Consider the following 288,358-nt stretch of genomic DNA (forward strand, 5'->3'; position numbering starts at 1 on the left):
CCAAGACACATGGATGGGTAATGAAGACTCTCAGATGGATGGGCTGTTAAAACTTGCCTCAGCAGTTGGGGGTTCATTTATATTTAATACATTTTTTTTTACTTATGTGACTCTTACTAAGGGGTTTGTATAGTTTGTTTTCTATACAGGTTAAATGTTACTTATATTAATAGCATGATATGCTTCAAAATCCATTTCCCACATATATTATAGAGGTAAACTTCAAAAAACAGATCTACTTCTAAGTTGTCACGATTTTCATACCTATGGTTTAATTTTTTAATTGAAGTATAGTTGATTTACAATGTTAAGCAAAGGGATTCACTTATATCTTTTTTATATTCTTTTCCATTATGGTTTATCATAAGATACTGAATTTAGTTCCCTCTGTTACACAGAAGGACCTTGCTGTTTATCATACCTGTAATTTAAAAGTGATGTTAAAGATAGGTTGGCTGGCTGTTGAGGGCAAAAAACCTGGGGGTGAGAGTGGGGGTGGGAGGGCTCTGTCCCTGAAGATGGTGGGATGGTTAAAGGTGGTACTAAACTTTACAAATTCAGGAATTTGACTTTACCTATTCTAATCAACCCTCTTTTGATCTTACAAGATTCCTAAACACAGAAAAGAATGGCTGATAAACCACAATTTGGGGTTCTGAAGTTAGGGCTGAAAGTAAAATTGCCAAGCAAATAAAAACACGAAATACGATTTGCAAAGCTAATACCAGAAAGTCATCTGGTAAGAATAAAAGAATCAGAATAAAGGGAGCTAGGTCACGTGGTCAACTCCTCTTCTCCCAGGACTTCTCTGAAGAGTTCTGACCATATGTTGGACCCAGTGTCATTTGGTCAACACCATTTCAGCAGGTCATAGCCCGAATTCATTTTCTCTACCAAACTTGTTTCTCCCTCTGTTTTTCCTTCTGTGGTCAAAGGTATCACCACATACTCAGCAGCATAAATTAAAAACTTCTGGACTGTCTCCCACAGCCCCTACATTTAACTAGTCATTGCACCCCGCTGATTTGGCTTCAGCTGCCTTTGAGATCCGTGTCTTCCTATTCTTATTGCTGTTGTCATAATTTAGATTTAGAACTATTGCCTGATTCACCAGCATAATTTTTGTAATATATAAATCTGATCAGATCACCTGGCTCCCTCCCCGCCAACCCTCACTCCCCTTACTTAAAAAGACACTTTTTTCATTATCTAGGGGATAAAGTAAAAATTCCTTAACACATGTGAGACTTTTCAAAATATATCCCTTTATCTTTCAGTTGCATATTCTTCCTCCGTGCTCTCTGTACACATTATATACATAGTAGGCAGAGTCCCAACGGTCTGAATATATTAGAGTCTTCAATATACCTTTGTCCCCTGGAATAGACTCCACAGACAGACCTAGGAAATGTTTGTCCCCATGAAATCTGTTCATCAGTTCAGTTCAGTTGCTCAGTTGTGTCTGACTCTTTGCTACCCCATGGACTGCAGCATGCCAAGCCTCCCTGTCCATCACCAACTCCTGGAGTTTACTCAAACTCATGTCCATTGAGTCAGTGATGCTATCCAGCCATCTCATCCTCTGTCATCCCCTTCTCCTCCTGCCTTCAATCTCTCCCAGCATCAGGGTCTTTTCCATTGAGTCAGTTCTTTGCATCAGGTGACCAAAGTATTGGAGTTTCAGCTTCAACATCAGTCCTTCCAATGAATATTCAGGACTGATTTCCTTTAGGATGGACTGGTTGGATCTCCTTGCTGTCCAAGGTACTCTCAAGAGTCTTCTCCAACACCACAGTTCAAAAGCATCAATTCTTAGGCACTCAGCTTTCTTTATAGTCCAACTCTCACATCCATACCTGACTACTGGGAAAACCATAGCTTTGATAAGACGGACCTTTGTTGGCAAAGTAATGTCTCTGCTTTTTAATGTGCTGTCTAGGTTGGTCATAACTTTTCTTCCAAGGAGCAAGCATCTTTTAATTTCATGGCTTCAGTCACCATCTGCAATTTTGGAGCACAAAAAAATAAAGTCTGCCACTGTTTCCCCATCTATTTGCCCCATCTATGAAGTGATGGGGTCAGCGGCCATGATCTTAGTTTTCTGAATGTTGAGTTTTAAGCCAACTTTTTCACTCTCCTCTTTCACTTTCGTCAGGAGGCTTTTTAGTTTTTCTTCACTTTCTGCCATAAGGGTGGTGTCATCTGCATATCTGAGGTTATTGATATTTCCCCCAGCAATCTTGATTCCAGCTTGTACTTCATCCAGTCCAGCATTTCTCATGGTGTACTCTGCATATAACTTAAATAAGCAGGGTGACCATATACAGCCTTGACGTACTTCTTTCCCGATTTGGAACCAGTCTGTTGTTCCATGTCCAGTTCTAACTGTTGCTTCTTGACCTGCACACAGATTTCTCAGTAGGCAGGTCAGGTGGTCTGGTATTCCCATCTCTTTAAAAATTTTCCACGGTTTGTTGTGATCCACACAGTCAAAGGCTTTGGCATGGTCAGTGAAGCAGAAATAGATATTTTTCTGGAACTCTCTTGCTTTTTTGATGATCCAGTGGATGTTGGCAATTTGATCTCTTTTTCCTCTGCCTTTTCTAAATCCAGCTTGAACATCTGTTTATCAGATTTCATTTTTTCAGTGAAGGTTTTCCCCATCACCTTTGAGATAATTAATTTTTCTTCCTTGGATTTTCACAGGAGTTTATACATACTTTTACTATAATAGGGCTTGAAGTAAAAAGGTCTATATGTGTCCCTCTGTATTCTCCCTGTTAGACTGTGCATTTCTTGAGACCTGAGATGTGTTTTAGCCATTTTTACATCCCTAGTATTGTTACTGTATCTGAATGAGTTTTTTAAAAAAGGAATGAAAGAAAGGACAGACTGGAATCAGGGTATTGGTTGAGTGATTACTTTAATAGTCAAGGTGGTAGTTCAGTGGCAAAGTAGTTATTGGAAAATAAAAGGAAGAAACACAGAGAGGAAAAAGGAGATCACCTTTGGGGAAGTTGGTGGAAAATAAAGCTGGATGAGGAGGGTTGGCATAGATTTTGTAGAACTCTGAAAGACAGAGGAATGTGTTGCCTTTCTGTAGTATGATATTAAAAAACTACAACAAAACACTGGCTGATCCTGGAACAGAAGATCTACTGAGGGAGAGAGATGCTGGAATTGGTGAGATGGAGAAAAGTGAAAGTGAGAGTCACTCAGTCGTGTCCGACTCTTTGTGACCCCATGGACTATACAGTCCATAGAATTCTTCAGGCCAGAATACTGGAGTGGGTAGCCTTTCCCTTCTGCAGGGCATCTTCCCAATCCAAGGATCAAACCCAGGTCTCCCGCATTGCAGGTGGATTCTTTACCAGCTAAGCCACCAGGGTGAGATGGAGGGGAAGCTGTTAACAAGGGTTAGGGCATTGTGGTTTTGGATGACAGGAAGGGACAAATGTGAGATTTAAGGAAGGAGATATAACAGCCCAGGAAAGAGAAGGGAAAATCAAAGTTTCTACCCTGGGAAACAGAGGATGATATGAGAAGGGGAAGTGGTTGGTCAAAAAAGATGATGTGTTCAGTACTAGAAAATTTGAATTTAAGAAATGACAAAGAAAGAAAAGCAGAGGTGACTAGAATTTGATCTGGAGAAGGGTAGTTTGGGGGATCATCACCAATGAAGGGGGATGGAATGAGGAGGAAGAGAGAAGACAGAGAAGCAGTCAGAAGAGTAGGAAAAAATGTAAAGCAATCTCTGTGATCACGGAAGTAAGGTCTAGATCTTCTACTTATTATCAGCTGTGTTATCCGATCTCTCCCCGCTGAGTTTCTTCATCATCAAAATTGGGATAATGGTTCCCAACCCATTGGCTTGTCTGAGAGGATTAAACCAGTTCAGTTCAGTCACTCAGTCATATCCAACCCTTTGTGACCCCATGGACTGCTGCACTCCAGGCCTCTCTGTCCATCACCAACTCCCAGAGTTTACTGAAACTCATGTCCGTTGAGTCGGTGATGCCATCCAATCATCTTATCCTCTGTTGTTCTTTTCTCCTCCCGCCTCCAATCTTTCTCAGGATCAGGGTCTTTTCAGGTGAGTCAGTTCTTCACATCAGGTGGCCAAAGTATTGGAGTTTCAGCTTCAACATCAGTCCTTCCAATGAATATTCAGGACTGATTTCCTTTAGGATGGACTGGTTGGATCTCATTGCTGTCCAAGGGACCCTCAAGAGTCTTCTCAAACACCACAGTTCAAAAGCATCAGTTCTTCAGCACCCAGCTTTCTTTATAGTCTAACTCTCACATCCATACATGACTATTGGAAAATCCATAACCTTGACTAGATGGACATTTGTTGGCAAAGTAATGTCTCTGCTTTTTAATATGCTGTCTAGATTGGTCATAACTTTTCTTCCAAGGAGAAAGTGACTTTTAATTTCCTGGCTGCAGTCACCATCTGCAGTGATTTTGGAGCCCCCCAAAATAAAGTATGTCACTGGTTTCCATTATTTCTCCATCTATTTGTCATGAAGTGATGGGACCATGATCTTAGTTTTCTGACCAGTTAGTTAACATGTGTAAAGCATTTGTCTGGTAAGTGCCTTGTTAATGTCAGCCAAGAGAGGAGAGATCCCCAGTGTTTTGTTTCTCCTGCACCCCCACCCTCATTTTTCCTGATTTCTGTTTTCTAGATCTCAGGACTTAGAATAATGCTTGGCACATTAGGACTTTCCTTAAATGTTTGATGAACAAACACAAGAGGCTGAAGGATGGAGTTGGCAACTGCTGAGCTGTTTTAACAGTGTTGGCTTGAGTTGAAATAAGATTGCAGCCAGCGAAGCAGAAAATTGTAGAACTAAGTACAAACTACTTATCAGTGACTGTTTGGCAGGAAAGGAGAAATGAGATTATGGTAACTAAAAATGGAAGCAGAGGAAAGGGAGAGTTAAGCTCAAATAAGAAATGTTTAACCTGGGGTGAGGGGAGGAGGAGATGAGGGGGTAGGGTGAGAGAGAGGTCCAAGAGGGAGGGGATCTATGTAGGCATTTGGCCAATTTACTTCATTGTACAGCAGAAACTAAGACAACATTGTAAAGCCATTATATTCTAATAAAAAGAAAAAATAAAATCTATTAACTTAAAAAAGAAATATTTAGATACTGATGATTATTACTCATTTAACTCTTTTTAAACTCAGTTCAGACACTGAATTTTACCTTGTGTCTTTGTATTTTTAAAACAAATTTTCTCAGTTCTAAAATGCTACAATCCTTCTGGTTTGTCTTTAGTAATTTTTATACCACAGGAAAGAGTTGTTTTAAAATCACAGTGAAAGTGCAAGTTGTTTAGTTGTGCCCGACTCTTTGCGACCCCATGGAGTATACAGTCCATGGAATTCTCCAGGCCAGAATACTGAAGTGGGTAGCCTTTCCCTTCTCCAGAGAATCTTCCCAACCCAGGGAGGGAACCCAGGTCTCAGATTAGTTTGGGATTTTTTTTAAATAGAAGAATGAGAGTAATATGCTTAATCTGCATTTGTCTACACAGTTCTTTAATGGTTTACTGTACTTTAAACCTTGCCACTTTTAGTAATCTATTGTACAAATACCATACTTGAATTGAGCTACAATCTCCTTAAGCCTTTTGGTATTTGCTTCCTGCACAGTCTTTTTGTTTAATGAAGTTCACGCTTTTACTTTGTTACTAATGGAGATAGTAGTGGGCTTCCTTTCATACAATTCATTGAGACTAGAGTAGCTCTGATACCTAAGCAGAGACAGAAGTGACAGGGTAGCGAGACAAATACTGCAGTGTGATAGTGACAATCAGAAAGATCACTGGGGTCTCAGATGGAAAGAGCAACAGCTGCTGTAAGGTTATTTCATCATCAGGCAAATGATCTTATAGCTTACATGATGGAGATGTCTGCTCCTTGCTCTAACCAAGGTTTGTACAGAAAACTAGACATACATAAAAGAAACACATTGAACTGATACTTGTCCTGGAAGACTTAGGATAATTCGAAATGAGAAAGTAAAAATTACCTTAAACCAAGAATGTAAATATCTGCTTGGCCATTCACTGGGCTGGGATGAGAAACACAAAAATCCCAGCTTCAAAGTTAACAGGAAACAATATCTCCCTCAAGGATATGCTACAGTTGTAAAGTATAATAACACCCCCCTTTTTTGAGTGTCTGCTTTCTAATTCACTGAAAAGTTTTGTTCTCTGAAATCATACACTACTAGGAACCCTGCTGTGGAAATTGCATCAGTAACAATGAAACACTCTATTCTTGCTTGAAGGATTTCAGTGACTTTGATCCAAGGACGCAGCTTCAGTTTCCAACCTAGTTCCAAAGCCTTCATTTAGGGGACTCCTGAGTGTAACAGTTCACATATACAGTAACTTTGGAGTTTCCAAGAAACAGGATCCTGAGACTATTCAGCTCTGATGTTGAGTTTTTCACACACAGCCCTGTTTTGAATCTAACAAAGTACTGCTTCTCTTTAAATTTCACCCACTCTAGTATTCATGTCTCGGAGAAGGCAATGGCACCCCACTCCAGTACTTTTGCCTGGAAAATCCCATGGATGGAGGAGCCTGGTAGGCTGCAGTCCATGGGGTCGCTAGAGTCGGACACGACTGAGCGACTTCACTTTCACTTTTTACTTTCATGCATTGGAGAAGGAAATGGCAACCCACTCCAGTGTTCTTGCCTGGAGAATCCCAGGGACGGGGAAGCCTGGCGGGCTGTCGTCTATGGGGTCGCACAGAGTCGGACACGACTGAAGCGACTTAGCAGCAGCAACAGCAGCAGTATTCATGTCTAGAAAATCCCATGGACAGAGGAGCCTGGCGGGCTACAGTCCATGTGGTTGCAAAGAGCTGGACATGATTGAGCAAACATACACAGTAAGTCCATCCTTCCCCCAGATTCTGTAACTGTCTTTTCCTTTGTTTCCCGAGACCTCCCACAGTAATTCTGATGTGCAGTCTCCTTCACTGGAATGGACCAATCATCCTGACGCGTTCTGACTATAGGTTTGTCCCTGGTGGGTTTTGGGCTGATCAGGTTAGGACAAGAGGCATCAGAATCTAGTCAAGGCTCATGGTAATGGAGCAGAAAGTCTTTGCAGGCAATGAAAATTTTAAGAAGGAAAATTTACATTATGTGAACCAGAAATGCCACAAAACTAGCTCTAAAGCATTTTACCCACCACCCTAATTATGATCAGTGTGTATATGTGTAATACTCTTCTCCCTGAGAAGGAACCATAGTTTCTTGAAGTGTAGTTGATCCCATGGCTTAGAAGAGGGAAAAATCAAGATTGGCCTGGAACCTGGGACCTTGTTGCCAGAAATCAAAAATGTTTCAAAAAATTTCTGCAGATTTAAAGAAAGGAGTGGACGTATAGGGTTCATACTGGGGCAATTTGAGTGTTCAAAGAATAATTATAGTTAATTGAAGTAAGTTGAAACTATAATGATGCTCCAAAATAGGAGATAAATAAACCATATAAAACAATATAGAACAAAATAAATGTATGATAGAATATTTTTAATTTTTGCAATTAATTTCAAGTACAGATATGAGTTTTTAAGTATATATGGGTAAGTTTAAGAACATACAGCAGGGAACTGAATAATTGCCTAGGTGAGAACTGTACCAATTATAGGAAGAGGTGATTAGCACCAGTCAGCACGCATACAACCAGGCAGAGGCAAGATTTAACATTGCTCTGAACTGAAATTAATCAAATGTCTCACTATATAAACCATGGTCTCCTTCTTTGAGTTCCTTCTGATATTGTTGTTTAAGTTGCTAAGTCATGTTTATTTGCTAAGTCCTGCTCTTTTGATACTCCATGGACCATAGCCTGCCAAGCTACTCTGTCCGTGGGGTTTCCTAGGCAAGAATACTGGAGTGGGTTGCCATTTCCTTCTCCAGGGGATCTTCCCCACCTAGGGATACAACCTGCCTTCTTTACACTGAGCTATCTGGGAAGCCCCACTCCCCCCTATTAATGTGATGCTAATAAGGAATGAAAAATTTTGCAATAATATTAAAAGGATATATATATAAAAAATGATCTTAGGTTCAATTCAGTCACTCAGTCATGTCCAACCCTTTGTGACCCCATGGACTGCAGCATGCCAGGCTTCCCTGTCCATCACCAACTCCTGGAGTTTACTCAAACTCATGTCTGTTGAGTCGGTGATGCCACCCAACCATCTTATCCTCTGTTGTCCCCTTTTCCACCCACCTTCAATCTTTCCTAGCATCAGGGTCTTTTCAAGTGAGTCAGTTCTTCACATCAGGTGGCCAAAGTATTGGTGTTCCAGCTTCAGCATCAGTCCTTCCAACGAACATTCAGGACTGATTTCCTTTAGGATGGACTGGTTGGATCTCCTTGTTGTCCAAGGGACCCTCATGAGTCTTCTGCAACACCACAGTTCAAAAGCATCAATTCTTTGGTGCTCAGCTTTCTTTATAGTCTTTATTTCTTTATAGAGAAATATCCATATATGCCTACTGGAAAAATCACATCAATATATGGCTACTGGAAAAACCATAGCTTTGACTAGATGGACATTTGTTGGCATAGTAATGTCTTTGCTTTTTAATATGCTGTCTAGGTTGGTCATAACTTTTCTTTGAAGGAGCAGTGTCTTTTAATTTCCTGGCTGCAGTCACCTTCTGCAGTGATTTTGGAGCAAAAAAAAAAAAAAAAAAAAGTCACTGTTTCCACTGTTTCCCCATCTACTTGCCATGAAATGATGGGATCAGATGCCATGATCTTAGTTTTCTGAATGTTGAGTTTTAAACCAACTTTTTCACTCTCCTCTTTCACTTTCATCAGGAGGCTCTTTAGTTCTTCTTCACTTTCTGCTATAAAGGTGGTCTCATCTGCCTATCTGAGGTTATTGATATTTCTCCCGTGCCGGGGTCCAGCCCCAGCTGATCCAGGGTATTCGAAGGAGAGACGGCTAGGCGAGGGTCGGGGAACAACTGCTTAATTAAACGTTAATTAAGGAATAGAATAAGGATAGCTCAGTGAGGAAAATTCAGTGGAGAAAAGAGGCTGAGTAGCTTGGTTTACGCGGGGGACCAATAAAACTTCAAGACAAGAAGCTTGCACCACTTACGTAGGCCGCAGGCGTCCTTCCGTTCTCCCGAAGGAGAGGAGACACTGAGGCCTCCCTGGTCGGATCTTAGAAGCCCAGGCATAATTAGTAAGCATGGTGGGTTCCGCACTCCAGATGGAGACTCAACCAGAGTGAGAGAGAGAGAGACATGGGGAGACCAGTCTTTCGAGGAACTGATCCCAATTCTTTATTTTCCATGGTCTACTTTTATACACTGAGATGTTATGCAAAAGTCACGCGGGGTCAGCAGTCCTGACTTTTATCAAAGTCAGGTGCTTCATACAAATGTATACAGAGGTCTTAGGGGTGTTACATCATCTTCTGGCCAGGGGGCCTGCTGACAATTTACGACCCTCTCCTTGTGACAGCGGTCAGTCAACCAGGACACTTATTTCTCCAGGGGTGATTATTCTTAAAACAGACGCCACCCAAATAAAGTTACATTCCTATAGGGTGAGGGTGTAGTGGGTTTTAGTTAAGGAAAGAATTTACTTAGCCTAAGGTCTAACGTGATTTATATCAAAGGTTAATACTTATTTCTTCTATATATTCATTAATGTGTATAAGGGCAGGGGATGTGGAGACTTAGCAGTAAACATTGGCTCAACAAATGAAAAACCCTTCACCAATATGATTTCTAATCAGCCCATTATACTTATACTAATAATTTTCTAACTTTTCTAAGGAACCTGTTTTTAGAAGGTTTAAAGCATCTTGTGCCTCTCATGGTTGGGAGGCTGTGAGCAATCACATGTGGCCGGACAAGCCTGTCAGGCAGGCTAGAGAACCTTCAGAGGAGTTTGTAGGTTAAAACACTCTTGTCACGCCCAGGGATTATTAACTGGAGCTGTAAGCTAACTCTTTTTTCAGAGAGAGGTAGTGGGAGACAGCCCCCCGTAAAGTCAGAGGTGTAGGTGAAAGCACAAAGCAGAAAGTAGGCAGACTCTGGTTTTGGGGGTAGATGCTCGAGAATTTCCAGGGGGACTCCTGAGGCTCGATCCCGCCTTTGCGTATGCCGAGCCTCCTTCCTCATGACCTTTGTCATGGGCGGAGTGCCTCACGCTGGCTCCAGGCAGTGATAGAATTCCAGTTGAGCTATTACAGATCCTCACTCAATATGCAATATGCCGGCTCCCGGCACTCCCGGCCATCTTGATTCCAGCTTGTGCCTCATCCAGCCCAGCATTTCTCATGATGTACTCTGCATATAACTTAAATAAGCAGGGTGACAATATACAGCCTTGACATACTCCTTTCCCTATTTGGAACTAGTCTGTTTTTTCATGTCCAGTTCTAACTGTTGCTTCTTAACCTGCATACAGATTTCTCAGGAGGCAGGTCAGGTGGTCTGGTAGTCCCATCTCTTTAAGAATTTTCCAGTTTGTTGTGATCCACACACTCAAAGGCTTTGGTGTAGTCAATAAAGCAGAAGTAGATGTTTTTCTGGAACCCTCTTGCTTTTTTGACGATCCAGTGGATGTTGGCAAGTTGATCTCTGGTTCCTCTGCCTTTTCTAAAACCAGCTTGAACATCTGGAAGTTCACGGTTCATGTATTATTGAAGCCTGGCTTGGAGAATTTTGAGCATCACTTTGCTAGTGTGTGAGATGAGTGCAATTGTGTGGTAGTTTGAGCATTCTTTGGCAATGCCTTTCTTTGGAGTTGGAATGAAAACTGACCCTTTCCAGTCCTGTGGCCCCTGCTGAATTTTCCAAATTTGCTGGCATATTGAGTGCAGCACTTTCACAGCATCATCTTTCAGGATTTGAAACAGCTCAACTGGAATTCCATCACCTCCACTAGCTTTGTTCGTACTGATGCTTCCTAAGGCCCACTTGACTTTGAATTCCAGGATGTCTGGCTCTAGGTGAGTGATCACACCATCGTGGTTATGATGGATCATGAAGATCTTTTTTGTACAGTTCTTCTGTGTATTCTTGCCTTACCTCTTACCTCTTCTTAATATCTTCTGCTTCTGTTAGGTTCATACCATTTCTGTCCTTTATTGTGCCCATCTTTGTGTGAAATGTTCCCCTGGCATCTCTAATTTTCTTAAAGAGATCTCTAGTCTTTCCCATTCTATTGTTTTCCTCTATTTCTTTGCATTGATCACTGAGGAAGGTTTCTTCTCTTTCCTTGCTAGTTTTTGGAACTCCACATTCAGATGGGTATATCTTTCTTTTTCCCCTTGCCTTTCACTTCTCTTCTTTTCACAGCTATTTGTAAGGTCTCCTCAGACAACCATTTTGGCTTTTTGCATTTCTTTTTCTTGGGAATAGTCTTGATCACTGCCTCCTGTACAATGTCTCGAACCTCCATCCAGTTCTCAGGCACTCTATCAGATCTAATCTATTGAACCTTATTTGTCACTTCTACTGTATAATCATAAGGGATTTGATTTAGGTCATACCTGAATGGTCTAGTGATTTTCTCTACTTTCTTCAATTAAGTCTGAAAGTCATTTAGGGGAAAGATCATGCTACAGAAGGTGTAGGCTGCTGGGCATCTCACAAATATTGTACCCATGTTCCTGTAAGAATGGAGGTACTTATATCCAACAATATTTTTAACCAATCCACATATCTTGAAAACCATTTGACAGTGAATTATTTCTAATATCGCTTATGCCAATTAACATGCTTCAGTGAACGTGGAGATTATAGCGGTTGAAGTCTGTACCTGTTGATATGCCTAACGTTTTGAAGCGAAGATTGTGCAGTTAGAATGTCTAGTAAGGTAAATATAATCAGAGATGATGCTGATGATGAGGACACAGCCACAAGACTTTGAACAATATATAATATAAACTTTAAGTTTAAATAAGAGGTAACAACAGAAGTTAATGAGTGAGGAACTTAATGCAAGTTACAGAAGTTGCCTAGTTTCTGTTACTTTCCGGGTTTTTGGACGATATACAACAGCTTTGCCAAAATCCTTACATCGAAGACCAATTCCTATTTGCCGCCAAATCACCTGGTGAGGACTACAGTTCCCAGAAGGCAACGCTCGGCTCTCGCGACTCAGCCTCGTTAGCCGGCCGGGAGTTGTAGTTTACAAAAGAACGCTGTGGAACCTAAGTTTTTACTCCCTTGTCAACAGAAATTGGGCGATACCGGTCTCTTCTCCCTCCGGGTCCGCCCCTTTTCTGCAGCGGACGAATTCGTGAACCTAGTCCAGGTGCTTGGCTGGGCGGGAAGCCGCGGCCGGTTGGCCGGCGGGGCGCTCTAGGCCCCGCGGTTTTCGTCTCTATGACTCCGGGAGGCGGTCCCGGGTGCCCTGACGCCCGCGGAGCGGGTGCGGGTCAGTTCCGCGCGGCGCTGTCGGGGAACCATGGCAGCCCCAAGAGGTGAGGCCGGGGCCGGCGGGACTGGAGAACCCGGGTCGGGGGCGCTATGCCGAGCGAGCCTCGGCACTTGTCTGCACCTGTCTGCGGGCGAGCATCTTCCGTGCCCGCGGGGCTCGGGTCTCCGGGGGGTAGGCCCGGGCGTCGGGGAGCGGGGATTTGTGTTGAGCGGCTCCCGAGCTTGAGCTCGCGCTGCCACGGGTCAGGGGAGCGCGGGGCAGCCAGCCTCCCACTGCGGCTGCCTTCCCGGGGGGCGGACTCAGGGCCAGCCGGTTTGGCGGCCGGAGACCGCGCCTGCCTGGACGAGTGGGTGGGAACAGAATTCAGACAGGCCTGGGCTCTAGCGGACCAGGCGAGGGATCAGTGCTCCGGGCCCGGGCTGGAACCGCATCACCCAGCGGGAGGCAGGACAGGTCTCAGTGCGGGCCGGCGTCACCGCGTTTGCGGACTCCGCGGTGCCTTCTACACTGGGATGCTCAGAACCTTAAGGGTATGCTCCGGGTGCAGAACCTAAGCAGCGGCTGGTCCACCTAACAGATACACCTAACAGCCTTGCAATGTGACGAGACGGAGAAAGCTGTCGTTAACAGTTACTCTCTAGAATGTTATGTGGTTAGAAGTAACACTTGAATATTTTGTGGGAAGGATGATACCCATCCTCCGCCCCTGCCCCTTCCCCAGGGATAGCTCATTAGAGTAATAATGTTTGATGACTAATTGCCTTTTCCTGAGTGTAAGTATCATTAACTCTGCAGCTCGTTTGCTTTGCTGGATGGGATTAAGTTAAAACCGGAGTTGAGTTTCTGAATGGTCAAGCTACAAGAGATTGGGCAACACCCGGATTCTTCTCCACATTTCCTCCATAGAGCTCTTGGCTTCACCCCTGAGTATACGTTGAACAAATATTTGAACAATAGCTTTTTGCTTGGGTGGCGAATTATTTTCCTGGTTGGAGAGGCCACATTTATCCTTCAAGCCCTGCTCAGGGGCATTGTCTGCAATTGCATATGCTTCTCGCATTTCAAATAAGCCCACCTTTAAGAGTCTTTTATAGCAACACCCGAAATAAAGGAAAAAAGTAGAATTCTTTTGATAATTGATATAAAATGAAAATAGCAAGATGAATGGTGAAGGCAATTGCAGAATTACCTAAGTCAAATCATCTGAAATAGTCGCTCAATTTACAGATTTAGGCTTATTGCCAATACCTATTTGTTGTGCCTGGGTCGTGTGCTAAATCTTACATGTCCGCTAGAACTGTGTAATACAAAATTGCAATCCCGAACTTCTGATATTCACAAAGGATTTATTTATCTGGGACTTCCTAATTTCCACCTTCTCAGGTGTTACAAATAATGTCCCCTTTAAAATATAGTAAACTATAACAGAAAAATATACAACTCCAGATTGTAAATTTCTTTTGCGGGGCGGGGTGGTGGGATTCTCCACATATAAACAGAAGTTGTGTGGGAGCTAATGGGAGCTTTGAGAGAAGGAGAAAACAGTGTTGATGTGCCACTGTGCCCACTCAACAATGCAGTTGAGCTGTGGACTTTTTGCCACCGCATGGATCTTAGTCCCTGACTAACGATTGAACCTCTGCCCCCTGCAGTGAAGCTCAGGAGTCTTAACCATTGGACCACCAGGGAAGTCCCTGTATGGACTTGTGATAATATTACCTTGAAACAAACTGAAATTGCTAATAATTGCACTTTCATTATACAGATATCTAAACTTATTTGCTTGCTCTTCTATTTAATTGGTAGTTATTTTCAGGAATATCATGTGTATTCCCATTTAATCACTATGCTAATAGGTGTATTTTCAAAATTTTAGCCATTCATTGTGTTGTTTTGGAATCAGGAACCTATATAATCGCTGACATAGTTTTTAGTTTAGGAGTCCTAACCTCTCTTATTTATGAAAATATTGATAATCTAGGACATGTGGGTTGGTAAACTTTTTCTGTTAATAGCCGATGGTCTCTGTCATAACTACTCACCCTGCTGTTGCAGGGCAAAAAAAAAAAAAGCCATAAATAATTCGGAAACAAGTATGTTCTAATAAAACTTGGTGACACAGTAGTTTGAATTTCATATAATTTTCATACATCACAAAAGGTTATTTAAAAACTTTTTTCCATTTAAAAATGTAAACCTATTCTCAGCTTTCAGATCATAGAAAAATGAGAGGAAATGTACTTTGTTCACCCCTGATCAAGAAGATGGGAAATGCTTTCTCCTGTACTGCTGTTTATTTTTTGTCTTACATTTCCTCCTTGTGTAGGAGAGTTTTAGGGCAAGTGAAGTATTACAGTAATCCTCTTCAATCTCTTTTACATTAACATTGCCTTTTGGGTCCTCAAGATCTATTGAAACTTTAGGCAGAGATAAGTTCTATTTTTTCTGTTCTGCCATCCAGCTTTTTAGTTAAGACCTAATGTACTTTTAAACATCTGCCTGAATTTTGCAAATAATTCTTTAATTCACCCAGGGGAAAATATTTATATTGAAGAACCTGTTTTCCTAGTAAGTTTCCACCTTACCATATAAAGATGATTTGTTTGAAACTTTTATTTTCCTGTGCAAGTCACCTTTGAATTATGGTTAGGTTTCCAAAGTAGTTAAGAAGCATACTTAGATGTAATGTAGTTATAGTAGCAGCCCAGAGTAACCTCTGTCCCTATGGTTCTTAGCCCAGGTTGTCAAAGTATGGCCCATTGGTCAAACCCAGCCTATCACTTATTTTTGTATGGCCTGTGAGCTAAGAATGGTTTTTACAGATGAACGTTTTGCAGTTGATCTGATGGAACACCAACTTTGAAGACCAGTGAAGCATAATGTTACCTGCCTCCACCTCCACCCCCAGAATTCCTGTCTTCTCAATACAAGAAAGCATTGTACTCAATTATTATTATATTTTGAATTTTTCCAATTAAATATAAGTTAAATGTGAAAATATGTTTTCTCTCTTGTCACCTAAGTACCTACGTGATATCCTTAATTTTGCCTCGTGGCCTAAAAAAACTAAAATATTTACTGTTGGCCCTTATAGGAAAAAACTTGCTGATCCCTGTTTAACATGTGCCTGAAGATTTGAAGAAGGTTAAATATAGCTGGGGATGAGGGAAGTATGAAGTGGGTAAAAAAAGTAGAAATAGTTTGAGTTTTAGGTGATGGCTGTCTCATAACAGGGCTGGGAGTACTGAAGGAGACCTGGCTCCCCACTGCTTGTGGTTTTATTGAAGTTGGTGGACCAGCCTTGGTGCCTGAATGACAGCTGATGCTCAGATATACTTACAATAAATTCTTAAATTGAGTGTTCATAAGTTATGTATATTTCCTGGAATTCAGGTTTTACAGAACTTCATTCTTAATACTCTTTGTGTGTGTGTGTGTTATGAGTTATCTTTCATATAATGCTGTGAAATGAGAGGCTGGATGTAATTTATAAAATTCTGTATTATTTTATCATTCACTTATTCCTTTTGTTTTCTTCCTGCTGTCTCTGTTTAGAATATACATTGCTGCTGTTGTTTTTATCCTGCCATCAATGTTTTGCTTTCACAAGTATGAGTTATAAAGATATAGAAAGTGTGTAATTTATAACATCCTAAACTAGAGTTAGTTAAGCCAGATATCTTGCAATTGAGCCCTCCCCAGGAGCAAAATCTGTGCCTAACCAGTTGATATTGAAAGTCAGCCATGTATTGTGTGTGTGTGTTTCTTTTCATGTAGTTAGCATTGTTTTGAAAACAAATTTTTTAATGTATTTTTGTGCTTGAAATTGGAAAGCATCTTGAAGTATAACACTGATTAACTTTTATATACGTAATGTTGTCTATTAAATAATATCTTTGCACATATTTTCCAGAAAATGTCAATTTATTATTCAAGTTATACTGCTTGGCAGTGATGACCCTGGTGGCTGCAACTTACACCATAGCTTTAAGATACACAAGGACATCAGACAAAGAACTCTACTTTTCAACCACAGCCGTGTGTATCACAGAAGTTATCAAGTTATTGCTAAGTGTGGGCATTTTAGCTAAGTGAGTATAAATACTTTTTAGTGTGTTAAATTATTACTTTTTTACTCAGTTACGTTCTTTATTAGAAAATTCAAGCTATATCTTCATATGTTTGATTGCTCTAGAGCGAGCTTTCTCAGCTCAGGTCATTTTTGCTCCCCAGGAGGTATAATTTTGGTTGACCCAACTTGGGGGATGCTACTTACATCAAGCGGGTGGAGGTCAAGGGTGCTGATAAACATCGTGTGATGCCGTGTCCTCCAGGACAGCAGTCCATAACAAAGAAGTCTCCATCCCCAAATATCAGTGGTGCCAAAGTTGAAAAACCACCATAAAGCAGGTGGAGTTGGCTAACTATGGCCCACTGGTTAATCCAGTTTGCTGCTTGTTTTTGTTGCAACATAGACTGTGTGGCTCACACAGCCTAAACTATTTACCATTTGGTTCTTACAGAAAATGTGCTGACTTATGTTATAGAGGAATAAAGTGATCGTAATAGCTAACATTTCCTTAGTATTTTCTATGTTAAGTGTTAGACACTGTACTAAGTGCTTTTCCTTAGTTATCTTGTTTGGTCTTTATACATTCTTTAGGTAAGTACGGTAATTACCCCTATTTTACCTGCACGGTGTCTGAGGTTCCTCACTATCGTGCTATTAATATGTGGTAGCACTGGGGGCTTTGGATCAGTAACATTGGGTGAAAATTGTTTTAGCAAGGCTGAAATATAAGACAGGGTTGAGCATAGTGCCTTTGGAGTGAGACAGACCTAATTTTAGTCCTAGACTCATTGGGATTATGACTTTCCATATATTCCTTAGCTTCTCTTCTTCTCCTAAGCTTCAGTTTCTCAATTTCTTTTTCTTTTTTTAAAGTTCACATTTTAAGTCTTCAGTGCTGCCCATAAGCCCAGCAGTTTTTTACTTGTCTGTTTTCATTTCCCACATTATATTCATGGACTGGAATATTTTAAGTCTAATAAAAATCAGGTGACTTTCTCCCCACCAGTAAAGGAAAGTGGGAAATATATGCAAAGGGAAGTTCTGGACACTGTCTATAAAACCAGGGGTAAGAGTCCATTCAAGATAGAGGAAAATAGCCATAGGCTGTGGATGAGAGAAAACAGTAACAAAAGACAAAAGAAAATGAGACAAACAAGAAGGCAAGCTTCGAGTTACACAGTAGTTTCTTCAGTTTGTAACTGGAGAAAACAGAGTTGTGAGAATTAAAATCTGGTAGGAAATTACTTGAAAAGTTTTTTTTTAACCTTTTTTTTTTTCAGTTTACTTATTTGGCTCTGCCAGGTCTTAGTTGTGGCACGGGGGATCTAGTTCCCTGACCAGGGATCGACCAGGCCCCCTACATTGGGAGCCCAGAGTCTTAGTCATTGGACCACCAGGGAATTCCCATACTTGGGAAAGATGTACGAGATGGGGACCCACCTGGGTCATGTGGACAAGTGAATTCATACAGGTTTCAAGATGTATGCTGGTGAGTGTAAGAAGCAGTGAAGAATAGCATGTGTAAGGGTTAAATTACATTTAAACACTTTAAATTTCATTTAACAAATATTTATTAAGTGATTTCTGTGTGATGGTTTTATAATAGGTGCTGGATATAGAAATAGACTGGAGAAGGAAATGACAACCCACTCTAGTATTCTTGCCTGGGAAATCCCATGGACAGAGGAGCCTGGTGGGCTACAGTTCATGGGGTCGAAAAGAGTTGGACAGGACTGAGCAACTAAACGGAGAAGGCAATGGCAACCCACCCCAGGGTTCTTGCCTGGAGAATCCCAGGGACAGCGGAGCCTGGTGGGCGGCCGTCTGTGGGGTCACAGAGAGTCGGACACGACTGAAGTGACTTAGCAGCAGCAGAGCGACTAAACCACCGTAGAAGTAGACTTGGTATGATACGAAACATACAGTATAAATAAAACAGATGTTGTGGAATGAATGAGATATGGTTCCTGCTTGCTTCAAATTTAGGTTTAGTGGAAGAGACAGAAAATATACTAGAAAACACATGCATGATTACAAATAATCCATCTGAAAAAAATACTTTAAAAATGGTGTGGAAAGGGAGTAAAGAAGAGAAAAATAACTTGAGGCTAGACAGTGGAAAGGTTTAATAGAAAATCTGTGTTTGAGATTTGTCTTAACAGGCAGAGCTACTGTGGCAGTCTAATGTGTTGGGTTGCAAGTAGGTTAAAATCTCAGACGTTTACAGTTTCTTAACAAGATCCATTTTTAAGGAAATTTGGCTTCCACTATTCTGGAGAATGTCAGGTAAAGGAGAGGCCTTATTGTGTCTTTAAAAGGCAAGAATCTCTGTATTTGAAATGCCAGAACAACAACCAATTTAGGAATAAATAAATTAATAAAAATCTTATGGCTTAACTTCTTTTAATACAAAAATGGAGATAGTGGAAAAGAGGCACAGGGAGCACATTTCTTCTCCTTATCCCCCAGCTTCTTTAGGGAGAAAAAATTATGACCCAGGAATGAAATAGGACTGTTAAGCATGGAATCCACTATTTAAAGCTGTAAGATCAAATCGTGGTTCAGTTGTTTTGTAACTGTTTAAGGACTTTTTAAAAAGCAGTGAAGCCTTTGGTTTAACTCAGCAGTTGGGCTAGTGTCCTGCCAACCTACTGCATGGACTTTTTGTGTTATTTTGATGCTTTCCCAGCTTTGCATTGCTCGCTGTATAGTATTTATTATTCTTAAGCTATTCAGTGTTATGGGTATGGTCAGTTGAAGTTTGTTTTGTGGAAACTTTCTTTGAAATTAATATAAAAGCAGAAAAGTTTCTAAGAATTCATCAGATTAGTTAGATAATGGTGTTGAAACAACAACTGTGGAAAACCAAACTGTACTTCATTGTCGTCATCATCAATAACCAGGTGGCTGTTTATGTCACCAGGATAATGTAGTGAAAGTGAAAGTTGCTCAGTCATGTCCTTTGTGATCCTATGGACTATACAGTCCATGGAATTTTCCAGGCCAGAATACTGGAGTGGGTAGCTGTTCCTATCTCTAGGGGATCTTCCCAACCCAGGGATTGAACCCAGGTCTCCCACATTGCAAGCAGATTCTTTACCAGCTGAGCCACAAGGGAAGCCCAGGATAATGTAGAGCCTCTTTTATAAACATTACTTGCAGAGTTCACAAGACCAGGGACAATCAGAAAAAAGTAAAGAATTATGAGACAGAGTTTTGATGGCTGCTGGCATTTGACTTGACATGGCTAGCAAGAGTTTGGCTGCGAAGAAAAATCATTTAAAACACAAGGAGTTTCCAAGTGGGAAAAAACACTGGGGGAAAAAGAAAGATTACAAAGCATAAAAGAAGTGAAATGAATATGAAATTACTGGATTTTAAAGCAAACATAATTTTTAATGAGAAACATGTTGGCAAATTATGTGGTTATTCAAAACACGTTGGTAGGACAGAATTTCTTGGAGCAAATAAAGAGGGCATCTGTGAAAACGTTAATTTCTTGGAATGGTAAAATAGTGAAAGAATTATTTTACAGTGTTAGGTCACAGGTTGATAGCTGCAGAATGAAATGAAAGGACATTGTGTATTACTTCTTCAGCTTATTCAGCAATATGTCATGAGACAGTTGCTAATGAAACTAAATCAGCGCTGTGTGGGAAACACACCCAGTGAAAACGTTGCAAGTTGATTCTAGATCTTGAAAGGACAACTAACTAGCTTATCATGGTTCACCTGAAGCAGTTTGGAATATGGAAAAGATGAATAAAATAGATGGCTGGACTGTGGTTGAACAGTTAAGAGTTGGAGCACGTGAAAGCGCCTAGAACTTTATGTTTGTCTTTTTGATGCAGTTGTGTGAAGTTTGCAAAGTAGATTTTCCAGATATTCTCTATGCTGTAATTTCTTTATACACATATTAAAATCAGTAATTTAAAAAAAGTGCACCAAAGGCAAATAGGATGTTAAGTAGTTTGTCCCCACCAAAAAAAGCCAGGCTGGATGTCAGTGCTTTATTTGCTGTGGTAGAGAGACTTCTAAATATCAGAAGATACTTGTTACTCAGAAATTTTAGGAGTTGCTTTGTTGATACACATAAGAAACAAATTGATTTCATAATTTTGAACTTATATTGTTTGAAAATGCTTTACTACCTGATGTTAAACTAATTCCTTCTATAAAGGTAAAAATGACATTGGACTTTTTTACTTTGTTTTCAGAGTAGAAGCAACACTTTATCATCTGAGAGAAAGGATGACGACTTCAGGATATTGTGGGAGAATGTGAAAGAATTCTGTTAGAAATAACTAAAAATTTAGAACTTGGAGAATCTTCTGAGAAGAAAAAGGGAAAGTTAGATCTTCATGATTAATACATTTTCCCTATGTTCCAAAAAACTAAGTTAATGTAAAAATTAGATAATACTAAATTTTGATTGGAAAGTTTTAGATAATGACAGAAAAGGAAAAAAGTGAACTACCATGTCAATGGAAAAAACTGTTAAAGGAGGTAAAAGCTTATTCACTTCTTCCCCCTCTTTACACTCTGTTAAAGGGCAATAACTTTATCGAGTTGGTAACTCCAGAACGTCACTTGTTTCTGATGTGTGCAAAGCTTGCCCCACTTACTTAGGATGGTCCCTCCAGTAATGCTCTTTGCTCAGTAGTATGCTTCAATTGAGTTCAGTTGTTCAGTCGTGTCCGACTCTTTGCGACCCCATGAATTGCAGCACACCAGGCCTCCCTGTTGGCTAATTGTTAAAGTAAGTACATATCATTTTATACTGTGTGGAGATGGGGGCAGAGACTCAGGACAGTTCTTAAAAGTTCTTAAGGTCTTGCTTATAATTAAGTTCACTTAAAGAGAAATGTGTCACTGCCATGTCCAAATAATCTGTTTCACTACCTTCAAACACTTTTTTCTAAGTTTTTTTTTTTTTTAGATGTGGACTATTTTTAAAGTCTTTATTGAATTTGTTATAATATTGCTTCTGTTTTATGTTTGGGCTTTTTAAAAGTTGAATTTGTTACAATATTGCCTCTGTTTTATGTTTTTTTTGTTTGTTTGTTTCTGTGTTTTATGCTTTGACGTTGCATGTGGGGTCTTAGCTCCCTGACCAGGGATGGAACCCTCACCCCCTGCATTGGAAGGCCAAGTCCCAACCACTGGACCACTAGGGAAGTCCCAAACAAACATTTTAAATATAGTCATGCTTTGTTTCAATATATTGCTAAAAAGATGTAGTGCAATAGTCAGGTTCATTCATTTGTCAAGCCCCAGTTATTTGCTCTTGCCTGGAAAATCCCATGGACAGAGGAGCCTGGTGGGCTGCGGTCCATGGGGTCGCTAGGAGTCGGACACGACTGAGCAACTTCACTTTCACTTTTCGCTTTCATGCATTGGAGAAGGAAATGGCAACCCACTCCAGTGTTCTTGCCTGGAGAGTCCTGGGGACGGCGGAGCCAGGTGGGCTGCTGTCTCTGGGGTCGCACAGAGTTGGATACGACTGAAAGTGACTTAGCAGTAGCAGTAGCAGTTATTTGCTCAGCACTTTTCAGGATGTAACAAATATAGCTGCAAATTAAAAAGATCTAATCTGTCCTCATGGAGCTTGAGTCTGGTGGAAAACTAGATATTAAGCAAATGAATAATCAGTGGGTGGTGTTAAGAGGATAAGTAGTTTGTTGCATAGTAGCTAAGTCATGTCCAACTCTTTTGCAACCCAATGGACTGTGGCCCACCAGGCTCTTCTGTTCATGGAATTTGTCAGGCAAGAATACTGGAGTGGGTTGCCATTTCCTTCTCTAGGGAATCTTCCTGACCCAGGGATCGAACCCATGTCTCCTACTTGGCAGGTGGATTCTTTACTGCTGAGCCACCAGAGGATAAATAGAGGATGCTGTAAATAAGTAAGAGGGGGGTCTCCATTTGAATATGAGGAAGTTATATTTAACACAGACCTGAAGATCAAGCAGAAGATGGGCAAGAAAAGAGCAGAGAGAAGGTAAAGAGATCAGTGTGTTAAAGAACAACAGATCACTGGAGTGCTATGAGAGTGGAGTGGTACTAACACGAAGCAGGAGAGGTGGGCAGGGCATCAGGAGGAACTGTGTGCCTGTGAAGGAGTTCAGATTTTATCTCAAGTGCATCAGGAAATCACCAAAAGGATGAAACCAGGGACTAACAAGGCGACCCATATTATGGTGAGTCACTTTGGCTCCTTGGAGGAGAATGGACAAGAAAGGTGTAAGAGTTGGGAGTAAAGAAGCTTATGAGAGCCCGGGGATTGTGGGCATGATGACAGTGTGATGAAGAGAAGTCAGTGAAGAGAAGCTTCTGCTTCTCAGAAGTAGAAGCTACAGGACTGGTGATGGCTTTGGATAAACAGTTGATTACTACTATCGCAGTAGTTCCCACGAACACTGAATTAGTGATTACTGAACTTGCTCCTAGAGGAGCAGGGGTAGGTTCCTGTGAGCCTCTGGTCACAACATTTTCATCAGCTGATCACCATAGAACCTTGTTTCTGTTTAAAGACACCTCATTTAATATGTATTGTTGACTTATTAGCATTGAACTCAGGGCCAGGAGTGCTGTAATTCATGCCTGGACAAAGCTTATCTAACGTGTTTTCTCTATAAGGCACACCACAACTTTCTTGCACTAAGGAACACTAGCCACCACTTTAGCACTATTGCTATAATGTATAATAAGTTGAAATTTCCTTAGAAAAAACAAAGAATAATGCTTCTTTGGGTGTCTGTTGTGAAAAAAATTTTTGAAAACCCAATGAGCATATATCTAACTTCTTTTCTTTGGAAAGGAAGTGACCACTCTCTGGAATACTGGCTGTTAATCACTGTCAAAATGTGTTATGTAAAGTGCCAAACATCCTCTTTTAAGATTGCAGCAACTGCTCTTGCTGTCTTCAGACAGTCAGGATTGTTGCTGTTGAGAATGGCAGGCTACCAGAGAGTAAAGGTGTTAAGGAAACATTCTCCGCTTAAGAACAGGTGAGGGAGACACACAGGTAAACACAGCTTATTTTTGTTTGATTCTTGTTCCACTGTTTTAACCTTAGGTATTATTTCATCTTCTGTAATGAGAAATCTGAGGCTGAGGGAAGTTTTAATTTGCCAAAGATCCCTAGAAAGTGACTGGCAGTGACAGCATTAAAAAGTTCCCTGATTTTTACTTTTCAAATTATTAGTCTTTTAGAACAATGAAATAATTGAGCTGTTATGTGATTAGCCAGGGCAAAGATAAGCATTTAGTAGTAGCATTGTTAGACACCTCAGTAATTTTATTTTTTTCCTTAAGTTTTCATTTCCAAATGTTAACATTTTACCATGTCTGTTTTATCATATTCTTGATTTCTGTGCATTTGTATGTGTGTATAAAGTTTCTATGAACTGTTTGAGAGCAAGTTTTACACAAGCTGCCCTTGTCCCTAAATTCTTCAGTGCATATTTTCTAAAAAACATAACATTCTCTTACATACTCACAGATATCAAATTTGAGGCATTGGTATTGACGTGATACTGCTAACTAATTCACAGACCTTAGATAATTTTGTCAGTTGCCCACTGGTGTCCTTTAACAGTAAAATAATCACACTTTAGTTTTATCTCTAGCTGCCTGTAACCTGAGACTGTTCCTCCATCTTTTATTTTTCTCATGTGTTTGCCACTGTTAAAGAGCATAGTCCATTTGCTTTGTAGAATATCCTTCAGTTTGTTGAATGCTTTGTTATGATTAGGTTTTTGGTCAGGAATATCACAGAAGTGATACTCCTTCTCAGTGCAGCTTATCAAGAAGCACATAATGTCTATTTGCCCCCATTACTGGTGATTTAACTTTGATTTCTTGATTAAGGTAGTGCCTGCTGCTGCTGCTAAGTCGCTTCAGTCGTGTCCGACTCTGTGCGACCCCATAGATGGCAGCCCACCAGGCTCCCCCGTCCCTGGGATTCTCCAGGCAAGAACACTGGAGTGGGTTGCCATTTCCTTCTCCAATGCATCAAAGTGAAAAGTGAAAGTGAAGTCTCTCAGTCGTGTCTGACTCTTTGCAACCCCATGGACTGCAGCCCACCACACTCCTCCGTCCATGGGAATTTCCAGGCAAGAGTACTGGAGTGGGTTGCCGTTGCCAGGTTTCGCCAAATAAAGTCACCAATTTTCTCTTTGTAACTAATAAGTATCTTATGGAGAGAGATTTTGAAACTAGGTAAATATCCTCTTTCTCTTCATTTTTTGATTTGATGTTTCCAAATGGTAATTTCCCAATTCTAACACTCTCTACACATTGATTGGTTGGCTTTCTACTCTGAGGGTCTTCTGTGGTGGCTCAGACAGTAAAGAATCCACCTGCAATGCAGGAGACCCAGGTTCGATTCCTGGGTCGAAGATCCCCTGGAGGAGACCAAGGCAACCCACTGCAGTATTCTTGCCTGGAGATCCCACGGACAGAGGAGCCTGGCAGGCTGCAGCCCATGGGATTGCATAAGAGTTGGAAACGATTGAGCAACTAACACATACACACATATTTCACTCTAAGAAGCTTTTCCTTCTTTCTGTCCTTCACTCCCTCCATCCACCTCTCACTCTCAGTGTAGATTCATGGATTATCTTACTATGATGGCTGGAATCCATTATTATCACTCTTTATTTCTGTGCTCACATTGTCCAGATTTGGACAGTGGGATCATCCTCAAGCTTCCCCGTTTTTTTTTTGTTTTGTCTTTTTTCCTTTCTCTGTCTTTCTCATATTCTTACCAATCTTTGAGTAGTTTCTTTTAGCATAACAAAGGGTGTGTTCCCTGCCCCAATCCTGAAACCATAATTTCTCTAGGAAACCTTTCTTTTTTACAAGAATGGTATTTAGAAACCAGAATCTGGATGCATGATGTGCATATTGGTACTGGAGAGAGATCATTATTTCTGGGCCCTTTGAGTAAACAGAGCTGGGTAACGTGTGTTAAATGTATCTGTTACTCTGTTTCTATATATGTATGTATATAACTATGAGTTATATATTGTTTGATACCTGCAATTCTGACCCAGTACCACAGAGTTCATTACAACTTTCCCCTTTTCTGTATTTTCTTTTCCAATGATGGTAAGTTTGACTTTCATTATTTTAAAGATATTTACTTATTTGCTCAGTCCTAGAATATATAATAAGTAGATTCAGAATTTCTAACATACAGCTGTGGAAAAGCAAACCTACTAACTAAAGTTCAGTATTTGTATGTAGTTCTTTTTGCATTTAGTTTTGAAGCATATAGTAAAAAGACTGTTTTAGAATACTTGGGTTAGTTCTGTTTTTCTCCATCAGTGTTATTTTGGTATTCATGAAAAAAACTGACAGGTTTGTTTTTTCTTTTTGGTTTGTTTGTTTGTAATTAATTTGGAGTTTTCCACCATCTTTGTTTGATTTTACTTTTAAGTTTCAGTAATTTTTGGAATATGAAATTATACTTGTTTTTATCATAAGTTAGAACTGCCAAAAAAATGGGGACTGGGGGGAAGAATTGATGGGTGGCTACCTTACTTTGATAAATAAGGTTTAAGGTTTAAATGGTCTGACTGGGGAATTTTAGTGCATGTAACTAAAATGCATGTACATGTATGTATGTACAATGCTTGTAATTTTGTGTGCATACAAAGTTTACACTGTGCTTTGCTTTTTAACTTTTTTCCACTTAAATGTTTTATCTTAGAGATGGTTCCATGTCCATACATAGAAATCTGTCTTATTTTTTTAAGAGCTGTGTGGCATTCTATTATACAGATGTATTATATAGACCAGTTTCTACTGATGGGCATTTGGATTGTATCCAGCCTTCTGCAATTGTAAAACAAAGACATAATAATTATCTTTTAATATACACTGTTGTGCATATGTATGAGTTATATACATATGAATGAGTCATATATGTATGAGTCAGACCACTCGTATGGTAAAGGAAATAAATATCCTATTTTGTGGAGAGGGGAGCAGCTTAGCAGTCTGATGCAAAAGCAAGTATTTGAATGTTAAGTTATTGATTTCTAAGTTATAATCCAGTTGAAACATAAAACAAATAAATGTTTTAGGTTCATAAAATAATTACTACAACAATTCACAGGAAAATTGCTAGTTAGCTTTACTAAACTCTGTCATAGCTATTAAATTGAACACTTTTGATTTACATCTGTCATTGGTGATATGAAAAAGGAAGTGCAAACATTGTTACATTGTCTTAGAACAAAGTCAGCTTTTTGTAATTTGCTGTCCACCACAGCCTGTAAAGACTAAAGAAACCTAGCTGCTAAGTCACTTCAGTTGTGTCGGACTCTGTGCGACCCCATAGACGGCAGCCCACCAGGCTCCCCCATGCCTGGGATTCTCCAGGCAAGAACACTGGAGTGGGTTGCCATTTCCTTCTCCAATGCAGGAAAGTGAAAAGTGAAAGTGAAGTCGCTCAGTCGTGTCTGACTCTAGCGACCCCATGGACTGCAGCCCACCAGGCTCCTTGGGATTTTCCAGTCAGGAGTACTGGAGTGGGGTGCCATTGCCTTCTCCAAGAAACCTAGAAGGATGTGTAAATAAACATATTACTTTGTGTGTGTCTAGTAATAAATGCATCTTAAATCTTTGAACTACTTATCCATGTAAGACTGGAGAAAATTATTTTACTATTTCGTAGTATTACCTAGAATAATGAATGAAGATTAACTTTGCAGATAAGAAATTTGTAAGCAAAACTGAAATTTCTTAAGCTCATGAGTAACTTGTGCTGTATTATTATTCCATTTTACACAGTGCCTTGGTAACCTAGCCAAGGATTTTAGGTCTCCTAGTAGTTCTCGTCAGATCAGGAGCTGGAAGAATGAGACCTACTTTTGACCAAACATAGATCAGAAAGAATTGGTTTCAGCTAGTTAGTAGGAAATTTAGGGGGGTAGGCAGCAGCAGAATCTGTCTATAATCAACACGGAGCATCAGCATTTCTTCAGGTAAAAGAGGTTGAACATAGATTCTTTTCCAGTGATAAAAATCAAACAGTAAATTTAATGGGACAGACTATTTTTTTTAAATATGCTTTTTGATTTTAGACATGTTTTATCTCACAATGTCATTTATATAATTAAATTCAATAAATTTGCTTTTAACAAAATGTACCCATTAAAGTGCATGGGATTTGATTTCCAAGAAAATATCAGGGTGGGAAAATGGAAGAAAAAATGGCCTTTGGTTTTTATGTGTTCCTTTCACTAGGGCTTCCCTGGTGGCTCAGAGGATAAAGTGTCTGCCTGCAATGCAGGAGACCTGGGTTCGATCCCTGGGTTGGGAAGATCCCCTGGAGAAGGAAATGGCAACCCACTCCAGTATTCTTGCCTGGAGAATCCCATGGACAGAGGAGCCTGGTGGGCTACAGTCCATGGGGTCGCAAAGAGTCAGACACGACTGAGCGACTTCACTTTTCACTCACTTTTTTCACTAGTATATTCAAGGCTGTAGTATATTTAAAATTGATCATTTATCTTTGTCTGCTTAACAGTAAAACAAAAGGATAGATGATTACTAGTGTTTTCTGGAAGATACATAGGTGTGTGTGTATATATATATATATATATATATATATGTATATAAACTTTCATGAGTAAAACTAAGTTTTAGAGCTGTTTTCTTCATATGTTAAAATTAAGCAAGATTTAATCTCATGCTGAAATAATTTACCTCTTCCTTTAAAACTTTCTGTGTGTTGATTCCCATATATTCTTTGTTATACTTCCTAAATCTCTTTATTGAGGAAGTTGCTAAGTGGTGTCCAACTCTTCATGACCCCATGGAATGCAGCACGCCAGGCTTTCCTGTCCTTCACTATCTCTCGGAGTTTGCTCAGACTCATGTTTGTTGAGTCAGTGATGCAATCTATCTCATCCTCTGCCACCCTCTTCTTTTGCTTTCAACCTTACCCAGCATCAGGGTCTTTTTCAGTGAGTCCGCTCTTTGCATCAAGTGGCCAAGGTATTGGAGCTTCAGCGTCAGTCCTTCAAATGAATATTCAGGGTTGATTTCCTTTAGGATTGACTGGTTTGATCTCCTTGCAGTCCAGGGGACTCTCAAGAGTTTTCTCCAGCACCACAATTTGAAAGCATCAATCCTTTGGCGCTCAGCCTTCTTTATGGTCCAACTCTCACATCCATCCATGACTACTGGAAAAATCATAGCTTTGACTATAAGGACCTTTATTTTACTTTACAATGTCATTAATTATTCTTGAGCTTTTGTTTTCTTTTACAAGTTCTAGCTGTCTCGGCTATTTTTTGTAACTTATTTCCAAATGTCTTGTTATAATTAAATATTGATATAATTCTATGGTGAAGCTTGAGCTTTCCACTAATAGCATTCTGGTAGACCTTGGCTTCTCTAATATCTGCATTAGAGAAGAAACCAGAAAAAGATACTAAAGCCTTCTTGGCAATGAAGAAGTAGTAATTCCTAAGCATCCAAGAACAAAGATCCAATAAAAAGGATCTAATAAGGAGCCGCAGACCTGAAGGTTAATCCGGACACAGTACACCGTACTCTGCTGGTTTGCTACATTGAAGAAGTGGAGTATTCAGATTGACCAGTGATGTCTCACAGCCCTTCTTTTGATGTGAAAGCTGAAAAGTGTAGAAGTGATAAGAAAAGTGACATGGAGAAAAGATGCCACAGCAACCCTGATTATTGTTGCAGGCATGGTGGTTAATAGAAGAAGCAATCAGATCTGTAAGCAGCCCATACTCGTGCAGAGCAAGAGAGTCAGTGATAAAGACACCAACTCTGATCTCTGGATAGCCAGTAGTTCACCTGATACCCTTGAGGGTTTAGAGTATCTCTATGGAGTGGATGTGGGGTGGCATTGCCCATAGATGGGGATTAGAGGAGGGATAAATAGCCACTATTTAATCTTTTTTTATCTTCAGTTTTATAATGGAAAATTTGAGAAATTTTTCTTTATACTCTTTTAAGATGTGGAGAATTATATGGAACATCATAGATTTGTGTTTGTTTGTTTGTTTGTTTGTTTTAAAAAGAATGTTAAAGGTTTAAAGGGCCAAACTTCAGGTGTCTGGAAATCTCTATGTAGATTTTCCCAGTAGAGTCATCTTTCTTGTGTTCTCTCCCTCTTCTGGATGGCATTTGTCCTCTCTCTCTAGGCTGTGTGTTACTTTTCAGCATGAGGATTTCCCATTGTGGTGTGGAGTGTATTGAATTTGGCAGCAGACGGTCTGTAACTAAGGACATCGTGTGTTTCCGTGGTCCAGGCCAACTTTCCTGTCTTAAGTATTTTCTTGGGGGCTGTAGTGTTCTGTGGTGCAAAGGCATGGGTAGTTGGTTCAACATTATGGACTTTTTGCTCCCCGTCAGAACCTGGGTAATTATTTTTGCCCTATTTAATATGAAAATACCCAGTTAGTGACTGTTGATTCTAATATGTTAACCGAAAATTTGGAGGCTCATTTTGTGAGTTGACATAGATTGGTCTTCCCAATGAAGCATTATGGTCCTCTTAAGGATATTTTGAACTGTAGTTAGGAGCCTTTTGATATAACATTTTTTGGTGTTGATGCTTATGAAAATGTTCTTTGATATGTATTTTCAGGGAATAAATGAGCTGATTTATAGCAGGGGAAAGTATAAGTCAGATTAGCTATTAATAGTTCTTCCTGCAGAAAAATAAGAATACTTAAGAGCATGCATTAATCAATATGCAGTCAAGTAGTGAACTTTATGTACACTGTAGGTACAGTTTACTGGTATTAATCAGATTTCCTGCAAAGTTATATAGATACACACTTGAGTTTTATGAGAATATGGTTATCTAAAGATTTATTGTCCACCGTATTGCACAAACACCGAATTAGTTTACAAATAATATTGACCTACATCACTCAATTCCTATTCCTATCTTATTGAGTGATGCAGGTCAATATTTATAAATTAATCTCAAGTAACTTCTTTAAGTACTAAAGCTTTTTCCTTTTGTTTGCAATTTAAATCTATTGTAATTAAAAATTGTTTAAAATGGATATGCAGTCTGATTAATCTAAAAAATAATCGGGGTAAACTTGATGTAATGGCAGTTAAAGTGGCAGGGATTAATTTTTTATGGGTAATATCAGCAATTCTGGTTTTCTGTTATCTCATAACTTCATATACTCAGAAGCCTCTGGAGCTCTGAGCAGAGGTGGATGATGGTAAACCAAGTTGTCATATTTTCCCAAATAGAAATTGTAATTGTTTTCCACTTATTGTTGGTATATTTCTTTTAATAAATCTAAAATTAGTCAAAAATTCTAAAAATAAACTAAGTTTGCTAAATTCTATCAGTGAACTTAACACACTGTAGCTCCCCTACCTGTGATGGTATCTAACAGGATGACCTTTCATGTTCTTCCTCACCTCCTCTCATTTCCCCTTTTTGTTTTCAAAGAGAAACTGGTAATCTGGGTAGATTCAAGGCATCTTTGAGAGAGAATGTCTTGGGGAGCCCCAAGGAGCTGATGAAGTTGAGCGTGCCTTCCTTAGTGTATGCTGTGCAGAACAACATGGCTTTTCTAGCTCTGAGCAATCTGGATGCAGCAGTGTACCAGGTAGGTGGTAATCAAAAGTGCAGAATCTTTAAAAACATGTTTTTATGGCGAAAGGATTTTTATTAACCCTTTATCTCACTATCAAATATTTTTCTCAATTCTGTTAATGATACCAGATATTTTTGTGTCAGAGTCTAATGTTAGCTGAGTTGATTAGTTCATTGTTTTGTTCTTAGGTGACGTACCAATTGAAGATTCCCTGCACTGCTCTATGTACTGTTCTAATGTTAAACCGGACGCTTAGCAAGTTACAGTGGATTTCAGTTTTTATGCTGTGTGGGGGAGTCATACTCGTACAGTGGAAACCAGCCCAAGCCACAAAAGTCGTGGTAAGAAACAAAATACTTAATGTAACTAAACTAGGAAACTTTTTAAAGTCTTATGCACTTCAGACAGTCACACTGAGGCATGGAGCTTGATTATATTTCTTTGAGTGAAAATAACCTTTGCCAGACTTTCCTGGTGGCTCAGACAGTAAAGCATTTGCCTACAATGCGGGAGACCGGGATTTAATCCCTGGGTCGGGAAGATACTCTGGAGAAGGAAATGGCAACCCACTCCAGTACTCTTGCCTGGAAAATCCCATGGATGGAGAAGCCTGGTAGGCTACAGTCCATAGGGTCGCAAAGAGTTGGACATGACTGAGCGACTTCACTTTCACTTTGAACCTTTGCCTTACATATATCCTTTTTTCTCCTCAGGAAAATGTTATTGTTAAGGAGAGGTATACTGGCTTCTTTTTTTTAAAGAGGAGAATATGCATAAAATACGTTAGAGATGGATGGTATCTTAAACTCAATATAATGCCCCTCCTTCATTTTATGGATAACAAAATTGAAGTAACTTCAAAGAGAGGAAGTAACTTATTCAATGTTCCACAGTTAACAGCTAACCTGTGACTCAGATTGTGCAAACTTCCACACAGTGTATATGTTCAGAATTTCTAGGCCTCTTTTAGACGTTTTCTCAGAAATACTGGGCAAAGTTTTCTCCATCTAATTTTCATGTTCTCCTGCAGTCACAAAAATTTTTGCTTTGTACATAACAACCACTGTCAACAATTGGGCTTAGAGAGGAGTGGTAGTGGTTTTCCTGATAATTGATAACTAAAATAGGGCAAAAGGCGCCTTCACGTCTTTTAGTCCAAGAGTTAAATATTAAGGTATATACCTGATTTTTTAAAAAAAGTATTATATGCTTTAATTGGTTGTTTTCCCAAAGAGTAGAAAGTAGAACCACAGTGGGGATCTGAAGGCCAGGAGCTTCCTTCTGCATATTCCCAAATGAGAGACCATGGGTTCTCCCATCCAAGTACTAACCAGGTTCCCACCCTGCTTAGCCTCCAAGATCAGAGGAGTTCAGAGTGGTATGACCATAGGGGGCCCATGGTCTTTTAGGAGCGGAAGGCAGCCGGGGAGGTATACAGAGCTTGTGAAAGTAGAAAAAGTCAGCTTTTTACGTACTTTCTGGCCTGGCTGAAGAATTTTTTTTCTCAGAAACTGAGTTTTAAATTAGTTTTTATTGTCTTTACATGATGTTTAAATGTGCTTATATTCTTGGTGACATTTCAAACACTGATCAAAGGTGTACTGCACTGTAACTCAGATGTAGACCATTGGAGAAATAATTTGTTTGGGAAATAATGCAAACACTTAAAAGTTAAATATGAACTTCCAGGACCACTTTACATGTTTAGCAAATGTCCACCTCACATAGGTAATGTGTACTAAAAGCTTAGTAAACTAAAGCAGAGAATTTGACTACTGGAGCACTCTAGAAAGTTCTTTCGTATCTTGAACAGAATGCAGCTTCCTGTAACTGCCTCTTGTTCCCTGCTCTCATCAGAGTAGCTCAGATCCCTGCTAGCTCCACATGATGATGCTTGGAATGTCTGAGAACAGTGTCACAACCCTACCCTCCGTGGCTTTTTCTGTCCCGCTATTGAGAGAACCTTGTTTCTTTCTCTAATATGCCTTCTGGAGACTTGGTGATCCCTGGCTCGTGCCAGTGCTGCCTTGTATTTTGCCGAGGTCCAGCCCCGGCTGATCCAGGGTATTCGAAGGGGAGACGGAGTAGGCGACCTATTTATTTATTTATTTATTCAGAGATATAAAGAATAGAATGAGGATAGCTCAGTAGGAAATTTCAGTGGAGAAAAGAAGCTGAGTAGCTTGGTTTACGCGGGAGACCAATAAAACTTCAAGACAAGAAGTTTGCACCACTTACGTAGGCCGCAGGCGTCCTTCCGTTCTCCCGAAGGAGAGGAGACACTGAGGCCTCCCCGGTCGGATCTTAGAAGCCCAGGCATAATTAGTAAGCATGGTGGGTTCCGCGCTCCAGATGGAGACTCAGCTGGAAGTTAAAGGGAAGAATGACATGGGGAGACCAAGCGTTGGTGAGCTAGGCCCCTAGCTTTATTTTCAAAAGGGGCTTTTATACCCTAAGTTACACATAGAGGATAATAGGGGATGCAAAGTCAGCAGTCTTTGATGCTTATCAAAAACCAGGGTTTCTTTCCTGCAAATTTATCGTTTACAAATGGTTTAGGTGATTTACATCATCTTCTGGCCAGAGGCCTATTAACATTTTATGACTCTTGACAAGCACTTATCAACAAAGACTTATTTTCTCTAAGAGTAATTATTTTAAGGTTTGGCGCCATCTTTCGAAGATAAAATTACATTCCTATAGGGCGGATGTGTAATGGGTTTACAAAGGAAAGAATTTATTACCTTAAGGGTCTAAAGTTACTAACACCAAGGCCACTACTTATTTTTTCTACATACCAACTATATTAATTAATACATATTCAAGGATACAATACAGGGGATGTGGAAACTTGGCAGCAAGCATTGGCTCATCAATGAAATCTATTACTAGTTTTATTCTGACAGTTTCTAACTCTCTGAGAGGCTCTAAGCTATTTGAATATCTTAAGCTTCCCGTGCCTCTTGAGGCTGGGAGACTGTAAACAATCGTATGCATAGCTGTAGGTGTCCGGGTAAACTTGTCAGGCGAGTTAGAGAGCCATCTGAGGGGTTTGGATTTGAACACTCCTAATTGCCCAGGAACTTTATTAATTGGAGCTGTAAGTTAACTCTTTGACAGAGAGAGCGAGATGGTGGTGGGGGACAGCTCCCAGTAAAGTCAGAGGTGAGAGCACAAAGCAATAAAGCAGGCAGACTCTGGTTTTTTGGGGGTAGATGCTCGCGAATATCCGGGGGCACTCCCAAGGCTCGATCCCGCCTTTGTATATGCCGAGCCTCCTTCCTCATGACCTTTGTCACGAGTGGAATGTCTCTCGCCGGCTCCCGGCAGTATTTCTTTTCTAGATGCCTTTATCCATTGTTTTTCCTCAGTATGTCCCCAAAGCTCATACCATCTCCAGATGTTGACTGAATAGTGTGAGTTGTGGTGGTGGTGGTTGGTGGTGGTTTAGTTGCTAAGTTGTGTCTGACTCTTGTGACTTCATGGACTGTAGTCTACCAGGCTCCTCTGTCCATGGGATTCTCCAGGCGACAATACTGGAGTGCGCTGCCACTTCCTTCTCCTGGGGATCTTCCCGAGCCAGGGATAGAACCTGGGTCTCCTGCATTGCAGGCAGATTCTTTACCAACTGAGCTGAGTTGTAGTTCGCTAATTACCTCTAGACTTGTTCAGTCAGCCTAAGGTTATATCAGGGTGTTTTTTTTTTTTTTTGGTTGGAGGTGGCTATCCATTCCGTAACTGATTATATAACCACATGTAGCTGTTTCACACACACACACACAGTTTTTCTCAGATGTGTTTTGTGCAGTGGGCTTCTAAACCAAAGTGCAAGATGTGTTTATAGTTATTAAGCCCATCTTGTTAGCTTTGGGTTAATGTTCAAGCCTCTGAGGACTTTCCAGTCCTTATTGGTTGTTAGCTTTTTCTTGAAATGTTATTATGCTTTCTGCAGATGCAACACATATGTCTTCTGGGTCTTCACTGAAAATTTTAGACAGGACAGGATCAGAGTTCTGTGGACATGCCTTTAGATCTCTCTTTGACTCTCTTTTGTCCTCTTGCTTAAGTAACATTTGTTATCTCTCTCAGTTTTCATGAATCAGGAATTCAAGGGTGCCTGAACTCTGGCTTCTTTTAGACATTCTGGCTTGAGGGGTATCAGCCAGGGCTGCAGGCAGCTGAAGACTTGAAGCTGTTTCTCTGGTGGCTCATTCATATGCCTGGCTGGTTGATAGTGGTTGTGGGTCTAGCTTGGTTTTATTCTGTTAATTAGCACTTTGCTATATGAGCATTCACTCAGCTATGAATAGAACTAGTTATCCTCACTCCATTTCTCTGTCTTAGTAACAAAAATACTATGCAAATCTGTCAGATTTCTTACTGAACATTATCTCTGTGGAATTCCCCTCATCACTTAACTAGGAATCCTTTCAGTAAGACAGTTTGGTATGTCGTCTTCTCATTGAAGCCACACCATTTGTGTGTGTGTGTGTGTGATGACCATTAGACTTTTTAAGCTCTGTAAGTCATCTGTTCTGTGACTCTGCTTGTATTCAGTAACAGCACTGCCGTCACACTAGTTATTAGCAGTGTTTTAAGTGCTTTACACACATTAACTCACTTATGCCCACACCAATCATATGAGATGTGTGTATTTATTTCCATTTTCATATGAGGAAACTGATAGGGAAAGAAGCTTAGCAGTGGGTCCACAGTGACCTTGCTTGAGCCCAGGCAGTGTGGCTCTAGAGTCTGTGCTTTTGGTAAGTGTACTGGCCTGCCTTCCACGTCTCAAGCTGCTCTTGATAATTTCTGCAGCTTTTCCTCTGCTCTGCCTTTCTGAAAATCAGGACAGTATTTGCCCAATTCAGATTTTCTGGCATAGTTTCCATGCCCCAGTAATATTCACAGATATAGTGAACACTACCTTGACTTGTTACGGTTCTTAGTCAAGATGCTTCTGAATTTAGGTAGGTGTTTTTATGATAGCAAACCACACATCTTAGACTTTACTTCCCATTCATTCATTCATTTAAAATCATTATTCACAGAGAAAGTGGAAACTATATTTGGGTAACTCTTATTTTCTTGCTTTCTAATAGTATGTCATTTAGCTAAAGAAACACTTTTTTCTTCTGTTTTAAAGGCCGCCTTCAAAGTTTTAAAGTATTTTTGCAAGCCTCCACTTGTTCTGAGTTTTCGATTTTTTTGATACTAAAATTTCTGGTTCCTCTTGGTTTTGTATACTGTATTTTTTGTGTGTGTGTGTTCCTATAAAATGAGAATTCATCGAAGATGCCCTTAACTAGTGACACCTGACTTCTTTACTATTCATGAGAACCTCATTCTTATGAAACTCTTATCCTTCTTGAACCATCTTCCCACTAGCTATGGAATTTCTGTTTTATTTCTTTGAATTTTCATTTATTCAAGACTGGAGCTCAGGTCTTCTTAACTATGCTGTGTTTGGCTGTTGCTCATCCTCTTAAAACACTGCCCTTAAGTTTCCATGACTTCTACTTCATCGCCCAGTAGTTTATCAGTTAGAATTAAGTCTAGAGGAGCAGTCAGTGTCCATCACCATTTTTCCTAACTGTAGAGATTAAACTGGCAGAAAAGCCAAGAATTTGTCAGACATTATATTTAGTAGCTTGAGCTTTCTAGTGTCCTTCCGTTATTTTTTCTCATCTCTGTGCCAGTCTTATAGTTTATATTAGGAAAGCATCCATGTTTATCCATTGTAGTCTATAGCAGTGGTCCTCAAAACAGTGTACATCAGAATTAACAGGAAGGCTAAACAGATTATGAGGGTGGAGGCTAACAGTTTATGATTCGGTAGGTCTGGGGAACGCCTGTCAGGTTTCATTTCTAACAGGTGATGCTGCTGCTGCTGTTGTTCCAGGGACCATACTTTCAGAATCATTAGTTCATAGTATCTTCTATTTCTCCTTTTATCTTCATGCAGATATTTTCTCTCTCAGGTCCTTAAAGTAATACTTTTCTTATATCAGGCTTCTTGTTTTGAACAAGGTATGTGCTTATCACATTACAGTCATGTGTCTCAACCCTTTAGTTTCTGAGTGCTACCACTCAGATAACATTGATCTCTGAGAAGAGAATGATGAAAGCTCCTGAGGGTTAGTTTAGGAAAGAGGAAATAAAGTTGAAACAATAGGTTGGGGGTCCATATACCTGCATCTGTTAGCAAGGTATTATGAATATATATACATGTTAATCTCTTACATTAATGAACTATTTAAGAATCAGAGCTGTGTAGCACCTTCCTCTTTATTCATTTAGTATCTAAAATAGTGTATATGGTACATAAAAGTCATGCTATTAATATCTGATAAAAATTCAGTAAAGCTGGAAATCGTACAAGTCCTTTATCCCATAGGTGATAGGGAATAAAACAAGTCAAAGTGTCGTCATTTCCATGATTGATCCTATAAGGGCTTGAGTTATGGTGGTGTCAGAAGTTAAAATTAAGTGGTGGCTGCTGCTTGCATGATAAATTGCTTCAGTCGTGTTTGACTCTTTGTGATCCCATGGACTGTAGCCCACCAGGCTCCTCTGTCCGTGGGATTCTGCTGGCAAGGATACTAGAGGGTTGCCATGCCCTCCTCCAGATCTTCCCAACCCAGGGAGCGAACCCATGTCTTTTATGTCTCTTGCCTTGGCAGGCAGGTTCTTTACCACTAGCACTGCTTGGGAAGGCCAGCAGGTGGTTGACTATGCACAATTCTGTGCTCGGGTGCCACTGTTATTAGGAAGAAGCCACACATGTTTATCATTTATTGTGCCTGTGATTTGACCAGTATGTTTTTAACTTAATACTTTAGTTTGTCCCTGGGATGGCATTTTGTTTGGTCCTGTCTTATTCTACAGAAAAGCTGTGTCTGATACACATACTTGCAGTAGAACTGTAAACAGATGTTTGTATTCCTTTGTTTGGTCTCTTGGATGAGTTGTGTTTTTGGTCACTAAGAGTAACTTGTAAAACATTACTGTTGCAGGTGGAGCAGAATCCCCTGGTAGGATTTGGCGCTATAGCTGTTGCTGTATTGTGCTCAGGATTTGCAGGTAAATCATAAAAGCACCACTTGATTCAGTTGTCAAATTGTTTTTCTGGGAAGCATGTAGTAGTGTTTAACTCAGCTTAGATCTCAGTCCTTACTCATTTTTGCAGTTATCTAAGAATGTATTTGTCATCATTGACTATCCCCAGTCCATCTAAGAACCCCAAAATAAATGAAAAAAGACCTCTGAAAATGGAATGTTAGCCATCAGAAAGCTCAAGTACTTTTTTCTATTTTTCTGGCACTGACCTCAGGCTAGATTCAGCTGCTTTACGTTGCTAGTTACCAGCTTGCTATCTGTATTTCCCTCATACTCTCAATTTCTTTCTCTGCTTCAAAAGATTAGGCATTATGGAGTAGGGAGGAAAGGGAGGTGGGAAATACCTCAGAAAACCTAGTACCCAGAAGTAAGAGCCAAAAAGGGAGAGAAGAATCAAAACCACTAATATCAGATAAACATGGAGGTCTGGACTCACATGTGTAGGGAAAAGCAATCCTTCACTGTATCAAGAAGAGACAAAAGTATGAATGTTAAGTGCAATATAAGAAATGAGATGTTTTAGAAATAGTTCCAATGGAGAAGAAACTGAAAGGGTATATTAGTTATAGCTGTACATCTTTATTATTTATTTGTACTATTTCAAGAGTTAAGACTTTTTTTATTATAGTACTTTATTTTTGACTGGGAAAGTAATCTTTTTCTCTTTTCATCTAGTTATTTGATAAGAGGGGAAAATCTAAATTTAGGAATAAACTTAATGACAGCATTATGCTAGACTTTTATTCTTAAACAGCAAATCAGAAACAAAAATTGACTTACACTCGAAATAATATACTGTTTGATTTTTAGCACTATTTTGAACAGTTAAAGTGTGTCCAACATTCTGTTTAGTTCAACCTTTCAGTACACAAGTGAGAAAACAGTAGGTGGTTTAATACCCCTCTATGCTTGGAGTAACTGAGAACTGAATAGTTGAATGGTTTTTCCAGATGAGGAAAATCAAAGTTAGAAATAGGAGTAGCCATTACGTTTGTTTCCATTCTCTGGCTCTTTCCAACACAGGTTCATCAAAGAAAAAAATCTGGGTTTTCATTTCATTTTAGTTGATGAGTACTCCAGTGGCAGAGTCTCTAGCGTTTGTAACAAAACTCTTTAATGTTCTTGTTAAACACGCATTCATTTTAAGTATAGAACTTATAGCTGTGCTATATGACTTTTTGAGGGAGAAGTTATGTGCTCTTTTGGAGTACCTAAAAAGCTATGGATCATCAACCGCAGAAAAACGCACATATACACAAAACATATTGTCTAGTTAGGGAATTCATGTTCTTTCTGACAGTGTGTATGAACTTGGCCTATGGACCCCTGCTTTAAAGCAAAGTGGCTTCACTCAGCAGGTTCTATTTAAATTTTATTTTGGTTGTGTTATTCTGAAAAAAAATTCCTGGTGGTGATTATATAGGTTATTTTGCAAAGTGGAGAGTATTCATCACTAAGCAGATACTATAGGAGTATGATTAAGATAATTGACTCTTAACAGCATAGTTTTCTAGCTGACCAAACCAAGTGCTTCGGTGGCATTAGTAGACAGCTTTGGCGCTCTAGCTCACTGCTATAATAAAGGCAGAAACTTAACAATATTCAGAATTTCCATTAAATGTGGGTTAGAAAGCTCCCTCTTGGTTATTAATTCTATATGCTCTGTAAAAACAAACTGGTAATGTTCAGTATGGCATAAGTCATAACCAGCATAATAAACGTGCATTAAATTAATGTAAAATATTTTGTTTCCTAAATCATATACTTTGTCTTTAGATTTTTATTCTAAATGAAAGACATTTTCATTTCTAATAATATCTATTTCATATTTGCATGCTTAATTTTTTTTCAGGAGTATATTTTGAAAAAGTTTTAAAGAGTTCAGACACTTCCCTTTGGGTGAGAAACATTCAGATGTATCTATCGGGGATTGTTGTGACATTACTTGGCGTCTACTTGTCAGATGGAGCTGAAATTAAAGAAAAAGGATTTTTCTTTGGTTACACATATTATGTCTGGTTTGTCATCTGTAAGTATCTAGGAATTAAAGGTTCTAGGTAGATCTTTTTTAAAAAATATTAACAATATAGTATATATTATATTATGTAATATAAGTTAGATGTCATTTAAGCCTTTATAGCATTTTAAAATTGTTCCTTTGATACTGAGAATACCAGCTTGAAAATGTAATTTTGATTTTATTGACTTACTTTTGTGGCAAAGCTATCCCAAAGCAATTTTTGCCTTCATAATCAAAAGTACCTAATGTGTTAGCAATAAGTGTGTACAGTTTAGTAGTAGAGTACATAGCCCTTTGGGCATCTGAAAAACAATGTTTTGTAGGAATTACGACTCACTTTTAGTACAAACTCTCTCAGAAGGCTGCGTCTAAGGAAAATAGCATTTTCCTAGGTAAATTAGTATGGCATCTCTGAGGATGAAAAGTGCCCCACCATCATAGAATGTTTCATATGAGTGTTAAGATTCTCTTTCTTTCTGTACACAAGTCCTTGCAAGTGTTGGAGGGCTCTACACGTCTATTGTGGTCAAATACACAGACAATATCATGAAAGGCTTTTCTGCAGCAGCTGCCATTGTCCTGTCTACCATTGCTTCAGTGATGCTGTTTGGATTACAGATAAGTATGTCTTAGTTTGTACTCTAAGTTTTTAACAGGGAAGAGCTTCTCATTTCCTTGGTTCATCTTTTATTAAATATGGCAGTTGCTTATAGTGTTTACAGAAATTCCTTAGTTTTGCTATAATTTATCCTAGAAGTGCACCAGTTCATATGTGTGTAGAATGTGGGGTTCACGGTACTTAGGTTATTTAAATGGTTCCAGAGCTTAAACCGAGGGTGTTACTTCTGTGTGAGAGTGAGCAGGCTACTCAGTAGGAAGAGCATTTTTGCAGTCAGGGCCTTCCTGTTTCCCAGGTATTATATACAAGACAGCTTAAGTGCTTCAGTGTGAATACAGCATGACTAGGTACACAAGGAAAGAAACAGAAGGACTTGAGGAATTGATTACTTACCCCAGGGAATTATAGTAAACTTGGCCTTTTATTTTTGAGGAAAGAATAGTAAAACTTCATTTTCCCCTTAGTTTGTACCTTCCTGTTTTAGACTTGGGTATAACCTGCTTTTGAAACTACAATCCAAATCTAAATTTTCTTTTATAAAGCTATCTTTATTTCATTTAATATGTAATTAATAAATTCATTACTGTAGCTGGCATTCTGGCACCTCCTTTATGCTTGTCCTTCTAATATAATTTTCCCTAGCCATATCCACTATTAGTTGGCTTCTGAATTATTTAAGCAGAGATACTGACTTATCAGTTATACCATAAACTAATACATGAGGAAAATCTGTCAAATATCAACATTAAGTAAAAGAATCAGATCTGGCCTATATTTACATTTCATTTTAAAACTGACTTTTGTTATAAATGCAAATAGAAGAACATCAATGTTGTAGATATCTTAGAAAAAAAATTGATAGTATGGTTCAAATCTTGCTTGTACCATTTATTAGCTGAACAGCCTTGGGGAAGTTACTTAACCCACATCTCAGTTTCTGTGTCTGTAAATTGGGAACAAGATCATCCATCTCCTAGGGTTATTTTAGGCAAAGTGCTTATTCGAACAGTGCCTGGCAGTAATGTAAGCTAAGCAGCCGCTTACCATTTCGAGGCCCTCCTTTAGATGTTTTTTCTTCTCTTATTTTCACTTTGCGTTTTGATCCAGCTTTATGCTCAACAAATCCTATGCCTGTACTCCTAATGAATATCTGAGAACAGTGTAAATGCTTTCTGGTCAGTGTTCTGGCTGACTGATGTCAAGGAACTTAATTAAGAATGTCAGCAATCTTAGTTTTCTATTTAATTTACCCTCTTCCCCCCCTTTCTGAAGGAAAAGCTAGTCTGTCTTAGGGATGAATTAAAATCCATGGCTCGATGTCATTTCTCTGCATGACATTTTTTTAAAAGATAGTAAGACTGTGCCATTGTACTCCCTAAAATAGAATATGGCTTAGTTTTGAACAGAATATACAGTTTGACACAAATATTTAGTTATATAATGCTTACTTTGGGCAAGTAATTCAGTTATGTCCTGATTTTTAGAATTAAGATTAAAAAAAAAAAAGGTTAGCAGAAAATATAGGTTTACTGATTAAATCACCACTAATCATTTGCTATTCAGGAATGCAATCCTCAAAGGTTTGAATCATTAGTCACCTAACTTTTTGAATTTGCTAACTACCTCTTACTCTAAACTTTAACAGGCTTCTAGTATCATGGAAAATCCATACTCCCCTGCTTTTTCAGTCAGCATATAGGGATGTTGGTATGCTCTTGGTCCGTGACCCAAGACAGTGATACGTGTGTTCTTGAAAAGTGTGTAGTCAGTGATTGTCACTCCCTTCACTTTACCACTTTTTGTTTTTTTGGGGTGGGGGGGTGGCGCTAGAATTAATTACTTTTCTAAACCTTACCATCAAAATACAGAACACTTAAAATTTATTTTCCATACAGTCTGATAGTGTAAACCCACAGTTCAAAGTCTTCAAGATTTTAAACTGATCATTGTTATGTAGTTTTAAGGGCACAAATACAGATTAAGCTCTTTTTTTTTTTTTTCCTTTCCAGCACTCACCTTTGCTCTGGGTACTCTTCTTGTTTGTGTTTCTATATATCTCTATGGATTACCCAGACAAGACACTACGTCCATCCAACAAGGAGAAACAGATTCAAAAGAGAGAGTCATCGGTGTGTGACTTTAGCCTCAAAAGAGATTCCTACTAAGACTAAACCATTTATATTAAACTAGAGCCTTAAGTCAATTTCAGAAGGTAGATTTAAAAAACAAAAACTGTTTGGCCTAAGAATTAAGAAGAAAGCTATGTGAATGAATTGCAGAGTTTTAATGTGACCTGTTTGGAATCAACCTGTTTTAAGAATGAAGGATTTTTATTATTGTGTATATAACAATGTATATATAAAAGTATGGAGATGATGTGGTGTTTAAAAAAAATCATGCAAGGCTGCAATATTCAATTATTGAGGTTTGGGGTTATGTTAAAGGTTAAAGTGCCAAAGCCATTTCTGTACTAACTGTTCTCTTGTTCAGGTACCAGGGGAGAAGGGTTGACCCCTCCTTATTCTCCAAGGCATGTACAGTATTTAGTCCCAGCAGCAGTGAAGACTCTTTTCTTACAAAAGGGAGGCAAAACCAAGACAGGCTAGTTCAGAAACAAACTGAATGTGTAACTTCTCCAACTGAATCTATTTAGAAACTCAGACAGTGATGTGTGGGTGGTGACTGAATACCCCTTTAAATGCTGTCTTTGTGCCATTCATTGTCTGGATTCATATTTCTTTGCTGTTAGAGGATATACTTTTCTTCAAGAAATATTTCTAATGTCATTTTTGTACTTTTTTAAATAAAGTATGTAACTGTTGGGCTCTCAATAATTTGTGAAACTTCAGTGTTTTTTAAAAAAAATTTCTATGTTATGGGAAAATTCAGCAATAAACTTAATTTATTATATGAAATGTTTGCTCACTACTTGTATTGTAGATATGACCATTAAGATAATGATTAAGCATAAACACAAGCCCAAACCATTAAATTTTTTACTTTCTATATGCAGACTTATATCAAGTTGCAAAAAAGGGCTATAAAGCAACTCTAGCTAGCATTAAACAACAACAAAGGGAATTTGTAAGACTGTAGGGCTCTAGGCTGGATCATCGAAAAAGCAAGAGAGTTCCAGAAAAACATCTATTTCTGCTTTATTGACTATGGCAAAGCCTTTGTGTGGATCACAATAAACTGGAAAATTCTGAAAAAGATGGGAATACCAGACCACCTAACCTGCCTCTTGAGAAACCTATATGCAGGTCAGGAAGCAACAGTTAGAACTGGACATGGAACAAGACTGGTTCCAAATAGGAAATGGAGTACGTCAAGGCTGTATACTGTCACCCTGCTTATTTAACTTATATGCAGAGTACATCATGAGAAATGCTGGGCTGGAAGAAGCACAAGCTGGAATCAAGATTGCCAGGAGAAATATCAATAACTTCAGATATGCAGATGACACCACTCTTATGGCAGAATAAAAAGCCTCTTGATGAAACTGAAAGAGAGTGGAAAAAGTTGGCTTAAAGCTCAACATTCAGAAAACTAAGATCATGGCATCTGGTCTCATCACTTCCTGGCACATAGATGGGGAAACAGTGGAAACAGTGTCAGACTTCACTTTTTTGGGCTCCAAAATCACTGCAGATGGTGACTGCAGCCATGAAATTAAAAGACGCTTACTCCTTGGAAGGAAAGTTATGACCAACCTAGATAGCATATTAAAAAGCAGAGACATTACTTTGCCAACAAAGGTCTGTCTAGTCAAGGCTATGGTTTTTCCAGTGGTAATGTATGGATGTGAGAGTTGGACTGTGAAGAAAGCTGAGCGCTGAAGAATTTTTTTTTTTTTTTTTTTTTGTGCCGAAGAATTGATGCTTTTGAACTGTGGTGTTGGAGAAGACTCTTGGGAGTCCCTCGGAGTGCGAGGAGGTCCAACCGGTCCATCCTAAAGGAGATCAGTCCTGGGTGTTCATTGGAAGGACTGATGTTAAAACTGAAACTCCAGTACTTTGGCCACCTCATGCGAAGAGTTGATTCACTGGAAAAGACGCTAATGCTGGGAGGGACTGGGGGCGGGAGGAGAAGGGGATGACAGAGGATGAGATGGCTGGATGGCATCACCAACTCGATGGATATGCGTTTGAGTCGACTCCGGGAGTTGGTGATGGACAGGGAGCCTGACGTGCTGTGATTCATGGGGTCTCGAAGAGTCGGACATGACTGAGCAATTGAACTGAATTGAGGGCTCTAGGCTATAGGAATTTACATTTCTTTCAGGGACCTGCTTTTTCAAAGACTTGGCTCTAACAATCATTGCCCCTGTGTCATTTTACTCAAGAGTCAAATACTAAGGAAGCTAGGAATACTAAGGATCTGGGAAGAGGAATGTTTTTTCAAAGAAGAGGTGGGGGATACTAGACCTGTAAAACATGTCCCAATTTATGTTTTTATTCCATGGCTGATTTATGCTGAAGAAATATTGATACTTTAAGTAGAGAATTAGCAATCTGGAAGCTAATTCACTTAAAATTGGAGTCTTTTCTAGGATTAACAATGTATACCATACTTGCCAATATAAACCTAAGCTCACTCAACTAAAGAAGCTTTAGTTCATGCTAATTGGCTTCTCTATGCATAAAAATGGAGAAGGCAATGGCACCCCACTCCAGTACTCTTGCCTGGAAAATCCCATGGGCTGAGGAGCCTGGTAGGCTGCAGTCCATGGGGTCACTAAGAGTCAGACAAACTGAGCAACTTCACTTTCTTTTTTCACCTTCATGCATTGGAGAAGGAAATGGCAACCCACTCCTTTCTTGCCTGGAGAATCCCAGGGACGGGGGAGCCTGGTGGGCTGCCATCTATGGGGTCGCACAGAGTCGGACACGACTGAATCGACTTAGCAGCAGCAGCAGCAGCATGCATAAAAACAGACTGTCATTGGTATTCAGAAGACTTCTAGTAGCAATAGTTAGAATAAAATTTAGCAGATCAGAAAGGAAATTCTCAGATGAGGATAGCTGAACCTATAAAACAGATCACATTCTACTCATGTTCCCTAAGCAGGTAAATGTACTTAACAATATGCAGATACACGAAACTGGGAAACTATTTCAAATATGCTTTAATGGACTAATTTACAAAGATCCTAAGTCGGTATCTGTAAAGTAATTCCTTGTTATTCAAATGTATTCAGTTTCCCAGTTCATGTAGTGTGCTAAGAGTTACCTGTACACAGCAATGAAAAGATAAGTAGAAGATCTGTTCTCTGGGAGTAGTCAGCTGTATTGGCAAAAAAGCTTAATTTTGGTCCCCCTAAATTTATTAAGAACACTCATAATCCTAAGAAAATTGAGATTTTTCTTCACAAGTTTTTAAAAAACCAAATAATCTTATTTATAAGAAGAGTTTCTGGATGAATGGTATAGTAAGAAACCTCAAGCCAGAACTCACATCACCCCACAAACACATACATCAGCATGTGGAACAGGTCTCACTGAGAAGTAACTGGAAATGGGCAGAAACACTTGTACACCAAGGTTGTAAGAAAGATCCACACAGAATCAGTAGGAAGGGAGGAGAAGCAGAAGTTTGGGACTGGTGCCCCAGGGAGGGGACTCAGAAGGGAGATCACACGGGTGGAGAATCCTGGGAGTGAGCAGTTTAACACACATACTGGGCACCCCAGCCCTGGGTCAGACACAGCCAGCCCCCTTGGCTGGTTGGAGGGCTGGTGGGACAGGAGGGCTGGGGGAAGCCTAGGTGCCACTAGACTGGAGTGTGTGCACCTGTGCTCAGACACAGTAGGGACTAACTCGCCCTGTTGGTGGGAATGTAAATGGGTGCAGCCACTTTAGAAAACAATATGGAGGTTCCTCAAAAAACTAAAAATAGAGCTATGATCCAGCAATTCTACTCCCGGGTATATATCCAAAGAAAACAAAAACACCAAAGAGCTATGCCCGCCCCCCCCACCCCCAGATTCACAGCAGCATTGTTTCTAATAGCAAAAATATGGAAACAACATAGTATCCAGCAACAGAAGATGTGTAATATACATGAATATTAGCCATAAAGAAATGAAATTTTGACATTTTTGGCATTTTCAACAATATGGACGGGCCTAGAGTTATTATGCTTAGTGAAATAAGTCAGAGAAAGACCCTCTTGTTATCACTTACATGTGGAATCTTAGAAGTAAAACAAATGAACACAACAAAGACAGATACAGAGAACAAACTAGTGGTTACCAATGGGAAGTGGGGAGAAGCAAAACGGGTAGAGCTTAAGAGATACAAACTACTATGTATAAAACGGGTAAAGAAGAAAGATATATTGCGTTGCACAGGGAAATACAGTCATTGTTCTGTATTAACTTTAAATACAGTGTAATTTATAAAAATAGTGGATCACTATGTACACCTGAAACTAATGTAATATTATAAATCAAGTATCCAGTACTCTTGCCTGGAAAATCTCATGGATGGAGGAGCCTGGAAGGCTGCAGTCCATGGGGTCGCTGAGGGTTGGACACAACTGAGCGACTTCACTTTGACTTTTCACTTTCATGCATTGGAAAAGGAAATGGCAACCCACTCCAGTGTTCTTGCCTGGAAAGCCCCAGGGACGGGGGAGCCTGGTGGGCTGCCGTCTATGGGGTCGCACAGAGTCGGACACGACTGAAGTGACTTAGCAGTATACTTCTATTAAAAAACAAAACCCCTCAAGCCAGAGTTTAAACTCTAGTCCTTTGTCTCCAGTAGACCAAAGTGACTTTAAAAAGACTTCACTTAGTTTTATAAAAGTCTTTTTAGTACTTACTGACCATGAGAGAACTCAGATGATTTTTTTTAAAGATAAAAAGATTTAATAAGTTGACAAATCACTTAATAAAATGTAGACAATAAAATATAGATTCTGACACAGAATAATAGTCAATTCTATTCTAAATAGCAAGGCATATAAGAATAGATAACTAGAATTTAGTATTTTAAAAGCAATTTAATTAGAAATTACATTCTACATACAGGTGTTATTCCAAGAAGTTTCATTCCGTTGGCTAGGACTGAGCGGACAGCTCTGAAAAGGTGAAGTCTGGCCTACAAAATAAATCAAAGAATGATCAAAGGTCAATCCAGTAACAGGCTAACTATAACTAAATAAGTAAAATTGCTTTTAGAAGAAATTCTAACATTCTTCTAAATTAAAGTAGGAACAATATCTCCAAGTGCCCAAGGGTTGGCTGTGAGCAAAGAAAGACAAATTCCTAGAATTTGTTTTAGGAAGACTGGTACTCAAGGGTGGTGGGATGGGAGTGACAGAAACACCATGAAGTACAGCTTCAGATGAGAGGAACTAATCACTCTATCCCCTGATGCAGGAAAATGTTTTGTCGTATGTTGGAAAGTAACGTTGATTGTTACAGCCTAATTCCAGTTACCGCCTGAGTATGTAAGTACACTGCTGTAGTCTGACAACAGGATGCTATTTTAGGAACATTTACAAGACTGACTCAGTAATAACAGTCTGAGGATGCTAGAGATGACAGTGAGGAACTCGATACGACATACCCCAGCCACCTCAGGAGGACTGTTTCTGATGTGCAGTGTTCTGTGTGCCACCGCAGCGAGGTGACTGAAACGGGAAGAGAGAAATCAGGATCAGAACCAGCAGGAGTTTCCTGTGTGACATATAAGCTTGATGTCTAATCTCACTCCCTCAATTTAGACAAGTCAAAGCCCAGAGCCACTGAAGGGTATTTCCAAAGCTGAATGGATGAGACTGAATTCACTGCTTGTCGCTAACTGGCAAAGTGAAATACATGAAACTCCAGTTTTAGATTTTTGGTCCTGGTTCTACTACTAGGGCTTCCCTGGTAGCTCAGATGGTAAAGAATCTGCAATGCAGGATACCCAGGTAAGATCCCTGGATCGGGAAGATCCCCTGGAGGAGGGAATGGCTAGCCACTCCAGTATTCTTGCTTGGAGAATCCCATGGACAGAGGAGCCTGTTGGGCTACAGTCCATGGGGTCACAAAGAGTCAGACACGACTGAGCAACTAACACTAACACTACTATTAATAGTAATGGATGGTATTATAATTTTGTTGTCCTTTAAGGTTATGATTTCACTATTTTATAAGTACAGGGGATTATTTTCTAATAATTAGCTTTCCTTTATTTAGGCATCCCTCAGGATGAGATGTAACACAGCCTGGCCTGTCTCCTCTGTATAGTGAGGTGGTGGTGTAAGACTAGTTATCAACCTACTCTGCACACACTGGCCACTCTTAAAATATTTTTTCTGTTTAGGTTATGGCAGCAAGAAGAATACTGTGCCAGAGAAATGATGCTTACAACATTGGTTTCAATGATTAAGTGACAATAAAGATTTTATGGCTTCTTCATTTCTATATGTCTAAGTGAAAATTAAAAGGAAACAAAAATCTATAAATCTGGGGAAGACAGGTAAAAAGCATGATCAAGAAAAAAGTCCCAGTAAATCTCTGATTTCAATAAATCTTGAGTAAAAGCAGATACTTCCTTTCTTAAAGAGCTTTATGAGAAGCTACAACTTTGTTGCTCTAAGACTCAACCTCTATTCAGAGTTTCTAAAACAGCCACTGCGAAACTTCTATCAAAGTGTCACCTACTCGCTTTCCAATTCATCCTCTACCCTCTATCAGACTGACTTTCCTGTGCCTCTGCTTAAAACTTTTTTTATGGGCCTCACTGTCCTGAACATAGGCTGGAATGCTTCAGTGCACAACAAAAAGGCCACGCATTTGTTCCTCATTCTCCCAGAGCTGCGTTTGTAGTTCCCTGAATGTGTCACGTTCTTGCCCAGCTTGGGCTTTTCCCTCCACTGCCACCTTGTTTCTCCTGACTCACATCTACTCCCCTCCTCTGAGAAGTCCTCTCTGATCCCTCGAGGCTGGGCTGAGAGCCCTAACCTCGGCCCTCATGTCCACTCTATCCTAACGTGCACTCTACTGTGACCATCCACGATGGAGCTATTGGTTCCCGTTCAGTGGACGACAGTGACAGGACCTTCAATCACTGAGTGAGTGAACATTAACTGCTAACTGCAAAGATGAAGCGAGAAGTCCTGTAACTTAAAGTGTGTAATTTTTTAGGCTGACAGATTTGTCTATGGGAAACCTTTAGAAAGAAAGGTCCTTTGTCATATCAGGTCTCAAACACTTAATGCCTGAAAATAGCAAGTTTTTAAAGTACCTTAGAGTTAGAAGGTAGCTGACAATGTGCCTGGGCTGAAGGTCTTGAGATGACCTATAAAGTACCTCGTCGAACCTAAAAGAAAGATGAGAGGAGTGGTGGGCAGGGGAAGGCTGGGCACGTATTACCCTCCGCTAAGATGCTAAGACAAAGATGGTGAAAGGTTGAGTTGATATCATTAACGGTATTAGACATATGCAAAACAACCTTGTGTAAATTTGAAGGTGAAGGCACATTTTTCTTTCTTACAAATTCCTCCATGGCAGGTACTTTCTAAATTATCTTGAAATCCTGTAGGACTAGCCTAAAGCAAGGACTTAAATCATAGCTGTTAAATGTACATAGTCTCTAGCCATGTTTAGGAACTATTCACTGCCAAGAAAACCAGGTTGGCTTATTTTTTCCTCACAAGTAAGCCAAATGTAAATAAACTAACCCTTCTTCCCAGGAAAGAACCAGAGACCACTGTGTGGCAGAGAAAATGCCCTTGTTGCTAAGCATCCACATCCCTTCCAGATATTCCGGAGATTAGTCAGTCTCTCCTGACAAGTATGGCTTCACTGATAATTCTGGTGAGAGCTCAGAAGTATGGTCTCTTGCCCAGTGTATTTGAGGCTGCACTGAAGCCAAGAGGCAAATGACAGGCTTATGGTCTCAGGGAAGGTGCACAAAGGCAGGGATTTTCCTACACTTACCACACAGGGTGAGAAGATCCTTTCTGAAACTTAAAAGGTTATGCTTTTCTTAGGCTTTACATTCTCATACTTTGATTTAAAGGATGTTAGGCATCTGGGCTAATTCAATGGTGATACTATTTTTAAAGCCTCAGCATTAGCCGTGAGCATGCCCTCTGCCTGCTCTCAAAGGGTAGGCACTCACTTTGTGGTCACATCTTTGTGGGAGACCTGGGTTCAATCCCTGGGTCAGGAAGATCCCCTGGAGAAGGAAATGGCAACCCACTCCAGTATTCTTGCCTGGAGAATCCCATGGATGGAGGAGCCTGGTGGGCTGCAGTCCACGGGGTCACAAAGAGTCGGACACGACTGAGCTACTTCACTCACTCACTCGGAGAAGTGCTGTCTACAGTCACTGGCCTGTTCACCTCAGTGGTCAGCAAACGACAACAGTCCCTTCACGGGGCAGAAGCAGACTGGATCTTGTTAGGACACCATACCTGAGAAGATGCTGGAGAATGGAAACAGATTGTGGCTCTTGTAAGCAGGCAGTGTTGAAGTCATTGAGATAACCACATCCAAATGTCTCTTCCAGACTGTTGTCAAAAGTTTAAACACAACAAAGGATTAAGCAAGTCAGCTGGGGTACGAATAGTTGCAAGTAAGGAACATCATCCCAGCGTGCATACTCTCACCCTCCTTAATCTACTCCTAGACTCGGAAACTAACAGCATTTGACTCGATGCCTCAATTTTTCCTAAATCTGTTTCTTCATCTGAAAATGGAGTATGTTCCTTGGCGGGATTATTCTGAGTGCTAAATAAGGTAATACACAGAAAAGCATTGTTACATAGGTGTGCAATAAATAAATGTTCAAAAACCCCCTCAAGATCCAAATATAACAGGAGGTCCACCAGACTTCATCTGGCTTTGAAAGTTAGATGTTGGAGAAGTGCAGAAAACAGAGCCTTTGGTCTTGGAATCACTCCACCCAGGCCTCACCCTGAGAAGGCCAGAGCCGTCCTGTATTTCCCTGCAGCCCCTTGTCACCTGTGGAGGCGGGCGTGTGTGTACTGCAGGAAGACTCCTGTGTCTCCGCGGCTCTGGAAAACACGATCCCAGCTGAACTGATAGTCCGACAGCAGGAAACCTCTGAAGTCCTAAAACGACAGGAAATCTTCAGCATGAGGAGTTGTTGCAGTACCAAATCAAAGGCCCTCCCACCCAGGACGCAGTTTTCACAGACCTGAATGATGAGGGCTGCGAGTCCCACCTGCTCTGCTGTCTCCTGGGGATTCTCCAGCTCTTTGGTCGCTGAAACAGACGAAGGTAGCTACTTACACCTTGCGTGAAACTACAAAACCCAGGATTGAAGTGGAGATGTGCTGTGTGTGCTAAGTTGCTTGAGTCCAACTCTTTGCAACCCTGTGACTCTAGCCTGCCAGGCTCCTCTGTCCACGGGATTCTCCAGGCAAGAATACTGGGGTAGGTAGCCATTCCCTTCTCCAGGGGATCTTCCCAACCCAGGGATCAAACCTCTGTCTCTTATATTGGCAGGCGGTTCTTTCCCACTAGCGCCACCTGGGGAAACCTGCCCAAGTGTATGTGGACAGCATCAGAACAAACAGGTGCACAGTGGGTACTTTACTTGCCTATTTGGGCGGACTTAACTTTGCTAATGATGTTTCCCAAGCCTTCATTAAAAGGGAAGAGACATAATTTTTCTTACAAATATCCCATGTAAGACATTAGACTTCTTTACTTCTGTTACTTCTTTTTCCAAGGGTGAAGCTTACACAAAGCCATGAGGACTTGTGACTTGCTTCAATTACAGAATACAGGAACTCTGCATAACCACTCCAGCTGTGGAGTGACGATGCTGGAGCTGCCTGGGCAAAGAGGCTCAGTGTGTATCGATTCACATTACTGGACCAAGCCACAGCCAAGTAGCAAGCACCAAACCCTAGCACCCTGAATTAGTGAAGCTATATTTGACAAGGTTAGTGAAAGTTCCAAGGAGGGATGGTCAGAATAAATCACACTGCACAAGAAGTCCAGCAAAACATAAGAGTGGACGTAAGTTATGCCTGTAACAAAACAACAAATTTACTCTTAACAGAAGCCATGTTCTGTAGCATCCTCAATCGAATCTCATTTAGAACATCTTCCAGAAAAGTAACATCTCCTCTCCGAGTTTTCATTCCCTGCACTACTCCAAAGGGCACGTGCTGGCACCTGAAATGGAAAAGCAGGCATTTAGTTCACTGGAAACTAAAAAGGAGCTGCTGATCAAAGCATGTAACAAGACACTTACAGAGAACAGTTTCAACTTTTAACTCCTGTAATCAATAAAAAGTGAAACATGCTGTGATGTGCTGTGTGCCACAGAAGACGTTAAACACACAACCTCATTCCATAGTCACAGGATATGATTAGATTGTTAGTTGCCTTTATGAAAAAAAGGAGATGGGAATTAAGCATTTTGAAAATCAAGGCATTGAGAGCAGTTATCTAATAAAACCATTTATTAAATGTTTAGACAATAGAAATTAATATAACCATGCAAAGCTAAGTGCAAAGAACAAATGTTTTTCCACACTAACAGCTTGAAACAAGAAAGTAAAGTTTGAATGAAAACCTTTATCAACCTGGTACATTTTTGGACATGGCTGACCTAGCAACAGTTGAATGCTCTTGAGAAGGCAATTTAGAATCACGCAGACCGTACCTTTCTGCCCAGTCATATCCCATGATCTGCAGCATCTGGAACACTTGCTGAAAATGTTTTTTTTGCCCTTTATCTGTCTTGAGAAAAAAAAGTGTATTTAAATAAAAGAACAGTGATATGTTAAATCTACAGTGTTGTTGTTTAACTGCTAAGCTGTGTCCAACTCTTTGCGGCCCCATGAACTGTAGCCTACCATGGTCCTCTCTGTCCATGGGTTTTCCCAGGCAAGAATACTGGAGTAGGCTGCAATTTCCTTCTCCAGTTGATCTTCCAGACCTAAGGGATGAAACTCACGTCTTTGGCATTGGCAGGTGGATTCTTTATGACTGAGTCACCAGGGAAGCCCATTAAATCTACAATACGTTGGACATAAATTATATTAAAATATTTGAGTTTTAACAGCCTAGAGTCATTATCAGTGGATCAGTTTTAAATAAACATATGAAGAGGATGTCACTGGAAGAATGTCTAAGCAGAGTGCTTTATAAGAGCAGGAAGAGCTGCAGCACTGCACTGAGTATTCTACCCAAATTACTCCTTTCTCAGCTATTGTGACCTTTATCTCCAAGAAGGCCAGAACTAAGCACTAAAAAGATATTTAATAGCAATTCTTCCCCCTTAGGAGAAACGAAGGTTTCACATGGAAAGAAAGGAAGGGAAGAGGAGACTAGAATATTACTCAGCATAAAAGGAATAAACCACTGACATACATAATAGTTTGGGTGGATCTCAAGGGCATTCATTATACTGAGTGATAAGAGCCAATCTCAAAAGGTTACCTAGTGTGAATCCATTTATAGAACATTCTCAAAGTGACAAAATTGTATGATGAAGAACAGGGCAGTGGCTGCCAGGGATGAGTGTCGGTGGAAGACGTGATTACTAAGTGGTTGCCATAAAAGAAGTTGTTTTGTGATGGCACAGTTCTGTATCATGAATGTGGTGAAGGTTACCTGAACATACATGTGATAAAATTTCATAACCATCCCATCCTTCCACAATCCAGGCCCTAACACAAGTGTCTGTAAATATTGGTGAAATTTAATTAGGGTCTCTACCAATGTTAGTTTCCTGGTATCTTTGAGGAAGACTGAAGGTAATATGCTGCTGCTGCTAAGTTGCTTCAGTCATGTATGACTCTGTGCGACCCCACAGACGGCAGCCTACCAGGCTCCCCCCTCCCTGGGATTCTCCAGGCAAGAACACTGGAGTGGGTTGCCATTTTCTTCTCCAATGCAGGAAAGTGAAAAGTGAAAGTGAAGTCGCTCAGTTGTGTCTGACTCTTCGTGACCCCATGGACTGCAGCCTACCAGGCTCCTCCGCCCATGGGATTTTCCAGGCAAGAGTGCTGGAGTGGGGTGCCATTGCCTTCTCCGGAAAATATGGAAACCACTATTCTGAAACTTGTGAGTCCTAAAATAATTAAAGTAAAGAGTTATTTTTAAAAAATGCATTATGACACATACATATTCATTACACATAACCATTCTTTTGTATAATTTTCTTTTAATATGAAGCAATGTGAACTCTTTCATTTTTAAAGTTTTTTTTTAAACATAGTGGTTGCCACCGTAAACACACTTACCACTGAATTCTTTCTACAGTTTGACAAATTATTTTTGCATAGTTTTTCAACAAGGCTTTCAGTTTCTATCTTTGCAGTTTTCATGAGGCAGGCATCATAACCTTTTGTTTTTTACTGTGATTACTTACCACATAGATCATTTTATCAAAATTATACTTTTCCATTCGATCTATAGCAGCTGCAAGATCTCTGGAAAAAAATGGCCGTAGATTAAGTTACTATGCAGATCTGGGTAATAATTTGTTTCACCTATTTAATAGTAATGAAACTTCTAATTAAGAGCTACTGTTATTCCTCAGCCTCAGGTATAGTACCCATGCTTCTATAATCCCAATACCATGCTTAGCTACAAAGCAATTAATAACACAATCAGCTTTGGGAAAAGAATTATGAAAGTGCTGTGAAAAGATAAAAAATAAATAAAAGCTCTGGGACAAGTAGTAATAATAACTAAATAGCTCTAGGCAAAGTGTTTCTAGGTAAATGCTTTACGATTTGTTAAGCCTTTACTGGAAAGAATCACCTTCCTGTCACTTTTCTGCAATATGCTTTCCTAAAGAACATATTTAAAGCATAGGTGATACAACACCTGAACAGGTATCTTCTAGCCACTCTTCCAAAGCCTTGAATCACTCATAAGCAATATTTTCTAAAGTATTTGAAAAATACCATAAATTCTTTGACTAAAATTCTACTTATCTCTGGTTAAGTATCCAGTTTGCACACAGTATGAAATATTAAAAAGTAACAAACCCATAAACTATGCAATTTTAAGTAAACATTATTTAAATATTGAACTTAAAAATTATTTTAATTACCTTATGGGGAATACAGTCAATAACTAAGTAATACCTTGTATGGTGACATATTGTACCTAGACTTACCATGCTGATCATTTTGAATACACAGAAAAACAAAGTCACTTACACTGCTGTGAACTGGGAACTAACAGTGTAGTAGGTCAATTACAATTAAAAAACAAACTCACAGAAAAAGATCAGATTTGTAGAATTTCAGAGGGAAGGGATGGGGGGTTAGAATTGGGTAATGGTAGTCAAAAGGTATAAACTCACAGGTAAAAGATAAATTTAAGAACTAGGGATATAATGTACAAAATGGTAAATTCACACTGCCATATTTTACATAATGAAGTTGTTGAGAGTAAATCCTAACAGTTCTTATCATAAGGAAAAAAATTTTCCTATTTCTTTAGTTTTGCTATCTACATGAAATGATGGATGTTCACTAAGTCTACTCTGATAAACATTTCATGATGTATATAAGTAAGTCATTAGGCTGTACACCTTAAACTTACACAGCGCTGTATGCCAATTATATCTCAGTAAACTGCAAGAAAAAAAATTAAAGATACTTTTGCTTAACACTACATGACACTGAGAGAATTTTTAAAGTTCTACATCTTTCGAAATGTGGAGTCATCAATATGTCATTTGTACTCACCTCACGCTCCTGATAAAAGAGAGCATGCATCCTGAATGGAGGTAAAAACTGTCTTGTGAGGGGCCAAAAAAAATTCTTACATATGTATATAATCCAGACAAATATGTGGTGTTAAAATTTCACGAGGGTGGACACAAAGAAAAATATGGCTAAAAAAGCTCTTGAGAAGGGTTATAATAAAAGACGGTTGTAAAACACTGATATAGATTATCCCAAAAATGAAGTCATAAATATACACCTCCATTATATTTTTCTATTTGACTCAAGGACAAAAATAAAGAGAAGCTTTTTGATCCAATGAAAAAAAGAGATGAATATAAGAAAAAGTCCTAGGTTGAGTTTGTAGAATCTGAATTTGAAAGCTGAAAGAAATGCCAGGTCATTTAGTTCAGGTCTCTTTTCACCAAGTAGGGATTCATGGCCCAGAGAAGTTAAGTGATTGATGATTATGGTCTCAGAACAAAAATTCAGGTCTCTAGTCTCACCCTGTGCTCTTGTTGGTATCATCCTGTACTTTCGTTTGTCTGTTACAACAATTCCTTTAACTCACATGCACACACATAGTTTTATTTTATAAGGAAACCATCAAGGGACAGAAACAACTGAAATTAGATCAAGGTGAAAAATCAAACATTTCTACACCTGGCAAAAAGACAGTTATTCTCCCAAAGAAAAAGTGGAAAGTACAGGTATTAAGGTAAATACACAGAAAAATCTGGACCTAAAGATAGCTCTGCAAAAGATATCAGATAAGAATAGTTACAGAGTCTCCATTCTGAGTGGACACATTTCTTTTTTATTTGAGTATAGTGGACTTGCAATATTGTATTAGCTTCAGATGTACAGCATAGGAATTCATATTCGTGAAGAATATAGTCCAGATGAGTGGAGAAACAACTCCAGAAAGAATGAAGAGACGGAGCCAAAGCAAAAACACCACCCAGTCGTGGATGTGACTGGTGATGGAAGTAAGGTCTGATGCTGTAAAGAACAATATTGTATAGGAACCTGGAATGTTAGGTCCATGAATCAAGGCAAACTGGAAGTGGTCAAACAGGAGATGGCAAGAGTGAATGTCGACATTTTAGGAATCAGTGAACTAAAATGGACTGGAATGGGTGAAATTAACTCAGATGACCATTATATCTACTACTGTGGGCAGGAATCCCTTAGAAGAAATGGAGTAACCATCATAGTCAACAAGAGAGTCTGAAATGCAGTACTTGGATGCAATCTCAAAAACAACAGAATGATCTCTGTTCGTTTCCAAGGCAAACCATTCAATATCACAGTAATCCAAGTCTATGCCCCAACCAGAAACGCTGAAGAAGCTGAAGTTGAATGGCTCTATGAAGACCTACAAGACCGTTTAGAACTAACACCCAAAAAAGATATCCTTTTCATTATAGGGGACTGGAATGCAAAAGTAGGAAGTCAAGAGACACCTGGCGTAACAGGCAAATTTGGCCTTGGAATATGGAATGAAGCAGAGCAAAGGCTAATAGAGTTTTGCCGAGAGAATGCACTGGTCATAGCAAACACCCTCTTCCAACAACATAAGAGAAGACTCTACACGTGGACATCACCAGATGGTCAACACTGAAATCAGACTGATTATACTCTTTGCAGCCAAAGATGGAGAAGCTCTATACAGTCAACAAAAACAAGACAGGGAGCTGACTGTGGCTCAGATCATGAACTCCTTATTGCCAAATTCAGACTTAAATTGAAGAAAGCAGGGAAAACCACTAGGCCATTCAGGTATGACCTAAATCAAATCCTTTACAATTATACAGTGGAAGTGAGAAATAGAATTAAGGGACTGAAACTGATAGAGTGCCTGATTAACTATGGACAGATGTTCGTGACATTGTACAGGAGACAGGGAGCAAGACCATTCCCAAGAAAAAGAAATGCAAAAAGCAAAATGGCTGTCTGAGGAGGCCTTACAAATAGCTGTGAAAAGAAGAGAAGCGAAAAGGAAAGATATACCCATTTGAATGCAGAATTCCAAAGAATACCAAGGAGAGAGAAGGAAGCTTTCCTCAGGGATCAATGCAAAGAAATAGAGGAAAACGATAGAATGGGAAAGACTAGAGATCTCTTCAAGAAAACTCAAGATACCAAGAGAACATTTCATGCAAGGATAGGCTCAATAAAGGACAGAAATGGTATGGACCTACCAGAAGCAGAAGATATTGAGGTGGCAAGAATACACAGAAGAACTGTATGTACAAAAAAGATCTTCATGACCCAGATAATCAAGATGGTGTGATCACTCACCTAGAGTCAAACATCCTGGAATGTGAAGTACAGTGGGCCTTAGGAAGCATCACAATGAACAAAGCTAGTGGAGATGATGGAATTCCAGTTGAGCTATTTCAAATCCTAAAAGATGATGCTGTGAAAGTGCTGCACTCAATATGCCAGCAAATTTGGAAAACTCAGCAGTGACCACAGGACTGCAAAAGGTCAGTTTTCATTCCAATCCCAAAGAAAATCAATGCCAAAGAATGCTCAAACTACCGCACAATTGCACTCATCTCACATGCTAGTAAAGTAATGCTCAAAATTCTCCAAGCCAGGCTTCAACAATACATGAGCCGTGAATTTCCAGATGTACAAGCTGGTTTTAGAAAAGGCAGAGGAACCAGAGACCAAATTGCCAACATCTGCTGGCTCATCAAAAAAGCAAGCGAGTTCCAGAAAAACATCTATTTCTGCTTTATTGACTATGTCAAAGCCTTTGATTGTGTGGATCACATAAACTGTGGAAAATTCAAGAGATGGGAATACCAGACCACCTGACCTAACTCTTGAGAAATCGGTATGCAGGTCAGGAAGCAACAGTTAGAACTGGACATGAACAACAGACTGGTTCCAAATTGGGAAAGGAGTATGTCAAGGCTGTGTATTGTCACCCTGCTTATTTAATTTATATGAAGAATACATCATAGGAAACGCTGGGCTGGATGAAGTGCAAGCTGGATCAAGATTGCTGGGAGAAATATCAACAACCTCAGATATGCAGATGACACCATCCTTATGGCAGAAAGTAAAGAAGAATTAAAGAGCCTCTTGATGAAAGTGAAAGAGGAGAGTGAAAAAGTTGGCTTAAAACTCAACATTCAGAAAACGAAGATCATGTCATCTGGTCCCATCACTTCATGGCAAATAGATGGGGAAACAGTGGAAACAGTGGCAGACTTTTTTTGGGGGCTCCAAAATCACTGCAGATGGTGACTGCAGCCATGAAATTAAAAGACGCTTACTCATTGGAAGAAAAGTTATGACCAACCTAGACAGCACATTAAAAAGCACAGACATTACTTTGCCAACAAAGGTCCATCTAGTCAAGGCTATGGTTTTTCCAGTGGTCATGTATGGATGTGAGAGTTGGACTATAAAGAAAGCTAGTGCCGAAGAAATGATGCTTTTGAACTGTGGTGCTGGAGACGACTCTTGAGAGTCCCTTGGACAGCAAGGAGTCCAGCCAGTCCATCCTAAAGGAAATCAGTCCTGAATAGCCATTGGAAGGACTGATGTTGAAGTTGAAACTCCAATACTTTGTCCACCTGATGCGAAGAGTTGACTCATTTGATAAGATCCTGACGCTGGGAAAGATTGAGGGTGGGAGGAGAAGGGGATGACAGAGGATGAGATGGTTGGATGGCATCACTGACTCAATGGACATGAGTTTGAGTGAACTCCGGGAGTTGGTGATGGAAGGGAGGCCTGGCGTGTTGCAGTCCATGGGGTCTCATAGAGTTGGACATGACTGAGCAACTTAACTGAACTGATAGGTTATTATAAGATAACAGATTTAATTCCCTATTGCTTATGAGTAAACACATTTCTTATAACAACTACTCAAAGGTTTATTTAATCTGTCCAACAATATTGGCTAGCATAAAAAAGATTTCTACCGTATATCTTTGTATCTAGAAAAAGAAATGTACCTCTTAGATATATAGGTGCGTAAGTCCAATTATATGGAACTTACAAAAGGAAATGCCAAAAAGTAACAGAAAATAAGAATTTTCTAAGGTACAGTAAGATATCAGATGGTTGTTTACAGTTGTCTGGGAAAAAAATGATGGTAGTTAACAACAACAACAAAATATCATGACTTTATGCTACAGAAGTGGTTTGTCATCTAAGACTCTAGGATGGGAGACACTAGAACCTTCTGCCAGCAGTGCTGGATTCTGGCTGCGTTCTGCTTGTGTGGTTTTTTTTTTACTGTCCTGTCTTCTCCTTGCTATTAGCTTTGTCTCAGAAATAAGGGTGCTTGATAAACCTGTGCTGTACTTAGTTACTCAGTCATATCTATCCGACTCTTTGCGACCCTATGGACTGTAGCCTGCCAGGCTCCTCTAAGGGGATTCTCCAGGATAGAATACTGGAGTGGGTTCCCATGCCCTCCTCCAAGGGATCTTCCCAATCCAGGGATTGAACCCAGGTCTCCCACATTGCAGGCAGATTCTTTACCGTCTGAGCCACCAGGGAAGCCTGGTAAATAAAGACTGCTCCTTTCCACAGGGTTGGGTCATGGAGACAGATGACAAAATTTAAGCGACATGGCCTACGTCCCCCGTGGCCTATTTTACCAATCAGAATGAGGACTGGCACTCGTGTGCCTAATCTTTACAGAGTGAGGATACCACTGAGCCAACATGAGCTCCTTGTAGCATACATATTCTGGCAATGTGCAAATATAAAATATTTATAGTTGGCAACAAGGTACTTCAATTTTATAATCTGTAGAACAGTGTATTCATCTCTGGAAGTCTTATGATGTTTAATGATAAACAGTTTTCCACTTACTTTTCTGATGATATTAAACCTTTCCAGGAACTATAAATGGCAATAAATATAAACTCAATAAAAATATCTTGAGTGATGAGAAGAGATTTTAAGAAAGTAGGATTTGATAACAGTTTTGAGAATGAAATAATTTGTCTTAGAATTAATTCTAGAGCAAAGAATCATACGTTCTACTGATGAGCTTCACATAAGACACAAACCTGGTTGCATACAGAGACGTCCCGTCACTTCGCATTACAGTACAAATTGAGGAGGGGTCACCATTCCCTGAAAGATCTACTACAGCAGTGCCTTTTCTAGAAAACGCAAAAAAAGGGAATTCTGAAACAACATAATGAATTAAGACCTTTAACAATACAGTATCTATAACCTTATCTTTGGCAAACTGGAAGCTATTTTTATTCCTTAGGTAGCAATAAGCAGTATTAACCAACAATGAAGAAAAACAGGAGGCAATCTGCACTTGAATGACTATTAACAGTAGGTACTTGGTTTAATATTTACTTATCTTTTTAAATTCTGTAGCTTTGGATGAGGTAACTAAAGTCTTTAACACAGAGTTGAAAACGAGATTTCAACTACAGTTTACCCATGAAACATGTTCTTCAAATCCAAGTTATTATAACACTCAATATTGGGTTAGTTTTTAACATGCAAGAGTAAACTATGAGTAATAAAATAACCAAATTTTGTCACTGTCTTTCCTGCCCAATCAAAAATTAGAATCTGTACATGGCGATCTAAAAATTTTCCTTAAGGACACTATTGAGGATGCTGTGAACCACATCCTCTTGTCTTTCTTAAAAGGATGATGAGAGAAGCTGCTCTTTGGGGCTATGAAAAATGGTACATCTAAGCAACTGGTTTGCTTCTGTGTTACACATGCCTGGGCTCCTATGAAGGTACCATTTCTCTGGCTGATGAGCTCAAAGCTAAATTGGAAACCTACTGTAAGCAAAGAAGCAGAATCCCAGTGTATCACATGATGTACTAATATCATTCCTGACTTCCTATTATTTTTTCTGCTCCTGCTTCTTGATTTCCTCATTTTACTCTTTCAAAAGCTTTGGGTTGTACTATACCTATTTTCAGAAGCTGTTTTAAATCCTTTTGAACAGGACAGGATCTTTTTAAAAAGGCAGGGTTGAGTATGAAGAGTTCTATTTCCCTGTTCCAGTTATACCATTATCAGCTTGTGTGAGCTTAGACAGATCACTTTACACTTTCTGTGCTTGTTTCCTCATATGTAAAGACAGGATAATAGTCTTTTTGTCAAGCATACCAGGATTTTGCTTTGGCAGCACAAAACAGCATGCGGGAAACTAGTCTGAACGGCAAAAAGCATGATAACAAATGCCAGGAAAGCTGCACACAAGACTCTGCTATCTTTACTAAGAGAATACAGCAATACTAACGTCAAAGAACTACAAAGAACTTTCTAAAGAACAGGAACCTGATCATACAGTGTTTTCTGTAGGAGTCCTTTACTGTCCAGCAACTTTAAGACTTCTTGAGATTTTTCACGATAAAACGATTCTCCTGAATATTCATCAAAGTGTACTCCTAGACGCTAAGAAGGTTCAGAAACAAAAGGAAAAAGTGTTACTTACAAGTCCTATTATCGTACCCTAAGACAAAATACGATGCTCTACAGTCTGTCATTCAGATGGGGAAAATAAGAATTAAATCAAGTCACTCTGGCACTCCAGCCTTCTAGTGGCTCCCCCATATCAGTCAAGCCCCCACAGTGGTACTGTGCTGTCCGGGAGGGGAGTTGCTAGGCACCTGTGGTTATTCAAATGCACATGAAAGAAAAGTGAATATTTAGTTTCTCAGTCACACTACTCACACTGAAGTGTGAGCCCTTGAAAGCGCTCAATGGCCACGTGCGGCAGGAGGCCGCCATATTGGGCAGCACAGATATGGGACGTTTCCACCGTAGCAGGAAGCTAGCCATTTCCACTGCACAGTCCTGGAAAATGTCCTATCTCCTGCCCCACTCTACAACCCCTTGGGCTGCTCCTACTGTTCTTCATCTCGCTTCCTTATGCCAGCCATGTGGGTTCTTTGCTGAAACCCTGCTCAGGCAGCCCATCTGATCCTCCCTCCTCTGTTTCACTTTTCTCCATGCATGCATCACCACTGAACACACTCTCAAAGTTCTTGTTTAATCTGTATTGCCTTGAATTTGTTTAATTTGCTGTGTCCATGTGAGAATGTAAAGTCCATGAGAAAAGAACTTATATGTCTTTTACTAACTGTTGTATTTCTCCCATTCCCAAAATGTTATTAGATGAACAAATTTTTAGCCATCACATATATGACTAAGGAAGCAAGAGAAGAAACAATGGTTAAGAAAAAGTGAAGGGATGATAGAAAGAAAAGAAATGCCAGACTGAAACGAAGTATCAGGATATCACTTCATATTCAGCCTGTGAAGTTCAGTTTTTAAATTTATTTCATAGCTCCAACTTTCAGCCCAAAGAACAATATGTGAGTCCCAACTATCAGTGACAAACAACAAATCTGAGCCTCAGAAGCAACCTTTCTAGCCAGGAGTACAGTGAAGAGCTGTATTACATGACAGGATAGCAGGAGAGTGGATGGGTACCTGGTAAATCCGCATGTACTCGTCTATGCTCAAGTCCCGAAATTTCTGCCATAGTGCAAGTGCTTGCATGTCGCCTAGTTCCAGTCGCTGGAAGAACTCATGTGCTGATTTTGCTACATTTTTATTGTCTGCTGCTTCTTTATTAACTTGTACATAAACCTAAAGGCATAATAGTATATTAAATGAAGTACACTACCAGTCACTGTTATCTTCAAAACAGAAAAGAGGAAAACAAACCAATCCTGAGAATTTTCATTTAAAGGTTACACAAGTGCCCTTCTCATGAGTGTAACCTTTTCTTTTTCTTTTTTTTGCTATGGACCCTTAGTGAGCCCTACCAACCTGTTCTCAAAATGCATATACATAGGATTATACAATACAGGAAATAATCACATTGAAATATAAATGTTCAAATATTTAAAAATATTTGTGATATAGTAACAGAGGAAAACATTAAATTTCTGATTGAGGTTAATGAAAATAATGCGTAATTTTTTTCTTTTCATCCAAGTTCATATACTGTTAGGTCAAGAATGCCTGGTTTAGACTAAGCTAGCATTTCTTCTTAAAAAAAAAAAAAAAAAAGTGAAATTATTATTGCTGCGACTTCTCTGAGAAAAGGCTGAAGACAGTAGACTAGTTCAATCTGGGAAAGCAAAGACCAAAGGATGATTTAGCAGTTATTTAGCAGTAATGAAAAACATTTTAAACTCTTCTCTAAATCTGCAAAGACCAGGAAAAAAAAAAAAAACACAAAACAGGTGATATAGGAAGACCTTTGGGTTAGCTAGCTTAATTATACTCCGACTTGGGCTCTCAAGAACCGTGGGAAGTGCTCACTTCAGTGTGCTTTTGCATGATTTGTCCTGGCTGGCTTAGCTCTGCCCCACCCGGTGATGGGAGTCCAGGCAGATGGCTTATTAAGGGCTCTTCCAGTGCTAGGATTTTGTGTTCACAGAATCATTTTCCAGTCTCTAAAATACAAGGTTGATAAGTGATATAAAAATATCAACAATATAGCTCAAGTAATAGTGAAGTGATGCATTATAGACTATAAAGATTTTACTTACAAGTTGTAGCTCACTTCCAGGGTGAAACATGAACAATAAATTTATTATCCTCATATTTTTTCCAGCAAGCTATTAAAGTAGTATGATAAAAAAAAAAAAATTGGCAAATAAGCTACCCAAAAATATGAGACCTCTAAACCCTTGCATACTCTTAAAATATCATGGTAGCAGCACTTAGGTAAAAAAAAAAGTGATTTTATTGCTGGAGAATACTTTAGGACAACCATAATGTGGCTTATGGGTTCCCAGGTGGCTCAATGGTAAAGAATCCACCTGCCAATGCAGGAGATGCGGGTTTGATTCCTGGGTCACGAAGATTTCCTGGAGAAGAGAATGGTAACCCGCTCCAGTATTCTTATTTGGGAAATCCCATGGACAGAGGAACCTGGAGGGTTACAGTCCATGGGGTCGCAGAGAGACAGACATGACTTAGAGACTAAACAACAACAATGTGGCTTATACCCACTAGATACTACTAACAAAAGGAACAGGGTATTAAACACTTATCTCAAGCTAAAAAGGCCTCAGCATTCATAGATGGCTCATGTTAATTACTGGAATTGCAAAAGTGAACAAATAAGTGCTTTCAAATAAAGACTGCTGTTGTTTAGTTGCTAAGTTGTGTCCAACTCTGAAAAGAGTTAATAACACAGCAGGTCTAGAAACTGCTATCCTTAAAATGTGTTGTCTGCAAGTTTAGCTCTTAGCTGCCATCTGGGGAACTTGAATTTTGACAATGCTCCTACCAATCTAACCAGTAACAGTGGGTCACAGTGCCTCTAAACTGCTTGTGCAAACAATATGGTTTATGATAAACACCCGCTTTTCTTCCAGGAGTTTGGAATTTTAGCACCTAGCTACACAGAGGGCGGCTACATAATCAGCCTCCAATAAGCTTCCCTGGTAGACAACATTTCACACAGGCTGTCACAATTTGTTGTAGCAGGAATTAAATATATCCTGGGTGACTCTATTAGCAAAGGACTTGGAGGCTTGGGCCTGATTTCCTCTGGACTTGCCTCCATGTGCCTTTTCCCTTTGCTGATTTTGTTTGGCATCTTTTTGCTATAACACATCTTAGCTGTGAGTTCAACCATATGCTGAGTGTTGTGAATCCTTTCAATGAACCTTTAACTTGAAGGTGGTTTTGGGAGACCTGATACTTATCATAAAGAATTAATTTCTACATGGTCCTATGAATAAGTCAGTTAGAACACAGAGAAAGAAGATTTTTGGTATGAAAAGTTATGACCAACCTAGATAGCATATTGAAAAGCAGAAACATTACTTTGCTAACAAAGGTCCGTCTAGTCAAGGCTATGGTTTTTCCTGTGGTCATGTATGGATGTGAGAGTTGGACTGTGAAGAAAGCTGAGCCCCAAAGAATTGATGCTTTTGAACTGTGGTGTTGGAGAAGACTCTTGAGAGTCCGTTGGACTGCAAGGAGATCCAACCAGTCCATTCTAATGATCAGTCCATCCCAGATCAGCCCTGGGATTTCTTTGGAGGGGATGATGCTGAAGCTGAAACTCCAGTACTTTGGCCACCTGATGCGAAGAGTTGACTCATTGGAAAAGACTCTGATAATGGAAGGGATTAGGGGCAGGAGGAGAAGGGGATGACAGAGGATGAGATGGCTGGATGGCATCACTGACTCGATGGATGTGAGTCTCAGTGAACTCTGGGAGTTCACTCAGACTAGCGTGCTGCGATTCATGGGGTCGCAAAGAGTCGGACACGACTGAGCAACTGAACTGAGGAAAAAAGAGTCACTGCAAAACAGTAATCTGCAGACTTCCTGACTTTTGAATGACCTATCCAATGACAACTGCTTAACAGTCCAGCCTGCAGAAGTAAAGGCATACATATATCCATAAATGGCTTGTTATTCAAAATTAATATCTCCACCCTCTCCCTGTCTCTCTCGCACCTCTCCATCTCCCTCTCACATACATGTGTGTGTGGTGTGTGTGCGTGTACATGCACATTCAGTTTAGAAGTAAATATATTTTTAAAAATCCTTATTTTCAGAAGAGGAAAGGTATTAGATTTAAAAAAAAAATCTAGGATCCTAAACTCAAACAGTCAAACATTAAAAAATCTAATATACACTCAAAATACTGATAAGAATATTTTAGGAAAAACATCACCAGAATCTTTTTCTCCCTTTCTTAAGATTTAAAACAGAAATAATTAAAACAAAAAGCCATTCCTAATTCATGAAGACAAGCTTGGCATTTCATCAATTTGTAGGGAAAAACCAAACATTACTGAGAATCAACTGACATTATTAAACAGAACAATAGAAGATCCTTAATTAGCATTTAACAGTCTGCCTGTAAGCATACTATATAAAACTATTAACATTCATTAGCATACTAGAAAAGAAATACTTTTTCCTTCGAAGTAAAATTTTATACAATGCATTTCTGAAATTACATTTTTCCATTTACAGTTACTTTGAATCCACTACCCTCAGAAAGTATGTATTCTGAAGACAGCCCCCTTCTGAGGTTAGATCCAGACTCAAAGGGAATAAAAAGGAAATTTTAAATTTGCATTTGATATGTAACAGTGTGGCTGAATTAAAGTGTTTTTGAGGATGGTTGAAGAAAAGTGTTTTTGAGGATGGAGATGCAATTTTTCTTTTAGGTTACTAGAATGCAAAAGCCAGCTGTATTACTAGTTAAGAGAATAAAATAAACATCTGAGACTTCCTGAAAGGAGTATTAATCGTTCCTTCTATTTCTAAATGTTGGGATTGCCAAAAAGCATGACATTTTATTTCTAATCTAATTGATTAATTATAATCAGCTCTTGGGATGATCTGCCCAAATGAAAGAAATAAGTGTGAAAACTTAAAGTAGCAGATAATGCTCTCTCACTCCCCACTCAGTCCTTAAATTTGATTCTTGAATACATGAGCCGCATAGGCACACCTGAATTCCTTAATGCAGGGTTCTAACTCCACTCCTGGTTATTTTTGTTTTTAAAACTGAAAGTAACTGCTAAGGATGGTTAGCATAACTTTGACACTAAAGATTCTTTTATCTCAATATTCGTTTGTCCTCTATCTTAAAATGCATTTAATTTTGATCTCATATTTTAGAAAATAACATGTAACAAATTTCTGACTATAATTCAAACAATCTCATTTAATGTTTCATGTATTGATCAGAAATTTCTCTGGTTGGGACAAATTCCTAATATTAAATGAAATATCAAAGAAATTCAAATTCATGTTATTATAATTTAATATATCAGTTAAAAAAGTAAAAACTTCCTAGGTAAAAAAAGAAATCATTTGATGTAACTAATGAATTAATGACCAAACTTCTCCTCATTAGAACATCAGCAGCAGCATATAAACAGCATTTTATCATCCCTTTATCTTCTTTTAATGTCTGGAATTTCTGATTTTTATTCTGTGTACATATAATTACATTCATGATATCTTACACCTCTGTCAAAGGGTGGCAGTTGCTGACTTGCTGTGGGTCACCATGCACATGCCTAATAAATACTGTTCTCTGCTGAAAAACCCGTTCTTCCCACATTTCAGTGGGGTGAGACGATGACAGAGCCCTTAACATGCAGTCTGGCCTTGCTCGATATTTCCATTCTTGTTCTAAGAACACCCAGAGAACAATGGGACCCCATGGCGCTGTCCGAGGGGAGTAAGGGTGAGGGACAAAGCATGTGGCTTTGGGGAAGACATCACGAGCAATGGTGAAGCAGGGAAGTTGCCAGGAGAGAGGAGAGAATTGCCTAGACTGAGAAGGGCCTGAGGGGAAAACTCCTGGGGACAGTGTGGGCTGGGCAGCCCCTCAGGCGGCGGCAGGCCCTCACAGGGCAGTGGTTCATAGTGTCCCCACACATGGAGGCTGGTCTCCGGGCCTGTGGGACTGAGACTCAGCAGGACCTCCCAGGTGAAGTCTGTCATGCAAGCAGAGCTGGGTGCCTCCAGGGCATAATGTAGGCTTGGATCCTGGGCATGTCAGTCACGAGTAGTGTGCACTGAAGCCAAGAAGACGTCTCGATAGCTCTCTTGGGATGCACACAAGAGCCTCTGTGTGACGTGGGAGGTGGAAAATCCCGAACCTGACGAGTTGGCTCCCACCACTCTCAAAAGTGATCGCTGGGTTCAGACTCAGGTTTATAATTTAAAAGCTATTTCTTGTAGCTGTTATAACAAGTAAAATCCACCTCAATCACAACAATCATTTTCCCTGAAAAAAGTAATGTGGATTAAACCAACAGATTACATTTGAATTCAATTCTTTAAACAGTATGAACTATTAACTGCATATATAATCCTATATATGTCTAGAATTGATTTAGTCAATTTACTTTGAGAAATTGCTTTGAGATTCTGAAGTCAGAAAAAAACATGGTCTTTTGATTTTAAAAAATGGGAGCAAGTAAACATTATCACTTTTTAAATTGGTGCTTTGGTCCTGCCTTATCTTGTTTTTATTATTTTGCTACTGATACTGGGAAACTCAGGGCAAAATCTCTTACATACACATTACCTAGTAATACATTATCTCCAACTTTTCTATGTCTTTTTTGTTAAATGTCCATCACTGTGATTACCTCAAATCCTTTTAGAAAAGGGGCAGGGTAAAAATAATGAACTACTATAGGGATCATTCTGAATCTTTACAAATGCCAGGGCTAGGGGACTTCCCTGGTGGTCCAGTGGTTAGTACACAGTGCTTTCCTTGCTGGTGCCCAACTTTGTTCCCTGATCAGGGAACTAAGATCCCACAAATTGTGTGGCATGACCAAAGGGGAAAAAAAAAAAGCCAGTGATAGGGTACAAGGCTAATGCATATTGTATTGGCATATTTACCTCTTATGAGAGGCTGCTCATATTTCAGAGAATCTCTCTAGTTCTCAAAATACAATTAATATGCAACATCAATGAGTGAAGCTCTAAAATCTTCTTTAGCAAACAACAAACAAGCAAAAAAGCCACCAAACCAAAAAACTGAAAACAGAAAAAAGTGACTGGGTTCTATGTTCTTAAAGGTACAGAGTTAGCTTTTATTAAGGTCCATTCAAGTAGCTTAAATCTAAGAGGAACTCTGAGAAATTACTTTTAAAAATCATTAAAACTGAGTAAATGATGACCCCCATATACCTATGATTTAGATTTAACATTATTAACATCGTAAGAACTATTTCTCTTATGTTAGTAGGAAGGCTTTTTGAAAAGTATTCCAAAACTTACTACTACTGTTTTCTTTGAATCAATAGTGTGAATTTTAAACAGCAAATATATTATTTAACTCATCAGCCAATTTGGGGGAGGGGAAGAACTATTAAAAGCCACTTCTCTGTTTCGTGAAAAATTAGTAGAACAAGGAAAAGAAAGGTTTCGAATGTTGGCTAAAAAATAGTCCTAGATCAATGCACAGCATGGCCAGATGTCCTGGTTAAAGAATGACTACAGGTGCAGAGAACAACCATTTTAAATAGAGCAAAGCACAAGCATGGAAATGTAGCAGAGAAATGACTGCATTAAATATTTTCGTCACAGAAAACAAATGCTAAAACTATGATATAATTTCTAACCTGGCTAAGAAACTGAAACTGGGGGGATACTGATCATGGTGCAAATTAGAGGCACCCAGGCCATGAAATCTGCTCCTGGATGGCCAAAGCGAAATTTAAAATAAATACGCCAGAAGACAAACTGTGACAGCTAAACTACTAATTGTGCCTGGGGTACAGCAATTTAATTTTGAAAGAAAGGAAAATGCTTTGTAAATAATGACAGCCAGTGGAAATGACTGGCTCAGAAAGGCACTCTGAGGGGCCAGTGGTGGGGTAAGGCAGTACAGCACGCAGAGCCCTCTGGAGCAAAGTTGCCTGTGGTGGATTCTTGGCCTTGGCACTTGGGTTCTTCACCAGTAAACTGCATAATAAGTTAGATTTTGGACAAATGCTAAATAGTGTATCCTATGATAGTTAGCCCTTCCTTGGAGCTTTACAAAAGGTTTCTTTATGCCATAACTTAAACAGAAGAGGCAAATTCATTGAAGCATTTACTGTAAGGCACTGTGTCTGAGGCTGCAGATAAAAGACCAAGAAGACAGATCCTTCCTCTAAAAGAGCTCCATTTGTAACTTGAGAAGGAAAAAAAAAAGGGTTTGACCAAGGTTCAGGTTTTTTGTTTAGAAACAGGACAAAATCATTAACATTTGCTTACCACTCAAAAAGGGACAAACTTTCTCATTTATATTAAAAGCTGTTGCTGGAAGTAACCTACAGTGACAATTGTAATTTTAAATGAAACTGGGTCTGCAAAAATAGCACAAAGATAAAATAACCTAGAGTCTTCCATAGTAGGCGCTGCATTTTTCTCCATTCAGCAAAGGAAGGAGGAAGAAAGCAGATAAGTGCTCTAATGGATTGCTGTTTTCTATTACAAACAGCAAGGTGGGTGTATTTGACTAGCTCTATTTTGTCTATAAATACTGCTCCTCTATGAAGCTATTAGGGCTTCCCACGTAGTTCAGTGGTCAAGAATCATCTGCCAAGCAGGAGGCACAGGTTCGATCCTTGGGTGGGAAAGATCCCCTGGAGAAGGAAATGACAACACACTCCAGTAATCTTGCCTAGAAAACCCCATGGGCAGAGTAGTTTGGCAGGTTACAGTCCATAGGGTCACAAAAGAGTCAGACATGACTTAGCAACTAAAACACCACCACCATGAAGCTATTAGGCAAAAGAACACTTAATGAAAGCAATATTATTGTGCCTTGAGTTTTTTGTTATTCATAAAAGTACCCCCTTCGCCTGTTCCTTTTGTGTGTCTGTCAATTAACAATCTCTAATGTAGATGTCTGATATCCCTCTTTTTATGAGGCTCAAGAGGCAGGAAACTGTATTAAACTGCATAGAATAAAATGTATGTTTAGGTTGCCAGAGAGTTTAAGAACAAATTTTACTACAATATTTAAAAGATTATGGGCCACAAATATTTACTATTGTCAGGATTAAATTAAAAACTTCTGAGATTGGGTGGGAGAAAATGCCAGGAGTAACTCTCATATGTCAAACTGTACTCTAAATTCTTAAAGAATGTTCTCTGAACAACACAAGGTCTCCAAGTGGTTTCTTGCATTTCCTGCACTGTGGGTTTGTCTCTGGGGCCTGGATCTGATGAAAGGTTCACTAAACTCATGATAAAAATACTCATGATTATTCACAGTTTTAGAAAATAATACAGTAAAATGCCAGGCACTAGGGCAGCATACTTTATTGACAACCATAAAGATTTACTAATTTTTAAACTCTCGACTATTCATAAAACTCTCAATGGGAAAGAGGGGGGGAAAATCTTTTGGTTAACAGTATAAATCAAATGGCTCAGATGGTATCAAATGGCTCAGGTGGTAAAAAATCTTCCTGCCATGCAGGAGACTTGGGTTCAGTCTCTAGGTCGGGAAGATCCTGTGGAGAAGGGAATCGCAACCCACTTCAGTATTCTCGCCTGGAGAATTCCATGGGCAGAGCAGTCCATGGGTTTGCAACGAGTCACACACGACTCAGTGACTAACACTTTCACTTTCATAAATCAAAACATAGGCATTTAAAATGCAAGTGAGGGTACAAACTCAGGAGGAAATCACAAATGTTAATGATATTTAAGAATCAGATGTGTTTTGTTAAATTTAACTACAAAATAATATAACAAAAATGAAAACTAAGCGCTCTCTGTGGCTCTGGCTAGAGAGGTAAAGCATCGCTTGGCAAGTGCTCTTCCTCACACACAACCTTAGTCTGATTGCCCGTATGTCACCAAAGTGGCTGGAGGTATCTGTGCTCCTTGTCAGGCCCAGAGATAACAACTGGGACAATGAAAACAAAACACATTTCTGGAGATTAATTGGACAGGAAGAGCTTTATTGATAAGCTCCAGGAAGAACTGAGGACAGAAAAGCAGAGTGAAGGGACTAAATGAGGTAGAATGGAAAGACGTGCACACTGGGCAAAAGCCAGGAAAAGGAGCTGAAAGACAAATGAAAAAGGACACACAAATTTGGAGAGACACATATATGCCTTCCTTCTACAACAGAACAAGAGCAAAAACGTATATACTCATGTTTCCTCAAGTCTAAATGAATTATAGTTATTACAGCAAAGGAAGCTGCAGTACATAACAACAAATAAAAGCCCAAAAGAATTCTTTGCTGAATCTGATATTCTGTGTGTTTATGCCAAGATTCTATACCTGAACAAATACTGTCCCAAATCAACTAAAATAGTAATAAAAGAAATATTTGGATAAGAAAATTAAAGTAAGTCCTTAGTAAAATATAAGCAATATTTTCAATAATTTTGGGTCCTTGTTTTAAGAACAGCTTTGTTGTTTGTTTTTTTTTTAAAGCCCCTGGGAGTAAAAATGTGTTACCAAGCTGCACTGTACTCTGAAAAAAGATGAAGCATTTTCTAATTTTTTTTTCGCCAACTTACTTCAAAGAGATGCTGTAAAGGACTGGACTGCAGTTTTTCTTCATAGCCAAACAGCTGGAAGCCAGTTCCCAGAAGACCTACCACAATAATCCATAAATGACAAAATTTAAAAATGGAACAGTAGAGAACAGTCATGGCAGGGAACAGGTATGCACCCTAAGAATATTGCGAAACACACACTATCACATCCTGCTACCCATCAACTGACACAAGTCAAATTCAATATATTGAATCACAAATTAAATATATATAGAAGGGCTCACTGAAATTAATTCCACAGAAACCAAAAGACTGTGAGCTCAAAGGCAGAGTCTGGGACTAATTTATCTTTGTGCTAACAGTGCCCAACACCTACCTCCCTACAAGACATCAGTAAAACAAGCATTTATTGAGCAACTACTCTGCAGAAGGACATCATGCTACCAGGCACTCGACACACTAGACACTCAAAATTTGTGAAAAGACAATGATGGGAAGTGATTTCAAATATCTTTTAAAATTTGTAGATGTGAAAATAAAGATAGGAATCAGATTAGTGTTACAATTATTAGTTCTCAACTGAAAGTAAAACTCTGATTACTCTTCTCATTCAAGGTGACAAAATGCTTTTATCTGGCTATATATTTGTCTTTCACTTGCCATTGTTTTAAGTTTTTGGGGTTTTTTTAGTCTTTTGTAAGTTCAAAATTCAGAGACGGTATTAATTTGAACTTTTAAAAAAATAATAGTTGAGGTTTGAAGATGACAATGAAAATTCTTAGTACAGACTGTGAATATTTATATTCTTAAGATATTTTGCTAAAAGGTGACCACAGTTTTGGATTTGAAGGATATATGTAGCTTGGGCCAAGAGTAATTTGTTTCTATGTCAGTTATGTAGCTTCAGATCTAAAGAAGCTATTGCTGCTGGGCCTTGCTGATGTACATTTTTCTATACAGACTCAGCAGAAAGTGGAATGTTACTAAACACAGGGTAGGTAATCTTTGGAGCTTAGACAAGAACTAGAAGGATGACTAAAGTAAGTACCAGCACTATTCACTTTTAAGCAAAAGCAAATGTGATCATGATTCAGGGTCCTGGAAGTTGGGTGTGAAAAGACACCCAAAGCATTCTAAAGAAATGGAGACAGGAAAAGTAAAGGCCAATTCCATTTGACATTAAACCTAATACATTTTCAAAAATTATTTCTGTACTTAAGAACTGTTGGTCACTTTTAATATGGGATAGGTGAACAGCCAAAATTAAAACTCGTTAACAATGATGGTTTGATGGAAATGTCGACAGACCATTAACCATAGTAGTCCTTTAGAGAAAAACCACTACAATAAAATTCTGCAGCTAAAATTTAATGAATATCATAATCACATATTTGCTAATGGCTGTGAAGTGCCTGCATCAGTCAAACTCATATAACGTGGATGCCATCTATTAAATCTGACTGTTGAGCTTAGAGCCCAAAACTCTGAGTGCCCACTGTGAGCTGCAGGTGGGTTTTTTAAATGCGAGGTGTGTTTTCTGTTCCTCCACAATGAATAGGAAGGGCACTGTTAGGTTCAAGTTCTATTCTTTTTAGTGTCTAACAAAGATTTTTATTAACTGAGAGGATAATGCTCATAAGAGAAGATCATGATAAATTTATCTTTCAGAAACTCTGATTTCATTTCAGTAGATATGGAACATGCTATTTAGTACTGAAAATGTTACCTAGCCTTTCTTTTGGAATAGACTGTGAAAGACTTCCCAAGACAGATTCTTTCATCATTCTGAGTGCCTATTATGTGCTAAGCACGATGGATACAAAAATAACTAAGACATAGCCCATGCTTTCATGGAACATTTCACCTAGCAGGGGAGAGTAGCATACAAAAGAATACAGTAAGAAGAGAAGCCCATTTGGGTAGAACTGGATACTAGGAACTTGGTGATGTGAGAAGGTGGGCAAGGGTGTGTCGGGGTGTCAGAGAATGCTTTTCTGAGATGACACAAGGGCTGGATCTTAAAATGCACATGGTAGCTGCCTGAGATTTTAATAAAAAACTTTGCATTTTACATGCTACTAGTCCTTCCCCACCACATCAACTTCATTTACTTTATCATTCCACACCTTGACTACTGCAGTATATGAGCTGGGAACGGTTCTGAGTAAACTCAAGACATTAGAGATAATCTGTGGCATTCAACTCTTTGGGTCTCACGCTTTTCTTTCTCTTTTCATTTTGACCAATCGCCCACTCCATGACTTGTACAATTTAAGGGGAAGCCAAAATATTCCAGGTTGTTTTTCCTCTAGGCCACTGGCTCAGGCTATGACAAATCCCATTTCCTGTAGGTTGGCCCGGGGAGGCTGTTGAGAAGGGTGTATACCTAGTCTTACTTTTCCTCTAATACTTACATCTACATTTAACTAATGAATGTAAGCTACTTTAATAAAACCACAGAAGTCTGTATTTTTCAGGACTTGTTCTGTATATATGACGTTTCCTCCCCCCCAAACTTACTTGTATGGTGAGAATTATTCTAATAAGTAAAATACAAGATTTATGGAAAAGAGCCATCAGGAAAAAAAACAGGTAGGAGGCACTACTTCATCCAATGGGAGTTTGCCCATATTTTGTCCAGATGATCAAGTAACGTGATATTAAAACAAATTAATCTTAACAATGATGTGAAAAATAAAACCTCAAACTTACTTACCAAACTGCATGCCCCAATCGCCAAGATAATTTATTCTTGTTACTTGATGTCCTAAAGCTTCTTTGAGATTTGCTATAAAATTTCCTAAGTAATCAATAAAATACATAGTTTCTCATTCTTATATGTTTTGGCATAAGAACCATCTAATATCAAAGCATAACAGAAAATTCTGTTGACAAAATTTACTTTTTTTAAAAAACAAAAACATTTATTATTGTGTTTTCATCTGTATTATGGAAAGGGAGTAGAAATTATTTTGGAGGATATAGTTATTCTAAATCTCACAATTTTCATCAACATTAATGGAGGTTATGAATACACAGAGTAACTGTGATTCCAAGTCAATTCCAAGGACAGAAAATAACAGAATCTCAGTAATTAACAGAGAATATATAATTTGGTTGTTCCCTGCTTAGCCATATAGTGTTTTTTTTTTTTTAAGTAGCTCAGTACACCTTCTTTCAGTTATGAAGTCCAACCTCTCATGCTGCTCCCTAAATAACAGCACACAGGAATCCAAGGCCTCCACCTTTCTGTACTGCTGATGCAGGTTTGACATTTGACGTCTATTCCATTCTGCATATACTAAAGCTAAAAGTAACAGACCCCAGAACCTCTTGCAGTTAGGGTTCCAGAAGTCATGGGCAATCAGATATACTTTGCTTGTGATCTAGAAGGTGAAAAGCGAGTTACCTTTATTTTTTCTGAGAAGCACAGTGGTGGTGGTTTTGACTTTTAGTGGCATCACTACTAGAGGTCCTACTGTCCTGTCATACAACTTCCAAGGGGAGTGAAAGATAGGATATGGGTGGCCTCTTTTGCTTCTCTGAATTCTCGAAGGTACAGTAAACCAGGAATGATGGCAGGTTCCTGACTCTGGCTGCAGCAGTAATCGAAGAAAAGGCAGAAGCTCCCTTGATGATGAAGTTCTGTGGTAGTTTTGGGCATCATCTATGTCAGCTTAATCCAAAGCATCTTTAACATTCCCAACAACTCTGCAAGCTATTCAATATCCCATTGTAAATTCCCTCCTGCTTTTACTAGAGGAGATCTGCTGCTGCTGCTGCTGCTAAGTCGCTTCAGTCGTGTCCGACTCTGTGCAACCCCATAGACGTCAGCCCACCAGGCTCCCCCGTCCCTGGGATTCTCCAGGCAAGAACACTGGAGTGGGTTGCCATTTACTTCTCCAAGAGGATATCTAGTTTTCTGCAAATAACCCCTCACCAATAGGCATAGCTGACAAATTACAGTAGCTACTTATCCAGTTTCCCTACTTCTAGACTTCCCCAAACTCTATAGCCCCAACAACAGAATTCACCTTTTGCAGATGGTACTCAGACTGTATCCCTATTTTTTTGTAGTACCTTATTATCTTATGTGTGTGCTTAGTCATTTAATCGAGTCCAACTCTTTGCAACATCATGGACTGTAGCCTGTCAGACGACTCTGTCTATTGCTTGGGGATTCTCCAAGCAAGAGTAGTGGAGTAAGTTGCCATGCCCTCCTCCAGGGGATCTTCCCAACCCAGGGATCAAACCCAGGTCTCCCGCATTGACAGATTCTTTACCATCTGATCCACCAGGGAAGCCCATGAACACTGGGGTGGATAGCCTATCGCTTCTCCAGGGGATATTGCCGACCCAGGAATCAAACTGGGGTCTCATAGCAGGCAGATTCTTTACCAGCTAAGCTACCAGGGAAGCACCTATTATCTTATAAATCCAACAAATGCTTGAACCTAGGCTTTCGGAATTAGGCTGCTGCTGCTAAGTCGCTTCAGTCGTGTCCAACTCTGTGCAACCTCAAAGACAGCAGGCTCTGCTCCCCGCACCCCCCTCCACCCCCAACCCGGGGATTCTTCAGGCAAGAACACCAGAGTGGGTTGCCATTTCCTTCTCCAGTCAGAATTAGGCTACCTAATTTCAAATCCTTGCTGCTATACTTCACTAGCTTTGTGATTTGGGGAAAGTTACTTTTGGTGTCTGAGTTTCCTCATCTATAACCAACAGGACTTAATAATTAGGGCTACTGTGAAACTAGTTCAGATAATACATGAAAACACTTAACATGAAGTTTCAATAAATATTATCTCTTCCTGGTTCAAGCATTTCCCTTAACAAGTGTCAAACAAGTTTATCATGCTTTACCCATCAATTATTCCTATGCTTTTGACTAATGTAGTTTTTCTTATACAGTATATTTCTTATATTCTTTTTCATCAAGTCCTATCATTTCCTCTCTTATAATGCTGCTTGAGAACTTTGTAAAAAGAGTCGACTATAGTGCAACATAACCTATTCCAGAAATACGGACATTCTCCAAATCTTTAAAGTATTCCAGTATGGATTAAATCACTTTCTTGTAAGTATTCAAAAGACAGATTTCTATACTGGAAGACAGATTATATGAGATAAACTCTAAAGTCCCTTCCAATTCTAATATTACACAATTCTAACTGCAGTTTTAAGATGGGCTACTATATAAATCATTTTTTAATAGAAATCATAAGTCTACTGTACACTCAAACATTACAACCAAGAAGTATTACAGTAATCTTTGTTAGGATAGTCCTGTTTAAATTTTCAGTCTTGAAAACTCTCAGTTAGTACTCATATGACTCAGACTGAGTTTATTTTTTAAAACAAAATATATGGACAAAAAAAATTGGGAGGATAACTATCAATTCTATATAACCGTTTTCATTTATGCATCTTTCAGTTCTTCTTAATATGCATACGTACTTTTAACAAGTTAAAATCAAAATATACATACCTGGTTTCTAAGTCAATCTTTTGGTTTTGAAACAAATTTCTTTTTGTCATTTTTAAACCAATTTTTTTTCATTTTGGGGTCATATTTAATTAGCATTAAGCTCATATAAACTTCATTTTTTTGTTTCTTTGTCCTTTTGCTACTTAAGCATTAAACCAATACTGCTCCAAAAGTCATGTTCAGTATTTTCTGTGAAACTAACAGTACTTACCTATGATGGTAGAACGCAAATGTCCAACGTGAAATTTTTTGGCAACATTAGGTGAACTGCAAGATAATTGTAAAAGTTATTTTTTTCTGTTCTACAAACAAGAGTTCTAAAATGAATTAGGTTATAGCTTTATAGTTTAATATAATTGTGGACTAAAGCCTTTGGTAATTTTGGACAAAGACAGTTAAAAATTAGACATTTAGAGTACTTCCCTGCTGGTACAGCGGATAAGGATCTGCCTGCCAGTGAAGGAGACACAAGTTCGATCCCTAGGCCGGGAAGATTTCACATGCCAAGGAGCAACTAAGCTTATGTACTACAACTACTGAAGCCCATGAGCCTAGAGCCTGTGGTCCACTGCAATGAGAGCCCGTGCACCGCAACGAAGAGTAGCCCCTGCTCGCCAAAACTAGATAAAGCCCATGCGCAGCAATGAAGACCCAGCGCAACCAAAAATAAATAATTCAAAAAAATTAGACATTTAGAGCAAAGATAAATTAGATCTCAGAAAGAACCACCCTTAGGGAATTGATCCTGTGACTCAAGAGGTAGTCACTTAACATACATAGAAGTGGCACACTCAGCAAGCAGATACAGTAGGGGCTTGGTAAAAAGATGAAGAAATTCAGAGAGATTGTTTTGACACAAACAAGGTACATTATTAGAAATTAAGTTTAGTGCACTAGTTCTCAATTCTTTAGAGTCTAAAAATTATTGTGGACCATAAAATAATTTTATTTATATGAGTAATATCTATCAATATTTATTGTATCAGAAATTAAAACAAAAATATAAAAATATTTATGTGGAAAGCTTCCCAGGATAACCAGAAATAGAATTTACCATTCCAAATTCTCAAGCAACACATTTGTTGCTCTTGGTGGTTGAGAAGTTGCAATTAAGATTTAACAATACCTAATGCTAGTTGGAGAAGACTCTTGAGAGTCCCTTGGACTGAAAGGAGATCCAACCAGTCCATCCTAAAGGAGATCAGTCCTGGGTGTTCATTGCAAGGACTGATGCTAAAGCTGAAACTCCAATACTTTGGCCACCTCATGCAAAGAGTTGACTCACTGGAAAAAACCCTGATGCTGGGAGAGATTGGGGGCAGGAGGAGAAGGGGACGACAGAGGATGAGATGGCTGGATGGCATCACCAACTTGATGGACATGAGTTTGAGTGAACTCCAGGAGTTGGTGATGGACAGGGAGGCCTGGCATGCTGCGATTCATGCGGTCGCAAAGAGTCAGACACAACTGAGCGACTGAACTGAACTGAACTGAACTGAATGCTAGTCAAGTAATGCTCAAAATTCTCCAAGCCAGGTTTCAGCAGTATGTGAAACGAACTTCCCAGATGTTCAAGCTGGTTTTGGAAAACGCAGAGGAACCAGAGATCAAATTGCCAACATCCGCTGGATCATGGAAAAAGCAAGAGAGTTCCAAAAAAACATCTATTTCTGCTTTATTGACTATGCCAAAGCCTTTGACTGTGTGGATCACAATAAACTGTGGAAAATTCTTCAAGAGATGGGAATACCAGACCACCTGACCTGCCTCTTGAGAAACCTATTTGCAGGTCAGGAAGCAACAGTTAGAACTGGACAAGGAACAACAGATTGGTTCCAAATAGGAAAAAGAGTACGTCAAGGCTGTATATTGTCACCCTGCTTATTTAACTTCTATGCAGAGTACATCATGAGAAACGCTGGGCTGGAAGAAGCACAAACTGGAATCAAGATTGCCGGGAGAAATATCAATCACCTCAGATATGCAGATGACACCACCCTTATGGCAGAAAGTGAAGAGGACCTCAAAAGCCTCTTGATAAAAGTGAAAGAGGAGAGTGAAAAAGTTGGCTTAAAGCTCAACATTCAGAAAACGAAGATCATGGCATCTGGTCCCATCACTTCATGGGAAATAGATGGGGAAACAGTGGAAACAGTGTCAGACTTTATTTTTTGGGGCTCCAAAATCACTACAGATGGTGACTGCAGCCATGAAAGTAAAAGACGCTTACTCCTTGGAAGGAAAGTTATGACCAACCTACATAGCATATTAAAAAGCAGAGACATTACTTTGCCAACAAAGGTCTGTCTAGTCAAGACTATGGTTTTTTCACTGGTCATGTATGGATGTGAGAGTTGGACTGTGAAGAAAGCTGAGCACCGAAGAATTGATCCTTTTGAACTGTGGTGTTGGAGAAGGCTCTTGAGCGTCCCTTGGACTGCAAGGAGATCCAACCAGTCCATTCTAAAGGAGACCAGTCCTGGGTGTTCATTGGAGGGACTGATGCTGAAGCTGAAGCTCCAATACTTTGGCCACCTCATGCGAAGAGTTGACTCATTGGAAAAGACCCTGATGCTGGGAGGGATTGGCGGCAGGAGGAGAAGGGGACGACAGAGGATGAGATGACTGGATGGCATCACCCACTCGATGGACGTGAGTTTGAGTGAAGTCCGGGAGTTGGTGATGGACAGGGAAGTCTGGCGTGCTGTGATTCATGGGGTCATAAAGAGTCAGACATGACTGAGCGACTGAACTAACTGACTGAATGCTTCTAGAGCACATTCACTCTCCGACAGCCACAGTCTGACACACTTTACATGCATTAACTCAACAGTCAGAAGAACTGTGATGTAATCTCTTATTTTTGATGAGAAAATTGAGACACACAAAGGAAAAAAGATAATGAAGCACATTTGGCAATATCTTGAGGACTCCTGAACCTAGATGATAAGCACACGGGGCTTAATATACATTTTCTCTCTTTTGTGTATGTTTGAAAATTTCTTAAGTTTTTCAATATTAAAAAAGATAGTAACTAGGACACAGCTGGTTAAAAATGGCAAAAACAAGAGCTTACTTGTAGTCTGTCTCCAAAGCCTTGTTATTTACCTTTTTAAGGGTATTACAATTTAAAACCTTGAACTGACAGATCTGTATACAATTGTGGCAATTATGAAACTATAAGGAAATTCATGTAATCATTATTGAGAAAGAAAGCAAATGTTCTTCTATGGGATTAAATAATAAGTAATCTCCTGCTTCTAGTCAAGAGAGAAGAACAAGGCTTAGGCTTAATTATCCGTCTTCCTTAAACAACTAGAAAATTAGAAAGATTTATGGAACATTGGTTTTATGAAACTGAACAGGACAGTGAAGGACTGTGATCCCTAGGAGAAGGTCAGCCAACAGGGTGACCCTTAGGACTGCTTTACTAGCAAATTCATGAGATGTAGCCAAAGTAGACCAATGTATACCATGAAAATGTTTATATCAGAACAGAAGAAAGGTTTCAAATCAATGATCAAAGACTCTTCTTTAAGAAACTAGAAAGGGAGGCTCAAACTAAATCCCAAGTAAGCAGAATAAAAGGGAGTAATTGAGATGAAGGTTAAAAAAAAAAAAGACAGAGAAACTGTGATATCATAACCGGTAGTGGTGGTTATGTGACCTGGCATCTTTGATAAAACCCATTAAACTGCATGTTGAAATACAGTGATTTGCATTGTACTATATACCTCAATAAAGCTGATTTTTTTAAAAAATACTATAAAAAACTAAAAATAAGCTGGCCATGGATGTGCTGATATTAAATGAATATAAGATACATTGTTTAGTAAAAAAGGAGAAGAACAATGTATGATGTGTATGATCTCTAGGTGGGTAAGCAAGAAACTGATATCAGTGAATGTCTGCATAAAGAGAACCAGAAGACTGGGGTAGGGAGGACACTGCCTCCTCACTGCACACCCTTTTGTCATCTTTGAATTTTCAAAAACTAAGGTTATTATCTAATAATATAGTTTTTGCATAGCTTTTGCATTTTTAAAAATGCAAAAAGGTATAGTTGATGTACATTATATGTTTCAGATGTACAACAGTGAATCACAACCTTTAAAGAAAATACTCCATTTAAAGTTATAAAATGTTGCCCTGTGTGGCACAATATATCCGTGTAGCTTATTTCATACATAGTAGTCTGTATGTCTTAATCCCCTATCCCTACCTTTCCCCTCCCCACTGGTAACCCTGTTTGTGCTCTGTATCTGTGATTGTTTCTTTTTTGTTATATTCATTAGTCTATTTTTTAGATTCCACATATAAATAATAACATAAGTATTTGTCTTCCTCTGACTTATTTCATTTAGTACAATGCCCTCCAAGTCCATCTATGCTGTTGCAAATGGTAAATTTTCATTCTTTGTTATGGCTGAGTGGTATTCAAAACAAACCTCATCTTTATCCATTCATCTGTTGATGGACACTTAGATTATTTCCATATCTTGGCGCTTGTAAATAATGCTGCTGTGAATGTTGGGGTGTATGAATCTTTTTAAATTAGTGTTTTTCTTCTTCAGATATATAACCAGGAGTGATATTGCTGGATCATATGGTAATTTTATTTTTAGTTTTTTGAGAAACCTCCATACTGTTTTCCACAGTGGCTTTACCAATTTACATTCTCTCCAACAATGCACCAGGGTTCCCTTTTCTCACATCTTTGCCAACATTTGTTATTTGTGATCTTTCTAATGATAACCATTCTGATAGGTGTGAGGTGATATCTCATTGTAGTTTTGATTTGCATTTCTCTGATGATTAGCAGTGTTGAACATCTTTTAATGTGCCTGTTGGTTAGAACTTTTGTACTTTTTTTTTTAATTAGAAGAACTGAATCTGTCTAGAGCTTCAAAAAACCTCCCTTGAAATATCAGTTTGACGTTCTTTGGCACCACATTCCTACTTGGAAGGGAATACAATGAAATGGAAAATACAAATTCAATTCCTTTGGCAGCCAAAGTAACTACTATGGATTACAACTTGTATGCTTTACTGGAACTCTGAAATATTACTTCATGTAATTTCCTCAATCTTGTAAGAAAAGAGATATTATTACTCTTATTTTCCACATATAAGAGACTAGAGAAATAAACTATCCCATCCCAGATGACCGAATCAGTTACTAAGTGAAAACTAGTACCCTGATCTCCTGGACTCCCATTTTCCCAGAGGTCAATTTGTTTTCTGGGAACACTTCACATGGAGGAACAGCAGTGGGTGGGGGAACATGTGTTGATAAAAGAGAAGAATGGCTATCACTGCTGACTGTGCTCCTGCAGATTTGATCTGAACACAATAGGAAGGGCTGACTCAGGAGAGAGGCAACCGCTGCTGATGGTTCAAGTCTTACTCTACCACCAGGTAGAGCCAAAGTCTGAGGTAGACAGTCATCTACCCTGGCACTTTATCACACTCCTCTTGGATCTGACAAAATATAGGGAAACCAACCATATATCACTATATCAGGGAGGCAGTAAAGGTTAAGCATACAGGATTCAGAGTTAGCTCTGTGACTCTGAGCAAGCTCCTTGACCTAGCATCACCATCATCATCTCAATTTAAGGGCCAAGTTTCTATTTTTCAAAGATTTCTTTTGATGTGGACCATTTTAAAAGTCTTCACTGAACCTGTTACAATACTGCTTCTGTTTTATGTTTTGGTAGTTTGGCCCCAAGGCATGTGAGATCTTAGGTTTCCGACCAGCGATCGACCCCTCACCCCTTGCATTGGAAGGAGAACTCTCAAGCACTGGACCACCAGGGAAGTCCCTGGGGCAAGTTTCTTGAACACAGTATTTCTATCTCTTTACTTTGGGATGAAGTCACCTGGTCTATTAAAGATACTATATATTTAAAGAAATTCTCTCTTCCCATCTCTTTCATTTTCAGAAGAAATTCAGGAAGGATGTTTTCTATCAATTTTTACCCTCCTGTCTACCTCTGTGTCTCCCTTTTGAAATCACAATAAGAATCACAGAATCTGGAATACTTCTAAGGGAGGAAACAGCTCTAGTCCCCCACCAATGCCAGATGAAAAACAACAGAAAGCAGAGATGACCGCTGGGAAATAGACTCTGCTTTCATTAATGATCAGATGCTTATAAAAGTTCCAGCCTTCCTTAACTGCTTTGGAAAAAAGTTGAGAGAGGCAAATCTGTAAGTAAATAAACTGTAGTTCAAAAAGCCTCCAGTATACAATTCAAATGGAACACGCTATTTTTAGACATTTCTTATAAGCATAAACAAAAAGGATTATTATATGGGAAACAAAAACTTTGGAGAAAAACCAAAGAATCAATGACTAAGAAAGACTAGTCTTGGTACTTTGATTTTGGTTGGGGAGAAGGGATGGTAAAGAGGAAGTGAACATTAAGAAGGTGCATGTGTGGCAACTTTTCACATTTCAAGAAGCTGGCAATAGCACTATTTCAAGGGTGAATGTGCAGTAACTGATACTATTCTACTTTCCTCCTGATATTCCTTTACTGCTAGTTAGGTAAGAGCAAGGAGTGTAAGAGTACTGAAGTGCTTCCCCAGAGAAGGGTATGTATACTGCATCACTGTAAAGATATAATGAAAAGAATTAAAAGTGTCTACAAACTCTTTGCCACTCTTTCATTAAGAGATATAATCTACTTCCCTGCCCCGAGTCAGGGATGATCTTGTGACTTGCTTTGACCAGCAGTGACATAAGTGATGATATGCCTGTTACAAGACCAGATATTTTACTATTTTGGAGTCCTGAGCACCTTTGTAAAGAGGTCTGGCTACTCTGCTGGAGAGAGAATACAGAGAGATGCCTGGCCAACCCACAGGTGAGACACCAGAAAAGTAAATGAGTTACCTGGATTTCTAGCCCTAGTATAATGTCTAGATGACCAGAGTTGCTTAAGTGACCACAGGTAAGCAAAAAAACCATTAGGCTATGCTCTTCCCAATTTCCTGGTCTATACATGAAACATAAAACAACTGGTTGTTGTTTTAAAACACTAATCAGTAGTGTGGCAAACTTTTTCTTAAAGAGCCAGACAGTAAATATTTTAGGTCATCTGGTCTCTGTCTCAATTATTTGTCTATTGTACTCAATTGCCACTAGAGTATCAAAGTAGCCACTCTGAAAATATGTAAATGAATATCTAAGACTGTACTCCAAATTTACAAAAATATAGCAGGCTGGATTTTGCCCATGAGCTAAAGTTTGCCATTCCCTGTATCAAGTTTTGTAGTGGCTTGTTAAGCAAGAGATAATTGAAATGACAAGCAACTTTCTTTGGAGGATGGCCTTAGAGTAGTTCCTCTCTGGTGTAAGGATGACTGCAGAAGTCTCTGTTCTTTTGATGCAACAACATTTAAACTTTAAATATCCTGATTGAAGCACAGTGGTAGCATAAGATTTATTCATAATTTATATCTGCTCCATAAGAAGGTTAGCTTACTCAACAATCAATCCTTGTCATAAACAGGTGAGTTTACCAAGTCTTAGAGGGTCTGCTTTTTCTAAGAACAGGATTGAATGACAGAAGACAGTACAAATAAATCCCATTCACCTCTGATTATCCAGGTGCTAATCATAACTAAGTTTAAGTTATCACCATAAATTATGAGTTAAAACAGAAATAGTATTTACCACGTCCACTTAAAAAAATCTTCCACAAGAACATATACTAAGAAAAAGGCTCTAGCAAGTTCTAGCTAAGTGAGAAAACAGCTCATCGACACTTTTCCTTAGCTTTGAAAAAGGCAAATACAATTTCTCCAATAATGGTCATGAGCGGTCACCTGCTAGCCATACTCCCAAAATAATCTTTTTCTTTTTTTTTTTGGTTACCTAAGAACAATTCAAAGATTAGATAGTTTCATTGATGGCATGGCATGTAAGAAAGTTATCATGAAGACTATTTAGAGCCATATTAAAACATCAAGCTATTTTTCTGGTAATTTTAAATAATATGCATTTCATGTAATGGACCCTGGGATGTTAGATCTGAATTGGTAACATCAGTAAAAATTGAGTTCCAGTAGTAATAAGCACTCTTATAGCCAGAACTTGGCTTCTAAATACCTTCCCTCACAAAAAGGGAACTAGGACTTCTTGGGGGAAATGGACAATTCCAGGTCTGAGTAAGACTGGAACATCTTATGCCAAAAAGAAAGTATACCAGGACTTAAGGGAACATGCAAAGAGAATAAAGGAGCCTGATCTGGGATAATTTGAATATGTGTGTGCTCAGTCACTCAATTGTGTCCAACTCTTTGCAACCCTATGGACTGTAGCCTACCAGGCTCCTCTGTCCATGGGGATTCTCCAGGCATGAATACCAGAGTGGGTTGCCATGCCCTTCTCAAGGGGATCTTCCCAACTGAGGGACTGAACCCAGGTCTCCCGCATTGCCGGTGGATTCTTTACTGTTTGAGCCACCAGCAATCCCACTTCTGGGCATATATCCAAAGGAAACAAAATCATTATCTTGAAGAGATGTCTGTTCTCCCATGTGCACTGCAGCATTATCACAATTGCCAAGGTATGGAAACAGCCTAGGTGTCCATCAGTAGATGAATGGATAAGGAAAATGTGGTATGTATATATAATGGAATATTATTCAGCTTCAAAAATGAAGGAAATTCTGTCATTTGCAACAACATGGATGAAACTGTAGGGTATTATGCTAAGAAAAATGAGCCAGACAGACAAAGACAAATACTGTGTGCTATCATTTAAATGTCAGATCTAAAGACTAAAAAGTCAAACTCTTAGAAACAGAATAGAGAAGTAGTTGTCAGAGGCTGGAGGCTAGGAGAAACAGGAAGAGGTTGGTAAAAGGTTCAGACTTTCAGCTATAAGACAATAAGTACTGAGGATCTAATGTATAATGTGGTGAGTACAGTAGATAACACTATCTTGTATAATTGAAATTTGTTAAACAAGTAGAACAAATGTTCTCACACAAAGAAGTAAATATGTAAGGTGACAGAGCTATCAACTAACTCAACTGGGGAAATCCTCCCACATTGTGTGTGTGTGTGTGTGTGTGTGTGTGTGTGTATCAAATCATGCTGTACACTTTACCTTATAATTTGGTCAATTATACCTCAATAAAGCTAAAAATACATACACATACATCACAAACACAACAAAGCTTGTTTTCTGGTAATTATATTACTTTGCAATTCTTAATATGATAGTAACCATCATATGTACCTTAAGAGTCTACTAAAATGAACTAGTTCTTCTAAAAAAACAAATCAAAAAATCTATTAATACATAATTAATAAAGGAAAAAACCCATAATAACCATTAGGTACTTTTTTGATTAAAAGTTCAAAAAGTTTTATTCATGGTTTAATGATCAACTCACTGTGACTTTACTTACATACTCTCACCGATTTTTCATTTTTCCATGTGTAATTTTGTGAGACCCAGATGATAACAGTAAAATACCCACCTGCCCAGTCAGTTGATCAACCAATGCATATGACTGGTAGGTACTCACCTGAATTCAACCACGATCCTCTTCTGGGGGAGGCCAGAAAAAAGTTCACTTTTTAATCCATATTTTGAGCCGTCTTCAATCACCTGTTGCAGTACTGTCTGTAAAGTAAAAGGTATGGGATTTAATGATACAGAAAAATTGCAATTTTCTTAATTACTTTGTTACTGGGAACTAATTCTTGCTAATTTTCTCATTCTAATTTATGGAGCTGAGAATTTTACAGCATTGTTAGCAGCACTGCCTTCTTTGATCGCTAATGCTAATCAGAGCAGTCATGACACAAGTTAACATCTACGGGGCTCATGTCTATTCATCCTTACAGCAGCCAATGATGGAGATATTTTACAGATGAAGAAACTGAAGTTTAGAGAGGTAACTGCCAGAAGTCCATAGCAAATAGCAACAATAATACTAGAAGCAGCATCTAATATTTATTGAATGCCGATTTCAAGCCAGGCACTGTACTAAACATTTTATATGTATTACATATATTACTCCTCACAACTACCCTGAAATGAGTATTATTTTTACAAGTGAGGAGACAGAAGCTCAGACTGGTTAAGTAACTTTCCCAAGGTCACATTGCAAAAACTTTGCTCACTCCACAGCCTAAGTGTTAACTCGGCATGGTGCTGCTACTTCTGTGATACTGATGATCTCAGTAATGGTAGAAAACAAATAAAAAAAAATCTAATTCAAGTGCCTCTTGGCTATATAAGGAATGAGGCAATACCACAGAAACTGTCAAAACATATTCCAGTTAACTTTTAGTTATTAACCACAGAATTACTATATAGGTTACAAAATTCATACTTTATTTTTTGCTAAGGGTGATGATGCATTTATTCATTATTTATTTTTTATTGTAGGATTTTGAAATGACTGATAGATTTTTATTTACTCTTATATTGATTTTGTTCCACAAACAGGATTTTACGTCCTAAAAATGTAATTTCTGACATGAAGAATTCTATCGTTAGAGCTCTTAAGACAGTCACTAAATCGAAAAGGCAGAAAAGGCAGAGGCTTCTTAAAAGCAACACTTTTAAGAAGCCTCTATAGAGTGCCAGGTTCAAGTCTAGAAGCTTCTACGTTATCTTTAAGCCTTACAATCTTAAAATGGGCAACATTTCCCATTTAACTGATGCAAGAACTAGGTTCAGATATAGAGAAAATCCTTCCCTGACACTGTGCATTAAGCCATATAGAGAAGATTATATAGACATTAAATACAGTATTGTCTATTGTACACGAGGGACTCATTCAATGTTTGTTACTCCAAGAACATGGGTCACAAGAAGACTGCAAGTAGGGCAGTAAATGTTATAGGTAATTCATACTTGAATCATTCAGAGGTTAAGGCTTATTCATCCTTTTCACCTTCTATCCCTTTTTATGTAAGGGATGGCAGACACCAAAAAAGGTAGTAGCAGTTAGTTAGAATTCTCTTTTAACAAATGACTCTTGAATAATTGATTTCTCTGGCATAAACAAACTAACAAAAAAAAAACTTTAAGACTATCTTATGTGCTTCACTTCCAAAGCACTCACTGACAATTGAACCACCTGCTAACTAGTTTCTTTACCACTTCACTGAAGGTGCTCTCAAAATCAGTATTTTAAATGTTAACCCAGCTGAATACTTAAGTTGTGTTTATTAATCAATTCATTTTTTGTAAAATTAAAAAAATTAAACAAATTAAGATAGGGCTAAAGTCTGCTCTAATCTTCGTCCCTTTCTGCCTTCCCCAGGGGCAACCACTTTTAAGCATCATTTTGGTGGATGACGACTCCCTCCTCCTTGAAACTACCCTTCCTTCCTTGGTTGCAGTGACATCATTCTACTGACTTTTGCTTTCCTTTGCAGATCCCTCTTTCAATGCCTACCCCGATTCCCTCGCTGCACTCTTTTCTCACTTCTCGCTCCTTATTTACACTTCTTCTAGGTGTAAAGTCCTAAGACTTCACCACTTACCTACCAGAATCTTGTGCTATAGACTGACCTACACAACTCAGGATCGAGTATCTCCCTCAGGCACTTCAAACAGAACATACTCCTCTTCCTTTTACATTTTTCATTTCCACAAACTTCACTCTGAACCCTCCAGCTAACCAAGTCAGAGACCTGGGAGTCCCTAAGATCTGCCTTTTTCCCCTCAACTTCCAGAATCAATCATCTGTTAATCACCAAGCTCTGCATGTGCTGTCTCCTACATATCACTCTAATTTTCTCCTCTGGTTTAGACCCTCATTATCTGTCAGCTACACTGCTACAAAAACTAAAACAGTTTAAAAGTAACACCTATCTTACATAATATACATATTCAATCAGGTCTATGGGCTTTCCTAGTGGCTCAGTGATAGAGAATCCGACTGCCAATATGGGAGACACAGGTTCGATCTTTGGGTTGGAAAGAGCCCCTGGAGAAGGAAATGGCAATCTACTCCAGTATTCTTGCCTGGGAATCCCATGGACAGAGGAGCCTGGTGGGCTAAGGGCCATGGGGTCACAAAAGAGTCAGACATGATTTACTTTCTGTTTAAAGGTTTCAATGACTTCTTACCACTTAAGTGATTTTACCAGTTTCTAGTTTGATTTTTACATGCATATCATTTTTACTTTTTTAATTTTGAGGAAATTGATTTGTTGAAAAGCACACTGTAATACTGATAAAAATCACAAGTTAGAAGTGTTTTATAATAACAGATAATATATAATGATTAAAATGAAATAAATTTCATTAGCATAATACCAAAAAATCATAACAGGGGCCACCTTTGGTACACATAACTCACCATGGAAATGACAACAGAGGAAAAATCTGAAACTATTATGCAGAGCATGTAAGGCCCTTCCCACTGTGTAATTTCACATCCTTCCCCATGCCATCCAATGTACAAATCATACTCAATCACCTTCCGACTTCCAAACAATGCCATATTCTTATTTGTACCCTGGCCCAACTGTCCCCTCTTCCTGGAATGCCTCCCCTCGTATCTCCCAAGTATATTCTTTATTTTCATCCTAATTCAAGGTTGTCTTTTGCCTCCTCAAGACAGATTTACTTTGAGGGAGTAAAGGAAAAAAAGAAAAGATTTATGTGCTTCTTTCTTTCCACTGGGGTTGCATCTTATACATGCCTTCATTATATGATTCATCCCAGTGTCTAGCCATTACACATTACCTTGTGATTTTTTTATGCTTTTCTTTCCTTGAGGCCAGGACACATGCCATTTGTCTCTATATTTCAGTAATATAGTGCCTGGCAAATAATAAGCAAGGAGTTTATTGAATTAGTGGGCACAAAGAAGAATGTCAGAGAGCTAGTAAAGTTACCAGATATTACAAATGAGAAATAAGTTAGGGGCCATCTATTCACCAATATTTATGTTTAAAGGTAAGATATACTTGGTAATGTAAATGGAGGTACATAAAGAACTTATCAGAAATTAAATCTTTCAAAAGTTTCTTTTTGGAATGCTTTAGCCAATTAATGACTATTCCAATTGGCTGGTACTTTCTGTTTACCTACCACCATTCCATTTTCTGTGGATGAATTTTGCCATTTTATTGAATTCTTTATTGGTTGGTATTTCTCTACAACTTTCAACAGAACTTCTAATGAAGCTACCACTGCTTGATTAACAGATCAGTTCCTTAGTCAGTAGCTGAAACGTGCTTAATCATTCATTCTTTCCATGTGTTCAACTGACACTACACATGACTTGAATGTAACCACTGCCTACTGACATAAACTCAATTAGTGAAATAATGAGCAAAGTTAGAGCCACTGAAATCAGTCTTTTTTTTTTTTTTCTTTTCCTTAAGTTTTGGAAGAGCATGCACAGTTGAATTTGGCAAATAAAACTGCATGTATGTGAAATAAAAAAGGTTATTCATTGTGTATTTCTAAGGCACACCCAAAAAAAAAAAAAAACCCCAAATAGGATTTTGTTTGCTTTTTCCCTATGTGGTTACACTCGTTTTCTGTTTTTCCTCCCTGTAAACCGAATTAACTATTGATTGAAGCTATAGTTCCTTCTGAAAGTCATCTGTGAAAAGTGAAAGTGAAAGTTGCTCAGTTGTGTCTGACTCTCTGTGACCCTATGGGCTATACAGTCCATGGAATTCTCCAGGCCAGAATACTGGAGTGGGTAGCCTTCCCCTTCTCCAGGAGATCTTCCCAACCCAGGGATCAAACCCAGGTGTCCCGCACTGCAGGCGGATTCTTTTACCAGATGAGCCACAAGGGAAGCCCAAGAATACTGGAGTAGGTAGCCTATCGCTTCTCTAGCAGATCTTCCCAACGGAGGAATTGAACCGGGGTCTCCTGCATTGCAGGCAGATTCTTTACCAATTGAGCTATCAGGGAAGCCCAAGGAACAAGTTTGGTACCAAAGTGATCGTTCTTCATAGTGATAAGTTCTTCTAGCACTGAAAAATGTATTATCTAGCCCCAGAGATTTGGCAGTTTGCACTACTTTTAATTTCATATTTTAGCCTCCTACCTTTGAGGATGATTTATATGAGGACAGTATAAACTGCTATTAGTGATCCAAACCTAAGCTAACATTTAATCATCCCGATTCTGCCAGTATTAATAACTCAACTGCAATGCATGAACAGATACATTTTATGCAAGGCTAAATTTGTACATGTGTAAGCAATGACAAACTCATAATTCTCTGCTTGATGATTAAGTTTTGGACATAGATCATTGGCTACATGTTAATCTTGATAACTTCAAAGTGGAAAAAAAAGTTTTATAATGGTCCTGAGAGGGTTGAATTTTCTTTTCAATGTGATCTGGAAACTTGAGACTTACAAGTGAATATTGTTTAAGGCCCAAAAATAATGGAGCCAAGTGTAGAAGAAATTAGGCTTTGAGCAGATAAGAATTACTATTAAATCGTAACTTATAACACAGGTGAAATGCTTAATATTCCTTTCCCAAACTATGAGTACTGCTCTAGGATGTATCTTTACTGTGACACTGAGCAGGGCTTCTGTAAGCAATCTGCTTGCCCTTTAATGAAAATCACATTATCCAGAGCCTCAAAGTTGTTACAATGAAGGGAGGGTTTCCACATGAGGAAGAGCAGCTGAACCCCAAAGCTCTCACTTTTCCCCCCACACTGTCAACTGAGAAGAATTTGCGAATATTTTTAATAAGTGAGCTAGTGGGCATCCTTATACCACAGAAAAACCTCAATTAATTGTAATAAAGCATGAAAACTCACAACCATTGAAATTTTAAATTATTAACAAAATATATGCCTTGCCTAGAAATATAAACCACATCTTCTTCAGCTAAGCTGGCTATAAAGGCAAACATCTACCACAGCACATTTTCCCATCTCAGGGAAAACAAAAAATGTAAAATATTGGCGTCTATCAAGGGGCCTAAAATTTGGAAGGCACACTGGTAAGCTGCCTTTCTCCTTCTACAAACACTGAAAAAGCAACTGGGAAGAAAGAGTCATTTATTTAAAAATGGGACATTAGATTCACTGGTTTGCCAAGTTGACATGAAATGTTATCAAGAGCCCAACAAGATAAAGACACTTTTTGACAAGCTCAAAACAAATTTCCTTCTTGTCCCTGTGACAGATTTTGGTTTAACAAGTTCAATCTTGAAATAACAGTGGAAAAAAAGATGAAAAAAGTTCAAACATCTAAAGACAAGCATGAAACACTTTTTCAGAAGAATTATAGGACTGATGGGTAAATATCTGTAAACTATATAACCTTGGTAAGAAACTGTATTAGAAGTTTTGGTTTTATCTTTATTTGCAACTAAAGACCACAGTATATACAAAGTCTGACCTACCCAACAATCATGTTGTGTTTTTTTTTTTAATAATAGACCAAACAATGCATTATGATAAATTTTAAAGTTCGACTGAGATAAAACTCAAAGGGTCTCACACCACTGCTTATCTAGGATTACCTGTCCTCCACACTCCCTCAATGGAGACCCAATTCCTCTATGAGGTTTCCCCAACTCCTTCAGGTCATCCTATTTCGCCATCTCTGATCTTTCTTATGCTTACTGTACCAATCACTTTAAGAAAATTCATATTGTTTTATTAAAAGAAAAAGAGTCTTATGGATTTTCTCGTATACATCTTATGCTTCCAATAGATTATAGGCTACTAAAGAGTGGCAACCAGCTACTGCTTCCAAAGTATTCAATGTACTACTTTGTACTTTGTACAATGTACTTTCAATGTACTGCTTTCCTGTATTCAATACGGATTCCAATGATTCATTTAATAATAGTTATCTCGCACTTACTGCATGCCTGGTGCTGTGCTAGGAACTGTGTATGTGAGAAAAACAGATGCTATAAGCCCTAATGGAAATTAGAGTTTAAAGGGCAAAAGGCATTCATCAAATAAGAAAAATGTAAAATAGCAACTACAGTTAAGTTTTGCCAAGGAGGCATATACAGTGTTAAGAGAGTGTATGAATGAAGGGGTCAGAAAGGCACTGCTAGGGAAAAACCAAGATGTGCAGGATAAGCAGACTGAACTTGGGGTGATTTCCATGCAGTGGGATCAGAATGTGTAAAAGTTCTGAGGCAAGAGGAGGCAGGATAAGTTTAAGAACCGGAGGGAAAACACTGTAGCTGAAGCGGAGAACACGAGAGAAGATGCGAGAGAAGGTGCAACAGCTGCACCGTAACCCGTATCCATTCTTACCTTTGTTAACAGTTCTCTGTTGATTTTGAAATTTACAGTCCCTTGACCAGTGCTGATTTCACTCACCACTGTGTCACATTTTAGCTGAAAATATAAAGTAAAACAGGTATGTTATAAAATAGGCCTAATGAGTTTTGCAGTTCTAATCCTGTGGGACTGGCTTCCAAGGACAGCAGATGGGTCCTTTCTCATAGTCATGTGTCTGGACTTGGGCTTAGCTGGTCTCTCCAGCTCTGTAATTATATTTGTGTTCATATGTTTTCTTCTTTCCCGGCTGGAATGCTACTCTACTCAGAGACTCTCTCTTCCTCTTTCCCATTCTCTCACTTCAAATTCTCTAATGTGGAAAAAAGGGAGCCATCACTTGACCCCCACCTCACGTACTGTAACATGCAATGAACTCTTTATTATACCCACCTTTCATAAGAGTGTTAGAACATGATACCCTGTTAGGGCCTCTGCTAAAACAACTTACACCCCCATAAAATATGTAAAAACTTTAAATATTTGGTCTTTAATGAACACATATTACATTTTTAACCAACCAGATGTTCAAAGCAGCCGGGAGACTTAAAGAGATACCTGCTGTTACTGAGGAGCCACCAGCTTTCATTTTTGAGAACTCACAGGAGGAGGAAATAAATATTGTAGTTAGGAGAATTTTATTCCTGGTATGCTTCCTGATAAAAATCTGGGTTGAGAGACTATGGGTTCAACCCCTAGTTGGGGAACTAAGGTCCTGCGTGCAGTGTGGCAAAAAAAGAAAAAAAAACCTGGGGTGATTTCTGTGGTCAAATAAACATTTACTTAGCTACCAGAGCCTCTTTATTATACTCATTCTTTATACATTTTTTTCTGTGAAACTGACTTTCATTGTTTGGACTCTTCACAGTGCCCATGCCTTCCTCAGTGTCACATGTAGTAATCCTATTTAAAACACAAACAAAACAACTTTGTCCCAAACCTTCCTCTTTCTTTCTGAAGGTATTAAACACTAACAGTTTAGATGTGGTCATTCTCCACAATCCTTTCAACTCCTCTCTTAGATACTGAGCCCATCAGAGAAATTAGAAATGAAAGAGGATTATTAAATTATCTAACCACTTCTTCTCTGAAATCATGGTTCTATTTACATCTAATTATTTCTTCGCATATTTTAATGTTCATCTTCTCAGAAACTCATTTTTTAAAACTGCAGCCCACTGTTCTAATTTATTAAACTTGTTTTCCTGAATTCAGAAGTCCATCCAGCTTCAATCTGTAAATTTAATTAACACTCAGTCTTCCTATAAGTAATCAAAAAACTGAATACTGTCAGCTCAACAGGAGTGTTTCATAACTAATTTCAAAAACCATCCTAACATTATAGTACGCAGCTAAAATAAATTTAAATTATACTTTCCAAGGTGTCTTGAACAAAAATACTATTAAATCCATTATTATGGCTGACATAGCCTGCAGAATATTTTTTTATTTAACATGTTTATTATAATGTCAAAAGAGATAATAGTGCTGAAGTACCTTCTCTGCCAGTCTCATGGCTTGAATTTGAATATCTGGTCTTGAATGGTCATTGTTGTTTTCCAATAGAGAATCCACAGAAAGCTGGAAGTCAGCTACCTCTCTAAAGACAGACATGAAACAGGAAAAGACTGTTACCTTAAAAATGTTACCAGAGGGAAAACAACAAAAAAAGACTAATCACTTTGGGTTCTCTACACTGACATAATCTTATCAGAAGAAAACAAAGCAATTAGAAGTATCATCACTGTGCACTGATTGAGTACTTGATCTTATAAAATTCTTCCTCTTCCATTACCCAGCTGTAGCCTTATGGTATCTCTGTAAGAGACACACAGCAACCACCTTATTTGACAAATGTGAAAAATGTCGTCTGGCAAGTTCATTGTCTCCCCTAAAAGTCTACTGCAACTAATAAACAGTCAGAAAAAAGCTCAAGTCTCTTGACTTCTACAAATCTTCCTCCACTATTTCAAATACTTCCTTCTTTCAAGCCTCTTCATTGACCTTCAGATGACCAAAGCAAAATTTTTAAAAACTGGTGAAATCTGAATTTTAACATGCTGCTGCTGCTGCTGCTGCTGCTAAGTCGCTTCAGTCGTGTCCAACTCTGTGAGACCCCATAGACAGCAGCCCACCAGGCTCCCCCATCCCTGGGATTCTCCAGGCAAGAACACTGGAGTGGGTTGCCATTTCCTTCTCCCATGCATGAAAGTGAAAAGTGAAAGTGAAGTCGCTCAGTCATGTCCGACTCTTAGCGACCCCATGGACTGCAGCCTACCAGGCTTCTCCATCTATGGGATTTTCCAGGCAAGAGTACTGGAGTGGGGTGCCATTGTATTATTCTTAACCCTCAGTAGTTCTTTAAAGAGACAGACACTGCCATTCTTTTCATTGGGTTGATGATGAAACAATGCAAAAACAAAGAAACCAAAAAAGAAACTAGGCAAGGGATTAGTGAAAACAATCATTTGCTTCAAAGAGCAGTTATCTCTAAGGAAGGATGGTATACAGGTGGCTTCAACAGTTACCAATGTTTGATTTGTAGAAAACAAAATTTGGAAAAAATTAAGACCTAACATGTTAGAAAGTGAGCACGAGTGTACATTATTCTCTATAAATTTTCTATAGTTTGAAATTGTTCAAGGTATAAAAATAATATACAAACATCCACATAATGACCAACACTGAATGTTTAATAACGAAGTACAGAATGAGACTCTCTGGGCAGAATAGGTGGGCTGAACCACTGTCTGTCTAGCCCATTTCTAGCCCCCTCACCTGCTCCTGGACTTCCCTGGTGGCTCAGCTCGTCAAGAATCCGCTTGCAATGTGGGAGACCTGGGTTCAATCCCTGGGTTGGGAAGATCCCCTGGAGAAGGGAATGGCTACCCACTCCAGTATTCTGGCCTGGAGAATTCCATGGACTGTGTAGTCCATGAGGTCGCAAAGAGTTGGACACGACTGAGCGACTTTCACTTCACTTCAACACAAAACACAGGAGCACAAATAACTTCCTTATCATTCTTGAAATCCAGGCATATGTCTAAAAAATTGTGTAACTTCTGATCACATTAAGGAATCTAGTCAATAATAACCACTAAGAATTTTCCTGAGCCTTGAGCAGTGACCAAGGTGGCAGAATAAAAAGACCCTGAGCTAACCTCCTTCTGCATGCACATGAAAACTGCACTATTTAACAGAGCAACTATCCACTGAAGTCACTGGATGACTAGGAGAAAAAACCTGGCGGCTCAGACAGTGAAGAATCCGCCTGCAATCCAGGAGATCCAAGTACAATCTCTAGGTTGGGAAGATCCCCTGGAGAAGGAAATGGCTAGCCACTCCAGAATTCATGCTGGGAGAATTCCACGGACAGAGGAGCGTGGTGGGCTACAGTCCATGGGGTCACAAAAGAGTTGGACACAACTGAGTGACTAAGTATAGCAGCACAACTTGGGACAGAGACACTGACAGCAGTCAATTTAGGGAGCTCATTCATGAGGATACTGGTGCTAGTAAATACCATCTTGAAATTCTCCTTCGAGCTTATTAGTGCTGGGTTCCAGCTTCAGGTACCAGCCAGTCTCATCAGTTCGGGGGTATTCCAGGCCAGGTACATGGCCCCACCCAACAATGGGCTGACAATAGCCAAGGGATCCCCAGGCTGCCACAAGTGGTCATAGGGACCCTCCTTCCTCACTGGGGTGGGCATCAGCCCTGGGATTCCTGGGCCCTGCAGCAAAAGATATGGCTCAGCCTACCAGTGGGCCAGCCCACTAGGACACAGCCTTACTCAACATAAGGCTGACACCACCTCCAGGATATCCCGGGCACCTCAGCCAGCTGGGTCAGGACATGGCCACACTCACCAGTGGGCAATCACCAGCCTTGGGTCACTTTGACCCTGCCCTCCAGGAGGCCATCACCAGCCCCAGGACTACTCAAGGCCGTGGCCCTGTTCATGAGCAGGCTAACACTGGCTCTGGGACTGTGGGCCCTGAAGCTAGCCACCCTAGGACTTAGCTCCCTAACAGAGAGGCAGCACTAGTCTCAGGATCCCTGGGGCCCTGTAGCCAGTTGTCTTATGACCCAGCCCTACCCATCTGCTGGCCTGTACCAGGCCCTGGGGTCCCCTGGCCACACAGCCAGCCACCTCAGGACCCAGCCCTGCTGATCAGCTTGTCGGCATCAATAATGGGACACATCAGGCCAAGTACATCTCTTGTACTTGTACACAGCCCCACCCAGCTGAAGGTCAGGTATCTCAAGACCTCCAGAGTCCCAAGCTTCCCTGGGACTTGGTCCTGCCCACCAGAGGGCCCAGGACCAACCCCCACCCTGGCTCCCCATCCCCCCATTGCTGGCACTACTCCTGGACCCTTAGGCTTACATTAGACCCAGTACCACCTACCAGTGGGCTGACAGACTGGGACCACTAGAGGGGCCTTGCAGCTACAGACTCCAGGACCTGGCTCTGCCACCAATAGGCCAACACTAGCCCTTGGACCCTCTGGGGCTCTGTAGTCAATTGACTTCAACCAACCATGGATCATGAAGTACCACAGTTCATGCTAGCTGAAAAAAAAAATCCACATATAGCTGCACCCATGCAATTCAAACCCACGCTGTTCAAGGGTCAACTATATAATTCAGAGATTTAGACTACCTGAACAAATAGATTCATATCACATTAAATAAACCACATCAACAAAAATAATATGTCTTAATTTTCCTGGCATGTTATAGCACTTTAGAATCAAATTAGAAATACAGAACAGTTAGGCTTTGTTTCAGTACTCTAAAGGATAACTGGGGTTATGAAGACAAAGCAGTAGCAATTCCTTTAAACAAATTCAATATGCAGAATTTTCAACTGGTAGATTAGAGAAATTGAGGTCCTCCTTATTATTTATTTTCTATGAAACAAAATCTTAGTTTTTCAGACTGCTAAAGTGGAACTGCCCAAAGGAACTCAAAGCAGGTATAGAAAATCTTATTCAAAAGAGGGGCCAAGACAACAGGCAAGTGAAAAGATGCCCAGCATCACTAATTACTAGGAAAATGTAAATAAAAATGAGGTATCACCTCACATCAGAATAGGTACTGTCAAAAAAGTGAGAAATAACAAGTGCTGACAAGAATGTGGAGAAAAAGGAACACTCATACACTGTTGGTGGGAATGTAGATTGGTGCAGCCACTACGGAGATTCCTCAAAAAGACTAGAGCTACCATATGATCCAGCAACTTCTGGGTATTTATCCAAAGAATACGAAAACACTAATTTGAAAAGATATAAGCACCCATATGGAGAAGGCAATGGCACCCCACTCTGGTACTCTTGCCTGGAAAATCCCATGGACGGAGGAGCCTGGTAGGCTGCAGTCCATGGGGTCGCTAAGAGTCGGACACGACTGAGCGACTTCACTTTCACTTTTCACTTTCATGCATTGGAGGAGGAAATGGCAACCCACTCCAGTGTTCTTGCCTGGAGAATCCCAGGGACGGCGGGGCCTGGTGGGCTGCCGTCTATGGGGTCTCACAGAGTCGGACACGACTGAAGCGACTTAGCAGCAGCAAGCACCCATATATTTATTGCAGCATTATTTATAATAGCCAAGGTATAAAACAAACTAGTACCCATAAATGAATTGATATAGAAGATGTACACACACACACACACACGAACAATGGAATGCTCCTCAGTCATAGAAAAAGACGAGATCTTGCCATTTGAGACAATGTGGATGGACCTTGAGGATATTACACTCAATGAAGTAAGTCCGACCAAGAAAGAAAAATACCGTATGATTCTGCTCACATGTGGAGTATAAAGAACAAAAAATAGCCTGTTACAAAGTGAACAAATCAAATCAAACATGCAGATACAGAGTTCTAGTTACTAGAGGGGAAGGGGTGGTGGGGAGAAGTAAATGGGTAAAGGGGATCAGCGTATAATGACAGATGGAACACTAAATTTTTGGTAGTGACAGAGCATGCTATATTGTATACAGAATATTGTCCATGTGAAATATATATAATGTTACCTCATTTAAAAAAAAAAAAACCAAGAAACAAAAGATGGGTCAAGACAGTTCAGCTTACTAAAGGTCTTTGAAACATAAAATAAAAACTGAGGCATTTCCATTATCATGCAAAATGCCCTTTACAGATTCATAAAGTAGGTAACTGTTTGCAACACTGAATCAGTTTACATACAAAGCCCATCTTTTGGTCAGTGGTCTCCTCTATTCTTAGAACTCAATACAGATGAAGTTGTAACAGGCTATTTTAAAAACGCTCTTTTATAAGACCATATGTAGCCTTTCTCTTTCTTTTCCACTTATCCATTTGTCCTATTCTGGGAAAAAACATTCATTCTACTTTGTCTTCAAATCCTAACAAAGTTAAGGGGACAAAATATTTAAGGACATGATAGCATAGTAATAATGGTATCATTATATCGTAACAGTATAATGATAATTTAAGCTTAAAGCATTACGCCTACTATGTAGCTAATTTCTTGTCATTATTAATTAACTGAGAGAGTATTTTATTCAAGTATTGAAATTTTCTAGTCAACTGGGAGCCTGGTGGGCTGCTGTCTATGGGGTTGCACAGAGTTGGACAGGACTGAAGCGACTTAGCAGGAGCAGTCAGCTGGTAAACAAGTATCAATGAGAATGACCAAACTCACAAAACAGCTCTCTGAATTCAAGTAGCAACTATATAGATTATATGTAGCCCTAACCAGTAGTTCTCTATCACTGCTGCTGCTGCTGCTAAGTCACTTCAGTCGTGTCCAACTCTGTGTGACCCCATAGACAGCAGCCCACCAGGCTCCCCCGTCCCTGGGATTCTCTGGGCAAGAACACTGGAGTGGGTTGCCATTTCCTTCTCCAATGCATGAAAGTGAAAAGTGAAAGCAAAGTCACTCAGTCGTATCCAACTCTTCGCGACCCCATGGACTGTAGCCTATCAGGCTCCTCTGTCCATGGGATTTTCAGGCAAGAGTACTGGAGTGGGATGCCATTGCCTTCTCTATCACTGGGGGGTCCTCAAATGGAAACAAGCAAAAAAACTGAAACCAAACAAAACCACTAAAAATCCAGCAGTCAACATGGCAAAATAGTATTCAGGCATTATAGGTGTTTAATCTCTAAGATCTCTTCAAAAACTCTGATTTTCTAACTAGAATCATAGTTCTTTTATTTGCTGTTACAGAATTAACTCAAACCTTATTCCAAATTTCTCAAAGACTGCCATATAGTTATTACACTAGACATCAAAACAACATGAGAATATTAATATAATCTGCCATGTCAGAGTATTAAAGTATAGAATTTTATTACTTAAAGCCATGGGAATAACACATTAAATCATGTATTAAGGATAATTTCTTTTGTAAACTGGAAAGTAACTGCATTTTTTGGTTAACTGACAAAATCAATCACATTCTAGATCATTACAAATATATTATACTCAACTCTTTTCTGGAAATCGGAACTGCAGATATTGACTTGATCAAGTTTTCTGGTGGAAGATCCAACACTCTGGAAAGCTAGAAATCAAACAAAAGAATAAAACAGAGCAAGATTGTTAATATATTTGTTCCAGATTAACAGAATGCTACTCAACAATTAAAAAAAAGGCTGAACCACAACACAAATGAGCTTCAAATGTACTTTGTTTTGTGACAAGTGCCAGAACTCAAAAGACTGTATAATGCACGATTCAACTTATTAGACATTCTGGAAAGCCCAAAACTCTAAGATTGAAGATTAGATCAGTGGTTGCCAGGAGTTGAGGACGAGAAGAGGGTTTGACCATATATTGGCAAATAGAACTGTTTACTAAAAAGGATGAATTTCATATTTGTAAATTTAAAAAACTTTTCTTCAAAGAGTAGGGATAAAGCACTGAGGACCAAAGATAATTTGCTTTTTATTCATTCATAGAGTCTTTTTGTGCTAGACACTGTTTTAGGAGTTATGAATACAGCCGTGACTAAAGGACAAAAATCTCACGCTACTTAAACAAGCAAACAAATAAATAATGGGGGGGGGAACCTGACCCCCAGGCTCTACCAAGTTTACTCCCTTGCATTTTTGAAAAGCTCACTGACTGACTATAACACAGTCACAGTTATGAACTATTGCCCTCATGAGAAACTCCAAGTTTGTTGGAGGAGACATTCCTACATATTGAATGATTCTCACATGATAGAGATTTCTTACACACCTAGTTTTTCTCCCAAATAATCCCATGGATCACTATTGTAGACTTCATGAGTGATGAAACTGAAGTTCAGAGAATTTATGTAATTTGCTTAAGCAGAAAAGCAGAGATGTGAACACAAGCTATCTTATAAGCAGAACCTACATTTAATCTCTATGTCATATCTATATCCTTTCAAAGAGAAATGCATGAAAACAAAACAGTGAAACAGCAGTACAGTCATATGAATTTAAAACTGTCTTCACCTTTCTCCCCTAATTCCTCAATCTTTATGCAGCCTCTGCAATGGTCAAGTCATAGCTGGTGAGAGAAGGGAAAGAGAGCAATGGGGTTAATAAAAAAAGAATGTTGGAAGAGATTAAGAAGCAATCTTAATCCTCTTCAGAGGTGTTTCTAAGTGTTCAGAAGGATAGGAATAAAACTAAAGCCACTACCCCCATTATGAGTAATAATATCTATCCTCCTAATATCAAAAGAAATTGGTAAATTTCATAAACCTAAAAAAAGGTTAAAACTTGCAGACCTGGAGCTATCATTTATGTTTAGGATTCTCTGTAGTTATGCTTTGATCTAGCATATGCTGATTCTTTAAGTTTAAATCTCAGAGTGCAGTCTTTTTAAATTCTAGCCTTTAGGAATTGAATTACTGTATACTTTACAAAAAAGGCTTTTTTTCCTTAAGACACTTGCCCAGAAGTGGATAAAATAGTTCCAAAGCATTTACCAAATAAAGACTGTAATAGTTCATGTTTATATTGCAAAATGTTCCTGCCAGCACAGCTACATCAATAATAAAGGGTCCACTTTTACTATCTATGAGTCCTTGAGAAAGTCATTTTACATCAATGAGCTTAAGTTTTCCTATCTGAAAAGCGGGGATAACAAATCTATTAATAATAAACTAGGGCTCTTGTGAAGACTAACAAAATTGTGTCACACAACAAGCATGTAATAAGTATTATTTCCTTCTTCCTTTAAAGGGTTTTATTTTGGCCATGTCTTTCAAACTTACCCATAGCAATAAGATCTTCTGTCTATTCTTCTATTATATTTTTGCCTATTTTAAATATATCTAAACGCTGCTGAAAAATAAAAGACTGTCACTCACCATGCAGTTATAAACAAATTAACTCATTAGCCACTGTAGTTGCTGACCAATAATAAACCCGACAAAAAAAATGAGGCACTCTGTGCTTTGGAAAATCAGGCCCCTTAGAAAGGTCTATGTACATCTCAGCAAGAATTTTAATAACCCAGATTCTTGAACCTTCCCATATCTGAAGCAGCACTGAAATAATTAACTGAGACATTTGTTCCTTGTGATTAGCTGTAATCTCTGAGATGTAAGCTTGACTGTACGCATTCCCTAGCCAACAGCCACGATTCAACTGGCTTCTCTTGCTACCTCTTTAGAGCAATTCACTCAGAGCTTCGAAGTGGCGGTCTCCCAGTCATCAATAAGGTCCCTGAGTAACCCACTCCAGTGTTCTTGCCTGGAGAATCCCATGGATGGGGAAGCCTGGGGGGCTGCCGTTTATGGGGTCACACAGAGTCGGATACGACTGAAGTGACTTAGCAGTAGCAGCAGCAAGGTCCCTGAATAAAACTGAAACTCACACAATGGAATACTACTCAGCCATAAAAAGCATAAAGCCATCTGCAGCAACATGGATGCAACCAGAATGTATCATAATATGTTAAGTAAGCCAAAGAGAAAGACAAATAACATATGATATCACTTATATGTGGAATCTCCAGGAGATGGTGAAGGACAGGGAAACCTGGCACGCTGCAGTCCATGGGGTTGCATAGTCGGACACAACTGAGCGAACGAACAACAAATATGTGGAATCTAAAAATATGACACAAATGAACTTATCTACAAGAAGAAAGAGACTCATGGACAAACAGAACAGACTTGTGAAGGAGAGGTGGAGTGGGAGGCTGGAGTTAGTAGATGGAAGCTATTATATATGGAATGGATAAATAACATCTTACTGTACAGCATAGAGAACTATTGACATAGTATCCTATGATAAACCATCATGGAAAATAAGAGAATGTATATATATGTATGTGTAACTGAATTACTTTGATGTACAGCAGAAATTAAACACTGTAAATCAACTGTACTTCAATAACACTATAAAAAAAACATGGTAAATTTGGTTATGTGTTGTTGTTCAGTTGCTCAGTCGTGTCCGACTCTGCGACCCCACGCGACTCTGCGACCCCACTGAACTGCAGCACACTGTGCTTTCCTGTCTGTCACTATCTCCCGGAGTTTGCTCAAACTCATGTCCATGGAGTCAGTGATGCCATCCAACTATGTGTATTTGTCTGCTATGTGTATTTTCCCACAATTAAAACCCAAAAGACAGACTTGGGGATTAAGTAATAGAAAGAAGTCTTCTTTAATCGTCTCCCATTTCCTACCCATTAACAAATTAAAATGAAAAGGAAGGAAGAAAGAAAAGGAGAAAGGAGGGAAGGTTAGAGGTTGGTTGGTTCTCCATCAACAAATATATGTGATAGGCACAGCTCAAAGTTATAAACTTTAAGAATGGAATCCAAGGAAAGATACAGCAGATTCTGAGAAGAAATGGAGCAGCCCTGTTTGGCAAGGCTCCTAAACTGAATTAACAATCTCATTAATACACCAAATCTGGAGAGAAAACATTGAATTCTCCACCCCCCCACCCCCCCACCCCCCTCCCCAGCCCATCTATGACTGATAGATGCTAGCTACAGAACTGCAGGCAAGAACGGGTAAAACAGAGAAGTGATTTAGGGCACTTTCCAGCAGAAGTGGAGATTCTAGGGCTAGAATCTGAGGGCTTCCACAATGAAAACACAATATACGCCCCAATCACAGGGAGTAAATCCTGATATTGTGTTGCATGGGCAGGAAGAGTCATAGGAGAAATTTTTATAGGAAGACGGAAAAATGTCAGAACTAGCAGCAAAAATACGCCAAGTCAGAGTTCAGGAGTAATGTGTACAGGTCACCACGACCTCCTGGAGAGACAGAAGAGGAGTAGAAAGCTGCAGAGTGTATATTTTGTAACCACAAAAGTGAGCTGAGCCAAGAATAATGCTGATATGGAGAGTAAGGAAGTTGCCCACACAATGAGGAAGCAAATATGAAGTCTGGGCAGAGCTGTCAAGCACTAGTAAGATGAAAAAGAACTGGCATGAAAAAGACAAACTGAAAGAGAGCTCGATAAGGAGAGAGCAGGGGCAGGGACTGAAAGAAAAAAAAAAGAATGAAAGGAATGTGGCATACAAGAGATCAAAGAACTCTAGAAGAAAAATACAATTTAATACAAAGACATTCTTCACAAGGGCTTCAAGATGTCTGAATATAATAACAAGAACTAAACAACTGAAACAGAGTGAAATAAAAAGGGAGTCTGATGATCAAACATTATAGAACTAATAATTAAATACAAAGGAAGAGTGTAGTCAGAACTGAAAATAGAACATAAAAGGGCTAAGATAATCAGAGAATATACATTTAAAAAAAACATAAAGCAATCAGACAAAGATAATTAAAACTGGGTACAAGATAACTCAACCTTAGGGTAACTTGTGTCCCTAAAATAATAGATAGCCAATGGAAATTTGCTGTAGGACTTAGGGAACTCAAACTAGGACTCTGTAACAACTTAGAGGGGTGGGAAAGAGTAGGAGGTGGGAGGGAGGTTAAAGAGGGAGGGGACATTTGTCACCTATGGCTAATTCATGTTGATGTATGGCAGAAATCAAACCAATACTGTAAAGCAATCATCCTTCAATTAAAAATAAAAAAAAACACCAGCAGCAAAGAAGCAAGTGAACAGGAAGAAGAGGTACACTGGCTCTCCAGCTGCAGTAAGTCTAGAGAGACAAAGCACAAACCCACGCTCTAGTGTGCCAAGAAGAGATGCAAAAGATTCTCAAACAGAATGGAGCAGCCTTATTTAGCAGGGCTCCTACCTTAGTCTCATTTACCAGCAGTCATAGAAATGAATGAACAAAACCTAAGAAAAATAGAAAGTACTCATAGATATATATCGTGGCTCCCCCAGAAACGGGGCCTGGGAAAAGGACTGCGTGCAGGCAGTTTATCTGGGAAGTGACTCCTGAGGGCAGAAGTGATATGTGGGGGAGAGTGAGAGAAGGGAAGAAGTAAATATAAGATAGTGCTATCAAGGTCACTGATGCAGGCAAGAGCAGCTTAATTTCTATCTTACTTTTGTATACAATGTATACTGAAAGTGTCTATCCAAAAGTAGGGAGCAGGAGCCTCCATCCCTCAGTGATTGAGTGGGAGGCCCTTGAGAGTGTTAACCCCACTCCACCCAAGCTGAGTCTGTGTTGGTAGCAGGCTTTTTGACAGGATGAAGTGCTGTCGATGGTAAGTAAATGGAAGCACATGTTAAACTGTTCACATCAGTAGCAGCTAGAATCAGGTGTGACCTAGGTAACAGGGCATAATTGTCAATAAAAGGGACAGCATCCCTGAAATAAAGAACTAAATCTAAATTGTGGTGTATTACTGCCATGGCACACCACTCACCAGTAAAATGAAAGAACTTGATCTCTGTGCACCATTATGGAGAAATCTTTTAATATTTGAAGCAAAGAAACAACAACAAAAAAACACCCCAACATGCAGAAGGATAACTAAGTTTGATTACTGCCTATATAAAATTTAATAACTTGCAAAAGAATACTATATAGGAGTACTTTTGTAGGTAGTAAGTCACATGCACAGATATGATAAACACAAAACCTCATATGTGAAGAGAGTTTGCAACCAGGGATGGATCCCCAGGGGATTTTAATAGTATTTGTAATAGTTTATTTCTCAGGTTGGGTGATGGGTACATGGGTATTAATAGTATTCTCCATGATTAAAGACTGTCTTAAAAGGAAAAAAAGAGACAAACAAATGGAATCTACAGATCAAAATAAATGACTACATCAGAAAAACGCAATACAGAAAATGACCCATCCTAGTCAAGTCACTAAATTTCAAAAATAAAGCACCCAATCAAGAAGACTCCACAGATGAAATAAATGTATTTTACTTTGTCACCATGCTAACTATTCACCAAGATCACATTCTGGTTAAAGCAAATAATTCAGAATTTATATAGGGCGAGTTTCATCTACTGGAGAAGCTACAAAATGATACACTTGTTTCATCTGCTCAGTTGGTTTTTAAATTGAATTAGTTGCCAATATATGAAAATCAGAAAAATTCAAAATAACATGAGATTATTGTATGGTGTTTGCATCTGTGGTATCAGACTTCGGAAAATCAAAATCAGAACTAAACAATCTGGTGTTATTGCTTTATTTCTAAAATGAAGATTTTTAATATTATTCCTAAATCTACTCTTTTCATAGTTTTTTTAAACATGCTAATTTTCCACTGATTAATCCTCCTTTTGATATGCCTAGGATTTTTTTTTTATCTGAAAAGTCATAATTTCTTTTTAAAAAAAGTTAAAAAAATAATGCCCTTCTTGAAAAATCTACTCAAAGAAAGGCAGCCAATTAAGCCATGTATCAGGAAGATTGGTCATATACCAGGTAAGCATTGTATTTAATTAAAAATAGAATAGAAGTATGCAGATATCATTAATAAGTGTTACGAACTTTGACAAAGTTACTGAAAAGGTAGAGGAAAGTTACACCAGCCTTAAGAGTGTCATGTATACTGCCTAAATCTGAAACATCAAGATTTTAAGAAATTAACATTCAATGTTATATTAGTTTCAGGTGTACAACACAGTGATGCATGAAATGACAGCCAAAATAAGTGCAGCTACCATCTATCACCATACAAAGTTGCTACAATATTACTGACTATATTCCTTTATGCATACATTGTGTCTGGTGACTTAATTATTTTATAGCTGGAAGCTTGTACATCTTAATTCCGTTTACCGCTTTTGTCTGATTCCCCCAGCCCTCCCCTTTGGTAATCACCAGTTTGTTCTCTGTAGAGATGAGTCTCTGAAACATTAAGATTAAAAAAAAAATAACGCTCCAAATTGTGATGTTGTTCATGATCTCTTAACTGCTCATTAGAAAATGAGGGTTCATTTAGAAAAATATATCAATAATTCTTTGAAATGTACTTTTGTTGCTACTGTTAAATTCAGGCTAAACTGTGTTTAACACTTTTTACTTAAAACTACATTTAGGTTACGAATATATGAGGAATCATGATAGCATACTTTTAGCAGTCGGACATTATTCATTGTAAAGCTTAAAAAAAAAAAAAAACTGGTTACAATACAGCCCAATTTTTATAAAAAGCCTATCTATCCTTTTTTCCACCTGTATACCTGCAAAGAAATGTATCTAATATAAAGGTCAACACTAGTGATAACTACTTATGGGGGAGATTTTTAAAAATATTCTTGGTACCTTTTTTATTGTAATTCTTTACAATAAGCAGGTATTACTTTTGCAAAAATGAGAAAGGTTTTTTCCTTTATGCACAACTTTATAAAAGTATCTACTGTTAAGGAATTCCTGTTGAAAATTAAGCAGTATGGTTCAGATACACAGTTTTCTAGTTACCTAACTTCATGTAGGGTTGTTGCACCGCACCCTGCAGGCCCGAAAGCCTTGTTGATGCCCAGCCTGGAGACCAAAGAAAGGGACCAGGGGACAGTGACAGACACTAATGATTTATCAGATAGAAAAATCTTACGTGTCTGAAGCCTGCTGCTGCTAAGTCGCTTCAGTCATGTCCGACTCTGTGCAACCCCATAGACAGCAGCCCACCAGGCTCCCCCGTCCCTGGGATTCTCCAGGCAAGAGTACTGGACTGGGGTGCCGTTGCCTTCTCCCGTCTGAAGCCTAGGACCTGGAAAACATCCCACCCCGTAGAGCAGACAAGACACAGCAGCCATTTTTGCTACTTGGGGGAAGAAGGAGCTACCATTTATAGGCGGAACTGCCGTCAGGTTGCCTCACCAGTTACCAGAAAAACCAGCAGCTGAGGGAGGGTTCAAGAAAGAAGGCAGTAACTGAGTAAGCTCTATAATTAAGAGGATTGGATAGTCATGTGAGTGAAGCAGGGCCTGGTCAGCAGAGAATAGAGAGAGCAAGGGAACAGCCATCTTGAATGGCCTGACCAAACAGGTGCTAGAGTTTTTACCTAGGCTAGTGGATAATAATTAGGTCCCCAACTCCAGCCTCTGGGGGTAGTGGTGTAGAAAGGTGGTTCAAAATACCACATCCTCAAAACTCTAAGATAATAATGACTAATGAGTACTGCATTTATACAATATATAAAACACAATCCTGAGCACTCTATTAATTCATTGAATCTTAATGCCAAGTCTATAAGGGAGCTAAATAATTTTCCATTTTACAAATGAAGTACAGTGAACTTACCTACTTATCAGAGAAGCTGGATTTAAACCTGTATCTTCTGTTCTTAATCACTATACCAGGGGTTCCCACATTTTGCTGCCCATGGGAATGACCCAGGGATCTTTAGAAAACACTGGTGTCTGGCTCCCACATGCAAATATTCTAATTAATACAGGGTGTGACCTGAGCAACAGATGTTAAAAAGCTCTTGGGATTGATTCTAACGTGAGGTAAAACATGGGGACCACTGTACCATACCTTTCCGCTGCTGGTCGTCTTTAGCTAGCTGCTATCAAGCCTGAGTGAATATCAGAATCACCTGATAAGGTTTAGAACTTCAAGGCCTCTAGCCCATCACAGCCCAAGGGACCTGGGCTTAGGTATTGTTTATCATGCTTCTCAGGTGATTCTCGTCTCAAGTAGACAAAGCTAGAGACAAATTGCATAGGGAGAAACCAGCTGCCTCCCATGTTAACAATCAGTGCCCAATTGAGGGAGGGTTTTTAATTAATTCGAGGAGTATAATTCAAATGGATGGGGCACACACACAAAAATAAGAAAACATTAAGAACCACTGTCAAATATTGGAGAGCATGGTTTTTCATTTCCTTACAGTCTCATAGGTTCCAAATTGTTCTGGAAATAATAGGACTTTCTTCAACTGTCTCTGAGATTGAAATTAGTGTTTTCTCTGATGAGAAAGTGACCTAAGAGTTTCTTTGGCTACAGATTTCTTTTTTATTTCCCTTTAGGTAAAAGTGTTCTCCTGGGTTTCATCTGGGGCTACCACAGATACAACAAGGGCATTTTGCTAGCTATCCACTTGAAGCCTCATAATAGTGAAAGAAAATTTTTTTAAAGAATATGTCAGAAGTTTATTTAGTTGAAAATAAAACACTAAAAGAAGACTAAGGCTCAAAAATTTAAACCTGAAGACAGAGGAATAAAATCCACAAAACATTAGGCACAGTCCTTGAAAAATAAACTACATAACTTAAAACTGAGCAAAGAGGAAACCTGAGGTTGAAAGCAGAACCATGTCTAAAAGGGAGAATCAAAGTGAAAATTCACATATGCCAGATCTGGTTTGGGAACCTATCACCAGAGATTCTCATGAATAACACAATAATAACACCTACTGAATGCTGACAATGTGCCAGGTACAATTCTAAGCCTTGGATTTGGCAACCTAAAGTCAAAGATTCTAATGTAACAGAACCTGGCTCCCAGGATACCTGGCATGAAAAAGACAATAATTAATCAGCTTGAGGGCAGTTCTCAACAATTTGTTTCCCTTACACACAGGCACACATAAGTCCCACATTTGGTAGTCAGGAACTGAACACAGAGTCAAAAAAATATACTATCAGTGTGGCTAGTCTACACAGACTTGAAATTCAGTTAGGAGTTTAACTTGCCAGGTTCCAGATCAAAATCTCCAATAGCCACATAAAAAATCCTAACTTAGCTGATGAAAAAAAGATCCTTATGCTTTAGCAACCAAACATATATGTGGCAGAACTAATACCTTATGAAAATTAGTTCTATATTTTTACCCAGATAACAGTCTACAAGGCAATGAGTTTCAAAATTCTGGAAAGATGATCAATCTTTGTTCCAGATTCTGAATTACTTAAACTATCACTTATCCTTGGTTATTCCTCATTTCTGACTCTACTATAACCAGATCCCAGGTCTATGTTTGCCAGCAAGAGCCAGTGCACCAGTATTCCCACGTATGCAGAATTTCTTCAGGTCTGAACTAGTTCAGACTCAAATCGTCAGCAAACAAGGTATCAACTGAAACTTCAGTTCAGTTCAGTTGCTCAGTCGTGTCCGACTCTTTGCGGCCACATGGGCTGCAGCACAGCAGGACTCCCTGGTTCCTGTCCATCAACAACCCCTGGAGTTTACTCAAACTCATGTCCATTGAGTCACTGATGCCATCCAACCATCTCATTCTCTGTCATCCCCTTCTCCTCGTGCCTTCAATCTTTCTCAGCATCAGGGTCTTTTCAAATGAATCAGCTCTTCACATCAGGTGGCCAAAGTACTGGAGTTTCAGCTTCAGCATCAGTCCTTCCAATGAATATTCAGGACTGATTTTCTTTAGGATGGACCAGTTGGATCTCCTTGCTGTCCAAGGGACTCTCAAGAGTCTTCTCCAACACCACAGTTCAAAAGCATTAATTCTTTGGCACTCAGCTTTCTTTATAGTCCAACTCTCACATCCATACATGACTACTGGAAAAACCATAGCCTTGACTAGACGGACCTTTGTTGGCAAAGTAATGTCTCTGCTTTTTAATATGCTGTCTAGGTTGGTCATAACTTTTCTTCCAAGGAGCAAGCATCTTTTAATTTCATGGCTGTAGTCACCATCTGCAGTGATTTTGGAGCCCCCCAAAATAAAGTCTGTCACTGTTTTCATTGCTTCCCCATCTATTTGCCATGAAGTGATGGGACCAGATGCCATGATCTTAGTTCTCTGAATGTTGAGTTTTAGGCCAACTTTTTCACTCTCCTCTTTCACTTTCACCAAGAGGCTCTTTCATTCTTCTTCGCTTTCTGCCATAAGGATGGTGTTATCTGCATATCTGAGGTTACTGATATTTTCTCCCAGCAATCTTGATTTCAGTTTGTGCTTTGTCCAGCCCAGCATTTCTCATGATGTACTCTGCATATAGGGTGACAATATACAGCCTTGACGTACTCCCTTCCCGATTTGGAACCAGTCTGTTGTTCCGTGTCCAGTTCTCACTGTTGCTTCCTGACCTGCATAGATTTCTCAGGAGGCAGGTCAGGTGGCCTGGTATTCTCATCTCTTGAAGAATTTTCCACAGTTTGTTGAGATCCACACAGTCAAAGGCTTTGGCATAGTCAAAGGTATGACCTAAATCAAAAAAGAACTTCCCAAGTGATTTGACAGTAAGTTACCTGCAGTTATTTATAATTAAAGAAATTTAGCACGGCTCTTACAGAACTTGTGGTTTGAAGCTGAACTGAATGCTGGTGAGCCTGTAAGAACAGGTTGGAAGCAAAGTACACATTTTAGATAATACAGTCGTTGCTGCGGTTCACCCGAATGTGTGCGAGTATCTTCCCAAATTACCAGGCCTAAGCTGCAAAATTTATGTTGGGGAGATACTCCAGCTTAGGACTAGAAGACAACAACTGGACTGGTTTAACGGCTCCTTGAGGTCATGAGATTTGACAACACAACTCAGCAGTCAGGGAGCCGTGTCTGCTCGTCACTGTCATCAGTGTATCTCCTCTATCAATTTATATATTCAATAGATAATAGTGAGGAGGGGAGCTTAAGGTCTTTAAAATGTAACAGTCACATAACAATGAAATGCAGTGAGCCTATACTGGAAAAAAAGGCTGCTGAAAAACATCAACAAAACTGGAATGGATTGTAAATTAAATTTTAGAAAAAGTCTATCAGTGTGATATGAATCTAGTAACTGAACTGTGGTTATCTAAGGTAAGCCTTGTTCTTAGAAGTAAACAGTTGGGTATTAGGAGGTTCAGGAGTTAATTTATGAAACCTACTCTCAAATGATACAACAAAACAGATCATACAGATATAAAGATAATTATGAAGCAAATGTGTAACACATTTATTGGTGAATCTGGAAAAAGGGTGTATGGAGTTCTCTCTACTACTCTTACAACTTTTCTGTAAGTTTGAAATTGCTTCAAAGTTAAAAGGAATTAAAATGAACTAGCTTAATTTATCCTCAGCATCAAAACCTAAAGGAAAAGCAAGTGAGAAAGGGAAACAAATCTATACCGTGTCATTATGTTTCTGAGCCAGACAGAGTGCTGAACATTTTACCAAGGTCATAGTGCAGAATCCAAACAATTTGTGTTTTGAGTCAGTTGGGTTGGTTAGTCACTGAACTCCACAGTTTTGTAGCTCTGTGACTTTATCCTCTCCATCTTCTTGAGTCTAAGTGTCCTCCTCTATGAAGTGGAGATAATGCTGCCAAGAGCATAAGATGAGTGAGATGATTAAATGAGATGCTAATATCAAGTATTGAACACCTCATCTACATACCACCGTGCTGAGGGTTGGGAGACAAATCTCTATGGGACTCTAAGTTTCTCCAAGTCTTATGCAAAACCCAACTAACTGCTCTTTGTCCTGGACTATCTTTTCAAGGATATTTGTATTACAAATAGCTATGTGAGACAAAAATAGTGTTGCACATCAGAATAAAGGGGAAAATGCCTGCTGTCATTACAAAAGTCTCAGGGTCCTCTCCTATATAACACACATCGTCTGACCCTCTGCACAGGGCCCTCTGGGAAGAGTTGGAGCTTGGGGAATCCACATAAGAAAATGTTGATACTCTGGCTACTACTTTTGCTGGGAATAATGAAATAATATAATCCTTTCTCCCAGGGCTCTTATATTTTCTGCCACTGTCCATGAACTGTGGCTGACTAACTTGTAGGGTAAAATCACAAACTCTTCACAGTTTTCAACACTAAGCCCTCTGTGTTAATATTACATTATTAAAGCTTATCAATAGCCCTGTAAAGTTCAGTAAAATGCTGCGTGGTACAAGTAAGATATTCCATATCATCATCATCATCATCATCAATCCTTGCAATAAATTAGCAATCAATACCATCATCTGATAGCTGACAGATTAATTAAAAGCTGCCAAGAGTAAATCTGTTACATTAATGAAAGGACTGGAGTTTGATTTCTTTGCACTTTTACCATGTCATCTCACAGTTTTAAAATTATGAACTTATTTGGAGAAGCTGAAAAGTTTATATTACATCCCAACAGGTATTTTTCAGGCACTTTGCTGATCTGGGGAAAGAACAGTGAAGAAAACATGCTCTCTGTCTTCATGATGCTTATAACATACACCAAAACAAGTAAACCATGACAAAATAATTAACTCAAAAGTGTTATGACAGAAGCAGACAAGGGACTGAGACAGAGAACAACTGGAGGACGTATTTATCAAACTACAGGTTGTCAGTTGGGAATAAATGCAGTGAGTTCCAACCAGGATTTCTGCGGGAAAATGAAGCAGTGCAGAATAGAAAAGAATGCACACAGATTACAAACTATTGTTTTGCACAACTTCCATCTAGTATAGGAAGTCATAGTACAAAGTGCATTTCTTCAAGGCACAGGGAATAATTTATGCAATCTGAATGTGATGGCAATGGAAAGAACTTACTAGGTTGGAAAATAAGAAAATTACAGTGTGGCTACAATCCTACAGAAAGAAGGGCTAGAGTGGCACGAATTACTGTTGGAAAGAAAGATGTTAAGGTTCTGACAGTGAGTTTGTGTAGTTTTAAACAGATAAGTGATCTGATTTATGTTCTAGAAGTCACTTTTGTTGCTATAAAGAGAATGGATTGGAGAGACGGCAAGAATGGAGACAGAAAGACCCATCAGAATGCTGCTGTAAGGAGCTGATGCAGGTGACTACAGTAGTTTGGCTTGGGGTTGGGGGAAAGAAGGAACAGCAGCAATGGGAAAAGAGTGGATGAATTCAAGATATTATTTTGAAAACAGAATCAAAAGAACTTACTGAAGTAAGCATCAGAGGTATACTCTAAAGAATCAGTCATCCCCAAATATTGTGGTTCCATGAGCATGCCATGCTCTCTTATGTGTCTATGGATATGCTCTTCATGAAAAATCCCATCCCCTCTAAGCTCTCACTCTCCTCACTTAGTATACTGCAACTCAACCTCTCCTCAACAGCACCTTTTCCACAAAGCCTTCTCTGACACTAACAGGCTATCTTCTCCATATTCCCTCAGCATTTCACACATGGTTTTAATACAGTGGTTACAGACTGTACTGCAGCAACCTGTTTATATGACTGTTTCTCAAATTACTCTGAAGCCATGCCAGGAAAGAACCCATATTCCATTTACTTTCAGCTTTGGGTCTGAGGTGCTTAAAAACTTTAGGTGCTTAGAAAGTGCTTAGAAAACTTTAGACTCCGAGAACCAGAGAAATGACAACATAAAAAGATCTCAGCTGGGTCGCTAGTGTTGAAGAAGGAAAGATGAGACCATGAACCAGTTAGTAGGAGTGTCCAAGATGACTGGGTAGGAAGACCCTGAACTCACCTCCTCCAATAGGTATAGCAAAATTACAACTATTTACAGATCAACTATTGAAGAGAAAGACCTGAAGACTAGCAAAAAATGTCTTCTTACAGTTAACGATATAAAGAAGGAACCACAACTACAATGGCTAGGAGAGATGGAGAATAGTATAATCAAGACCCATACTCCCAAATGGACAACAAATGGGAGGAAAATTACAAGACCAGAGGTTCTTCCAAAGGAGCAGGGGATCCGAGCCCCACATCAGGCTCCCTAGCCTGGAGGTCTTGCACCAGAAAAACAAGTTCTCAGAACATTTGGCTTTGAATGGTGGAGGGGTTAACTTTCGGGAGAGCCAGAGTCTGTTTGCAGGAAACAGACTCCACTCTTAAAAGGGTGCACACAAAATTTCATACACTCTGAGACCTATGGCAGAAGTAGTACTTCAAAAGGAACAAAAAATAAGTGAGCGAGCCTGCACCAAACTAAATAACTTTTGCACAGCAAAACAAAAAAGGTCACCTACTGAATGGGAGAAGACAATTGCAAATGATACACCAGACAAGGGGTTGCTACTGCTGCTAAGTCGCTTCAGTCGTGTCCGACTCTGTGTGACCCCATAGACGGCAGCCCACGAGGCTCCACCGTCCCTGGGATTCTCCAGGCAAGAGTATTGGAGTGGGATGCCATTGCCTTCTCCAGACAAGGGATTAGCATCTGAAATATATAAAGAATTCACACAACTCAAAAAAAAACCAGAACACCCCAATTAAAAAATGGGCAGGGGACTCAAACAGACATTTTTCCAAGATATGCAGACAGCCAATAGGCACATGAAAAGATGCTCAACATAACTAATCATCAGGCACATGCAGATCAAAACCACAATGAGATGTCAATTCACATCTGGCAGAATGGCTATTATCAAAGGACAACAAATAACAAGTGTTAGTGAGGATGTGGAGAAAGGGAACCCTTGTGCATTGATGTTGGGAATGTAAATTGGTGAGGCCACTATGGAAAACAGTATGGAGATTTCTCAAAAAATTGAAACTAGAACTGCCATGCTGCTGCTGCTGCTGCTAAGTCGCTTCAGTAGTGTCCAACTCTGTGCGACCCCATAGACGGCAGCCCACCAGGCTCCCCCGTCCCTGGGATTCTCCAGGTAAGAACACTGGAGTGTGTTGCCATTTCCTTCTCCAATGCATGAAAGTGAAAAGTGAAAGTGAAGTCACTCAGTTGTATCCGACTCTTCGCGACCCCATGGACTGCAGCCCACCAGGGTCCTCTGTCCATGGGATTTTCCAGGCGAGAGTACTGGAGTGGGGTGCCATTGCCTTCTCCAAGAACTGCCATACAATCTATGAATTCCACTTCTAGGTATATATCCAAAGAAAATAAAAACCCTAATTCAAAAAGATATATGCACTCTTATGTTCATTACAGCATTATTTACTATAGCCAAGATATGGAAGTAATGTAAGTGCCCATCAATAAATTTATGGATAAAGAGCATGTGGTATATGTATACCATGGACTATTATCCAGCCGTTAAAAAAAAAAAAAAAGGAGTCTTGCCATTTGCGATGACAAGGATGGATTTAGAGGATATTACACTATGTGATATGTCACACAGAGAAAGGCAAATATTGTATGGTTTCACTTTTATGTGGAATCTAAAATGCAAAACAAATGATCAAACATAAGCAAACAGAAACAGTTATAGCTACAGAGAACAAACAACTGGTTGTCGGTGGGGAGGTGCTGAAGAAAAATATCAATAGGTAAGAGTGATTTAAGAAAAAAAATGACTCATTAATCAAAATTTGCTGAATCAATGTGCTCTTTCATGTAACATATTCCTTCATTTCTAAATTAGGTAAGGAACCCCATTCATAAAGGTATGTATTGCACATATTTTTATTTTTATCCTTGTTTCAGATCATCTCTCAATTATCTTGTTTGGGGAAATATACGTTTGCTTAGTCTTAGTTTATGTTGTCACACAACTCTGTTACATTCTGTTTAATGATCGTATTGTGCTCCTCGCCTTCACAAACTAAACAGCACAGTGTATAGGAAGGAGCTGATTTCAAAGTTAGATCTTTGTTCATGAACCAACTCTTCAGTAGGTTATTTAATCTCTCTGAATCTCAATTTGCTCACCTGTATCACAAGGTTAATACTTCTCTATTGTAGGGGTGTCCCAAGGTTTAAATGTGACTGTGAAGTAATTAGCACAAATATACTCAATACATATTAATTCCTATTTCCCCAACTTGCTTTCTCTGTAAGGAAGGATGCTGCTACTGCTGCTGCTAAGTCGCTTCAGTCATGTCCGACTCTGTGCGACCCCAGAGATGACAGCCCACCAAGCTCCTCTGTCCCTGGGATTCTCCAGGCAAGAACACTGGAGTGGGTTGCCATTTCCTCCTCCAATGCATGAAAGTGAAAAGTCAAAGTGAAGTCGCTCAGTCGTCCCCGACTCTTAGTGACCCCATGGACTGCAGCCTACCAGGCTCCTCCATCCATGGGATTTTCCAGGCAAGAGTACTGGAGTGGGGTGCCATTGCCCGAAGGATACTGCCTTTGAAAAATTAAACACAATACGTTTCTGGTAACGGCACTATCTTGACCTCAGGGTGTTTGTGACCAACTCACATACACACAAAAGCTTGGACACTGAGGTCCAAAGCTACTACCCTGGACATAGTTCACATGACTAACATGTTTTTATTATTCATGTTAACATGATTCTCTTATTTCTTTGCTTTCAACAGCATGATTTTACTTTTTTGGAAGAGTAAAAAAAGAATTATTTTTGATGAACTCTAACGTTCCAGTGTTTTATTTCCATCCTTACTACAGAGTTGTTTAAATACTGAAACTGATTCTCCCTAAAACCGAGTTCCTCTGCCAAGTTCACGATTAACCTCTCAATCCACAATGTTATTCCCTTTCTTGTCTAACACCTGATCCCCTCAAGACTGAGGAGGAGCATCAAAGAAAAAGGACTGAAACCAACCAGGACCCTGTGGGTCCCTCTTGGGTATGAAAAACTTTCTACTTCCCTTCAGCCCTCTAGCTCTTCCCTGAGTTCCAAATAGGCAGATTCAAAAAGTCATAAATTCGGAAAGTGAGGGAATACAGAAAAAAAGGAAAAGCAATCAAACAACCAGGTAGGGAGAAGGCAGAATCCTAATTACCCCTCAGGGGATACACAAAACAATCTACTTTGAATTTCTCTACTGGAACTAGGCATCCACCCAGGTGAAGGAGGGTTAACCATCTGCTAGCTAAGAACTCGGACTGGTCAGAACCTAAGGAATGAAGATGTTGATCCTTTCTGACCCTGGTGATTTCAACTAAACCTTATACTCTCAACCACTGACTCAATATGATATGGAATTCACCTGCTCAAGCCCCTTCACGAAAACGCACAATACCTTTAGCTTAAAACCTCCCCGATTTTGCCACCTGAGAAGATACTGCTCTGGGAAAGGTAACCCTTGGCAACCCCCACTTCTCCGTACTTGCGGCAAGTAATAAATCCTTCCTTCTCATCTTTGGTTTGGCTGCGTCTTCTGCCCCGACACCCCTAAAGAGGCAAAATGTTTTCCGGGAACAATATGCCTCAGAATCAAAAAAAATAGGGCCTCATGTTACATTTGGAGTTACCAAAAATAACACTAGGACGGGCAGTCAAAATGATTGGAAGAGAAATGACTAGCTTTGAAGTTGTTGCTGCTGCTAAATCGCTTCAGTTGTGTCCGACTCTGTGCGACCCCACAGACGGCAGCCCACCAGGCTCCCCCATCCCTGGGATTCTCCAGGCAAGAACACTGGAGTGGGTTGCCATTTCCTTCTCCAATGCATGAAAGTGAAAAGTGAAAGTGAAGTCGCTCAGTCGTGTCCGACTCTTCGCGACCCCATGGACTGCAGCCTACAGCCTACCAGGCTCCTCCATCCAAGGGATTTTCCAGGCAAGAGTACTGGAGTGGGGTTCCATTGCCTTCTCCGTTTTGAAGTTAGCTCTTTTCAGATGGAAATTCAGATCCATCAACTACACTAAGAGAAATGAAGTGAAGTCCGTGTACTGTAGCCCACCAGGCTCCTCTGTCCATAGGATTCTCGAGGCAAGAGTACTGGAGTGGGTTACCATTTCCTTCTCCAGAAAGGATCCAGAGATCGAATCCAGGTCTCCCGCATTGGAGGTAGACGTTTTAACCTCTGAGCCACCAGGGAAGCCCAACACTAAGAGAACAGAACACTAACTTCTAGGGGGTCTAGGCATGGCCCACTGACTTTCTATCCAGGTAACTCACACTGAGCGGCGGGGCGGTAAGCAGTGAGCGAAGCAATGTGCGCCTTTCAAGGTTTACTTTTCACCCTGACAACTGATCTGGGCCGCAGGCTCAACCCTCGACCGGGTTTGCCTCGGCCGCTCCAGCACCTCCTGAAAGCCGAAAGCAGGCGGGAAAAACAAACAGGGTATCAGCAAAACCCACGAGGCCTCCCGGTGACTGCGGGCTGGCTCGCAGCGGTGAAAGGGGCTTCGTGGCTCAGGGGTCCACCATATGCCCGTTCCCGGGCCCGTACCTGACTGGCGATGGACCTGCGGAAACCACACGCCATGTCTGACTCCACGAAGCGGACTCCACGAAGTTCTGACTCCAGAACTTCGCTCCTCCCTTCTCTGCACGCCCCGCCTCCGCGCGCCGGAAGTCCTCCCCTTAGGGTGCTGCCAGCCAATCAAACAGCAGCGTGGCCCGCTACTAACCTCTGCCCCGCTGCCGCGAAGGAGCGCGGGAAATCCCGAGTGCATCTGGCTTTCCACAGGTTGCTGGAGCCATGGCCACCTCTTCGGTGTCCAAGGTATGTGGGGGCGGACGCCTACTAGGACTCCATAGCTGCCTCATTCTCTTGTGAAGGAGGGATGAAGCAGAGGTTACATTGTCCAGTTGTCCTGGCTCGAGGGGCAGGAGCGGCGGGCGGAGCTGAGGCATCTTTGCTCCGCGTCTAGTGCAGGCCAACTTTGGGGAGCGAAAACGCCGAAATGCCTTAGTGTTTTGCCTCGCAGGAGGTTTTAAGTTCTGCTTTGTGGAGGTCGGATCCCGGGAGGATGTGCCCTAGTCTGCCCTCTTTTTTCCTTCTCGTGTTTATTGTGCGCCAAACGCTGTTAGATACCGAGATACAAGTGGTAAACAAAATAGGCGCAGATATTTTCATCATTACCGAAAATTCTTTTAGTGCCTCTTTAGACACTTAAGTGCCGCTTAGTAATATTAGGAGTACAGCTGGAAGCTCCTGAAACTTAAGTTATGTGATAAACCTGTGAATGCAGATATAGTTGCAATGACTTTTCTCCCGTTCAAACAGTGAATTAATGAAGGATATACCATGGATTTAATTTTTAATTTTGATTAAAACTACATTAGAATAAAATTATAAGACTCAGTACTTTGCAAGAGTACATATTTGGGAAAAACTGCAAACTGTAGGATTCAAGCGTACTGAAGTTTGAGCGACTGTGATGCTAGATGCAAATGCCAGAAGAGCTGTCACTGCTAGTATTTTTTTTTTTTTTTAGGGTTGATGCTGTTTGCATTTTGCCCTGGTTATAAAGTTCATAGGTTTTAAAAAAGTTTTATTGGGAGTATAGTTGTTTTACAATGTTGTGTTAGTTTCTGTTGTTGTTCAGTTGCTAAGTCCTGTCCTTGTACAACAAATGAATCAGCTATATGTATACATAAATCCCCTCTTTTTTGAATTTCTTTCCTGTTGGTTCCATAGGTTTTGAGTGGTCTGTCCCCCAGTCCTTTTTGTTGCTTAAGCTTTTCTTATTTTTGTATACTTTGCAGGATTGTGAGAGGTTTATGGTTTTTTCTTTTTTCAGGAAAGCATTTATGACATAACAGATGCTTGTATTGACATAATTATGAAGGACACCTTACATAAATGAGAATCTTTAAGGACTGTTTTATTGGTTTATTGAACTGTCATCTTCCTTTTTTATTTAAACTAAACTTCTCTTTCCTTGTCATGTTTTCTGGCTGTTGGCGTTCCTCCCGTCTTCTTCCATCTCCAACACCATTTCTTGATCAATAGTTCAAAGTGAATAATGGTATTACTCCCGCTGCCATATATTGGGATCCATTCCCAGGGCTCTTCATATCTCACTCCTTCATTGTTCCTTTTCCTGCTCCTGAATTGCAGGTGGCTATAGAAAGGAGGCAGTGACAAGCTTGTCATGGCACCAAAAGATTTTTCTTAAAAAAAAAAAATTAAAAATACTTGTGTATTTTAAATCGTTCATTCAGTTCAGTTCAGTTCAGTCGCTCAGTTGTGTCCGACTCTTTGCGACCCCATGAATCGCAGCATGCCAGGCCTCCCTGTCCATCACCAGCTCCCGGAGTTCACTCAGACTCAAGTCCATCGAGTCAGTGATGCCATCCAGCCATCTCATCCTCTGTTGTCCCCTTCTCCTCCTGCCCCCAATCCCTCCCAGCATCAGAGTCTTTTCCAATGAGTCAACTCTTTGCATGAGGTGGCCAAAGTACTGGAGTTTTAGCTTTAGCATCTTTCCTTCCAAAGAAATCCCAGGGCTGATCTCCTTCAGAATGGACTGGCTTGCGGATTAAATTGTTCAAGACACAATTCTTATTTTGGACCCTGCTTCCTAGGTAGCTCAGTGGTAAAGAATCTGCCTGCCAACGCAGGAGACTTGGGTTCAATCCTTGAGTTTGGAATCCGCTGGAGAAGAAAGTGGTAACCCACTCCAGTATTCTTGCCTGGAAAATCCCATGAAACAGAGGAGCCTGGCGGGCTGCTGTCCATGGACACAACTTAGCGACTCAACAACAATTCACATGGCCAGTTTATATTTGTACAGCAGTCCTTGGATCTATCCCGAGATGGCTTTTCCTAGGTATATTTCTTTCATTTTCCATAGAAATGGAAATCTTGAAGAAGCTGTCCATGATACACCTTTAGGATTGTAGAACAAGCATAGGACCAGCAGCTTGGGGCCTGTGTATCACTAATCAAATAATATGAAACTCAGTGTAGCTAGGAAATTACCCAAAAATTTATTTGACAAGCATTCATCCATTTTGTATACTGATTGCCTAATGTATATGTTAACACAATCCTAAATACTGGGGAGACAGTTATGAGTTAAATGCAGTCTGTACTCTGAAGGTGCTTACTAACTGGGGAGACAGTCATAAATAGCTATCTTACATAGGGAAAATAATTTAAAACAAAGCAAAACAAAGATATGCAGATATGAGATATTAGATATGAGATATTAGGGGAAGGAATAATTCTTCTGATTAGAGAAATTGGGGAAGGGTTCCCAAAGCAGGTGAATTGGAGTCAAACTTTAATGGATAAATGAATAAGGATTTTTTTTCAGATGAAGAAAGATATGTAAGGTGAATCAGTAGCCAGAATTGTCTGTGTCCTGCCAAGGTTCTAGATACTTGGAATTTAATTAAATAATGAATGTTTCTTTAGAGATGGGAAGGTGTCAGTATTTTGTCTCATCTTGATGTTCATATTAATGTTCTTTTTTCACTGGGTTTTATAAAAATGGAGCTTTAATGGGTTTAAATTTCATCAGTTTTTATTTTCTTTGTCTCTTAGATTAGCTCCCAAAGAGTAAAATCAAAGAAGAGCTTCCCATTGGAGGGAGGAGAAAGAAGTATTTAATTCCTTGTTGTTTAAGAATTTCCCTTCTATAATTCAGATTGAAGAAAGATTTCTTAGCACTTTAAAGAAATGCCTTAAAAAAATCTGTTTATTCATAAAATACTATGTTAATCAGATTTGTCTGCTCCTTGGCTGCTTTGACTTTATGCTATTTTTTCTCTGTCTTTTTTGTAGGGTTGCTTTGTGTTTAAGCCAAACTTCAAGAAGAGAAAGATCTCTGTGCCAATAGGTAAAATATCTTAATACGAGATTTGTTAGTTTTCCTCCCTCAAGTCTGAACTAACCTAACTCTTAATAAATTAGTAATTCTCTTGCCTAAGTTTGCTTTGCTTACCGTGTTGATATAGCATTTATGTTCGAAGGCATAGGACAAAGTGGTAAGGGCACTGCCCTAGGCTCTAATCTAAAAGAGGATCCAAATGTGCATTCAAAAGACAAATTGAAATTTCCCTCAAAGGGTTACCATTCTTCAAAAGAGATTGTCTTAAAAATCCCAGTGATTTCTTGGAATGAGGTAGGGAGAGTTGCCTGCAGAAATGCAAGAGGGATTTTTTTGAGTGATGGGTATGTTCTCTAGATAGGATGGTTACGTTAAGTGTACACCTTGGTTCAGTTCAGTTCAGTCACTCAGTCATGTCCGACTCTTTTTTTTTTTTTTTTTTTTTTTTCATGTCCGACTCTTTGCAACCCCATGAATCGCAGTATGCCAGGCCTCCCTGTCCATCACCAGCTCCTGGAGTTCACTCAGACTCATGTCCATCGAGTCAGTGATGCCATCCAGCCATCTCATCCTCTGTCGTCCCCTTCTCCTCCTGCCCCCAATCCCTCCCAGCATCAGAGTCTTTTCCAGTGAGTCAACTCTTCACATGAGGTGGCCAAAGTACTGGAGTTTCAGCTTCAGCATCATTCCCTCCAAAGAAATCCCAGGGCTGATCTCCTTCAGAATGGACTGGTTGGATTTCCTTGCAGTCCAAGGGACTCTTCAAGAGTCTTCTCCAACACCACAGTTCAAAAGCATCAATTCTTCATACCAAACTGTTAAATGGGCATATTTTATTATTTGTAAATTATACTTCAATAAAATTAAACTATTAAAAAATACTATCTTCTATTTATATCCAAATATCTGTTTAGTGGTCAAGTTAGAAGACTTGACTACTTCAAACAAATTAAGATGTTGTTACCAGTCAGAAAATGTTTATTGCACTGGTTCTCAATTGGGGCTGCAGATTATAATTAGTTATTTTTACATATTTATTTAGTTGCTCTGGATCTTAGTTGTGGCACACAGGATCTTCATTCGCCACATTTGAATTCTTAATTGCAGCATGTGGGATCTAGTTCCCTAACAAGGGATCAAACCTGGGCCCCCTTCATTTCGAGCACGGAGTCTTAGCCAGTGGACCACCAGCGAAGTCCCAAGATTAGAATCACTTGAGGAACTTAAAAAAAAAAACAAAAAAACTGATTATTTTTTCAGTATAATTGTAGATTCATGTGCAGTTGTAAGAAAAAGTGGAGAGAGTTCCCTTGAACTCTTACTCAGTTATCCCTGTTGGTAGCATATCTTGTGCCTGTAGTACAGTTTCACAACTAGCAAACTGACAGTGGTACAGTCTGTCGACCTTATTCATATTTCAACTTTCTTAAAAACACTGATGCCCAGACCCTATCCCAGACCAATTGAATCAGAATCTGTGGGAGTGGGACCCAGGTGTTAGTATTTTTTAAAAGCTCCTCTCAGGCATATTGAATATTTCCACTCAATATTCAGTACTATGAAGATTCATTCTGATGGGAAAATTATGTGCAGTTAAGTATACTCATGCACTAATTTTGTATTAAAAAAGGAAAACTGGACTATCCTATTGTTTGGCTAAGAAAATAAACAGTTCAAATTGGATTTTTCTAAATCATCACAGAAAGTAGACCTTAAAAGTGTTAATCCTTCAGTTTGAGACCAGCTAGGCTTCCCTGGTGGCTCAGTCTGTAAAGAATCCACCTGCAATGCAGGAGACTGGGCTTTGATCCCTGGGTTGGAAAGATCCCCTGGAGAAGGAAATGGCTACCCACTCCAGTATTCTTGCCTGGGAAATCCTGTGAACCGAGGAGCCTGCTGGGATACAGTCTATGTATGGGGTGGCTGAGAGTTGGACACAACTGAGCAACTGACACACACGTGTTAATTTATTTAATCCTCTCCGCAAATGATGAAATCAGTTTTAAACTGTTTTCTGCACTAAAGTATGTGAGGATACTTAGACTAGAAAGAACTTTCTCAGTGATAGTGCTAGCAAGTGGCAGAGCTGAAATTTTAAATCAAGCTGATTCCAGAGCCTACGGTCTAACCACTACTTAATACTGTCTCATAATATGAGGCAAGTTTTTGCTTAGAACTTTTTGTGTTGAATTTCAGCTGTAACTTACTAAGATTTGTTTAAAGATTTTTAGTGTTAATAAAGCTAATATGTATAATTATATAGTTTGAACTTTGAAGTACCTGAGGTTTTTTTTTTTTTTTGGTATGTATGTGCTGATTAAAGGCCAACAGATACTGTTTTATTACGAAACTCTTAGGGGGAATTGAGCCTGATTATAAGATGGAGCAGAAATGAGGAAAACAAATCCAGATTTTAGCACTTGCTTTCGCTGGCTTCAGTTCTTGAAACAAATTGCCTGAAGAAGTAGGAAGATGCTCTGCATTCCTCACCATTTGTCCCCTTGGCTTGAAGACACTTGGGCATATATATAAAAGAAGAATGGTACCTCTCCCTTGCTTCAGGGTTGTGCGGATGACTGCACATCTGTAACACAACTGGGCAAGAGGTGGAGAGGGAGGGAGGGCCAGGCAGCGGCACTGGCACTGTAGGAGGTGTTCACCTGAGCAAAGCAGCTAGAGTAGGAGCAGGAAGGAATCTGTCAACAGGGAGAGCTTACCTTCTTTAGCTTAATACTTACTTTTTTAACTTTTTACCTACCAAATCTACAAATGACAGCAGTTAAAGTGTCCTGCTGCTGTTTTTTCCCTCCAAATTCTAATAGTTAAAATTATATATTTTGATGTAGCATAAAAGGTAATATCTTGATTTACCACTTTAATGTTTTATATGCTTTTACTCTTCAAATTCGGAGAAGGCAGTGGCAACCCACTCCATTACTCTTGCCTGGAAAATCCCATGGACGAAGGAGCCTGGTAGGCTGCAGTCCATGGGGTTGCTAGGAGTCGGACACGACTGAGCGACTTCACTTTCACTTTTCACTTTCATGCATTGGAGAAGGAAATGGCAACCCACTCCAGTGTTCTTGCCTGGAGAATCCCAGGGACGGGGGAGCCTGGTGGGCTGCCGTCTATGGGGTCCCACAGAGTCGGACATGACTGAAGCGACTTAGCAGCAGCAACTCTTCAAATTAAAATGACTTTTTCACAATTAAAAAATAGATAAATTTAAAAAATAAATAAAATAGCTTTTTCTATTTAAGGACCTGTGTTATTCTGTTTTATCTCTTAATAATGTGTCTTCCGGAGAAGGCAATGGCACCCCACTCCAGTACTCTTGCCTGGAAAATCCCATGCACGGAGGAGCCTGGTAGGCTACAGTCCATGGGGTCGCTGAGGGTCGGACAAGACTCAGCGACTTCACTTTCACTTCTCACTTTCATGCATTGGAGAAGGAAATGGCAACCCACTCCAGTGTTCTTGCCTGGAGAATCCCAGGGACGGGGGAGCCTGGTGGGCTGCCGTCTATGGGGTCGCACAGAGTCGGACACGACTGAAGTGACTTAGCAGCAGTGTATCTTCTTGCTTTTATTTGGTTTGCATTTTTATTCCATAACCTTGTCTATCCTTTGCCATATGATGACTTCAGTATATTCTAAGGCTTTTGATAAATTTTAAAAATCAGTACTTATCAAAAACTGAGTAACAATTAGAAGGAAGAGTTCCTAAACTTGAAAGAAAATTTCTATTCCAAAGTATCAATTAACTTTAAAACTTGTTCAGAGGATTCTAGCAGCATCTCAGTGAAATCAGAAAAAAGTATGTACTTTCCCAATTATTTTTTAATACCATGACACTTCTAGCTGTTGCAATATCTATCAGTAAACAGGAAATATGAAGAGAAGTGGAAAACTATAAAGCATATAAAATATTTGACTATTTTACATATTCGAATATTAAAAAAGAGACCTGTAGTATTTGGAGATGTGAATTTTTTTTAGCATATTAAAAATGTCACTTCTTCCCTAGTCGTCTACAGATTTTACTTCATCCAGTCAAACACCAGTATAATTGGTTTTGAGAAGTGACAAAATTAATTTGAAAGAATGTCTTAAATTTTTTTGAAAGAGAATAATGTTTGATGGTAGTACGAAGAAGCTGAATCGATTTGATATTAGAATGTACTACACAGCTACAATAACTAAAAGAGTCAGAATTGGTACGGGAGTAGAGTTGGATTTGGTAGAACAAAAGAAGTTCAAAAACAGTTTCAAGTGTATTTGTAAGTATTCAGACCATAAGGGCATCTTACATTGGTGAGAGCAAGGATGGATTATTCAATAAATGAATATTTTTTAAACTGAAAGTTTGCAACCCAAGTGTGAGTCATGAAATCAATTCACTGGGTCCTGACAGTTTTAAAAACAGGTTGGAAAACGTTTGCTATCACATGAAAATGAAAAGTACTTTTATAGGACTTTTTGTTTTTCATAGATGTACATGTATAGGATGTAAATGTGTTCCTTAGTATGGATCATGGTTTAAAGAGTTTGAAAACTGTTGCAATAAATAGTATGTTGATAAATGGCTAACCATGTAGAGGAAAACATTCAAGAAGGATGTAAAATGCAGACTAAATAAAAGACTGCTATACTATTTCACTTGAACAAAGAATAAGAATAGTAGCAGTTAAATGAATGAGAATTAAATGAATGAAAATAGAAAAAAAAGAAAGAAAAAGAAAATGAATAGTAGGAGAAGAATTAATGAGAATCATTTAGTAAAGGAGAATTAAATGAGTGAGAATCACTTAAAGGAGAGTTCAAATATGTGAAGTATACAGAACCTTGTAAGAGCAAATAGAGAAAATACATTAATACTAGATGTATATACCTCAAACTAAAACCATTAAATAAACTATTAGAAATTTTTAAAAAATTATAGAAATACAATCAAAATTAAAAAGATTTTTGAACTTACAGATACCATTAGTATAGTAAAAATATAGATATAAATAAAATTAAATATAAAGGATACTGAATGTTACTTATAAAATATATATATTTCTGATGTTTATTAAAAAATTCAATCCTGTCACTTCCTGTGTGATTTTGCACAGAGATTTCCTAAGTGTTACCATGTAAAAAAGAAACTGACTGATTTCTTTCTGTGTTTTTAGAGGACTATTTTAATAAAGGGAAAAATGCATCCGAGGACAGTAAGCTTCGCTTTGAAACTTACCAGTTAATATGGCAGCAGATGAAATCTGAAACTGAGGTGAATCCCTTTTATTTTTTTAAATAAATAACGTTTCTTTAATATCATACCTCTCATGTTTGTTGGCTTCCCATTTTACTTTCTACCAATTTATAAGAATATTGATGACATATAGTTAATCTTGGTTAAGTATAATATGTATATCCTAAAACAACCACAACACTCTTGTTTCAAGTATTAAGCCTAGCTTCAGGTATTGGGACATGTGTTTACAGTGGTGGCTCCTAGTGCATAGGCCCTTTTCATATCGTCACTACTTTTAAATAGTGGCACTCTTTTTATTTTTTTAATTAATTTAATTGGAAGGTAATTACTTTCCAATATTGTGGTGGTTTTTGCCATACAGCGACATGAATCAGCCATGGGTGTACATGTGTCCCACCTCCCTCCCCATCCTATTCCTCTGGGTTGTCCCAAAGCGCTGGCTTTGAGTGCCTTGCTTCATGCATTGAACTAGCACTGGTCATCTGTTTTACATATGGTAATACACATGTTTCAGTGTAAATAGTGGCACTCTTTAAATTATCCATTCAGTTACACATTTAAGAAATCAAGCTAATTCTAAACTACTTCATTCTCTCATCCCCTTTTTCAGTTGCCATGTTCTTAATATTTCAGCTCTGAAAAGTTTCTCCACCATAGCAGATTTGTAGATGTGGGGCCAGCATCTTGAGGGGACTTGTTTTGTTCGACCACACAGGATTGTATTTCTTGTTCTTTTGTGTCTTTAGGGGGCAGAGTTATGTACTTCCAGTTTATTACTGCTTCCCACCACCCTCTATTGCTTTCCACCTGATGGCTTTGCTCCTTGCTATATTCTGTGGGACCCTTGAAGCAGTTTGGATTTATGGTTTCTAGTTTAAAAATGCTAAATCGCTTCAGTCGTATCTGACTCTGTGTGACCCTAGAGACAACAGCCCACCAGGCTCCCCCATCCCTGGGATTCTCCAAGCAAGAACACTGGAGTGGGTTGCCATTTCCTTCTCCAATTAAAAAATCTAAATGGCCCTAATAGATTGTCATCATATCCTCTTAACTGATGTCCCTGCCTCTGATGTCAAACCCTTCAGGTCTGTCGCTTATCCCTATGCCACCATTGGCCAAATCCTGTGGGGCAGATCCAGCCCTATGCCAGGCTACAGGGGTTTTCCAGCCCCACTACCAGAACAGCTTCTATGATCCCGTCTAATCTGGCCTTCACAGATTAACCCTTCTTAACCCCGATTTAATCATACCTCTGCTCCAAATCCCTTTAATGGTTCTCCCCATAGGACAAAATCCTAATGCTTCAATTTCAGATATATATTTCCTTGGCCTAGTCCCTTGAGTGTTTTGTCCAGTCTCATTCCTGGCCACTTCTCATGTTCTTTATGCTTAGCTATGTCTTTGATTGCGCAGATGATTGGTGCTTTCTTCCTTGTTTGCCTTCTCCATTGTCCATTCCCATTCCTTCTTCATTTTTTTTCATCCACCATCACCTCCTGCATCACCTGCTCCCTGCTTTGGCTCAATTATATTACCTGCTCAGCTTAAGTTGGATGGTCCTTCTTTTTGCATAGATTGCTACAACAGTATTGGAACAGTGTATTTTAATTTAATTGTAAGTGTTCTATCTCAGTTCTTCTCTTTTCTTGGGGAAGAGATTTTTTTCATTTGTAAGGTGATTAGAAAAGCCTTGTTGAATAAATAAATGAGATTTTTTAAAGGAAAGAATCCCAAACACTGGATATTCACTGGATATTTAAGGAAAAAAAATTTAAATTTCATCTAATAATCATTTTACATGTGATCTTTGGAATTGAAATTATGATAGTTTTCTTTCTCAGATTTGGAAAGATATAGCAGATTACTGCTAAAAATAATTTGTGAAGTTTTGTGTTTTCTTTGTAGCGACTACAGGAGGAATTAAATAAAAACCTATTTGACAGTCTCGTTGAATTTCTGCGGACATCTCATTCTGGGCTCTGGAAGAATTCTAAAGACTGGAGCTGTGAAATAAAACTCAGAGAAATTCCAACTGCTGCACTTGTTCTAGGTACAAATGTGTGTGTTTGTTTTTTTTCATAAATAGTGGTTTTGTTGTTGAGAATAGTATGGAATCACCTGTTCTGATAAATTTGTTTTGTCGTTTTCATTTGCAAAATTACATTGATCAAAATTTGCATACTTTGAAAACCAATTAAGTGTTCTTACATTAATCATACATCTGTAAATTAAATTGACCAAGGGTTAGTTAGTACCCTCCTCACCTTTTTATCAGAAAAATGAAGGGGCAATAAATTTGTATTACTATTACTCTTTCTTCATTAGTTATTTTAATATGAGATTTGAATTCAGTAATAAACTATCAGTATATTGATAGATGTGACTTTTATTTTTTAAGTCATATCTTCAGTGAAATTACTCTGACCTTAATTTTATTTCCCTGTGCTTATTTTTAAAAATTTTGTATTGTAATATTGTGTTAATATTAACTGTTTGGAGGGGGAGGTTGGATGAAATATATATGTTACTTTCAGACTGCAGATGTAAATTTTTTAGGTGCTTAAGTATCCATCACTAATATCTCATTTTAATTAAACATCTGGAATGCAGGATATTGGAAAAAATTCTTTGCAATATTATCAAATTTTCTTCATTCCTTTTGAAAGGAAAGTTGGATTTATTTGGATTCCAACTTAAATTCCAATACATTTAAGAGTATTCCAAACATACTTTTCATTGTATTTCCAATTTATTATTTATTCAAGGTATTTATATTAGTGAGCTCTCAGATAAGAAATTAATTCTGTTATTTAATACTGCCTCTAACACTGTTCATTACCTAAATATTCTTCCTGATATTCAGGGCAATACCTCTCAAACTTTAATGTACCTATAAATAATCTCCAGGGATCTTAGTAAACACAGATTTTCATTAATAAGTCTAGGGTGGGGCCAGACTTATTTGCTGGTTATTTAAGCGTGCTCATTTCTAACAAGCGTCCAGCTGATGCCCATATTGCCAATCCCAGGACCACTCTGAGTAACAAAACTCCAGCGAATGGTTGTTGTAATGCTGTGGACCAGTTTTTCAGTGCAGTTTTAATTTTAAACCCCTTCCATTTACTGATGAGAAACAGAGACCTAGTGATGGCTGGCCTGTACTGTCGGGGTTTTAGTTTCTCTCCTGCCAGGTTATACAGCCTGATAGATGGCTATTGTTGTTCAGTCACTCACCTGTGTCCAACTCTTAGTGACCCCATGGACTGCAGCCTGCCAGGCTTCCCTTTCCTTCACCATCTCCTGGAGCTTGCTTAAACTCATGTCCATTGAGTGGGTGATGCCATCCAGCCATCTCATCCTCTGTCCTCCCCTTCTCCTCCTGCCCTCAATCTTTCCCAGCATCAGGGTCTTTTCTAATAAGTCAGCTCTTTGCGTCAGGTAGCCAAAGTATTGGAGCTTCAGCATCAGTCCTTCCAGTGAATATTCAGGACTGATTGCCTTTAGGATTGACTGGTTTGATCCCCTTGTAGTCCAAGGGATTCTCATGAGACTTTTCCAACACCACAGTTCAAAAGCATCATTTCTTTGGCACTCAGCCTTCTTTATGTTCCAACTCTCACATCTGTACATGACTACTGGAAAAACTATAGCTGTGACTATTTGAACCTTTGTCAGCAAAGTAATGTCTCTGCTTTTTAGTGTTCTGTCTAGGTATGTATAGCTTTTCTTCCAAGGAGCAAGTATCTTTTAATTTCATGGCTGCAGTCACCACCTGCAGTGATTTTGGAAGAAGAAAAAATCTCTCACTGTTTCCACCGTTTCCCCATGAAGTGATGGGACCGGATGCCATGAGCTTAGTTTTCTGAATATTGAGTTTTAAACTTTTCACTCTACTCTTTAACTTTCACGAAGAGGCTCTTTAGTACCCCTTCGCTGTCTGCCATAAGGGTAGTGTCATCTGCATATCTGAGGTTATTGATATTTCTCCCAGCAATCTTGATTCCAGCTTGTAATTCATCCAGCCCGGCATTTCGCATGATATACTCTGCATATAAATTAAATAAGCAGGATGACAGTATACTGCCTTGATGTACTCCTTTCCCAATTTGGAACCTGTCCGTTGTTCCACGTCTGATTCTAATTGTTGCTTCTTCACCTGCATACAGGTTTCTCTGGAGGCAGGTCAGGTGGTCTGGTATTCCCATTTCTTGAAGAATTTGCCACAGTTTGTGATCCACACAGTCAAAGGCTTTAGCATAGTCAATAAAGCAGAAGTAGATGTTTTTCTGGAAATCTCTTGCTTTTTCTGTCATCCAGCAGATGGTTGCAATTTGATCTTTGGTTCTTCTGCCTTTTCCAAATCCAGCTTGAACATCTGGAAGTTCTCGATTTGTAAACTGTTGAAACCTAGCTTGGAAAATTTTGAGCATTACTTTGCTAGCGTGGGAAATGTGTGCCCCATTGTGCAGTGGTTTGAATATACTTTGGCATTGCCTTTCTTGAGATTAGAATGAAAACTGACCTTTTCTAGTTCTGTGGCCACTGCTGAGTTTTCCGAATTTGCTGGCATATTGAGTGCAGCACTTTAACAGCATCATCTTCTGGATTTGAAATAGCTTAGCTGGAATTCCATCACCTCCACTAGCTTTGTAGTGATGCTTCCTAAGGGCCACTTAACTTTGTACTCCAGGATGCCCGAGTCTAGGTGAGTGATCACACCATCATGTTTATCTGGGTCATTAAGATCTCTTTTGTATAGTTCTTCTGTGTATTCTTGCCACCTCTTCTTAATATCTTCTGTTTCTGTTAGGTCCATACTGTTCCTGTCCTTTATTGTGCTCATCTTTGCATGAAAAATTCTCTTCAGTTCAGTTCAGTTCAGTCGCTCAGTCATGTCCGACTCTTTGCGACCCCATGAATTGCAGCACACCAGGCCTCCCTGTCCATCACCAACTCGTGGAGTTCATCCAGACTCATGTCCATCGAGTCAGTGATGCCATCCAGCCATCTCATCCTCTGTCATCCCCTTCTCCTCCTGCCCCCAATCCCTCCCAGCATCAGGGTCTTTTCCAATGAGTCAGCTCTTCGCATCAGGTGGCCAAAGTCTTGAAGTTTCAGCTTCAACATTAGTCCTTTCAATGAACACTCAGGACTGATCTCCTTTAGGATGGACTGGTTGGATCTCCTTGCAGTCCAAGGGACTCTCAAGAGTCTTCTCCAGCACCACAGTTCAAAAGCATCAATTCTTCAGCACTCAGCTTTCTTCACAGTCCAACTCTCACATCCGTACATGACCACTGGAAAAACCATAGCCTTGACTAGACAGACCTTTGTTGGCAAAGTAATGTCTCTGCTTTTTATTATGCTATCTAGGTTGGTCATAATTCTCCTTCCCAGGAGTAAGCGTCTTTTAATTTCATGGCTGCAGTCACCATCTGCAGTGATTTTGGAGCCCAAAAAAATAAAGTCTGACACTATTTCCACTGTTTCCCCATCTATTTCCCATAAAGTGATGGGACCAGATGCCATGATCTTAGTTTTCTGAAGTGTCTCTAATTTTTTTGAAGAGATCTCTAGTCTTTCCCATTCTATTCTTTTCCTCTGTTTCTTTACATTGATCATTTAGGAAGGCTTTCTTATCCCTCCTTGCTGTTCTTTGGAACTCTGTATTCAGATGGGTTTATCTTTCCTTTTGTCCTTTGCCTTATGCATCTCTTGTTTTCTCAGCTATTTGGAAGGCCTCCTTAGATAGCTGCTTTGCCTTTTACATTTCTTTTTCTTGGATATGGTTTTGATCACCACCTCCTGTACAGTGTTTGGAATCTCCATCCGTAGTTCTTCAGGCACTCTCAGATCTAATCCCTTGGATCTATTTGCCTGATACATGGTTGTTTGATAAAGTCAGGGGTCTGAGGAGAACATATTTCCAGTTAAAGACAGTGTTGGTTATCATGTTTCCAGTAGCAGTTTTCAAGCAGTTAAAGTTTTATAGTAGCAAGTCTCAAGCTGTTACCCAATGTCTGCTATTGGAACCAGCCTAAGCATCAAGGTACCGTCTAGAAATCACAGATTGTGATGTTAGGGAGCTTATCAGTAGATAGAATTTTTTTAGTGGGGAAATGGCCAGTCAGCTCTGATAACTGCATGCAGAGCACCAAAACTGATTTGTGGAAATGAGACCCAGAGATACAATAAATTCTTAAAGAACCTAAAGTTTTAATTTAGTTTTAGACTGTTCCCTCAAAAATCAACTTAGCATGACTTACCTTTTGTATTTTGCTATGATCATTTAATAGTATTAATGTTTGGATTCTCCTCAGTTGTTAAGTTAGGGTCACACTAACGGCCTTATTGTTGAATGATTATTTTAAAAGCTCTTTATGAGTTTGAAATTCCTCCTAAGATGTTTTCATGGGTCATTACACATCCCCAGTAATTTTTTTTTTCTTAAAGAAAAGTTGTGTTAAATACCTTTCCTGACAGGTATAGTGCCTGCCTCTTTGTATGTGTTTGTAATGGAGATCTTTTCATTTATGCAGTATATTTTCTTATTTTCTATTATTAATCATGTTTTGAAAATGTTTTACTTAGTAATTCACTTGGCATGTAAAATTGCTTTTCTTATTGTTAAATTATTAATGATAAAAATGGTGGTATAATATTGGTTTATTATCCCATAGGTGTGAATGTAACAGATCATGATTTAACACTCAGAAGTCTAACAGAAGTCCTTCAGAATAATGTCACTCCTTATGTAGTCTCATTGCAAGCTAAAGATTGTCCAGGTAAAGTATAAATGCTCTAACAGCCTTGATAAGATGTTACAAATCTCCATCCTTTTCTTTTCTCGCTTTAATTATCCTCTTTATTTGTGGGAACAGCGTGGCACTACACTTTTGGCAGGATGAGGTTTTTTAAGTGCCTCTCAGAGTAATCTTGACTTTTGCAAGACTCTTGACCACTTTTGTTCAGTTTATTCTTGCCCCACCCCTACCATATCAGCTTCACTACCAGTGATAGTTCAGGCACTTCCCAAGATGTGTTCCTGAAGCCAGTAAAATTTTAATAAATTGGGCAGTTTGGAACAGGAAGTTGAGAATTGAGGACTGAGGAACTTTTTATTTAGCCCAACAGAGAAGAGACTACATACATAGGCTCATATTTACAGCCTCAAATCATTGTATCATTCCACTTTGAAAGACCACCATAGTCAAAAAAAAATAGTCCATTGCCAGAGCTAATCTCGATGGAGCCATTAAATCATGAAGAATGTGGACACTAACAGAGTCAGATGTGCTTAGATTTGGACTGACAAAAGGGCTTTAAGTGGTTATATTCATGTTCATATACTATTTGAAATTAAATAAAAGTCCTTGGGACATCTTTAAAATGACTATAGGGATTTCACTGGCAGTCCATTGTTTAAGACTGCACACTTCCAATGGAGGGGACACGAGATTGATCCCTGGTCAGAGAACTAAGGTCCCACATGCCGCATAGCATGGCCACCAAAAAATAAAAAAGATGATTATAAGGAAGAGTTTAATCAGTAAAATAACTTATGTAAATAATATTATTGATCTCTTTTTAGGGGCCTTAAAAACCTTTTGCTGTCCAGTGTAATTTAAATGTATATTATTCCTAATATAATTTGTAGTTTCCATGTTTACACATTTGCTTAGGTAACACTTTTATTACAATAAATAAATACAAACTTTGTCCTAGTATTAGTCTGAATTAATAAAATTTAAATATTAAGGAGAGAATACTAATAAACCTTAATAGTTAATATGTTAAATGTTATGTTAATATTAAGTGTAGGAAAACATGTTCTACTGAGATAGTGATCAAAAAGTCTTAGATTTGTTTTAAGGGAATATTCTTTCTTGTTTTATGTTCTGTAGATATGAAACATTTTTTGCAAAAGCTGGTCTCACAGTTGATGGACTGTAAAGTAGATGTGCAATCCAAAGAAAAAGAAAGTGTTCAGGTCATCCAGAAAAATGTACATTATTCAATGGATTCTCTTTCTGCTTGGTATATGAGTGTCACACAGGTAAATGTAAACTGACAATTTTTTTTTTTTTTTGCCAAGAAATTGGCGTATGATTGAAGAGGCTTGGAATTACAGTGAACTTAGTACTGTTTTCATCTAATAAGGATATGTTTATGCAGCACTAGGTAGCTAGTTTAGTAGTAGCTACTTATTTTTCCTAAGGTTACTAGAATCTAAAAGTTTTCTTTTATTGGTATGCAACCTAGTTCCTGGGAAGTGTTTAGTTTTTTACAGAGTCATTTTATTTGTGGGAGAATGTTATCTAATGACAAGACAGCATCAGGAATTTGTTCTGCTGCAGATTCTATCTCTATGACAATGGCTATAACTTTAATATATTATCTCTTGGGTTCCTCGTTATTTACTTTGGTGCAGTAGAACCATGCTTTCAGTACCCATTGTTTGATGAGGAATAGTCATATATATATATATTCAGTTGAGTTCATTCACTCAGTTGTGTCCAACTCTTTGTGACTCCATGGACTGCAGCACGCCAGGCTTCCCTGTCCATCACTAACTCCTGGAGCTTGCTTAAACTCATGTCAATCAAGTTGGTGATGTCATCCAACCATCTCATCCTCCGTTGTCCCCTTCTCCTCCTGCCCTCAATCTTTCCCAGTATCAGGGCCTTTTGCAATGAGTTAATTCTTTGCATCAGGTGGCCAAAGTATTGGCGTTTGCGCTTCAGCATCAGTCCTTCCAGTGAATATTCAGGACTGATTTCCTTTAGGATGGACTGGCTGGATCTCCTTGCAGTCCAAGGGACTCTCTAGAGTCTTCTCCAACACCGCAGTTCAAAAGCATCAATTCTTTGGTGCTCAGCTTTCTTCACAGTCCAACTCTCACATCCATACATGACCACTGGAAAAACCATAGCTTTGACTAGACGGACCTTTGTTGGCAAAGTAATGTCTCTGTTTTTTAATATGCTGTCTAGGTTGGTCATAACTTTTCTTCCAAGGAGCAAGTGTCTTTTAATTTCATGGCTGCAGTCACCATCTGCAGTGATTTTGGAGCCCATAAAAATAAAGTCTCTCACTCTTTTCATTGTTCCCCATCTATTTGCCATGAAGTTATGGGACCTGATGCCATGATCTTCGTTTTTTGAATGTTGAGTTTTAAGCCAGCTTTTTCACTCCTTTTTCACTTTTCATCAGTAGGTACACACACAGATATATATATATATATACACACACACACACATAATGTATACATGTATAAATCTCATGTGTTCCATGTTTGGAGTTCTCAACGAATAAATGCTCTGTAAGTAAAGTATGTTTAACAGGCAGATAATATAAATAGAAGTTTCATTCTGCCATGACATCTCTGGTGAAACTGAATAAACCTAGATGATTCATGAGTAACTGTACCATAAAAACCACAGTCTTAGTTTATGATGCTGTTGTAGCCAGATAGTATGGGAAAAGTTACTGAAGTGACATTTTCTGCTGAATGTATTTGCTGAAGTCATCATAAAAGAAGTTTGTTTTGCTTTATATAGGGATTAAACTGGTTCTAATGCTTACCAGAATATGTTAATTTGATCCACAGTTTGTTTCTGGAAATCAAATACTGCCTGAGATTTAGGTCAGAAATCTTTAAAAGTTGGGATTGGATCAGATGATATTTAATATGTTTTTCAACTTGAAATTTCACAGTAGTGGAGCAGCAAGTAGTGTTACTCATTACAGTTTTTAATTAGAAACACTGGTTCTCCCCTTAAAGCAAAGCAAAATATAACATTCTATGAACAGAAAAATCAATTTTATAGAAAATATTGTCTTCTCCCCATGCTTTTCCTGTCATTTTCTCAAATAGAAGAAAATATAAATATTTCATATGAGTTATAGATTTTATGAATTTTTTTCTTCTTGGTTATTATTCCCATGTCAGCCACAGAATGATTCTGCTAATAACTGTTGGAATGAATTTCTCTTTATTATGTGGGAGAAATAAAAGAAATAATGTTACTGTGAAATATGAAGAACAGTATATCAATTTGTGGCATTATAGCATTGTTTGGGTGGTAAAGCTTACTTTTAACTCTTTCTTTCCACCACGGCTCGAAAGAAGACAGACCCCAAAATGCCAAGAAAAAAGAGGACTTCTTCCAGCCAGTGGCAGTCTCCTCCTGTTGTGCTTATCCTAAAGGATATGGAAAGCTTCACCACAAAAGTACTCCAAGATTTTATAATTATCAGCAGGTAGATGGTGTATCTTCTGGCTTTTTCACAAAATTTTTTATTAAGAAGACATATAATTTTTAACTCAAAAAACAACCTTTTGCAGAGAAAATGCATAGCAGTTTAATCTTCATTTTGATGCTAATGGATTGAAACCAGGAGGGTTTCAAAGTGGTTATAAAATTGAACGTTTAAAACCACCTATCAGATTTTCATGTGCTTTTTGATCCAAAAATGAGACTCAAAAGACAAGTTAGCCAGTTTTTAATTAGAATGATAAAGCAGAATGAAATGTAGTTTCTCTCCCAAGGTTGTCTGTTTCTTACTTGCCCTCTAGACGGATAAGCTACTCCAGATTGAGCTATTCTTGTCGTGTCTTATTTTCTGATGCCTATCCACTTAGAAGGTCTGAGTTACATATGTCTCTACTGAGCAAGAAATTTTTTTAAAATAACATTATTTTATATGGATTTCTAATGAGAAACAACTTTTATGACCTTACCTGAACTTCAAGACAATCCTGTGAGACTTGGAATTAAAATAAATAACCCTATTTAAAAACCCAGTGACATGCTTTTCTCATGGTACATTTTTTTGATGTAATTTATATTGGTATCTTCTGTATGTTAACTTGCTTAATAGTTATGGCTACATTTGCCTAAACCTATATTGTGTGAGAATCTACTAATATTAATACAATTCTTACTTTGATAGTCCTTCCCCGCCCCCATTTGAAGCTAAGATTTCCGGATTCTTAAGACTTCTCTTAATGTTGACACTGAACAGATTTAACATGCTGAAAAAATTCACAGTACAGAATAGTGATATAAAAGCTATACTTTTTGGAACTCAGACTTGTGACTGCTTTTACTATCGAAAGTAAGAAAGAAAAACTTAAGCAGTAATAGAGTGCAAGTACTTTATACTATGAAAGTAGACCTGCATACCGGTAGAATACTGAGAAGCAGTACCTATTATGAGGGAACAAACAAAATCATCCGCCACAATACAGAGGGCTCTGATCTACAGTAGCTCTGAGGAATATTGCTGCTCTAGTCTGTGGAAGTCATTTGTGTTCATACTGGTAATGCTAAGAATAAATCATGTTCAGTAAGTTTGAGTTAAGAATGCAGGGAAAGGATGTAACATTTTAAAATTATGTCCATTAAAAATATCTTACATGTTTTTAAGAAAATTTTTCTAAAGCTTAGCTATTATGGCGGGATTGACATAGCATGTAGAAATGTCCATAAATTAGTGAGCTTCGTGTGACTGAACTGTTAGGCTAGATGTCTAACCATGAGGAAGACTGTAGGTATGGCTCAAACTTTGGATGAGAGTTTGAATACTATCTGACACTTCTTTTAACACTGATTTTGTATAACCTAAGAGGGAAGCACTCGGTCTCTCTGGACCACCATGTTCTTATTGCTAATCTATTAAATAGATTGATTTCAGAGCTAAAATGTCCGGGAAATAGCTAATTCTGTGCTGCCATAACAGAGGAAAATGAGTGACCTAAAACTTTTTATTATTTAGAATGATCTTCCTTAGCATTGTGTTATAAAGTAGGCATTAAACAAAGGTTGTCTTATTTTAAAATATGATGTATTGAAATATATTTGCTAAAGACTTTGAATTTTTGTACTTCCTTTGAAAACCAGTCAACATCTACATGAATTTCCACTAATACTCATTTTTGGAATCGCTACATCTCCTGTTGTCATCCATCGGCTGCTTCCTCATGCAGTATCATCTCTATTGTGTATAGAACTGTTCCAGTCTTTGTCTTGTAAGGAGCACCTGACTACAGTACTTGATAAGGTAAAAAGAAAAAATTGTACCAGTGCAATAGGATGAAAAGAAAACTTCCAAGAATAGACTATAAATATAAACGTTAGTGATAAATTTCTGTATCTCTTACTATGATATTGTATATGTTCCTACACATATTTTTGTGTTTTTATTTATTTTATAATGTATAGTTTGGCCTCCTCACTTAAAATATAAGCTTTATGGAAAAAGTAATCATATCTTTCTATATCTACCTACCTATTAACCCTATTAACTAGTCATTACTCAATGGAAAATTACAGGTTTTTTAAATAAATTTTTACAAAATTTAATGACTCCCTAGTAACAGTAGCAATGTTTTGACACTACATTTTATGTTAAATGATTTGGAGTTTTTATGGACTCTTTCCTGTCATGCTGCTCATGACAAAAAGTAAATACTAAGGTATTCCCAGACCTTAGCTCTGTGTTTCTACCTAAGTGGAAATACTCTACTTTAGTATTGACCTTCTGTGAATTGTTGCTGAACTCAGTTCCTTGAAGATGTGCTTTGTACTGCTGCGTAATTTAAACTAATAATGACATTCCACTTATTTAATAATCACTTTGACATTTTTTCCCTTTAAAGGTGGTATCCATTGACAGCTGGAAATTTTTCCAGCTACAGTATTTAAAGTTGCTTGGTTGTGACCAAATTCATTTGGCCTTCTGTAACTCTGCTTCAGTTTGAAAAGCCTAGTATGACTTCATTTTCAGATTTTAAATCTTCAGTGTTGCCACTGAAAATTAGCTGAGTGATACAAATTTACCAATTTAATATTTTTTAAATAGACACCTGTTAATTTTAGGTTTCTCATTCAACAGTACATAATGCGTTACTCTTCATTACTGTGCATAGATGAAAAAGAAATCTTATCAAATAATAAAAATTGCCACAGCCTACAGCTTCTTCACTGACTTCTGATGGGAGAAAAGAGATTGTATAGATGATATTTTTTGATAGAATTTAATAGAACTTTTACAAATTAGGAATCGAATGAAGGATGATGGACATCTTTGATTTGAAGATGTAGAATGAATAGCTACTTGTGTTGTTGTTACTGTTTCATAAATTATTTTAAAGTTTTGGTTGATATTTGTCCTACAAAAAATCTAGCTAGTGGTATAGCTTTCGTAGATACTGTGTTATAGTATTATTTTTGCCTCATTATTTACTTGATGTTTATGATGAGTCAAGACTAACAGGGAGTATGTCCTGCCTGCCTTTTCTCTCTTTCAGCTTCTTCTTACAACTCAGTTTCCATTTAAGCTAAGTGAAAAAGTGTTGCAGATTCTGACCAACATCTTTTTGTATCATGATTTCTCAATTCAAAACTTTATAAAAGGACTTCAGGTAAGAAGACACTAGTAGGTTTGAAAGTTCACAAGCTGATTCTAAATAAATTTGTGTGTTATTTCAGACTGACTTTTGAATGTGATAATTAGACATTTTAAATGACAAGATCTGGATAAGTAAATTCAAGTTATATTATTCTGTGTTCAATGAATCCTTTGCTATCTTGCATCAAAATGTAGAAAATATGTTAATTCAAATATTAAAACTTGAAAAAGACCTCTCTCCTTTTCAGTGATTCTTAACCATTTGGTGGGGGAGGAGGGGAGGACTTAACTTTTTGAGAATCTGATGAGCACTAATGGGCTTTTCTACCCAAGAAATGATATATATAAAGGGTCAGCAAAGTTTTTCTTTAAAGGGCTGTATATTAAATATTTTTGGCTTTGCATGATACATGTGGTCTCTGTTGAACGTCTTATTTTTTAAACATAACCATATTGGGACTTCCCTGGTGGTCCAGCGGTTAAGAATCTGCCTTGCAGTGCAGATGTGGGTTTTATCCCTGGTTGGGGAACTTAGATCCCACCTGGGAGCAACTAAGCCCACACACTGTAGAGAGCCAGTGTGCTGCAACTGGAGAGTCCATGCATCTCAACGGAAGATCCCGCATGGTACAAAGAAGATTCCACATGCCACAACTGAGACCCCACATAGTCAAATAAATATATTTTTAAAACAATCCTTTTAAGGTATAAAAAATGATTCATAGTTCCTGCTGCTGCTGCTGCTAAGTCGCTTCAGTCGTGTCCGACTCTGTGCGACCCCCATAGACAGCAGCCCACCAGGCTACCCCGTGCCTGGGATTCTCCAGACAAGAATACTGGAGTGGATTGCCATTTCCTTCTCCAATGCATGAAAGTGAAAAGGTGAAAGTGAACTCGCTCAGTCTTGTCTGACTCCTAGCAACCCCATGGACTGCAGCCTACCAGGCTCCTCTGTCCATAGAATTTTCCAGGCAAGAGTACTGGAGTGGGGTGCCATTGCCTTCTCTGTCATAGTTCCTGAGTCATATAAAAATTGGCTATAGACTGTAGCTTGCAGTGCCCTGCACATGTGTTTGTGTTCATTTTATTTATTCCTGTATACTGTGAATGCATTTTCACTAAGGTTTCATAACTTGCCAGAAGAAAATTCATGAACCTAGTCTAAATAACACCTAATCTAAAAATGGACCCATTCCCAGTAATTTCAAAGTTAATAATACTTCCTTCTCTTGGCAATTACCTAAAATACCTTAACAAAGTGTAATTGTTGTGAACACATGCTATTTGTCAAGTTCATTAAAACCTATGTATTAGTAATCTTTAGCCCAAGAGTACAGTAGGATATTTCATGTTCATGTAGTGCCTTGAAGATTACAAATTCTTTTCTCTTATGTATTCTTCTTTTATATTAAACACAATAGTGTTTTATTACATAAGAGTATTAGCTCTTATGGCGAATATGTGTCTTGTTTTTTCAACTTTGACTTTGTAAAAAGAGTATTTTAAAGCAAGAAAATATTATTTACCTTAGCAGTGAAAAGAAAGTAAAAGTCGCTAAGTTAAGTTCGTTCAGTCGCTCAGTCGTGTCCAACTCTTTGTGACCCCATGAATCACAGCACGCCAGGCCTCTCTGTTCATCACCAACTCCCGGAGTTTACTCAAACTCATGTCCATCAAGTCAGTGATGCCATCCAGCCATCTCATCCTCTGTCGTCCCCTTCTCCTCCTGCCCCCAATCCCTCCCAGCATCAGGGTCTTTTCCAGTGAGTCAACTCTTCACATGAGGTGGCCAAAGTATTGGAGTTTCAGCCTCAGCATCAGTCCTTCCAATGAACACCCAGGACTGGTCTCCTTTAGATGGACTGGTTAGATCTCCTTGGAGTCCAAGGGACTCTCAGGAATCTTCTCCAGCACCGCTGTTCAAAAGCATCAATTCTTTAGTGCTCAGCTTTCTTTACAGTCCAACTCTCACATCCATACATGACCACTGGAAAAACCATAGCCTTGACTAGACAGACCTTTGTTGGCAAAGTAATATTTCTCTGCTTTTGAGTATGCTATCTAGGTTGGTCATAACTTTCCTTCCAAGGAGTAAGCGTCTTTTAATTTCATGGATGCAGTCAACATCTGCAGTGGTTTTGGAGCCCCCAAAAATAAAGTCTGACACTGTTTCCACTGTTTCCCCATCTATTTCCCATGAAGTGGTGGAACCAGATGCCATGATTGTAAGTTTTCTGAATGTTGAGCTTTAAGCCAACTTTTTCACTCTCCTCTTTCACTTTCATCAAGAGGCTTTTGAGTTCCTCTTCACTTTCTGCCATAAGGGTGGTGTCATCTGCATATCTGAGGTTATTGATATTTCTCCTGGCAATCTTGATTCCACCTTGTGCTTCTTCCAGCCCAGTGTTTCTCATCATGTACTCTGCACATAAGTTAAATAAGCAGGGTGACAATATACAGCCTTGACGTACTCCTTTTCCTATCTGGAACCAGTCTGTTGTTCCATGCACAGTTCTAACTGTTGCTTCCTGACCTGCATACAGGTTTCTCAAGAGGCAGATCAGGTGGTCTGGTATTCCCATCTCTTGAAGAATTTTCCACAGTTTATTGTGATCCACACAGTCAAAGGCTTTGGCATAGTCAATAAAGCAGAAATAGATGTTTTTCTGGAACTCTCTTGCTTTTTCAATGATCCAGCGGATGTTGGCAATTTGATCTCTGGTTCCTCTGCCTTTTCTAAAACTAGCTTGAACATCTGGAAGTTCACAGTTCACATATTGCTGAAGCCTGGCTTGGAGAATTTTGAGCATTTACTAGCGTGTGAGATGAGTGCAATTGTGCGGTAGTTTGAGCATTCTTTGGCATTGCCATTCTTTGGGGTTGGAATGAAAACTGACCTTTTCCAGTCTTGTGGCCACTGCTGAGTTTTCCAAATTTGTGGGCATATTGAGTGCAGCACTTTCATAGCATCAGCTTTCAGGATTTGAAATAGCTCAACTGGAATTCCATGACCTCCACTAGCTTTGTTCATAGTGATGCTTTCTAAGGCCCACTTGACTTCACATTCCAGGATGTCTGGCTCTAGGTGAGTGATCACACCATCATGATTATTTGGGTCGTGAAGCTCTTTTTTGTACAGTTCTTTGTATTCTTGCCACCTCTTCTTAATATCTTCTGCTTCTATTAGGTCCATACCATTTCTGTCCTTTATCAACCCATCTTTGCATGAAATGTTCCCTTGGTATCTCTAATTTTCTTGAAGCAATCTCTGATCTTTCCCATTCTCTTGTTTTCCTCTATTTCTTTGCATTGATTGCTGAGGAAGGCTTTCTTATCTCTCCTTGCTATTCTTTGGAACTCTGCATTCAGATGCTTATATCTTTCCTTTTCTCCTTTGCTTTTCGCTTCTCTTCTTTTCACAGCTATTTGTAAGGCCTCCCCAGGCAGCCATTTTGCTTTTTTGCATTTCTTTTCCATGGGGATGGTCTTGATCCCTGTCCCCTGTACAATGTCATGAACCTCAGTCCATAGTTCAGGCATTCTGTCTATCAGATCTAGTCCCTTAAATCTGTTTCTCACTTCCACTGTATAATCATAAGGGATTTGATTTAGGTCATACCTGAATGGTCTAGTGGTTTTCCCGACTTTCTTCAATTTAAGTCTGAATTTGGCAATAAGGAGTTCATGATCTGAGCCACAGTCAGCTCCCGGTCTTGTTTTTGCTGACTATATAGAGCTTCTCCATCTTTGGCTGCAAAGAATATAATCAATCTGATTTCTGTGTCGACCATCTTGTGATGTCCATGTGTAGAGTCTTCTCTTGTGTTGTTGGAAGAGGGTGTTTGCTATGACCAGTGCATTCTCTTGGCAAAACTCTATTAGCTTTTGCCCTGCTTCATTCCATATTCCAAGGCCAAATTTGCCTGTTACTCCAAGGTGTTTCTTGACTTCCTACTTTTGCGTTCCAGTCCCCTATAATGAAAAGGACATCTTTTGGGGGTGTTAGTTCTAAAAGGTCTTGTAGGTCTTCATAGAACCGTTCAACTTCAGCTTCTTCAGCATTACTGGTTGGGGCATAGGCTTGGATCACCGTGATATTGAATGGTTTGCCTTGGAAACGAACAGAGATCATTCTGTCGTTTTTGAGATTGAATCCCAGTTCTGCATTTCGAACTCTCTTGTTGACCGTGATGGCTACTCCATTTCTTCTAAGGGATTCCTGTCTACAATAGTAGATATAATGGTCATCTGAGTTAAATTGACCCATTCCAGTCCATTTAGAAAGTTGCTCAGTCGTCTCCAATTCTTTCCAACCCTATGGACTCCAGAGTCCATGGAATTCTCCAGACTAGAATACTGGAGTGGGTAGCCTTTCCCTTCTCCAGGGCATCTTCCCAACCCAGGGATCGAACCCAGGTCTCCCGCATTGCAGGTAGATTCTTTACCAGTTTAGCCACCAGCGAAGTGGTGAAATTGAGATATAACAACTTTCTAATTTTACTTTTCTCATTCATTTCATTTCATTCATTTGTTTATTTACTTCATAAGTGTTTATGGAGAATCTAAGTCAAGCACTGGGCTAAGCCCTGAAGATACAGAGGACAAAGAAATCTCTGTCTTCAAATTGCTTATTCTTTACTGAAGGAGGCAGAAAAGTAGAACTGCAGCTCTTGAGTAGTCAGTGCTATTAGAGAAACATGCCTGGGGATTCCATAGAGAACAGAAGTGTATCCTAAGGAACAGGAGCTTGCTGGGTCAAGGAAAGGTGACAGTAGACAGAGAGAGCTCCGTTGGAGGGGTACTACTTCCCTGGTGGCTCTGATTGTAAAGAATTCACCTGCAATGCAGGAGACCCAGGTTTGATCCCTGGGTTAGAAAGATCTCCTGGAGAAGGAAATGTTTACCCACTCCAGTAATTATTGCCTGGAGAATCCCATGGACAGAGGAGCCTGGCAGACTACAGTCCATGGTTTGCAAAGAGTTGGACACAACTAAGCACAGCATAGTAGTCTCGACAAGTTAGGAGAAGGGCTAAACTAAGGTAGTGATGGTGAGACTAGGGAGAAGGAGACAGATTCGAAGATGAGACAGAATCTTGTGGCTGATGGGATATGTAGGAGAGGAGCATCTTACATACACACAGGTTCTAGCTTAGCAGATGGTTTGAAGTTCGGTACCCTTTATTAAGTGTATGTGTTAAAATAAAGCCAAGAACCCATTTGTCAGAAAAGGATATTTCTTTCTATGTATGGTAAATTTAGGGCACTTTGGATATAAAAATTTGTACCCAGGAGAAAGATCTGGACTAGAACACTTAGGATTTATCATTGAAAGGTAGGTGGCTGAAGCTGTGTCATAAGGATGAAGTATCACCTAGAGGAGTGAGGAAAGGACTAAGAGCAGACCCCTAAGGCAAGCTTACTATAAGAGTGAGCAACAGAAAAGGAGACTAGAAACAGTAAGGAAAGCCAACAGGAGAATATTTCACTGAAGTCAAAGGAAAAGGAAATATAAACTGTATGCTGCTGCTGCTGCTAAGTCGCTTCAGTCGTGTCCAACTCGGTGTGACCCCATAGACGGCAGCCCACCAGGCTTCCCCGTCCCTGGGATTCTCCAGGCAAGAACACTGGAGTGGGTTGCCATTTCTTTCTCCAATGCATGAAAGTGAAAAGTGAAAGTGAAGTCGCTCAGTCGTGTCCAACTCCGTGCGACCCCATAGACGGCAGCCCACCAGGCTTCCCCGTCCCTGGGATTCTCCAGGCAAGAACACTGGAGTGGGTTGCCATTTCTTTCTCCAATGCATGAAAGTGAAAAGTGAAAGTGAAGTCGCTCAGTCGTGTCCGACTCTAGCGACTCCATGGACTGCAGCCTACCAGGCTCCTCCGTCCATGGGATTTTCTAGGCAAAAGTACTGGAGTGGGGTGCCATTGCCTTCTCCGATAAACTGTATGCACACATACAATTGAGAAAGTGGGTGAAAAAAAAAATCCATATTAGGACTTTCCTCGTGGTCCAGTGGTTGAGAACCCACCTGCCAATGCTAGGGACATGAATTTGGCCCCTGGTTGGGGAAGATGCCACAAGAGCATTAAGCGCTCATGTTGCATCTGCTGAAACCTGTGTGTCTAGTGCCTGTGTTTGCAACAGGAGAAGCCGCCATAGTGAGACGCCTGCACACAACTAGAGAATAGCCTCACTCACTGCAACTAGGGAAAGTCTGTGCAGCAGTGAAGACCCAATGCAGCCAAAAATAGAAATAAATGAGTATGAATAAAGATTACTTGTTAATAATTAAAATATTAACCAGGTTACTTAATCTTTCTGGGTCTCAGTTTTCTCATCTGTAAAATGAAGGGATCTGATTAGATGATTTTTTAGGTTCCTGATTATTTATGTTATTATTTATGTTAGGTACTGTATTAAGTATTAACATTGCTCCATTGGTATGTATTATCATCTCCAGTTTTGCACTTGAGAAAGAGACTTAGATTAAGTAGCTTGGCCAGGATCAGACAGCAGAATCTCAATACCCCATTTGTCCAGTTTTCCTAATTATCAGTTGTTCCATTGCTCAGTCATGTTTTACTCTTTGTGACCCCATGGACTGCAGCACGCCAGGTCTCCCTGTCCTTCACCATCTCCTGGAGCTTGCTCAGACCTTATGTCCATTGAGTTGGTTATGCCATCCAACCATCTCATCCTCTGTTGTTTCCTCCTCCTGCTTTCAATCTTTCCCAGCATCAGGGTCTTTTCTAATGAGTCAGCTCTTTGCATCAGATGGCCAAAGTATTGGAGCTTCAGCATCAGTCCTTCCAATGAAATTCAGGATTGATTTCCTTTAGTATTGACTGGTTTGATCTAGGGACTTCAAGAGTCTTCTCCAACACAATTCAAAAGCATCAGTTCTTAGGCACTCAGCCTTCTTTATGGTCCAGCTCTCACATCCATACCTGACTCCTGGAAAAACCATAGGCTTGACTATATGGACCTTTGTCAACAAGTAATGTCTCTGCTTTTTAGTACTCTATCTAGGTTTGTCATAGCTTTTCTTCCAAGGAGCAAGTGTCTGCAGTCACCATCTGCAGTGATTTTGGAGCCCAAGAAAATAAAGTCTGTCACTGTTTTCACTGTTTCCCCATCTGTTTGCCTTGAAATGATGGGACTGGATGCCATGATTTTCATGTTTTGAATGTTTAAAATTTAGTTTTTTGAATGTAAATTTTAGTCATCAGTGGGAAATACTATGTGTAAGTCTTTATTTCTGTAGAAGATGCAATAGGGCATATAATCACTATATGTTTAAGTCCCTCCCTCATTAGGTAGATATAATCAGCTTGTTAATTGACCCAAATATTGACAACACACTTGAACTAAATAGCTGAGTGTTACTGGGTTCTTGTTTTATCTACAGCTGTCCTCCAACTCAGGTGACTTAGTTCCAGCCCTCCTCCCCAGCAAGTCCTATATTGTGTTTGGTTTTTACTTTTCTCATGTTTAAAAAGTAGTGTTAACATTGAAATAAATATAATCACATTAATATAACTATATAAGCAAGGAAGAAGACTGTGTTAGTATGTGGAATGATAACATAGTACTTGGCATGAACAGTCTCTTTCTATTTTGTACTTGTTTCCAACTTAGGCTGCCCCTTTGCTTTATAGCCCTATACCTCCTGTAGAGTGGACTGTTTTGGAGGATTTGCTTTAGTCTTGGATATTTGGTCTTCAGCTCTACAGGCTCAAAAATTCATTATCAGTTTACACATGAAAGGTCAAGCTCAAACACCTTAAGACTAATATATAGGCTAGCATGTTAATTTATTTATTTGTGGTGGGGAATACTGTTTTCCAGTGACCAGAATTTGTTTTCTTCACTATCTAGGGAGCTCTCTCTTTGGTACAAGGTACCTGGAAAAACCAAACTGGTCATGAGAAGCTTTCTTAGAGTCAGGAGTTTTTAACATGTGCATAGTCTTGCAAAATACATCTTACAAGTTATGGTAGAAGCTGGAAAATCAGTCCCCCTTGTACTGGAGAGACCACAGAACTCTAGTTACTGGACTATACATATCTACCAAATGTGTGCCATCTTTTCCTCCATGACAAAACTGAGTTTTAAAAGATACACTGTCTTTAGACATGCCTCATTTTTCGTTATTTATTTATTTTTTTAATCAGTAAGCAAAGTTCTGCTATTGTAGCATTTTTATTTATTTAGCAGACCAGTTTTTACACTGATTTTAGATTGGTATTTTCTTAGGAATATTGATCACACCACAGTCACGTCTCCATCACAACTATTGTTATTGTAAGTGAGTAGCTTCTGCGGATAGCTGATCTATCCACTTATGGTCGTTTCTTTCAGTTTATACTTCAGAGATTACAATTTTCTGACCTTGTCCGCAAAATTGGAGCCCTAAAATACTCTAGGTATATAGCCAGTTATGCATTGTTTGTAGTTTTATTGTGACATTAAATATATTAGTGCCATAAATACTTTTCGCTGTTTAAAAAAAAAAAACCCTTGATATTGAGCAGACATGGGGCAAGAGATTTACTGTCAAATACAGCAAATATATGTAATCTTCACTTTTCTTTCAGCTTTCTCTATTAGAACATTTCTATTCCCAGCCACTCAGTGTTCTGTGCTGTAATCTCCCAGAAGCCAAGAGAAGAATACGTTTTTTATCAGCTAATCAGTGTGAAAACATCCGACGTCTTCCATCATTTAGAAGGTAAAAAGAGAAGTACATATTTAGTATATCTTGTAAAAGAGTTGGGGCAAAATAAGGGATCTCAGAGCCAGTTAATTTTGAAGTGGGTAAAGGAAAAAGAACTTTTTTATTTAGAGCAAAATACTTTTGTTTTTAATTGAGACATTTGGCATAAAGAAAAATATTTTTGCAGGAGGGCATAATTTTCAGTATTGTTAGTTACTTTTTATAAGTAACATTTCCTGTTTGTGGAGTTTATGACCTTCGTTTAATATTAGACCCCTAGACTAAGAAATGAACCTGATTTAAGGACTTGACCATGACTTGGATTTATTTTTGAAAAGAAATAAAAGAATGTGGCCACCAATCTAGGTAGTTCTTCATTTCTGTATGCTATTCAAGTATTTAAATTTTTCATTCTCTGTTTTTGTGTATATGGTGGTAAAAATTTTAGGTATGTGGAAAAGCAGTCTTCAGAAAAGCAAGTTGCATTGTTGACCAGTGACAAATCTTTGAAGGTAGGAATATGGATATATTTGTTGCTGTTTTATTCTTTTGTTTTCCCTTCATGAAGAAGAATATGCACAAAAAGTTTACTGAGTTTATTTTTAAATAACTATACACTCTAATATGCTTTGCATAGTGAAGTATTAGATCTTGATAATCCTATAGAAATGTGATTGTTAAAGGTGATGTAAAACCTCAGTTCTAAAGGAAGACTTTTTTTTTTTTTTTAATCAAGAAGGAAAAGCTAGAACATGAGGTTTCTCCTGTGGTCTGTTTTGGAAACACTTGCAGATCTCAACTTGCTTTTCCACATAGTGGTTTTGGAATCTGTAGGTGGTCTCATTTTAATGTTCTTATAAGGGCTGTCAGAAATAGAAGCCATTCAACTTAGGGCCCCACTGCTAAGTGGGTATTGATTTGATTTGGAAAAAAAAATCATTACATATTGATAATATAGTGCCAGGAAAGACGTAATGAGCTTAGAAAATTATGAGTTAACTATACAGCATGGGGAATATCAAAAGAGGGAGTTGTTTTCTTTCTTAAATAAATAATACTTGGACATGGTACATAATTCAAAGATAAAGATAATATACAGTGAAAAGGCTCCCTCCAACCTTAGTCCTCTACTACCCACTTACCCTCCCTGGATATAGCCAGTGTTGCTAGTTTCTTATGTATTAGTCTTTAGATATTTTCCACATATACAAGTAACAAGTAATTATATCTATTTTGGAGTTTTATTCCCCGGTCTTACAGAAGATAAATGCATACACTATTTTGTATTTTGTTTTGTTTTCTTAATCTTGGAAATCATTTTATATCACTACTAAAGAGTGGCATTGTATTATTTTTTAGATTAACTTTCTTTATTGTGATGTAGTTGATATACATAAGTTTCAGGTGTACATCTTACAGCGATTTATAATTTTTAAAGGCTACATTCCACTTACAGTTGTAAAATATTGGCCATATTCCCTGTTGTACAATATATCCTTGTAGCTTATTTATTTTATACGTTGTAGTTTGTACCTCTTAATCGCATTCCCCTAACCCTTCCTTCTCTCTACTGGTAACCATATCTGTGAGTCTGTTTCTTTTTTGTAATATTCACTAGTTTATTTTTTAGATTCTACGTATAAGTGATATGTAGTATTTGTCTGACATATTTCCCTTAGCATAATACCCTGTAAGTGCATCCGTGTTGTTGCAAATGGTAAAAGTTTCATTGTTTTTTGTGGCTGAGTAGTATTCTACTGTATATGTAGTCCCACATCTTCTTTTATCTATTCATCTGTTGATGGACACTTAGGTTGAACATTGAGTGCATGTATCATTTCAAATTAGTAGTTTGGGGTTTTTTTCAGATACGTATCAAGAAGTGGAATTGCTAGGTCATATAGTAGTTCTGTTTTTAGCTTCCTGAGAAACCTCCATACTGTTTTCCACATTGTCTGAACCAATTTACGTTCCCCTCAACACTGTACGAGAGTGTCCTTTCCTCCACATCCTTGCCAGCATTTGTCATTTGTGTTCCTTTTGATGATAGCCATTCTGATAGGTGTGAGGTGCTATCTCATTGTGGTTTTGATTTGCATTTCCTGGTTGATTAGTGTTGAGAATCTTCATGTGACTGTTGGCTGTCTGCATTTACTGTTTGGAAAAATGACTCTTCAGTTCTGCCCATTTTTTAATCAGATTGTTTGTCTTTTTTTGAAGTTGAGTTGTATGAGCTGTTTATATATGTTGGATATTAATCCCTTATCAGTAGTATAATTTGTAAATATTGATTCCCATTCAGTAAGTTGTCTTTTCGTCTTGTTGGTTTTCTTTGCTTTGCAAAAGCTTTAAGTTTAATTTAGGTACCATTTGTTTATTTTTTTGTTGTTGTTTCCTTTGCCTTAGGAGACAGAGCCAAGCAAATACTACTGCGATTTATGTCAGAGTGTTCTGCCTGTTTTCTTCTAAAAGTTTTATGGTTTTCAGTCTTATATTTAGATCTTTAATTCATTTTGAGCTTATTTTTATATTTAGTGTTATAGAATGTTCTAATTTTATTCTTTTACACATAGCTATAAGAGTGGCATCATATTTTATTGAATGAATGTACCTTCATGTATTTAACAAGTCCCTTACAATTAGAATGTGTGATGTCACACTTATTTTCAGACTTTATACCTTTTTAAGGAAAATGTTTATTAGAAAATTGTAGTAAAATTAAGATGAGATTGAAGTTAAGCCCTAGCACTCTGTGGGTTTTACTGATACAAACTATTTTCAAATTTTTTTTAATTGGAGGATAATTGCTTTATAATGTTATGGTGGTCTCTGCCATACATTAATGTGAATCAGTCATAATTATATGTGTTAATATATCCCTTCCCTCTTAAGCCTCCCTCCCCTGCCACTCCACCCATCTATGTTGTTACAAAGCACCAGGTTGGGCTCCCTATGTATTAAATTTTGAACAAAAGAATATTAGTTCCTGGAGGGCATGTGTTCTATATAGGTAAAGACTAATTTACCTCCTTTTAAAAAACTCTCAAAAAATATTGAGAATGGCTTCTTTTTGATGTTGTTCAGCCATAGTTTACATATGTAATTACAATGCAAAATGGCTTTTATCAAACATTATTTCTGATGCAGAATCTACCCTAGGCCATAATATAAAAATCACTTCTAGATTGGATTTAATAATCATTTTAATGAACTCTGTAATCTTTTCAGAGCAGTATAGGAAGTCTTCAGACACTAAAGTAGGTTATTTCAATATAGAGGAAATTTAAGAACCAGTGGGAAAGGATGTGTGCATGTTATTGAGTTTTTTGAGATTAGACAACTTAGCTCTTTTGAGTCAGTGAGCTGCCAAGTGTATTTCCAGCTAGAAGTTTCTGTCAGGAGTGTACTTTCAGAGGTCAAGAAGAGATTTTTAAAGAGTACCTTTAACCATTGAAATGACAAAAGGAGAGAATGTCTAGGCTGGCCTGTTGCAGAAATTTCTTGTGTTCAATGGCTCAGTAAAGTCTGACTCTTTGCTAACTCATGGACTGCAGCACTCCAGGCTTCCCTATCCTTCACTATCTCCCTGAGTTTGCTCAAACTCATGTCCATTGAGTCGCTGATGCCATCCAACCATCTCATCCTCTGTTGCCCCCTTCTCCTCCTGCCCTCAACCTCCCCCTGCATATTGGTCTTTTCCAGTGAGTCAGATCTTCACATCAGGTGGCCAAAGGACTGGAGCTTCAGCTTGAGCATCAGTCCTTCCAATGAATATTCAGGGTTAATTTCCTTTGATCTCCTTGCTGTCCAAGGGACTTTCAAGAGTCTTCTCCAGCAGCATAATTTGAAAGCATCAGTTCTTCAGCATTCAGCGTTCTTTATGATCCAGCTCTTATATCCATACATGACTTCTGGAAAAACCATAGCTTCAACTATACAGACCTTTTGTTGGCAAAAATTATATCTCTGCTTTTTAATATGCTGTTCAGGTTTGTCCTAGCTTTCCTTCCAAGGAGCAAGCATCTTTTAATTTCATGGCTGCATTCACCATCCACAGTGATTTTGGAGCCCAAGAAAATAAAATCTGTCACTGTTTCCACTTTTTCCCCATCTGTTTGCCATGAAGTGATGAGACCAGATGCCATGATCTTCATTTTTTGAATGTTGAGTTTTAAGCCAGCTTTTTCACTCTCCTCTTTATTAGAGTGGTATCATCTGCATATCTGAGGTTGTTGATATTTCTCCTGGCATTCCTAATTCCAGCTTGTGATTTATCCAACCCTGCATTTTACATGATGTACTCTGCCTGTAAGTTAAATAAGCAGGGTGGCAGTAAACAGCCTTGGCATACTCCTTTCCCAATTTTGAACCTGTTCATTATAGTCTAATATTAACTTTGCTTTTCAGTAACTTTGTGTATTTTCTAAGCATTTATTTATACTGTGCTCAGTTTTCAGACCTGTTTGTTATCATCTTTGCCATATTCATTTTCGGATTGCATATTTAATCATTTAGAGGTGTATTTTCTTGGGACTTACATAGTAAGAAATATGAAGGAGCAACAAAGATTTGCACCTTTAACCTGAAAAAATTTTATGATGGCTACCTGCTGAATTCAAGGGACAGAAGTTATCTCTGAAAAATTAATGTGTTGGTTTTTCTACTTTAGACCAAAAATATCTTTGAATATTTTATTCTTATTATAATGCTTTTCTTTTTATCTTTTTATAGTTTTGGTTTAAAATTCGTGATAATTTTATATGTATTTTTCTACAATAAAAAAAAATTGGAAAGAAATGCCAGATGATAATCAATAATATAGTACTGCATGATACAGGGGATGATTCATCTCAGAAATCTTGTGTTTGAACTCCAGCTGCTCAGCAGCCATGTGTACTTAAGGAAATCACTTACCCTGTTTAAGCCTTAATATCCTTGTCTCTGAATTTAGATAATCCCTAGTAATGATTTCTCCATAGGGTTAGTGTTAATCAAAGTCTATTCAGCAAATGAGAGTGAGTTTAAAACAAATAGAACAATAAAACTTTTATAAATGTAAATCAGAAATAGTTACTATTGATTTTTTACCATGATAAAAATTAAGATATAAATTAAATATACTGTTTTATATATTCTATAACATATATACAAAGTGTATATAATACTCTGTTATATAGTCATATAGAGTATATAGTTATATAGACTTACCTCCTATTAGTTTTGTGCTCATTTTCTACATTTATATTTCTGAGACATAGATCTCAAAGTGTAATCTAGTGAAATTTATATTCTTTATATCAAGATTGTTTCTGCCCTAAAAATCTACTGGCTGTCTACTCTGATGAACTAAGTGACTGCTCGAGACCTTAGCATATATCAGAATCACTCGGAGCACTTGTAAAATGCAGGTGTCTAGGCTCCATCTCCAGAGTTTCTGATTGTGTAGCCCTGTGCTCTGCCCCAAGAATTTGCATTTCTAGAAGGGTCCCAGGCAGTGCTTATGCTGCTGGTCTGGAGGCCATTCTTTGAGAACCACTGACATAGACGACTCCCTAGAAGAAAACATCATTTATTGTCTCCCTTTACCTTGTTTTCTTAAGTGTAGAAGTAAGCTAGTAAATGCCAGCCTAAACAAATGATTCGTCTCATTTGTCTTCTGATTGGACTCAAGATGTAAAAGAAAAAAAAAAGCAAACAGAAAAACTCACTTCAACTCCCTTAAGATTATGGACCCTTAGTTTCATAGATAACTGCTTTAAAATTGTATACCAGCTTTGTATTTCATAAACTTTAGGAATGAGTTTTTTGAATGTACTTAAATCTAAAAATTTAGCTAACTCAACCATATACATTTGTAGAAGATTTATTAAGAAGTTCAAACTAAGGTGAGACATTAGAAGGCCACATACAGTTGATGAAAGAGTTAAGATTCTGTGCATTTTCTCATTTCTGAGTAGTCTGTCCCTTGAGCAGTTGTACGGTGCAGCTGTGTACAATGCCTGGAAAGTATGCTCTCATAGCTAACAATTAGGTTCTTCTAAGTTTAAACAGAATAAGCTTGTTCAAGCTCCCATTAATTCAAACTTCTGATGTCCCAATAGCTTTCAAAGCCTATAATAGAAGTTTAACAAATAATCTTTGAAGTTTCTTTTAGAATGCTAAGGTTTTATTTACTTGTTCATTAAACAGATTAATAACTTTTCTTCTGACTGGTTAAATCATTTAGATTCCTCATTGAAAGTTCATTTTAGTGTATAGGTTTAAATGAAATTAAATCAGGCAGTTTATTATGGTAAACAGCTATAGGATTTAAATGAAACAGCAGGAACAGTGACTGGATATATTTTTACAGTGTTTTGTCCCAAAGTTTTGCTTTAGTAATCAAGCTTTCTTTATTTTTTTAACTTTAATCTTTAATTTATGAAACCCTATTTCATGAGAAATTGAGCTGTCAGACATGTCTTAAACAGAACTTTCAAATTCACCATAATAGATAAAATTTTTACTCTTTGTTGTGCCTGAAATTTTGTTTGAAGGCAAATATTAAGGAGAGTTTAGATTTTGGCCTCATATCATATTTGCATAATTTTTATCTGATAATAAAAAAACTAGTTTTGATATACTGAAAAGATTTTTTTTTTAGTAAGTAGTGAAAAATTATCTTGCTTTCTGTGAGGAAATGTTTTGGTGGCAGGAGAATATTAACAGCCTTTCCCAATTAGTAGTTTTTATGCCTGTCCCAACACCGTATCTAAGGTTGCTGCTGCTGCTAAGTTGCTTCAGTCGTGTCCGACTCTGTGCGACCCCATAGACAGCAGCCCACCAGGCTCCCCCATCCCTGGGATTCTCCAGGCAAGAATACTGGAGTGGGTTGCCATTTCCTTCTCTAATGCATGAAAGTGAAAAGTGAAAGTGAAGTCACTCAGTCGTATCTGACTCTTAGCGACCCCATGGACTGCAGCCTACCAGGCTCCTCCGTCCATGGGATTTTCCAAGCAAGAGTACTGGAGTGGGGTGCCATCGCCTTCTCTGGTATCTAAGATTAGGTCCATTTTAATCTTGTGCCCTCTAAACCAGCCACATTCTATATTAGTAATAATGATTTGCTATACATGTTGATCCTGTCTTGTCAAGAAATTAATTATGCTCATTATGTAATGAGTGACTAAGTTCATATACTTTGTGTAAGAAAATAAATTTATGTATTTTTATTCAAATCTTATTTAAAGCTGTGTGGCATCTTCTTAAAGCATTAAACTTCATGGTATGTAGAAAACTGAAATTCAGTCTCTTGTAGGTGACAGCCGAAGTTTTATTATTTTGACTAGTCAGTATTTCATGTCTCTAAGCTTATGTGCCCAAGTAGATTTAAACTCCATTAAGGGCTGGAAGTAAGAGAAGTCTTAAAATTTGTAGCATAATTACTATTAGAAAGATAACCTGATACAGCATGCTTATTTTATTGAATTCAAGTGAGGAACTGGAGCCAAGAGAAAGTGAAATATCTGAAGTCACAGAGCAAGTTAGAGGCAGAGCAGGGACTTCTGGTGACCATTGAGTGTGCTTATCACGAGTTCGTGGAGACCTGCCTTTCACCTTTCTGCCTACCTCTTCTTTCTGTTTTTTTGTTTTGTTTTGATGCAGAACTAAAAGACAAGAGGAGGGGGAAAATCTATTTGAAAAAATAATAAAAGGGAAGGAAAAAAGAAAATCTCTCCAAACAAACTACCAAATGTGATCAGACAAGCTAGGCGTTAGCAGGGTGATGTGTGAGAAATTGGCAGTTTCAATCCAAACCCTTCCTCAAGTGTTTCTGATATAAATGCTGCTGCTGCTGCTGCTGCTGCTGCTAAGTCCCTTCAGTCGTGTCCGACTCTGTGCGACCCCATAGACGGCAGCCCACCAGGCTCCCCCATCCCTGGGATTCTCCAGGCAAGAACACTGGAGTGGGTTGCCATTTCCTTCTCCAATGCATGAAAGTGAAAAAAGAAAGTGAAGTCGCTCAGTCATGTCTGACTCCTGATATAAATGCTAGGGTAGCAGTATGGAGGCTAAAGGGCTGAGAGAGGCAAGAAGATTAGCATTCCTTCCACCCAGGGAGCTAGGAGAAAGCCATGGTTTGCTGTTCTCTAGGTACCTGCCATGTGAGAAGTCAAGCCTAGGAATCATCTTCAGCTAAAATTTCTCTCTAATGAGAAAAATAATGCTTAGTTCTGTCAAGATGATAAATAAGAAAATGCTGTGTTCTTGGACAGCTGATGCATTTTAATCCTAAAATTTGTTTGTTTTACCAGCTTTCAGTGAGCGGGGAATTAATTGAAAGGAATAAGTTGCTTAAGTTTAGTCACTTTTACATGCTTTCGTTTAGTTTTCTTGAGCTCACCCTTCACCCCATGCATGTAATTCTAGACACGAAAGTGATAAGTACTCTGGAAAGAAGAGAAATTAATGCAAGAACTAAGTATCATGGCACATATTATTCTACTAATCATGTTTTATTTACATATATATATATATTTAAGTTTTACATAGTCATTGGCTTCTGTTAAAAAAAAGTAACTAATCCTTAATGATGGGGCGGCCTTGTCACATGAGTAAACAGTAATGATTTTTGAATGAATGACAGACAGACATAATTTATGTGACTGGAGATAGCATATTTAAACGGCTGTATTACACATTGCCAGCACTCAATATGCCAGCACATTTGGAAAACTCAGCAGTGGCCACAGGACTGGAAAAGGTCAGTTTTCATTCCAATCCCAAAGAAAAACAATGCCAGAGAATGCTCAAACTACCGCACAATTGTACTCATCTCACACGCTAGTAAAGTAATGCTCAAAATTCTCCAAGCCAGGCTTCAATAGTATGGTGTACTGCGAACTTCCACATGTTCAAGCTGGATTTAGAAAAGGCAGAGGAACCAGAGATCAAATTGCCGACATCCGCTGGATCATTGAAAAAGCAAGAGAGTTCCAGAAAAACATCTATTTCTGCTTTATTGACTATGCCAAAGCCTTTGACTGTGTGGATCACAATAAACTGTGGAAAATTCTTCAAGAGATGGGAATACCAGAGCACCTCACCTGCCTCTTGAGAAACCTGTATGCAGGTCAGGAAGCAACAGTTAGAACTGTGCATGGAACAACAGACTGGTTCCAGATAGGAAAAGGAGTATGTCAAGGCTGTATATTGTCACCCTGCTTATTTAACTTATATGCAGAGTACATCATGAGGAATGCTGGGCTGGAAGAAGCACAAACTGGAATCAAGATTGCAGGGAGAAATATCAATAACCTCAGATATGCAGATGACACCACCCTTATGGCAGAAAGTACAGAAGAACTAAATAGCCTCTTGATGAAAGTGAAAGAGGAGAGTGAAAAAGTTGGCTTAAAGCTCAACATTCAGAAAACTAAGATCATGGCATCCGGTCCCATCACTTCATGGGAAATAGATGGGGAAACAGTGGAAACAGTGTCAGACTTTATTTTTCTGGGCTCCAAAATCACTGCTTATGGTGACTGCAGCCATGAAATTAAAAGATGCTTACGCCTTGGAAGGAAAGTTATGACCAACCTAGACAACATATTCAAAAGCAGAGACATTACTTTGTCAACAAAGGTCTGTCTAGTCAAGGCTATGGTTTTTCCAGTGGTCATGTATGGATGTGAGAGTTGGACTGTGAAGAAAGCTGAGCGCTGAAGAATTGATGCTTTTGAACTGTGGTGTTGGAGAAGCGAGAGAGTCTCTTGGACTGCGAGGAGATCCAACCAGTCCATCCTAAAGGAGATCAATCTTAGGTGTTCATTGGAAGGACTGTTGTTGAAGCTGAAACTCCAGTACTTTGGCTACCTGATGTGAAGAGCTGACCCGTTTGAAAAGACCCTGTTGCTGGGAAAGATTGAAGGCAGAAGGAGAAGGAGATGACAGAGGATGAGATGGTTGGATGGCATCACCGACTCAATGGACATGAGTTTGGGTAAACTTCGGGAGTTGTTGATGGACAGGGAGGCCTGGCGTGCTGCAATTCATGGGGAATCGGACACGACTGAGCAACTGAAGTGAGCACACATTGACTGGCAACTGACAGCTGGCTATCAGTGTGATTTTTTTAGGTCCATGGTGGTTTTATTTTTTTAATCTGAGCCAGCATTTACAAATAGAGAAATTTTATATTACAAATTCAGACTTTTGTCTTCTTTTGAAAAACTACTAAATCTGGCCCGTATCAGCAAGACAACAGTGGTTGATCTTTTTTTCCAGCAGTTACTCTTACTGAGGAGAGAGACTGCATGTTGGCCTCTGTTCATTCACGTACTACTTCATTCAACAAATACTTCTTGAGTGCCTACTGTGGGCCAAGTATTAATCTAGTACAGGAGTGAACAAAACAAGCAAACCTCCCTGCCTTTGTGGAGCTTACCTGCTATCAAAGTGAGTAGGTAAAACATCTTTGTGAGTAATAATTGCTAAGAAGAAAACAGTGAAAGAGAGAAAGGGAGTACTGGCAGTGTGCACAGGGAATGAAATTGAAACTTTAAATAAGAGCCTCATCAAGAAGGTGAGTTTTGAGTAAAGAGGAAGTTATAGAGCATCCCATACAGGAATCCAGAGGAAGAAAATTCTAAGCAGAGCCACAACAAGTGGAGAGGACGTGAGGTTGGAACTTGTCTGGCATGTTTGGGGAAGAGCAAGGGGACTGTTTTTGCTGCTTTTCCTACAGCTCACTGTTTTCCCATATCTGTCTCAAAGATCAGTAGAGACCAAGAGGTCTTCTTTTAAGAACAGAAGAAAACATTTCTTTGGTAAACAATAAATATTTCTAGGCAGTGCATCTCTGTTGAAAAGACCATCCAAACACAGTTATGAAATAAAACCGTGGCAGCTATGACTGGTATGGAAAAGATTCCGGAGGAAAAATTTAGTGAATAGAAAACAGAACTATTTCAACAGGCTATGTTTCTGCATGAGCATGGTGTGATGCTGCTGTAATGTATTAAGAGGGAAATTTTCTCATGCACCAGGACCTCTTACAGGCTGAAGTTTATGAAAATGTGTTCATACAGTGCTTTAGGAATTGTTGCCCTGCACATTTGCAGGTAGCTGTCGCAGTAAGACAAAGAACTTAGAGAACAGGTTACATGAAAAAGTTAAATTAGTCATTGGTGATGTTTTCTGTTGCAGCTGATAAGCACACAGGTATAAATAACAGTGGAATCTTTCTTATATGGAGTGAAGTTCTAAAGTCAGCACATTAAGTCAGAGATTTTGGATGGTCAAAATTACTGTTGAAGATCCCTTAGAAAGGTATAACAGATCTCTCAATTAGTCCAGTGTAGCCAGTTTTATTTCCAGTGTTGCAATAAGAACTCCCATATCCTCAGATGAAATAGTCTGCCATGTTATAGGAACAAAACAAAAGAAGAAAAAATGTTTTTTAAAGGCTAGAATTCTAATCACAGGGATGTGAAGCACAGTGGAAAATGTGAAGGTACTAAGACTGTTTGGGAGAAAACATGTTTGTATGTTTCCTCTTGCACTTACTCCAGGGCATCTAGTTCCTGGAGTGTGCAACATTGCCCATACTGTGTCAAGTATTTCTTTTCTTTCCACATCCAAGTAAATTTAGTGAAGATGTCATTCATTTCTACTGTATCACCCAGTTATTTGTATTTACAGTTAGTCCACAAAGCAAAAGTAAGAGGTAGTTCATGAAGTACAGTTATTATTCAGTAATAGATTCCTTTTTCTCCAGAATATTGCCCCCGTTTACAAGCTGTTTACTCACATATCAAGGTGAGCCATTAGTGGCTTTCTGCAGTCTCTATGTTATAGCTCACAGTGAAAATAGAAATTAAGTGTACTCTGACAGTGGCAGTTAAAATACCCTTTGTTGTGATAGAAGACCTAGATTTTTGAAATTAACAACTAACTCAAATACTGGTGGGAAAAAACTTTGATACTAAAAGCTTTTCTTTCATTTGCTCTATGCTTTCAGGTAATGACTCAGATTGCTGACCAAGGAATTGATTTCTAAGTGAGTTAGAGTTCAGGAAAATATATCAGATTTGTTATATTAGATAGTTTAGATTTGTTTGAATTTTTTGATATCTGGGGGCTTTCTGGGTAGCACAGCTGGTAAAGAATCTCTCTGCAATGCAGGAAACCCCAGTTCAATTCCTGGGTTGGGAAGATCCCCTGGTGGAGGGCATGGCAACCCACTCCGGTATTCTTGGGCTTCCCTGGTGGCTCAGATGATAAAGAATCCACCTGCAATGCAGGAGACCTGGGTTTGATCCCTGGGTTGGGAAGATCCCCTGGTGGAGGGCATGGCAACCCACTCCAGTATTCTTGTCTGGAGAATCCCCAGGGACAGAGGAACCTGGCAGGCTATAGTCTTTGGGGTTGCAAAGAGTTGGACACAACTGAGTGACTAAATGCAGCACATTGATACCTGGAGGTGTTATTTTCTGTATGGCTGACCACTGAAATATTGGGTATCTGCAGAATATTGCAGGAAAAAAGACAGTTCAGTACTTAAGGTTGTTTAATTTGACTTCTTATTGGAGAAAAAAATTTGAAGATGGTACCACAGATCATAATCCTCTTAAGAAAATGTTACAGAAATAAGTGATAAAAGTATTTGAAGTATGAAAAATGCATGATAGGGTATAGTATTTTAAAATCCCTTTTAAAACATTTCATAAAGTTCTAGAATACTCTCCTAATCATCACCCCTCCAAAGAAAAGCCTTTTGAAACTGATTTGTGAGATTGGTCATCCCATAAGTTTCTTAAGACTGCCTCCCATATCACACTTCTTAGATTCTAAATTATACAGCTTGTTGGCTTCAGGGTTCTAATTTTCAGTTTCACCCGCTTAGTTGGTAAAGTGAACAAAACCAGTATTGGAGAATCTCAATGAAAAAGCAAAGATTTATCCTAGTCACCTGCATGTTTCTACTACAGTCTGTCCTTCCCTTTCAACACAACTTTAGTAGGACTATGAGAAAAGCATACAGGGACTTCCCTGGTAGTCTAGTGGTTAAGACTCTGTGCTCCCAGTGCAGAGGGCATGGGTTTGATTCCAGGTCAGGGAACTGAGCTCCTGTAATGCTGCATGGTGTGGCTTAAAACATCATGGAACCACAGTAACCATTAATTACATTGGTACTGGGGGCTCTGGTGATCTCTTCACCTCTCTAATGCCACGGAAGCTAGAGGATGATGGCCATCCCTTGCTGTGATATACACCAGGTGACTGATGTGGGCAAGCGTCCAGCAGGTGCTCTTTTGCACACTTGTATTTTGGAGGGGCCAAGTCTTTGTGGCAGTGCTTTAGACAAGAGGAAATTAAATTAGTTACAAAATTAATTTAGTTTTGGTATGTATAAAATATCACCATACTTGACACTAAATAAAAAGTATCCAACTGTTATCCTAGATTTTGTGTGCATGATGAATTCTCAGACTTAAGGTTAATTTGTAATTCTGAATCTTCTCTCATCAGTTTTCTGGAAATTAGATTTTATTATTCTACTAATTGCTGACTTACATATTTGTAATGACTTTTTTAGGAGGAAACACAATCATTACTAGAAAATCTGCATGTTTACCATAAAAATTACTTCCTGGTTTTGAGATGTCTTCATCAGTTCACCTCTTCTCTTCCCAAATACCCATTGGGTCGACAGGTAACCAGAACTTACTCATTTGGAATCTCTGATGTAGGAATATTACTGGTTTTTCCCTTTGAGTTTACTAGCATTCAGGCCTCAGAATTTGCAATGGATCCACATCTTGCCGTGTGTGCACAGTCTAAATCCATTCCAGCTGTACATGTTACTGGTAATTGAAACAGTATTTTTTGTTCTGATGGCCACAACTAGAAACAGCCATGTGAATCCAAGCGGTGGTGCTTTCCCTTCAGTGTGTTTGTGCTAAGTCATTTTAATTTATTCTCTTTAATACTTGGTCACTTATACTGAGAAAACTGATCCTCCACTTTAGTGAAATAAAAAAGGAATCTGTTTGAGACCGCCTAATGGTTAACGTTGCATTATACCCAGAACTAAAGGAAAGTAGTACTTTTGCTTCTTGCAGAATTATGCTCTGCTGGCGTTTGGGTCATAACATAAGCCTGTGAACCATCTGCAAGGGAAGAATTCTGTATTCCTAAATCTTTGCATTCTTAACTCAGAGGTTTAGAGAACAAATATAAATGTAAGAATGACTTGTTTATTTTCTGCCATTAAACCTTCTTTTTAGTAATCACATCATCATTTTAATAATTTTCTTATTGCAAAGTGACCAGTGATATCAGCCAATCCCAATAGGATCTCATTTTGCTCTCATGTGAATGATGTTTTATGTAAATGCACAATCCATGTGATATGTTCCCAGTCTATTGTCATCTACAGAAAATGGCTGTTTTTAAAAAAAAATTTTTTTTGACCTCATTTATGATTTTCCCAAACTAGTAATGTGCAAACTTAGATCATTTTTGGTCCCTCACAAGTATGCTGTTCACTTCCAGATCAGAGAGCTGTACTGCATGTGTTTAGAAAAGAACATATGGGATTCAGAGGAGTATGCATCAGTCTTGCAGCTGCTGAGGTAGTTTGTTTTTTTTTTCCTTTTTTATCTACTCTAAGCCTGCCAATAAATAACACCTGCTTCCCTAACTCTGCCTGCCAAGGAGTTTCATAAGTAGCCACGTTGTAACTAATATTTGTATATATCTTGAATTTTATGTTTGTAGTTAATAGAAACCATCCATTTCTTTGCTAGTCTTACCTTGTTTTTAAACTTGTGATTTTTTTAAGTAAACTCAGTGTTTGCTTTGTGAATTGTTGATACCACACAGGGAGAACCTTGGTATTGATCCCTTCAGTTCAGCCAGCTTGCCGTTATGATAGGGAAGGTGGTCACAGCAAGCACGCTCCCATGGCTCCAACCTGGTTGGGTTGAGGAGCGGCATCACCGAGTGAAGTGCATCCTGTGAAGGCAGCCACTGCTGACCCACATGAGGAGTGGCTGCCGCTGGGCAGTGGTCTTGATGCTTTCCCCAACCTGAGCTGACTCTGTCAACATTAACGTTGGCTAAGCTGTAACTTTTTTCTAGTATTATATGAATAAGTAAGGTATCTTGGTGCTGTTATCAGATATCAAAGATCACTTATTCCTGACAAATTTATCTTTTAAAGTTATAATTATTTGTTTTCTTTGGCTTTATGCCTTATATGTATGGTGACTTGTTAGTCTTTCATAAAAATAATGACCACTTGAGTAGTGAAAGAAGGAAATCCAAGTGTGAGTTGTTTTTGCACACAGTCTTATAATTTTCCTCAGTGGATATAAATGTTCATATGAAAATATCATAAAGAAGTCCAAGAACTGAATATTTACTAAGCCTTGGCTTCCCCTGGGTCCACAAGAAAAGAACAGATGGGCACAGTAGGAGGAAAATTCACATTGAAAGCACTTTCAGTCCCGAGACTTAATAATACAAATGTTAGTTATCCAGCAGGTGCAGTTTAAGATAGGAAACTAATTTTATGCTATCTGGAAAAATAACTCCCCATGGAAACTAGATTGCCACTGAAAAGCTATGTTTTATTTCATTTTCTTTAAATGCCAATAAGAGATTTCTGTATATTTACATACTTCAACTGGAATGTTCCTGAGATTTCTTTTGTTTTCTATTCAAGTCAGCATACTTATCTCAAGCACCCAGTTGATTCTTGCTGGGTTTCCTCTTTAACCTTCATGATTAGCAATTGCCTTCCTTTTCCAGTTGGGTATTTCTAAATTCATAGATTTCTTTGTCAGGGAGAGTCAGGGATCAAGAATGCCAATTCTAAATAAGGGTAAGGAAATGTGAACAATGATAGTTATGGTATGCATTATTGGATAGTACTAATCAGAGATCATGAAGTCTTACTGTGTCAGGCACTGTCAGTACATTTTCCAGTCTAATACTCAGGTGCGCCTTTGTGGCAGATACCATTAGCCACACTTTACAGCCAGTGAAACTAAAGCACAGATAGGGTTTAAGTAATTTGCCTGAGATCTTATAGCTGTTGATGGAACTAGGATTTTAATTCAGATCTGACTTTAAAATTTTTATACTTTCCACTTTTCTTTGCTCAGGTCTAAAATAGGGATTTGGGGATCTGAATCAAGCAGAACCAGTGAAAAGAAAGCAAAGTTTCAATCATATTGCTAATCTGAGGTCAGAAACAGGAATATTAAAAACACTAAGGATAAATACAGCAGTTAGAGCAAGGACAGGCAAGAATCTGGGAACTACCAGAGAGAAAGAAATCTGCCACCTTTCAAACTGGAATTCTTCTTTTCCCCTTTGTATAGATAAGATGTTGACAAAAAATCAGGGATACTTGTCAGTTTAGTCATTCTAAATAGGAAACATCTGAATTTAGGAAACCAGACATTCTTGTCTCCTGTCTTCAAATAATTGAAGTCATAAGAGAAAATTAAGTTAAAAATGATCACTGAATGTTTCTTTGGAACGAAAATCTGTAGTACTATTAGAAATATAGTCTAGTAACATTTCCAGTTTGAACTTTTTGTTAAGAGTACATGAATGGCAGTATTTTTCTTGAAAAATCCCTTTTATCTGGAAACTGACATGTTTAAATAACCAGAGGTCTACTTGATGAAATATTTTGTGACCATTAAAAAGTACAAAATTCCTAACATTTGTGTGGAACTGCAAAAGACCCTAAAGAACCAAAACAGTTTTGAGGAAGAACATAGGTGGAGACATACTTCTTGATTTCAGTGTACATTACAAAACTGTAGTAATCAAAACAGTATGATATTGGCATGAAAACAGACACACAGAGGAATGGAGCATAATAGAGAACCCAGAAATAAACTCATGCTTACATGGGCAGTTAATTTATGACAAAGGAGACAAGAATATACAATGGGCAAGAACAGCCATCAACAAATGGAATTGAAAAAACTGGACCACTAATCAACTCAAAATGGATTAAAGATGAACACAGAGTTAAAACCATAAAACTAGAAGAAAACATAAGTAATGAGCTCCTTGACATTGGTCTTGGCAATGGTTTTTTGGCTTTGACACCAAAAGCAAAGACATAGGAGTGGAACTGTATTAAGCTAAAAAGCTTCTGCACAGCATAGGGAACCATCAACAAGATGAAAAGGCACCCTACAGAATGGGAGAAAATATTTGTAAATCATATATCTGATGAGGGATTAATATCTAAAATATATAGAGAACTCATACAATGCAATAGAAAAAAAATCTGATTAAAAAATGAGCAGAGGATATGAGTAGACATTTTTCCAAAGAGGACATACAGATGGCCAGCAGGTACATGCAAAAGTGCTAAACATCACTAATCATCAAGGAAATGCAAATCAAAACCACAATTAAGATATCACCCATTAGAATGACTTATCAAAAAGACAAGAAACAACAAGTATTGGTGAGGGTGTGAAGAAAAGGGAACGCTTCTTCCCTGTTGGTCGGAATGTAAATTGTGCAGCTACTATGGAAGACAGAATGGAGATTCCTCAAAAAGTTAAAAATAGAGCTCCTTTATGATGCAGCATTTCCACATCTGCATGTTTATAAGAAGGAGAGGAAAGCAATAACTCAAAAAGATATCAGCACTGTGTTTACTACAACATTGTTTACAGTAGCCAAGACATGGAATGAACCTAAGTGTCTATCAGTGGTTGAATGGATAGGCAGATTGTGTGTGTGTTATTCAGAAATAAAAAGAAGGAAATGCTGCCTTAACACTGAACTTACAGAGTCAGAGAACAAATTGGTGGTTGCCAGGGGTAGGGGGTGGTCAAAATTGGTACAAACTTCCAGTTACAAAGGAATCCTAGGATTGTAATGTACAGCATGGTTACTATTAATAATACTGTATTGTGTATTTGAGAGTTGCTTAGAGAAACTATGTGAGATGACAGATGTTAACCAGATTTATTGTGGTGATCAGTTCACAGTATATACATATACTGAATCATGTTGTATACCTGTAACTAATGTTATATGTCAATTATATTTCAATTAAAAGATATTTACAAGGAACTTACAAGAATATTGAAAATGTCAACTATTTGTAAGTGGAAAAAGACCTATAGAATTTTTTATCAGTTACTTTTAAGTGTAAATGACAGACATTGATGTGTGGAGAGTATGCATTTATAATATGTCATAATCTGACATGAGTGCAGTGGTTCTGCATGTCTTCCATAACCTTTCCTCTGTCAGTCAACTCTTGGAGCCTGAAGACCACATTCCTATACGGGATATGAGTTGGTTAATTTTCACTCAACCATGTGTCATTATAAAAGGATATATTTAAGTTAAAACACTGGGAACAGAAAGTGGTAAAAAAAAAAAAAAAAGTTATGCTAGCTGAGCAGTAAGCTAGGTGAGTGTCTTTTTCTGGTCAGCTGTGAAAGACCTTAAGAGGAAAATTTTAGCTTTCTATTGGAGAGAATTTCTAGACAGCCACCTAAATATCAAACACTAGACCAAGAATTTTTCAGATTTTAAAATTTGAAAAATCATGCTTCAATAATAAGATTTAAAGGGTTAACATAAATCATAAAGTCCTCCACTTCTAGGCCACTGATGGCTCAGCTGGATGGAGGCACACTGCCCTACCCCAGCAGTACCATTGGAGCCCCATAGCATTGGTTCTCAGACTGGGCCCTTCTTCTGAGGAGAATTTACTGTCCCTTGGCCCCTCTGCCATCAACTGAGATCACTCATCTAGAGTTATCACATTGTTTTTCTCCAATAAGGAAACCAAAGCCAGAAACATTGAGTGACTTTTCTGCGGCTGGCAGAGCTGGAATTTAACTCCAGATCTTCCATGTTCAGTCAGTTTTTCAGCCCTATTCCAATTATTCGAGTGGTGGTATAAAAGGAAATTTATATGGGTTTGTGGCCAGAAGTCCATGTTGAAAGGGTACCCCACATTTTAAAATGAGCCAGCAGAGCAAGCTCCTGTGGACTCAACCCACACTCCATCTTGAGGACATATTGGCACAGTGTGCAGACATCTGTAATGAATGGAGCCACAGTGTCTAGTCTGCTTATCCCAAGTGGAACCTTATGAGCTTGCTACAGAAACAGATTTTTAAATTCAAGTTGATTGATAGGTGAAATTTACTTTAGGCTGAAAGAGATTATTTTAATTTCTGAATAAGGCTTTTGAATTAAACAGTAATATATTAGCAGGTCAGCCTAGCTTTCATTGAGTTTAGAAAAAAAAATGACTGAAGTAATAATATTGACATTTGATCACTTTCAGTTCAGTTCAGTTGCTCAGTTGTGTCCAACTCTTTGCGACCCCATGAATCGCAGCACGCCAGGCCTCCCTGTCCATCACCAACTCCCGGAGCCCACCCAAACTCATGTCCATAGAGTCGGTGATGCCATCCAGCCATCTCATCCTCTGTCGGCCCCTTCTCCTCCTGCCCCCAATCCCTCCCAGCATCAGGGTCTTTTCCATTGAGTCAGTTCTTCACATGAGGTGGCCAAAGTATTGGAGTTTCAGCCTCAGCATCAGTCCTTAGCTTAGTTCAAACAGACTAGAGGTTTAGAATCTAAATAATGCATTGTTTCTTGACTTTGCAGATTAACTTCGATAATATTTAAAGATCTTGTTATGAAAAATGACAGAACTCCACAGTCTGTGAGGCACTTCCTAAATAATAATAATCTAACTTCTCATGATCAAGATTTATCCATGCAAAAGCTCTCTGAGACTGCAGCACTAAAATATGATTTCAACGGGGATTGCTAATCCTCAATTTGCATCGTATCAAGCCCTGCACAATTTTCTGTGGGCTGCTGCTTAACTCAGACAAACAGCTGAATTGTTGAAGCTCATTTTAAAGCAAAAGATGCTGAGTGGCTTTAGTGTATGTAAGAATCAGCTGAAGCATTAAACATACAGATTCTACCCTCCCCCCAAAGATTCTGAATGTGACTGCTGGAAACTTGGGTGTAATGGTCAGCAGAAATCAGAATTTAAGAAGCACTTTACATTTGTACAGGTGGTCCAGGGGCCACACTTTGAGAAATGTGCTTCTAAATAATAATGGAGAATAAGAAAGGAATACAAAAAAATTGAGGGAAGAAATGAAGCTGAAAAAGAAGCTGGATGGCTTTAGGCAGTTGGAGTCAAAGTAGTTCCAAAACTAGACCAAGGTATTCTACTGCTAATAGTGAGCTGTGTTTTTTTATCTCAACAGATAGAAAAAAGATCTGCATTTGTGTTTTAAGTTTTTCTTTATTAAACATTTAGTGCCTACTACGACTTTACTGCTAGTAAAATGAATGGGTAGCTAAGAAATAATTAATTTAAAAAAATCAGAAATAGCTAATTAAACTGTTCGAAAGCTTTACTTCTTCTGATTTCAGGGTTATACTTTTGTACTGCATCAGTAAAAGTATTTACGTATTTTATCTTGCTGAAGTGTCTCTAACCATATGGTAGAATTGACTCATTTTGACATAGTACAAAAAGCTTGAAAGTGAAAATGTTGGTCGCTCAGTCATGTCAGACTCTTTGTGAGCCCATGGACTGTAACCCACCAGGCTCCTCTGTGCATGGGATTCTTCAGGCAAAATACTGGAGTGGGTTGCCATTCCCTTCTCCAGGGGATCTTCCTGACCCAGGGATCAAGCCTGGGTCTCCTGCATTGCAGGCAGATTTTTTACCATCTGAGCTACAAAGAGCATGGTGCTCCATGAGCCCCATGACTTCAGGGTGCTCCCTCCAGGAGCCAATTTGAAAATAGAGAAATTATTCTTCACCTGAGGTCATGAAATTCTTTTTTACTGCTTGGCCACTATCTTGTTTACCCATTCAAAAAATGTTGTTTTTAATACTCCATATGTGGAGTCACTGACCTGTTGACAGTGATGACTAGTCCTTACCCACATTGAATCTTGGCTGAGTAGGGAGATTAAGGTGGATAAGTAGATAGACAGGTACAATACAGGATAATAAGGCCTGTGTTGGGTATGGTCTAGTGCGCTAAGGAACTAATAGACTGGACAGTTACCCTCTGTTTCTTGGAGGAAGTGACCTCTAATATGAAATATCAAGGCTTAGAAGTAATTAGGCATATTTTGGTTTATTTCACTTGTTACCATCATATGTGATTGCTTTGTTGTGTTGTCTTGGAAGAAGACAGTCTCTGTATGTTTTTGGCAAGCCTTTTCATTTTGCTTTCTTCTAGTCTTTGTTGATGTACTTCCAGGTTTGAGTCTAGAATATTTGAATATTTTTCAAAGCTGTGCTGGTAGTGTCTGCCTAGAACTTGAGAACTCATTATTCAGAAGATCTTTGCGTTAGCCATGGATTGACCAGTTTCTCCTCTAGCCTGTTCTCAATCAGACGTTTATATTGACCAGTTTCTCCTCTAGCCTGTTCTCAATCAGACGTTTATATAATTAGTACTTAACCGGAAATTACTGCCTTTCTGCATGATGAAGCAGAACACTCATTGCTCTTCAGGGTGATTGCTCTTATGATTGCTAAATGATTCTCTTTCTGTCTTAGTTTAGGGAACTTTTTTTTTTAAAATAACAAGCTATAGAACTTTTAACACATTAAGTACCACAAGCCTTTTTTGAACCATTTACCCAAAAGTGATATAATCACTTAATCAAGTTGGTTCAAGATAGAATAGCTTTTTCAGCACTAATGAGACCTGTCTTAGATGTGTTATTTTTCCTTTCTCTTTAAAGTGGTGGTCCCCACCCTTTTTTGCCACCAGAGGTCAGTTTTGTGGCAGACCACTTTTCCACGCATCCAGGGTTGGATCAGGGGGATGGTTTCAGGATGATTCAAGCACATTGTATTTATCATGCAGTTTATTTCTGTTATTAGTACACCTCAGATAATCAGACATTGGATCTTGGAGGCTGGGGACCCCTACTTCAAAGTGGTCTGGTGTGCTGACTTTCAAACTTTTTGATGCAGTTCATCCTCCATATCTGCAGGTTCCACATCCATGGATTCAAGCAGCCACAGGTTGAAAATATTTTTTAAAATTCCAAAAAGTTCCAAAAAGCAGGGGGGAAAATGCATGTGAGTTTACTGTGCACTGGCAGCTATTTACTTTGTATTCATATTGTATTTGCAACTATGTGCATAGCATTTACATTGTATTAGATTCTATAAGTAATCTAGAGATAATTTAAAGTATCTAGGAGGATATGTATAAGAGATATGCAAATACTGTGCCATATAATGGATTCCAGCATCCTCAGATTTTTGTATCTGCGGGAGTTCTGGAACCCATCCTCCACAGATACAGTAAGGACAACAGTATTTTCTTCTCAGTTTTATTCTGTTTCTTTGAAAGCAAATGCTAGATGGAATTCACAACAATTTGAAGCATATCACACTGTCTCCAGTTTCTCTTCAGTCTCTCCGTAGCTGATTTGGTTTCCGCACTCTTTTGGTCAGGGTCACCAGTGACCCTCATGTTTCTAAGTCTCATGGTCAATTCTGTCTTTATTTGCGTTAACCTATTATCATCTAACACAGTTCATCACTCCTCATTAATGACTTTCTAGGGCCTAGATTCTTTTGGTTTTCCTCATACTTCAGTGCATGCTCCTCCCCCTCAGTCCTCTTTGGTGATTTCTCTTCTCCCTAACATTCTAACATTGCAGTCCCTCAGGGCTTAATCAAAAGCCCACACTTTTCTCCTGTGTGTCAGACTCTTAGGTCCATCTACCTGTTTGCATCTCCACTTGGATATCTGTATATATCTCAGAATTAGCATGTTTAGAACGGAATGCCTGATTTTCCCCTGAAACCTAGAATCTTCCCGCATTCTTTCTATCGTTCCAATTGTTCAAAGCTGAAAACTTGCATTCTGCCTTCAAAATATTTCAAGAACCAGACCTCTTCTTAACACCTTTCCCATTAGTACCACCACTGTCCAAGTCACTGCCATCTCTCATTTGGATTATTGCCATCACCTCCTGACTTCCTTGCTTCAATGCATGCTCCCTTCCAGGCTTTTCTCAAAATAGAACTCAGAATAATCCTTTTAAAATATACCGGATAAGGACATTTCCTGGCAGTCCAGGAGTTAGGATTCTGTACTTAAACAGTGTCAGGGCCTGGGTTCAATCCCTGGTCAGGGAACTGAGATCCCGCAGGTGGCATGGTGTGGCCAGAAAACGAAATGAGATGACATGAGATGAAATACGGCCAGATAATGTCCCTCCTTTGCTCAAAACTCCCATTTGCACTCAGTATAACTGCAATCTATACAGTGACCCTGCGTGATTTAGCCCCCCATTCCCTCTCTCTGATTTCATCTTCTGCTTCTTGTTCTTGCCTTCCACTGTGTGGCAAGTAATTTAAATGAGAACATAACACTTTTCTGACATTAATGCTTGTGTTATATATCTCTGAAAGCCAGTCATTTGCTGGTGGCTTTTTGTACTTTGAGATTTTTCCTGGTACAAACATGTTAAGTCATACTATATACAGTGTTCCACAGCTTGGATTGTTTTTTGGATTCGTCTGGTTGGTTTTTGTCGTTGCAGTTACTTGTTTTGCACCTAATATTCTACTTAAGGTGCTTCTATAATATCATTGGTAAAAGCATAGATGCCAAGCCAGACTAGGTTCAGATCCCAGCTTGCCAGTTACCAGACTCTGAACAAGTTGCCCAAGTTTTCTGTGCCTCTGTTTTCTCATTTCTTAACATGATAATAATAATAGTATCTGTATCATACAGTGTTGTGGAGATCAAATGATGCCTGGTATATATATGTGTGCTTAGAAATATTAGTTGTCATCACTTGCATTGCTTCACTGTTTATCACTGCTATATAGTATCCCTTGTTTTGAAAGTGTAGCACTTGATTTTATTAGTCCCTTGTTTGATATATGTTTAGGTTGTTTATAATTGTCTATTACAGTTATCACTGAGGGTGAGTTTGTGTTTGCACATTAGTATAATTATTTTCACAAAGTACACACATAGAGTTTTTGAGTCCAGAATATAAACACAATGGTATTAAAGTACACTTGCACCAGCATGTCTCAGTGTTTCCCCACACCTTTGCTGATGCTGGATGTTATCAGACTTAAAAAGCTTTCTTTTTTCTTCTAGCATTTCATGATTGATGGAATAGTTCTTTCCCCACTTCTCACACCACATTCATATTTTAATTCTTTGTGAAAAATGCTGAGGGTAGTGGTCAGTTTTTTTCAAGCTAGTTATTTCTAATACTCCCCATCTCTTCCCCACTGATTTGAAGTGCTACCACTATGTCATGTACCGAATTCTCATATATACCTCTCTTTCTGGACCCTTATTTCATTCTGTTGGTCTGTTTCTGTACAAAGTACCATCTGACTTTAATCACTGTAATGTATCCCTTTTGATATATTAGCAACCCCACTACACATACTGAAGTATACAAACATTGTTCCTCAGTTTTAGGAACATGAATTTTTTTTCTACATAAATTTTCGACTGTTTCTTTAGGCTTTTAAAATATGCCCACTGGAATTTTGTTTCAGAACGTGTTGAAATGTGGATTAATTTGGAATGAATTTATTTATTTACAGTATTGAAGGTTAGAACTGAAAATGTCTATTCAGGATTTTAATATTTTGCTATGTCTTACACATTTGTTATAACATTCTGTAGTTTTTGTTGCCATTTTGAACATGCTCTTTTTTTCCATAGTTAGGCTTCCCTTGTGGCTCAGCTGGTAAAGAATCTGCCTACAATGCAGGAGACCTGGGTTTGATCCCTGGGTTGGAAAGATCCCCTGGAGAAGGGAATGGCTACCCACTCTAGTATTCTGGCCTGGAGAATTCCATGGACTGTATAGTCCATGAGGTCGCAAAGATTCAGACATGACTGAGGGACTTTCACTTTCACCTGTAAGATATTAATGTGTGTGTACATATACACATGTATATGTATTTACCTTATATCCAGACACCCTTTTATATGCTTTAATCTTTTGTAGCTTTCTTAGACTTTCTAACCTTACAGTCATATCATATGCAAATAATAAATTTCATCTTCCTTGCTTATATTTGTACCACTTGCTTCTTTTTTCTTAATTCGTTGTAGAATAGATTCTAGAATGATGTTGAAGAGTAGCGATGATAGCAGGTATCTTTGTTGGTTCAGTTTATGTAAATAACTGAATTGAAAATTTTTAATTAATAATTTTATTGGATTGATCACATTGCTAGCTCTAATCAGTGTTACTTCTGGTCTTATTTGTTATTAAACCTGGGAGTACTTAAGAAAGTGTAAGGTCATTTCTTATTCTGGAAACAATAGGAACAGTCTTTGACTATGAATAAAAAGAGGAATAAGTATCCAAATCTCTAGAAGTCTTCTATACCTGAGATGAAAGAGCCACCCTTTCCAATCAAATGTCATATTAAAAATTATGGCTAGTAAAGTTTGATTTCAAAATTATATGACACAATGCCATTTTTTCCTGCATCCTGAAGATGAATAATAAGGTTTACCCTCCTCAATATTCAGTTTTGTAAGCTGCCCGGGGATAAGAGGTGTGGCTGCCTGTGGCCTGAGAAGCTAGTCAGTCCTTAGGGGCTGCTGGTGTGGGTTCTACCTCCATCAGCATTTCCTCAGCCCTGCCAGCAAGCCAGTGCCTGTGATTACTTGGAGCCTGGCAATGCAGCTCTTGCCTGAGTCTCTCGGCCGTCTGAGTAGGGCTAAAGGTCGGGGATGACAGGTTATTCAGGTGTGTCTGACTTTGAGTTAACTCGCTTCTCTTCATAGTTTGATTCATAGTCTGGGCAATAGGAAGCCAGAAGTTTTAAATAATCTCAAATGTAATCAAGATTTTAATGTGTTGGCTTGGTTTTCTTTGACCTGTTAACTGCCTTTCATTCACAGATAAAGATTACACTTTGGATAATTATTTCATTATTGTAGAATAAAGAAGAGATATTTTTCTTAAAATGAGGAAAAAGTTTACTTTTTGTCCACCCCTCTCAGTTTCTACATTTATTGGTTATTTTCTTCATTTGTTTTTGTTTTAGAGTCTTTGTGGTGGGTTGTTTTTTTTTTGTTTGTTTGTGTTTAAATTCTACTTGAAGTAATCAGCTTAATTTCTAGGTAATCATAGTCTACTTAGCTTTTTCTCTAAATTAGTAATATTTTTATTTTGAAAAATTAATTTTTCATCTTGAAAATATCAAACATAAGATAGTTTTTACAGAATCACTCAGATTCTGAATTTGGCTGCTTTTTCCTGATTAATTTAAGAACTGGTAATCACTGTCCTGTTACTGACTATGATCTTAGGGGAGAGATCCTCTAAGTAATGACCCTGAAAACAGAATCTTAATTTTAGAATATGTGTTTCTTCTCTGTTTCCTTTAAAAAAAAATTTCATTTTATTTAATTTGGTTGTGCTGGGTCTTTATTGCTATGCATGGGCTTTCTAGTTGCAGCAAGTGGAGGCTTCTCTTTGTTGTGGTGCACGGGCTCTAAGACACACAGGGTTCAATAGTTGCGGCTCGTGGGCTCTGGAGGGTGGACTCAGTAACACAGGCTTTAGTTGCTCCACAGCATGTGCAGTCTTCCCAGGCCAGGGATCAAACCTGTGTCCCCTGAATTGGCAGGTGAATTCTTACCCACTATACCACCAGGAATGTCCCCTTCTCTATTTCTAACAAAGATTTTCTCTGTGGACTTGAAGGAGTTGCGCAATCGTTCTACCTATGCTATAGAATAAACGCAATTGCCTACCAGTTTAAAGTTCAGTGGATTTACTGCCTGGTGTTAATAAAGCTGATAGAAGATATAAAACCTAGCCAAATTGGTAATAAGGAAATCATTGATATACTTTTTGGTCATTTCACATGTGCTTTCATTTAGCATGTTTTGTTATATCCTCAGTGGATGTTTCTTGTCTCTTAATTTACATTTAGATCTGAAGGAAAGGAAAACTAACCTCCAGAGCCTGCTGTGTGATAAATAAGCACTGTGCTAGTCTTCAGCTGCATCTTCTCATTGAATTCTTAAGGCTCCATCTCACTTGTGAAATTTGTGAGTTACTGTTTCCATTTTAGAGACAAGGAAGCCAAGAATCAAAGATGTTTAGTAACATGTTCTTTATTACAAAATAGCAAGTGCCAGAGCCAGGCTACAGACGCAGATCTTTGTAAATTTTACAAGTTGAGCTTCAATTTTTCAAGTTGAGAACTCTTCTGAGTACTTTGCAGTACTTTGAATATCACGTCCATTGAGGAAGGTCTCTCCAAAAATAGTTGGTAGCTACAAATAAAGGATTTTACACCGTCTTCTTCTGAGCAGAAACATTTAATATGTGGCACTGTTTTTTAAGTATATTGATTTTCCAGTTATATTACATCTCTTGTCACGGATTCTGTTCTAGGTTGTTGGCAAAGGATGAACTGATGGCCATGCTTCAGAACTGTTTCAAGCTTTTTCAGTCCTCTTCTGGAAAGGAGCTTGGCAACACAGCAAAAAAAATAGAGGAGTTCCTGGCCCAGTTTCAGATCCTTGATGGTGAGAATATAATATCTTGCCAATTCTACTGGCTATGACAATCATTTGACTAGAATAACATGGAAAACCCCGTGTTTTGATGCACTGAGAGATGAAAAGATAATGAGTTTTTGATCAGTCAGTATACCAAGCCTCAGAATAGCAGATCTTTGACAACCACAACTAGGGCAAATGGATGGTTCTCTTCCAGCTTTGGTTAAAACAATGAAAACTGTCAAATGGGCAAGAAAAAATATTACTTTCTCCAGATGGACTGTTTGGAGGACTTACCTTTAAAAAAAAAAAAATAGGCAGCAAAGAGAAATAAAAAAGAGGTAGTAGAAGGGCATCATAATTAAGAACTCCTTTTAGATGTTGTTTCTTAAGCATTTCATCAGGTTCTTTATAGATTTCAAAAACAGTGCATAAATTATTTGTAAGCCTGAAAATTAATAGCTGTGAACTGCTTTCCCAGCAGAGAGGCTCAATGCTATGCTGATTACCAAAATATGCTTGAGGTTTGCTTTAATCAGATTTACAAAGCTTGAATCTCTCAATCCTCAATGAATTGCAGCAGCCTGGCATTTCTTAGTGTTGGAGGGCACAGTTCGCTTTATCTTGCGTGATCTGCACAGGAATTGGTATGTCTGCCGAATGCTGGAGCACCTGCTTGTGTGCAGGCAGCCTGTCTTGTGCTCTGATGCACCAGGACTTCTTTGTTCTGAGGGGGCTCCATGAGTTGATACTGATGTTTAACTTTTTGTGGGCTCTTCCCTTGCTCCATTTCTAGCACTAAAGTATGGTACTCCTTTGGTAAAACAAAATGACTATGTCCTTCTTATTTTCCCCTATTTAGGGAAATTTTAGTGGAGCCTCGGGAAAAGAAGCAATCTGGTGCGTTTAAGCACATAGATTGGACATGGCATGGTGAAAACATTTCACTTAGAATGTCTCTATCAATTTTTCCTGTGTTTGGCAAGTGTTCCTTTGTCTTTAAATCCTTTGGATTTAGGAAACTGCTTTTGCTGAAGCCAGTGGAAGATGAAAGAGCCAGTCTATTTGACTGGAGGGCCACCCCACAGTACAGGGGCTCCCTCCAGGTCATGCTCAGGCATTGCTCTGTACAGCATTTGCATGACAGTCTGAGCTGAACCAGTTTCAAATCATAAACATTGTAAAGGACTAAAAACTGGTATCACAGAGATTATTGAATCCAGCTGCAACAGAAACTAAAGCCCTGGAAGAGAATCCTCTGAATTGAGATCTCAGAGCTAGCCAGGATAGCATCCAGCCTAGAGCTCACATATTTCTTAACTACCATCTCATTATTTTTTCCTCTCTGATTCACAGTTACCACCTAATTATGGTCACTAGGACAGGGACGGACCACCCTTAAAGATATAAATAGGACAGAAGACTTAGAAGAATATAAGATAAATTAGCTATATTTCAATCTTTTACAAAATCGGACTTGGATTTTTGTAAAATGAAACTGTAGATATAATCATGTTAATTAGAATTTGTGTAACACAAGCTAGTGAACAAATCTTGTGATGTGCTAATACTAAATAAAGGAATGTGGCTTTTAGAAATGGGAAGGTTGGTAATTAAGGTAACAGTCTTCTTCAGAAGAATTTTATAAGTTGAAGCAAAACCAGTGTCTTAAATAAATGTACTTCTCTATTTTTAAAAGTGCCATGTTGTTAATAATGAAGTGAAATTAACCCTCCCTTCCCATACTGGGCCAGTAGTGATATTTGACTATATGCTATCTCTGGTTCCTTGACAGTTATTACGTAGTACAGTTTAGGTTTAAAATTACATTTGGAGGGTTTGGTAGGTGAGAGTGTCATATGAGATTTATTTTTAAGGCTCTGCAACATGTTACTGAAATCAGATAAAGAGTTTATTAGGTGTTTTAACCTTAAATCATGTCTTTCTTAAACCAAGAATTATCACTAGCTAAAAAGAAATTTATTCTTTGAGAACAAAGCAGATTCTCCAGCTGCATCTTCAATTCACTTCAGTTCAGTCGCTCAGTCATGTCCGACTCTTTGCGACCCCATGAATTGCAGCACGCCAGGCCTCCCTGTCCATCACCATCTCCCGAAGTTCACTCAAACTCACGTCCATCGAGTCGGTGGTGCCATCCAGCCATCTCATCCTCTTTCGTCCCCTTCTCCTCCATCTTAGGTTTGGCCAAATAAGCCTTGAAAGTGTGAGATTCCAAAACCTGCCCTACTCCAGGAAGAGGCTTTCAGAGTTTCATGATCTTTAGAAACACAACTACACCTTTTACAAGATATAGTTCTTTCTTATATAAAGAACCATGATGCATTTTGTGTTTTCATAGATTATCTCAAAACTTTTATGTACTGGCCATTTTAGATGTAAGTAGCATTATGTCCGGAGAAGGCAATGGCACCCCACTCCAGTACTCTTGCCTGGAAAATCCCATGGGCGGAGGATCCTGGTAGGCTGCAGTCCATGGGGTCGCTAAGAGTCCGACACGACTGAGCGACTTCACTTTCACTTTTCACTTTCATGCATTGGAGAAGGAAATGGCAACCCACTCCAGTGTTCTTGCCTGGAGAATCCCAGGGACGGGGGAGCCTGGTGGGCTGCCGTCTATGGGGTCGCACAGAGTCAGACACGACTGAAGCGACTTAGCAGCAGCAGCATTATGTCAAATACAGTGCATCAGAAAATCGAGGCTAAGTTTGCCAGGGTGTTGGTTTGTATTGTTTACATCAGTCATGGCATAGTCAGAGAAATACAGTTTAACTTTTTTTAAAAGCTATTTATAATAACACAAACATTTGGAAAATATTTTCCTGTTAGTTTGGAGGAGTTTATTTTCATTGTGGTCACATTTTTAAAATTCAGTAGCTGCTTTTTTTGAAGACCTCTCTGTAGCATAACTTATGTAATGTTTATTGACTTTCAGTCTCTGGAAGAGATCATTTATCTGATGGAACCTTGATCTCTTGCCACATTAAAAAAAGAAAAAGGATGAAACTTTATTCCCCTTGAAGTAGTAGAAATGTTTGTTCTCTTGAATGGATTTACCCAAGCTGCTGTATGTCGGTTTTGTATTAAAAGCAGAAACCAAAGAGGAAGAAGATACTTCTCAGTCACAGTCAAAGGGGCTTCAGAAGACGGACCTCTATCATCTTCAGAAGGTCAGATCATTCTCTTTTCCTTCCAGCTACATCCCCTGATGCTCCTGTGTGCTCTTGATTAGCTCTGCTCGGATGTTTTTGTTTTCATTTTAAAATCACAGCTAGGAACAAAGCAGACTTTGTAACTCACTTATAAATTGAACATCCTGTTTACCCCATAGCTATCTTCATTCTCCTTGTAGAAATCTGGAACTTACTAACCAATAAAGATAGAACCTGTTCTGATAGACTCAGGGAGAAAGATAATTAATTAATATCAATAATGGAAAATGGGAACATGGTTGCAAAAAGAAATCTGATGATTTATCTGATGTATTTGATTTTCAGTTTGGTCAAATTGAAATTCCAAAGAGACTAACTCATTAATTTTATATATGTTCCTTGATTTATTTATTTTTTAATGTATATTGATTCATACAGTGTGTCCAATATAGCCTTTTTCAGATAGTTCTCACTTTAGGATCTTGGTTCGCGAAATAAAGAACCTTCTCTGTACCATGATACCAAGTTATGATCATGTAGAATAAAATACCAATCTAAGCAAAACAAAACTTATGGAGTCCATCCTGTTAACATGGCAAAGAGAAGGATTTTTTCTTCTTCTTGGAAGTCCTTTCCTTAAATGAAGTAAAGAGCTGTGGCTAGTGAGCGCACTGCCATATAACATAGTAATGAAGTAAACTGCCCATCTCCTCATTCCTTGAAAAGTTACTTGATGTTTTTTTGAAGCAGTACGCCTAGGAGGAGAGATTCTTCCCAGTTCTTAAAGATGATAGATAAACACAACCCATCTTGATTTGGTTCTGTTTCTGTACACCCTGTCATATGGAAGGGCATTGACTACTTCTGCCTGAGCAACAGAGCTCCCCCTCTGAGGGGCTTCCTGTCTCAGAATCACCATAGGTCTGTTCTTTCCTCCACAGTCCTTACTGGAAATGAAAGAGTTAAGAAGTACCAGTAAGAGGCAGACCAAGTTTGAAGTCCTCAGAGAACAAGTTGTGAGCTTCGTTGACAGTCTGGTGAGGTGAGTTTATTGTTGCTCTGCAGAGCTAGAAATCAGGCTTCTTGCCCAAATGACACTGGTGTGATAGTTGTCTTCAGCCAGTGCGGGACTCTTCCAGTTTAGGCTTTATGCTTCTCAAGTCCCTCCATGCAGCTTAGACTTGTAATGTTGATTCCTTTCCCATCCTTATTAAAGCAGCTAACCAGATGACTTAGTTCATTATTGAATAGAATACAGGCTTAAATTTAACCTGGTTCATTATGCTGACGGGAGAGAGGGGAAGTGGGGTTGGAAATAGAAAAGGATTTTTCTCCTTTCTAGTAACAAGGTGTTTTCATTGTGCTTTATCCTTGTTGTGTCTTTGCTCAGAGCATGCTGGATCTCAGCCAAGCCCAGAAAACAGACAGCCCAGCCCAGCCCAGCCATAATGCCCTATTTTATTCTGAGTGAAGGGTTTCTAAGGGAGACCAGTGCAGCTCATGATCATGTCAGCACCAGTGTATAGTGAGAAACGCACTCAGAGTCCGTTTAGAAGTACACCACTCCTACCTGTATTTTAAGATGATCCCTTTCTTGAGAAACTCAAATCATTCTGAGTTTGGATTTCCCAAAAGCCAGCTCTGTAAAATCACCTACCTAACCTGCAGTTGGGACATGCCATCTAGAAAAAAAAGTGAGAAGTCTTAAAAATAAAACGATCAAATAGTTTAAAAGTAGGAATAGCAATTATCATTGCTTATCCTGTTTTTTTAATGGCAGTTCAGTCTCAGCAGCAGACTGGGTACTGAATAGAATCAAGTACTAAAAAAGCAATTCAGTTATTGAAGATGAAGAGTGGTTTTCTGATAAATTACCTGTCCCTCTTGTAAGTGAACAGTTCCATTTTCCAGGACTGTGTGGGGCAGTCATTGATCCTGGTCACTGGGGAGAAATTACTGATGTCAGGACAGAAGTCAAAAGGATCAACCAAGTGTGACAAAAGGAAGGTTAAAGTGAGAGAAATGTGTCACATAAAAGTGATACAGTGCAACGCTAAAGTGACCTCCTGGCTAAAAACGACCTTGGAGAACTCACAGAATTAACCTTGCCCCACCGGGCTTTCCCATGCTTATAGTTTCTAGACCCACGTGCCTAGTTCTCTTTTCCCAAGTTGTGACCATTGTAGTTGCTAAAAATAATTTTACAGTGTAATGTGGCATAATTTATAGGTCGAATGTCATGTTCTTTTCTGAATTCCCACAGATCCCAAATTGTAGGCTCTGCAACCAACCAGCCATTCCCTTTTCATGACCTTTGATTAATTAATATGTCTGACTTTTCACCTGAGTAGTTACTGAAATAAAACTGACCATGATTGTGCACAACTGCATTGTGTTGTGAAATCACAAAAATTTCCATACCAGGATTTATTATCTTTCCCAAGATTGAGTGTCCTTGCAGGGAAGAGGTTAGGACTGTGTAGCATGTTAGAGCTAAACAGGACCAAGTCATGCGGCAGCTAAAGCCCAGAGAGAGGTTGTGACCTGTGGAAAGTCAAACAACCCCAGTCTGCTGACATCTGACAGAACGCCCATTCCATTTCCCCACACTGTCCCCAAGGCTCACACCACAGATGTTTACAACAGAGCTTGGAGTTCTGGAGAAAAGAAGTCCTTAAAAGATAAATAACAAGCATTAGACTCCAGGAAGCAAGCAGAGTTCCTAGTATACCATGAGCAGCTCTTGCTGAAACTACTGAGAAATGAGAATAACTTGCCACTGAGTTAACTGTTTTCACCAAAATGCAAGCTTCAGCTTTGTAACCCTTGTGGATACTAAAGTGGTCGTACCAGTTCCCCTCAGACCACCTCTTTTGCTTGTAGACTCTGATCTGAGCATCATGTAGAGTTCCAGTGCTAGACTCACTGCTGATTTCTGTGCCAGTCTCCATATTTGTATTTGGATTAAGAATTCTAATACATGGTGATGTTTTATCACTGTTGTGCAACTAACATAGTCCAGTGGAAACAAAATACAGGCAAATATTTTGACCCTGATGGAAGTTCTTTAGATACCCATCTGAAAAGGTGTTCTACCTTGGTTGCTGCTGCTGCTGCTGCTAAGTCACTTCAGTCGTGTCCGACTCTATGCAACCCCATAGATGGCAGCCCACCAGGCTCCCCCGTCCCTGGGATTCTCCAGGCAAGAACACTGGAGTGGGTTGCCATTTCCTTCTCCAATGCATGAAAGTGAAAAGTGAAAGTGAAGTCGCTCAGTCATGTCCGACTCTTAGCGACCCCATGGACTGCAGCCCACCAGGCCCCTCCGTCCATGGGATTTTCCAGGCAAGAGTACTGGAGTGGGGTGCCATTGCCTTCTCTACCTTGGTGATTACCTGAATCTCTAAACATTAAATATAAGGATTTTAAAAAGCGAGAGAAGGACAAATATGAGACAGTATCTTTTCTGAAATTGACCTGATTTGGTTGTCTTGTTAGATTTCCAGTCCTTATTACAGAGTAGGGATTCCAGCATGATCTTTTAATGAACCATCATGTATGATGATTGAGGATAGCCTGAGATTGGGATAGGAAAAGTTTGTGGTCAGAAATTACAAATGGGTAGCCAGCCATCCAGGTAGGCAGCTGGCATACCATTCCCAGGGCTACAGCTAAACCGCCTAATCCAGTTGACTTGAGAAGGAGCAGCATCTGGAAGTGAAGTGAGCAGGGGGTCTGGGGCCCTTGAGATGGGCAGGATGGAGTTGGTGGGGCGTGATATACATGGTTTGGACCCTCTCTGCCTCCTCTCTTCCTCAAAGCCAGACCACGCAGATGGAGCAAGTGTCGTGGGATTTTTCTAGGCAGTGTTATCCTCTCCAGGAGGGAAGAAAGCCAGAACACTGGAAAGAAGAGTAATTTCCCTGGTGGATGGGCTGAAGAAGCTGCCTAGCTCTGCCTGCACTGGTGGGAAAAGGAGTTGATACAAATCAGTCATGTGACCAAAATACTTTAGGCCCAGGACTGGCTAAACCCCAGGAATCTTTATGAAAGCATTGTGAATTAACTGCTTTAATCGCGCTTGTGACTTATTACTCTGCCTTGGGGTTATAGATGCCAAAGTTTCCCCATTCTGATTTGCAACCCAGTGGGCCACCCAGGAACCATGTACTTTCATGGCTGAGACTGGCTGACAGACTTATTATATATATATTCAGAGTGAAGTTTTTAATGCTTTTAAAAAAAAATTCAGATTTCATTAAAATTGGTTTATTACCTAGTCAGATAAGACAGAAGAATCTCAAATTAGTGATTTTTTTTCAGTAATTGAAATTTTAATGATAGGTGATTTTAATACTCTGAAGTGAAAATTTAGCCTTTTCTGCTTATAAAGAGAAATTCTAAGACATAAAAACTTCACATATATTTCTTCTATGAGAGATATTCTCCATGATCCAAAAAGATTTCCTAAACTCTTAATTCCAGGTCTGAGGCCTGTGTTTAACACTGCCAAGAGTTAAATGTTTGCTATGGTAAGAAATATGACATGTTTCCTAAATAATTTAAGAAAGTATTCATTGACACTTGAAGAAATGCTACCTTAAAGATTTTGAGCAAAAATGTAATTTGTATACATTTGTTCTAGAGATTTGAATCAGAACTAAGATATAGTTTCCTTTACTCCAGAGAGTAGAAGTTTTAAACAATATTACAGGGAAGAGGTAGAATTGAGGACAGCTGCACTGGATTTTATACTTATTTTGTTTTGGCTGTTGTTGATTTTGCTTTTTAAGTAAATTGCTCAGTCCTCCACAGAGGAGTAACACAAATACTATATTGAAATGAACCTGTGCTCATCTAAAAGCTGATACCTGACCTTGATGGTTTCAGAGAGTACCTCCTGCCTCCAGACACCCAGCCTCTGCACGAGACGCTGTACTTCAGCTCTGCCCACACCCTTCGCCAACACCTGAATGCCGCCCCTCGCATAGCCCTCCACACCGCGCTCAACAACCCCTATTACTACCTCAAGGTAAGAAGTGGACATTTCTCTGACAGTTCAGTTCAGATTCCAGGCTTTATGTAACTTAGAAATAGTGTAAATTTGCTGTTCTAATGAGCAGGGAGCAGGCAGCTCAGTGTTGTACCTTTTTCAGATATTTTAAAAAACTCTTTAGATTTTAGAGGGCTTTTTTCTAAGCCTGTGAACTAACACTACCAACTTTTGATCATGTGTGATTGTCTTCTCTTTCATGTAATAAAACCAGGCCATAGGAGTAACTTGAGTATCATGCTACTACTCTTGAAAATAAGGGAAAGGCTTCTTACAGATGTAACAGCAGATAATTGGTCAAACCTTGTGACTCAGTGAAATTACTTTAAAAAATCCAAATGATTATTTCTGATGGAAAAAGGAAAAACTTTGCAATTTCATCTTGGATTTTAAACCAAAGAAAGATCTACCCTGAGAGTATCTCCAAAACTGAATGTAGATGCCGCCGGCAATCTGCTGGAAATAAAACTCCTAAACTCCAGACATATCTGCCAGTTCCAGGTTGTTCTTTAAACAAAGAGTTCAATGACAGGTAACATGATCACTTTAAACATTTCAGAAAGCTGAAAGTGTCAGTTGTTATAGACACACATAAAATAATGTGTTGATAATTTGCTAAGTTAATATTAAATTGCTAATTTGTTAATAAGTTATCAACTCAAGCACCTGGAAATCTTACAACAGAAGATACTTAAGAAGTGACTCCATAAAACATATGAAGAGAGTTCTAATGTACTGGTTTTCCATCTGAAAGGGCACGCAAACTAACATGCTAAGTAAGCATTGTGAGAGAATGCTGAGTAGGAAGGTGTAAATCATAGTTTTCAGTAATGTCGGTAGTGGGGTAGTTGAATAATTTCATGTTTAAGGCACAGAATATCAATTATTTTTATTATATAAGCCACGAATTAAAACTCTACAAAATACATCTTTTTTTTTTGGCTAGTATCAAGTCACAGAAGAGAAGTATTGTGATTTCAGAAGTTTGGGGGAGTATATAATTCACATGTGTATATTTGAAAGAGATTTTGTTTCTTAATAAGAACCATCAATTTCAAATAGGTTGAAAAAACACTGATGGTTTTGTGGGGGATAAGATCTGCAATGCTGACAACACAGTCTTTGAGCGACAACCTGTAGTCCTGGTAGTGGTATGTTGGTATTTATTAGTACAGTATAGTAATTGCTAGAATTCAGGTAATTAGCAGTGTTGGAAGTGTCAGTTTATTGAAAATCCACAATTCCATAAAATTTTATGGAAACCAGAAATGCATCAGAGTCTCAGTAATGAATAATGTATGATTTAAATGAAAAAAAAAAAAAAGATTAATAATTAATGATGAAAATGAAAAATATTCCTGTTTTTTGATCCTGGCAATATCCATCCAGTGACTAGGAGCTAGGGAGATTTTGACCAACAACCAGTTAACTATTGGAGAATAAATACAACTCACAAAATAAAGGAAACCAAAGACTTCATTTATTAGCTTAGTAATTTCAGGTTAATTAATTTGTGATTTTGTTCCTCATGATTTTTGAAAGGTAAGTTATCTTAGTTTACTGTTATTTTTAGAACGAAGCACTGAGAAGTGAAGAAGGTTGCATTCCCAATGTTGCCCCAGACATCTGCATAGCATACAAACTGCACCTGGAGTGCAGCAGGCTAATCAACCTTGTGGACTGGTCAGAGGTAGGTCAGGGGGAAGGAGCAAGCTGTGTGTCTAACCAACCGTGACACCTTTCTTGGGCTGTTTTTTTACTTTCGGTACTTTGGAAGTCATCTCTTTCTCAGTCGCCTGTCTTTGGTTTGGAAAGCATTATAAATCACCTGGCAAGTTTCTCCGAAAAGGCACCTAACTGCTCAGCAGTTCCACCCAAGCCCCAGAATGCTGATCCCAAACACCTCAACCAAACTAATTCTGTTAATAATGCTATGTCCTTGCCAGGTCAAAATAAGTACATTTTAGTATGTTTAACAAAAGCTCAACAGTTGAGGTCAGTTCTGTTATCCCACAGGATGAAACAGTCTATTATTAACTAGCATTTCCCTTATTGGATGAAAGAAAAGAAAATATTGGAATAACTATACAACAGATTTAGCAATCAGAAAGTACAAGGAATACTTGGCAAGGCAAAGGACAACTGTTATTATTCTTTAATAATTATTCTTTCCCTCTTCAGAATATTAGAAGTTAACTTTGTTAAAGGCCCTATTTGAAGTATGTCTTGTCACTCTTTAAAAATATGGTAATTGGTTGCTTCCAAGAAAAATAGGCATTTTCCTGGGTGACGGAGGTTAGGAGTAGAAGATACAGGACAGCCTCATGCTTTTCAACTTTTTCAGCTTCTCAACTTTTATTTCTTGTTTTTCTCTGCACATTTCTTAGTTCTCTGAAATACAAGATTATTTGGGAACCATTCCACTTTCTTTTAATGTGTACTTATTTAAAGTGATCATCAGTGTAGTTCTGAGACCCTAAAATTTGGTACAATTTTTAAAAATGTGCAGCTACCAGCAGCAGCAGTGTTTGACCTGGCTTAAAAATACAGAGCCTTTAAGTGCAAAAAATAAAAGATGTTTGACAACAGCAGATTTTATCTTCCTCTGTCCTGTCTCTCAAAAGGCTTTTGCAACAGTTGTGACAGCTGCTGAAAAAATGGATGCAAATTCTGTAACCTCAGAAGAAAGGAATGAAATTATCCAGTATCCTTTTAAAATCAATTCTACAATGTCCAGGTAAGCATGCAGAATAGTTTATAGTTTCTCCAGATCTACACTAGAGATAGAACCATACCACACCAGAATAAGTTGTTCCTTAATAGTTATTTCTAATTTAAAATGAGACAAATTGAAACTGTTTGGTCTAAAACTTATATAAAGGTCGTTTTTCAAAGTTCACCAAAAATGTCCCAGAAAGGTCATTATTGAATTCTGTTTCTTAAGTTATTGATGTAGTTTAAGAAGTTGTCAGGGAAGCAGTTTCCATACTCCTTGAAAGATGAGAACTAGTTAAGTGGTAAGCACTTTTCCATTTGTGTCTTATTGACAGTAGAGTCTAATTATACTTAATGTTTTCCAGTAAGAGTTATAGTTTAATCTAGTAGTATGCATTTGAACTGTACTTCAGCTCACCAACTAATGTTTTAACACTGAGATTTTAACTCCTATTTTTGGGGTCAGAAATACGTGGTGAATTTCCTTAGCTATAGCCTCCAGTGCTCGGTTTATTAGAGCTGTCTCTGAATTAGAACTTTTGGGATTTATAAAGCCTACCAAACAGAAGACTGACCATGTGGCAAGGCTAACATGGGGAGGCTGCTAGACAGCAAACGAGTGAAGCCAGAAAGGTAACAGTTAGCCTAAGAGAAAAAGACCAGTCATGTTTACACACGGCTCAAAGAAGATTATCTGGCAAGAAGAGAAGTGTGGAATCCCTGTGTGATGTTTAAACAGAAAAGTAGACTGTTAATCCCAAACAGGAATGTATCAAAGCCCCTTTGGAGAACTTTGAAATCCAACAAATAACACGCAACTAGAAACTTTCTCAGAATATCACTGCAATTCTCAGTCATGAAGAAATTATGAATAAATTGTTCTTGAACATGAATAATATATAAAAGTAATAAATCCCTTTATCTAAGAGAATCAGTTGATCTGCAGTTGATCTAATAGTATTAATAGTTATTTTTGTTCTACCAGTTTCTTGCACTGGTATTCACTTGTGTAAATTATGTAATAAGATGAATATTCTAGAGGATTATTTCTCTCCCTCCAGAGGTTCTAAAACTGCCTCTACTGCCCCATTTCCTTTAGTCTTATAGCTTAAAAAGTCTCAAGTTGTTTGGCTTTCTGATAAAAGACAGTAAATATTGTACTTTAGGTTGACCCATCATGGAGTCTTAAATAGCCTCAAAAATCTTTACAAATCACATCAACCCTTAAGGCTCAGATGAAATGACACCTGAATCTCTTCCATAATAAGAATTCAAATCAAGATAGTGAAACAAAGAGACCTCAAGTTCATTATTTAATGTCCTGGTTCCAAGAGAATTCTGGGATGTGTCTTTAAGTATACTAACATACCAAAATTACCATGCAAATATGACTGGGAGGGAAAAAGTCCAAATTCAGTGAGGACTATTATAGTTGAAGACCTTAGAACTATGCACTTGTAGGTCTGTGTGTTTAGAGGACAAATTTAACATAAACAGACTTAATATGTAACTTAAGCCTCATTAATTCTGGAGTATAAAGGAGGTATTATGTAAGTATAAAGGGCTCCTTAGCCCTGTGGCAACAAGGTGAGCTGAGATAACATTAATGGATAACCGCTCCCTTCCCCACTTCCTGCTTCAAAAACTTTAAGTGCTAGATGAAATGTTCAGTTCAGTCACTCAGTCGTGTCCAACTCTTTTCGACCCCATGAATTGCAGCACACCAGGCCTCTCTGTCCATCACCAACTCCCGGAGTTCACTCAGACTCACGTCCATCGAGTCAGTGATGCCATCCAGGCATCTCCTCCTCTGTCATCCCCTTCTCCTCCTGCCCCCAATCCCTCCCAGCATCAGTCTTTTCCAGTCAGTCAACTCTTCGCATCAGGTGGCCAAAGTACTGGAGTTTCAGCTTTAGCATCATTCCTAATGTACCCCCAGACAAATTATCATAATTTTGCCAGGGTTAAAAAGAAAAGTAAATCCCAAGGTACCAGAAATAAAGAATCAATTGTAAGCCAGAGCAGAAAGTGTCTAGCCCAACAAAGCCTTGAGACAATTACCAGAGTTGCATTAGTTCAGATAGATTAAATGTCTTATCTTCATCTTAGAAGATGCTAAATTTCTTATTCAGCAGAATTGAAACACATGTACATATGCACAAAGGGCTGTCAACTTGGAAATTAAGGAATTCATGATGCAAATGAATGTATAAATACAAATACAAGAGGCTTTTGACACCTTGGAATCCATGTGTTAGAGGCAGAACTTCTAGGGGTCATCTAGGGGTCCCTGAAATGAGGCATAGAGCAGAGCAGATCATGGACATGATCAAAGACTAGATTTCTGTTGTGTGACATTTTCCAGTGTATCTTCACAACTAGGTCACTATTTTTTCCTCAGTATTTCCAGCCATTCCCCTTCAGTCAGATGTGCCCTCAATCATCTGTTTCATTTTTGACTATGGTTGGTAAAATCTAGGTAAAGAATGTGTGATTGATTTGTTCACAAATTATTTATTGAGCATGTATCATGGGACACTGTTGCAGCAACTTGTAAGTACTTCAGTGAGCATAGATCTTTGCCCTCACTGCCTTCTATCAATAGCAAAGAACAATCATACAACGTTTAAAAAAAAAAAAAAAAACAGCAAAAGGGAAGCAGATCATGCTGAACATGCCCTGCCTGAGATGGTGTTTGAATAAAAAGATTTAGCCATGATTTTATGGAAGAAGTGCATTTTAGATAGAGAGCAGCAATAACAAAGGTCCTAAGGGAAGTACGCAAGCTGCACTGGAGGAACAGCGAAGGCGGCCAGTGTGGGACACACAGTGAGCAGGAGGGAGACTCGGAACTGAATGAGGTGGAGTGGAGAGCTGTAGACCACTGTAAGGTCTTTAACTTTTATAGGTAGGAAGCCATCTAAACCATCCTTTCAGTTCAGTCCAGTCATGTCCGACTCTTTGCGACCCCATGAATCGCAGCACGCCAGGCCTCCCTGTCCATCACCAACTCCCGGAGTTCACTCAGACTCACGTCCATCAAGTCAGTGATGCCATCCAGCCATCTCATCCTCTGTCGTCCCCTTCTCCTCCTGCCCCCAATCCCTCCCAGCATCAGAGTCTTTTCCAATGAGTCAGCTCTTTGCATGAGGTGGCCAAAGTACTGGAGCTTTAGCTTTAGCATCATTCCTTCCAAACACCACCCAGGACTGATTTCCTTTAGGATGGACTGGTTGGATCTTGCAGTCCAAGGGACTCTCAAGAGTCTTCTCCAACACCACAGTTCAAAAGCATCAATTCTTCGGCGCTCAGCTTTCTTCACAGTCCAACTCTCACATCCATACAGGACCACTGGAAAAACCATAGCCTTGACTAGACGGACCTTTGTTGGCAAAGCAATGCCTCTGCTTTTGAATATGCTATCTAGGTTGGTCATAACTTTCCTTCCAAGGAGTAAGCGTATTTTAATGTCATGGCTGCAGTCACCATCTGCAGTGATTTTGGAACCCCAAAAAATAAAGTCTGACACTGTTTCCCCATTTATTTCCCATGAAGTGACGGGACCAGATGCCATGATCTTAGTTTTCTGAATGTTGAGCTTTAAGCCAACTTTTTCACTCTCCTCTTTCACTTTCATCAAGAGGCTTTTGAGTTCCTCTTCACTTTCTGCCATAAGGGTGGTGTCATCTGCATATCTGAGGTTATTGTTATTTCTCCCGACAATCTTTATTCCAGCTTGTGCTTCTTCCAGCCCAGCATTTCTCATGATGTACTCTGCACATAAGTTAAATTAGCAGGGTGACAATATACAGCCTTGACGTACTCCTTTTCCTATTTGGAACCAGTCTGTTATTTAGAAAGACCGTTAAAGGATCACTGGCTATGAGAATAGACTGGAATAGGTGAGGAGACACAAATGAGGCAAAACAAAGACCAATTTGGAGGTCACTGGAATCACCCAGGCAAGACACAGATGTCTCCTACAAGGGTAGTAGTAGAGATGGTTGAGATTTTAGATGGAAATCAAGATTGGATGAAGGATGTGAGGAATTCAGTACTCTCTGAAAAGCTTCTGAATGGCAATGCCATCAACTGAGGAGTTGATACTAGAGGCAAGGAGCCCCAGGTCATCTCTAGGCATGCTTTAAAGTTCAGAGAAAAGACCAGGCCAGCAACCAGCTAAGGAAAGAAAATCAGTCCAGTGTGGTGGTTGGTGTTATCTTGCCACCAACTGAACAAAGTGTTTCAAATGTTGATTAGATTTAGCCTTGCGCAAAATGTTGGTGGCTAATGAGTGGCTGAAGAGTGAAGACAAAAGCCTGGCAGGCATCACCTATCATAGCAGTTTGTGTGATATAGTAACAGATCATAGCATCATCTTATACCATGAAGTTTTAACATGAAACTAATAAATGCTTTAGACTTAAGTTCCAGATTACAGTACGTTTAAAGGAAGAGTTTAATGACATTAATTAACGACAAATATTCAATAAGATGACAAGTTTAGTTGTTCCAGAAAGTCAGAATCTTAACTGAATTCTGCTTTAGGGAGGAAGAAAAGCTGCAAAAGACATTTTGAGGACAAATGGGAAAACCTGAATATGGATTAGATGTTAAATTAGGAAAGCATTCCTTTAAGTAGGAGGTAAAAGAATCCACCTGCTAGTGCAGGAGACCTGGGTTCAATCCGTGGGTCAGAAAAATGACAACCCACTCCAAGTCTTGTTGGGAAATCCCATGGACAGAGGAGCCTGGTGGGCTACGTGTTCTTAAACAATATACATACAAAGCAAAAAGGGCAGAATAATTGTTCCCTTTAAGAGGATTGTTGGACTGTATTTTTAGCTTTTGATTTTCTAATAAAAATTGACCAAAAAAGTGGGAGAATAGAAGTTTAGAAAATTCTCCTGAGTTTTGTTCTAAAGATTATAGAACACAAAAATAGGTAATACCTAAAGAGGGATTATAGGATGAAAAGACTTAGTCTTTTGTCAAGTTTTTTATGAGAATTATATATAAAAGGAAAATGGGTGCAGGAGAGAGGACTGTTGGCCCTACCTTTGAATGAGCTAATGCTCCCCAGCTGGGGCAAAGGTAGGCGCACATAACTGCTGGAGCCCTATCTGTGAGTAGACAGGGACAGGCTCATCAGGTGTTTTAGCAGGATATTCACTTATTAACACCAGTTACTATGTAATTTTGAAGTAAGGGAGTAACCCAAAAAAGGCAGATACAATCATTTCCAACCTTGGATCAGCTGGGGAACATGTCAAACAGATTCTGACAGTCTTCACCTCCCCTCAGTCTTCTAAAGCAGTCTCTAGGGGGTAGAACCTGTAAAGAGCTCCAGTTAATGTTGCTGATGCAATAAATATCTCATTTGGAAACCATTTTCTTTAGGATATAAGTTCTTGCAATAGGCCAAAGATAGCATTGATATTTTTAAACTTACTATATTTTTTTCACATTGCCTGTGCCTGTTTTTCCTATACAGAGAATTATATCCAGTGATTTACCCTAGTTACATTACAGTAACCGAGTACAGCACAATACCAGCACAGCCTTTTACTGTAAAGAATAAGATGACTATTGGCCGACTAAATTCTATACTTACTGGAAGCAATTTCAGAGCTTTTTGGGAATTCAAAGTGAGGCTTGCATCTGTACTAATCACCACTTACTGGGTCCATCTAAATCTTAACTGTTAATAAATCCAAGAAGTTGCCCACATTTTTCATTTTCTGAAATTACGTCACACACTAAATCAGTTAAAATTAGGAAGCAGCCCATAAGACAGAATTTTGGGGTAAGGTGGATAAGCAGAAATCTGGCTGTGGGGGAAATTTTGTTCTTGATCAAAGTTGAATCTACAATTAAAATGTTATTTGAGGCTCCATTCAGACTGCCAGCACTAGTTTTCCTTACAGCATATCCTCTATACCAGACCAGTTTATAAACTTTAAATCTACACGAAAAGTCACACGTGCTTATTATATAAAAAGAATGTTCATTTTGGAGTGAAGAAGAGATAAAGCATATTTACATTCTATCCTCACTCCTCCATAATTTTTACTTACTCTTGCATTCTAAAATGCTGTCCCACTAGACCAGTGGTTCTCAGCTGGGGACCATTTTAACGCCCCTGCCCTGACATTTGTCAGCGTCTGGAGGCACATTTTTGGTTGTCAGGACTGGGGGAGGGTGTTACTGGCATCTAGTGGTAGAGGCCAGAGCTGCTGTTACACATCCTACATGCAATAGTCTTCCCCACAACAAAGATTGAATCTGGCCCCAATTGTCAGTAATGCTGAGGCTGAGAATCTGTCAGTCCATTAAAACCAGGTAGGATTATCCACCTTACTTATGGCCACCCTTGCTATACCAATGTTTCTAAAGCACTTAATGGGCATATGGATTACCTGAGGATCTTGCCAAGGCCCTCTACCACTTTTTGGCCTTGGTTTAGACAAGAATATAATTTTGGTGAAATATAATCACTAAAGTTAAAAAGGAAAAAAAATCCTTTTTGTCTTCCACTAATTAGGTCAATTATAAACATATCCTAGTATATTTATGACTTAATTAGTAGAAATATGTTAATAGAATTTAAAAGAATTCACTGAAGCACTTTTTGGTCACTTCATTATAGGAAAGCTGTGTCTGAAAAGTATGTATGGAATGGGAATTAGAAGTACTGAATGATGCTTTCATATATTTTCCTTTAAAGTATACAGTTGTTAAAACTAACCTTCAATCATGCAATGAGGAGAGAGACAACTTGGAATCAGAACTCAGTTTATGAAAAGACTGATTTTGAAATCTTATCAGAAAATTGATTCCTGGAAAATGCTTACATTTAAAACACTGGCTTTATTCAAATACTACCCATCTGTACATTAAAAACAAGCAGATTAGAAGTAAATGTTTTATTCTTCCAACTAAATTCCAGTACTACAAGGGCAGTAAAACAATGATACACGGGGGTGGGGGGGGGAAATGCAGCTATAAACATTCGTTAAAAAGACTGATAGAATAAATAAAAACTACCAAAAAAAAAAAAAAAAATCCCAACAGGGAAATCATATAAACCCATTTGAAACCCCAAGAAGTCCTGGAATACAGAAATGCCCTCCTCCTCCACTAGTTCATAGGAAGCACTGTAGGCTATTCGCTTAATAATGTCCTGGGATTACATCCTAAATTATTAACAACTGGTTATAGCTTGGTTGTAGTGCACAATTAAAATCACACTAACTTCATCTGAAGTGTCTTTCTACAGTTTTATTTACACAACCAGTGAAGGGCATGTTCTTAGAATACCAGCTTTAATCCTTTCCAAACATTAATAGAAGCCAAATTGTAATGATACAGCAAAGGAGGCCACTGGCATTAATACAGGTAGCAAAGGTCCACATCCGGGTGGTATTGACATCAAGGAAATTTCCAAATCCGGCTGCTGCCTAAGAGTGGTTGCCACTGACGAAAGCTTGAAATAACCTGTATTCACAGAGGGGTATTGGCATTGCTGCATGTCATAATTGGGACCTCTTGCAACAACTCAACAAGGAACAAGGCAGCCCATAAATGCAGAAAACGTGATTCATGAAACATCTAAAGGGAGAGAAAAGGAAAATGAGTGCAAAGTTCAGATCAAAATTTAAACATGCCAAAGCTTCATCCCTAATATACTGCCCTAGATATTTAAGTAAGCAAAAGTAATAAGCCTGAGTAAAATTTTACTGCCTATTTCCTCCAAATTTTTTCTCCTTGATATTGTTAAGTTCTCTTGTGTATGAAGATAATTATAATAAATTATAACAAACATCTCCATAAGATTGTCTTGTATTTGGTTCAAAGGTGAAATACTTACAACTAGCAGGCTGTTCTCCATATCGTCGCATTATCTGATCATGTGTAAACTTCACAAATGCATCATATTGTTCTATAAATAGAGGTAGTTATCAATTACATGATTTGTAAAAATGCCCTCTTAATATATCAAGGCCAGAGAAACTCAAAAGTCCAATATATATAGTGAAATAATTCTAAGTTGGCACTTAGACACACAACCTCAATAGTAATAGCTTTTCAAATGGAAAGAGCATGGAGCTTAGGAAACCCACATCAGCTGAAATCACACAACCTCATGTATACGCTGGGTGGGGCTTATTTCTTATCAAAAGTAAAGATATTTTTCCTCTGAAAATTATTATAAGTAGTCTATGAATGGTAATGTACTGCAATGAGAGGAAACAGGACAAAAAAGCGTAGTAAAATATGTAATTAATCCAAATATCCACCTGTAACTTAATTAGATGCCACAGAAAAAGATGTTATATAACTAACAAACTCTCTCACCTATGTTAGCACTTTAACTCCCTAATCATGAAGTTTACAATATCAATATCCATTAAATCTGTGGCTTAAAAATCAGGGGGGAAAATCTGATTATGTTAGCACACATATTTTATTTACTACACTTAAATTATCAAATTTTATGGAAAAAAATTTTCTGGATAATTAAAAGAATGCAGCAGATTGATAAAATTATGTACACAGTGCCAGTTAAATTTCAAGTCTTCAGACTGATGCAAAATTATCATGAAAGATACAAAGTCAAAAACCTCTTCAAACAATGTGACCAATAAAGAATTAATCTCCAAAATTTACAAGCAGCTTATGACAACATCAAAACAAACAATCCACTCAAAATGGGCAGAAGACCTGAACAGACATTTCTCCAAAGAGGACAAACAGATGGCCAATACGCACATGAAAAGATGTTCAACATGGCTAGTTATTAGAGAAATGCAAATCAAAACTACAATATCACCTCACAGTGGTCAAAATGGCTATTATCAAAAAATCCAAAAAACATGCTAGAAGGTGTGGAGAAAAGAGAAGGTGTGGAGAAAAGGGAACCCTTCTACACTGTTGGTGGAATGTAAATTGGTACAGCCACTATGGAGAACAGTTTGGAGGTTCCATAAAAAAGTGAAAATACAGCTACCATATGACCCTGCAGTCCCACTCATGGGCATATATCTGGAGAAAAACGTGATCTGAAAGGATACCTGCACCCCAGTGTTCACTGCAGCACTGTTTACAAGAAGACATGGAAGCCACCTATATGTCCACTGACAGAGGAATGGATAAAGAAGATGTGGTGTATATATATACAATGGAGTATGACTCAACCATTAATAAAAGTGAAACAATGTCATTCGCAGCAACATGGATGGATCTAGAGTGTCATACTAAGTGAAGTCAGAGAAGGAGAAATTATATATATCTGGAATCTAAAAAGAAACAATACAAATGAACTTATAAAACAGAGAGACTCACAGACTTAAGAAAATGAACTTATGATTGCTGAGGAGAAGGAAGGAAGGGTTAGTCACTCAGTCAAGTCCAACTCTTTGCAATCCCATGGACTGTAGCCTGCCAGGCTCCTCTGTTCATGGGATTTTCCAGGCAAGAAAACTGGAGTAGGTTGCCATTTCCTTCTCCAGAGGATCTTCCCAATGCAAGGATTGAATCCACATATCCTGCACTGCAGGCAGATTTGTTACTGTCTGAGCTACCAGGGAAGCCTGAGAAGAGTTAGTTAGGGACTTTGGAAAGGTCATGTACACACTGCTATACTTAAAATGGATAACCAACAAGGCCCTATTGTATAGCACATGAAACTCTGCTCAATGTTATGTGCCAGCTCTGATGGGAGGGGGGGTTTGGGGAGAATGGATACATGTATATGTATGGCTGAGTCCCTTCACTCTTCACCTGAAACTACCTCAAACATTGTTAATCAGCTAATACCCCAATACAAGATAAAAGAGTTCAAAGTTTGGAAAAGTAAAATAACTTAAAAAAAAAGAAAAAAGGTAGAAGCAGAACCTAAAAATATAAAAAACAACCAAGTGTTTTAAAAAAAAAAAAAACCCACAAGCAAACTGTAGCCCTCCAGGCTTCTCTGTAAACAGCCAAAGCATAGGGTACTATCAAAAGAAATATCTAGTTTCCTAATATTGCTGCTCATCTACATGGCTAACAAATACTATTTCTTAAAGTCACTAAGGAGGGCCATGAGCTATAGCCAAGTTCATTTCCTTTCTTGAAATTCTCTGGTTCTTAGAGAATATGCCTACCAGTGTATAGAAGGGGTAATTTAATTGATGTGTAAAATGTATATAAGAAAGAATGCATTTCTTTGGATGAGTTTCTGGAAAGACTCTAAAACTCATCTCTTACCTGCAAGTTTTGTGTTCAATATTTCTTCATATTCTTCTCGAACTTTCTCCTCACGTTCTTTCAATAAACGTTCACAGATCATCCCAACCTGCCGTAGAGTGAATAAGGGCTGTTCTTTTTTTAATGGTGAGGATGTTCCTGATGGAGTCCCTATGTACAACAGGAACAAAAACCTCATCAGATTTAGAGCCATCGTAGAAAAGCATCATCTAACTGAGGTGGTTTCATGTGAGTATTTCCAGTGCTCATATAAAAGCACTTTCGTATCAGTCTTTAGCACAGTATTTCCCTAGTCTTAAATCAGGTTTAATCCTATCAGCTTACAACTTTGGAAAGACACAGCAAGATGTATGCCATCAAATATAAGGGGGGGAAATGTGAAGGTGAGTTGAGAGAATAACAAAATACAAACAATAAATTTTTTGGTTTTAAATTAATTATTAGCTACGAGAGACTTTGTAAAAATAAATACTGAGAATATATTCCTAATATTCAACATTAAATTTTACAGTTCAGCATCCTTAAAGACTATTAATGTAGCAGCCACTTATACAGTGATAGATTTCTTCAGAATGCACTCCTCTTGAAGTATTTACTTAGGGTACTTTTATTTTCCAAAAACATCATTCTTCTTTTCTTGAAAAGAACATCTGAAATTAATATTTTTTAGAACTCAGGGTTATGACAGTCACTCAAGATAACACTGCTGCAAGTATTCTATAAACAGAAATACACAGATTTGCTATCAATTGTTTGTCCTGTTTATCTGCCCCAATTCCTCTTTATACCTGCTCTTTACTAACTTGATGGCTGGGACTAGTTAACTGAGTATGTTTGTCCTGTGTCCAGCATCAGCTGTTAACAGAATACCAGAATTCTTGTGTACTGATATACAAGAATAAAGCATACCAGCTTTAGTCCACAGCTACCAAACTAAGACTATCTTTACTTACTTTCAAAATCTCAGCTTTGCTGAGGCTGCCAGTTAATTGATTTTATAAGAAGTAAGCTGACAAATGAGAGGAGCTTGCTTTCCCACGATACAATCCTGTCTCTACCCTTACCTCCCCTTACCAAATTTCACCAACTTATCCCCTTCACGTGGGAGTCCCTTGGACAGCACAGATATCAAACCAGTCAATCCTAAAGGAAATCAGTCCTAAATATTCACTGGAAAAATGGCTGCTGAAGCTGTAACTCCAACACTTTGGCCACCTGATGCGAAGAACTGAGTCACTGGAAAAGACCGTGATGCTGGGAAAGACTGAAGGCAGGAGAAGGGGACGACAGAGGATAAGATGGCTGGATGGCCATCACCGACTCGATGGACATGAGTTTGAGCAAGCTCTAGAATTGGTGATGGACAGGGAAGCCTGGTGTGCTACAGTCCATGGGGTTGGAACAGTTGGACTGAGTGACTGAACTGACTGAAAATTTTAAGTGTATTTGCAAACTATCCTCTCCAATAAAAGGTAGGTAAAAACAGATGTAGCATCAAAATAATCAACCTTTAGGCATTATCCTAAAAGACAAGTGTGTGTGAGGGTGCATGTTCAGGGACATTTTTGGTAATAGAAATTTCAAGTCTATCATTATTAAATAATTATGGGAAATCCATAGAATGCAGTCTTTAGCTAAGGCAAAGTATATCTATACCTGACAGAGAAGCATATGGCTGTATTTTTTTTTTTTTCTTTAATAGAGGCTACGAATCATAGTAGCATTTATGGGGAAGTCCACTTAGGGGATGTTACCTACAGATGGCTGTCTTTGAGTCATGGGAATCCAAGTGGCTATTACCTTTTTTGTACCATATTTTTAAGAGATTATGAGTTACCTGTATAAATGTTTTTTCAAAAATCAAGGAGAAATAGGAGCTTGATGACTAAAGGCAATTTGTTTTCCTTTTTCCCATACTAAGTAACATTTCCTTTCACACTTATCAATTCTTTTATTACCTGGTGAACCTGGTCCACTGAGGAGAAATGCGTGTGGCTGTGCATCAGAAGTACAACATGGATCTGTCTGTTGAAAACTAGTTTCTAAATGTTTTCTCTTCTGCATGCGCTTATACTCTTGTTTTATGTTGTATAGAATTTGTTCTAGAAGAAAAAAAGTCAAAATTTGGCAAGACAACACTTTCAAGTTAAAAAATAGGTTGGGTTCTACTGAAAATATTCTCTTCAAATATCTAGAAAACTTATGTTTTGGGAGGAATTCATTTCAGCATAATGGGAACACTCAATCAGAAATAACACATACACACCATCTGGAATCCAGCTATTCCAAAATGCCATTCTTTCTGAGCACTCATTAGTTTAAAAAAAAAAAATAAGTTTTTCATTCAATGGTAAAGATAAGGGAGTCTGAACTGAAACATGTATTTCACTCATATTCTAAGAGTATCAGACTCAAAGGTCATTTATTCACCACACAGAACTATTAAACAGGCTTTTCCAAGACCATAAATAATCAGAAGCAGGGAGAAGTATGTAAAATACAGGTACACAAGAGTGAGAGGTGACAGCAATATGTCAGCAAAATGACCGAGTTGTTAGGAACTAAAAAACCATTATACATTAAGCGGCCATGGCCATTAATATTAAGCTCAACAGAACTGATGAGTATCACAGTCTTAGCAGCAAAGTTCTGTCCTATATCTTTGGGGTAAAAACCCATGTAAAGTGATTGGTATATCACTCATTAAAAGATGATTAATTAAAAACCACTACACTACAGTGCCACCCTCTTGAACCACGACCATCAAATGAGGAATGAAAAAGCAGCAGCATATCCTTTAGGCCAGTATGATAAGTTTCAGAAGACTTCTAATTCAAAATAGTGACAGTTAGCCAGCCTCTTCAGAAAATCCCTGAGGTTCTCACTCCCTCCAAACAGACTTTCTTACCACCACCATAGTTCTTAAATTCATAGGATATCCATGGGAAACTACATCCCAGGGAGCGTGTTATTCCCGACCCAAAGCAAAAGTAAACAAAAATAACAGGCAATAAAATGTTTTGTAAATATAATGGAGTGTAATTCCACACCATTCTAAAATGATGCAATTTTAAAATGAACTGAAATGCACCTGAAGGCTAAAGATTTATGTAAAATGAAAACAATCCTTTTTGGAAAAGTTAATACTAGAAGTTGTTTTTAGGTATACACTTAAATCTCACTTCTCTTTTCTCAGTTTAATTTCCCCAGTAAGAACTTTTAGAGCTTTTGAGAGATAGACTGTGAGGGGTATCAATCAGTCCCTTAAGCATTTAGATTCTGCCAGTTTCATTACTATAAATAAAAGCAATTAAAAAATAAAGTTTTGCAAATAAAATAAAAATTTTTTAAATGTCTTGCAAGAGACATCTAGTGAAGAGTCCATTTATGTAAAATTTTGTGTGTAAACAAATCTGTTTTAAATATACATGAATACAAAAATCACGCATTGGAATGACTAACCTCAGGATGGTTGTTTGAATGTCTATAACATTTCTCAAAATGTTCTAACATTTGTTTATATTAAACATGGTCATCATTTTCAGTCCTTTTCCATTTATGTGAAATTGTAATTTAAAACAAAGTTACCAATGTGAAATAGCAATAGCTATCTACTGAACAGCTAAGCACCATAAGAGAAACATGCTTCCTAAGATTCAGAGGTGTCCAATAAAACCAGTGCAACATCCTGTACCAACCAGGTCAGGCACACATACCCTTTTTTCAAAAAATAACTCTCTCAGTAGCAAAATTCTTTAAGAGGTTTCTAAAATAATGATGTTTCGATCTCATAGCAGGCTTCACTCATTTATCATTTTATGTTCAGTTACCATCATGCTGATCAAAAGTACCATTCAAAGCATTCAAAGTTTACTCACGAAGACTTCAAATATAATAGCACAAAGTAATTTGGCTTTAACTTATTTTGTGTGACTTATTCTTTGATCATTGTGGTGACAAAACTGTTCTCAAGATTACTTATTCTTCCTTTTGCTTCACCCAAAGCACAACCAAATGTACCAAAAGAATAGCTGTAACAATTTGTTCATTTGAAAGTCTTGAACCAGTTCTAGCCTAAGAAGAAAGATATGGTAAAACTTGTAAAAATTTAGCTTTATATACATCTCCATACTATCTAAAATTTAAGAGATTTTATTAAGGACCTGTAAGGCATAACTTACAAATGAATTCACCAATTTAAAAGTACAATTTGATGAGTTCTGACAAGTGCAACATAGTTCTGGAACCACCACAACCACAATAAAGAACTTTATCACCCCAGCTGTTCTCAGTCACCACCTTTACCGCCACCACTTTCTCTGCTGTCAGTTTTGTGTTTTCTAAAACTGCTATCTTAAAGAGTAGATTTTTGTCTTCTTTCACCCAGCAAAATGGTTTTGAGATTCATACATGATGTTACATCAACCAGTAATCCCTTTTTGTTAATTAGTATTCCACTGTGTATATACGGTATATATCACACCTTATCCATTCTCCTTTTGGTGGACATTTGGACTGTTTCCAACTGGGAACTATTATGAATATTCAAGTACAAGCCCATAGGTGGCAAATTTTTATTTCGCTTAAGTAAATACCTAGGAGTGGAACTGGATGGACTGATTACATGGCTAAGAAATTGACAAACCATTTTCCAGAGTAACTGTATGTTTTGCATTCCCACCAGCAATGTGAGTTCCAGGTGCTCCACATCTTTATCAACACTTGGCAGAGCTGAAGAGTTCTGAATGCTACAGCACTGCTTTTTATACCTATTACGATAGAACTATGTCATCTAAGCCCCACTGTGCTCTTAAGATGCTTTAATACTGGTAACGTGTGATCAACAATGTTACTTAGTGAATGGTCCAATTTCAGTTCAGTCAGTTCAGTGGCTCAGTCATGTCAGACTACTTGTGACCCCAGAGACTGCAGCACGCAAGGCTTCCCTGTCCATCACCAACTCCCGGAGCTTATTCAAACTCATGTCCATTGAGTCGGTGATGCCATCCAGCCATCTCATCCTCTGTCGTCCCCTTCTCCTCCCGCCTTCAATTACTCCCAGCATCAGGGTCTTTTCAAATGAGTCAGTACTTTGCACCAGGTGCCCAAAGTATTGGAGTTTCAGCTTCAGCATGGGTCCTTCCCAATGAATATTCAGGACTAACTTCTTTTAGGATGGACCGGTTGGATTTCCTTGCAGTCCAAAGGACTCTCAAGAGTCTTCTCCAACACCATAGTTCAAAAGCATCAATTCTTCGGCACTCAGCTTTCGTCACAGTCCAACTCTCACATCCATACATGACTACTGGAGAAACCAAAGCTTTGACTAGACGGACCTTTGTTGGCAAAGTAATGTCTCTGCTTTTTAATATGCTGTCTCGGTTGGTCTTTTTTTCCAAGGAGTAAGCGTCTTTTAATTTCATGGCTGCAGTCACCATCTGCAGTGATTTTGGAGTCCCCAAAATTCAACTCTCTCACTGTTTCCATTGTTTCCCCATCTATTTGCCATGAAGTGATAGGACCAGATGCCGTGATCTTAGTTTTCTGAATGTTGAGCTTTAAGCCAACTTTTTCACTCTCCTCTTTCACTTTCATCAAGAGGCTCTTTAGTTCTTCTTCGCTTTCTGCCATAAGGGTGGAGTTATCTGCATAAGGGTGGAGTCATCTGCATATCTGAGGTTATTGATATTTCTCCCAGCAATCTTGATTCCATCTTGTGCTTCATCCAGCCCGGCATTTCTCATGATGTACTCTGCATATAAGTTAAATAAGCAGGATGACAATATATAGCCTTGACGTTCTCCTTTCCCGATTTGTAACTGGTCTGTTGTTCCATGTCCACTTCTAACTGTTGCTTCCTGACCTGCATACAGATTTCTCAGGAGGCAGGTCAAGTGCTCTGGTATTTCCATCTCTTGAAGAATTTTCCACAGTTTGTTGTAATACACAGTCAAAGGCTTTGGCGTAGTCAATAAAGCAGAAATAGATGTTTTTCCTAAATCAACCCTGAATATTATTCATTGGAAGGACTGATGCTGAAGCTGAAGTTCCAATATTTTGGCCACCTGATGCGAAGAGCTGACTCACCACCCTGATTGCGGGCTGGAAAAGAGGGTGACAGAGGCTGAGGTGGTTAGATGGCATCACTGACTTAAAGCACATGAGTTTGAGCAAACTCTGGGAGGTGGTGAAAGACAGGGAAACCTGGTGTGCTGCACTCCATGGAATTACAAAGAGCCTGACACCACTGAGTGACTTGAACAACAACAACAAAGTAGCAGACAGCTAACTAGTAGTACAAGCCTCAAGTTCAATTTCTATCAGTTCAGAGGTCTAGGCAGTTTTGAAGCAGATAACCAAGAAATCTCCCAAGATTCAGTATTCCAGAATTCACAAGTTCAATTTACATGTCTGGTCAACTTAAGTTGCTTCCATATCAGCAAGATAAAGGCCTTACATACATCAACAATGTACCTATGTTCACTTAATCTTAAACTAAAATCTAGCCATCTCTTATGGAACTAAAATGACATTCTATTCCAAGTACATATAACATTTGACATTGTGTTGCCAACAAATTTACTAGTCCATTAAAGAAAGTGAAGCTTTACTAACATTATCAGTTGCACATTCCAGTTTTAATCATGCAGACTTCATATTTGGTTTGTGAAGCATAGATTAAATTCACAGCAAATCACAGAGCAAAATATGTATTTTCAGACAATCTACACTCAAATGGTTGTGGTATATCCCTTTCCAAAATCCTTAAAACTACATCACTGTTGTTCTTACATATACTTTTATCTTGAACAACATGGGAATTTTCAGGGTGCAGAATTCCTGCTGTTGAAAGTCCATGTAACTTGTAGTTTGACCCTGTATCCAAGGATATGGTTCCTCTACATCAGCAGGGTTCCACATCCTTGGATTTAACCACCTTTGGATCGTGTATTTACTATTTTATTTACTAGTGAAAAAAATCCACATAAATGGACCTGTCAGTTCAAGCCTGCACTGTTCAAAGGTTAACTGTAAAATATTAAGACTTTTTGCACTTATTAGGTTAAGTGAAAGTCAGTATTAGCAGATTTATGACTAAGGGCATTTTCATTCCCAAATCTAGTAAATTATCACTGAGGTTGCTAAAGAAATTCTCTGTAATAAGCAGATTATCAATGAGCCTATTCCTTTGGAATATCTGAAATATATACATATAAGCAAAAAGCCTAGGTAAATGTGAAAAGAAAAGGCCTGCCTGAGACAATAAAGCCTGTTTACTCATCTTAGTTGCCAACGACTACTTTGAAAACCCTGGACACAATGAACAAGGTCAACAATATAAACAGGAGAAAGCAAGGATTTAAAAAAAAAAAAAAAGCTGCTGATGATGGTAAAAGAAATAGAATCAAGATAGGACTGAGAGTGAAGGGAAAATGGAATTAGAAGCAATCAGAAATGTGTTTAAAGGAGAATCTCGAAATGGGGGGTGGGGGTGCAGGGTCATCATCAAACATCTTTCTAGAGTAGAGTCCATAACCATAAGATATCTAAAAATTGGTGATACATAAAACTAAATTTTTTTGCTCCAGACCTGTATGAACTTCCTGTTTTCCTACTGACATAGTTACTAGATCAAACATTAACAGTTTCAAATTCAGGTATGAAAGACCCATTTATTATCACCTTATATGCTAATTTCTCTATGGAGTATCTTTGGAAAGAAACAAGCTAAAAGTTCATCTAAACAGATTAACTCAAACAATGAGGTTAAAAATGAAATAAATCTTGAAAGCCTGTCAGATCTAGGGAGGAACACAAATGAAATGGAAAATCTGTAAACAATTAAGTACAGAAAACCTGCAGTAGCTATTAAGACCTAAAACTGAAACTGTTCCAAATAAAATAACAGACCAAATCTAGAGCTCTGAACTACAGACACTGTCATGTCTGTATTTTAATTTATCAAGTAGACAATTCAGAGTTGCTATGGAGACCCATCTTTGTAATTTCAATTATTCTCCTAGATCATCTGATCAGAAATTAGAATAGTTCTTAAGCACTAAGAGCTATCCAATTTAAAAGAAATGAGCTGATGCCATTTTAAATTTACTTTACAATTATTGCTATGTTAAAGGAACCTGAAACCAAATTTTAACAGAAGATTGTCAAGGTATATCTACAGTTTTAACTTCTGTTTGGATTACCATGAATCCTAATAAGCATAATATAGCTGCATATATTTATATAAACACCAGGGTATTGGCTACAGTATTTTAAAGGCAACTGACTCAGATTCTAAATTTACATTATATTTCACTGCATTAGAGTCATCCATTTATCCCCTACAAGAAGAAGGATAACTATAATTAGTACAGGTCAAATTCCATTACTTCACTGGTACTACACAGTAATTACTTATTTGAAGTAAATGGCTCAATTTATTAAATTCTTCAGGTCTAAGTATAAATTACAAGTTAAATGCACAATGGAAGTCACTAATGCAAGGAATCCAAACCATGCTCAGTCAGCAGGTACCGCCTCCCCGATACACATGCAGTTTCATACCTCTATTTTATATTACATTAGATTCTATGTGCTAACCATGATGCTTTTGTTGTTTACTTCTTTACTATCTTCTCAAGTAGCTTACAAGCTAGAAAAAGAGTAATAAGAACAAAAAATGAAAGAAGTAAATGGTGAAGAGAAAGAGGAAACTGAACTATCCAAAACAAAATATGCAAGCTTTGGAAAACATTTAGTGCCAAGTTTCAGCTTCTATTTCAAATAACCATGGGCCATCAAAACAAGGTCTGGAAGGATAAAGAGCAGGCTCCTTGAGGAGGACTGTAGGGCAACACAATCAAGCTAAACAACTAACCTGTTTCTCATAACAACTTATCAGGGCCCCCAAAACACACTTACATAAATATCGAGATACGGCATATCTGGAAACCAGAGGTTGCAAACTGATGATTCATGAATTAAATGGAGTCCAAAGACATGTCTGGCCTGAACTTTTTTCAAAACAATGTGGCCAACATTCAAAAGTTGAATGATCAGATTTCCAGCTACTGGTGATGGGGAGGGAGTGGCTGGGGGTAGGTATTGGACTATGTGGCAAAGTTCAGTTCAGAGTGGCTGCTGCCTTTTGGGTGTAAGTTCTCAAGTGCTTCTAAAACTTTAATGCACACCCAAATCACCTAGGGACTCTGTTAAAATGAACCCTATAAAGGATGGAGCCTGGGTTAAGCATTTTCTAATGAGTTTCCAGGCATTGCAGCAGGTCAGGAGCAAGACTGGAATTCACAAGTCCCCATCTTATTTATTTCAATCATTACTTGCCTGGAACTATGGACATTTAGGTTTCTATCCCCTGCTTAAAATAACTCTACTGGCAATTAAAAAGAAAAGTGTTTGGTTTATGTATTATTGGACATGTCAGGAAATGGGAGAGGAAGAGAAGGAAAGCAGTAGCAGCTGAGATTATTACAAGCACAAAAACATTAAGGATGATCTAATTTATGTTGCCACTCTCACCTGGATGGCTTTTGTAATTCTAAAACATATCCTTCCCAAGCAGGAAAATACCTTGTAAATCAATTTAAACTTCACTGGCCCTACTTAAGGAGATTCATCACATGACATTAACAAAATCACTATGTTCATTATGTGACTGATAGTGAATAAACACGTTTGCTTTTTGATTTCTGCTTTATATATATGCATGTGTGTATATATATAAGTATATACATTTAAAGGAGCTATTAAGCCAGCCAGGAGTGGAGCTGAATGAACCTAGAACTAACGAACTCATGGCCAGATGAAGACAAAAGAACAGCTGGAGAAGTGGAAGAAAACAGTTTGCTGTCACAGAAGATTAAAATACACAAGATATTTCAAAAAGAAGGGAGTGTCAGCAGTGTAAGGAAGGTCAAACAAGATGAGGATTGATTGTGTGCCATGGAAGTCATCACTGGCTTGACAAAAGCCTTCTGAGGTACAAATATACTAGAAGTTGAGAGCCCAGTGGAATTAAGCAGACTATCTGAAACCTCTTGAGTCTAGTTTTGAAATGGAGGAATGTGGATGCCTGCTGGAGGAAAAATAAAGATGCTTCATTTCCTTTATAATGGGAGGCTTGACACTATTTCAAGCCAAAAGCAAGATCTGGTTGACAGACAAAAACCAGAGGATAAGGTTCCTCTGGAGACAAGTGGGATCCTTCCTTCACTATGTAAAGGGCTTTAATTATCTCATTTAATCTTCCTCAGTGATACTAAAAACAAAATATACAAAAACATTGGTAGAGTAGGTACTGGGAAAATTAAGACACTGCCATTTGATGGCCTCTATTTTTTCCATGAAGTACAAGTAAAAGGCAAGGTTATTCACTAAATAAACGGCAGGACTGCTGGACAATGTAAAAAGTCCCATTTGAGGTTGCCCAACTGTAACTATCTCCAGTACTCAGGGGCAGGAGATGCTCTTAATTCTCATGACATCCCCAGAAGGCAGATACTACTATCAAGTGCATACTTTTACAGATGAGGAAAATGAGGCTTTACTGCAATGTCTTCTGAAAGGTCATACAGCTGGAATAAGGCAAACCCAAGCCTTATTTAACTTATATGCAGAGTACATCAAGAGAAACGCTGGGCTGGATGAAGCACAAGCTGGAATCAAGCCGGGAGAAATATCAATAACCTCAGATATGCAGATGACTCCACCCTTATGGCAGAAAGCGAAGAACTAAAGAACCTCTTGATGAAAGTGATAGAGGAGAGTGAAAAAATTGGCTTAAAGCTCAACATTCAGAAAACTAAGATCATGGCATCCGGTCCCATCACTTCATGGCAAACAGACGGGGAAACAGTGAGAGAGTGATTTTGGAGGGGGCTCCAAAAATCACTGCAGATGGTGACTACAGCCATGAAATTAAAAGACGCTTACTCCTTGGAAAAAAAGACCAACCGAGACAGCATATTAAAAAGCAGAGACATTACTTTGCCAACAAAGGTCCATCTAGTCAAAGCTTTGGTTTCTCCAGTAGTCATGTATGGATGTGAGAGTTGGACTATAAAGAAAGCTGAGCGCTGAAGAATTGGTGTTTTTGAACTATGGCGTTGGAGAAGACTTTTGACGAGTCCCTTGGACTGCAAGGAGAGCAAACCAGTCCATCCTAAAGGAAATCAGTCCTGAGCATTCACCGGAAGGACTGATGCGGAAGCTGAAACTCCAATACTTTGGCCACCTGATGTGAAGAACTGGCTCACTGGAAAAGACCCTGATGCTGGGAAAGATTGAAGGCAGGAGAAGTAAACTCTGGGAGTTGGTGATGGACAGGGAGGCCTAGCTTGCTGCAGTCCATGGGGTTGCAAAGAGTCGGACACGACTGAGTGACTGAACTGAACTGAAGCCTGATGTCAGGGCCTAACCTCTTAACATCTACTACCCTCTCCAGTATTATATTAGTACACCTAGTCAATATTCTATGAGTACCTAAAGTGAAAATAAATCAGAAAAACAGAATGTCAGTTAGAATAGAGGGATCCACCGCCATGTACTACTAATACTTCACACAATGAAACATCAAACTCTATGACTGTTAAGGTAGTAAGCTTTTGGCACATAATTCTCATCTACTTAGAACCCTGCAAATACAATCACTGACTGTAACAGGATAATTATAAGAAATGTTTGTATTACATTCAGATATTTATACAAGGGATGCTTCAAGTGTCTTTAAACTGCTTCCTCTGAGGATAGGCATCTGTAACTAACTAGAATGATTTATTGGTGTTTCAACAGTTAGGAATTATTCTAAACTGACAAGTCAGCATTACCACACATGCTGAGTACAAGAACAGCCTCTGATAATGTACTATTTCACCCTGAGCCATGGATCAGGTTCCCCCATCTGTCACAACCACCTAAAACCTCCTACAGTTTTAACCAATTATACTGCTTAGAGAAGTTTTTCTTCCAGAGACTTATGCATCAGCATTAGGAACAAGGCAATCTTTTGTAACAAATGGCAAAGTTCAAGGAAAGTAATGCTTGAAAAGCTGGCTTTCTGCAACCTTTCAAATTCTTCTCCCATTCTATTAAACTGCTACATCAGTTCAATGATGCTGTGCTTTTTAAAAAAAAGAAAGAAAAGCAACTCTTCCAGGTCCATTTCTCCAAACTTCCTCCCTTTAGTTCGATTTTTAGAGCGAGTTTTCTAAGAATTACCATTAAAGGAAATGAAAATAAATACTAAACCAAAGTCTGAATGTATACTACAGACTAAAACAATTTCAGAAACAGTCAATAAATAAGCTTCAGTAGTAAAAGTGTGATGTAATCAGTAAGCCAATTTCAATGCTCAGGCTGTCAAAGGTGAAAATAATGCTAATATGGACAACTGTCCACAGAGAATTAAAATAGGTATTTGATAAACCATAAAGTTTATGGTATTTTTCTTCATGTTTAGATAGTGTTACAAGTACCAGCAGTTGCAACTCTTGTCAGTACCCAGAGACTGTCTTTTCTTTGCCTAACCAGCCTAGAATCTGAAACTCAAAGGAGGTTCACAGAAACTTGAATAAGTGACTTTCAGAGAAAGTACTTACATTTTTTAATAATGGTAAGAAAATCCAGGTACATGAACAGAGAATTTAAAAATACAGTCAAATTCAAAAATTGTATTACTGAAAAAAAAATCATAGGTTTAATAAAATCAAAATGTTGTAAAGCATTTGTACTTCAGGATGATCTATGATATCTGACATATAAAAATTAGTGACTTACAGTTTTAAAGAGAAGAAAGCAGTTATACTCTAAGACAAACTACAAGCATATTGTGAGCTATTTTTCTAGTGCTGGAAGGATAAAAACCACTACCACTACCCCAAAAACCTATCATCACAAGAAAGATTATACAATCTGGCACAATGCAAAACTGTGATCAAAGGGCTCAAAATAAATATCAAAGCTGACACTAGAATTTTAATTTACCTGCAAGGATTCTCTCCCTGCTCAATTATAATTGCAGTATCTTCCCATCAAAAAAAAATTGTTCTAACTTAAATCATTCAATTCCTTTAGAAATGAAAGCTCAGAACTTCATAGTACAAATTATTTGTCCTAAAAATCATGTAAAATCTTTGAAAATGGTAAAATCCTTGTAAATGGGGCTATTTCAAATATTGTAGTACACATAACCATGTGGAGAAGGAAATGGCAACCCGCTCCAGTACTCTTGCCAGGAAAATCCCATGGATGGAGGAGCCTGGTAAGCTGCAGTCCATGGGGTCGGGAAGAGTTGGACACAACTGAGCAACTTCACTTTCACTTTTAACTTTCATGCAATGGAGAAGGAAATGGCAACCCACTCCAGTATTCTTGTCTGGAGAATCCCAGGGACTGGGGAGCCTGTTAGGGTTGCCATCTATGGGGTCGCAGAGAGTCAGACACGACTGAAGTGACTTAGCAGCAGCAGCATAACCATGTTTATCATCACTATTCAGAAACATGAAGGAATACTTTTGGTGCACTTCAAGAGCCTCAAAATACTATTAGAAGTCTTTAAAATAAATACTATATTTGTTACTACTCATCTGAGTCACAGTTTTAAAAAATGTTGTCACATATTGTGGCTTTATTGTCACAGAAGGAGAAGTGAAATTATATTTTTTTCTTAAAACTGCCCAAACCTTAATTCAACAAATACATTCAGAAGATATTTTAAAACTCTGTATAAGACATTAACTGAGAGAAGGTATAGCAGGTAATTCTCAAACTAGACAAGTCCCACCTATCCTCTCAAAATTCAGAGGACATTCCTTTTCACTAACAGTCTTTGCTACAAAACTGCCACTGATATTTCTCAGGTGTGTTTAGAAAGTTGAGAAACAATGGTAAGCTGCTGAGTTCTAGAAGTCCTATGCTCAGTAGTAAAACTGAAAATGCATCTCTTAAACTAAGGTCATTTATGAAGACCTCTTCACCATCTGCAGATGCCAGACAGGTTCATATAGGCTTTAACGAGTATTCCACTCTTCATACTTTTCTGAAGGTAGGCAGTCTTCTCAAAGTCAAGAAATGCACTGTGGTTTCACATATGCATAGACAGCATTCTGTACCAGCACAGGGTTAGCAATAGTAACTGTTAATGCTACTAAGTACTAGCAAGGACCGTAAGTTGCTGGTTAATTCACCTATGGGGCTTCCCAGGTGGCTCAGTGGTAAAGAATCCGCCTGCCAAGGTAGGAGATGCAGGTTTGAAACCAGGGTTGGGAATGGAGGAGGGCATAGCAACCCACTCCAGTATTCTTGCCTGGAAAATCCCATGGACAGAGGGTCCTGGTGGGCTACAGTCCATGAGGCTGCAAAGTCAGACACGACTCAACCTTGTACACAATTCACTTATGGGCACTTGAAAAGACCCAATACCGTTCGTTTCTTGTTTCGTGAACCTACTACCCAAGAGGTCCAAACTTAACCTATGCTATCATTATGCATTTTTCTTTAAGTGGAAGAATCATCAAAGGTTTCTTTTCAAAGAAGAAAAATACACAAAAATGGGCAGTTCCAATGAACCTCTTTCTCAACCTTTCAAAACTAAAGCATTTCTATCACTGTCTTCCTGTCTACCTCAACACTTAGGAAAAGGCCTATCTGAGTAACATACAATATATTCTTTTCCCTATAAAGCCATTCAAGAAAACTGAAGAAATTTTATTATTCTCCTTTACATTGGAACATTTTCACCTAACAAAGAGTTAGCAAATCTCTTCTCTGATCTAGACATGTTTACACTATGTGTTTCTGTGCTCAAGATAGGCTTTCATTTTTCTACTTTCAAAACAAAACAGCTTAATAATGAATACAACTGCACTCTGCTTTTAATGGCTTATAGACTTACATGATTCTTAAATGCATAATTCATAGAACTATTAAATAACTGCAGCTACATACACAGTCCTAAATAAAATATCAGGTTTAAAATCCAAAGTACAAAGACCATTAAAAACAGTTTATTTGCCAAATCCACTGAGAAACTAGAAGCAACCTAACAGCTGTCTAAATAACCACAAAATATTAAAAACACTTCTGGCTCAATATAAATGACATCTGAAGTGAAATGTTGCCTCCTCCAACAGACATCTCATTTGTTTGTGTAGAACCATTTATACTTCATTTAAGCCAGCTGGTGTCTCCATTTGCAGGCATGCATCAATGTCTACAGAACAATCTAAGTTCCTGTAAACCCTTCCCCATTCACAAGCTGCAATTTCCATTCTTAATGGCAAGTTTCCAGCAAATACAATGAGCTTTTACAAAGGAATTTAACTCTTCATCCAACTCAATTCCTAAGGCAGACTAGAGCAATGGTAACAAGTCAAATGATGTGTATAAACCTGTCTAGCAAATTCACAAATAGGTTGAGTTCACAGAAGGATCACTTCATTCAGCCACTCATTCATTCACTACACAATTATGAATAACAATGTGTTGGATTTGATTGACAGTCTCATATATTTTGATTTTATTAAAATGTTTGCTCTAGGGAATGTCATGATAATCTTTTCACTAAGTGACAATATTGAGAGGTTTCAAAAACCAATCAACAAGGATAGACCTCTTAGAAATCAGTTTTCAATAAACTTGCCAGTTTGAGTACTAATAAAGCTAAGTAGAGGCATTCATTTTTCCAACCACAGCAAATGGTTCCCGCCACTCCCCATCTCCAGTTATCATGCACTTTTCTTTTTCCACATCCTGAGATAACTACAAACCTCACTGCCAACACCCTCAACAAGGACTGGACAAACATTTTCTGAAAAGAACCAGACAGTAAATATTTGATCTTCGGGAAAATACAATCTCTATCTCAATTACTTGACCCCTCTGTTGTAAAGGGATATGGACAATACTTCAAAAAAAAAAAAAAAAAGAGCATGGTTGTGTTCCAATAAAACTTTATTTGCCAGTTCTTTCCTTTGTCCTATTAAGTTGCAATAGTTTGAAAAATATTGATTTAAATAACATTCATCAAGTCAAACCTTCCTGAGATGACCAACAACCAAAAAAAAACAAAGCTAGAGTTTAAAAGATACCCAGTTCCTGAAGTGACATGACTTCAGCAACATATCAGAAAACATATATAAATATATCCAGAGAACAAAAGTAAATTCATAATAAATTATACACATGCTCTGAAAAAAACTGCACTTCAGTAGTCTAGTTGTAAATTGTTTAAACTATATTTGAACCCACAGAAATGAAAACAAAGAACTTCCATAGAGCCCCAGTCAGTTTCACTTTGGTAAGTTGCTTTTCATTTCCAATCCTAGCTACTTATTTCTGCTAAAGATATATGGTATTCACTCTAAACAAGTTAAAAGAATCACCACTTTTAAAATAGGAATTTAAAAATTAGGTCCAAGTTAGAGGACATGAAAACTGGGAAGCTCTTTGATACCTGCACAACACTGCAGCTCCCATTATGACACCATTACCAAAACCATACAAGAGCAAGCCCAAAACTGGCCGTGTAAAGGTAAGGCTAAATTAAATTAAATGTAAAATGTCATTCCAAGACCACAATTAAAAACGTAAATTTTAGCAACTCAAAAGTTAATCAATTTTAACTGCTGTTCTCTAATTGAAATAGCTAGAAAAAAAACTTTTCAGAGAATCAATAAATATCAGTTAGTGTGTGACTTTAGAATTCAGGATATGATTAAACTTACAGCAGATGTCAAAAACACCTTGAAAAACAGGAAACATACCAATATTTTGGAAAAATGTGAATTTGAATCAGCCGGCTTAAACAATTTCAATAATTCCAGTCATTTTACTATTGTAACAGTAATGGTCCACTTAACTGAAATATAAGAAAATGTGGAGTCAATTGCATTAGTGAATGCTTCAAATACATCAACGAAATGACAGATCTGCAAAGAATCACAATTCTTTCTGAATTAATTCCCTTTAAAGTGAGGACAAATATAGCCCCTAGCTGACTGACTTTATATGCTCAAAGACTATTTTAGCACTGCAATATACTTTAACTCCCAAACCTGACACTGTATTAATTCACCCCCTCGAATGAAATTTACTGCTGGTTAGCTAGAGCTATTTTTAAGTGGCCTTATTAAGTACAGATTCCGCAGTATCATTTCAATTTTCAGTGATAGTCTTTCACTAAAAAGACAAACTCTGAAAATAGTATTAATCCCAGGAACTCATTCTTGACACTGTTCCAACAGCAAAAGATGGTAGCCTAGGCATTTGAGGATCTCCCCATATATTTGGAAAAAGATATTTTAAAAGTATGACCTGAAAAATAACAAAACTTATGTCAATTCCAAATGAAGTTACCAGTAGAGTTAAATACTGCCCACAGATTTTCTTTTTAAAGCTGACGATAAACACGTAAATCAAGCTATGAAAAGGCTTTGTCTACAGATCTTATTATCACCAAAGGCTCACACATGAAACCTTTACATGCTACACGCACAAAGGAAACATTTACACTACCAGTCCACATAAGCCTATGTTAAGACTATGCCAGGGACACACAAGGATTTTCAAAGTACAGGAAAAAACGGACACAAACGCAGCACAAAGCAGTCAAGAGGTAGCTGCCCAGTCACTTTCAGGAAATGTTTCAAGATGAACAGCAAAAATATTCTGAAGTCCCTTGGAATCTTGGGTTGATTTATTATTTTCAAGGCCTAGCCCTTTCCTTCCAAAGTACTTTCATGGGCAAAAATAAAGCACTTTTAACTAAAGCTACTACTCAGCCCCGAATTTCAATACAACTTGCTTTTCATTAAAAGTTCAAGTTTCTCAAGGTCTAGACATATATAGTGTGATCGTATTACAGTATTCGGGAAGAGCATTTTCTTTGTTGTTGACCCTGCTAAGGAAACAGGTCTTGACTCAGCCAAAGTGGCGTTCTTGTGGGTGATTAATGACAGGCCTAGATCTCGCCCCAGTAACATCCCTCCCCCACCCCCACCCCCTCCGTACTAAAATCAGCCATGTCTGAACTGGAAGAGGGGCGGCCGCCTAGCCTCAAACCACCCAGTTCCAGAGTTAATAGGTGCAACCCATTGATTCTGGGAGACAGCCATCGAGATTCGGGTGAAATGTGTGACCCTTCGTTTGCCTCGATTTCCGTGTAGCACTCTCTCTGATCATTTCCGCTGGGGCTCTCCAGACTACGGAAACGCTCGATTCCAGTCATTCGGCCCAAAGAACAAGACCTTCCTCTACCTCACAATACCCGGCAAGGCACCATCCCTACCCACCCCACCCCCGACCCCTCCCCCGATATCAGGCTATTCCTATTGTGTCTCCGACACTGAAAGAGCTCCTTAAGAAAAGTGTGGCCGCCGAGGACTCTGCTAAGGACGGGGAGCCGTCCTGCACCCCCAATCCCGCGGCCTCATCCCTCGCCCCCCACCCCCCGGGCGGCCGCAAGACCGAGTCCCACCTGTGGTGAGACGAGAGGCGACGTCGCCGAAGGGAGATGGCTCCATTCGGAGATACTTCTGCGGCGAGGCGGCGGCGGCCGAGAAGGAAGCGGCGGTGGCCGCGGCTGCCGACGACGGGGTAGCGGCGGCAGAGGTGGGCGCCGACAATGGCGCACATCGCCTCCGCTTCGGGGACGCCGGGCTCAGCAGCGGGTCGAAATCCAGAGTCCGTTTCAGAGTGGCTCCGCACGCCATGGCCGGGGCGCCGGGCTCGGGTGGAGTCAGGGAAGGGAGGGCGAAGGAAGCGGGCAAGAGCGGGGCCCCGAAGAGAGCCTAACCGACGGGCTCAAGAGCGGAAAGCCGGGTGGCGGAGCGCCGGCGAGGGGAGCAGAGCCGCTGCCGCCGCCTCCGCGGTAGGGGCAGTGGCCCGGGCCGGCCGGGGCGAGAGCAGGAGAGGCGGTGGCGGCGGCTCACGCTGGCCGCGTCAGGGGGGCTCTTCCGCCTCCTCAAGCGCGGATCCCCCGGGGGACGCTCCGGCCGCCCCCGCCGTCCGTTAGGGCTTTGCGCCGCGCCTCAGGCACTCCTGCGCGGAGACCGGCTCCTTCAGAAGTCAATAACAGCCTCGTGAGATGTGAGGCTAGAACGCGGCTCCTAAGACGCCCGAATACCGTCCGAAGTTAGAGAGCGGTGGTCGATGCGGCGAGATTGAGAGGCTGCGGCAGCGGCAGGAGCTCCAGCAAACACGTCCAGCCGCTTCCCCCTCCACTGTCTGACTCTTCCACCCGCCGCCGGCCCCAATATGGCGTCAATAACAACGCCGCCGATTCAAATCCTGCGGCCTCAGGGCGCGTGCGCATAGCGGGGGGGGCGGGAGCCCGAGCATGCATTCTGGGAGTTGTAGTTTATTACTGCAGGAAGGACTCTGCGTGAAAAGCGGTTAGGGAGAAGTCACGAAAACTACGACTCCCGTCATTCAAGGCCAGCGATTCCGAGTTCCGGATTGGAATTTAAATCCCCCTACACATCTTGAGTGCAAAAGGAACTGAGGGTAAGAGAAAAAAGAACCCGTGAGAGAGTGGGAGAAAAGAAAGCCGACCGGTGGGGAAAGCAGGTCTTGAAAAGCCTTTAAAATTCAGGTAGTAGTTGTCGTGGTACGCTCCCACAGTGATTTACCAACCGGGAACTTGAAAACGAAACCAACCTAACAGTTCAAGACTGATTAAAACAGTGCCAGAAACAAAACCTGTCACATCGACTGGCTAGGAAATACTAAGATTTTTGGAACCTATTTAGAATTGCAGGAGAGAACAGTGATACTATCAGGTTACAGGAACCTTGAATTGAACTTTATGCGTTGCCCTTTCCAGATAGCTGCTTGCAGCCACTTATTCGGCAAAGCCAGCTTTACCCTATAAATGAATAGGATTTGAACGACGTACAGAACTAAATTGTTCTGCTTTGAATAATAAAGCTAATATCAGAAGTTGTACTATCTCAGTATTGGTGTATATCTTGTGAACGGTAAAAAATAAATCGAAAGACAATGGAAAGAGAGTAGATATTAGACCCATTTTGTAAGCAGAGAAAAAAATTTTTTATCAAAGTGATACTTCTAATCAGGTACCTAAAATGCAAGTCAAATACAGCATTAGTAAAAAAAAAAAAAAAAATGATTTATGTGAAAAACTATGCTTTGTCCTTTGCATATGGAAGCTATCACCAACCAGTCCAATACAAAACTAGTTATCTATGTGAATGCCATAATTATCTAATGATAAGTATAAAATATAGGCTTCCAATGCTTATTTATTCTTGTTATTTATTAATTAAAAGATGTACTATTTTGTGTATTATTCTTTACATCATTTTTAGACAATAGTTTAATACATTTATTCTTGTTTTACAAACTGTTCAACTCCTCAAAGATTAGCAGTCATCACTCTGTGTTAACAACTAAGCTGTGCTAATTTTAACATACTGTTTGGAAAATAATCTTTGGGAAAAGATCAACATTTAATGCAACAGCAGCTGAACTATGACATCTAATAGATAACATTTTTACTAAATTCTAAACACTCCATGGAATCTATGATATGGTGAAAATAACACAATATACATATGTAAATGAGTAGAAAAAGTTAGGTTAACCTATGGAAAACAAGCAACAAAGCATTTATATTCCTGGTAAATATTTTCTGAAATTAAGATTTAACCTGAAATTATAGAACTTAAATTGGAAAAGGAGTGTTAGGAGTTGAATTGTGTCTCCTCAAAATGTATATGTAGTCCTAATTCCAAGTATCTTGGGATGTGAGGTATTTGGAAATAGGATCATTTCAGATATAATTAGTTAAGATGATGTCATACTGGAATAGGGTGGGTCCCTAATCCAATATGACTAGTACCTTCTGTAAAAAGGGGAAATTTGGACACAGATAGGCAGAACACCATGTGCACATGAAGGCAGCAACCTAGATGATGCATCTACAAACCAAAGAAAGCCAAAGATTGCCAGCAAATCATCAGAAGCTAGGGGAGCGGCATGGAACAGATCCTTCCTCATAGCCCTTGGAAGGAACTAACCCTGCTGATAATCTTGACCTTGGCGTTCTAGTCTCCAGACAATGAGACAATAAAACCGAAAACTGTGTTGTTTAAGCCACCCACTTTGTGGTACTCTGTTATTAGAAAACTAATAAAGAGGCTTGTGTTTATTTGAGTTAGGATGATTGCCTGGAAAAGGAGGAAAGAGTTGTGTGTAAAGGTGGCAGGGATTATCTGGTAAACTTGACATTTTAGTCATAATAACTACCCTTGTAATCACCACTGCACTGCATATCTGCTAAAGGCTCTCGGTTAGGATTAAAACAGTGGGCGGGCTGGGGCAGCCTCTCCTTCTACCAGTGACTAAGGAACCTGTTCAGTTTAGAGGAACAAGGGGAACTTTGCCAATTCACCTCTGTGTCTTTGCTCAGGTTCTCTTCCATACCTTTTGCCTAACTACTGTAACACTCAACCTAGGCATTGTCTTCTATAGGAAACCTTCCCCGAGCACATCTAGGCTGAATTCGTTTTATAGATTCATAGAAAAAGAGACACTTATCTTCATTATTACCCTCCCCATTGTAGTACTGTTAATTCTTTGCTCATGACTCTGCCTCTCCCACCACTGGATTAGCTCCTGGCCAATAGCTTAGTACTTTGCACACTTCAAATACTCGTTGACTGTTTCTCAAACATTTTTAAATCACCTTATCCACCCAGTAGTCCACATTATACTTATTCCTTAAGATAGATACCTATGAAAATATTACAGCAAGCTTTTTAGGGTAGAAGAAAACTGTTGAAGGAGGGGGAAAAAAAAAAACCTAAACAAATTTCTTACACTAAAAAAAAAAAAAACTTGAAAGGCTGTAAGTCTTAACATGGCCTTAAGTCTTAACAAATTTAAAAATGAATTTGTATTTTGTTAATCAACAGGCAAAGAGAATTATATTTAATGCATTAATAAGTTGAATCAGGTCCCGTGAACCTAAATATACAGTACAGCTAAAGGCTTCAGTGACCTACACAGGCCAGAATTCTCTTGTGGCAACTACAAGTCTCCTGCATTGCAGGCAGATTCTTTACCGTCTGAGCCACCAGGGAAGCCCCACAAGGCCTATAACAAGTTTTAAAGGCTTGAAATATTTAGAATAGTTTTGCAACAATCTAGCAAGTATTTTCTGATTGGTACAATCTCACAGCCCACTCCAGTACTCTTGCCTGGAAAATCCCATGGATGGAGGACCCTGGTGGGCTGCAGTCCATAGGGTCGCTTGAGTCGGACACGACTGAGCGACTTCACTTTCACTTCTCACTTTCATGCATTGGAGAAGGAAATGGCAACCCACTCCAGTGCTCTTGCCTGGAGAATCCCAGGGACAGGGGAGCCTGGTGGGCTACCATCTGTGGGGTCGCACAGAGTCGGACACGACTGAAGCAACTTAGCAACAGCAGCAGAAGCCTCTGGAGAAAATCAAACTGCTTTACCAAGATGCTGGTCTTTGCCTGGTATTAGACTTTCCTGCTGCTGCTGCTGCTGCTGCTGCTGCTGCTGTTAAGTCGCTTCAGTCGTGTCTGACTCTGTGCGACCCCATAGACGGCAGCTCACCAGGCTCTCCCGTCCCTGGGATTCTCCAGGCAAGAACACTGGAGTGGGTTGCCATTTCCTTCTCCAATGTATGAAAGTGAAAAGTGAAAGGAAGTCGCTCAGTCGTGTCCGACTCTTCGCAACCCCATGGACTGCAGCCTACCAGGCTCCTCCGTCCATGGGATTTTCCAGGCAAGAGTACTGGAGTGGGGTGCCATCGCCTTCTCCTAACTACTCCCAAAATATTACCCAGGATCTGATTCTGATGAGTCATTCTTTCTCTAAAGTCAGTAAAAGTATTCATCATCTTGAGCCTGAAGATCATCATGTACCATAAATCATTTTTTTTTTTTTTTTACTTTACAATATTGTATTGGTTTTGCCGTACATTGACATGAATCCGCCACGGGTGTACATGCGTTCTCCATCCTGAACCCCCCTCCCACCTCCCTCCCCATACCATCCCTCTGGGTCATCCCAGTGCACCAGCCCCGAGCATCCTGTATCATGCATCGAACCCGGACTGGCGATTTGTTTCACATATGATAATATACGTGTTTCAATTTTTTTCTGATGTCAAATGAAGGCAAGTGCAAATATGTAAAGTGGGGAGAGGTGTTTGCTGACTTTGCATATTGAGTTTGAGTAATCATATGGTTCAGCATTAAGACTAGCAGCTCTAATTCAGAAGTCACTTCAAATCTATATTCAGAACAAGCATTGCCTAGGGCCAAAGAAATGTTTAATCATTGTGTATATGAGTGCAGTAGGGAAGAATAGAAATTGTAATTCTTTCCATATAAAATCTTGTAGGCTGGCTGGAGTCTCTTCTAAGCACCATGTTTGGCATACTATTGTACTTATTCACATATTCTTTTCCATTGTAGATATGATGCTGACCAGTATTAACTTTTCATTATTTTGGTTGTGGTCATTATTTTGACCTTTTGATTTGATTTGATAGACCATAGTGTTATCAAAATCATGCACATATACGTGGTTTCTAGAGGTCACCTATTCTAGTCCCCAGCCTCAAGGTATAGTTACCAGTGAATTTCTCAAGCCAAATCAGCGTGTCTGACTCTTCCTAAATATATTCAGGAGCAGCTTCCAAAATTCTGTTGTATAGGCAACTGCAAAATCTCTAATATTTAACTTTAACCTCCTCTACATCAGAGGCTGGTTTCAACTTGTATAGTACTTTATCAAGAACAATGCAGAAATTAATGCAACATTGTAAAGCAGTTATACTCCAATTAAAAAAATAAAAAGAGCAGTGCACTCCAGGAAATAAGATGATTCCTTACTCATTCATCCTGAGGGACTTCAAGAGAAACCACAGAAGAATCTCTGGACAGTCAAAATAAGCTTTTACAAAGTCCTTTAAAAATTTTTTTGCATATTTTTCTCAGGTTTGTGCTCTCAAGGACCTGTAGCCTTATAGAAACTATTTACTTTACAGAGAAGCCAATCATGTCTAAGGACTTTATTTCTTAGTCCAAACCATTTAGAAGAGGGGAAAGGGAATTGAAGATGCTATGTGCCAACTACAAGTAATGCAATCATTGGATAGCAAAGAGAGAGAGTAAAAAATAACTACAAAATTCAAAAAGCATTACAGCCTTGAGCCTACAGCCTTGAAACTCAATGACACCTTGAGCTCAATGACACCTGAGGAATTGCTGTATTATTACGTCACCATGTAATAAGGGTAGGGTTGCCAGATTGAACAAATAAAAATATAAGATGCCCAGTTCAATTTGAATTTCAAATAAGCAAGGTACAATTTGTTAGTACAAGTATGTCTCACATATTGCCTGTGTTTATCTGGAATACAAATTTTACCGAGTATCCAGTATTTATTTCATCTGGCGACCCTATATAAGACCAGGACCCCAAAGTCATCAATAAACTGTGCTTAGTATACAGCTCAAAAACTGTCACTAATATGATATTAGAAAATGTTTCATTGATAACATCTAAGATTAAGAAAATCAAAACTTTTAGTTGTCTTTGGAAAGTTAATTTAGGTGATATACTTTGAACAATGCATGTTCTAGTCATTGCAGAATGCCAGGCTTAAAATAAAGATTGAATAAACATTGGATGAAGAGTAAAAGCTTAAAACATCATCTCCCGATGCGGGAGCCCCTGCAGGCTGTCCCTAGCCCCACCTGGTCATTTAGTTTTAGCGTTCCTTCACACCTTCTCCTGTAGGTGTCAGTTCTTCTGTCTTGCTTGACTCCAAGCCTGACTCAGAGGTGCTGTCACTGTCCCCGTCAGGCTCCCGTGCCCTCTTGTGTCTGTTTTCTTGGGCTTCCATGATGCCACCGTGAACCTTCCCTGATGTGGCTTTTCAAGAGAATGAGATGATGCCTACACTTCCCTAGTATTTTGGGTTCCCTCTGTGAGCCCACTGATATAAGGGGCACTCAGGTGTGTGGTGTGAAGGAAATGAAGAAACAGGTCCTGCTCTTCCCCCTAGAAGAAGCTTTTCCACCCCCACTCCCTGATAACAAGCACCAACCTGGGCCAATGACTGGTCACTTGCAACCCTCCTGGCCTCTGTCAAGGGCTTCATTGGATGACCAAGAAAGTGCTAGATTTCATCCAGAAGTCACATCCCACATTTATTCTTTGTGGTCTGATTAGTCCAAGAAATCATCTCTATCTGAAAGGAGGTAGTCTGCATTCTTAACAGGATTTGCCTCTGAGCAGTAGAACATGGAGAGGGTCTGTGGCAACCAGATGAACAAGACACGGTTCCCACCCTTAAGCTTGAAAGTGAAAGTGGCTCAGTCGTGTCGGACTCTCTGCAACCCCGTGGACTGTCCCCACCTGGCTTCTCTGTCCATGGAATTCTCCAGGCAAGAATACTGCAGTGGGTTGCCATTCCCTTCTGTAGGGGATCTTCCCAACCCAGGGATCGAACTGAGGTCTCCTGCCTTTCAGGCAGATTCTTTACCATCTGAGCCACCAGGGAAGCCTCAAAGAAACTTACTTCCTACTCTGTATGCTTATCTGAAGATACTTTTACAAGAATTCCCTTTATCATAATTTTTTGAAAACTAAAATATAAGTTTATGGAAATAACATCATCTCAATGATCATCAATCTGAAAATTAAAGGCCCGTAACGGTACATAGTACACAGTAAACCCATAGTGAGTGATGGTTGTTGTCATCATGCTAAGGCAAACTCCAAAATTTTCCCAAACCGAAAGTAGTAAAAGAATATAGAGAGTATCTTATTATTATTCTGCAGAGGCCTGTCACAGCTGCTGGGGTCTAGTTTCTGAGACCACCTCTCCCCTCTCTTCCATGCTATGCCACCAGGAGGAAACTAGGCAAGATCTAGGTTCTTAATTGGTATCATTGGGTTACAGGGTGTGCCTCACTGTGATCTCATTTAAATAGGTGAGTTAGAGCCTTGGTCGGCAATACTGGGAGGAATACAATTATTGTTTTCAGGGACCCCACCCCATCCCCATGGCCATGTGCTTTCTCAGTTCATTCTAAATAAAAATCCAAGGGAGTAATGTTAACCCCATTTGGCTCGTGAACCTGTGCATGTGTGCTAAGTCACTTTAGTCATGTACAACTCTGTGGGACACCATGGACTGTAGCCCACCAGGCCCTCTGTCCATGGGATTCTCCAGGCAAGAATACTGGAGTAGGTTGCCATCCCCTCCTCCAGGGGACCTTCCCAATTCAGGGATTGAGCCGAGGTCTCGCGCCTCTCCTGCGTGGGCAAGCGGGTTCTTTACCACTAGTGTCGCCTGAGAAGCCCTGGCTCATGCCTAAAATCACAGTCTTAAATGGGTCAGAGTTGGGACTATCACCCAGGTGTGTAAGATCCCAAAGGTGTGGCCTTGCACTCCACAATGTTGACTTGGGCAGTGAAGAAACCTGGAGAGAAAGAGATGGATTAATTTAAATTTTACAAAGCATCATAATGGAAATAAGCAACAAGTGGTCAATCAAAAAAAGTGTTCTTTTTAAGGACAGTGTAAGCAAGCGTTCCAGATGACAGCATAGAATGTATCCTATGACTGTCGTGTTTTGTTTCCCCATGGAATCTGATCCTTGAGTACCAAGCTTTGAGAGATGATATTGTGGGATCACATTTCTGAGGCAATTGTGAGATCCAGGAAGTGTTAAGGAGTCACACATAGTCCACGTGACTTATTTTTCTTTCTTAAGAAGATCTTTCATCCTGTCTTCACAACAGCTAGCTACAGATACCAAAAGTGAAGTGAAAGTAAAGTCGCTCAGTCATTTCCGACTCTTTGCAACCCCGTTGACTGGACTGTAACCTAGCAGACTCCTCTGTCCATGGGATTCTCCAGGCAAGAATACTGGACTGGGTTGCCATTTCCTCCTCTAGGAGATCTTCCCCACCCAGGGATCAAACCTGGGTCTCCCACATTCCAGGCAGATGCGTTACCCTCTGAGCCACCAGACAGATACCTAAATATCAGGCCTAAATAATATTAACCACATCTTTTACTTAATTTGCTAACAGGCAGCTAAATAGAAATTCAGGCTCCTTTCATTCCTCCTGATTGCTTGCTATGTAAGATGTGGCCCAACGATGAGAAAGTTTGGCGTCACCTGGGTGCACACCTGGAGCTAGCAGAAAGTTTGGCGTCACCTGGGTGCACACCTGGAGCTAGCAGACAGCTTGGCATCACCTGGGTAGGTGTGCACCCAGGTGACGCCAAACTTTCTCATCATTGGGCCACATCTTACATAGCAAGCAATCAGGAGGAATGAAAGGAGCCTGAATTTCTATTTAGCTGCCTGTTAGCAAATTAAGTAAAAGATGTGGTTAATATTATTTAGGCCTGATATTTAGGTATCTGTCTGGTGGCTCAGAGGGTAAAGCATCTGCCTGGAATGTGGGAGACCCGGGTACAACTGCATAAAAATCTGCATTATAACAAAGCTCCCCCAGGTGATTCATGGACACTTTTTACACTTGAGAAGCTCTGCTCTAGTTCACTTAGCCTCTCCCTAGCAGATGTGTTAAAAACACTACACCATGGTCCTTAGGTGTACACCAGACCCTCCATGAAGCCACAGTGATACTGAGATAATGGAGACATGGCCTCTGTGGTAGAAAAGAATAAAAGGAGGAGGTCTAGGCAATCTAAAAATGCTCACCTGGATCAATGAGAATTCTTGGATCTAGATGTCTTTCTGCTCATGAAAGAATGGAGTTCAGAATGGTTTTCAGTAGAGACAACACAACTGAAAGCTGTGTTTGCTTTTCAAGAGATCGTAACTCAGGAAAGGAGTAAGAAGAAAAAGAAGAGGTGCATGCATCTTCCATGCTGCTAAACTGTTCTTTCCTCAGTAACTAGCCTTCTATAGCACTCCAGCAGAGATGTAAGACCGCTAAGCTTCTGAGAATCCGCTCACTCACACCTTTATTGAATGACTTCCATATGCCCATCTCAGTGCCAGCTGCTCCAGTTTCAGGTAAAAATTAAGTGGTCCTAGCCTTCCTGAAGCTCATTCATAGCTGTGTGTGGACAGGTTTTACCCAAATCTGTGACTGGGAGCGAAGGCTGTGGCTTGCAGTTTGAGAGGAAAGGGCTAATTCTGCTCCAGTTTTCCTTCCTTTATAAATTTTATAACATTACTTTCATGGCTTGAGTGTTCCTCTCAAGAATTGCTTTAGCACGTGAAATGCAAGTGGACAGGTAGGAGACAGCTACTTTCTTCAAAAGTGGAAATGATCTCAAAAAAAAAAAAGCTGAAGCATTATCTGCCATCCAACAATATTTCTTCTAAAATTAGGTAACTCACCATTCTAGAGCTGGGTTCCTTATCACTGCTACTCTAAGTGTGGTCTGTGGGTTTTTCCCCAGCCACAGCAGGATAAGTGTAGACATAGACAATGGTTTAGAAACTTTTAGAGCAATTTGACATTGTTACATCATGCACAGCCTCGCCAGAGGATCCAGTCTCATTGAACAGGGTGCTATAGATTGAATGTTTGTGCGCCCTCCTCCTCACCCAAAATTCATATGTTAAAACCTAATTCCCAATGTAATGGTCTTTGGAGGCATTCCTCTGGGAGCTGGTTAGGTCATGAGGGCGGAGCCCTTGGGAATGCAATTAGTATCCTTATAAAAGCCCCTAAGAGCTCCCTTGCCTCTCCTACTGTGTGAGGACACAGAGAGAAGGTACTGTCTATGAAATAGAAGCAAACCCTCTACTGATGTCTTGATTTTGGACTTCCCAACCTCCAGAACTGTGAGAAATGTTTGTTGTTTTTAACCCACCCAGCTTATGGTATTTTGTTATAGCAGCTGAACAAACTAAGACACAAGGTCTAGTTCAGGCATTGCACTGGAATGGCTGAGTCACATGTGACATAGTCTTCCTATGAGCTATCCCAACATGTGGGAGATTTTAAGTTTAACGTGTCCACTGTCATCCCAAAGTGTATAAATTCCAGAATCCATCTTGTTCACTAGTTTATCAAATATAATTTAAATTTAAAACTGATCTTTTAACTTTAAAAGATCAGTTTTGGAATTGACTACTGATGAAGGATTGAAAGTGAATGTTGAATATACAATATCATGGATTTCGTTTTAGACAAAAGTAGAAAATGAACATCCAGTGCTTGCAGAAATGGCTTTATTTTTCCTTTCTCATGAACCTACCTCTGTAAGACTGGTCTCTCTACTCTGAATGTTATTAAAACATAGAGGGACTTCTCTGGTGGTCCAGTGGTTGGGACTCCAAGCTTCCACTGCAGGGGGCATGGATTTGATCCCTAGTCAGGGAAATAAGATCCTGAATACCTCGAAGCATGGGCAAAAGATAATAGGAAGAAACTGTTTAAATATACATGATCCCCTCTTTGTAGTGCTTTCATCTATTCAATCTAGATTAAATAAATTAGTGAGCAAAAAGCAAGCCCACCTACCACATGAAAAACTTTAAATATTAATATATAAAATGCTTGTTTCAAGTACCCATATAAGCATTTACCATGCAGAATTGCTATTTTCCTCCTAATTTTTGTTTCACCACAGCTGTGGAATGACAAAAAAGTACTGAAGCTAAACTATTAATTGCCTGTACTCAGGTGTGCAGTGAACAGCAGACACATTTTTGTGATTTATTTTTTCCTGTGTTTTGTTCTTTGATTATGTCGATTGTAATATATATGCCTGTTGAATCTAATAAAATATATAGGCTTAGTGTTATATATTTTCTCTTTTTTATTTCTTTTTTCTATTAATTCAGTTTTTCTTCTATTTCCAAATGTACTGATCCACCTAGATTAGAAGGGAAAACCTGGTCCTTCATCTCAGAGTTTGAGAAAAACTTCTCCATAGTAACCTGTGTGTTAATGACTACCGTCAAGCCCAGCTAATGAAAAAGAAAGAATGTTATTAATATTGGCTCATATGTGTATAGCATTGGCTACCTGCCAGGCATGTCCTGTGTGCTTTACAAGTATTAGCTAGTTTGCTCTTACCTTGTGAATTAGGTGCTATTGTATCACCGTATAACTGTTGAGAACACTGAGGTTCAGAGAGGTTGAGTCCCTTGCTCAAGGTCACACAGCTCTAAAGCAGAGCCTAGTTCCAGAGTCCACGCTCTGACCCACAGAGGGATGCAACACAGGTGTCGTGGTCATAGTCCTCCACTAAATAACTATGAATTTATGTGAGTCATTTAACTCATGAGGGGAAAAAAAGGAAACATTAGAAAAGACAACAAAAGCTCCAATGCAGAGTCCCTCCCAGGTCCCAGGCATTGAGTTAAATGCTTTCCATGCATGATCTCAATGTCTCCTGAGGGCAGGGTGCTGGAGGATATGGCTTAGGTAGTAGGGGAGATGACTTAGTGGTGTGTGGGCAAGGCAGAAGTCAAGCTGCATCCCATAATGAGAAACTCTTGCTTCTTCAAGCCTGTGACTCCTTCTGATCACATCTGGGCAAGTCTCTTTGGTACAAGCCTTATATGACTTTCTCACACTGGCTTATTTCTTTTTGTTCCAAAAGGAGAGCAGGACTGAGCTGAACACCTTCTCTGGAAACAAGATCTTTTTTATTTCCACTGCACCTTCGATTTACGGCGAGTCATTCTCCATTGACGATAAAGATGTAAAATTTTCTTTCAAAATGTATTTAAGTTTCAGAAGTGAGCTTTGGAAAAATACAGAGAGGATATAGTTCTTACATGGACTTAGCAAAAGTTATAATGAATGAAGTTTGACAAATACTTCCATATCTTTCAACAACCTGGGAAGACAGGTACAATTGTTCTCCATTTATAGGTAGGAGATCTGAGGTTCTGAAAAGTTCAGTAAACTTCCGAAGGCTATTCTATAGGAAGGTGACTATTGGGATTTCAACGTAGAAGTGTCTGCATCCAAAACTAGTGAGTGCCCTTACCTGTTAGATACACTGCCTCCCTTAGATGGCAATCATGCTTGCTTCCTCCTAGGACTGTGACTCAGAGCCCTCTGATTGTATTTCATGATAAAACCAGCCGTTCTCATTGTATGCGCCTTGCTGCTGGTCCTCCGTAAGGTCCTCCTCTGGGTAATTTCATTGTAATACTAAGATGCTGTTTATCTCTTTTGCTCTTGTTCTCTCACAAGTGTACAAGGAAGTTTTTCCTGAGGCTGCATGGCATGTGCTATCACAACAGATTGAATGTAGAAGTAGATAGGAGAATCCAGCTACCTTCGATAAGCCAAACATTAAAAGGACGAACAAAAACGTAAAACAATGTCATTCTTTTCATGAAATCTTTTTAACTTGTTGGCTTGTTTTAGAAAACACAGCTATTTTTTGTTTTTGTTTTGTAACTTTTAAACTTTATTTTGTGTTTGATGGCATGGCAACCCAACTCCAGTACTCTTGCCTGGAGAATCCCATGGACAGAGGAGCCTGGCAGACCACAATCTATAGGGTCGCAAAGAGTTGAACATGACTGAGTGACTAACACACACAGCCAATTAACAATGTTGTGGTAGTTTCAGGTAAACAGCAAAGGAACTCAGCCATACATATTTTTATTGTTTTAAATTGGCGTAACTTACTTTACAATGTTGTGTTATTTTCTTCTGTACTATACGGTGAATTAGTGATATATATACACACATCCCTCCCTCTTGGACCTCCCTCCCACCTTCCAATATCCCACCCCTCTAGGTCATGGCAGAGCACCAAGGTGAGCTCCCTGTGCTATACAGCAGCTTCCCACTATTTTGCACATGGTACTGTATATTTGTCAATGCCCATCTCTCAATTTGTCCCACCCTCTCCTTCCCCTGTCCCTGCTCTGTGTCCACAGTTCTGTTCTCTATATCTCCATTTCTATTCCTGCTTGCAAACAGGTTCATCAGTACCGTCTTTCTAGATTCCATATATATGCATTATTGTACATAATGTTTTTTTTTTTCTGACTTAATTCACTCTATATGACAGACCCTGGGTTCATCCACATCACTACAAATGATTGAGTTTTGTTCCTTTTAATACAGCTGTTTTATTTTTTTAATTTAAATTTATTTATTTTAATTGGAGGCTAATTACAATATTGTATTGGTTTTGCCATACATCAACATGAATCCGCCACGGGAATACAGCTGTTTTAAATTAAAAAAAAAAACGTGACTGATGTTAATGTGTAGTAGGTTTATTGTTCTTTTTACGTGAATAACTAAATACACATTTATCCATCTTAATTTTGAATGTATTAAACATCAGTATGTACTGGATAGCCCACATAAACATCAGTATGTAGTGGATAGCCCACTTTTGGGGGGCCATCAAGAACATAAAGAGGTCTTAAGATGTAAAGTATGTGGTAGGATAATATTTTTTAATATTAATGGAAACTTTTTTCCCCCAATATTTCCACCCTTCCTTTCCTCCCCTCTCCATTTAAGTAGGTAATTATGATTCATGGCTTCAGGGGAGGGACACTACCAAATGGAAAAGCAGAAATAGGGACTGCTGCTGCTGCTAAGTCGCTTCAGTCATGTCTGACTCTGTGCCACCCCATAGACGGCAGCCCACCAGGCTCCCCCATCCCTGGGATTCTCCAGGCAAGAATACTGGAGTGGGTTGCCATTTCCTTCTCCAATGCATGAAAGTGAAAAGTGAAGGTGAAGTTGTGTCTGACTCCTAGCAACCCCATGGACTGCAGCCTACCAGGCTCCTCCGTCCATTGGATTTTTCAGGCAAGAGTACTGGAGTGGGGTGCCATTGCCTTCTCCGGAAATAGGGACTAGCTTTTGTCAAAGCTGAAACCTACTATGGAAACTCTGCTAGGTGCTTTGAGGCTGGAATATCAGAATACAGCAAGTGCCAGTGAGAAAACATAATAGCAATATTGAGAGAGGGCAGTTTTCCCAGGACTAGAAAAAATAATTCTCATCTCTTTAGGATGGGTGTGGGAAGAACAAAGACAAAAGAGAGATCAGGAGAACTGAAAGAAGACTGGGCTGAAGAGGCCAGGAAGACAGAAAGTAGGCACTGCTCAGCCACAGGGGGCATCTTCCAGTGTCTGGAGCCATGTAGAAGCTGGAAAGTGTCACTGCCTAAACCCAGCGTCTTTGAAGCCACTCCCCCTCCATCCTCAGGCCAGTGCTCAGGAGTGACACATTCTGATTCCCCCAGCCTGGACACCCGCACCCCCAGAACATCCCTGGACCATCAGAAGCCCAAGTGGGAGGTGACTGGGGCTCCGGGTGCCTTGAGGAGTAGTGGGGGGCCAGGTAACAGAAAACAGCTCTGGGCCCTGTAACTGCAACGTCTGATTGGAATCAGCTGCAGACTGCCCTGAGCTGGAAGAGTAGGTTTTGCAAATTTTAGGAGCACCAAACATACCTGTTGGCTGATAAGCAAATAAGAACTTGAGTTCTAGCAGAAACTGCCAACTGATGGCCATGTCCTTGTTTGACCCACAGGTGAGTGTTCTTGGTCCAGTACAGGGGATTTTCTTAGTTAGTTGGTTTGTTCTCATTAGATGCTCTGGGAGGAGTTCATGTACCATCCAGGGCCCGCTGTCCTTTCTCCCACTCAGGCCCTGCATTCACCAGCATTCCCTGCCAGGCCCCTGAGGACATCTGACTTTTCGGAGCTCTGCAATATGAAGTGAGTGATCTATAATAGGAGGACTGGTCAAGGGGAAACCCTGAAACTACATGGAATTGTGAACCTCTGCATTTTTCTGAGGACAGCATCTAAACTTTTATCAGCTACACAAAGGACTCTCTGATGCCTAGGTTAAAATCCTGGCCACTGTTTACTGGCTGCATGACCTTGACATGTCACTTAACCCGTCTGTGCTTCGTTTTCCTCATCTGTAAAATGGGGTTGTTAATAGTATTTAACTCTCAGGGTTGATGTGAAGATAAATGAGCTGTGTGTGTGCTCAGTTGTGTCTAACTCTTTGTGACCTCATGGACTATAGCCCACCAGGCTCCTCTGTCCATAGAATCTTCCAGGTAAGAATACTGGAGTGGATTCCAGGCAAGAATCCTTCTCCAGGGGATCTTCCTGACCCAAGGATCAAACCCTTGTCTCTTGTGTCTCTTGCAAGGACAGGCAGATTCTTTACCAGCTGAGCCACCAGAGAAGCCCATATAAAGCACCTGGAATGGAAAACCCTTCAGAAATGTTGACTATCATTATTATCAGGGAGGTAGACTGTTGTGGGTTGGGTGGAACCCCAGTGTCAGGGGGGCCAGCCTAGAGCAGAGAGATGAGTGAGGGCCCATCTTCAACATGTAGCCTGTGCAGCTCTCAGAACTCACTCATTCAGCACACTGGAGACAAACAAGTCCTCTCTGCATGTGACCAAAAAGGCTGCCAGCATCTAGGATGTGTGTGCCTCTCTTATCCTGGGAAAGATAAGGATCTGCAGGTGGCAGTCAGAGGGACCTGGAGCCATGATCTTGGAGACCACAGTTCTGCCCTGGAGACCAATGCTGCCTTAGCTCTAGGCTTGAGATACACAGCTGGGCAGCCCAGGGAGCAGAAAGCATAGCAGAGTCCATCAGAAACTGGAATCCTGTTCCACCACTTTCTAGCTGAGTGTACTTGAACAATTTACTGTAAGACTCCCTAAGCCATAGCTTCCTCTTTTGAGAAATTGAGGAATAATATACCCACTGTACCAATTCAATAATATAACATAAACGAAACACTTAGCAAGGACAGAGTCCTCAGGAAATGGAGCCAGGGTTCTGGCAAAGTGTGTATTCCCGACGCAGGGCTCATAGAGTCTAATTGGATGGGGATCCTCAAAGAACAAAGGGGAGATAGCCTTTAACATCTCTTCCTTTTCTTTTTTTTTTTGCCTCATGGCACGTGGGATCTTAGCTCTCCAACCAGGGATCCAACCGTGCTCCCTGCATTGGAAGTGGTGCACCTTAATCACTGGACCACCAGGGCAGTCTCTCCTTTCTCTTCTTGATGATGTGACCGAAACAGCTGACCCAGCCCAGCTTTGCCTCGTTTTGTGGTTGAAATGCAGCATGTTAGAGGTTCCTTGTTCTCAAACCCAAGTTCCCAGAAGAGGAAATTTATTGGCTAGCTCCTGTAACATACTCAGACCTGCCACTGTCAGCCAAGGTGTGTATATATGGGGTGGGAGAGGGAGGAAAAGAAGTGAATGTTACGAATACACAGGCTCAACCAGTTCGTATAAGAAGAAAGCCAAATGGCTAAGGGACACCTGAAAAGATACTCATCTTCACTAACATTCAAAGAAATGCAGATTAGCCAACAATGAGAAGTGCTCATTTTTTTTTTCTTTTTTGACATCATATTGGAAATTATGAAAAATAAAGATAATTATAGGAAACTTGTTAAGAGTATAAAGTGATATGACTTTTCTGGTTTGCTATTGAACATCATGTCATATTTTTAAAATTAATTTTTATTGGAGTGCAGCTGTTTTACAATGTTGTGTTAGTTTCTGATGCATCAGACATACACATGTGCATGTCCCCACCCTTTTGGACTTCCTTCCCACTTGGGTCACCACAGTGCGTAGAGTTCCCTGTGCTATACGGTAGGCTCTCATTAGTTACTTATTGTATGCACAGTATCAATGGTATATTTGTTGTCATATTTTAAATGTTCATAAACTTTAACCCAGAAAGTCTAGTTGAGGAATTTATCCTAAACAGATAATTAGAACATGCCCAGGCATATATACATTGTATATATGTGTGTATATAGGGCTTCCCTGGTGACTCAGATGGTAAAGAATCCACCTGAATGTGGCAGACCAGGTTCAATCCCTGGGTTAGGAAGATCCCCCGGAGAGGAGAATGGCGAACGGCCACCCACTCCAGTGTTCTTGCCTGGAGAATCCTCATGGACAGAGGAGCCTGGCAGGCTATAGTCCATGGGGTTGCAAAGAGTCGAACACAACTGAGCGACTAAGCACAGAGAGAGCATATATATAGATAGATAGATAGATACATATGCATATATGCATGCTAAGTCACTTTAGTTGTGTAGAACTGTTTGTAACCCTATGGATTGAAGCCCATCAGGCTCCTCTGTCCATGGGATTCTCCAGGCAAGAAAACTGGAGTGAGTTGCCATGCCCTTCTCCTGGGGATCTTCCCGACCCAGGGAGTGAACCCACATCTCTTATATCTCTTACATTGGCAGGCAGATTCTTTACCACTAGTGCCACCTGGTAAGCCCATATATAGGTATTTATTGCAATATTTTTAATATTAAAGAAAAACTTAGAACATAATAGATACCCTTCAATGGAGGGTAGAGATTATGGTATAATACTACTGAGAGGTTGTTATAAAAGGTGAGGTAGATTCGTATGCAAGATGTGCATGGCAAGCTGTTTAAAGTAAAAAAAAAAAAGCAAACCATAGAAGAGAGTAAACAATGTGATTTCATTTTTGTCAAAAACATACAGTATATAAGACACACTGTACATACTATCTTAGAAATGTGTCTGCATACACACTGTATGTATTTGCCTGTGTATGTTTGTGTATATTACATAATATATAACACTTACACATTATTTGTGGTATAACAGTTACATATTTATATATATATATGTATATATACATGTATAGATGGTGGCACTGGTGCTAAAAACCCAACTGCAAATCCAGGACATGTAAGAGATTCGGGTTTGAACCCTGAGTTGGGAAGATCCCCTAGAGTAGCAAATGGCAACCCACTCCAGTAGGCTTGCCTGGAGAATCCCATGGACAGAGGAGGGTTATGGTCCATGGGGTCGCAAAAGATTCAGACGCAACTGGAACGACTTAGCACAGCACCCATAGACATCTGTAAGGACACAGATATAAAACTAATCATTGTGTCCATCTCTTGGAATGGATAGAATTATGGAAAGCCTTCACTTCCTGCTTTATTCATTTTTATAGGATTTAACTTTTTAAAAACAACCTGAATTATTTTTATAGCTAGATAAAAAGAAAAAAACTAGTAAGATACTCTATTTCAGCGGGTCAAGAGAGTATAGATTTTTTATATAAAAGAGAAACATTTGCTATTTTAAAATTAAAGAAGGACAACACAAATCCAATTTCCTAGTGGTAATAGATATAAGAGGAGGCAACACAGGCTGCCCTCGCCCAGGGCCTGGGATTATTGAGTGAGAGCTTTTCCTCGGGTGGAAAGGAGAAAAGTCAGCTTCTCCTGGTACCACAGAGTACATTACCTCTGTCCTGTTGGGAGATTTTGGCTTACCCACAACTCAAGGATGTTCCCCCTTCTTCAATAGATGAATTAAGGAACATAATTGAATTGAACTCTTCAGCTCAAATCTACAGATAATATACTTTTGTATTTACATATGAAAAGAGGAGGAAGATAGTAAGTGGTGAGAGCTGAGGTGTACAGTTAAATGAGGGGTCAGATACAGAAAGAACCAGAGGCCAACCTGGGAAAAGTGAAGGTGGCCTGGTTCAATTTCAGTGACATGTTTATCTGCTGTCCATCACAGATTTGTGTGGGACCTTGGGGCCTTTTTAAGAAACTTGAATAGGTTGGGAAATTGAAACTCTTACTGGCATTATTATTACTTTTTAAGTATTTCCCTTCAGATTCTTCCTTTTTTGATAGGAACATGCTAAATATTAAAAGAGGCCATTGTGAGAAGCAGGGAAAGATAAATTAGAAGTTTGGGATTAAGATATATACACTACTATATATAAAATAGATAACCAACAAGGACCTACAATATAGCACAGGAAACTCTACTCAATATCTTATAATAACCAAATATGGAAGAGAATGTAAAAGTAGAATATATATTTAATATACATATAACTGAATCACCTTGCCATGTACCTATAACCAATACAGCATTGTAAATCAACTATATTTAAATAAAAATGTTTAAAAAATCCAATCCAACAGAAACAAATAAATGAATATAAATAAAAGAGCCATTGTAATTTCTTTCAATACCATAGTGAATTTCAGTGGGAAAACAATGATTGTTGTTGAGTAGGCCACTTTACAAGAATGCCTCAAGTTCACACATGGCAGGAGATCTGTATTAATTTGGCATAGATAGAAAACAATTTCAATGAACAGTCTTTTGTCTTTGTTTGTAGTAGACAGTTCACCAATGATGCATTTTAGAGCATTGTTCACCAACAGCATTAGAAGTCAATTTCACCGTATTACTTTTTCAAATCTCTAACACCTGGACAGGCAGACTCGTGGAGAATAAGACCCATTTTATCCTTCTCTTTTTCTTTTTGAATTCCACTCTAAGCAAGAAACATTTGCTTAATGCCTACCTAGGGACTTCAACATTGCTAGCTCATATAATGGCCTTCCAAAAATGTCTACAGTAATGGGAATGTTGGGGATAATATACCCTCGGCCATACTGCAAAGACAGCTTTTTGAATGATTGTTCATATAAAACCTGCCAAATTGCTGATATTAGCATTGGTCATTCCTTACATTATGAGATTTTGAAGATGAAAATAATAACTGGAGACAGCAAGAGCTGGCAGGTCATCTTATTCAGCTCCCTCAGGTAACACATGATAAAATGAGTCTCTGAGACAGCAGGAGCATTGTCTAGTTTCATGACTAAGAAGTGGCAGAGATTTTTTTTTAATTCCAAATCCTATGCTGTTATTATTACCACTCAGCCTGCCTCTCTCAGACCAAAGTCTGTCTCAGAAATGCCAGACATTCCCTTCTCCCTACCCACATTCCACATTGGAGTCTTTGCCCCACTCCTCACCCTGGGAGGAGTGGTACTACCTACCATGTGACTGCGCCCCACCAGTCTCAGTGACTGACCCAGGGATAGACGTCTGACCTCAGCTGGGCTGAACGGATACTCTCCCAAGAATTTGGAACAGGGACAAAGAGGCTGAGTCATTGTGCTGTGAGGAGCAGAGCTGCAAGGTCACAGCCAGCGGGTCTCCCACAGCAGCCCCAGGCCTCTTCCTAATGAGTGAGGGGAAGCTGAGAAATCATGAGTCAGCAGAAAAGGTCCATCTACAGAAGGATGGAGCAGGTGCTCTGAGGCAAAGAGAGACACTGTCCATGTCTGCGGGCTAAGTCGCTTCGGTCACGTCTGACTCTACGTGACCCTATGGACTGTAGCCCGCCAGGGTCAGCTGTCCATGGGATTCTCCAGGGAAGAATACTGGAGTGGATTGCTGTGCCCTCCTCCGGGGGATCTTATCGACCCAGGGATTGAACCCATGGCTCTTATGTCTCCTGCATTGGCAGGCAGTTCTTTACCATTAGCATACCTGGGAAGCCCAAAATAGAGACACTACCTCCAAATGTAGAAGAGAGACAGAGGGAGAAAAAAAAATCTACATAATCCCCTTTTGGTCCCCAAACACTCAGCTTTATCTCCTGCACTGGCTTATTGTAACCCCATAATGAACTCTGCCTTTCAATCAATCCTCTTTTGATTTGAGCTAAGTGGAGTTCTGTTCTTTGCATCTAAATTTTTCCTAAGACATTCCAATTCATCATGAATGTATTTTGGGGTGAAAAGACTGCTCTGTTTTTTATGAAGATTATGGAAATTGAAGTCTTATCTCAAAACCCACAACGGAATGATTGGTTTTCTGCATTCTCTTCATTAATTATCCAGACCCAACAGATGAAGCTTTCTAGGTGAATAATTTCCAGAATTTCTGATGGAAGTTAGCCCAACTTTGGGTCATCCCTAAAAATATGCTTAGAGTTGTTCTGTCCAGAAATAGAAATCTTACTGGAGTCTATAGCTGCCACCTTGGGAAGATACGTCAGGACTTCCTATAGTATTTCCATTTAAAGTTTCCAATGCTTGAGCCTGTTTTCTCAAAAAGAAAACTGTTCCTTTAGAGGCACCTGTAGCCCAACATTGACCTAACCAGGAAGTGGCCATATCTGTCACAGGGATATTTGTGTTATCTAAATAATGGAAAGAGCCTTTAAAAAAATTCTACTTATCTTTCTAAAATTCTTAAAACTAATATAAGTATAAAATAATGGAGAAATGATTGAGTACTTTAGGGTTCATTATATACAGTATATATGTGTGTGTGTGTATATATATATATAGTATATGTATCTCTATAACTATGTGATCTCAAATAATGGAAAGAGCCTTTAAAAAGAAATTCTACCTATCTTCTAAAATTCTTAGAATTAATATAAGTATAAAATAATGGAGAAATGATTGACCACATTAGGGTTCATCATATATAGTATATATGTATACTGTATATATATATATATACTCATATATAGTATATATATAATAATTGTGTGATCTCAAATAATGGAAAGAGCCTTTAAAAAAATTCTACTTATCCTTCTAAAATTCTTAGAACTAATATAAGTATAAAATAATGGAGAAATGATTGAGCACATTCAGTTCAGTTCAGTTGCTCAGTTGTGTCTGACTCTTTGGGACCCCGTGAATCGCAGCACGCCAGGCCTCCCTGTCCATCACCAACTCCCAGAATTTACTCAAACTCACGTCCACTGAGTTGGTGATGCCATCCATCCATCTCATCCTCCGTCGTCCCCTTCTCCTCCTGCTCCCAATCCCTCCTAGCGTCAGGGTCTTTTCCAATGAGTCAACTCTTTGCATGAGGTGGCCAAAATATTGGAGTTTCAGCTTCAGCATCAGTCCTTCCAATGAACACCCAGGACCGATCTCCTTCAGAATGGACTGGTTGTATCTCCTTGCAGTCCAAGGGACTCTCAAGAGTCTTCTCCAACACCACAGTTCAAAAGCATCAATTCTTCGGCGCTCAGCCTTCTTCACAGTCCAACTCTCACATCCATACATGACCACAGGGAAAACCATAGCCTTGACTAGATGGACCTTTGTTTGCAAAGTAATGTCTCTGCTTTTTAATATGCTATCTAGGTTGGTCATAACTTTCCTTCCAAGGAGTAAGCATCTTTTAATTTCATGGCTGCAGTCACCATCTGCAGTGATTTTGGAGCCCCAAAAAATAAAGTCTGACACTATTTCCACTGTTTCCCCATCTATTTCCCATGAAGTGATGGGACCAGATGCCATGCTCTTAGTTTTCTGAATGTTGAGCTTTAAGCCAACTTTTTCATTCTCCTCTTTCACTTTCATCAAGAGGCTTTTGAGTTCCTCTTCACTTTCTGCCATAAGGGTGGTGTCATCTGCATATCTGAGCACATTAGGGTTCATCATATATAGTGTGCTGCTGCTGCTGCTAAGTCGCCTCAGTCGTGTCCGACTCTGTGCGACCCCATAGACGGCAGCCCACCAGGCTCCCCCATCCCTGGGATTCTCCAGGCAAGAATACTGGAGTGGGTTGCCATTTCCTTCTCCAATGCATGAAAGTGAAAAGTGAAAGGGAAGTCGCTCAGTCATGTCCGACTCTTAGCGACCCCATGGACTGCAGCCTACCAGGCTCCTCCATCCATGGGATTTTCCAGGCAAGAGTACTGGAGTGGGGTGCCATGGCCTTCTCCAATATATAGTGTATATATATACATATACTCATATATAATATATATCTGATGGAATGCTATACAGATATTTAAAACAGTATAACTAGCAAGATTAAACATGGAAAGATATTTATGATTCAGCAAACAAAGAGCAGAATACAAAGTTGTAAGTATCAACCACGTGAAAACAGATACACATAAAGGACTTTTTTTTCTTGATAGTCCTCAACAAGGTAGTTGAGATAGCCCCAACCAACACCTAGATCCCTTAGGTATTTAAGATAAAAATCTATTGGGCATTTCTCCCTAGGATGATTTTGGCTAGGCAAAAGTTGCTGACCTGGTTCAGGTCCTACATTTTTTCTTATATTGACCTGGTTCCAAGCCTTGTGCTGGTCTATTTTTCGGCCTGTCTATAGCACTCCCAAATGACATGACCTCCTGATGATGGAGAGTTCTCAGTCTCTCTGTGCAATGACTTGAGACCTTTTGCTTTGCACCACACAGATTTCAACAACTTTTAGACTTTGATTGCTTTTTGTTCTTTTTTTTTTTTTTAATTTACTATTTCTCAAAGCTGTGACAAGGTGGAGATGTGACTTTCCTTCAGAGTGCTAATAACTTCTGCAAAGTTTCTGGGAATAGCCTCCAAAGCTGAGGTGAGATGGAGAGACACTGAATCTCTTCTTGCATTTTGTAGGAAAAAAAAATTTATAGACCAGCTACCACCTCTAAGACTTTCAATACAGAAAAGTTCTTCCATGGCTATTTTCATGATGTGTCTCCTCACCAAGCAGAGGGAGTTAAATACTGGCCCTTTCCTGCCTTATATAAGGGTTTGGTTGCCTAATTATCTCATGCCTACTCCAGCAGACATTTGTTATGTTTGTGGCCACATTCATCTCTTGGAATCCTCTCCCATGTCAAGGAAGCTTATATCTTTTGAGTCCTACCTTCTCAAGGAGAAACGAGGACTTAACTTTTCCAGCCTTCTGTGCAACCAGGGTGTAAGCATGTGACCTAGTTTCTGCCATCAGGTGCAGTCATGTAAGACTTCAGTGCAGAAGAGCAAAGCGCAAGGAGCCAGATGTCATGCAGAGTCAGTTTTCTGGTTAAGGCTGCGGAGCTGGACAGAGGCACTGAGGCAGAAATGGTAGCAGCCCTGGTGGTGGCATCCCTTGCGGGGGCGGTTGGTGCCACTGCAGTACCCGTGCCAGTGTGTGACTTGGATATAACTTGCAGCGTAACCTCAGTGTGATTCCCTGGCCCTTCCAGGAGTCTGGATGCTATCTAATATTCTTTAAAACTTTAAACATTTTTCTTGAAAACTAGCACGGGTAGATTCTGTTGTCTGCACCTAAAAATCTTGAATAATACACCGACTGTCATGTTTTTATATTAGGCTGAAGGACTGAGAGGGGCTTCCCAGGTCATTCAGTGGGAACGAAACCTCCTGCCAGTGCAGGAGACACAAGAGACTCAAGTTCAATCCCTGGGTCAGAAAGATCCCCTGGAGAAGGATATGGTAACTCATGCCAGTATGCTTGCCTGGGAAATCCCATGGACAGAGGAACCTGGCAGGCTACAGTCCATGGGGTCACAAAGAGTCAGACATGACTGAGCATGCACACTGCTGGACTGAGAAGTGATTAATTTTTCTTATTCATTACACTTCACCAGCTGGTAGATACAATTAGGGTCATAAGAATGACTGTTCTAAATTTGCCTGGCTCTTGCTCCCACTTGCATAATGTAGACTTTTTGGCCTCATGCAAAGTCTCCTTAGAATCCCCAGAGTTGTCTCCTATGTACTCACAGACAGTTCTTGAACTTTCTTCTCCATGGCTGCTTGTGTCTTTGGCTGCGGCTTAAGAAGCTACATGCAGGTCAGAATCTACATCAGTGCCAAGCATGATGAGACTGATACCCATGACAGATGTGTACTGCCTCTAATACTTTCACTCTGTGTCACTCCTGGACAGAAAGTCCTGCAGCCTATGTGCACTTATTTTATAGGTATCCTTTATAAAAACACATGCTTTACTGACCACATAAAGCCCTTCTCTCTAAGACACAGATGTGAATACCTGGGACGAAGCCAAGGGATCAAGCAGGTTGCTGTTTATCATTTTCACTTCCTTATTCCTTCCCCAACACACATGCTCTCCTCCGCCTCATCTTTCATGCAAATCAACTCAAGCAAATAGCCATCTGCAAATAGACATTACTGGCTATAACATTACTGTTTGGCCCTCAAACCTTGTCCTAGCAGTATCCTCAAAGTGGGAACAATTTCAGGCCAAACTGATGGACTTCAGAAGCATGATTTTTATTTTCTACAATTTACAGTTGTTCTGATCATGCTGTTTTTCAACAAGTAGAAAAGCATGACCTGAAACAGTAAGTCCTATGAAATGTATGTTGACAGAGCCTGCTTTTGCCAGGATCCTTTCTTACAGACATCTTCTCCTACACCCTCGGGTATTTCTCTATTAATGGAATACAGGCAACTTCTTTGGCAAATAGATACAGAATGTCAGCGCCTGTAATGAGTCTTAGGAAAATGAAACAATTAGGGGATTTTTCAGCAGTCCCACTGCCAGTTTTCCCTGGACACTTCTATCAGTGTTTCTGTTAATGACTTTAATCAGGGCATTTTACTCATCCTAAGCAGAGGCTCAAGATTTGAGAGATCAACAGAGGGTTCAATGTATTATAGTCTTGCTTTGTAGAATTTATTGGGTGGAGTTTTTCTGTGAGTAGATGCAGCAGTAAAAATCCCTTCTTACCACTACTTTCCACCCGGTTTTGCCACTTGGCATCTGTCCACCTGTCGTTATTATAACAATTCCAGATTATGGTTTATAAAAGATCATAAAGCAATATTATGCCCATAGATTGAGCCCTGCAAGTAGCACCCCCAAATCTCTCTGCTAGAAAATATAAAAAATGCTTCAGAATTCTATACTTACAAAATTCCCATTGCTTTTTTGGTCTGTGTTATGATTTGGAAGGAAATAGGTTTGCTCCTGTACAGTGAAGTCCTATAACCATTTCCAAATTTATCAAAGAGTAAAAGAAAGGAAAGACTGGTAAATATGAGCTGGGACATCCAGCCATGTGCAGAGGGAAAGATTTCACAAGCTGCCAAAGTGGTCCAGGGACTTCCCTGGCAGTCTAGAGATTAAGAGCTCAACTTCCAGCACAGGGGTTGTGGGTTGAATCCTTGGTCAGGGAGCTAAGATCCCACATGCCTCAAGACCAAAAAATCAAAACATAAAAAACAGAAGCAATATTGTAACAAATTCAACAAAGACTTTAAAAATGGTCCTCATTAAAAAGTAGTCCAAAAGGATTTAAAGGAAATTGACACTCCAAGGAAGGCATAAGCCTTCTAGTTGAATTCAATCTAAAGTTGCCCTCCAATGAGATCTGACTGTTGAAAAATTATCTTAAGGTTCTTACTTACTTAAGATAAGTAAGCTGTATGAGAAGGGCTAGTAGGAGATGTAGGGAGAAATGTGACTTAAGATCTATGTGGGGCAGGACTTCCCTGGTGGTCCAGTGGCTAAGACTCCATGTTCCCAATGCAGGAGGCCTGGGTTCAATCCTTGGTCAGGGAACTAAGTCCCACATGTTGCAGCTAAGACTCGGTGCAACAACAACAACAAAAAATGTATGTGGGGATGGTTTCATTCCCAGAGAGATGTGATTCTTTCATCAATGCCTGTTTCTATCACTGTTATCACTGTAATGCAATACCTACCCTCTCTTACATTTTCTGACAACCAATTTTTCCAGACATCCACAAGATATGTATAAATACTCATTTAAATTATCCAACCACACATGAGTTAAATGTCATGTTTTAATGTATCTGAAATACACTGTCAGGGGCTTTTTTGGTGGTCCAGTGGTTATGACTTCTGGCTTCCAATGCAGGGGGTGCAGTTTTGATCACTGATTGGGGAACTGAGATTCTACATGGCTCATGGGAAGGTTAAAAAAATTTTTTTAATATACTTGAAATATATTATCAGTTTATATTAGCAGTGGTTGTATTGAAAGTGTAGAGTGAAAAGAGATAATGAGGGAATAAGATACTGAATATATCCAATATTTTAAATAGCGTATAAAACATCTCATGGTACATGTTTGGTTAACCCGAAACCTTAAAGCGCATTAATCATAAAACTTGAGTTCTGAGATAGATATGATTTTTGCTTAGCCTATAAAATAAACTTTGAGTCTAGGGCACAAGAAGCACTTTTCTGAGATATTATGTTTTTATTTTTCTTATTTTTATCAGAAAAGCATAAGAATAATGTACAAAATTTATGGAAAGATGAAAATTTGCTTGTGTCTTTCTGATGACAAAAAGGTGAATGAGTCATTTGCTCAAACACCAGCCCAGAAATTTTATCTCATGCATCGTTGAATAAGAAGACTCAGCTGGGCGCCCCTCCAGTAAGTAAGAGGATCTCTGGGTCGCATGATGAAAGAGGGAGGGGCTGAACCTGCTGCCCTCCCTTGCTCCTCCCTCTGGTTTCTGGCAGCTTTTCTGCACACAAATCATCCTCTGCTGTGATTCTGCAGGTGAGTTTCCAGTGCCATTCCCCTCAGCCCACTTTCATTTGTATCAGGACCCTGAGTCTCTGTGGAGATGCAAAAGCCGACGGGTCTAACTCAGCCTCATTATGATCCCAAGGGTTATGACTTTTAGTTTCCCCGGGAATGATTTACACCATTGGCTGAGCCCCCAAGATCTAGGTCATCAGTGTGATTCTTGGAAAGAGATACAGAGTGGGTATCTCTAGTCTGAGCCAGGTGTCTCAAATCCTAAAATTTTATTTTATTCCTTTAGAAGATTTTTTGATGTGGACCATTTTTAAAGTCTTTATAGAACTTGTTTCAATATTGCTTCTGTTTTTTATGATTTGGTTTTTTTGGTCTCAAGGGATGTGGGATCTTAGTTCCCCGACCAGGGATCAAATCCACATCTCTTGCACTGGAAAATGAAGTCTTAACCACTGGACTGCCAGGGAAGTCCCTCAAATCCTGATTAGTATAATCAATGTATGCTGTGGCTCTTGAGAGGAGCAGGCAGTAAGGAAGGCTGCAGGGAGGCATGTCAACTCTTGCACTAGAGAGAGATGTGAAGGGGTCACTTAGCCCAGACAGGTCACCTACACAAAAGCAGCTCAGAAGCACAGACTAGGCCCAGGGCAGGCTAGGCTACCCTCCTCTCCAGGAGAGCCAGTTCCAGTCACTTTCCCTTGCAGAGGGGGCAGGGAAGTCCTTCATTCTACCTTGAATTTCCATTGTGATAACTATGCATTTGGAAAGGAACTCAGATGAAGGAAACTCTGTGGCTTTCTTGGTGAAGTAAACTAGTTTGGTCCAGAAAGAGGTGAGTAGCCCATGTCAGAGTAGGAACCCTACTTCCTGTCTCTCCTCCTGAATCATCATGTAATAAGCTTCTGACATGCAAAAAGTCCTGAAGAAAGGCCGCAGAGGAGGAAGTGAATGAGCCAACTGCATTGGCTCCAAGCCCGAGGAACACCCTGCTTTGAGGATAAAATTGCTACTCTCGTGCCAACAGTTCAGGCAAGGACACCTACATGAATAACGTTTGGAATTCAATGGAGGAATAGCTCAAAGGGATCTTGTGGTCATTAGTTTTGTATTGGCCTTTAAGAGTGCTCTTTTACTTGCTTTGTTTGTTTGCCTGCTTTTGCTCAGGTGATGAAAAGCGGAAGTAAATAACCCACATGCTATTGGTTCTGAGTAGCATCTGTTTAGATGACACAGAAGGATGTCAGGAAGGTAAAAAAAGGGTGTGGAACCCCGTCACCTCACACCTCCTTCCTGAGTACATGAAAAGCCGAGGGCTATTATAAAAAGTAATTTGTGTCCAGCTCTTGGGGGAGGGAAGTACATTTTCACACTCAGAATGTCACACTCCAAATTTCAACCTAGTGCTGTTTCCTGCTCTTACTCATAAAGTGACTCACAAGACTTCTGGTAACTTTAGCGTCTTCAGAATGGAGGAACAAGCAGGCCAGTGACCACCTGATGGATTACACAACATAGCTTATTTTGGAGGAAAGGGAAGTCAGGGTGAGGATGGTTTATTTCACTGGCCTCATGATCACAAAAGTTATCCAGGCTAAACACAGTCTTTAATCACTCTGCCATTTACATCAATACTTCTCCCCCGAGCTTCCAAATTCTCATACTTCAATTCTCTTTTTAGGAAAGCTACTTTTGACTTAAAAATTCTTCCTTCTGCCCATACTTTTCCACCACTTTTTCTCCTCATTGAATCATTTCCATTATCCAATAATAGAAATAGGATAGCATAAGGAGTTGAGGAGGTTTCCTAACTCAACCCAAAACCAAAGAGTAAGAAGAAAAATGGAAGACTCTCATACACCAGTTTCTGGGCTATAACTAAGAAACCAGGCTGTCACCAAGTCCAATCAGTTAAATGAAAGAAAGCTGTAGGTTGGCCATGGACGTTACCATCAAACTGAAGTCATGAGGACGCTAGCATGGGGGTTTGACAAAGGATACCCAAAGATGAAGAATTTCAGGATCTGATAGTGAATCCAAGGAAGAGAGTTTATTGTGTGCTGGGCACTTTACACATATTAACTAAGCTACCAGGTATTTGGACTTCCCTCAAAGCTCAGTCAGTAAAGAATCTGCCTGCAATGCAGGAGATCTGGGTTCGATTCCTCAGTTGGAAAGATCCCTGGAGCAGGAAATAGCAACCCACTCTAGTATTCTTGCCCAGAGAATCCCATGGACAGTTCATGGGGTCGCAGGGTCGGGCACGACTTGGCGGCTAAACCACCACCACCACCACATATTTACCATTATTATCCCCATTTTGCAGATGAAGAAAACAGAGGAACAAAACCGTCCCTGTGATGGGTATAGAGAGGCCCAGTCCTTCAAAGGATTTTCTCCCCAGCTGCCTTCACCTGTGAGTGCCTTCAGGCTCTGCCTCTGCTATTTGGCCCAAGGTCATGAGCTTCTCAGGGCAGCCTGCGTTGGACAGGGAGACAACGTATAAAGACCCAATTATTGTCCTAAGAATCATCCCAAGATGGGACTATTATGGTGATAGTCACAGCAGAGCTCCCTGCCTGGTTGGTAGAAGCTTTGATGAGTCGGTATCACATTTCAAGTTGTGCTCCAGTGAGGATGACTAACCATCCCAGTTTGCCTGAGAATGTCCTGGTTTTAGCACTGCAAGTTCTGTGTGCCAAGAAGCTCTCATCACAGGCAAACCAGAATGGTTGGTTGCTTCGGCCAATCCTGCTTCCTTCCCCTTACTTTGAAATATATTGATCCCTAATAATGATTTTGGGCTTCCCAAATCCCAGGTGGCTCAGTGGTAAAGAATCTGCCTGCCAAGGTAGAAGACACAGGAGATGTGGGTTTGATCCCTGAGTCAGGAATATCCTCTGGAGTAGGAAATGGCAACCCGCTTTAGTATGCTTGCCTGGAAACCTCCAGGAACGGAGGAGCCTGGCGAGCTACAGTCCACAGGTTTGCCAAGAGTTGGACACAACTGAGTGACTGAGCACGCGTGTAGTAATAATTTTGCACCCCAAACTCCATCTCAATGGAACTTCCTGAGAACCCCACATGGACAGAGTGCTGATTACATTGCAAACAACAGACATTCTGGCATCAGACTGTGGGCTCCTAATCTCCAAGCATCACTAGTCCATTAAAAAAGTGTTCTGGTCACTAAAAAGGGGTGCTCAACAGAGAGCAGAGGCAGATTCTGCAGTTCCATTTGGCCCAGGGGAAGTATTTCTCCACAAGAATGAAAGTAGTTCATGTTACTCACTATGCCTAGCCTATGAAGGAGGTATCTATCAATATTCTTATTTTGCAAATGAGAAAGCTAAGGCTTAGAGAATTTGCTTGCCCTAGGACTTTAACCTGGGCACTCTGCTTGTACATTAGTTTAGATATACCTGAGTAGCTTAGCATGATAGAATGGAGAGGATTTTTTTGGAGTAGAGGTCATGACAACCCACTCCAGTATCTGTGCCTGGAGAATCCCATGGACAGAGGAGCCTAGAGGGGTTCATAGGGTCTCAAAGAGTCGGACATGACTGAAACAACTTAGCACACGGAGCCCATAGAGTGGGTTCAGTGAAGATTCTACAGTTCAGAAAAAGGCCCAGAAACATGGCAAGAGGCTACAATCCAATTTATTAATAAGAGCTAAAAGAGTTTAAGAGCAGGGATTTAAATAATTAGATGTTAGTTGTTTATGTTGCAATAAAGAAAATCTCTGTTGCTCTCTCCATCCTCTTGAACTTCTCAAACTCAAAGCTTCAGTAAAGTTTGGCACAGAAGAGCCTCACATTCCGGATGTGTGGAAACCACCAGGGGCTGCCTGAGCAGAGAACAGGAACTAGTAAAGGCAAGAAGTCAGAGTTAACGGGGCCATGAGGCAGCCGGCTCCAAATTCACCTCATCCCCACCTGCCACCAGGCCTGGAGGAATTTGCAGAAATGTTCAGGAGATTATTAGATTTTCCACAGGCCTGGAAAGAGATTGGAGCCTAATTTGTTTATATCTCTGGGACTAGGGAGATTCCAGATGGCAGCTGAGATGCACGTGCAGGACAAGAGCTTTATTAGATAAATCAAAATAATAAAGGCAGCTCTTTGGGAGAAGGAAGTAGGAAAATGGGTCATTTGTATTTTCTTTTTTTGTGTGTGTGTTTTTTCTGGGTTTTTAAGATTCCTACAATAAAATCGTGTTACCTCTGTAATCCGAGAGAAGAGCAATAAATGATCAATGTCTATGTCTTCTGTGTGCCTGATTATATAGACTCTTCTGTCTCCTGGGTGTGCCTTGTTACTGAAAAGAAACAGATGAAACAAAGTAAAACCATGTCACTCAACCTAGATGGGTGGGATGAGGAAGGAGGTAGGAGGGAGGTTCAAGAGGGAGGGGCTATATGTACACCTATGGTTGTTTCATCTTGATGCATGGCAGAAACCATCACAATACTGTAAAGTAATTATCCCCCAATTAAAATTAAAAATTAAAAAAATCGTGTAACTGAGTCACACAGAGGTATTTCATATAGTCATAGAAATATAGTCTACATATTAAGTGAGGCCTCATTATCTTAGTGCAAGAACACTGAAAATGTTTCAAGTCAGTATCCTGGGTCTCCGAAGAGCAAAGGGTCTTTAAGATTTTACATTAATCCTTCAGACTTTAATCAGGTCAAGTTGACATTGATCAGATCAAGGTTTAAACTTGACTTGATTTCTGGCTCATGTAATTTTGAGTGTGCAGGTCATTTTCTCTTTTTAATTTTCCTCTTCTCAAAGTGACATATATTTATATTATTTATTTTTATATTTTATTTTATATTTATTATTTATATTTCCTCTTCTATTTAACTTTCCTCTTCTCAAAGTGACATATATATATTTATTTATATTATTTATTATTTATGTTTTATTTTTATATGTATATTTATTATTTATATTTATTTATTTATTTTGCAAACAGACAATGCTTACAAAAACCTTTGAGGTCTCTGGATTAAAGATTCTATATAAAAAGGGAGTTAGGACACATGACTGTCCAATTCTCTTGTTGATGGAGCTTAGTCCCTGGTAACTGAGGTGCCCAAATGATGTCAAATCTCCGCTATAAATGGTGGCCTCCTTCACCCTCGAGCAGTGAGGACTGTCATAATGTCCTGCCCTCCGCTTGTGGCACATGGTGGAATGTTGCTCCGGGACCTTCCTCAGCTGTGTTAAGATCCCCCGTCCGATACACACCGATGCCTCTGCAACTGTCTCTAGGGTTCTTTCTTCGGTCTTGAGGTTGGGCAACTCCAAGACTCGCAGGCCTGTGGGGTGCAGCCCAACAATCATTAAAAAAAAAAAAAAAGGAGAGTTATGATCGTGACATATTTCTATGTTATTGATCAAGCGAGTGACCAACATGCAGACCAAAACCAGAAACAATGATAAACAAGTTTCTTTACCTCTTTTGAGTAACATAGGTGGTAGTCATAAAAGAAATGTCTAATCTAAAACATAAATGTTTTTACTCTTCATCAGAAGTGTTTAACAGAAAAAACAAAGGCATAGTTTATTACTTTGAAATAGTTTAAATACTCTGGGGTACAGAGGGCTGAAATTTCCCTGATGTTGTGTCTTGGAAATATCATCTTTTGCTTGCTAATTTCTACACTTGGGCAGAGAGTGGTTAAAAAATGAATACTCCTTGTTTTTTTTAAAAATGAAGAGATCCTGAGTGAAGGCATGAAAAATTTAAAGTGTCATTATAAAGAGAAAAGAGATTCTGCAAGCGTTTAGATCCGTGTCTTGTTTCTTTCTTTTTTTTTTTTTTTTGGCTGCGCTCCATGCTTTATCAGGATCTTAGTTTCCTAACCAGGGATTGAACCTGGGCCTTGAGCAGGGAGAGTGCAGAGTCCTAACCATTGGACCACCAAGGAATTCTCCAGATACATGTCCTCCTGACTGACAGGTTGGAATGTATTGTTTCTCTCATCCCTGACATTTTAGCCTAAACCTGACCATCAAGCTGTTTTTCCTTCTGCTGAAATGGTACTTACTGCCTAGGAGCTGCTTCTGCCTCTATTCCTGAGTCATTGAGCAAGATTTACTTCTGGGGCCTAATTTATAAACAAATATATTTAAATCTTATAGTGACTTTGAGGTTTCTTTATTACTAATAAGGTCTCAAGAATCGTGAGAATATAAATGTTATCAGTTATGGTCAACTACTCTAGAACTGAAAGAACTTGCAAATATCTTAACCAGATGCATGTAACATTCATTTATGGTAATGACAGCAATAAAATTAGTGGGTAAGGTAAGAAATTAAAAGGAAAAGTTTGTAACTAGGTGATATACTGTAAAGTTTTTGTATGCTTGTTTTAAAACCTGTTTCCCTGGTTTAGATCCTGGTTTAGAAACTAGCTGTAAAAGACATTTGGGAATAATTAGGGAAAAATTTGAACATGGACTGCATGTTAGATTATATTAAGGAATATTCATTTTGTTCAGTGAGATAATCTTATATTCACCATGATGGAAAATGTTCTAACTTCTTAGTGATGTGTTCTGAAGTATTTGTAGGTTGGATGTCCTTATGTTTCTAATTTGCTTTGAAAACTTCAGCATAAAAAATGAGTTAAAAAAATTAAAATCTGTTTCATGCTGTTTACATTTTAATTAATGATTTTTTCTTCTTAAAACATATCCCCTTATTATACTCTTATTTATTTAAACATTTATTTTTATTATAAAATTAAGATAACAATACTACAAAAACTGAAAATTCATAATTCCACCTCCCCCCCAAATATTGTCAAGAGGTGTATTTTCTTTCCATTTTTCCTCCTGAATTATATTGTTTTTTTTTCACTTTGATCAGAGTATATATGATTCAGTCTTCCATGTTTTTGCCCTTAGCATTGTATCTTGAGTCTTGCCTCGTCTTAAATTTCCAAATATACATCCTTTCAGTGCTTCTAAAGGACAAGGTATTTTTAACTTCACTACAACCCATGCCTGTCCCTACTGTCTGTCTCATGGCCAGTCAAGCCCAGGTGACCCCTTACTGAACTCATGTGGCTTGCCTCATGGCCAGTGAGGCACAGCTGGAATGGACACGGAAGTGAGCTATTGCAAGAGGAAGTCTGGGCTTCTCCCTCCCATCTCAACCACAGCAGAAAGGCTGCCTTTAGGTCTCCTGCAAAAAGGGGAAAAGTCAGTTGTATATTTGCATGGGGCAGGAGGATGACTCCACAGATGATGCCAATTATAGGGAGAAGTCAAAACTTTGCAATGGTGAAATCTGGGGGTCACCAGTCAAATTCTGTGACCAAATTCTGCATCACCAGTCATGGCGCACTAGACGTTATGTACCTCTTGATATGGTGCAACCTGAAGTACAAATCTTCATCTGTGAAATATTGTTGCCAAAATGCTTAATCTACATCTCATGAAGCCTTCTGTATCTATGTTTCAGTTTACAGGAAATCCAGGGGGTTATAAGAAACACTTAAGTGGTACCATGAGGAAATAGTCATACAAATCTAGAAGTCTGGACATTCCACAAAACAACTGGTCTAGACTTCTCAACAGGCCAAAATCATGTGAAGAAAGGAGGAAGAAAGGAGTCTGTTTTATATTAAAAGAGACTTGAAATTCAGAATAGCAAAATGCAATGTGTGATCCTTGTTTGGATCCTGGTTTGAATAAACCAGATATAAATGAAAGTTGGGGAAAAGATAGTATTAGATGGTAATAGAAATTATTGAAATTTTGCTAGATTTGTGACATAGAAGAATGCTCTTTTACTTATTGAAGTCAAATGTTCATTGTACAATTTTTATTTTTCAATATATTTGTTCAGTTCAGTTCAGTCGCTCAGTCATGTCCGGCTCTTTGCGACCCCATGAATCGCAGCACGCCAGGCCTCCCTGTCCATCACCAACTCCCGGAGTTCACTCAGACTCAGGTCCACCGAGTCAGTGATGCCATCCAGCCATCTCGTCCTCTGTCGTCCCCTTCTCCTGCCCGCAATCCCTCCCAGCATCAGAGTCTTTTCCAATGAGTCAACTCTTCACCTGAGGTGGCCAAAGTACTGGAGTTTCAGCTTTAGTTAGGTACAGTTAATTTATAATATTATGTTAGTTTCAGGTGTACAGCCTAGTGATTTGTTTTTTTTTTAAATTATATTTCATTATGTGTGTGCTACAAAATATTGAGTATATTTCCCAGTGCTACAAGGTAAATCCTTGTTGCTTATCTATTTTATATATGCTCGTTTGTATCTGTCAATCCCATACTCCTAATTTGTCGCCTCTCCCCTCTTCTTTTGTAACTATAAGTTTTTCTATATCTGTGAGTCTGTTTCTGTTTTGTATATACATTCACTTGTATTATTTTTAGATTCTACATATAAATGATATCATATAGTATTTGTCTGTTTTATTCACTAAGCATAATAGTCTCTAGGTCCATCCATGTGCTGCCAGTGGCAATATTTCATTCTTTTTTATGGCTGATTAATATTCCATTATATACGAACCTTTGTTGGCAAAGTAATGTCTCTGCTTTTGAATATGCTATCTAGATTGGTCATAACTTTCCTTCCAAGGAGTAAGTGTCTTTTAATTTCATGGCTGCAGTCACCATCTGTAGTGATTTTGGAGCCCTGAAAAATAAAGTCTGACACTGTTTCCACTGTTTCCTCATCTATTTCCCATGAAGTGTTGGGACCGGATGCCATGATCTTCATTTTCTGACTGTTGAGCTTTAAGGCTATGGTTTTTCCTGTGGTCATGTATGGATGTGAGAGTTGGACTGTGAAGAAGGCTGAGCACCAAAGAATTGATGCTTTTGAACTGTGGTGTTGGAGAAGACTCTTGAGAGTCCCTTGGACTGCAAGGAGATCCAACCAGTCCATTCTGAAGGAGATCAGCCCTGGGATTTCTTTGGAAGGAATGATGCTAAAGCTGAAACGCCAGTACTTTGGCCACCTCATGCGAAGAGTTGACTCACTGGAAAAGACTCTGATGCTGGGAGGGATTGGGGGCAAGAGGAGAAGGGGACGACAGAGGATGAGATGGCTGGATGGCATCACTGACTCGATGGACTTGAGTCTGAGTGAACTCCGGGAGTTGGTGATGGACAGGGAGGCCTGGCATGCTGCGATTCATGGGATCGCAAAGAGTCGGACACGACTGAGCAACTGATCTGATCTGATCTGATATATATATATATGCTTAGTTGCTCAGTCATGTCTGACTCTTTGCACCCCCAAGAACTGTAGTCCACTAGTCTCCTCTGTCTGTGGAACTGTCCAGGCAAGAATACTGGAGTGGGTTGCCATGCCCTCCTCCAGGAGATCTTCCCAACCCGGGGACTGAACCCAGGTCTTCTGCATTGCAGGTGGATTCTTTACAGTCTGAGCCACCAGGGAAGCCCATATATGTGTGTGTGTGTGTATATATATATATATATATATCACATATTCTTAAGCCAGTTATCTGTTGAAGCGCGCTTGAGTTGTAGCCATGTTTCGGCTATTATAAATAACACTGCTATGAACAGTGAGTACAGGTACATTTTCGAATTAGAGTTTTTACCCAGGAGTGGAATTACTGGCTCATATGGGAATTGCACTTTTAACTTTTTAAGGAACCTCCATACTGTTTTCCATAGTGGCTGTATTTTCTCAATATATTTTAAGTATTTCATCATTAAAAAGGTCTTCTGTGAATGGAGTAGAGGCAGGAGAAGAGTTTTTCTTTCACTAGGAGTGGGCTGAGATATTTCTATTATTTTCTGTTATAATAAATAAGTTACTACTCAAGACATGCAAGATGAGATAACCAAATAGTATAAAGTTATACAAAATTAAACAGACTATATTTTCAAAGTGGTAGAATTTTAATTCATTTGCTTCTCTTAGAGATGAGGATAACACAGGCAGGCAGTCTTAAAATAGGAACACCTAATGCCTACTGCACAGGTGGATAGAGACAACAACTACAATGCGTAGATATTCAGGACCTACCACATCCCAGGCACCATGCCAAGTGTTGGAGATACTACAAGAAAGGCCAGTGTGGTCCCTGCCACAGTGGGATGTACTCTCTGAAGGGGAAGACAGACAAAAACATGCAACCAGACAAGCAATGTAACAGGAGCAATTCCTCTTGTGGGGGAAACAAACAGGGCTGCAAAAGAGAACCACAGGTGTGATGGTCAGGAAAGGGGTCTTCCTGGAGGCATATTGAGGCTGAGTCCTGTGAAAGGGAAAAGTAAGCCAGGGGACTGGCAAAGAGAAGAGCCATCTAGATGGAGGAAACTGTGTGTGCAAAGACCTTAATTGGGAAAAAGGAATTGAATAAAACCAGTGTGACGTAGATGTTATGAGCACAGGGCACTGTGGTAAGCTGGAGAAATAGCTTTTAGGCCATGGCAAGGAATTTAGGTTTTTTCCTAAGTGTGATGGACAGCCATGTTCAATAGTATTCATTTATTTTAAAAATTCCATTTTGAAGAAGGTTTAAGGAAATTGCCAACACGCTGAAAGCTTAGGGACTATGTGTTCCATACTTCAGCCACACTCAGAATGACCATTCAGGGTAGTGCTCTCAGCTCTTCTAATTGGATGTCTCCCACCCTTTAACATGGCCAATGGATACTTATTGGTGCATCAGGAATCTATTGCTTGGTAACAACTTATCCCAAAATGTGGTGACTTCAACCAATAATGAATATTTATTATTTCACAGTTTCTGAGGGTCAGGAGTTCAAGAGTGGTTTAGCTGTCTGATCTGGTTTGGGGGTCTGTCATGCAGTTTCAGTCAAGGTGCTGGCTGAGGACATTGGACATCTTGCTTGGGACTAGAGGAGCCACTGCCAAGATGGTGCCCACACAGGGCTGTGGTCAGGAGGCCTGGCTTTCCTGTCATGTGATCCTCTTCATGAGGCTGCTTGAGCATCCTCATTGCATGGCAGCCGACCCCACTCAAGTGAGTGATCCCACTAAGAGTAAGGAGGAAATTACAGTGCTCTTGATAGTCCTGGAGGCAACATACACTGTCACTTCTGCCTCCCTAAGACATGGGTTGCTAAGTCCAATCCACATTCAAGGGGAGGGAAATTGTCTGACCTCTTGAAAGGAGGTGTTTCTAAAAATCTGTGGACATATTTTAAAACCACCACTTTCAGTGACCCAACACATGTCATCCTCTGTGGGAAGCCTGCCTTGATTTTTCTGAGCAGAGCCGGTCGCTCTCTGCTCTGTTTTCAGAGCACTTCATTTCTGTCTTTTACAGCTCTTGCCTTGTTTATGGAAGTCTATTTACCCATCTGTCTTTCTCACTAGACCAGAAGCTCCTTCAGGCCTAGGAACATGTCTTCTGGATCTTCTGTGTCCTCAATCTGCTCATTAATGAAATTCTCATACCATCACAGGACACTACCATCCACCCCTCCTGAGTCAGGGTTTTTAAAAGACCCTTTCTCACTCGGTCCTTTTCCTGCCTGTCTTGATTTACTCATTGTATTATACATAGACATATCTTCTCAACAAGGTGATAAACTCCCAAAATAGGACTATCTTAGTCATCTCTCTTTTTAAATTCCTCATGGTTCCAAAGGCATAGCTCTGTATTATAATAATAAATATCCTTTTAGAAGAATTAAACAGGAGAGGGCCCTGCATAGTTAAAAAAATATTTTCAGCTTCTTTGGTAATTGAAATATCTCCTGGCTAGCTCAGCTCTATGTAAACTCTAATAAAGAAAAATGACCTCAGTTCATAATGCAGGAAACATTCAGTGTTGCAAAAGGAACTCTGAAGCACAAGGAGTCTTCCATTCTGTTCTGTTTGCTTCCTTATTGTTTGAGAGACTCAAGATCTAACACTATCAGGATGTCCTTAGCGTTCAATGGAAAGAATGTGAGGAGATCTTTTTGTTTTCTCTCTAAATACTGAAAAGCCATATTCCCTCCTAGAGTCACAAAGTATCATCCTGCCCTTGGCCTTAGTTTCTAAGTGTGTTAAGTGTCGTTCAGTCCTGTCTGACTCTTTGCAACCCCATGCATTGTAACCCGCCAGGCTCCTCTGTCCATGGGATTCTCCAGGCAAGAATACTGGAGTGGGGTGCCATTCCCTTCTTCAGGGGATCTTCCCAACCCATGGATCGAACCCAAATCTCCCAAATTACAAGCAGATTCTTTACCATCTGAGCCCAATAGGATATTGTCAATTCAGGTAGTTTTATCGATATTAAGTTAGAAGCTTAGCTGGCCTTGGTTCTAATTTTTAAGAATCTTGGACATCCAGAGAAATCTTCTGGGGCAGATTTCTTTGGGGTTTGGAGACATGATTGAACCAGCTCTGAGCCTATGACAGGCCCAGGTAGGGGTCGGGGAGAAGAGGTGAGCAGAGTCTGGGACATGACCTGCCCCTCTGCCCTGCTTCATCTTGACAACACCAATACAGTATACTAACGCATATATATGGAATTTAGAAAGATGGTAACAATAACCCTGTATACGAGACAGCAAAAGAGACACTGATGTATAGAACAGTCTTTTGAACTCTGTGGGAGAGGGAGAGGGTGGGATGATTTGGGAGAATGGCATTGAAATATGTATAATATCATATATGAAACGAGTTGCCAGTCCAGGTTCGATGCATGATACTGGATGCTTGGGTGGGACGACCCAGAGGGATGGTATGGGGAGGGAGGAAGGAGGTGGGTTCAGGATGGGGAGCACATGTATACCTGTGGCAGATTCATTTTGATATATGGCAAAACCAACACAATACTGTAAAGTTAAATAAAATAAAATTTAAAAAAAAGAACTAGGCACAATCCAAAAAAAAAAAAAAAAAAGAATCGAGGTGATTGCACATTAAAACAAAAGAGAGATAATGGAAGAGCCTTCAACAAAACAGCCAATGCTGCATTTTAAAGGGTCATTTTCTTCTCAAAAAAAAAAAAAAAAAAAAATGCATGTCAACTCCTTTCCTTTCTGTGTCTGACCTGTAAAGACAGAGCCGCCTTTAAAAAAAAAAAAATTATTTGACTGCAGTGGGTCTTAGTTATGGCACATGGGAACTTTGATCAATGTGGGATCTTTAGTTAAGGCTTGTGAACACATAGCTGTGGCATGTGGGAACTAATTCCCTGATCAGGGATTGAACCTGGGCCCCCTGCACTGGCAGCATGGTGGAGTCTTAGCCACTGGACCACCAGGGAAGTCCCAAGACAGATCTGCCTTGACAGAACAAAAATGCCTGCTTTTAAGGGACTCTCCTGTTTGTCAGAAGATGATCTCTTCATGCTAAATCAGAAGCCCAGGTTTCACACTAAACATGGAAGCCCAGAACATGGTATCTGGCACACAGCAGGCTCTCAGGCAGTGGTGACTGCTTGGATGGTTGTAGTGCTAAGGCTGGTTGGGTTCTCTGCTACTGTGACAACGAAGCTGCCATAAAATTCCTGGACTACTTCTCCAACAAGAGAGCAAATAAGTCCTAAAGGAAGAGTCAGAGAGTCTGGATTTCACTGGGTGGTATTTATTTGGCTTTGACACATTTGCATTCTGCACAACTCAATTAAACAGCAGAGTAAACTTGAAAGAAAGAACTAGGCTTTTAAAGATGTTTGAACGAAGTGCATCCTGGGAAACCTCTCCTCCTCAGGGGAGCGTGGCAGGAGGCCACTTGAAGGAGAAACACCTCCACCCTTCTAAGGGAGGATAGGAGACAGAGGGTGTTTGTTTCACAGCGAAGTCGGCAGCACAAATTACGGTTTTCTTTGTTAAACCGATTTCTGAAACATGTTAGTACCTTGCCTGACTGCTGCCTGAAAGGATGGAGGGCAGAGAATAAAACTGCAAATTGCTGGTTAGTTATACAATATTTGAGTTTTGACAAATCTGGAATTCATGCTAAAATTGTATTTAATTTCAAAGGTAATGTGAAATTTGGGAAATTTAAAATCTTGGTGATAATAAATGAAGTGATAAATCAATTTAAAATTCAATGCAGAAAGATCAAGAGCTAAAAAGCAAAATCATAGCAGTTAACACACGTTCTGCCCTGTGGTTCTCTTTTCTAAGTCAACTGAAAATATTTAATCATGTGCCTTTAATTAAAGCTCTACACCCATGGAGTAGAACAAAGTGGAGTTTGTTTCACTTAGACAAGAATATCTAATGGTTCCATCTATAAAATTGATATCTAAAACTATACGTTTCTAACAGACTCCATTTTGTTTCAAGTTGTGGAAAAACCAAATCTTCCTGAGGGGAAACAGCCTTAAACATCTCTTCCTTTTTTTTTTTTTTTTTTTGATCACATGGCATGGGGGATCTTAGTTCCCCAACTGAAAATCGAACCCGAGGCCTCCTACATTAGAGTGCTGAGTTTTAACCATAGGACCGCCCAGGGAAGTCCCCATCTCTTCCTTTGTGTTTTTGTTGTTATTTTGTCTTTTAGTTGTATCTCATTCACAATGCTTATTACTGTATTAACTTGGCCTGAGCAATTGTATTTACATAATTGTCAGAGTGGGATAAGCAACCTGAAATTTATTTGCAAAGAAGCACCAACTAGTTTCACCCACCACCCCCAGACCAAGGAGGAGAATTCACAGAAACTCCGTGTGACTCACTGGATGCTCACCAGGGAGACAGAGGAGAGGACTGTGTCATGGTGGAAGGCAGGCTGGCCTGGGTCCTTCGTTCTAGCCCAGTCCTGCTGGGAACAATCTCTAAATCAGGACAGGCCATTCCCCATCTGTGTTCTCCATTTCCTTCTCTAGACTTTGAGTGGGTTGGTTAGATGGCTCTTAAGATGCAGCTAATATTTAACGAGCCTTGCACATCTGTACACAGCAAGGTTCCATGATGTCCAATGTGACGTAGAGCCTAGGCGAGTCTGCAAACAAGTCTGGAGCAAGATAGTCTTGGCTCAGAGTGACTCTTAGGTGAGTGACTCACTGCCCTGTTCCTCATTTATAAAATGTAGATGATAATGAATCCCATGATATAGGACTGTTGTGAGGTCTAAATGTGATAAACCCCTTAGAATAGAGTCTGGTATAAATGCTAGTTGACATTTGATTTAAAAAAATACTTTCCTTTCCAGATGGGTTCAGTGCTTTTGCCTGGTCACCACCCCCAACTGTCTGGAGTGTCCATATGTCTCCTGTGAATATTTTGAGACTTTTGTTATCCCATGGAAGTGTTTGATGGATGTTCTGCATGGTTATTAGAGATCTAATTTTCAAGCTGTGAAAAAAAAAAAGTGAAACTTGTTAGGGAAAAGAGCCTTAATCTTTAAATACCTCTAATGTTCTTTGGTTTTAATCTCAAGTGCAGTGGCTGCTATTTAATGCCTCTGCATGGCATTAAGTATCAGGATCTGAAGATTAAGTGTCAGGATCTCAAGGATGGTATTAGAAATGTTGTCGATGGTTCCCACAGTTTTACAAGTTATTAGAGTTTTGCCTAGACCCCAACTCAAAGGCCTTTATTCATGCACTCATTCACTCTTTCACTCACAAGCTTTTATTGAGCATTTACTATGTGTCAGTCACTGGAAAAGAGAAATAATACATGGTTTCTCCTTTAGCAGAGCTCAAAGCCTATGGGGAAGACAGATGAACAAATTTATAGATTACCAAAGTGGTAAGCACTGTTTTAAGAACATGAACAAAATGCTGTGGGAGCCCAGAGGACTGAGCAACTGATTGTGCCTGGAGGAGTCGGGAAGTGACAGATGAGCAAGTAAAGCCTTTGTATGTGATTATGCATGTGTTCATCTGCCTGGGTGTTTCAGGGAGAGGCAGAGCAAAGGCAAGGTGAAAGGGGTTGAGAGTCACTGAAAGGCACAATCTACATTACATTCCTGGGAAAGAATTAGCTTCTTTTGAAAGTGATGGGAGAGGGCTTCCCTGGTGACTCAGTGGTAAAGAATCTGCCTGCTAATGCAGAGAGGCGGGTTTGATACCTGGTCCAGGAAGATCCCACATGCTGCAGAGCAACTAAGCCCATTTGCCACAACTCCTGAGCCTGTGCTCAAGAGCCCGGGAGCTGCAACTCTTGAAGCCTGCATGCAGAAGAGCCTGTGTTCCACAAGAGAAGCCACACCTGAATCTGGCAACCAGAGAGTAGCTCCTGCTTACCACAGCTAGAGAAAAACCCTCACAGCAATGAAGACCCAGCACAGCCAATAATAATATAATAATAAAATAAAAATAAAATAAAGTGGTGGGAGAGTGAGAAGGAACAAGCTCATCTAACATTCCAGCTTCTTCCAGGACGAGAACAGTTATATCAGATATCCTGATGGCAAAGGCAATAGCACTGTGGATACTTAAGCGTTAAATCTAGAACTTAAAAGCAGGTGTATAATTATTTTTAGGGCTTCCCTGATTGCTCAAGTGGTAAAGAATTCGCCTACAATGCAGGAGACACAAGAGACGTGGGTTTGATCCTTGGGTCTGGAAGATGCCCTGGAGGAGGAAAATGGGAACTCACTCCCGTATTCTTGCCTGAAAAATCCCAAGGATAGAGGAGCCTGGCAAGCTATAGTCCACAGAGTCACAAAGAATTGGACATGACTGAATGACTAAGCAATGATTTTGAGACCCCCTGTCTTCCCCTCACAAACAACCTGGTATAACCACAAACCAGCTAAATTCATCCTAAAATGTATGTAGCATGGGATGCATCCACAATTCCCCAAGTGTTTTTTAAGGTAGGCTTGTGAGTGAGGTAAAAAAGATAGATGTTAGAATATAGAAGATAAACAGAAAGATTTTACAATCTCACAAAATCAATGTAATGGACACGCATATACCCACCCCTTAGATTCAACCATAGTTAACAATTTTCCATTTTACCATATTTGATTCACATAAAGATATGTCTGTGTGTGCATATATACAAATTTTGGAGCCATTTAAAATAACATTGCCAATATTGTGATATTTTATACCTAAATACTCTATACATATGCTACCCCCCTCCCCAAGTAAGGACACTTTCCTCCTTACCCAAACACCAGTATCATGTCTAACAGAATAAATTCCCTAATTTCTAATACTGAACCAGTATTTATTTCCCCCTGGTTGTCCCAAATTATCTTTTATAGCTCCTTTTTAAAAAACAAGACAAATATTTGTTTTTAATGGGTGGCATAGATTTTTGGACAGACTCCTTGGAGAGACATGGACTAGTATAATTTCTACTTTAAACTGTATTTTGCACTCTGCCAGATTTCTCTGAAGCCTGAAATATCACTTAGGCTTGTCTAAGTATACATAAATGCTCAAGAGAAATGGGATTAATCTGCCAAGGAAGCTAAAGAAAAGAAGAGCTGGGATTTAGAAAACAGTGACATTCTAAGAACCTCAGCCCTTCAGGCTGAGTCTCAGAAAGATTGATCTGTTTTTTGTTTTTTGTTTTTTGTTTTTTTTTTTAAACAGAGAGCCCTGGTAATATTAAGTTGATGGTAAAACAAAAATTCTAACAGATAATACTCAACTTTTTTTCTTGACTCTCCACAGTGAGCTTGGGTACTTTAATCAGATGTTAGGAAATTTTTAAAAACTGAAGCAAGAACATTCTGACTGCTTTTCAAAATTCTCTTTTCACACCTCCCCTTACCATCTCACGCCACCTAGGATTCAATCAGTGCCGCTGCCAGCCCTGCCAGGCGCTGTGCCCCAAATGCGAGACATTCTCCAAGGTGAGCAGCTGATGGAAGGTGCTCTGACTCCCAGGACAATGAAAATGTTTGTTTCTACCAAGAGAACTAAAGCCATGGTTGAAGGGAGAAGATCTTATTACAGAATAAGAATTGGAGACTAAAGGTGATACATTTAAAATATTTTGAAATGATCTCCAATTTACAGAAAAGTTATAAGCAAAGAATTTTGTTCCAAAATCATATAAGAGTAACATAAGCCCTAATACTTTATTCCTTTTTGGCACGAGGGACTGGTTTTGTGGAAGACAATTTTTCTATGGATCGGGGCCAGGGGGTGGGAGGGGAAGGTTTTGAAATAATTCAAGCACATTAATTATTGTGCACTTTGTTTATATTATTATTACATCAGCTCCACCTCAGGTCATCAGGCACTAGATCCTGGAAGCTGGGGACCTCTGTGACCTATGGAATCACAGTACATCTACCAAAATTAGGGAATTAACCCTGATAGGTTACTATGATCTAACACTCAGATCTCGTACAAATTTCACCAAATTCCTTTATAGAAAAAAGGTTCAGTTTGGAGTCACATGTTGCCTTTAATTGTCACATCCCTGTAATCTCCAATCTGGAAAAATCCTTCAGTCTTGATTTGAATTTTGTGATTCAAAAAATTCTGAGGACTCTGGACCAGTTGTTTTGTAGAATGCCCCTTGGTTTGTTTTTGTCAGATGTTTGCACACAAGTAGATTAAGTTTGCACATCTTTGGCAGGAATATTACAGGACTGATGATGATGTGGTCTTCTGACTGCAACCCATTTGGGTGGCATGATTTTGATTTGTCCCTTTAGTGATAATATTCACTTTGATACTTTGATTATGATGTTATGTGCCAAGCTGCATTGTTGTAAAGTTACCTTTTTCTCTTTTGCAATTATTTAGTATTTTGTGAGGAGGTATTTTGTAATGCTGTAAATGTCCTGATTTTAATCAAGCTTCAAATTCATTCATTTATTAATTTTTGTCCTTAAGGTTTGTATTTCCATTTTAGTCAATGGTGTATAATGTGTTACTATCATTGTGTATTTTGATGCTCAGATTTTCCTGGATTTGTTTAACCATAGCCCTTTTGAGCTGACTTATGTGTCCTTTTGACAAAGCCTCATCATTCCTTGAGCACTTCTTTCTTTCTGACACAAGATATATTCCAAATTTACCTATTCTTTCCAGGCTCCAGCCCTGAGTCAGCCATTTTTCCTTTTAGTGGAGAATGGTATTTATTGGATTGGCCAAAAACTTTGTTTGGGTTTTTCCATAAGATGTTACAGAAAAATCTGAACGAACTTTTTGGCCAATACAATATAAGCCGGGTATGCTTCTGTTGGGTTTCCCAGGTGGGGTGGTGATAAAGAATCCACGTGCTAATGCAGGAGACACAAGAGATGTGAGTTCAATCCCTGGGTCTGAAAGATCCCCTGGAGGAGGAAATGGAAACGTGCCTCAGTATTCTTGCCTGGAAAATTCCATGGACAGAGGAGCCTGGCAGGCCACAGTCCATTGGATCACCAAGAGTTGGACCAACTGAGGGACTAAGCACACACACAGGCTCCTTGTTACTGGGGATCTTCTCTCAGGCTCTCTTATTGTACAGGACTAACCAGTATATATGTGTACTACTTTCCTATTGCTGCTGTAATGCTTACGACAATACATGTTTATTATCTCAAGTTCTGGAGATCAGAATGCTTCAAATCAAGGTGTCCGCAGTGCCATGTTCCTTTTGGAGGCTCTCAGAGAGTATTCATTTCTTTGCCTTTCCAGCTTCTAGAAGCTGCCTGCATTCCTTAGCTTGTGGCCTCTTTGTCACAAATGTCAAGTAGCTAGCAGCACAGTATCTTCAAATCTTTCTCTCCTGCCTCTACTTCTGTCATAACATCTCTGACCCTCCTGCCTTCCAACATTATCCCAAGTACCCTTGTGATTATATTGGACCCCCCACTCTGCCCCCCAGATAATCCAGGATAAGTTTCCCATCTCAGGATATGTAATTAGATCCACAAAGTCCCTTTTGCCCTGTGAGGTAACACAGTCACAGATATGGGGCATTAAGATGGAGACATTGGGGGAATCCATTATTCTACCTTCCACAGTAGGTATGTGGGTATATACACATTGATTTCTGTATCTATATAAATACATTGGAAACCATGATTCACCTAGATACTGCCAATTCTGATTAAACAACTGCAGAGTTCATTTCTGTTTCAATATTTGCAACTCTCTTATGGCTCAGCTGGTAAAGAATCCACCTGCAATGCAGGAGACCTGGGTTCGATTCCTGGATCAGGAAGATACCCTGGAGAAGGGAAAGGCTACCACCAGTATTCTGGCCTAGAGAATACCGTGGACTATCCATGGGGTCACAAAAAGGTGGACATGACTGAGTGACTTTCACTTTCACTCTTCACCAACAGTGAGAAACCTAGCTCCCCCTGTCCTTAGTAAGTTAACTTATGTGATTTATCATTTCTGTGTAACCAGTCTCTTATTCCACTCCCGTCCTCTGACCCCTGCCGGAATGTCCTCTGATCTGCCTGGACTCTGATATGTTATACTTGGCTGCCCTTCCTTGGGGACACCCTCTCACTCCACGTGGACTCTGCTACTCCAAGCCAGCCTGCTGCTTGCAGAAGCACCCCCAGCAGACCCACTATGGGGATACCCTTCTCCCCCTACTGGGGCTCCAACAGCCAGTTCTGATCACCTCTTAGGTCTATGCCTTGCCCCACCTAATGGATTTAGGAGCAATCTGTTGCGAGGAGAAAGAAAAGTCCAAATGGCGTATTTTTAGGAAGGAGAAGGGGCACTGAAATCCTGGTCCGAATGAGGATGGGCAGTTGGAGTGCTGTTGGGGTGGGAGGAGAGTAAACTGAGAGAAAAGGACCAAACAACTGGGGACTTGAGGCCTGAGAAATATTTGTGCAGTAATGTGCCCCTGGTCTTTGGCCTCTTTGCGTATTTGAGGAGTTGCCGCATATTTTTCTGGGCTGAGAAGCTGCCACCAGCCTGGAGCCGCATCAAACCACTTTTTATTTAAAAACCTCCCTTTGGCTCCTGGTGTTTTTTATGCTGATTAAGAACACTGACTTGGCTACATGAGCAAGAGGGCTGATTGCTGCTCAGTCTCTTGAAGCAGAAGAAGCTTTTGATCAAGTTGAGTGGGAGTCGATGTTTGAGGTACTTTAAAAAATGAAGTTGGGAGATAAGCTTATGAACTGAATTTGAACTTCGTTCCAAGTTCATTGAACAGAAAGGTTTCAAATCCTTTTAATCTGGAGAAAGCCCATCGTAATCGCCCTTTTCATCCCTTATTTTTCTTTAAGATAAAGTTCCTTCTCAAACTGCTGAGCGTTTATCTAACTACTGAGAAGGGCACTTCAAAAATAAACTCTGAGGCTTAAAGATGTATGAGTTTCTTTCTTTCTGAGGGGATGTTGGCATCTTAGCTCGGCTGCCTTCTCGTTTCACCCTCTAGCACCCAGACTAATGATGCTGTCTGCAGTGACTAGGGAGGACCAGTTTTTCTGAGAGGATCTGGGGTTGTGCTTGACTTTGCAGTAAGGGGCTGTGGGTTGGCTGCACAGAAAGAAGAAGCTTGTGGGTTCTAATCTCAGTTCCTCCTCTGACTTCTCAGTGACATTAGGCAAGTCACTTCCTTTCCACATGTTTGGTCTGCTTCATCCACCATCTGGAGCAAATGATACCCCTTGTCCATTTATCTCACGGGAATGTCGTCAGGGCTGATTAATGTACAGGGCAGTCAAACGCTGCATACGTGCGATGAGCTCAGAAAAGTGAGACCGTGAACCCTGAGACTTCTTCCAATTAGGGGTGATCTTTCCATTTAGGAATGAGCTATGTTTATAGTGCTAGTAATTTGGGGCCATTTCACTGTTTGTCTTATTAGTTCAACTCATGCTATCATTAGTTATATACATAATAATACGCTTGGCTCAATACAGATGAAGTCATCCACTTCAGTATTTTTTGTGTACTTCCTGTGTGCTTGGCACTCTCTGTACTAGACTTAAAAACCTAAGGAAAAACCAAATTATGGGAAGGTCAAAAAATGTGAAATATTTATGAGCAAATTCATGTTTATGTTTCTACTGTTCCCTCTGATGATTTATTTGTTTGAACAGAGGTGCCTATTTTCTGTCATATAACTTATCTGAGGGAAGCTGAGCTTCAGTTTCCTGAGTATTTGTGAAAGACATGGCTTAGTTTTTTTTAAAGGAAAGGCTCCTTTAGCCAATCTCTCATAGAATGACAGTCCCCCTAAAGACATGGTGTTTCACTTAATTTCCACGTAGCTGTTCCCTGTTAAAATGGGCATTAACCCAAATCAGGCCTGTCCCTTTGCAGTGCCAAGCAGGTAGTAAAATTGAATGCCATCGTATATTCTCAACATAGGGAGGTTAAGCCAAATTGGACATGAATTGAAAACTAAGCTAAAAATGATTATCTCATCCTCCTGGAAAGTCTTCACCATGCCCATGTGGAAAGAACTGCTTTCCACTGGCCACCACCCCCTCCCTGTGCAGATGGCCTCTGCCTTCAATGACGTGACCTTTGTAAGTGCAGCGGCAGGAAAGCCTTGTGCTTTTTGTATCAACCAGAGCTGACGGCTAAGTTTCAAATACCAAAGGGAGAAAAAAAAAAACCCACAAAATAATACAATACAGAGTGGGAAAGAAGGGTTTGGCAACTTTGTTTCCAGTTGCTGGCTTTGGCTCTGAGTAGGGCTTCTGACTGCCGCTTCTGGAAAACCTTTGGACTATTTTCGACAGACGGAACAAGCCACATGAAATGTCTATTATTACTTCAGTCTTGGCTGGCTGTAAGCACATAGCATCGGCTGCCTTCTGTCCTCGTCCTGCAGTCTGATTGCTGAGGGTAGCTCTCAAACATGGAGACATTCCCCAGAGCCTCACTGCTTAGTGGTGAGACCACCCCCAGTTAGATCTTCTCCACCCTGTTGCTGCTGATGTTTCTGGAGGACAACAAAGCCCAGCCTGATTTTTCTTTTCTAAAACTGTGTCAAAATCTAAGGTACCAGCGAGCCCTTCAGTCTGAAGCCAGAAGAAATTCAATAGGATTGCAACCTTTAAGATGCCCAGGTGTTTCTAATAAGTATTTGAAAAGCAGGGACACTGTAATCAGTTCTTTAAGCAACTCCCACATCAAGAGCTTGGTTTTGCTCCCCAAATTCTATTTTCTCTTTCTTGGTGAAGGAGGAAGGATGAGACTTTAAAAAGAATCCGTGAAGTTTCAAGTGTTTAAAAGTAAAATTCTCCTATCTTTATATGTGTAACCTCAGGACTGAAAAAAGCCCAGAGGCCTGTGGTCTAACCTGTTGATGTTGACATTCCCTGGGCTCCTACAAAAGAGGAGGGACTTGTCCATTTCGTTGGGCTTTGGACCCTGTAAGATAACTCTGTGGTGTGCCAAAAGGCTAGGATTGGCTGTTTTCGATTTTTATTAGGACTCCTGAGCTTTAGGAAAATGGCATTTTAGCTGGAGGATGGAGCAGCTTTGTTTTTGAAATGTATTTTTGTTTCTTCAATCTCAAGTGCCACTGCCTTGGGAACCATTAAAAATGGAAGCATGATGACAAGACGACAAGCATCTTTAGACAGATCAGTTGGTAGAGAAATTGAGCCAAGGAAGGGCCAGGGTGGTAGGGTTACGACTTTGTCACTGATCTACTTGTGCAGTGAGCTGAACCCACTCTTGATTGCTTCACAACTCCATTTCTCTCTCTGTAAAGTCAGGATGAAGTCAAGATGCCTACCTTCATGGCACCAGCAATATGGCAAAAGGATTGTCTAGAGGCAGATGCCCTGTTTGAGTTTTAACCCTACCACTTCTAAGTGTGCAACTTTGAGCGAGTTAACATATCTCTGTGCCTCAGTTTCCTCATCTGTAAAATGGGGATAACAACAGTACCTTACTTCTTAGGACTGTTGTGTAGACTATGTGTCAGAATACAGATAAAATGATTGTCCTGTCAGTATTAGCGTTGTTTTATGTGTCTGGAACTAATACTGGCATTACTATTATGATCTAACCAGAGATACTGAGGTTCAAAGAAATAAAGCAATAAGCACAAATAGAAATTTACCTAGAGTCTACTTTTTTTTTTTTTAATCCAGGCATTTTATAGACAAGACAAGAACTTTTGCAAATGTGAACTCACTGGGACTATTTCACAACTGCCTCCCCATGACGTCAGCAAACATCTAAAGAATAAGCAGAGTGACGCAAGATCAAGGAGCAGACTGGGAGGTCCCTGCCCCTGTCACTATACCCAAGCTTAGGCCAAAGCACTTACAGGATCTCAGCGGGATCCTCATAACAATTATTTTAGATGGCATTTGCATTTTACAAACATTAATTAGTTTCTGGGGTGAGGTGTGCACTGTGTCACTTCCTGGACTGGGTTCATTCAGTTACAAATAAACAAATGCTTTGAGATGTTGTGTTCTGAAGGATCCACTTACAGAGATGAGAGAACCCAAAGCCACAGAGTCAGGGAAAACCTGGATCTCACTTGGGTCTTGTCTTTTTAAAACTGGCTCTATTCTTCCAATTTGGGCTGATTTTCTGCTTTTCCCTTCGTTTGCTTCAGCTCTGCCTCCCATGGTCCCAATGTCATATAGTACTCAGGCTTTCATCATGTTGGCCATCTTGGAGAGTTTCCCTTTCTTACCTTCCAATCCATATTTTGCTTATCTTTTAAGGCCCCAAAAATCAGCTTTCCTGCTCATATATACATCCCTTTCTATGCTGCTCTCATGATTTCTCTCAGCATCTAGTATGTACATAAAAAGAATTATGTATGTAAAAAAAGGCTTCCAGGGACTTTGCTGATGGTCCAGTGGTTAAGAATCCACCTTCCAGTGCAGGGGATGTGGGTTTGACCTCTGGTCAGGGAATTAAGATCCCACATGCTGTGGGGCAACTGAGTCTGTGCACCGCAAAGACTGAGCCCTCATTCTGGAGCCCACGCCACAATTAAAGAGATACCTGTAAGCTGCAGTGAAGATTCTGAGTTCCAAACTAAGACCTGATGCAGCCAAAAAAAAGGCTTTTTTTTTTTTTTTTGCTATTGACAAAAGGGTCCCTCCTTGCACATTTAATGAATGCTTATTGGAGAAGGAAACAGCAACCCACTCCAGTACTCTTGCCTGGAAAATCCCATAGATGGAGGAGCGTAGTAGGGTACAGTCCATGGGGTTGCAACGAGTCGGACACAACTGAGCGACTTCACTTCTTCTTCTTCTTCTTCTATGACATGACACATCTGTGCTAGTAGCCAGATGTTCTAAGTGGATATTATTCCCATTTCACAGATTTTTTTTAAAAATGAGACTTTAAGGTATTAAGTTATTTGCTCAAGCTGGTAAGTTACAAGGAGGGAATAAAATTTTAAGTCCGTTCTGTTTTCGTCTTTCTACAGAGAATCTCATGAGCTGAATGTGAACAAGTCATGATGAGTAGTTGAGGGGGACTAAAAGGGCTTTTTAGATCTGGAGATGAACTTGACAAAGGAATTAGACATGGTTACAGATTCAGTAGGTGGTTGGGTGGGAGTGGAGTGGGCAAAGTGTTCAGGGCTGACAACATGAGTAAAGGAGAGGCCAAAGGGAATATTCATGGAAGACCAGAGGGAAATGGGGTCTCAGAGTTGGGTAAGGGCCACTGCTATTTGACTTTTTTTTTTGTCCACGCCGCTGGCATGTGGGACCTTAGTTCCCCAACCAACCCATTCCGCCTGCAGGGGAGGCTCACAGTCTAAACCACTGGACCACCAGGGAATTCCAATGACCTCCTGTCTTGTGGGGAAACTTGCCTAAGTTTGGCCTGAGCACTGGCCAGAGGCTTAGTGCCAGGCTGAAATTTTCTCCAAACAGCAAAGGAGAGATTTTAAGGGTGAATGTAAGCTTTGCCCTTAGGAGGGAAGAAAGCCAAACTGGGCTGCTCCTTCAGTGGGGCCAGAACTGGGAAACCAATCTGAGTTTCAGAAGCGAGCTGAACGCTAGGATGGGGTGGAGAAGCAAGGGTAAGTGAAGGGCCAGAGGCTGGGTCCAAGCATGTGTGATGAATAGAGCTGGTAGGCTGGGGCTTGTTTGCAATAACTGCAAGAAGCAAGATTGTAAACCAGCTATACTCTAATATAAAACAAAAATTAAAAAAACAAACAAAATCAATGTTAAAGAAAAAATGAAGCAAGAGTAGGCCTGTGTGGCTCATGGGCACAGGATCTGAAAAGAGAAGACACTAAGGGTCTTAGTGGACCATATGAAGGGGCAGAGTCTTTAAAACGATCTCTCAACTCCCTTCTCAGAGCAAGTTGTCAGGGGTGGGGGTGGAGGTAGGGGGTAGGAGTGATGGAGGCAGAATCAGTCAAGGGTATCTGTAGAGTTAATCGACTGGGAGCAGCAGGGGCTTCCCTGGTGGCTCAAACAGGAAAAAAAATCTGCCTGCAGTATGGGAAACCTGGGTTTGATCCCTGGGTTGGGAAGAGCCCCTGGAGGAGGGCATGGCAATCCACTCCAGTATTCTTGCCTGGAGAATCCCCATGGACAGTGGAGCCTGGTGGGCTACAGTCCATAGGGTCACAAAGAGAGTTGGACATGACTGAGTGACTAAGCACAGTACAGCAGAGGGAGGGGTAGTGTGCCCTATCCCCCCCAAATTTCACTAACTGTGGAATGACATGCCTTTAGGAGGAGGTCTGTTGGGTTTTCTGTAAGTCTCGTATTGTCTATAGGAAGGCTTCTGCAAGACATGTTTGAGGGATTTATGATTCCCCTCCTTTCACAAATATTCATCTGCTCATTCACTAATTATCTGTTGAGCACGTCACATTGTACTAGATACCACTCTGAGCACTGGGAACAGTGGGATCCAAGGCACCAATGTCCATGTCTGCCTGGAGATTGATTATAGTGAAGTGGATAGACATGGGACAAATTAACACACAAGTTAAGGTATAAATTTGGAAAGTGAATGCCATGAGAGATGATAGAAAGCTCTGATAGGTGGAATGAGTGGAGAGACCTCTTAAGGAACTGATACTTAAACTGAGATGTGATGGATGAACAGGAGTTAATCAAACAAAGCATGAGGAAAGAGTATTCCAGGCCAAGAGAATAATGTGTGCAAAATCTTTGAAGCAGGAAAGAACTTGGAGTTTCAAGACAAGTCAAGGTCAGAATATTGTTGGGATTTAGAGAGCAAAGCAGGGGCTGGAGAAGTCGGGAGGGGCTTCAGAGCCCATGTTGGGGATCTCAGATCTTATCTTCTCGTTCAAGGGAAGCCATTAGAGAGAGTTAGGGGAAATGATGTTGTAGCTCTGAGTACTGTGTGAAGAATGGATTGGAGAGGTGAAAGTGGGAAGATCAATTCAGAGGCTACTGAAGAAGTCCACGCAAGATACGACTACATCCAGAAAGAGAAGGGGCAGGATCAACGAAGAGATGAGAGTAGATGTGGGGAAGAATCCACAGAACTTCATGATATACTTTAATCTCTGAAAGTGAAACAATTCTTCAAAATGACATGGAACATGGAGGCTCTATAACTGTAAACTTTGCTTTGATGCCAAAGTTTCAATGAAGATGCTGAAAGTGTTCATATTTCCCCCCAACATCTACAAAGAGAGAAAACAAATGATGTGTCTTCTCTTGATGATCCTAGCAAGTCAGTGCATTAGCTCACGAGCAGTTAAATCTGGAGGGTTGTGTGCTGTACTAATGTTCTCTTAGTTTGGGTCATTAATCTCTCATCTGCTCCAGTTGTATTTGTTTGTATAAGACTGCAGGCTGGATGAATTTCACTAGATATGTGTCTCCTTGGTGAGAGGGTCACAGAAGGACACCAAGGATGCTTTGTGAGCTGATATTAAGACAAGACACACATCACAGGGCAGACAGGGTCTGTACTCCTCCAGGATTGCTTGACACTGCATGAACCTGCTTGTGTTTTCAGAAGAGCATCTCCTTAGGAAAAAACTCCTCCTATTTGGCCAAGTAGCCTGCTAATATTTATTTGAAAATTTAGCTAATAATATAACTCAGTAATTTGGTCTACCCTGATGTCTCACATGGTAAAGAATCTGCCTGCAATGCAGGATACCAGGGTTTGATCCCTGGGTTGGGAAATCCCCTGGAGAAGGGAAAGGCAACTCACTCCAGTATTCTTGCCTGGAGAATTCCATGGGCAGAGGAGTCTGGGGGGCTACAGTCCATCAGCTCACAAAGAGTCAGACACGACTGAGTGACTAACATTTCCACTTTTTTCAACTTAGTAATGCAAATATAGAGATGGTCTTAGATTTCAAAGGGTCTAAAAGTGAGGCTTTAGAAGAGAAATCTAAAAGAATTTCAACTTGTTAAATCTGGACAGAAAAGTCTCATGGGTGAAGTCATTAGTATAAAGTGTTGTGTTGAGTCTGTATTTTTTAGAATATAGGAAAAGTACAAACCAACAATAAGAAAAATACATTTCCCCCCTTCTCTAGTCATCTCTTCCTTACCCACCTACAATCCTGGAAAGTATTTCAAAGGGAAGAACCGAGGACAAACCTACCTTTGTTTCTCTTTCCTACGCCTTCCTCCTTTACTTGCTCAGAGAATTGTTTTCCAAAAGAAAGGTGGTGCTAGAGGAGTGGGCCTGTGGGAGTCTCTCCAGACACATGATGGGATAACACTGCTCTTCATCCAGTGTTGGGATGGGAGCAGAGGGAAGGGAGAGGAACTCCTAAAAACTAGGGAAGATAAATATCTTTGCCTTTTACTTTTTAAAAAATTTTATTTATTTGTTTTATTTATTTTATTAGCTTTGGCCATGCTGGGTCTTCACTGCTGCATGTGGGCTTTCTCTAGTCATGGCTCCCGGGCTCTGGAGTATGAGCTCAGTAGTTGTGGCACATGGGCTAAGTTGCCCTGAGACATGTGGGATCTTTCCAGACCAGGCACGAAACCTAAGTCACCTGCATTGGTAGGTGAATTCTTAAGTACTGGACCCCCAGGGAAGTCTTGCCTTTTCCTTTTGAGACTGGAGTCAAGGGCCTGGAACCAGGACACCAAAATGAACACATCAGAATGAGGAGCAGGACCCCAGGGAATCTTAAATGTCCTAAAAGATAGAGAGGACATGGGTTTTGAGGTCTTTTTCCTGAGAGCTCAAAATACAAAAGGAACTAAGAGGCTTCCCTGGTGGCTCAGATGGTAAAGCATCTGCCTACAATGTGGGAGACTGGAGTTAGATCCCTGGGTCGGGAAGATCCCCTGGAGAAGGAAATGGCGACCCACTCCAGTACTCTTGCCTGGAAAATCCCATGGACAGAGGAGCCTGGTAGATTACAGTCCATGGGGTCACAAAGAATCGGACACGACTGAGCGACTTCACTTCACTTCAAGAGAGATTAAAGAAGGAGAATTGGAGGTGGAACCAAGAAGAAGCAAGTGACATCCCAGTGGGAATACGTCTGTGTTCCTCAGTCCTCAGGGATCTGAATGGTTCTAACTGCCTGATAAAGGGGCTCAACTGGCCTCCCATTAGGTATCTTTGCCTACAGCTAGAAATCAAGATACTGGTTGTATTGCCAGCAGATAATGGAGAGCTTAATTGAATTGATATTATAGTACAATTTATTGTTAGTGAAACATTAACGGTCTTCTGGATCACTTTTTTAAGAAAACAGTAGCCCTTTCCCGTTCAGTGCAGTGCAACAGGAGAGTCTAGTCTTTCTAGCTGAGGTTTACCAGCTGTGTGAATTTGAACAAGTTCCTGCTAGAATGTAAGTTCCCATTAGCCTGAGTTCACTGACAAGCCAGCCTGTAGTAGGCACTCAATAAGTACTTGCTAAGTGAGTGAAGTCATATATGGTTATGAACCTTGGTTTCCTCATATGAAAGAAGGAAATGTAATACTTCAAAAAGTTGTCACGGAGAAAGGAATTGATGTTATGTAAAATACCTAAGCAGAGAAGACAGTCTGAATTAGAGAAGACTTTGGAATAACTTCAGTGGTATTGTTGTCTTCAGGTAAGATTTGTTTTTCATTCCCTCTGTCTCTCTTTTATGTTTTATATTTTGGCTTGCTTTTACCAATTTGCTCATTTACCTTTTGTCCCTCTCTCCTGGTAGATTTTAGCTCTATTGCAGAACACAGGCAATTCTTCATTTAAAACTATCAACAAGAGAGTAGAATCCTATCACGTATGCTACCATTGGGCAACTTCTTAATGATGTGGTAAAAGAATATTTATATATGAAGATAGTGTGTTTCTCTTTGCGGGACGTTAAACTCATCTAAACAAATGCTTTTGAACAAACAGGATCTTTCAGCCAAGTACTTTTATTTCCATGACTGCCTCTCTGCGTAGTTTCTGTTTTCTGGCCATGATAAGTTCTCACTTCTTGAATAAACCACATTCTTTCTTGACCTCTAGCCATCACATGTCGATTTCCTCTGCCAAGACTTCCCATCACTGCTCCCTGTCCTGTAGGTTTCATTTTAAATGTCATATCCTCAAGGATGCCTTCTCTAGTCTCTCATCATATTATCCCATAATATCCATGCTTCCCCTTTTATAATACTAAGCACACCTGTCATTATTCCATGACGTTTCCACTCTTCTGTGAACCTGTTAATGACAGAACCTACTTTATTCACCATTGTATGCCCAGTAATTGGCACAAAGTAAACACTCTGAAATTTTTGTTGAATTGAAATTTAACAAGCAAAACCAAGGCAGTGAACAAGTTCCAAGTTAAAGTTAAATAAAGATAGTCTTCTTGAGCACTGAAGAATTGATGCTTTTGAACTCTGGTCCTGGAGAAGACTCTTGAGAGTCCTTTGGACAGCAAGGAGATCCAACCAGTCCATCCTAAAGGAAATCAGTTCTGAATATTCATTGGAAGGATTGATGCTGAAGCTGAAACACCAATACTTTGGCCACCTGATGGGAAGAATGGACTCATTTGAAAAGACCCTGATGCTGAGAAAGATTGAAGGTGGGAGAAAGGGGAGACAGAGGATGAGATAGTTGGATGGCATCACCAACTCAATGGACATGAGCTTGAGTAAACTCTGGGAGTCAGTGATGGACAGGGAGGCCTTGTGTGCTTCAGTCCATGGGGTCACAAAGAGTTGGACATGACTGAGAGACTGAACTGAACTAAAACTAAACCAATACCTCCGAAAAGATTTTAGCACCAGGATGGAGGACTGGATCTCAAAAATATAGTGGCAATATCTTCTTGAACAACAACAACAAAATTATGTCTGATAAAGGATGTTGTTTTTAATTTGTTAAATTTCTTATATGAAAATTCTCATAAACCTGAAAATCAAAGACTCTTCGGTTATATATTTAATAGTTTGCCTTTATCAAAAATATTAAAATTACTTGACAAGAAATATCTGGTATGAATGCTTCTTACTCCTACAGTTATCTGGAGTTCAATAAAAGAAAAGTCTATGTCATGAGTTCTCACCCAAGGTCAGGGGCGGCGACCGAGAGTGCCAGGCTGTGTTGGCACAGGAGCAGCCGAGAGGAGCTACCCCATGTCCGAGGTCAGGGGCAGCGGCCGAGACGAGCTACCCCATGCCGGAGGTCAGGGGAGGTGGCTGAGAGGAGCAACCCCATGTCCAAGGAGCGGCAGCGGTGCTGGTGCAGGAGGGCCAGAGGAGCTACTCCACATCCAGGGTCAGGAGGGGTGGTGGTAGGGAGATACCTCTTGTCCAAGATAAGGAGCAGCGGCTGCGCTTTGCTGGAGCAGCCCTGAAGAGATACCCCACGTCCAAGGTAAGAGAAACCCAAGTAAGACAATAGGTGTTGTGAGAGGCATCAGAGGGCAGACACACTGAAACCATAATCACAGAAAACTAGCCAATCTGATCAAATGGACCACAGCCTTGACTAACTCAGTGAAACTAAGCCATGCCTTGTGGGGCCACCCAAGACAAGCGGGTCATGGTGGAGAGGTCTGTCAGAATGTAGTCCACTGGAGAAGGGAATGGCAAACCACTTCAGTATTCTTGCCCTGAGAACCCCATGAACAGTATGAAAAGGTAAAATGATAGGATACTGAAAGGGGAACTCCCCGGGTCGGTAGGTGCCCAATATGCTACTGGAGATCAGTGGAGAAATAACGCCAGAAAGAATGAAGGGATGGAGCCAAAGCAAAAACAGTACCCAGTTGTGGATGTGACTGGTGATAGAAGCAAGGTCTGATGCTGTAAAGAGCAATATTGCATAGGAACCTGGAATGTTAGGTCCATGAATCAAGGCAAATTGGAAGTGGTCAAACAGGAGATGGCAAGAGTGAACGTCGACATTCTAGGAATCAGCGAACTAAAATGGACTGGAATGGGTGAATTTAACTCAGATGACCATTATATCTACTACTGTGGGCAGGAATCCCTTAGAAGAAATGGAGTAGCCATCATGGTCAACAAGAGAGTCTGAAATGCAGTACTTGGATGCAATCTCAAAAATGACAGAATGATCTCTGTTAGTTTCCAAGGCAAATCATTCAATATCACAGAAATCCAAGCCTATGCCCCAACCAGTAACACTGAAGAAGCTGAAGTTGAACGGTTCTATGAAGACCTACAAGACCTTTTAGAACTAACACCCCAAAAAGTTGTCCTTTTCATTATAGGGGACTGGAATGCAAAAGTAGGAAGTCAAGAAACATCTGGAGTAACAGGCAAATTTGGCCTTGGAGTATGGAATGAAGCAGGGCAAAGGCTAATAGAGTTTTGCCAAGAGAACGCACTGGTCATAGCAAACACTCTCTTCCAACAGCACAAAAGAAGACTCTACACATGGACATCACCAGATGGTCAATACCAAAATCAGATTGATTATATTCTTTGCAGCCAAAGATGGAGAAGCTCTATACAGTTAGCAAAAACAAGACCAGGACCTGACTGTGGCTCAGATGATGAACTCCTTCTTCCAAATTCAGACTTAAATTGAAGAAAGTGGGGAAAACCACTAGACAATTCAGGTATGACCTAAATCAAATCCCTTATGATTATACAGTGGAACTGAGAAATAGATTTAAGGGACTAGATCTGATAGACAGAGTGCCTGATGAACTATGGACAGAAGTTCATGACATTGTACAGAAGACAGGGATCAGGACCATCCCCATGAAAAAGAAATGCAAAAGAGCAAAATGGCTGTCTGAGGAGGCCTTACAAAGAGCTGTGAAAAGAAGAGAAGCAAAAAGCAAAGGAGAAAAGGAAAGATATAGGCATCTGAATGCAGAGTTCCAAAGAATAGCAAGGAGAGATAAGAAAGCCTTCCTCAGCAATCAATGCAAAGAAATAGAGGAAAACAACAAAATGGGAAAGACTAGAGATCTCTTCAAGAAAATTAGAGATACCAATGGAACATTTCATGCAAAGATGGGCTCGATGAAGGACAGAAATTGTATGGACCTAACAGATGCAGAAGATATTAAGAAGAGGTGGCAAGAATACACAGAAAAACTGTACAAAAAAGAGCTTCATGACCCAGATAATCATGATGGTGTGATCACTCACCTAGAGCCAGACATCCTGGAATGTGAAGTCAAGTGGGCCTTAGAAAGCATCACTATGAACAAAGCTAGTGGAGGTCATGGAATTCCAGTTGAGCTCTTTCAAATCCTGGAATGCTGTGAAAGTGCTGTACTCAATATGCCAGCAAATTTGGAAAACTCAGCAGTGGCCATAGGACTGGAAAAGGTCAGTTTTCATTCCAATCCCAAAGAATGGCAATGCCAAGGAATGCTCAAACTACCGCACAATAGCACTCATCTCACACACTAGCAAAGTAATGCTCAAAATTTTCCATGCCAGGCTTCAGCAATACGTGAACCATGAACTTCCACATGTTCAAGCTGGTTTTAGAAAAGGCAGAGGAACCAGATATCAAATTGTCAACATCTGCTGGATCATCGAAAAAGCAAGAGAGTTCCAGAAAAACATCTATTTCTGCTTTATTGACTATGCCAAAGCCTTTGACTGTGTGGATCACAATCAACTGTGGAAAATTCTGAAAGAGATGGGAATAAGACCACCTGACTTGCCTCTTAAGAAACCTATATGCAGGTCAGGAATCAACAGTTAGAACTGGACACGAAACAACAGACTGGTTCCAAATAGGAAAAGGAGTATGTCAAGGCTGTATATTGTCACCTTGCTTATTTAACTTCTATGCAGAGTACATCATGAGAAACGCTGGGCTGGAAGAAGCACAAGCTGGAATCAAGATTGCCGGGAGAAATATCAATAACCTCAGGTATGCAGATGGCACCACCCTTATGGCAGAAAGTGAAGAGGAACTAAAAAGCCTCTTGATGAAAGTGATAGAGGAGAGTGAAAAAGTTGGCTTATAAAGCTCAACATTCAGAAAATGAAGATCATGGCATCTGGTCCCATCACTTCATGGGAAATAGATGGGGAACCAGTGGAAACAGTATCAGACTTTATTTTTTTTGGCTCCAAAACCACTGCAGATGTTGATTGCAGCCATGAAATTAAAAGACGCTTACTCCTTGGAACAAAAGTTATGACCAACCTAGATAGTATATTGAAAAGCAGAGATATTGCTTTGCCAACAAACGTCCGTCTAGTCAAGGCTATGGTTTTTCCAGTGGTATTACATGGATGTGAGAGTTGGGCTGTGAAGCAAGCTGAGCATGAAAGAATTGATGCTTTTGAATTGTGGTGTTGGAGAAGACTCTTGAGTGTCCCTTGGACTGCAAGGAGATCCAACCATTCCATCCTAAAAGAGATCAGTCCTGGGTGTTCATTGGAAGGGCTGATATTGAAGCTGAAACTCCAATACTTTAGCCACCTCATGCGAAGAGTTGACTCATTGGAAAAGACCCTGATGCTGGGAGGGTTTAGGGGCAGGAGGAGAAGGGGACGACAGAGGATGAGATGGCTGGATGGCATCACCGACTCAATGGACCTGAGTTTGAGTGAACTCCGGGAGTTGGTGATGGACAGGGAGGCCCGGTGTGCTGCAATTCATGGGGTCACAAGGAGTCGGACATGACTGAATGACTGACCTGAACTGATGTCATGGGTTAATATTTATAAAATACTAAATGACATATTGTTAATTCCAGTAATTCTTAGTTTTTTCACAATGCCTCAATTGCAACCCACTCCAGTACTCTTGCCTGGAAAATCCCATGGACGGAGGAGCCTGGTAGGCTGCAGTCCATGGGGACGCGAAGAGTCGGACAGGACTGAGCGACTTCACTTTCACTTTTCGCTTTCATGCATTGGAGAAAGAAACGGCAGTCCACTCCAGTGTTCTTGCCTGGAGAATCCCAGGGACGGGGGAGCCTGGTGTGCTGCCGTCTATGGGGGTTGCACTGAGTTGGACATGACTGAAGTGACTTAGCAGCAGCAGCAGCATGGCCCTTGATTCTAGAGCCAAATAGCATGAGTTTAAATCCAGTTTCTACCACTTGGTTCTTATTTATTTTAGGCAAATTATTTAAACACTGTATACTATATTTTCTTTGTGAACTGGGATAATAATAGTACCCATCTAAAAGGATTATTTTGAGGATTAACTGAGATAATACATGTAAATATTATCATCATCACAGTGGAAAGCAAAATAGTCATGCTTAGCTTTACATTTTAAAATACTTAAAAAATATGTAATAGGATGACATAAAGAAAAATGGCAGAGCCAGGACTTGCAAAAATTACACGAAAGCAGCAAGAAAACTAGCAAAAGATAGAATCAATTTTGGGGAGAACTTTAGAAATTAATCAAAGGCTTGCAGCCCTCCAGGGAGCATTTATTAAAGAAAACAGCTGACTCACAATAAGAATAGCAAGCTTTGTGGCATTTTAACATAGCCCACTGTTCATGTCCATGGTAACCAGAAATCAAAGGACCCATAATCAAGAGGAAAAGCAGCAGTGTAGTAGCCATTGGAGAAGGCAGAATGGGGTTGCAACTGCTTTAAAGCCTCATTCCCAGAGAACTGTCATTGTTTGACCTGTATAATGAATTATCCTTCATAATAGTTTCTGTTATATTATAATGGTTCCTGTATAATAGAAGACTCATTTCAAGACTGTCTTTATTTAACTTTAACTTGGAACTTGTTCGCTGCCTCTGCAAACAGTCCTTTCCCCTGGAATGAGATGTTTGTTGAAAAATTCAGAGCAATTGTTTAACTTTGTGGCTGCCTGAGGCAGTGGATAACTGAAAACCTTTAAAGGAAAAACTGAGGAGTGAGAAGGCGACAGGGGCTTTGAGAAACTGACACAGTCCTGGGAATTTGGAAGGCCACATGTACGAGTAGGGCTCTGTGCATGCCTAGACCTGTGTACATGTTCAGGAAGGACCTGAGAAAGTCTTAAGCTCTCACCACTGACTGATTTGAGGCTCTACAGAAAGTGAAGGCTAAGGCAAAACTGTCAGCTTCCTGGCTAAATACTGAAGGCATGCCCCAACAGACACAGAGACCTTTAGCAAAGCCGGAAAAACTTCTTAGTTCCAGTTATTTAAGTTTTCAGATGTCCAATCATTAGCTGACCACTGAGCTAACTAAGCAGAGACTTCACCAGCCAAGCATGAAAATAATATAGACTTTAGAAATTTTTTCAGAAAAGTCAGTAAGTAAACAACAGGAAACCCTGAGCAGGGGACAGCATTTGGTTTCCAGAGCTACCACAATATATTATTTTAGATGTCTAGTTTTCAGCAAAAATTATAGACTTTCAAAGAAAAAAGAAAGTATTATCCATAGATAGGGGAAAAAAATCAATAGAAATTATCCCTGTAAAAGCTCAGACATTGGATTTACTTGAGACTTTAAATATATTCAGAGAGCTGTTGAGAATCAAATCTAAAGAACTAAAGAAAAATAGGAGAATGACATTCACCAAGTAGAAAATATCAATAAAAAGGTAGAAATTATAGAGAATGAAATGGAAGTTCTGGATTTTAAAAGTACAATAACTGAAATGAAAAATTCACTAGAGGGACTCAATGGCAAATTTGAGCAGGTAGAAGAAAAAAAATCAGCAAACTTGGAGATACTTCAATTGAAATTATCCAGTTTGAGGAAGAGAAAGAAAAAAAAGAATGAAGAAAAATGATCAGAGCTTCAGAGCCCTGTGGGACATCATCGAGTATACATATTTATAATGGAAACTCTGGAAGGAGAGGCAAGAAAAAGGAGCAGAAAGAACACTTGATGAAATCTCTGTAAACTCTTCAGATTTAATGAAAAGTCTATAGCAGATGATAGCCTGAGAACTAAAGAGCTTTTGGTTTGCAAGATTCGCAGTTTGGGGGAAGAAAAGCCTATTTTTATTTAGGGCATGTCATTAACACAGGGTACAGGGAGCATAATGACATCGGAGGCCAGAGAGAGAATATATAAGACTCCTTTCTGGACTAGGTGGGGGAGCTCAGGACATTGAAAGAGGATACTACAGCTGAGATGTTAGAATGGAGTTTTGCCTTTACACATTTTCTCTTGAAATAAAAATTCTGGTTGGATGTGGATGGAAATCTCAGAGGGATTCCTCAATCCATCTGGAGCTCTGGGAAATGTGCCTTGGACTGATGTGTGGGTCACAATAGGGAAGAAAAGGAAGGGCAGTATGTTTAGGGGGAGAGGACGTGAAAGAATTGGTCTGTTTATCCTCTCCCTATCTGTATCCCTCAGTCCATGGGGCTGGGACAGATCTGATGATTATTTTTCATGTCTTCAGGGGATCCTGCAAGAGATTCATAAATGAGGGTGGCTGTGTCCATTCGAGTCACCATGATGCATAACAAGGGGACCCAGAGAAGAAGTCATAGGAAAACAGTCCAGCCAAGGAGCAAAGGGATGGGATGAGAGGCATGGCAAAGGATCTGTAATGCCCTTGACAGCTCCTGTGAGAGAGACCACCATGTTCCCAGGCTGTCCTGGAGCACCAAAATGGCAAAGAGGACAGATTACTCCAGCCTGACTTTGGCCATGATCACAGCAGAAACAGAGGCTGATGCTCAAGACTTGGTGAAAATAAGTCACATCTCAGAAAGACCAGAGATGACACGTGGACCAATGTCCTTCCTTTGATGGCAGACTGATATGGAATTCCCCTGGAACATAGATTATTCTGGGAAGAAGAGGAGAAAGAAAAGGGAAAGGAAGAGAATCTTAAGAGACTACCTTTTGAGGTGAAAATGACTCAAGTCTTTAGAATTGGCACAACTAAGTGTTCTGCTCTCTGAGGAGATGGGATCTTGAGAGCTAAATTTAATTTCAGCCAAAGACAAAGAAAATTCTATCCCTGAACATCTGGACTCTTGTACTGTGAAAAGTTTTTCTCACTGTACCTATTTTGATTACTCCTCATCTAATTCCAAATTACATGTATTTTGTGTTATATATGCATTTAATTGTACAAATTACAAACTCTGAAAAAAAAGAAAGAGAGATATTTTTTGATCATTGTGTGAAGGTTCACCCACCATTCTACTCAGTGAGTGTATGTCCCTCCTTGAATGTGAACTGACATGTGTGAGTAAGCCATTCCCTAGCTTTGATCAATTCCTGAGGGCTTCTCATAGAGTGAAAATCTCACCAAACTGAACATGATTCTATTGCTGAAGATACTTAACTTTTAAAATCCAAAATGCATGTTAGCAATTTCATCTGGTGCTTGGCTCAAGAGACAACAATCTGTTCCAGCAGTGGAGCAAACAGTGTCTCTATGGAATTTAGGGAAGAAAAGTAAGTGCAGTTTGTTTACAGACAGAGGATGTGTAAGAGTTTGTTTGCTTATCCTCTCCCTATCTGTATCCCTTCCTATCACTGTATCCCTGCAAGAGTGTGATAGTCTCCAACATGGAGCTTTTCTGAGGCTCATCAAGAGAATTTGCTGACATGCGCTTTTCTCTGAATGTGTTAACATTTGAGGAGGATCCCCAGGTGGTTCAGTGGTGAAGAGTCCATCTGCCAATGCAAGACACACAGGAGATGCAGGTTCGATCCGAGGAAGATCCCCTCGGGGAGCAAATGGTACCACACTCCAGTATTCTTGCCTGGAATTCTTGCTCCTCTGCCATGGACAGAGGAGCCTGGCAGGTTGCAGTCCGTGGGGTCACAAAAGAGTCAGACACAACTGAGCAAGGACATATGTTAACACTTGAACCTATGTTCAAAGTAAGGTAAGACTTCATTTTAGATTCAAGTTTTTGGCTGAATCTCCAGAGAACAGCTTAAGACCCACTGCCTTTAAAAAACTTACAGTGGCTTCATGTTTGTAGGTTAATTTTTCTTCAATAACTTACCAGATCAAGTTAAATTAATATTTACCTTTCTCAAAATGTGGGATGATCACTCTAAATTAAGTTCAGATGTGGTAGTTTAATATCTTCTTGTAACAAAGTCCTAATGTTTGAGGAAAAAGATTGCCTTGTGGATTTAGTTTCATATATACTAGGGTCTCTCAAAGATGAACAAACATTTGGAGGCAACTGGAATTCCACACTGAGTTAAAGCATTCAGCTGGCTGAAGGCAGTTGCCAAGGCCTTGGGCAACGTTCCTGAATGGGGGCCATTGCAAATGGGGCCCTGTTTCTAAGTCTGAACAGACCCTAGAGTATACCTGGGCATTTTCCCTTCTTCTATGGGTCAAAAAGGGGAATTCAGCATTGACCTTGTTTGGGGGGGGTGTTTAGGAAGTCCTTGTTTAAAACTCAATTTTTATTAAAAAAAATAAACACATGCACATAATTTTAAAAGTATTACTGAATTCCATCTCTCTGCATCTCCTAATCTTCTTTTCTAAAAAAATAAAAACTTTCAAAAACCTTCAAAAATGCATAAAAAAGCTAGCAATTTTCTGGTACTTATGTATTTCTGAATAATACTGAGCTTATCTATAGACTTCCTACTATAAAAATAAGGATTTAGGGACTTTCTTGGCAGCCCAGTGGTTAAGACTCCTGCTTTCAATGCAGGGGGTTCGGGTTTGATTCCTGGTCAGGGAACTAGAATCCCATATGCCATGTGGTGTGGCCAAAAAACTGAAATAAAATTAATGATTTAGCTTTCTTACCACTTATTCCACTGCAATACCTGCATGGGCTCCATAAAGAGCCACAGATATAGGGAGGTTACGAGATCTTGGTCTTCTCTGTTTCATAGTTAGGGAAAATAGCTGCTGCCCAAATGCCACAGCCCAGAAATGAGGGTGGGATAAGGGTAGAGTCAATATTTCAACCTCTCCTGCCCTCTCATTTCTTGATGTAGATACTGATAGCAGTTGGAAACACCTCACTAGCTGAACACAGCAAGAAGCCAGAGGACAAATAATATCAATGGAGATGATGGTATTTCAGAATGGTAGAGGTCAGATGTTGGCACTTGATTGTCCAAGGAAAAAGGGCACTTCACATCAAGGACCCAAGCTTGGGTCATGCAGTCTACAGAGGTCAGCTGCGTAAACCCAAGATGGAGAGAGAGCAGAGAAAAGCTAGCACTTATGATTGTTTCTTTTCCCTGAAGTTAATAATTGCCTCCCTTTTGTTTGCTTCTGTTTGTTTGCAAAGTACTATTGACTTAAAAAAATGATATTTTTGCCTTGATTCCAATAAGACTAAGAACTTTTCATCTAGAGAAAATCCTAGAATAACAGGGTCTGTCTGGTTCTGGTCCCTCAAATAATAAAACCTTGAATATTTCTTGTAAACCTGGACTCCCTAGCAAAACAATTTTGTCTTTGATGTTTACTATGTGGATGCCTAAAGATGAGTCATGACCTTTACAAAGGAGATAATGATATGAGAAAATAATTTTTTCCATCATGAACAGATTAATATAAACTTTGTAGCTTGATAATTTTGTGATTATTTTTCCCTTTAAAAACTTGTGTTTTAAATTTTGTGAGCTAGTCCTTATGGGTCTGCCTTGTCTGCTGTCTTTGCAGGTGAAGTTTACTTACCTTTACTAAATGCTTCTGTCTCCAGGTCCTCTCTTGACAGGACCTATCAGTAATTCATCCAAAAAGTTGCTGACAGTAATGATAATTTCTCCTCAGTGTTTAAATACATTGGGTGCTCAATCAGTTTCTACCCTTGGAATATGTCTGGTTCAACCTCTCTAGAAAGTAAGCAACAGTCTTTTGTCTGGATAGGGAAAGAGTGATTTTTGACTGCACAGGGAGGAGAGAAATGACGGCAGAGACAGTATTAGGCATTCTAAATCTTTCTTACACCAATTTATGTGATGATTGTGTTCTCTGCTCCATCTCTTTGCTT

At 39.4% G+C, this 288,358-nt stretch overlaps 4 protein-coding genes and 1 long non-coding RNA gene across 18 annotated transcripts; 3 read left to right on the forward strand and 2 right to left on the reverse strand.

Moving 5' to 3' along the window:
- The first annotated feature begins 12,215 nt into the window (after nucleotides 1-12,215).
- Nucleotides 12,216-43,812, forward strand: SLC35A1 (solute carrier family 35 member A1). Of its 2 annotated transcripts, XM_006058070.4 has the most exons (8): nucleotides 12,219-12,495; nucleotides 16,366-16,543; nucleotides 30,992-31,151; nucleotides 31,328-31,480; nucleotides 38,156-38,222; nucleotides 40,111-40,287; nucleotides 40,766-40,900; nucleotides 42,907-43,812. In XM_006058070.4, the coding sequence occupies exons 1-8, from the start codon at nucleotides 12,480-12,482 to the stop codon at nucleotides 43,032-43,034; spliced, it is 1,014 nt and encodes a 337-aa protein (XP_006058132.3). In that variant the 5' UTR covers nucleotides 12,219-12,479; the 3' UTR covers nucleotides 43,035-43,812. The 2 variants fall into 2 exon arrangements, with proteins under 2 accessions (XP_044780207.1, XP_006058132.3); XM_044924272.2 differs by lacking the exon at nucleotides 16,366-16,543 and having other exon boundaries at nucleotides 12,216-12,495.
- A 3,933-nt stretch (nucleotides 43,813-47,745) lies between these two features.
- On the reverse strand, nucleotides 47,746-121,792 carry RARS2 (arginyl-tRNA synthetase 2, mitochondrial). Of its 6 annotated transcripts, XM_025294584.2 has the most exons (21): nucleotides 121,640-121,729; nucleotides 103,804-103,858; nucleotides 102,808-102,881; nucleotides 96,820-96,922; nucleotides 95,299-95,382; nucleotides 88,594-88,691; nucleotides 79,258-79,313; nucleotides 76,275-76,358; nucleotides 73,580-73,656; nucleotides 64,023-64,181; nucleotides 62,875-62,981; nucleotides 61,612-61,707; nucleotides 55,252-55,312; nucleotides 53,539-53,615; nucleotides 52,921-53,045; nucleotides 52,057-52,124; nucleotides 51,861-51,970; nucleotides 51,311-51,406; nucleotides 50,137-50,211; nucleotides 48,472-48,535; nucleotides 47,746-48,000 (listed from the first exon to the last, which is right to left on the reverse strand). In XM_025294584.2, the coding sequence occupies exons 4-21, from the start codon at nucleotides 96,835-96,837 to the stop codon at nucleotides 47,914-47,916; spliced, it is 1,542 nt and encodes a 513-aa protein (XP_025150369.1). In that variant the 5' UTR covers nucleotides 96,838-96,922; nucleotides 102,808-102,881; nucleotides 103,804-103,858; nucleotides 121,640-121,729; the 3' UTR covers nucleotides 47,746-47,913. The 6 variants fall into 6 exon arrangements, 5 of the variants coding, with proteins under 5 accessions (XP_025150369.1, XP_006058134.1, XP_044780210.1 ...); XM_006058072.3 differs by lacking the exon at nucleotides 103,804-103,858 and having other exon boundaries at nucleotides 121,640-121,791; XM_044924275.1 differs by lacking the exons at nucleotides 103,804-103,858; nucleotides 121,640-121,729 and adding an exon at nucleotides 110,963-111,101.
- Nucleotides 121,782-191,808, forward strand: ORC3 (origin recognition complex subunit 3). Of its 7 annotated transcripts, none has more exons than XM_006058076.4 (20): nucleotides 121,782-121,915; nucleotides 124,928-124,982; nucleotides 130,150-130,247; nucleotides 132,138-132,282; nucleotides 136,913-137,017; nucleotides 138,137-138,288; nucleotides 140,362-140,495; nucleotides 142,139-142,298; nucleotides 143,548-143,661; nucleotides 152,249-152,382; nucleotides 152,816-152,879; nucleotides 165,947-166,063; nucleotides 166,906-166,985; nucleotides 179,833-179,966; nucleotides 183,048-183,127; nucleotides 184,051-184,151; nucleotides 188,000-188,141; nucleotides 189,736-189,852; nucleotides 190,787-190,866; nucleotides 191,373-191,808. In XM_006058076.4, the coding sequence occupies exons 1-20, from the start codon at nucleotides 121,892-121,894 to the stop codon at nucleotides 191,392-191,394; spliced, it is 2,058 nt and encodes a 685-aa protein (XP_006058138.3). In that variant the 5' UTR covers nucleotides 121,782-121,891; the 3' UTR covers nucleotides 191,395-191,808. The 7 variants fall into 7 exon arrangements, with proteins under 7 accessions (XP_006058138.3, XP_006058135.3, XP_006058137.3 ...); XM_006058073.4 differs by having other exon boundaries at nucleotides 191,380-191,808; XM_006058075.4 differs by having other exon boundaries at nucleotides 140,365-140,495; nucleotides 191,380-191,808.
- A 5,919-nt stretch (nucleotides 191,809-197,727) lies between these two features.
- On the reverse strand, nucleotides 197,728-220,403 carry AKIRIN2 (akirin 2). 2 transcript variants are annotated; one of them, XM_006058078.4, is made up of 5 exons: nucleotides 219,619-220,402; nucleotides 203,087-203,230; nucleotides 201,129-201,278; nucleotides 198,748-198,819; nucleotides 197,728-198,488 (listed from the first exon to the last, which is right to left on the reverse strand). In XM_006058078.4, exons 1-5 carry the CDS (start codon nucleotides 219,851-219,853, stop codon nucleotides 198,478-198,480), a joined length of 612 nt encoding a protein of 203 aa, XP_006058140.3. In that variant the 5' UTR covers nucleotides 219,854-220,402; the 3' UTR covers nucleotides 197,728-198,477. The 2 variants fall into 2 exon arrangements, with proteins under 2 accessions (XP_006058140.3, XP_025150370.3); XM_025294585.3 differs by lacking the exon at nucleotides 198,748-198,819 and having other exon boundaries at nucleotides 219,619-220,403.
- A 9,494-nt stretch (nucleotides 220,404-229,897) lies between these two features.
- LOC123327693 lies at nucleotides 229,898-232,467 on the forward strand. Its single transcript, XR_006542358.1, has 2 exons — nucleotides 229,898-229,993; nucleotides 231,763-232,467. It is a non-coding gene; the product is annotated as an uncharacterized LOC123327693 (long non-coding RNA).
- Nucleotides 232,468-288,358: the final 55,891 nt, after the last annotated feature.

The sequence above is a fragment of the Bubalus bubalis genome, chromosome 10 (assembly GCF_019923935.1).
Source record: "Bubalus bubalis isolate 160015118507 breed Murrah chromosome 10, NDDB_SH_1, whole genome shotgun sequence".
NCBI classification, from domain to species: domain Eukaryota; kingdom Metazoa; phylum Chordata; class Mammalia; order Artiodactyla; family Bovidae; genus Bubalus; species Bubalus bubalis.

What these genes read in the sequence shown, in the direction of transcription:
- SLC35A1 (XM_006058070.4), top strand. An exon ending in CCCAAGCCACAAAAGTCGTG is followed by an intron (nt 31,481 to 38,155) that starts GTAAGAAACAAA and finishes TTACTGTTGCAG; the next exon opens with GTGGAGCAGAATCCCCTGGT. An exon ending in GCTGTTTGGATTACAGATAA is followed by an intron (nt 40,901 to 42,906) that starts GTATGTCTTAGT and finishes TTTCCTTTCCAG; the next exon opens with CACTCACCTTTGCTCTGGGT.
- RARS2 (XM_006058072.3), bottom strand. Translation starts at nt 121,675, where the DNA reads ATGGCGTGTGGTTTCCGCAGGTCCATCGCCAGTCAG. An exon ending in GCAGGTCCATCGCCAGTCAG is followed by an intron (nt 102,882 to 121,639) that starts GTACGGGCCCGG and finishes TTTGATTTCTAG; the next exon opens with CTTTCCAGAGTGTTGGATCT. An exon ending in ACACACGCCCGCCTCCACAG is followed by an intron (nt 51,407 to 51,860) that starts GTGACAAGGGGC and finishes TTTTGACAACAG; the next exon opens with TCTGGAAGAGACATTTGGAT.
- ORC3 (XM_006058073.4), top strand. Translation starts at nt 121,892, where the DNA reads ATGGCCACCTCTTCGGTGTCCAAG. An exon ending in AAAGATCTCTGTGCCAATAG is followed by an intron (nt 124,983 to 130,149) that starts GTAAAATATCTT and finishes CTGTGTTTTTAG; the next exon opens with AGGACTATTTTAATAAAGGG. An exon ending in AATACCCATTGGGTCGACAG is followed by an intron (nt 166,064 to 166,905) that starts GTAACCAGAACT and finishes GTTCACTTCCAG; the next exon opens with ATCAGAGAGCTGTACTGCAT.
- AKIRIN2 (XM_006058078.4), bottom strand. Translation starts at nt 219,853, where the DNA reads ATGGCGTGCGGAGCCACTCTGAAACGGACTCTGGATTTCGACCCGCTG. An exon ending in CAGTGGACCAGGTTCACCAG is followed by an intron (nt 201,279 to 203,086) that starts GTAATAAAAGAA and finishes TGTTGTACATAG; the next exon opens with GGACTCCATCAGGAACATCC. An exon ending in ATTGAACACAAAACTTGCAG is followed by an intron (nt 198,820 to 201,128) that starts GTAAGAGATGAG and finishes CTCTATTTATAG; the next exon opens with AACAATATGATGCATTTGTG.